General features: G+C 46.1%; 3 protein-coding genes across 4 annotated transcripts; 1 reads left to right on the top strand and 2 right to left on the bottom strand.

Annotated features, from left to right (window-relative positions):
* Positions 1–43973: 43973 nt before the first annotated feature.
* Positions 43974–46755, bottom strand: RPL37A (ribosomal protein L37a). Its single transcript, XM_044241572.1, has 4 exons — positions 46646–46755; positions 46138–46266; positions 45419–45501; positions 43974–44097 (listed from the first exon to the last, which is right to left on the bottom strand). Exons 1-4 carry the CDS (start codon positions 46646–46648, stop codon positions 44034–44036), a joined length of 279 nt encoding a protein of 92 aa, XP_044097507.1. The 5' UTR covers positions 46649–46755; the 3' UTR covers positions 43974–44033.
* Positions 46756–55342: 8587 nt separating this feature from the next.
* SMARCAL1 (SWI/SNF related, matrix associated, actin dependent regulator of chromatin, subfamily a like 1) lies at positions 55343–115762 on the bottom strand. Of its 2 annotated transcripts, none has more exons than XM_044241570.1 (18): positions 115576–115762; positions 114324–114358; positions 113020–113903; positions 112167–112217; positions 108044–108277; positions 105631–105681; positions 100797–100983; positions 97277–97427; positions 94854–95012; positions 90902–90967; positions 82945–83085; positions 78772–78990; positions 72671–72741; positions 69265–69367; positions 61708–61890; positions 60535–60635; positions 59499–59595; positions 55343–56255 (listed from the first exon to the last, which is right to left on the bottom strand). In XM_044241570.1, exons 3-18 carry the CDS (start codon positions 113843–113845, stop codon positions 56016–56018), a joined length of 2880 nt encoding a protein of 959 aa, XP_044097505.1. In that variant the 5' UTR covers positions 113846–113903; positions 114324–114358; positions 115576–115762; the 3' UTR covers positions 55343–56015. The 2 variants fall into 2 exon arrangements, with proteins under 2 accessions (XP_044097505.1, XP_044097506.1); XM_044241571.1 differs by having other exon boundaries at positions 115658–115757.
* A 35722-nt stretch (positions 115763–151484) lies between these two features.
* MARCHF4 (membrane associated ring-CH-type finger 4) lies at positions 151485–259651 on the top strand. Its single transcript, XM_044240839.1, has 4 exons — positions 151485–153231; positions 233433–233588; positions 238835–239027; positions 257856–259651. The coding sequence occupies exons 1-4, from the start codon at positions 152707–152709 to the stop codon at positions 258221–258223; spliced, it is 1242 nt and encodes a 413-aa protein (XP_044096774.1). The 5' UTR covers positions 151485–152706; the 3' UTR covers positions 258224–259651.
* The last annotated feature ends 28707 nt before the right edge of the window (positions 259652–288358 follow it).

Here is a 288358-nt window from a genome sequence, read left to right as displayed (position 1 = left end):
TGACGCACATATTTATTTGACATTCCAGGTGTGGTATTATATATATAATATATAATAATTGAGTACAACATATATAGTATATGTTATGGTGACATAGATTATAATATAATAATATAAAATGCATATTATATATTTTATATATGATATATAATATTATAATCATATAAATACTATAGTAATAATGTGTAATATATTGACACCAGAATGTCAAATAAACAATGCCAGACAAGTTAAACAAATATCTATTCATTCTAGCATACTATCAGGTCATTTAAAAATTAGGCTTGGGAAACAATTTAGAGAGAGAGTCTTAAAATATTGAATACGGTGAAAAATCAAGGCACAGAACTGTATTTATGGCATGATCTCAAATATCCAACAGATGTTCGAGTACAGAGGGAAGGCTGGAAGGAAATTCACCAGAATGGGAATTCTGTTCAATTCTGAGTGTTGGAATTGGAAGTGACTTTTGTTTCCTTCATTACAAAAGTAATCCATGTCCATTGCAGAAAATTTGAAATATGCAAAATGGTATAACCAGAAAAGGTTGCCTTCATTTTTAAAATATTTTAGTAGAAAAATGTTTGGGGGGGCATCTGGGTGGCTCGGTGGGTTAAAGTCTCTGCCTTCGGCTCAGGTCATGATCCCAGGGGCCTGGGATTGAGCCCCGCATCTGGCTCTCTGCTCAGCGGGGAGCCTGCTTCCCTCTCTCTCTCTCTCTGCCTGCCTCTCTGCCTACTTGTGATCTCTGTCTTTCAAATAAATAAATAAGATCTTTAAAAAAAAAAAAAAAAGAAAGAAAGAAAATGTTTGGTTTCCAGTGGCCTCAGCAAGAACATGGAAATGGTCAGCTCCTCTGCTAGCTGCTCCCTACCTCTAGTGTTTGAACACTAGCCTCTACGTACACCTCCCACACTCATGTACACAGATGTTCACACGCATGCACCTGGGCACACCCTGAGATTTTACCAAGGCATGCAATGATGTACCCTGGGGGCCGTGCAGGAGCCCAAGGCTGGGAAGAAGGAATCTGCTGGAGGGAGAGGAACGGACTTCTGGGAATTCAATTTCTGCTAATCATCATCTTCATTCAGAGAGAAGAGCTGGGAGTCTTTGCCAGAGAAATTAGTCATGGGATGGTAGCAGGGGTTGCTGTTTTAGGAAAAATAGAAGTAGAGGCATCTGTGGGGCTCAGTAAGTTTAGCGTCTGTCTTCGACTCAGGTCATGATCCCAGGGTCCTGGGATCGAGCCCCGAGTCAGGCTCCCTGCTCCATGGGGAGTCTGCTTCTCCCTGTCCCTCTGCCAGCCATTCCCCCTGATGTGCTCTCTGTGTTGTGTCAAATAAATAAATAAAATCTTATTTAAAAAAGGAAAGAAAAATATATAAGTAACTTACAGGCGTGGGAGGACACAAGGGTTCTTGGTCCCCAGCACCCGCTAGGCCGGTCCTCTCTAGTCCAGTAACCAACAGCTGGTGACTTAGTGGCTCCCAAGAGCCCCACGTGTCTGTTGTGATGACGCACCTGGCGTGCTGGGGGCAGCGTGCCTCTGGTTTACGTGCTGTCAGCTGGGCCTCTGGACTGGGAGCCCCAGGATGGTTCCCTCACACGGCTGGCATGTTGGCACTGGGCGCTCGGCCAGGGCCAAGGCCTGGGAGCATCGGTCCCTCTCCACATGGGCTCCATCCCCCCACAGGCGACTTTGGCTTCTTCTCAGCATGGGCTGGGTTCCAAGAGCAAGCATCCCAAGAGACAGGAAGTGGAAGCTGCCAGCGTCTGAAGGCCGGGACCCAGATATTGGCCCAGCACCTCGTGTACTCTGTTCATTTGTCAGACAGTCACAAGGCCAGTTTAAGGGAGGGGGAGACATCCCCCCTCAAGGGGAAGTTGGATCAAAAAATTTGGAGGTTTGAAACTACCACAGGGGCACAGACAAGATCTTTTCTTGGCGGGGGGGGGGTGTCCTTCAGGCCAAGCTGTTTCCAGCATCATGGCACTCATGCAGGATGGATAGGGTGAGAAGTTTGTGGAATGAGCCACATTACAACAAATCCATAGAGAAGCTGCCTGCTCCAGCAGGGAACAGGAAGCCTGGAATCTCTCTTTTGCCCACCTCCCAGGGGACCCACAGAATGGATCCCTCCAGCCTCTAGGCTCTTCTCCTCCTGTCCCCTCTGTCCCTAACAGCGCTGACCCACCTCCGGTCCCTGATGGTCTTCAGGGCCTATGTGAACCAAGGGAGTGTGCTGTGACTCCTCAGAATATGCTAGAAGCCAGGTGGCAGGAGAATCAGGCCACTCCTCTCCAAGTAAATAATGAAGGGGGCGAAGAAGCTAGCTGTGCTTGGTGCGGCCCTGTGGGACTGCCCTTCTCGTGGGACAGTGACTTCTTAAGCCACTGAGAAATGACCTCACGGTTGGAGTGCAGCCCTTCCTTCTCAGAACAAGACACTGAGGCTCAGAGCAAGAAAGAAGCTGGCCTGGAAAGAGAGGGCCTAGTACTCAGTTCTCCTGCCCCCAAGCCCAGGGTCCCCCCTACCAGCCCAGGGCATATCTGTTCCCTCCTTCCTCTGGAGCTCGCACTGTGATGAGGAGCTCATCTCTGATGAAAACATGTTTCTAGCCCAGAACCCCCTGCCAGGGCATCTACCCATTTCCTCTAAAGAAGCCAGCAGCTGAGCAACCTGCAGAGCCCGGGTTCCCTGGCCCACATCCCACAATTAGCAGCCAACTCAGCCCCACCCAAAGCAAAGCTGCCCTGAAGTCCCCTGTGCCATTGTCTGTAAAGGCAGGGACGTAGGTATTTTCTACAATACCACCTGACACCCGATTACAATAACATTTTGCATAAATTCCCGCTGGATGGAAAGGGTGCTATGGGAAGCTGTGGGCTTACAGGAGGCTTCCAGTGCCCTTCTCTCTCACCCACAGCAGCCCCCACGCCCCTCTCCAGGGTTGTGGGGAGAGGGGAAGAAGCCGCGCCCCAGAATCCCAGGTCAGGTTTTGCATTCTCACTTCAGGATCAAGCCACAGGGGCCCGGGGAGAAGAGGCCCCTGAGTGCAGGGTTCTGGGCCCGTGAGCTGGAAGGGTTAGAGTTCTCTCACGGCTATTCAGCACACCCCGCCAGGTCACCCACATGGCTGTGCAAGTCGGAACCTGCCTTGGGGCCCCAGAGGAAGGAGCAAGGGAAGGCTGACATTTTGCATGGGGCTGACTTGCCTGGACCTGCCCTGTGGGCCACGGGGATCCCATGCCCCTCACCTTTCCCCACCCGCACTGAGAGCCCGTCCTCTGGACAGTTCTGGTGGAGGATCACTTAACAAATACTTATTGGCTAGCAGGTATGTGCCTGGAACTATTACAGACCCTGGGAAGGGAGTGAAAAACCAGGCAAACCAAATGCCTGCCCCTGTGAAGCTAGTGATCTCAGGGAGGAGACAACATCTAGTCGGGGGCGGTGAGCTCTCGAGGACAGGAGAGTAGGGAAGGGCTGGAGACGGCGGGATGGGCTGCTTGCAACCACGGAATCTGGGAAGACCTTGCAGAGGTGATGTTCTGGGAAGGAGAGACCTGAGTGGAGTAAAGGAGCCACAAGGAGAGCTGGTGGCAGCAAGACCCAAGACGAGGAGGCGTGGAGCATCACCACCCTCACCCTTGGTGGGGAGGGCGTGGCTGGAGGCTGGACTGGCGCTGGGATAGGGAGGGCGAGTAGGAAATGAACCTGGAGAGACCTCGAAGGGCTCCTGCTCTCCCCGTGCTGGCATCTGTCCTACTCTGTCCTCAGAACCACCCTCTGGGGGCGCCTGGGTGGCTCAGTGGGTTAAGCCTCTGCCTTCAGCTCAGGTCATGATCTCAGGGTCCTGGGATCGAGCCCCGCATCAGGCTCTCTGCTCAGCAGGGAGCCTGCTTCCTCCTCTCTCTCTCTCTCTCTCTCTCTCTCTGCCTGCCTCTCTGCCTACTTGTGATCTCTCTCTGTCAAATAAATAAAATCTTTTAAAAAAAGAAGACGACGAAGACCCACCCTCTGTACACACACAGAAGTCACCAGATCACAGATTGTTAATGGTGAAACTGGGATTTGAGCCCAGGGCCATATGATTCCACACCCCATTCTGTCTCTCCTATGGCTTGTTGCTTTTGTAAAACAGGTTTTTTCCTTTTCTAGAACAGAAGCACTTTCATCTAAGCAGTGACTGAATGGGACCCGATGGCCTATGGTCTGGGCATTGGACAAACCATGGCAAATGTTTGCCCTTTGGGATCAGCCCTGACCAGTGCAGACAACAGAGACTCGCTATTACCTGTGCTCTGATCCCTTGCCTCCGCCTTCTCCCCCAGGCTCCAGAAGGGCTGTGGTGTGAGTAACCATGAGGTACCCAGAGGCTGGAACAGAGAGAAATAGGACTCCCTCCTCCAGATTTCTGGGCCTTCGAATCCCCTCTTTTGGAGCCAAAGGAGGACTGAGGAGGCAAACGAAGAGCATCACAGGGGCAGCGTCAGAGAAACAGAGAGCATGCCACCATGTTTAGAAGCACAGAGAGCTCTGCGTCTGTTCTGTGGTAATGCTCCGGAAACTAGAGAATCAAGGTCAGGGAACCACAGAGTATCTGAGATGGGATTAGTCAACCATATCCTTCCTTGTGTCCCCAGGGAAGCCCAGAGGATGGTCAGGAAGAACCCAGGCCTTGACCTATTCAGTCAGAAAGTTCTAGCACCATGGGCAGAAAGCACAGGCTGAAGCCAAGTTGCTTTAACTCAGCCAAAATCCCAAAGCACCAGGCCTTATCTTCATCCCATTGGGATGTGAAAAAGGATTTGAAGAGGGTTGTCACGTAATACAAAAATTGTTTTCCCTTCCAATTCTAAAGAGTCAGGGTATTTTTTTCTGTTCATTTCATAGGGAAAAACCTTTCACCAAGCTTCCACCCAACCTCCTTCATCCCTCCTCTTCTTTTTTCGCTTGTTTTCATCATCCTCATCAGTGTTTGAGTGCCTGCACTATCTCTTCCTCTCTCTCCCTCTCCCCCTCACCTTTTTCTCTCTCCCTCTTTCTCTCCCTCTCTCTTTCTCCCCTCTCCCCTTCTCTCACTCTCTCCCTCTTTCCATGTGCCTCCCCATGCCTCTCCCTCTCTCATTTCTTCACAATCTAATTCATTCAGTGCAATACTTTTCTTTGGGGCTCAGTGGGGGAATTTCTGACATCTGGCAACGTGGCCAAGGTGTATGTCTTTGTCTGAGCTCTATCTCAAGAATGTTTCACCTTCACCCTGTTCCTCCACTGATACCCTAATCCCATGCAAGTGCAGGAGCACCTTCTGCTGGGACACTAGCCTTGAGAGAGCCAACTAGCAGCTATCAGAGCTTCCTGCTGGGTGTTCAGTTAGAGGCCACGTCACACATCCCCAGGCCCATTTCTGGCCAAGCAAAAATTTTAGAAGAACCATGTTCCGGAAAAATAAAGAAGACACTTTTAAAGACATCGATCATAAAACACGCTCTTAGCATCTTTGGAAAAAAGAAGCACTGGGTAGATTGATCTGGGGCTCAAGTTTTCAGGTGGGGAAGAAAAGAAACACAGGTAGAATGTTCAGCACTAGCGATGATTTTAAATATGCCTCAGCTTCCGGTGTCCCACTGTTTTTCTGATTCAGTGCATTTATGGGAGCCCTCTGCCCCACCTTAGGATAAACACAGGGAGTCATGAAAAATGCTCTGTTATCAAGCAACCCCGGTTTCAAACCCTGACTCAGCCACTCACCAGCTGTAGATGTCAAAATACTGTAGAGCTTTGGGTTTATCTACAAAACACAGACAAAAAATATCTAGCTCTTAGGGTTGAAAGGATTCAATGAGATAATGTCTTAAAGCCTTTGCTAAATGCTAATTTCCCTCACTCCCACATCCTTGCTTTGGGTGCAGCAGAGAGATCATTCAAACAGGTATCCCCACATCCTTACAATCAAGATTACAACCCTGTTGAGAAGAGCACACTTAGTAATGTATAGTAAACAGCCAAATTGGTGGGAGACTGGAGATAATCAACACGTAAAATGTCAGGTCATAAAGGGGCTGGCCCCATTAGGACCGCCTGCCAGAGAAGATGGGCTTCCAAGAATTGGGGGTTGGGAGCAGAGCTAAGGCTGGTGATCAGGCCCAGCTGTGGAGGGAGGAAGAGAGCAGGAAGACAGGACGAGACTGACCAGGGAGGAGAAGCCACGGAGGGGAGCCACACAAAATCCTCTCGCAGGGAAGGTGCAGGGCGAGGGGTGGAGACATTGAGAAGTCAGGCAAGGCAGGTGGTCATGAGTTCATCAGAAATGAGCTTAATTGCAGAGTCTGCTATCATGAGATCAGAGTTTTATGGAATGGAATGCTGAAGGCCTCCTCCCTCCCCAGACATGAGGCCCCGAAGGAGGAGAGAGCGAGCGGAGCATCACAAACAAGGGAGGGAAGGGTGAGGTTCTCCAGGGCCTCGGAAGTGAGGGACACGAGGGGAGAGGAATCACAGGTGAGCCCTGGTTTGAGTCTGGATAGAAAGGGAAGTTTGCTGTCGATCCAGAGATGGAGATGTCCTCGGACAAGGGGATTGACTGAAGAAGAAAGCCACGTGGTCAGCGTGGGGCAGGTTTGCGGTGAGGCAGGTGGTCTGGTCCCAGGGACTGCACAACCGCTGGAGGGGGGGGCTGCTTCCTTCCAGCATCTACTTCACTCTACCCCTCCTCGCACTTTATTCCAGCATTTTGTTCTCGAAAACCTCAACAGACTTCCTAACTGGGTCTACCTGGACAAAGGACATTATGCAAGTGTCCAGAGGAAGCCAGAGCGTGTTTCACACCTGTGTTTCCCGAGTCTTAGTTGAGTCCCTGAAATACTCCGCTAGTGGGCCCTAAAGGGCTCAGACTCCCTCCCTTTTGCAGCAGAAACATGAGTTTCTGGAGACGCCACATCAGGGTAAGTCTCGTGTCTTATGGACAGTCAAATGCTATAGAGAATCTTAGAATCCAAAGGTAACTTGGAGATGTTCTTTTCCATATTCTTGATAATATCCTTCATCAGTTACGTGTACTCCTGATCTCTCCACCCAGTGGGGACTGTGTTGTTTCTCTTTCTGTAAGATACCCTTTGATGAGTAGTCATCATGCCTGGGAGGCATCCTCTTGCCCAGGCCTTCTCCCCCCGGGGAAACCCACCCTTATCTGCTGCTGGACTAGCGTTGCTCTGTGGGATTCTGGGCACCGGAACAGCGAGCAGGCCTAGATGCAGCTAGCATCGAGAATCAAGGAAGAGAGTTCCAGATGGAAGCAGCAGAGTGTGAAGATGCTTGACTGCAGGCCAGCCCCAGGGTGGGGGGAGAGGGGCGGGGGCTTGGAATGCCCTAAAAGGTTCCAGACCAGTGGAGAAAGTCTGCTAGGAACGGCTGAGAGCATTGGCACACAGACCCAAAGGAACGTCTGGTATTTAGTCCTTATATTAATAAGATCTGAGGAATTACAGGCTCCCCAGGATGGAAATCACCCTCACCCTAAAATTCTCATGTCCACACTCCAGCCTCCTGCCAAGATCACCAAAGCAGTGTCCCACGATCAGAGATGGAAATCTGCCACAACTCTTCCAGGTCATTCATTCAAGACCCCCTCATATTTCCATGACTTTCTAGGCGATGTCAAGAAGAACCCCAAAAAACCAAACTTCAGGCTTTTCTGAAATAGAAGGAAACAGATGAATGCAGGGGAAGTAATGCACATTGATGAAATGAGTAAAGATTAGAGAATAGAAAGCGCTTCTCAGAAGTCTGACAAGGTGACGTATAGACCCCACCCTCCAAAGGGAATCTTGATGTTCTTTCTTTGAAAAGACAATCACACTAGCCTCCTCCCCATCTGTAATATGGGGGAAAACATTCTCTACCTTGCATCATTGCTATCACAGAGAGTAAAACCCAGTTTAGATACTAAAGACCTTGACATATCAAAAGGACCCTTCACCCCTAGGTCATCTTCCAGAAGCCGTAGGTGAGTAAATGGGGCTAGCACCATCTATAACACTCACAGACTGTCCTTATCCTTCCAGCAGCCAACACCCTTCCTGCTTTCAGATGATAGCTTATTTCCTTCACCAAAGGAACCATGACTTGACCATTCCCAGAACTGGGTGATCCCAAGTCCTCCAAGACCACTTCCCACCAGCCTCCCTCAGAGATCCCAGGTAGCAGGTGCAGCCTTCCCAGGAGGCAGGGCCAGCCCCATGCTCAAATGGAGGTGAAGAAAGAACATGGAGGGCCGTCTTAGAGCCAGAAAAGCCTGGAACATCATCTTAACTCATGGGTTAGTTTGCACTGCAGCCTAGGGAACTCTGGAGTCCTGATAAGGTATTTTGATGGAGAACAGGGGTAGGTCAGGATTAGTTTTGGGTCCCCTACCCTTGCCTCAACCACAGCAGTTCTGATATTACCTGTCTTATCTCCTAGGGTTCCATATATGCTTTTGTTTACAAAAGGGATCCTGGGCTTCTCAAAATGTTTCTAAAACATCTGCCTGGCAATAATATATTTATAGATAAAGAAACCAAAGTTTAGAGAGGAAAAATGAATTGTACTCAAGTCTTCTTTAGTATCAAATGCCAAACCCAGTGGAGGAATTCTATTGAGAAAAGAGCCTAATGCTGTTGACCCCAAACTAATGTGATGTGTACCTAAATCCTATGTATCCTTATATTTTTGCTGAGCTCTTCCCCCTTCCAATTCCTAAGCCCTGCTAGGACAGGTAGAGGTGCTATTTAGAAATGTCCTCTGTGTATCCTCCCTCTGGGGCACGGTAAAGCCTGCCTTCAGCTCTGTTGTGTTCATCCTCCATCATTAGCACTCTGTGTCACTGGTTGATCTGGACCGTGAACACCTTGAGGGCAGGAACCAGGTCTAATTCCATACATCTGTTCGGTCTCCATATTAAGCACAGTGCCAGTAACTCAGGAGAAGCTCAACAGATGGTTCCTGAATGAACACATGAAGGAACGAATGAATGCTTACCCTGCACAGACATAACTGCCCTGGCTTCTCTTCTCTAAGTTAACCTCCTCCATAGTTTGTTTCCCCCCACCCCCTCATTCTGGGTTACAGAGGGCTAATGCTGTAAATTCTCTCTAAGAGAAAACTGGGCAGATGTACTTGGGAACATTTTAAAAACTAGGCTGGCATTGGAGAGGAAACAGCCAATATATTTAGCTACCCATGACATGCCAAGGCCTTATTGAGACAGAAATAAGCACTGTAGGAGGAATCTCAATTAAATATTTTTCTAAGCCGTCAGTTCCGGGCTTTGCTTGAGCATGGCTGTGGGGCTGGGGTGAAGCAGAGGACAGAAAGCCAAGAAGACTCTGAGTGGGGTTTCTGAATCATCTTGGAGCTCAGTTGCCCACAACAGAAAGCTGGTGACTCCAGGGGTAGGGGACCGGCCCACCTTCCCTAGTCCAAGAATCAGGACACCCTATTCTCAGGTATTTTCCAGCATCTCTTACGTTGGAGGGACATATCCTCTCCTCTACACCACTTCAAAGAGGTCCCATAGATCTGAAATATTCTTCCTGTGAGCTCCACTCAACCATCTCCAATGGTCAACACTCCCAGGGATCCTGCCTCATCGAAAAAGTATTCCAGGAGTGACCTGAGGGGAAACGATGACATTGGGGGGCATCAAACTCTGCCACGCATCCCCCTTACCTTTGTTAAAATACACAGCGCTCCAATCCAGAGGCATGAGGATGACACTGCCGAGTGACTGGGGCGTGGGTCCGGGCTCTTGGGCTGGGCAGGGTGGGTGAAGGAGGGCACCTGGTGGGGGCACAGGCCAGATCCGTCTGTCATGTACACACATGTGAGTGATAACAAACATCTTCCTTTCTTCAACTTTGAGATCATACTGTTTTGAAAACAGCTTTTCTCACTTAAAAATGTATCATCAACCTTTTTCCCATGTCACTGAGTGTTCTTTTACAACATGATTTTTAACATCTATATAGCGTCGTGCTCTCGTTTGGAAGTCAGACTTTATTTAGCCAACCTCCAGCTGTTAAGCAGTCAGTGTTTCCTGTTATAATACTAAGCAGAACACGCTTGGGGTGCAGTGCGGTGCTCATTCCTCATCTTCTCAAGAAGTAGGATGGCCTGGTGGTTAAGATCAAGGGCATTGCAGCTGTTCACCCCGGATCTTGACCCCTTAGCTCAAATCACATAACCTCTCTTGGCCTCCTTTCCTTTGTTTGTAAAATGACGATTCGCCCATGAAAAGTATGAATACTACTTACTTTACAGGGTTGTCCTGATCATTAAATTAGTTATTAAATATAAAGGCCTGAAAACAATGCCCTCCTTGACACAGTGTCATGGGTTGAGAAGGTACTCAAGCTTTAATCGTTAATGCCTTTAGGGTTATGTTCCTTGAAGAAGAATTTCTGGATCAGCAATTTTATACATTTTTAAAGCCCTGGAAACATCTTGCCTAATGGGCCTTCTGAAAGATTCTACCAATTTATATCCCCACCGGCAGCTTGTAAAGAAGTTGGATTGTCCACGGTCTTTCAAATCTCTTCTTTTGATTTACCTAAGATGTTTGCTCTCACCAACCTGGACTTCTCTGTAGCTCTAGGATTGAGCACTACTGACCACTCTTTCCCAAAGCCTTCTAATGCCCAGTTCTCTCTCTAGGCTTGCTGGGTCTTCCTTCAAGGCCTCTGATCTGCCTCCATGTTTGTTGTTATGTGCACTCCCCTGGGACCAGGCAGTGCTGGGGGTTTCCTCAGGTCCGGGCCCTCACTCCACTCTCCACATGCTCTTCCTTGGAGGTCTCGTTCCCTCCACCCACGCCCTCAGCATGCTAACTGACATGTCTTGTTCTCACTCATCATGAATGTCCCAATCCTAGATTGCCATGTGGGTGTCCATCGTCTCAAAATCTTCAAGCCCAACACCAAATCTGCCCCATCCTGCTGCCTGTCATCCCCCTCTGCCAGGCAAGTTCTTGGTTTCCTTCTTCCTGCCTCCAAAGCTTGAAGCTTCAAAGATACCTTGGATTCCTCCTCCTCAAACCCTAACCAGCCATCAGATCAAACCATCGTTTAGTGCTCCTAGAGTGTCTCTCCCTTGCCATTTCCAACACTTTCTCTCTCATTCAAACTTTTGTTATAAGGCAGGTCCTCTTGTCAACCAACTCTCTCCTCTCCACACTCCTTCCTTTGCCCAGCCTTGGAATGGATCTCTCTAGATGCCCAGCTGCACCCCTGCTCAAACATCCCTTGCAGTCCTCACAGCCTGAATAAAGCCCACGCTCCTCCACTCGGCATTCAAGGACTTCAAAGACCTCACCCTACTGTATACTTCCAGCTGTGTCCTCTACACATTTTCTTTTGCAATTCTCTTTGCCTGGAATGTCCATTTGCTTTAAACCCTATCCATCCTTAAATCATTCTCAGCTTTTCCGTTCGAGCCTACAATGATAACTCATCTTAGTCAGGACAGCTGAGCTACAGGTAATGGTTTGAGAAACACTCAAACTAGTTTCAGCCACAAGGATATTTGCAGGCTCCTTTCAAAGGAAACCTATAGGAAGAGTAGCCAACAGGGTCAATGGTAGCAAACACTCTTGCTAACCAACATCTATTTGTCTGTCCCTCTTTCCCAACAGAACTTAAATTTTTTTCAAATCCCACCTCTGCTTCACACAACCACGTGCTCCAGGGAGGCGGCCCACATTCTCAACTTGAGTTAGTGGTTAGGGACATAAGCGCTGCTCCCTGAGTTCAAAACTTAGCTCTGCTACTTCCTAGCTATGTGGTCCCTGGGGAAATTATCTGAACTCTTTATTTCATTTCTTCCTATCTAAAATGAGATTATGAATAGTATCTCTTTTAGGGCATTTTGATACAGCACTTAGGAGCGTGCCTGGTACACAATAAAAGTTATATTGTGGAGAGCTTGCTATTTTTACCCCAACTCATAAGACAGTCATGCCATGCCCAGGGCACTTGTCAAAAAGTCATGAGGGCAGTCTGCTAGGGACTTCTGGGAGATTATGCTAACCCTTCAGAAGGAAACAAAAAGTTTCTGGACTCTGATTTTCTCCAGTGTGCCATATCCAAAGTCTGATATCTGGGATGTGCAGCCCGAGGCCAGTGGGCCTCGGTGTTGACTGAATGATGTCATCAAGGACCCAGGCTCTCTCCTCTCTTTGCTCATTCCTCTTCCATGTGCTGGCTGCTTCCAAGCAGCAAGTTGGTCCCAGCCATCATGTTACAAGGCATAACAGCAACCAGAGGAATAAAGAGGCTGCCCCTTCCCATGGCCTGTAGGAGCAAGAGAAGTTTTCCCATAGGTTCCTGGCAGACCCCCATTCCTGCCTCATGAGCTAGAGTCATGTCACGTGACCATCCTTGAAGCCACTAGCAGCAAAAGAAAGAGGATTTTCTGTAGCCTGATCAGGGCAAGCGTAGAGCTGGGAATGGAGTCATCGTCCCCTGAGACAACAGCACAGCTTCCAGCAGTATCTCTACTGGCTCCTTAGTCCACCAGAAGTGGTCCCAAAATAAAGGATTTCCATGTAGGGTTCAAAAGACCCGGGATCTGGTCTGTGCACTGCTGTTAGCTAGCTGGTGATTCTGAGAAAGTCACTGAACTTCTCTGGGCCAGTGTGTTCATCTTTAAAGTGGAAGTAATTACCCTACCTTGTTGTAAGAATCCAATGAGAATCTGTGAGAGGGAGCACTTCGTGAGCTTGAAGTTGCTCTAGCCATGGGAAGTGAGTGAATTCCAGAGGGCTGTTGTCCTCTTTGACAAATCCACGCTCTGAGGCGTGGATTCAGCAGCCAACTTGGGAAGTGAGTCAGGAATCGGTCTCCATCCACACAGCTCCTCTGTTGGGCTCTCTTGTCTCATTCCCCACTCTTGCTCCTGGATCAGTAGCCCCACTGGGCGCCCTCTGTCCATCTCTACCTCCGTAGTGGCAGGGCTCTTTGAGGAGTCTTTGTTTTAGTTCTCTTTCTTTTTGAAAGACATGTTTGAGTATCGTTGACACATGGTGACACATTAGTTTGGGGTACAACAATGTGATTCAGCAAGCCTGTATGTTATGCTGCGCTCATGTGTCACCACACAGCACTCTTAATTTTTAATTTTTAAATTTTTTTAAAGATTTTATTTATTTATTTGACAGACAGAGATCACAAGTAGGCAGAGAGAGAGAGTGAGGAGGAAGCAGGCTCCCTGTTGAGCAGAGAGCCCAATGCGGGGATCCATCCCAGAACCCTGGGATCATGACCTGAACTGAAGGCAGAGGCTTTAACCCACTGAGCCACCCAGGCGCCCCACACAGCACTCTTAGACCATTGACTGTGCTCCCCATGCTCAACCTTGTATTCCCATGACTCGCTCATTCCATAACTGGGAGCCTGGGTCTCCCCCACCCCCTTCCCCCTCTAGCAACCAACCATTTTCCCTCTGTATTATAGGTCTGATGTAGCTTCTCATCTGTTGATTTGTTTATTCATTTGTTTTGTTTTTTAAACTCCACATGTAAGTGAACTCACATGAAATCTGTCTTTTCTGACTTATATCACTTTGCATGATACCGTCTAGATCCACCCATGTTGTTTCAAATGGCAAGGTCTCGTCCTCTTCGTGGCTGCATAATATTCCATTTGGACTGGGGTGTCTTCAGGAAAGACTCCTTCAGATGCCCACATCTATCCACCTCAAATCTCACTGTCAGGAGGGCTGTGATGTCGCATTTTCATCTAGAAGCTCTAGGCTAGCTTTCCTTTGACCCAGTCGCTTGGGATCTGTCAGAGTTGGGCAGGGAAGGTTTTAGAGAGTAGCTATTAAAAGCACACCTTCCAGAATCAGGCAGTCTCTGGGTTAAAACCTGGACTTCGATGCTCAGTAGCTGGTTAATCTAGGCAAATCCCTTAGCCTCTACACCTAGTTTCCCCATCATTAAAATGGAGCTATGAATGTCTGTCAGGCTGCTCTGATCAAACATGGGACCCAGTTAGGACGATGCCTGGCAGGTAACAAGAGCTCGCCAGGCAGAATGGAGGCTTTCTAGTCTATATGTAACAATTATTAGGGAAAACCTGAAGAACCTAATTCCAACTCCCTTGAGCAGGTAGGAGTCTTGGAAAGAGAAGGAGGAGATCTGGGTCCCAGTCCTAGCGCTTCTACCCTAAACTGTGTACTCTCTGTCATCCCCTTCCTCTCTGAGCTTCCGTTTCCTGATCCATACGGCATTAGGGCTGTGCTCGGAGGCCCCTTCTCATGCAGATGTTCGTGAACTTCTTTTGGGGGCTCTCAAGTTCTTCCATGAGAAGACTTTCCGTCTCCTCCTATCTTCTGATTTTCAAAACAGGCTCCTGGGACAGTTCGGGGGTCCACGCATTTGCTCCAGGGGGTCCTCCCTGTTTCGGGGCATGGACACTCCAACTCCAGATGGGTGCTGCTGCCACCCCTTCCTTCACTGCCATCTAGGGCTCTCCCTGGGCTTCCTGGAATGCTGTCCCTCCCTTGCCCCCCCCCACCCCAGATCTCTGTGTCCTCTTACTTTTTATCTCCTGCCAAAATTCCTGGCTCCTTCAGTCAGGTAGAAAATCGGTTTAGTTCGAGCCTATCTGGCACTTTCTTAGATCCTCCCCTGTCTCTGGCACATTCCTTGTGTTTGGGCAGGACCCAGAGAGCTGGAGAATTCCTCTCCCTCCTTAGCGTGGGTCCTCGTGTTGGCATGCCAACAGCCCCAAATATTTAAAGCAATCATGAAAATGAGCTCAGAGTCCCATGCCAGCTCCTTGAAAGGAATTAGGCTAAAAACAGGACAAAGGAAGAGGTGAGGCCAAAAGGAAAATGCCATGAAAGACCCTACCCAGCACTGCCAGGGCTCAGAACCCTCCTCACAGGCTCCATTCATCCGCATCCAGGCACCGTGCTGGGCACTGGGGCTGCAGAGCCCAGTAAATTGTCATGCCTGCCCTCGTGGAGCCACCGGTCCAGCTGGGGAGGCTGCACAAACAGCCCATCCCAGTACAGGATGGCAAGTATGGCCAAGAAGCCACCAGAGGTCCAGTGGAGCCACCTGGGATGGGGCCTCGGCTCTGCTGGGGAAGGTCAGCGATGCATCTCCAAAGCCTTGGCCCAGGCCTGACTGAAGACAGGCAGCCACCAGGGTACGAGACAGAGGACATGCTACCAGGCAGAGGGGAACCAGCAGAGACTAAAGCACAGGAGCCAGAAGCAGGGTGGAGAGAGGAACAAGAGCTCACGTGTGACTGCTCTGTAAACTGGGGAGACCCTGCCTCCCTAACCAGCATGTCCATGTATGCGTGATACCTCGGACAGAGAACGAAATGAGACCCAGCACTACAATTCAAGATTTTTAAAAAAAACATTGAGAGAGATGGACGCTAGGAGGCATGTAAACAGAAAGTCTTGAGCAGAAAGCCTTTCTGAGCAGGGGCTGGGAGTGCAAGCCAAGCCTCGCGTGTGTAGGGGAGGGTGATGGGCCCGAGTCCTCACATGGGAGCCCCTTCCCTGGGATTGCTCTTGCCAGATTGCTGGAGGGGAGCTGGGATTTCCCAGGTCACTTGAGTGATGGAAGAGAGTCAGCTTGTCAGGCTGGGAGAGCTGGCAGGCCCCCAGGCACCTGGCACAGCTCAGGGGAAGGTGCCAAGGTCAAAAACAGACACCGGAGTGAGTTGTGGTGAAGGGAGCCCCAGGGCCTCCAGGTTACCAGGAGGAGATGGGAGAGCTGGGGCAGGCCTGGTGCCTCCTCCTGCTGGAACACTTCAAGGTCCTCACAGTAGGAGTGCAGAGTGCCTTGGACCTGAACTTGGGGAGCTGGGCAGCCACCTGGCAGCCTCTTTTGGAAAGAAATGAGCAAAATAGGGGCCCCTGGGTGGCTCGGTTGGCTAATCAACTGACTCTTGGTTTCAGCTCAGGTTGGGATCTCAAGGTCATGAGATTGAGCTCCAGGTAGGGCTCCGTGCTCGGGAGGGAGTTTGCTTCGCTCCCTCTCCCTCTGCCTCTCCTCCTGCTTGAGTGTTCTCTCTCTCTCAAACAAATAAATAATAAAGTGTTAGGGGCTTTCCATTTTTAAATACCCACTGCCTGGTTTTAGGACCTCTTGGACCTTCATTTAGGCTCCTGAAAAAATTCGTAAGCTGAAGTTCTAACTCCGGGTAGCTCGGAATGTGGCCGTATTTGGAGACAGAGTGTAAAGAGGGGATTAAGTTACAATGAGGTCATTCGGGTGGGCTTAATCCAACATTCCCGGGTCCTAATAAGAGAAAAATTGGTTGCAGACAGGTGCAGAAGGAGAACCATAGGAAGACTCAGGGAGAAGCCCAGGCAAGAATCTTCAAAAGAAGCCAACACTATAAACTTGGGGTTCCAGCTTCTGGAACTGAAAGCCATGGATTTCTGTTGCTTGAGTCCCCAGAGCTATGGCACTATTATGATGGCCCGGAGGGACTGACTCGGGGAGCAGTGGCCCAGAAGCACCTCGGAGAAGCTGGGAGAAGCAAGTCGGGGACAGGCATGTGGTGTGCTCACACAGAGGAACTCACCACTGTTGCCTCAACCTTGGCTGTGGGGAAACTGAGGACCCTTCAGCCTCCCCGGCTCTGGGGATGACACGGCCCAGATGGTTTGGAGCTGTGCAGAGCAGGGCAATTGATGGCTTCTCCCTTCCCAAGATGAGGGCTTGGTGTCAATAGGACCCAAAACGGGGGTCTGAAGAGATTAAAATAAAACGTGAAACCTATAACAAAGCAAAGCCATCATAATCTTTCCACTCTAGAGGCCTTTATACAGCAAACCTCTGTGAGATGTGGGGTCAAGGAGGCAGATCAGTACTTCGACTGGGGTTGAGAAGGAAAACTGGTGCCCAAAACATGAAGTGTGCTGGAGCCTGAAGGATGGACCTCATGAGAGACATCTTTAGGATGGGTCAGTAACTAGGTCAGTCGTCAGTACATCCAGGCTCCTGGATTCCTCAAAGCAAGTTCATCATTAAAGGAAAAGGCAATGGGGCACCTGGCAGGCTCATTCAGTGGAGCATGTGACCTTCATCTCAGGGTTGTGGGTTCGAGCTTCATGTTGAGGGTAGAAATTCCTTTAAAAAAATCTTTAGGGATGCCTGGGTGGCTCAGTGGTTAAGCCTCTGTCTTCAGCTCAGGTCATGATCTCAGGGTCCTGGGATCGAGTCCCACATTGGGCTCTCTGCTCAGCAGGGAGTCTGCTTCCCCCTCTTTCTCTGCCTGCCTCTCTGCCTACTGGTGGTCTCTCTCTGTGTGTCAAATAAATAAATAAAATCTTTTAAAAAGACTTTAAAGGAAAAGGCAAAAATGGAGTCTGAAGTCGCGGACAATCAAAACTGGTCTAGTCAGAGATTGGAGGGGAAAGAGGGTTTCGAGAGTTCCGGTCAGCCCCTGATGTGGGTCCTGTGGAGACCCAAGTCACCCTAGAATCTGTAGCCCACATGGAAATCACCAGAAGTACAGAGGAGTGTGCGCTCCAGGTTGCCAACAGTGGGGTCTGGAAACGGGGCCAGGCAGAGGGGGCATCCTAAAACTTTAAGAAAGCTGGACTTCTGTGTGTAGAGCAGACTTTGAAATAGGTTCAGGCTACAGGAACAAAGAGAAGGCTAGCCAAAGGCTAAAGACAGGGGTCTGAGACTCTCTATAGGAGGTGCTACGTAAGCTGGGCTCCGAAGGGGGATGGAGATGGACCCCAAAGGAGCGAGGAAGCTGCTTTTCCCCACGAAAAGTGTAAGAGAGAAACTCCAGAAGGTTCTGTGGACAGCAGGCAGGAAGTCTTCAATGAAATTTTAAAGCTGGGAGGGGAGCCCCAGTGGCACGGGAGCGGGGTGTGTGTTTGTATGCACACCTGCGGGGGTCATGGGACTTGCATGAGGGGCTTACCTCACCGGATATCTGTGAGGAGTAGGGCTAATGAAGCCAGAGCTAACAACAGCGGGATTTGGGGAGAGCCGGGGCTGGGGGTGTCCCCTGCAAGCCCCGGCCATGGGAAGGGGGAGCAGGGACAAAGGGTCAGGCGAGAGGCCTCCTGGATTTTCAATCAGACCTATAGTGTCGAGTTTCAGTTCCAGCAACATCCACATGTCTCGTGTTTCTATTTTATCATTTCCATACTTAGTTCCAGTAAGCGGAGCACACCATCTGCCCAGCATCGGGCCAGAGAAAGAAGACCTGAGAGGAAACTGCTCTGTGGCGCAGCAGGATCGGTCTGATATGCCTGGGGTAAGAGCAGAGACGTGTCTTCACTCACCTGAGTATTCACATCCTGACTGGTCCCAGGCTGCAGGTTTCCCGTTTGCTCTGGCCGAGAGGCAGCTCCAATGGGAACCAATCTCCTGGAGCCTCTCCCTGTCTCCCCCTCTCCCCCACCTCCGGCCCCCTCTGGCTCCTAAATCACATTTACCCCCCAGTCACTGCAAATGATTCTCAGGTGTTGACAGGTTGTACAGTTCAAGACAAGACAGCAGCAGGAGTCCAGGTCTGAGCAAAGAACCACACCGTGTAGGGGGAGGCACCCTGAGATGGGTGTTCAGGGAGAGGGGCAGGAGGTGACCTGCCCGCCCTTCCCTGCCGTCTCTTTCTCAGCCCGCTGACGTGTCCTCTGCTGCCCTGGGGGGCAGAAGCCCATCGCGGGCAAGTCACGTCCTCTTTAGACCCTGGTTCCTTCCTAGGGAAAGAAGGCTCAGTAATGCCTCCCTTGTAGGGCTGTAGGGGAGGTGAGCATGTCACAGAGGAAAAGCTCCTAACACCCTGCCTGGCACACAATATCCACTCAAGAGATGGTTTAAATAATAATACAAAGAGTAGTGTCACCTGGCCGGCTCCGTCGGTGGAGCACGCAACGTTCCGTCTCAGGGTTGTGAGTTCAAGCCCCATATTGGGCGTAGCGCTTAGTTAAAATAATAATGATGATGATCGTGAACACGTAAAGGTTGCCAGGATGATTTTCAGCACCTCGTATGGATGACTAATTTAATCCTTCACCACCCCGTAAGGCAAATTCCACGATTATCTTCTCAGAGGAAGACACTAAGGCACAGGGAGGTTTTGTAACGCACCCCCAGTCCGGGAGCTGGCAGATCTGGATCCCAACTCCGGCTCCAGAGGCTAGTTGTGAATAAATGAACTAATTAAAAAGCTGATGTACTGGTGGACAGATGGATGAAGGACAGGGATATGGAAACCTCCAGAAGTCCGGAAGGAGTGACATGAATTCAGTAGGGGTGGGTTAACTAAGCGGCACAGGGACAACACGAAGGCTGGGAGTGCCCCCTGTTGCCCAGGGAGCAGCTGCTGTCAGTCACCTCACATTGCCCCCCAAAACCCCACCTACACCACCCCAGCCCCAAAACCTACTTCCCTTACTGGTGCAGGGATACTGTGCTGTAGTGTGGAAGGTTAGAACTGGAAAGGACCTAGAGATCACCTAACCCCTAATGTCATGTTTGAGGGAATTGAGACAGGAGCAGGCTTGTGACCACCCCCCAGGGTCATGTGGCATCCGCTGAGACACCTGTGTTCAGGCCAGCGCTGGAGTCCCTATTCCCTGCGGCCTCTTCTTCACCCTAGGATAGTTATGTCTGGACGGGGGCAGGGGAACGATGGGTGAAAAAGCAAGTCTGAAGAACTGAATACATTGCATGGCAGGTGTTTCACCGTGAGAAGGTCTTCCTTTGTTGCAAGGAAGTTCCTATTTCTCTGAACCCAGGGCAGTCCGAGTGGCCTTGCTCCTTCCCCAGCACCGCTTGAAGGCACAGAGAGATCCATGAGGGGACAGGACCCTTGTACGGAATGCTCTCCCCAGGTTCAACAGGCCACTTGCTGTTCCCCAAACATGCCTAGAGCATTCCACAGTCCCGGCAATGGACATTTGCTCTGTTGTTCTCTCTGCCTGAATCCTTCCCCATCCCCCTCCTTGCTCCCCAATCAACACCTGGAGAAACCTTCCCAGGTTCTCTCTGTGAAGCGACCGGACCATCACAGCCAGAATGGCTGCCTGAGCTCCCACGGATAAGCCCCGGCTCCCACACCAGTCAGCCTGGCTATAAATCTCCACACCCGTACCTTCATGGTCTCCCTGTCACCATTTTCCCACTTATCAAATGAGGTTCATCATCACCCTCTCCTTTTGGGGTTATATAAATGAGATTAACATATGGACATTAAGAATTTAGCACAGCGCCTGGCACTCCATAAATGGGAGCCCTGATCGGTGCCCTGGGAGGGCTTCTTCTGCATGCTGTTTCGATTTATGGTTATTTGGGTTTGCATCTTACCGCCCCTCCAAAGGAGGTACCTATCTTGTTGGCAGGAACTGGGCCATGTTCGTCTTTCCACATCCCTGCACCCTAAGCCCCACACGAAGTAGGCGCCTCGTGAGCGTGTGTTCAGTTGGACACAAACGAGATTTTGATGCAAGCAGGAGAAGAGGGTTACAGCCTTTGTAAAAGGCATGTGGGGACTGCCTTTCCCAGTAGATCTCAGAGGCTCGGAGTAGAAACAGAGCGCAGGGAATCACTGTCGGCCCCATTACAAGCTCTCCCACCGCTGACCAAAGCAGCACAAGCCACCTCCATCTCTCAAGGACTTCACATCGCGCACATCAGGTTCTTTCTCTCACAGTCTCATTTGATGCCTATGAAAACCCTAGGAGGTAGACACTGTTATCCCTATTTACAAACGGGGACACTGAGGCTCAGAGAGCCTGTCACCCGGCAGAGAGCAGATGTCAAGTGTGCCACTGAGCTGGGGTTCAGACCTCGTGCTGTCTGACTCCCAAGTCCACAGACTCTGAAAACTCCCTCATCGTTTGCCCAGGTGCCTGTTTCTGTATGAGCCATCAAGCTAAGAAGGGTTTTTACACTCTTAAATAGTTGGGGGAAAAACATCAAAGGGAAACTAAGAGTTTGTGACGTGCAAAAATTAGACGAAACTCAAATTTCAGCATCTATAAATAAAGCTTTACTTGGAAGGCAGCTACGTCTGTTCATGTGTGTCTTGTCCAGCCGCGTTTGCGTTTGCACTGTAACAGAAGAGTTGCAATATTTGCAGGAGGGATTGTGTGGCCCTCAAAGCCTAACATATTTACTACCCGGCTCTTTACCGAGCCCTGCTCAATGCCATGCTGCCTCTTACAGATAAACTTCCTGCAAAGGAAATGCCCCTTTCGTAAGAGTTGTGCTCCAGAAAGGCACCCATCCCTGCAACAGTCCAGCTTGGTCTCGGATTCCGACTTCCCTGGTGCATCCTAAGCCAGCCGTGGGGTCTCACAGCCATCGCCTGGCTTGGGGTGCGATTTGCAAGGCAGCGCTGAGGACAGCCTCCAGACTCCACCGGGCAAGGACAGGTCAGAACAAGCTTGAAGGAGAGGGAAAGGGATTTAGACCCAGAAGTCAGCTCGACGTGTGCCTTCACACACACCCCCTCCCCTTGATTCATGGTTTCCTGCCACATCTTGTTTGGCGATGAACATGCCCGGGCCCCAAGCAGGGACAGGCAGGCTAGAACGCATGAAAGCACAAGGGCCCCATTCCCCATGATGCTTCATCAGGCCTCCCGCCTGGCCAGCCGGCAGAGCCCTCCTGGGGGGACCTCAGGCAATTCCCTCCTGCCCTGGACCTCAGTCTCCACACCTGTAAAATGACAGGGTATCTGGGCTGCTCTCTTTCCCACCTGCCCCACACACCTGCAGGAAGCAGGCCCTCCCCTTCAAAATGCATAAACACTCCAGAAAATTCTGCGACACCATTTGTCCTTCCGTTTTCCCCTGAGGGATGAGTTCCAAAGAGCAGATTTTGCTCTCTATGACATTCCTTCATTCAGCAAGAATTTTTGAGCATCATGTGTCCAGTTCTGTAGGGCATAGAGGAAGTAAAAGTAAAATAGAAGCTTTCCATTTGTTTCAGGATGCAAAATGTATTAGATGGGAAGGTACAGAACAGTCCAGCAAATTCAGACACCTTGGGCAAATGCTGAGAGTCCGTTATCTCTCTGGCATGTTCCAAGTGCTTTGGTACCCATGCTTTTACTTACACACTCCTGTGGACCAAGCATCCTTAGACGCATTTTCCAGTTAAGGAAACCGAGAGTCTGAGAGGAGGCCTGAGATTAAGAAGCTGTTAAGAGGTGAGGTCAGGCTTTCAGCGCAGGTCTTACTGGTTCCAAAACCTGAGTAGCTTCAAAGAACAAGGCTGCCCCCCTCCACCAGAGGGCAGTTGGCGGTCTCAGTGGATGCAGGATGGGGATGTTAGGATGTTAGGACATAATTCTTAGAGAACAAAAATCTTCTCTAGGGGGAAAGGGAAAGGGAAAGCGGGGGGTGGGGAGTGGGGAAGGGAGACAGAACCAGAGACAGGTCCCATGCCCAGCACAGAGCTTGACACAGGACTCGATCTCACGACCCTGTGATCATGACCTGAGCCAAAATCAAGAGTCAGAAGCTTTACCAACTGAGGCACCCAGCCACTCCATGAAGAAAAATCTTGACTGAGCCCATACGCAACAACAGGAAGGTCAATGGACCAGTGATCAAAACTTCTTCTAGATGCAGCTCTGCCTTTTAATGAGTTTTACAGCCCTGGGTGAGATTTTTTTTTCCTCCCTGAGTCTCAGGTTTCCCTGTCTTCCCTGGAGAAGCTGGAGGAAGTGATCTCGAAGCCCTGCTTACCTTCACTGCTTTGGCACCAGTGCTGCACTAGGCAGCTCAGCCTCTGAATCACAAAACTCAACCCTGATGCCTGTATCAGAACCTCAGAAAGGCAGAGAAACCCAAATAAAGCACAGACAGCTGAGCTATATGGGTACAAACCACAGAACTAAGTTAAACCTGCCTGGGTTCCATGGAATTTGCTTTCCAAGAGTAATTTGGGCTTCTGTTGAATTTGGGTTTTCCAAGCCTCCTGCAATAGGAAACAAGACAGGCATGTCGGAAAGGAGGCTGGGGTGGCCAAGGGAGGACTAAGGCATGAAGGATGGGAAGGATTAGGCAAAGCGCGGGTCACAATTCAAATGAAGAAAGAGGTCCTCCTGGCTGGCTCAGTTAGTAGAGAGTGTGATTCTCGATCTTGGGCTGGTGAAATTGAGCCACATATTGGGTGTAGAGATTACTCAAAAATAAATGCTTGGGGTGCCTGGGTGGCTCAGTGGGTTAAGCCTCTGCCTTCAGCTCAGGTCATGATCTCAGAGTCCTGGGATCGAGTCCCACATCGGGCTCTCTGCTCGGCAGGGAGCCTGCTCCCTCCTCTCTCTCTCTCTGCTTGCCTCTCTACCTACTTGTGATCTCTCTCTGTCAAATAAATAAAATCTTTAAAGAAAAAAAAAATTCCTTAAAAATAAATAAGTAAATGAAGAAAGAAAGGGAGGAAAAGAGGGAGGGAGGAGGGAAGGAAGAGCGAGGAGGAGTCCCCAAGGTCTTTTGAGGAAACTGTGAGGTCACCAGTTGTCTTTGACAGGCCTTATTGGGGGTTAAGAGGAAGGGAATGAAAATATAGGCATCTTGAATGCTTTCAGTGAATTAAAAGTGCTTCTTGACACAAGAAGGTGTTAGGTGGCCACAAGCACACCTAACACCCAGATCTTGATTTCTCCAACACAAGGAAGCAGGGCTCCTTGGATAACTGGCTAATTCTAGGACTGCAGCAATACACACAAACGCCACACACACACACACCACACACACACACACACACACACACACATTATGAACCTGGAACATCTTATAAGGCCAAAAAGGAAGGAAGTATTAAAAATATATTTCTAAAATATTTTTTAAAACCTGCATTAATAGGGGTATGTCAAAGGGACACAGGAGCCAACTAAAAGAGCTCCCAATGGACAAAGCTGGAAAAATCTGAGCCATGAAGTAAAGCAGTAATGATTTCTACTCCAAAATGTAAAATCGCCATGAATCCACACAGATATAAATATATATGATATAAATACATGAGTAAATACGTAAATGGGGAAAAAGAGAAAAATCTCTCTTAAAGAAAAATTCCAAGTGATTTATAGAGACAATTCTCTCTCAAGAAGAGGAGAACATAAACCCCCCCCCCGACTCTCTAAGTATGGGCTATGCATAGTGACTTCCTTCCAAAGAGCGCAGCAACGCAAATGGGGGAAAAGAGTAACTTGACAGAGGCGCCTGGGTGGCTCAGTGGGTTAAGCCTCTGCCTTCAGCTCAGGTCATGATCTCAGGGTCCTGGGATCAAGCCCCGCATCAGGCTCTCTGCTCAGTGGGGAGCCTGTTTCCTCCTCTCTCTGTCTCTGCCTGCCTCTTTGCCTACTTGTCTATCAAATAAATAAATAAAATCTTAAAAAAAAAAAAAAGACTACATTAAAAAAAAAAAAAAGAGTAACTTGAAAGTGGAGAAGCCGACAAAGATGGCTGCCTCATCCCCATGTCTTCGCACGTCTCTTCCTCTTCTTCTAAGGGCACTTGCTCTGCGGGATCAGGGTACCATCTCAGTTAACCTCTGTCCCCTCCTCACAGGCCCTGTCTCCAACATTTGAATTCCCACACACGCATCCAGTCCGTAACACTTCTGTACAAACCCAACAACATATGTTCAACCTTGTGGGCTGAAAGTAAAGTGATACCGGAAGAAGAAAACAGCAAGATACTCACAAATTTTTAGTTAGAGATATATTCATGAGGACACTATTGTGATAGCAAAGGATAGGAATAAAACCAAAGATTCATCAATAGGATGTTTGGTTTAAATAAATTCTGGTAAATAAATAAATAAATAGATAAATAAATTCTGGTAAATGCCTACAGTGAAAATTCTTTGCAGCTGTTACCAAGCAGGAATGAGGACGCTCTCTGTGTATCGCTGGGGAAATACCGCCATGGAATATGGCTAAGTAAAACGAGTAGGTGTATATCTATTTAACTTGCAAAACTTTTGTTTAAAAAACATGGGGGGGGTAAGTATATTTGCATGTTGTCATATGCGCACAAAATATCTTGGGAAGGTTATACAAGAAACCAACCGGTTGTGGGCAACAAGAAGTGAGTGGAAATGGGGTGATGGGAGCAGGGCAGGGGGAGGAATTCTGTCTTCTGCTTCTGTTGCTTTACTGGTGAAACATGTGAATGTTGTACTTATTCAAAAAATAAATTGGAGAAAAAACCAGAATGGGATGGTTTGTGGGAAATTATTGACTTGAATAATAGCAAGGTGCTATGTGACTATGATAAAAGTCATAAAGGTCCTGGGCAAATAATTAGTATAGGAAAACATCGCCAGCCTCATCCAATTGTCTCCCCGCAGTGGAGCCCTAGTCGGGTTCCTATTGTTGATTCATTATTCATCACCCTTTAAATCTTATGGGCTGAAAAATAAACTAACAAGAGAGGGAAAAACAGCAGAACTATTCACAGGTTTTTTACATCGAGAAGACACTGAGGGAGCTTCTCACTGGGGGACCTCACCAAGCAAAAAGAAAGAGTCAGGGACGAAAAGTGACCGGTCCAGGCTTGTTGGCAGAGTGGCCTGAGAGCTCGTAGGCCCTGGGCATCTGGGCTTTGGGGGGCTCTCCATCACATCTGGCAGGTCCAAATGCACCCGCACTGCAGAAACTTTGTCACATAATCTCTAAAGCATATTTCTAATTTTGCTTTTGAGGTGGTTTGACTACTCGGAACTTACTAAATTTATGGTTGCTTGTGATCCCAGGGTATCTTGTTGTGTTCCCTGGGATTCCTGCAAAGTCCAAAAACCTCAACTAAAAAAATGTTTTCACGGGAAATTTGTAAATGTTTATTTAATAGCTAATGAAGGTGACATAAGGGAAGTTTTCATTGAACATGTATTAATTTTGATCTTGCAGTTTCATTTTGCTATCTTTTCTTTCCTAAGACTTAGAAGTTTCCTAACTCCTGCAAAGCTCATAAGCAACAGGCATGGCGAGCTAGTGCACAGGAGGTAGAAACCAACACTCTCCTCCTCCCAAACCAATGCACCCCATGACCACGGGTCTCCCCTACTCCAACACCCCCCCCACCCTCCCAAGCAGTGCTGCTGTCAGACAGAGGGGTGGTCTCCTGCCCACTTCCACCCAACACAGATGCTGCTCATTGGTGGAGGTGATGGGAGCCCAGAGAGTCCAGCCCCCCCCCCAGCCCCACCCCAGCATCCCTGAAATCATCTGCCTCTTTCAGTGCCTCCCATCAAGCCTCCCATTGCCTCTGTAAATCACCAAGACCCCACAAATCCCCCTTCCAAGGTTTCCCAGAAAGAATCACTGTTAAGTGAAACCAGTGGGCAAGGGTGGTGTTCCCGAGGGGCTGATCCAGGCACAAGTAGAAGGAAATTGAGACTGCGAGCTTGGGACGAGCTTGGGACGGGGCGGCTGCCAGCCAGGCCTTTGTTTTCAGTAAGAGCACCACCAGCTCTCCTGCAGCCTCAGTTTCATTTCCGCTTGAGGTTGGGGGTTGGAGAAGGGGGAGCGCTTTGGAGGGGGCTTCAGTGCTGCAGTATACTTGCAGACAAAGGTGCGGGCGTGGCTGGAAGGAGCCAGATGGCCAAGATGAAAAGGCTCCCAGACACAGTGTCACAACTCCTTTTTCCCTTTAGGGACGCACGGGAAGACTGCAAGGCAAGACAAAGGGTCGGATTCCGTGTGTTACACAGGGTGGAGCAGTGCAGGGACTGCTGTGTGACCACTTTTCCTCCGAGAGCACACAGGAGACAGAGCACCCAAGCAGATAGACACTGACCCGGTCCTTGGTACGGACAAGTGCCGATGTATTATTCATTTACTGCAACCAGTGTCCACTTAGTTAATTCCTGCACTTGCTCTTGCTTAGCCCACAGCTCTCAGAAAGCTCTGGTCTTAGCTCACCCCCTGGTCAAATGTAACAGAAATGTTACCAGCTAACACTTGTGTTTTCTCTCTTGTGCTGGGTACTTTGCTAAGCATTCCACTCTTGTCTCATATAAATTTCTGAGCAACTCACTGAGATGGGGATCATTAGTCTATCCATTTCACGCATGGGGAAACTGAGGCCAGAGCAGTTAACTATCTCCCCAGCATCACACAGCTGGGAGAGCCAGAACCATTAAAAACCCAGGTAGTGGGGGTGAAGCCCATCCTCTGAACCAGTCCTATCTACTGCCTTTTAACAGACTTCTCATTGTTTTCACAGGTTGGCTGGTGACCTGTGTTCCTGCCCTTTATAGGATAAGAGAAGAATCCTCCAGGGAACTCAGAGTGGTCATTCATAAATGCTTGTCCTCAGGGATGCCCCATCTCCATTCTCACTCGACCCCATTCCCCCATGCAGCTGGCATTCACTTATTTTGTACATCCTCTCCTTTGAGTCTCGTGGCCACCCTGTAAGGACAGCAGGGCAGGCCTTTCCATCCTCACTCAACACACAGGGGAGTTGAGCATAACAGGGGGTAAGAGACTTGCCAAAGGTCACTTCAAGCATTTGTGGCTTTGGAATTCTAGCCCAGTTTTCTAAAGCCAAAGCTATCAGCTCTTTCTGCTATGTCGAGGTTGTAACGAGGTGGGGAAGGAGACCCTCCAGGGTCCTGCATTCTATGGCTGGTCCTTCTCTTACCAGAGGTCAGAAAAACAGTTCTCTGGGATTCTCCATAATGACCGAGGGCAGCCATGCCTTCCCAGCTGAGACTCTCGTTAATCATCTGCTCCTTCCGGTCTTGCAGTTCCCACTGTTGGCCTGAGGCTCAAAGCACAAACATGCCCCTGGGGAGAGTCACATCTCAGCCCCCTAATTCTTCCAACTGGAGAAAGTTCACAGTCTCTTTGGGACAGAAAGTGGACCACTGACAGGGGTTAGGGAGACAACTGAGGAGAGAGGAGGGGTCTACAGGCCACATAAAACTTCTTTATAGTTTTGCCAAGTTTGGTCCAGCATGTTATAGGCGGGGTCCTGAATTCAGGCAGTGGGAGAAGGGGGCCTCCATCTTCTGACATTTTCTTTGATCTTCTCTTCTGCTTTCTGTCCCTCACACTAACCTGGGCCACCTCATTCTTGTTGATCTAGCAGTGTGAGAGGACACCAGGACTCAAGAGAGGGAATCACATGGTCAGGATGGGCTACATGGGGCTTTCTTGATGGAGCGAGTTCTCTGTTAGCGGCAGTCTGGCGGCAAATGAGGCAAACTCTTCACCCAGATCCTTAAAGTCAAAGGAATAATCCCCAAGGCTAAAATCTCAAAGAAGTCCATCAATTTTCGACACAGCTAAGCTTACCAGCTACCTAATGTGACCTCAGGCAAGTTATCTGTCCTCTTCAAATTCAGTATCTTCAACGATGAGAGACCTACATCAACAGTATTGGGTGGAGATCCAATGAGATGATCTAAGTTCTTTGTGAACTCCAAGCCAACAGAGAGATGTCATTGTTTTTCAGTCATTTATCGCCTGCACCCCTGATCGGCTCTTATGCACAAAATGAATATCAGATTCTGCCATTAAATTGTTTTAATGGCAGAGAGAAAAAGGCAATGCAAACTTAAAAAACAAAACCAAACATTAGCATAGGAGAGTTGCCTTGGAGAGCCAGTGGGTGCATTGAAGCCAGGAGCTGTCTTGACAAAGAAATGCCAAAATCCCTAACCTTTGCACCCCACTTCAAAGGGCATTGGCCCCTGAACCAAGGGTAACACAAATATTTTTTACTTCAATGTATTTCTTAGTTCAGTACTCTCGTCCCATTTTCCCTGGGTCCTCTCCACATTTATCAATATTATGGCTGCCTTTTCAGCAGCAGCCTTCAAAGTTGGGGTGTGATTAAAAATATCATAGGAATTTGTTTAAAATGCCAGTTTCTGGGATCTATGCCTAGAGACTCTGGCATGGGCCCCACAACTCTGTACCTGTGGGTAACCCTGACCCATTCCTTCAGAACCCCACCTTCGGGTTCATTGAGTCTCAAGAGCACAGCCTGTGTCACTTAACTGCCCTCTGTATGTCCACCAATGGCCAACATGCAGAAGATAGCTGCTGATAAATGAGAAATACCGGTAAGGCTGAACAATTACTTCTTGAAGGACAGAATACGTTGTCCCCAATATCATTGCACAACTTCAACCTGTTGCAATACCTTTGCCCTTGCTTAAGAATAAAATTCCCGCAATATCAACCTTCCCATATTGAGTTTTTCTGACACTCCCAGGCTAGGGTAAGTGACCTCTCTTTATGGTTCGACAGTTCACAGACCATACTAGCCCTTATCTTATATTCTATTTGTTGGCTTTACTCCTTCCTAGTCTTTACTGATCTGTAGGAAGTTGGTCCCTTTCCTTGAGGACAAGGGCTGTGTCCCCCCTCATTTTTGTTTCCATCATCTGGATCAGTGATCATCACTAAATCAGTGGTGGCTAATGAATGAACCACCAAGGGTATGCAGTGGGATGGGGTGGGTGGCAAACAATTTGTGGCAGGAGAGGATGTGAACCCTCTGTGATATCCTATTACAAGCTCCCTCTCATTCTAGGATGACCTACATCACCATGTGTGGTTGGTTTTCCAAGGAAAGGAGACTTTTAAAAAGACATTTATTTATTTACTTATTTATAGAGCTTATTTATTTATTTATTTATTTTAGATGAGGGGAAAGGGCAGAGGGAGAGAGAGAATCTTAAGTAGACTCCCTCCCGAGCATAGAGTCCCACATGGGGCTCAATCTCAAGACCCTGAGATCATGACCTGAGCCAAAACCAAGAGTTGGATGCTTAACTGACTGAGCCACCCAGGCATTGCAAGGAATGGAGATTTTTATCTTGGCCATGGTTTGGGGGTTTTGAGAAATTATTTCAAGGATTAGGCATCAACAGATGTTCCTTTTAATGCTATGTAAAGGGCCTTTTTATTTTTCATAACAATTTTGACATCTTAGGGCAGGTGTTTCAAAGGGCTCATGTCAGATGATCACTTACACTAAGATTATATTTGTTTATGTAGCAGATCATCATAAATTGTATTATTCCACCCCATATCTAGTTACCTCCTATAAGAGGATCATGCTTCCCCACATTGCTGAACTGCCATATGGCTTGCATTGGCCAGAAAAAAACTATGGGCAGAAATTATCAGAGTCACTTCCAGATGGATGCCATAAGAGTAGGCTTGTGCTCCAAATGCCCAGGTCCAGAACAAGGATGATGATAAGAGCAGAGCCCCCAGCCAATCCACAATGGACAAAATGTCTGAGCAGGAAGTGAACATTTCTGCTGTAAAGCCAGAATTTGGGATTTGTTACTGCATATAACCTGGCCTTGCTTGGCTCAAGTCCAGATGCCCACATGTCCTCCTTTTTTAAATCAATGAAAATGTACACAGATCACTAAGCTGGTTTTGTGATTTTTAAGACAAGAAAATCTATTTCTTAAAATATGCTTCTGTGGACCTCAGTTTCTGTAAAGTGAGGGGGAGGAAATGACATAATAATAACAATGTAAAAGGTTAATTGTATGCTTATCATGTGTCAGGCTGAGCACTTAAGGAAAAGTATCTCATTTTATCCTTACAACAAATCTAAGATGAAGGTATTGGAATGATTATTGTCCTCATTTATGGGCAAGGAAACAGAGCTCTGGAGAGGTTAGGAAGCTGCCCAGGGGAGTAAGGATACTAAGAATAATTAGTGATGTCATGCAGATGGTTGAACACAACAGCTCAGTCTCTTGACCTCTGTGCCACATTTGTGGGGTCATTTCTAAGATCCTGTCCATCTGGACCTGCTAAGAGTCTGTGACATCGCCTTATGGGAACAACTGCCCCCCACCCAGGTCTTTGATTTTGAAACCAAGACCCATTTTCACTACTGCCCAAATCTTGTAGGGTTAAGAAAATCATCTATGCTGTGCTCTGAACATCTTTGAGGCACTGGAAAAATGGAGCGGGGTGCCCCCGTCCACAGAGGAAGATAAACCTCCCCCTAGAAGCAGAAGGTCCATTTCAGACACCCTCCTGTCTGAGCTGCTGCCTTGCTGTGGGAGAAGAGTTCCACCAAAGCACAAAGTAGAGAGATGAAAATCAGAGAAGTGGTGGCTGTGGGCGGGGTGTCTCTTGGGGAGGTTGGCGTGGGGTGGGCTGGCCTCATCATGTGACTCTGGACTTGGGTTTGCAGCCTCTCATCCTAGGGAATTTTGTTCGTTCTACCCTACTAATCCTCACAACAGGCACTGCTCAGCCCCCTAGCAAGGGTGCAAGGGATAATAATTTTCCAAAGAATAGAAGCCCTACTATTTTCGGGGTGCCTGGGTGGCTCAGTGGGTTAAAGCCTCTGCCTTTGGCTCAGGTCATGCTCTCAGGGTCCTGGGATGGAGCCCCGCATTGGGCTCTCTGCTCAGTGGGGAGCCTGCTCACCCCCCTCCCCCACCTGCCTCTCTGCCTACTTGTGAGCTCTCTCTGTCTAATAAATAAATAAAATCTAAAAAAAAAACAAAACAAAAAAAAGAAACCCTACTATTTTCATAGAATGGCATTGGTAGAACACATACGGACTTCCCATATCTTGTGCCCAGACCCTCTTCCTGTATGATCCCCTTCTTGTGTTAGGAAAAAAAGAGACTCTTTTGAGAAGACATTTTTAACTCTTCATGGCCCCTTCTCCTGATGACCTGGCTTTTGAGAATGAAAAAATTTCAAGAGTCCAACCAATCATTCAGATTGATCTATTCAAGACACTAGTTCCTTCAGAGGAACAGAAATGTCAAACGAAGGACCTCTAGAGTTTCTCAGCCCCTGAGCAGTAATCAATCTCTCATCCATAAATCTGTGTCCAAGGCAATCCTGAACTCCGCCAAGGCCTATTACAGATCTGATCCTGGGTTCTTGTCATGGAAAGAGCTTGGAATTAGGCTTTTAGCATTGTCATTGTCATCTAGCTATATGACTGTGACAGGTCACTTCCCTTCTCTGGATCTGCATCTCTTACTCTTTAAAGCAATGGAGTTGGAGGAGATGGCTTCTAAGTTCGCACCCAGTAATGTGATTTCAGGCTACCCTGGAATCTGTAGTTCTGGGGACATTGGTGTAACTGTCATGCCTGAACGAGCAAGAATAGCATCATTGGTTCACCTCTTCTCCTCCACTTGCTCCTCCCTAAGTGTTATTGGAAGGCTGATGTCTCCTTAATTTCTGTCCCTCTACTTAGCCACATCCAACTATCCTCCCGCTCCCACTACCAGTGCATGGAACCTATCTATGCATGAGGCAGTATGCAAGGATGCCACCAAATGTCATCAGCCACTCTGTGTTGACCCTCAGCAGCCCTGACAAGAAATGGCTGAACTGCCACTGAAGTGTATCTGAGAATTTCACTTGTCTGCTTTTTCCTCATCTTCCATTGGCTGAGAGTTTGGTTCTATTCTGGCATCTCTAAAAGAGTAAAAAGGCAAGAGTGACAAGACTGGGAATTTTTAGGGGCCCAAGCACTATGATTTCGGTGACCTGTGTTTTTCTACGAGAAAGCGATCTGCCGACAGCTGATGGTCAGTGACATCAACAGGTCAGCTCCTTGCCCAGGCTCCTCTGACCATAACCCCAGTGCCCTCCATTCACATGCTCCTTGTGATGCCTTCCTTTGGGCCACTAAATTCGTATTCCCTTCCCAGTGTCCTGCAGTGCTCCCTAGTACCCCCAGCTGATCTTGGCCCTGACTCATTGGTGCTGACTCAACAAAGAAAAGCAGACCCCTCAGGCAGCCGGATGGTGGCCCTGGGCCAGAGTCTGCAGGAGTGGGCGGGAGGGCAAGCAGAGGCGGGAAACCCATCCATCAGCCTGTCACCAAGTCTTTGCTGAGCCCCCCACCCACCCCAGGACTTGGTCCCATGCCGACCTGCACGGTGGGGTCCCAGAAGAGGAAGGGGAGAAGACAGGAGTCTTTATTCTGTTGCAACTGAAGATGCGAAGTTAGAGCTCTTTCCTTTTGGGGGTACCCAAGTAGACAACCCACCATCGCTCCCAGGAGCAGGGCTTGAGGACAGCCAGCAGAGGCTGCCACAGTGGAGTGTTGGGAAAGGCTGGAAGAGCGCAGCCAGGGTAGGGCTTTGACGCTGTGTTTGCAAAGCATTGGATGTAAGCTTAAGATAATGTCAGTTGTTGAGGAGAAAGAGAGAGGAAGTAGGTGGAAATAATGGGGGGATTTTAAAGCCCCCAAACCCACACCCTTGGAATGGCTGTCGCCACTAGCCCACATTTCTCTCCTGCTGGGTGTGGGGCAACTCGAGTTAAAACATTCTTTCTAAACTGTCCCTGCTAAATTGAACCGACTCTGCTACTCTGAGAGGGACTCTTGAACTCCATTTGTGCCCCGGATGGCATTTACAGAGTGGGGACACAGGCCCATGAGGGAATGAGGGGCACGGAAGAACAACCGTGGAGGAGGAGGTTGCACTTTTGAGTCCCAGAGCCCTATGACCTGGAATCCTGCCTCAACAACTTTCCAGTTGTGTAACTGAACTGGGAGCAGTGATTCAATCCCTCTGGGGCTGGTCTCCTCCTCTAGCCGAGAGGGATAAGGCGGCCCCTCCCCAGGCCTTGCTAGCACTTTACAGGTACTTCCATTAGGGAAAGGCTATGTGGCCGTTGAGTCGGAGACTAGAAAGGGAAGAAACAAGTTCCTTCAGACACTTTCTCGTTCTTCTGTCCCCAGACAGGAGCAAAACCCTTCGAGGGCTCCCTCTGCTGTCTGTTCTCTACACTCGCCATCCTATAGAAAACAGGACGTGCCCAGACGTCTCTCAGCCCCGGGGTATAGAATGTGCACGTGCCCTGACTTCATCAACAACATCGTCTCTCGAAAACATTCTTTCCTCTCCTTTCTGTTTTACTTCCCCAAATTGTATGCCTTTGTCTCACGCCTAGGTTGGCCCTCCCATCACCAAAATCCACTCTCAAGAAAACCTGTCTCTTTATCTGAAAAAAAAAAAAAAAAAAAAAAAAAAGAATAAACATTCTCTGAAGTTCAAGCCCGTAAAAAACAAAGGGAAGATTGGATAACATAACTTCTGGGTCCAAAGCTCATCCTTCTTCCATATTATCATCCCTCTCTGAAGTGTGTGAACTTAGACATAATACTTAACTTCCCTAAGCTTCTTTTCCCCCCATCTGTAGGAAGGGAGAAACAATCGTTATTGATCCCAGGAGTTTGGTGTGAGAAGGGGAGACCAGGCAAGAGGAAAGGAGAATAGAAAGAGCACGGTCAACACTAGCTAGGGTCTTAAAGTGCAGTGTATTCAAGTAGCTGGAAGAAGTTCAGCATGGCTGGTGCTGAGAGAGGAAAAGGACCTCACTATCTAGATGGCTGGAAAGGTAATGGGGAGTCAAGTCATGAGGAGCCTCGTAAAAGATGGTCCCACAGTTCTCCAGTGCAGGGCTACTGAGAGGGCTGAGCTTACCTGGGTCAAGCCCTTAGAACACAGTCAGGCTCCCAGCAAGGTCTATGATTAGGTATTCCTAATGAAACCTAAATGTTGATGTATAAATGAATAAAACCACTGTTAATCATGACTTAGAAACTAAAGCAGGGAAATTCATGTGCCCAACAGCCTTGAGTTGATGAGTTAAAAAACAGGTGCTTGTGGAAAAGGAACATCAGGAGAGAGAAAATCTTCATGACACCCATATAATACTGGCCTTTGCATCTTGGCAAATTACACCATCTCTTGTGTATGCATGCACACATGCACATGTGCGTGCACATACACAAACACACACAGCTCCCCCTCCAGAGGAAGTCCCTCTCCTACTGGCTCCCTTCCAATTCATACTTCTACCGAGCATCCCATTGGCTCTGCCCAGTGGTGGCGCCATTAGGGTGTCTCCCTGCATCAGTGTAACCTTCTGACCCACTTTTTGGGGGGCCGCGCTCTCACTTAGCTTTCCCCATTGGTTCATGTCTTCATTGCTCTGGTTACTCAATTACAAAGCCCAGTGTTTTGTGACAGTGTATTTCATACTTTCATCCTTTAAAAAGTACTGAAACTTTTAAAGGAAAAAAAATTCTTGAAGACTCTGAAAATGTAGTTAGAGACCTGTACACCCCAGATTGAGAGGTGCTTGATAAATAAAATCCTATTCAATTAAACATATTTCAACGATGCATTACTAATGAAGAAATCTTATTTTTACAACTTGTAAAAAATAATTTTTAGTATTATTAGCAAAATGAAAATATTAAAATTTTCTCTTCAAACTAACAGGCCCTAGAAAATATTCCCAAGTCCATCTTAATTATGTATTAGTGGGTTGTTTGTCCCAAACAACCTGTAATTATTAACTTCTTTTGGTCTCTCTTTTTTCTTACTTTTCTTTTTAACTTTAGCTGGTTTGGTCACATTATGGCATTCTGGACATTGAAAAGGTACTTGGTACTTACTAAACTGAAATTTTACACAAGCTCTTAACCATTTTATACATGCCCTCAAGTTCAATCTTCCAAACTTTGCTTACTTATCAGGGTATGTTCCTTTCTTCTCTACATTGTATCGCCCCCTAGTGTTATATTTGAGGCTTTGCAACCCACACGAGTTGACCAAATGCTCTCCTTCTTTGAGGGAAAATACATTACCTGTAGATGAGTACCTTCCTGATTTACAGATTAGGTTCCCAAAGAATATATGTAAATCCCCTGGCTTCTAATGCCCAAGTCCACTATGTAAACTTTCAAAAATACCTAAAGAACTATACCTGACACCTTATGAAGTTTGTTTTCTAGTCAAGACACAAAACACATAGTAAATACTGTGATACAGACACCAAATGATTACTGGTTCCCCCTGTTGACATTTGTAGGGATATATCAGTGTTTAATACCAAACCAGAAAACAAATAGAGCGGCTAGGCTTTTAGTAACAGAGAACAAACCACAGACCAAGGGGGGGTGGCTCTAGTTCAGACTGATATTTTTTCTGATGATTACCATCTATTATACGTAGAGCTGCTGAAATATTTTTTAAGTTTTCACTTCATAGAAATATCTATTATTTAGAAGTTAACTAATTCATATGCTTTCTAGCTTATATTGATTCCCACTTGAGGGGTCTCCTTGGTCAACTGGCATTGACTTTGTAGAATTTATCAGTTCTCCTTAATTTTCTGTAGTCAGTGTTTCTCTAAGTTCTTCCATTAATTCTTCATTTTGTTCCTCAAGAAATTCAGAGCATCATCACCTAATTATGTAGTGTTTTTTTTGTCTTCCTCAGTGGCCCAGAAATGTTGAAAAATGCACACATATGTTTCTACATGTGTAACCATACAGTAGTCTCCCCTTACCGGAAGTTTGGCTTCCTAGTTACCCACAATCCCCGGTGGTCAGGAAAAAGATGAGTGAGTCTCCTACTGCCATAGGGTCAGAAGGTCAGTAGGAGCCTAATGCTACATCACAATGCCTCCATCCTTCCCCTCACTTCCTCTTGTCAGGTAGACATTGTAGCATCTCACAAGAAGCGTGAGTACAGTCACCGCATTCATCTCATTTTTATTACAGTATACTGTTGTAACTGTTCTATTATTGTTGTTAATCTCTTACTGTGTACAATTTAGAAATTAAACTGAATCACAGGTACATATGTGTATGGGAAGCTTACATAGGGTGGAGGACTATCCACAGTTTCAGGTACCCACTGGGGGTCTTGTAAAGTATCCCCATGGGTAAAGGAGGACCACTGTATACATGTTCCTCTTTGTCCCTAACAATGCTTTTCTGTCTTAAGGTCCACTTTGTCAAATATTAATACAGCTTTCAGCTCATGGAATAGTGTTTGTAGGGCATATCTTTTCTCATCCTTTTACTTTAAACACTTCTTTATCTTTAGGTTGTGTCTGCAACCTTGTATTAAGATTTCTTATTCTTTAGATGTCTTTTCTTAATCTTGATACTTTGTGTATGTAATCCAACTTGACTAACTTTATCTTTCAAGTGGAGCATTTAGTCTATTTGTAAGTAATGCTATTAATGATATATATACAATGTAAACAAATAGATGTTGTATATGTGTAAACACTTAAAGCTATTCCCTTACTGTGCACTATTTGTCCTACTAGTTCTTTCTTATCCTGAATGCTTTTTAATTGTGTCCACAGTGCTGTTATACATTATTTTCTATTCTTTTAATGATTACCAGAGATTACAACATGTATTTGATTTGTAGTTGACCCCTTCCCAAACAATACAAGAGCCTTATGTTTTAACACCATTTACCCTCTGTCTTGGCTTATACGCTGTTGCTTTAATACTGTTATACTTTAATACTATTATTCCCTAATTGTTATTATATATACACCCTACAGTCACTTGTATTTAAGGTGTTCCTTTTTGTTCACTTTCATTCCTTCCCACATCTTCAAGTCTCCTCCGTATTTATTTTCTGTCCAGTGGGTGGGTCTGCAGTAATAAAAGCTCTGGTTTTTTTGTTTGACATTTTATTTTATCTTCATATTTTAAGGATGTGGATGCTGGATACAGAATTTGACGAACTTTGAAGATATAAATTGTCTTGTAGAGTCTATTGTTAAGAAGTCAACTGTCTCAGGGGCACCTGGCTGGCTCAGTTGGTGAGGCACCCAACTCTTGATCTCTGGGTTGTGGGTTCAAGTCCTATGTTGAGTGCAGAGATTTCCTTAAAAAAAAAAGTTGACAGCTTTAGTGCTTTTTCTCTCCTAGCTTAAGGTATTCCTTTTGTCCTTGGTATTCTTAATACTGTGATATTCTTAGGTATGATTTTCCTTGTATTTATCTTGCTTAAAGCTTCTAGGAATTCTTACATCTGTGACTTTCTAATTTTGGGGGGAGGGTTCTGGAAAATTCTTAGCCATTATCATCCCTCCTTTCTCCTTCTGGGACTCCAGTTACACATGTATTACAACTCTTCATGGTGTCTCCTGTCTCTTATACTTACTTGTCCCTTTCCTATGTTTTTTGTGCTCCTTTCTGGATATTTTCTTTTGATTTATCTTCCTAGTCACTGATTATCTCTTAACCTTCATCTCTTCTGCTGTTAAATCCATCCATGGACTTCTAATTTTAGTTATTAAATCTTTAAGTACAAGAATAGTCTTTTTTTGTGTGTGATGAAATTCTTAGTCTTGTCTTTTACTTCCTTGTCTATTATTAAGCATTTATTTTTAAGTCAGTGTCTAACAGTTCCATTATTTGGATACCCTGTGTATCTTTCTCAGTTTTCTACTGTGTCTCTTGGTTTATTTTCTTTTTCTTTCTTTTCTTTTTTTTTTTTTTAAGTAATCTCTATACCCAGCGTGGGGCTTGAACTCCCAACTGAGATCAAGAGCCACATGCCTTCCCAACTCAACCAAGCCAGGCGCCTCTTTTGGTTTTTTAAAGGAAACTGTCTTGTCTCCTTGGTTATTTTTACTTGGGTGCCAGACATCATATACAAAAACGTACAGAGATAACTTGAAGTTTAGGTTATCTTTATTCTCCCAGAGAGGATTTGCATTTGCTTCTTGTAGGCAGCTAGGGCACTAGTTAATTCTAATTAACTAAATCCAATCATTAAGATGATTTGGAACTCATCTTCAATCCCCCAAAAGTGAGGGCTTGTTTATTTCTTGTTTAGTTGCCTCAGAGTGTAGGCTGCTGGGAGTCTAACTCCACAGTGGAATCTCATCAAATCAAAGGAAGAGCCAATATCAAGGCAAGAACCAGAACTTTAGGAAATCTTAGAGGTAGCAATTCATGGTCTGTTTCTTTGGATACTTCCACTAGAAGACGCAATTCCAACTAGCCACTTCTGTGTTATGCTGCACAATCTATAAATTCTCAGAAGAAATAATCTGATCAGTTATACCAGTTTGTATCCAGTGACCATCCCTTTGTGGCCAAAGGAAAGGAGCCTGTTATTGGTAATTCCACTCTAACCAACTGGAATGGAGGAGGTAGTTGCTCAAAAAAAGAGATTTGGGGGAACAAGAACGTGTTTTATTATAGAACGTAAGGGGAAGAAATAATAGATGACACAGGATAGGGAACAAATTTGGGGGAGAGTATGATCTCAGCTCCAGAAATGTCCAAACAGGTTATTGTGAAACATCTGATTTGGTCAGGGTCCTGGCACAAAACAGATGGGATACTCAAATGGGGCAACTGAGGGGAGCTGAATAATGGGACTAAGGTAAACAATGTGGGCAGGGTTAAGGGAAATCAATAATGGATGAAGCCCTCCAGGACCAATAACAATGGGGACCCGTTACCACCTTAGGTCTGCAGAAGTAAGGGGAAAAAAGTGGGTACTAAATCTCAGAAAGAGTAGCTATAGAGAGGAAAGAGCCACCTAACAGAGGTGTATTCTTTATTCTTTTAAGATTGAGAGAGAGACAGAAAGCACAAGCAGGGGTGGGGTACGCAGAAGGAGAGAGAACGGCAGATTCCCCATTGAACAGGGAGCCTGACACAGGGCTCAATCCCAGCACCCTGGAATCATGATCTGAGCTGAAGTAGATTCTTAATGGATGGAACCACCCAGGCACCCCAAGCTGTAAATTTCAGACCATTACATTTGAAGCAACTCTGCAGGAGCAGGGGAAATAATATCATGACTCCACTTCTTATCTGCCAAGGCTTCTGCTGGTACCTCCTGTTTACTGAACCTAACCAGAAGTCAGAAAACAAGGGAACCATTGCTACAGCCCACACAGAGCACAGAATCTCCTGGAGCACAGAGCTGGGTGGTAAAGGTGATATATCAGGAGAGATTCCTTTCTAGCTTATTGGTTCAGTGGCATAAAGAGCCCAAGATGATCAGAAATCGGTCACAAGATTTCAACTTAAATAGAATTAAGGTTGTGTTCCCTGTAAGAAATATTACCTCCTTAGGCACTAAGCCCTCCAAACGCAAGGTCACAAGCAAGGGAAACAAAAATGCCTTCAGTGGGTCAACTGGCATAATTCTCAATGGTTGGAGTCCCACTCCCATCCCTTCATTTCTTGATCCACGCATCCTGATTAGGGGGGAAAGCACCATATACTGTGTCCTTTAGGACAGTATCTAGCTTCATAATGAGTTAACTCACAGATTGTTCTACAGCTAAGCTTTTGGCAAACATAAGTCTATTAAGCAAGCCCTTTCTGGATAATGGGGCACATGGTAAAAATTATTTCCGTAAGTGTGAGCCAGGTGATGTATTTTCTTCACTTCCTTCACTGTCAAGAGACTACACTATATGGGATACAGTGATAGAGAAGGCATTCTGCCAAGTCCATGAACGGTGATGCTGGCAGACATACTCGAGGCAAGAAAGACAAATCCACACCCATAATACACATCTATCCCCAAGAAGACAAACTGCTGACTTTTGCATAATGAAAGGTATCGAATGTAATCACTTGGCCAAATGGTGCCTTTGAAGAATGGGGCCTATGAGGGCTCACCACTCGCCTTCCTCGTTGCAGGCTGCCACTCCAGCTGAGGTAACAGCCAAGTCACCCTTGGTAAGGGGAGGTCCAGCTTTCTGAGCTCAGACACAGGATTGATCTGTTACTATGATTTTGTTTCTGTGCCTCACGAACAAGCACCAAGGTAGTGGCTGGGGCAAATAAATGACAGACCTCCGAAGAATGGGTTCTCTTACTTATCTGGCCTAGTGGGAGCAACATCCATAGTGGTTATTTTCCAGTGGCATTGACATGGGGTGCAAATACTATCAACTCTATTTAGTCTAAGAATTCTATCCACCTTAACATCTTGTCACCAATCCTTGATTCTTGTTCTTCCCAACTTTCTAACTAGCTGACCAATGTCCAAGCCCACAGCCTAGAGAAAGAAAAGGTTCTGGTTAAGTTGTGGTCCAAGTTGTTCTGCTACTTAGTCTCTATGATCTAGCAAATCCAAAAATTCCATTTTAGAATAGAATGCTGCTGCATGCATCTGATTGCGTTACTTTATAAATCAGGTGACATCAAGTTTATAATGGGTAACTTCAGTTGTACAGATCTATGATCTATGTTCATGCATTTCACCAGGGTCCAGTAGTAAACAAGGGATACTTTTCAAAAGGTTAACAGAAGTAATTATCCCTGAACCTCTAGTATACCAATTCTTCTTTTGGAGCATCAGAGAACATCTGTCTGCCATTAACCTTTTCAGTATGTTCAAATTTGGTTAAGTCATAGACTAAATAGCGAAGTGACTTGGACCGTTCCAAAGTCCTTGCTTTCTCCAGTCTCCCCTCAAAATTGATAGCCTGACCCAGTAAATGGGAGAGAGAAGCACATCCAAATGTGCTGTTTTGCTTCCGAAATCCAAACTGATCCAATTTTAGGTCTCTTTCTTAACTGAGCGGTGTCTAAGGTGATGAAACTTGTCTATCACTTAATAAAGGATATCCCAAAGATGACCTAAACTACGGTATACATGTCTATTAAGGCATATATAAGGTTCACAAGACATCCTAACCTCTCAGTCCAATTATGTCCTTAGGGTAATGACACAGAATATGTGACGTGACAGCCCTGAAGCGAAACAAAGTATACTGCTGTCCCTGGGCACCTGCATGGCTCAGTCAGTTAAGCGTCTGCCTTGGGCTCAGGTCACAATCCCATGGTCCTGGGAACGAGCCCCATGTTGGGCACTCTGCTCAGTGGGGAGCCTACTTCTTCTCCCTCTGCCCCTCCCCCTGCTTGTGCATCCTCTCTCAAGTAAAATCTTTTTAAAAACCCAGCTTTTTAAAAGATTTTATTTGAGAGAGATCCAAGTAGATAGAGAGGAAAGGCAGAGGGAGAGGGAGAAGCAGGCTCCCTGCCAAGCAGACAGCCCAATGCCGGGCTCAATCCCAGGACCCTGAGATCATGACCTGAGCCGAAGGCAGAGGCTTATTAACCTATTAACCTATTAACAATAAGATAGCCTGTCTAATGAGGAACATGTCCCTTATTCACCTTTGTATCCTGACACAGTCCGTTAAATGGCTTAAAAACCAAAGGCTCTGAAAACAAGCCAGGGGTTGCTTCGTGAAAGGTGGGGATCTTTAGTCTATAAGGAGGAAAATTAAGAAGAAACATACTCTTGAGCTCATAATAAGGCAGCCTAGCAAAGTGGGGGAAATCATGGATTAAAGAGTCAGGAACCTAATTTTCAGCCCTACCCTCACCACCTACCGTGACCTTGAGAAAGTAATTTCCTATCCACAAAATATTCACTATTTCAACAGCCTTCAAAACAGCCTCTATGTTCCCCATCTGTTCTTTAACTATCATAAAAAACTTGTTAAAAGTAAAAAAGTTTCTAGTATTATCAATCCTGTAGCCAATAACGTACAGGTTCAAATCTCAGCTCCATCGTTTACAAGTTGTATAACTTTCTCATTTGTGTAAATGGGGATATAATCTGCATTTCATGAAGTTGTTCTGGGATTAAATGATACTGTGCTTAGACTACTCAGGCTCAAAATTATACTCACTGCTTACAAAATTCTAATGGTTCTCTATTACCCACACAATCACATCCAAATTCCTAAATAAAGTAACACAAAAGGCTTTCAAACAATTAGTAAACCCTAGCTCCCATCATATACTCCACTCTACCACCAGGCATTGTTCCGGAAACTGAAGCACAGGCTAAGTAACCTGGACCACTTAACTATGGAGGCAGCTGGTACCTGCTAACCCCAGATTCCTAATGTTTATTTAACTCCCTATACTAATGCAAAATCGAGGGATTCTGAAGACCTGTGTCAAACATTTCTAGGAGGTCTGAGAATCCTGATTTGTCAATCCTGATTTACTTCTACAGACTCACAGAACTCACTGGTTTCACAGTACAAAATTACACTGTTTACAGGTACCATTTTGCCACAAAAATGAGACACACATTTACTCATCAAATACTTAAGGATACTACGTGCAAGGAATTATATTACGTACTGTAGATGCATTAATGAACAAAACTGTTGGGGGTAACAATTAACACAAACCTAGAATTATAGCTACAGGTCTAATAAGGGCTTGACACAGAGCATTACCCTGAGGCAATGTTTGTGCCAGAGCCAATATGGAAGTAAAGGTAAAAAAAATCTGTAAACAGATGTTATAGAGAATTTAAGAGAGCTAATAATGGGCCAAAGAGTTATGAAAGAGAAGCACAGCCCATGAAGAGCCACAAAGGTTTTTACTCTATCCTAAGGGCAAAGGAAATCCATGTTTTCATCCTATCAGATTTATATTCCTAAGGAATTACTACTGTTTTTGGAGTAGTGACAGACATACCTGTTAGGGGATTCCTAAGGACTCCTTACCACAGAGGGTAGCTTAGACAAGGTTGAGAAAAGGCAAACCAGGAAAACAGGCAGAGAATTAAGTGACAGACTGAATAAAGGTGAAAAAAAGTTAATCATTATCATTAACTATTCACAACTTAAATTCCTCCCTCGATCTTCATGTTTATTAGTATAAATGACCACCTGGATCAGGCTGAGTAATTCAGTCCTGTCCCTCATTCTTTGCAAACTGAAAAATGGGAAAATGGCATAGATATTTGCAAAATTTGTCCTAAAATTCTAATTGTTTCATACTGTTTTCTCAAGATGCTAATAAAACATGTGGTCAGACAAAACATCCATTAAGTTTAGAAGCAGTATATGTCATCCTACCTTTAGAAACAAAAAAATTAACCATGACCTAAAAACAAAAGTCCTCAAAATTTGTACTATATCCCAAAGAAGTTGAAATGGCGAGGATACACCTACAGAAAGTGAAGACACATACCCAACCTCTAAGACTTACATTCTTCTGTCATCTAACATTTGACTATAGGGGGAAAAAAAAAGCTGTATTAGGATAACCCAATTTCAGTACGCTTTTCCAACAAAAATTAGAAGGATTTTTAATTTTCAAGTTCTCTGAGAACGCAAAATTAATGCAACATAAATTGAAAGATCTAATCAATAAATTTAACAAGCCAAAATAATTTTGTTACATAAATTAACCCATTTATTATAGGCTAGCAATGTTTCGAACGGCGGCGCTTCTACTGGTCTTTCAACTCCTTCAGTCTTCTGATGGCAGACTTGACTGTGACGGCAGAAGTGGTGCTGGAAAGAAAAACAAAGTTGGATGCCAACATAATTAGCTACACTAACATGTGAAATGGCAAATGAGTAAATCCTGCCTCTTTTTTTAAACATTACAATCTTAATGATGATCTCTTTTAGCAAGTAAGAGTTGTGTCCTCAGGGTTTTACAGAATTGGGCAATCTCATGCATTTAATCATGCAGCATTAAAAAAACAACAACAAAAACAAACAAACAAACAAACAAAAAAAAAACAGGGAGGAACAGGGAGGAATGAATGGTTCCAGGAGGCTGACCTAAACTCATAGAAAAGAATGGACAGAACGTCAGATGAAACTAATAAATTCTAAGATGGTATCATAAATGAGAGATATCAAGAAAACAGTATCTAAAGAACAGACTTGAGTAGAATTTGGGAAGAAAGCTATGAAAATGACTATAAAAGTTACACCAAAAGATTCTGGAACTATACCTGGAAAACCCATAACCATCACATAGGGTGGGTACAGGAATGCTAGTTCATTTTATCATCGCAACCGAGAGAAAGCTAGGTTTCATTTGCCTTTTTGACCTCACAAACCCACACAAGACACACATATATAAAAATGATCATTTCAACACTTCCCAATATTTTACACCGCTGCAGTTTTAAATCAACTAAAATTAATATTTCAACTCTTCAACCACACTAGTCTTATCATTTTATACATGGGAGGCTAGTGTACTACACCGCACACGTCTAGATACTGGCTAAAGGAAGAACACTTCAGCCTTTAAGATCAGCGACGAATTCCAAAATTAGAGATCTTCAAGGTGGCTTTCATTTCCAGAAATGGATTAACTCAAGAGTCCACTCAATCAATAACCAGCACAGGTCCATTTATCTCAGCACCATCATCTGGCACTTGTCAGGGTCACAAAGCTGCTGAGGTCCAGCCAGTACTGTTTAGAACAGCAAAAGTCTAATGGTCAAGATAGCCTCAAGTTTCCATATACAGTAACAAGCTAATTGACTTCATTTTTATAAAATTAGCTTGCAATACAAATCGAAGTTCAGTACAGATTCAGTCCCACTAAATGACCTGTATGGTATCATTGTGCTCACAGTGGTGACCCTTTCAATTCTATGAAATTCTCAAGTCCTGTCACACTTTTCTATTTCAGTGGTTTTCTTTTCTTTGAACACTAAACGTAAACCATACTCTCAATGAGTCATGAAAAAAACAAAAGCATTCTTGTTGTCTCAGTCTTGAGAAGGATTAGAACTAGCCCGTCCAGCGTCAAACCTGGAATTCTGAGGTGATCCACACACTTCAAAGGTCACAAAGAAAAGGGACTCACTTGTAGGTCCAGGCGCCACCAGCGACGGTTTTCATGCAGGAGCCACAATGCCAGATCCCCACAGCTCGTCTTTTCATCTTGGTCTGCAAAAGACAATCAATTTTCCCTATGAATCAATAAAAGCAACATCCAGTAGTCTAAATTGCACTAGAAAATGGGTGTATTTTGGGGGCACTTGGGTGGCTCAGGTCATGACCCTAGGGTCCTGGGATGGAGGCTCAGGATCCCGGCTCAGCAGGGGGGGCCTGCGTCTCCCTCTCCCCCTGCTTCTGCTCAGATTTAAAAAAAAAAAAAAAAAAAAAAAAAACCTTTAAAAAAAGAAAGAAAATGGGTGTGTTTTATGAGGTTCTATGTGTACCCTACGTTTTCTCCTGCAAAACCGGCATTCGCCACTATGCTACACTGCCAGGATGTCAAAGACACCCCCACCAACAGTATTCCAGCACACCACAGACATACAAACGCTACACGGAACTCTCTAGCAACACCAGGAGACAAAACTGACAAGAGTTCTCTCCCACAAAGCGGGCTTGGCTTAGGCTGGGCCTCCTTGTCCGACGTGTGACCCTTCAGTCCCCAAGTGTAATCGGGAAGCAGTCCACCAAATCCAGCTACCAACAACCCAGCACACTATCACAAACTTCCCTCAGGAGCCGGCTCACGTGCCGGAAAGCCTCCCCTCCCACTGCCCCCCGCCCCCGCCCCCGCCCCCATCTTACTTTGCCACAGAAGGAGCAAGTGTACTTGGCGTGCTGGCTTATCTCAATCTTCTTCACCATCTTCCTGAGGGAGGCACCATAACGGGTCCCGTATTTGCCCACGATTCCGACCTTCTTGGTGCGTTTAGCCTGTTCAGAGCCAAGAGAGAAACCAGCGATACTGGGACCCGCTGACAGAGCCTCTGCCAGCCACTCCCCGCCCCAAACGCCATTCCTCCAACCACCCCAGCCGCTGCCGGGTCCTAGGTCCCCCTCATTCCATCCTGGCAAAATCTGAGGCCAGAGCGGGCCCCGGGTTCGGACAGCACCCTGTTTCACCCGCTCCGATCGGCCAGGCGCCACCAAGCCGCCCCCGTCTTTCCGCCCCGGTCTGTGCCCGAGAGTGGCGGTCACGGCACGAAGGCCGAGGACGGCGCAGGACAGCAGACGCCGGGTGAGGGTAAAGATAGCAAGAAAAGGTCAGATGCAGGCGGATAGACCTCTAGGCCTCACCGCTAACAACACTCACCATGTCGCCTCAAACTAGGTCCGAGCCCCGAGAGGAAGAGATTCAATGCGCAAGCGCAGTTTTAGGCGAATGGGCGGAAGTGGCGAGTGGGAGGCCCAGCTAGGAACTGAACTCTATGCTCCGGAGGTCTCTTCCTCCCTGCCGTCTTCCGTGGGGAATGAGGTTTTTTTTGTTTTCTGTATTGAAGATGTTTATTGTTTAAGCAGGCTAAATAGAAATAAAATTATTTATCACAGGTTTATTGCTAGGTATGGAAGGAGATCAGTTTGTTACTTAATTAACTGGCTTCTGGTAATATTAGACCGGTATTTCTCAAAGTCCAGTCCCCCGAACATTGCATTTTCAGTTTTTGCCATACCGGGATTGACTGTTTTATCATTTATTTAAAAACTGAGTCACTTTTTAGAAAATTTAACGAAATGAAGCTTCGTCCTAAGCCAGAACTATCTATGGAATCCAGGGCGTATGTCCTATGTGAGTGTTTTTCCGAGTACACATTAAAATTGACACATAAATACTCAAACGAAAAACGTCCAGTGATGAAGCTGTTGCTATTAATCCCCACAGTACATTTTAAAAACATTACAGAAAATTTCAAATACAGACAAAAGCAGAAAAATTAGTATAATAAACAAAGGCACATCTTTCAAAATATAATAACTACATCCCTTCTTTAAAAAATGCATCATGCACGGACTTAGGGAGATTATTTTTATGTTCTAATTAAATAAATACACATTTTCACCTATTAAATTATATATTGTATTCCTTGGCATTAACATTCTTGTCTGTACATACTGAAAACATTAACCTTTCGGTAAAAACTACATCAAGAAGAATGATGCCTGGAGACACAGCAAGCACCTTGTTTTACACACCACTGCAACTGTGCAAACACATCTACCCACTGGGGAAACAAGATGTGCTCAAAATCTCCCAGTTCCACCAGAGCCTCCAAGTACCCTCTGCTCCTATAGGGTGAAGAATGGCAAGGGGTGGAGGGAGTAAGTCTCTCCTCCCTCAGGAGAGAAATATACTGCATATTGGGGATGATTTCTGGGCGCCTTGCCACCCAAATTAATCCTGCTTCTAGAAAACTACAAATAAAAGCAAAATATATTCCTACCAGTGCAAACAAATGGGATTAGTGGAAGAAGAGTTGAGAAACAAGCATTCCAATGGTCCTCCTGTTCTGGTCTGCACGTGCAGTTTGAGCAGTAGTGGGGTTCCCCTGCCCTGGGTGAGTGCGTAAGCATGCCAGCTTGTACTCTCTAAGGTGAGCCCTCCTGGGCTGGCTGGGAGCCCAGTTCAGATCATCATTTAGGAAACTGACCACCTCCTCCCCCTCCCATCTCCTGTGTAGCCTCCTACATCTCATCCCTTCAGGGGGTCTGAGAGAGAGCAAGAGAAGGTAGAATGCCTGAGTAAGAATGCAGTCGAGTGCCTGAAAATGAGACACTCCATAATAGGAGGAAATTGTTCATGCTCAGAGCAATTTTCTCAAAACTGAACAATTTTCTTTAAATAGTGAGCTTGAGGATGTGCAAATAGCACTCTCATGAAATCAGTTCTAAGTGGCTTCGGAGAACTGTGGACAAAGTCTCAATTTGTCTTATCTGTGGGCTAATAAATCCCCAACCCCATTAGAAGACCATCAGGTGTACAGATGAACTGTAATATGTACCCATAAATTCTTAGTAAAAATCTCTGCTGAGTCACAAAATTCACTTTTGCCCTTAAAAAGATAAGTTAAAAGTTGTCTCTAGAGGTGAGTTATTTTAGCTGTTGAGCCAACCAGTTGTCTTTGGGGTATATGGAACATTTGATTCTTGAAGGAAATCTGAGGGGCAAACGTCATCCACAATTGATCTCATGCTGGAGACCAAAAGGGTTTATCTGGGAGCCCCAGGTTCCATGCTGTTCCTTCGCTTTGTGCCCAAAGAGCTCTTGTGCCCAAAGTCCTTCACGGAAGGGCCTGGTGGCCAAGGGTAAGAGTGAAGTCTGCACACAATGTTAAGAGCACTGTAGGTTGCCTCCACAAGGGGCAGTAGACTCAGCTAGGGGAAGGGGAGCCCTGAGGCCAAATCCTAAACACCTAGAAATAATCAGGTGTCTGAAAAGAATTCAGTATGTGGATTCATTCCTTCTTCTCTTCTCTCCACAAATTTACTTTAAATTCATCATTTTCATTGTTTGCTTTTTGTTTTAATGGACATTTCACAGGTAATGTACCCATCAGAATGGGTGTTACTTGGTAACTCTTAAAAGAGATAAGGTAAATCAATATGAAACAATGACCAAATATATTATGTGAAATGAGCCAGTTCTAATATGAAGAGTTTCATTCCATTTTCGAAGAAATAATTCTATGTATATGTATGTATTTATATGCATTGGTAATAAATTACCTATGGCTCCGTCCTAAATTATTTATATTAGTTATTACCTGTAAGAAGCAGGGCTAGGAGTACAAGGGATGACAATGCAGGGCTTTCATTTTTTTACTTATACATTTTAATTTTTATTATTTTATTTTATTTTATTATTTCATTTTTCATTTTTATTATTGTTTTAAGATTTTATTTATTTATATATTTGAGAGAGAGAATGAGCGGGAGGAGGGGCAAAGGGAGAGGGAGCGGGACAAGGGACTCCACCCTGAGCACAGAGCCTGATGCAGGGCTCCATCCCACAACACTGAGATCATAACCTGAGCCAAAATCAAGAGTCGGACGCTTAACCGCTTAATGGACTCTTCCATCCAGATGTTCCAATTGGTTAAATTTTACATCAAATTTATAATAGTGAAAAGAAAGCACTGCAGAACCCTAGATGAAGGGACAGTCTTTTCAATAAGTGATGCTGAGAAATGGCATATTCACATGGGGAAAAACTAACCTTGACCTTACCTCCATGTACAAAAATAAACTGCAATTGGATTGTAGTTCTAAACATGAAGAGCAAAACAATAAGGCTTCTAGAACATATATTCACAACTTTGGGGGTTATGATTTACATGAATGTTTATTCTGTAATATTTTGTTAAGCTGTAAATTTGTTTTATGAATTCATTTTTGTATGATATTTCATCCTAGAAAAGGGGAATTAAAAACAAAGAGGAGGAGAGCCTGGCACTCCATAAGTCAGATAAATGGGTTGAGGTAGGGGGGGTGTGGGCAGAGGGTGTTGCAAAATCAAATAACTGTTGGCTGTCATAATATCCTGAACACTGTGACTCACAGGCTTCTCGATGTTTTCTGCTATGTTTAGGAATCCATTTCCTTCCCTGGGACCTCACAGGAAAAGACAAAACCAAAACTGCAGGTATGAGAGAGGGCTCCAACAAAATCTCTTTAAGCTTCCGTGCCATTTTTTTTTTTTAAACCTTGTAATCCTACACGTGGTAAGAAGTGAGAGGATAGGACAGGAAATAAGGTTGGAATTATTTTCATCCCTTTTGCAGCTTAAATTTCACCTACAAAGAGGTTCAGAAAGCATCAAGGTGCCGGGGCAGTTCAGCTGGTTAAGTGTCTGCCTTCTGAGGCTCAGGACCCCAGGGTTTCCGTGATCAGAGGGGAATCTGCTTCTCCCTCTATCCCTCCCCCTTGCTCGTTCTCATACACTCTTGCTCTCTTTCTCTCTCTCTAATAAATAAAATCTTAAAAAAAAAAAAAAAGAAGAAGAAAAAGAAGAAAAAGAAAAGCGTCAAGATTCCAATAGACAAGAATGCAAAGACAAGGCAAAACCCAGGAGTCAGCAGTGAGGGGACGGTGCCTCCAGCTCTGTTTCTTTCCAACCTAGAAAAAGGCTTGTGGGAAGCCAAGAAGGAAAAGACACACTATTAATTCGAGTACAAATGGATCAAGGCTTCCAGGATCACTTGCTCCCTCTAGCAGTCTTCCTGATGACAACCCCAGAGGCAGAAATTAACCAGGGTCATTCAGGGAATAATGACCTTGGTGAGGGTAGGCAAAGCCAGCTCTGGTAGGCCTGGGGGACCTTTCCTAAAACACTTTAAGAGGCCACCTAATCGCAGGGACAGGAAGTGGGATGAGATAGGCCCAGATTTTCTTCATTAGAACTGACATTTCCAGGAAACACAGTGGATGGTGGCAGGTATGTGTCTGGACTGAGCTGTGAAGTAAAGGAGGAAAAAGAATGACTGCGGGAATCCTAACTTAAACCCAAAGGCATTCACTCTCTATAAATAAGTCCAAGTGTCTTTTCTGAATCACACAGAAATGGCTGGATGGTTCTCAATAAATTCTAGAGCTACATTCAGCATGGCATAACAGAATATACAGGCTTCATGGTATAAATAAATATGCTTTGGGGGACCTCAAGGACATCTCAGAGATGGCAAGTCTTTCTCTAGAGCAGCTGAGACTGAGGTCTAGCTAGAGACTTCGGACGGAGGCTCAACATTTATTTATTTATAAATGTATTTATAGTGGAATAGTGGTTTCGCACATGGACACCAAGTTGCAAGGACCAAGGGCAAACCCTCCCAAGGGCAGGCATTGATCCAACACCTTGTGGCAGGCCCCAAGGTGGATAAAGCAGAGATTTATTCATTTAATGATGATCACCGATGCTCCCAAGCAACACTGGATAAATATGTCTCAAAATCACCTGTACCTTTCACTGTATTTCTGAAGCACACCCATTGCAGACTAACCACAGCTCTAGAGTAAAGAGGAACTCCTAATAAAAATAAGGAATGAGATGTTATGATCTCATTCTCCAAGACATTAAAGAACTTGACCAAACTCCAGCAGAGCTCATGAGAAAGCTGCACCCAATCTTCTTTGAGCGGGCAGCAGACGAGTCTCTGGAGACATCCACAGACTCACAGAAGAGGGCTTCATAATGCTCCTCAAGCCATGTGATGTCAGGACAGAGAGCAGAGGCTGTGGCTAGGCTCTGGAGCAGGCGAGGAAGAAATGCTCCTTCCTGTAACTCAGCATCTAACTGTGATCCAGAATCTTTCGGCTTCCTGGGCGGGCGTTCACTCATTCCACAGACTTCTCCCTAATGAGGGGACTGTGTTGTTTCCATCAATGAGTCACCAAGGCTGCAAAAAAATCACTGCAAAAACCCCGTGAGCAACGCTGAGGTAGGATGTTAGCATTTCTTCTTTGCAGATTCTGTCCCCATTGGGCCACCGCCCAGCAGGCCACCCAGGGCAGGATCATCTGTATCCTTCCCCAGATCTACACTGACGGCTGGGTCTGTCGCAGATTGATTATGGACTCCAAGGGCAGCAACCATGAAGTGATGAAGTTGGCTTTCCAGAACACCTGCCCCTAAGGGAACTTAGGACAATCTATTTGATGACACAGCAGCCATTGCTCTTAATTACTCTTAGACAAATATGTATTTTAAGGGGCCATTTGGAACAAAGTTAGAGTAAACTTTAGAAAGACCCATTACTTGTCCTTTGGAAGCTTCCAAAAAGTCATAGTCACTAATATAAACAAACTGGTACAGCTAACAAAATTTAAAAACAAAACAGAGAGCTGGAGGTGGTAAGATAGTGTAAGACCACTTCGGGGGGCCGAGGGGAGGGCCCAGACAAGCATTCTCTCTCAGGCCCGTGACTCCGGATTTTTTTTTTTTCTAGGTAACACTGGGTCATTCTTGTTTCAGGCGGTGATAGAGGAAATGGAAGGCCTAATTATCTGTGGAGATCTGGTACCATGGCAGAGCTTCTCAGGGCAGGATAAGCTGGCAGGAAGCAGGCTCAGCTGCTAATAATCTCCACAGTCCTTTGCAAAAAGATACAAGCAGTAACTCATGGTCCTCAGACATAGGTGTTCAGGCTGGATTTCCTGAGGGGCTCTGACCCTGCAGAGAAGCTCCCAGCAGTAGATCAATACAGTGATTAAAAGGAAGTTCTATAAGCAAATGCCTGGTCTGACTGAGGAAGGCAAGAAGCCAGCCGGTTATTTGTCAAGACCAAAGCCTCCCACAGGACATGGCCCGGCAGTCCGGACTGGACAGTACTGACATATCGGTGTGCCTGACCATCCCTGAGCAGCAGTTAAAGGGGGCTGGGTGGCTCTCAAGGATCTCTCTCTCCATTGGAGCTGTCTAGAAGCCCTGGAAAGGGGACTGAAAGGCACAAGAAAATGGTGCACTCTAGGGTCTCGTTCTAGTGAGAACAGAGTTCTGAACTCCCAGAGTTCAGCTGGGAGCCTGCAGGGAGGCTGAGGCCCCTGGGAAGGCAGTGGTACAGTCAACTGCTCACAGACCCAGCAAAGCACTCCCGAGCCCCCTGGTGTAGGAAGTGTACACCCTCCCTCCGGTGGGTTCTGCAGGGAGTGGCGTGGCTGGAGGTCCTGCTCTGCCACTTCCTGGCTGAGACCCCCTTGGCTTGGTTTCTGCATCTGCACCATGAAAATCGAACTACCTTCCTCCAAGGCAGGGCTCACAGAGTCAACACAGGTAAAGTGTCTGGCCTGGTGCCTGGCACATAGCAAACAGTACGAGAGTGAAAACCATCCAAGGCTAACAAACAAATGCACACACAGTCATGCTGGAACAACTTAGACATCTTGCATTGCTGCCAAGAAAAGTGGGCTAACTCAGAACGTTCACTTAACCCTGGCCCACCGTCTTTTGATGATACCAAGTAAAGCTGCCAACTCCTTCCTTCCTGAAACACATTTTTAAAAAGATTTTATTTGTCAGAGAGAGCACACACGCACAAGCAGGGGGAGAGGCAGGCAGAGCGACAGGCAGGCTCCCTGCTGAACGAGAAGCCTGATGTGGGACACGATCTCAGGACCCTGGGATCATCACCTAGCTGAAGGCAGACACTTAACAGCCCGAGCCACCCAGGCACCCCTGAAACACTTTTTAAATATCCTGCTCCCGGACACCCATTTTGGTTTTCTTCCTTTTTCTTTGCTGTTTGCCCTCTTTTTTCCTCTTCCCATGCCTAACTGTTGGCATGCTCTGGGATAAGTTAGATCCACTTTTTCCCCGAAAGCCACTTTACCTGCTCAATCCCATCCAGTCCCAGACTATAAACACCATTTCTAGCCAGTGAGGGTAGAATTCACAGCTTGAGGGGTGACCTTCTCCTGCTGGAGACCCAAATCCTACAGCCTGTATAACCTAGCCCCTTGGATCTTGCCAGAGAAACACAGAGTGTGGGGTACAAGGTGTTCATCAGAGATCAACGTCTGCAAAGGAAGAGGAAGGAGGGGAGGCAGAGGGAGGCAAACTGGAGCCTCAGACAGCCCAGAGGGCAGTGGGCAGCTCTGTCAGTGAATACGTTCCCGGAGAGGTTTCTCGCATCAGGGTTCAAGTGGCCCGGCCTTTGTGCCCGCCTTGTTCAGTCACTGACACGGGCTGCTCCTGGAAGGGTGCAACCCTGGACAAAGTGGCTTTCCCTGGACTGCTGGTTGTGGCCGGGTGGAAGCTATATGCTATTTGTGCTCCCTGAAACTGGACAGGAAGCTTCTCGAAGGGGAAGATGGGTGGGGTGTCTCCGTCTAATTCAACAAGTCCATAACCAAACCCGTGATTTTGCCTTGCTGCCCAACCTAGCTGTCCTTCCTCATCTTTTTTCTTTTCTTTTCTAAAAAATCTCAGTCAACGGCACTATAGCTTTGCTCAGGCCAAATCCTAGGTCTAGAGACTCCTCCATCTCAAATGCCTCTCAGTCAGTTCATCTCAAACTCGTTCAGCTCCACAGTCACGATGTATCCAATCCAAGCACTTCTCACCTCCTTCCCACTGCTGCTCAGGTGGGTCCCGCCCCAGTGTTGCCCTGTGGTCAGCTGTAGTAGTTCACTAGCCTCTTCTCAAAACTGTTTCCCTGACCATCCTTCCCAATCTATTGTATGCATACAAATAGGAGGGATCTATCATTACTTAATTTAAGACTTTTTTTTTTAAATTTTAGAAAGTGCACATGAGTGGGGGGAGGGGCAGAGGAAGAGGGAGAATCTCAAGCCGACTCCATGCCCAAAGTGGAGCCCGATGATGGCCGTGATCTCACAACCCTGACATCATGGCCTGAGATGAAATCGAGTCAGCAGCTTAACAGACTGAGCCACCCAGGCGCCCCTGGAGGGATCTTTTAAAATATAATCAGATTGTCTCCTATCCCTGTTCAAAACCAGTCAGTGGCTTCATGTTCAAAATTAAATCTGATTCTTTACATGACCTATAATCTCACATGACACCCCACACCCCTCACTGCTCTCTAAACCTGTGCTGGCCAACACAAGAGCCACCAGCCACAAGTGCACTTGAAACAAGCAACCGACATGCGCTAGTCCATGCTGGAAGGTGCTGTGTGCATCAATTACACATCGGGTCTTGAAGATTTAGCATGAAAAAAAAGGTGAGAATGTAATAGAAAGTTTCTAAGTTTTTAATAGTGATTATATGTTGGACAGACAATGTTTTAAAGATGAGTTAAAGAAAATACTACTAATTTGATCCTTTATTTTTTAAAATACTCTTAGAAAATTAAAATCACATCTGTGGCTTGTGGTATATTTCTGCTAGATGGTGCCGCTCTAAACTAGAAGTTATCAAATCATGCTTTGCAGGCCAAGTCCTGCCCACTGCAGGCTTCTGTAAGGCCCATGGACAAAGCACAGTTTTTACATTTTTTAATGGTTAAAAATAAATCAAAAAAATAAAATTCACGACACATGAAAATTGCATGAATTCGAATTTCAGTGTCCATTACAGTTTTATTGGAAAAGAGCCATAATCATTTGTTTCTGTATTACCTATGGTTGTTTCTGCCCTACAGCAGCAGAGTTGTCATTCCAACAGAGAAACCTTGTTCATGAAGCCAAATATATCCACTGTCTGTTGACTGACAGAAAAGCATCTCACCTCCTGCTCCAAACCCTTACCTCCTTCACTTTCCTTTTCTCTGAAGGATGTGTAACTATTACCTCTCCTGCGATATAACTTCTGCAAAGGTAGGAGCTTGCTCTCTTTTGGGGAATTACTGCTGGCACCTAGAACGCTGCCTGGCACATATCAGGAGCTCTACAAATATTTGTCCAAACAGTACATTTTTTAAAAATCCAGATTTCAGGGGTTTCACAGGAAGCCCCACATTACTTCAAGAACATGAATTCCACTACTGCAATTGGCTGTCTCTGTTTCTCAGCCAGAAAAGCTAAGATTAAGACCCCAACGGTCCCGTACAGAAAGGCCAGAAAGGAAATGCCCGTTTCCTTTCCTTATCAGAAAGGGAAGGCCTGGTAACTCGCGGGGCCGGAGACAGACGCCAGCACTGCTGTAACGTCAAGGGGAGCGCAAGCTTTAAAAACAAAACACCTGATCTTATTTCCATGATTTTTAAATGCCTCTTTTTTTTTTTTTGCCCCGCCTATAGGGGAAAGGTAAAGCTATCAAAGTTATCAAAAAATTCAAATCTCCTTTTCTTCACGGGGCTGCCCGTCGATGTGATTTCATCCAGTGTGCCTCCCGGGTCCTGAGAATCACTTCCAGGTGCACCAGACGCACTTCCGGGGTCAAAGGATTCCGCCGCCTCCAGGAGCTCCAAGTCACTTCCATCTTCCTCAAAGGACTGCTGGAAGAGGTCATAGATTGTCTGCTGCTGTGGGTCCTTCATCAGAGAGAGAAAACAACAAAGTTAGAGCGCAGGATCCAACACCAACTCTCCCTGTGCCACTGAGGCTGGGGAGGAGACCCGGAGGTGGAGGCTGCCCATTTTATGGCATCAGGTGCCGCGTGACGGCCAGCGCAGACCAGAGCAGCCTTACGGTCCGACACTGTTTCTTCTCTGCTGCTCGTGGAGTAAAGGAAAAGGGGGATGGTGGTGGAGAAATGGTGTGGGAGCAATAAAGAACCTGCTCTCAAACTAGAATTCATGTTGGGAATGCCTTCTTCCTTCTAGCTTTCCAAACTGGTATTGAAGTAGCTCCCAAGTTCTCATTTCCTGCAAAGCCGTTCTCCAGCGAGGGCTTAGGGTGGAATTCAACTGCCAAACCCGTGTGCTCAGCCACGGCTTACAACTAATTTTTGGAGTGGTTGACAAAACATACCCATACTAGACATACAGAGAAGTAAATTCCCGTTTTTTTGTTTCTGACTATCTAAAATCCGCCAATGATCAAAAGACCCATCAGCCACCTCTGTGCGTTGTTGGCCAAGGCGCAGTGCTAAAATCATGCTCAGCGGCTGCAACCAGAGAATGCCATGGGCTCACTATCGCCCCTTTGCTGATCTCTCCCAAGTGTGAATTCCCAACCCTGACCGTCTTTCATGCCAGGTGTGCTTTCAATGTTTCTAATGACATCGTGGTTCCCTTAAACAAATGGGAGTTTAAAAACCAAAGTCATCCCTCCTCTCAATCCTACATCCTCAAACCAGCAACTCTCTTGGACAAAGCCTAGTTTTGATGGTCTGTCAACTTTTTTTTTTTTTTTTAAACAGGAGAAAATCAATAGGCATACATACAGGGAACCCACACAGATGTGGAAATGCCAAAGATGGTCAGGCAAATGAGCTTATACATGTCAATCTGAACTAAGCAGAAGGAGGTAGGGGTCTGGGACCTCAGAGGAAAGGAATGCATTTCACAGAGGGTCTACCAACATTGTTCTCCTCCCCCTGGCTTTCCATCACCAGGGCGTCCCGACAGCCTATCCCACACGTCAAAGGGGCAGCAAGTTTGCTTCTCCTGTCTTGTTTCCTCCGTGATGTTCCACAGGCACACTGTTTCCCCAGGCTTCAACACTTGGCACTTGCACAGATTTGCAGTGGTGCACCCGCATTTCAATCCCTGGCAGGTCTCTGCCGGGCTGATTTCTGCCCTTCCCTGTCCTTTCACAGGATTTTCTCGTCGTGTCTTGGAGCCCTCCTGTGTTGACCTCATCAATGCAGAAGCAGCTTCTCTGGCTTTTCAGCCCCTTTACAATCAGGTCTCATTCCAGCTGGTCTCTACTTCTTCACTGTTCCTTAACAGAAGGCCCCCCAATCCCTCCCGCATTGGTGATGGGGGGGGCCCTGAAATCTGACTGTGGGAGCAGTCCTGTGAGAACTTCATATTACCCGATATACCTGCACCCAACACTGTCTCACCTTTCAGGATCCCAGCCTTCCCAACGAGGAGTGGTATTAAGGGTCATTAAGGTCAGCCTCCTGTGATCTGCACATCCTCCTCTAAGAACTAACCTCATCAGCCTCTGTCTGAACAACTACAAGGTTAAGGAAACACTGTCCCAAGTAAAATAAGTGTTAACCTGAACTTGAGTAGGGCATTTGATTATGGTGGTGGCAATACTGTGCTTTCAGAGCATGCCTGATTAATGGAAGCAAAGTCCAAGATCTGATCAGTATTTCACTTCCCCTCTGGGAAGGCAGGCTGTCTCAGCGAGACATAACCGCTTTTGCTTTAATCTCCTCCAGAGAGGCAACATTTTCTTTTTCTAGTAGTTGATGAAATTTCCAGCTCCACTTGAATAAAAAGATAGATATAATTATTAATCAAAGTAAGTATTGATAAATGGCATTTATATTATCTTGTACTTGTATTTCAGGCAGAAATTCTTTTTTTTTTTTCCAATTTATTTATTTTCAGAAAAACATTATTCATTATTTTTTCACCACACCCAGTGCTCCATGCAAGCCGTGCCCTCTATAATACCCACCACCTGGTACCCCAACCTCCCACCCCACCGCCACTTCAAACCCCTCAGACTGTTTTTCAGAGTCCATAGTCTCTCATGGTTCACCTCCCCTCCCAATTTACCCATATTCCCTACTACTCTCTAACTCCCCTTGTCCTCCATGCTATTTGTTATGCTCCACAAATAAGTGAAACCATATGATAATTGACTCTCTCTGCTTGACTTATTTCACTCAGCATAATCTCTTCCAGTCCCGTCCATGTTGATACAAAAGTTGGGTATTCATCCTTTCTGATGGAGGCATAATACTCCATAGTGTATATGGACCACATCTTCCTTATCCATTCATCCGTTGAAGGGCATCTTGGTTCTTTCCATAGTTTGGCGACTGTGGCCATTGCTGCTATAAACATTGGGGTACAGATGGCCCTTCTTTTCACGACCTCTGTGTCTTTGGGGTAAATACCCAGGAGCAGGCAGAAATTCTTAACTAATTCAGAGTGAGGGTAAGGGCAATATAAATAAATGAGTTCTAAATAAACTCATTATTGAGTTTGAGAAGGTTGAGAATCCTTTAATAATAAAGTTCCTTGCTTTCAAAAGGGCACATAATAACCTAGGCTCTGTGAAAATATTTACCATTCAACTGAATTAGAGAGTTCTTTAAAAAGCTTAAAAATAAGGTTGTTTCACAATTAGCTTATTAACTCTTTACATCTAGGATGATAACTTATATTCTACATTAAAAAATATGATCTCTGGGGGCACCTGGCTCAGCTGGAGGAACCTGCAACTTTTGATCTGGGGGTTATGAGCTCAAGCCCCACATTGGGTGTAAAGGTTACTTAAATAAGAACTAAAAAAATAAAATAAAAATCTGACTTCTGAGTCTTTTTTATCTCAATAATTACTTCTGGAAGGAAGCATTTAGTTGCTTCCTCACTGTAAATGAAAGATCAAATCCTCAGACTCTAGTTTTCCTGTCACTTGAAGATTTTGCTGATTTCACTCAGACTCTTGATTCTGGGCAGTTCCATGAGAAGACATTTTGGTTTCCAGACGAGCTGCAGTAAAGCTGCTTTTCTGCATGAGGCTGAGTGAGATCCACAGGAATGACCCACACCTTCTCTCCAGGGACCCAAGGGCTGAGTGGAAACTTAATGCTCCACCCCCCCTCACCCCCCAGCCAGGGGCAAGAAGCCATTTGCTGGTGTTACCTTGTAGAAGTAATTAGTAGCTTCTGTCGTTTCTGAAAAATTGGTCTCAGAAAGTCCGGCCTCACCCAGAACTTTAATCTTCTCTTGAATTAGGGGCCTGTTGAGGACAAAGGCGCTGCAATGAATATAAGCTGCTCAGAGCCAGGGGGCTGATTAAAAGGAAATCCCCCTCCCTGTGTTTATGGGGCGGAGGCATGCTGTTCCACTTCTTTGCAGCTCTCAAGGCGCCAATGCCCAACCTCAAATATTTGCCTCCTCTCAGCTATAAACCAATTTAGGGTTTGAGTCAATCAGGTTCAAAATTCTTTCTACCGGAAGATGTAGAGAAAATAAATGTCTCATTACAACAAAATTCTCAATCAGGGCCCAGTGAACAAATCCATAAATTCAAAGATGCGGGAGTAGGAAAAACCAACACATGTGGCAAAGGTAAGACCCCTTAGTCATAAAGCTGGAGACAGGCGAGTAGTGGAAACTAATGAGATAGTCAAGAAACTTAGAATCAGGCAAGGGGTAAATGGGATTGGGAAGGAGCATTTGGAGATCTTTTTGCTTAGGTACCAGACATGAATCCTACACTGTACCCCAGGTCTGCTAAGGAAGCACTACATGGCCCACAGGGAGCCACTTTCTCCCAAACGTCAGCAGCAGCCCTGTAGGATGGCCTTATGTACCAATACATGGCATAAAGGGGCAGAGGGGGACATCACCGTGTCTCAGCAATGCCTTCATGGGCAGGACAGTGTGTCTTATGAGCAAACCTGCACCTATGTTTCCTCACCATCGGCTCCCCCCTCCCCCTTGTCTCAGGCCAGTGGGAAAGGAACCATATCGCCTTCATCCTCATTCACCCAGCAAGCCATGAGTGAATGCTGTGAAGGGGGCGCGGCATGCTCACGGGTGCAAGGGGAAGGGCATGACTCCTGGCTCCTCCGCACAGGGCCATGAAGACATCAGCAAGAGCGGAAGACATTAGGGAGTGAAGGAAATAGATCACTGGTGTCAACCCCCGCACCACCCCGGTGGCCAGCCATACCAGAGGTAGTCGTCAGCTGTGCCTCTTGCCACGAGGTAGTGGATGCTCACGGAGCTCGACTGTCCGATTCGGTGTACCCGGTCCTCTGCCTGGAGCAGTACCTGCGGGGTCCGGGAATCAGGGTGCGTACGGGCCAAAGCCTGAAAGGGCTCCAGCTAGCACAGCACACAGTCCCCTGCCCCTGAGCTCAGCACACCACCCCTCCTCAGAGGACTTCACTCCATGCCCCAAGTCAGCAGGTTGAGAGCCTCTACCTCCGAACAAGCTGCCACTGAACACAAGAGAAAACCAAACCAAACCAAACCCAAGTTCTGGGGGAACTAGAACCTGCAGCCAGCCAGCGGTGGGCACAGCACTAAGTGCTGGAAGGAACGAACAGCCAGCGCTGACTCTGCTAGGAGGCCATACTGATGGCAAATGACAGAAGCCCAGCACACCTCTGCTCTTCTCACTGGAACAGAAACCATGACCTTCTAAAGAACTGAGGGAGACGTCTGAATGATTAGGGGTCGGGTGGCTCTTTAACATGGTAAGCCCTGTAATAAATAACAAGGCCCAAGAGCATTGTTTCTACTATATATGCCTTCAGCCTCGAAGTCCACCCATCACGAAACAGTACCCTGTGTGCCAATGACATCTGCTGTCACAGCTCTCCGCTCAGGAGATAAGGCCAGTGGAACCCCCACGGCAGGCAGTTGCCCACTGGCCCCATTGGCTAAGCAGCTCACAGTGACGGTTAATACAAACCCACAGGCTGGAAGGCCAGAGGCCTGGGCTGTGGCTGCTGCGGTCACAGGTTCCCCTTCGGGGACAGCTGTGCATTCGAGCTGTTATGCCCCCATTTCCTCACAGAGGGATGCCTCCTGAGATTCCTCCTGGCCTTCGAAAGCTTCAGTATTCCCTTCATAAGATGGAGTCGATAATCCTACTACCTAGGAGACTGCCATGAACAACTAATAACCAGACAACAGATGTGCAAGTCTTTATTTCTTTGAAGACTGACCCGTAGGAAGTAGAAACACGTTTCTGAAGCCAAGCAGGAAAGGCCAGAAGACAAAACTGGTGCTGGGGACAGCTTCTGGAAACTCTGTCTGCCCCGACTGACACCCGGGCCTCCGCCCCACAACCACGCGCATGCGCACCTGGGGTATTCAAGTCCCCTGCGTCCCTTACCCCTGGATTCCAGAACAGCTCCGCGAACACCACCAGGTCAGCTGAGGTGAAGGTGAGGCCCATGTTGGCTGCGGTGATGGACAGCACGGCCACGGCGTGCTTCTCGAACAGCTGGAACTGCTGGCACAGGTCCTCGCGGTCAGCGGACGAAGTCGAGCCGTCGATGCGGATGTGCGGCACGTGCTGCGGGGACAAGGAGGGAAGCGAGGTGGGCAGCACCAAGGCGCGGGGGCTCGGCAGCTGCGGCTCTGAGGACACAGCCTCGCTGCCGTTCTGGCTCCGACCTGCCACAGCAACGATTCCTCCCTTGACCCTGCTTTCGGAGCTGTTTGTCTTCTCATTTCCGATGGAAGTTTCTGTTGACTTGCAGATTCCCATTTGTTTAAGCAAACATGCAGAGATTCCTTGCACATTGGGCCCACTTTCCCCCAGTGGTACCATATTGTGAAACTAGAGTGTATCACAACCAGGAAATGAACTTTGATATGACGTACCAGTCTTATTCAGATGTCCTGTTTTACTTCAACTCATGTGTGTGTATCCTACCAGTGTCATCACTCATGTCCTAGGAATTTCTGTCACAGACAAGACACTGAAAAGTTAAGGGGCACCTGGCTGGCTCAGTCAGGAGAGAATGTGACTCCCGATCTTGGGGCTGCGAGCTCAAGACCTGTGTTGGGCAGAGAGCTTACTTAAAAAAAGAAAAGGGGTGCCTGGGAGGCTCAGTGGGTTAAGCCTCTGCCTTCCGCTCAGGTCATGATCCCAGGGTCTGGGATCGAGCCCCGCATCAGGCTCTCTGCTCAAGCGGGGAGCCTGCTTCCCCCTCCCTCTCTGCCTGTCTCTCTGCCTGCTTGTGATCTCTGCCTGTCAAATAAATAAATAAAATCTTTAAAAAGAAAAGAAAAGGGGTGCCTAGGTGGCTCAGTCAGTTAAGCGTCTACCTTCAGCACAGGTCATGATCCCAGGGCCCTAAGATCGAGCACTGAATCGCATTGGGCTCCCTGCTCAGCCTGCTTCTCCTTCTCCCTCTGCCTCTCTCCTTGCTCCGCTTGTGCTCATTCTCTCTGTCAACAAATAAATAAAATCTTTAAAAAAAAAGAAAAAAGAAAGAAAGAAAGAGAGAAAGAAAGAAAAAAAAAAGAGACACTGACCAGTTCTAACACCAAAAGGATTCTTCTGTGGCCCTTTCACAACCTGAGCTGAAGGCAGATGCTTAACCCACGGAGCCACGCAGGCGCCCCTATTACCGATCTATTTCTGCCAGGTGCTCTCTTCTCAATGTGTGTGATAATCTTTTAAACACAAAGTTTTATATCCTGGTTTTCTCCAATAAACACTATATTGTAAATAAACAAAATTATTAAGGTTTTCTAAAACATATTTATTAACATCCTTATATTTCATTATGTGGCTACAATAAAATTTATCCATTTGTGTATTTCTTCATGTTTTGGAGATTCTTTTTTGTTTTTTAAAGATTTATTTGAGAGTGAGAGAGAGAGAGAGAGAATATGAGTGGGGAGAAGGGCAGAAGGAGAGAATCTGAAGCGAATGTCCTGCTGATCACAGAAACTGGGGGCTCGATCTTACAACCCTGAGATCATGACCCGAGCTGAAACCAAGAGTCAGAAGCTTAACCAACTGAGCCATCCAGGTGCTTCATTTTCACGAAAAAAAGATGGGCTGGTGAATACCCATCAAGAGATGAATGGATAAAAATCATGGTATATGCATACAACAGAATATTACTCAGCAATAAGAAGGAATGAAATGATGACATGTGCAATAACAGATAGGAATCTCAGAGTATGTTAAGAGAAATCAAATTTTTTTTAAAAAGTACACACTGAATCATTCCACATTTATATAGAGCTCTAAAAATGCAAATTAGTTTAGAGTGACGAGCAGATCTGTGATGGCCTGGAGATGGGAGGGCATGGAGAAACGGGAGGGATTTCAAAGGGCACAAGGAAACTCCTGAGGCCAACAGACACATTCACTATGGGCCTGAACTCACAAGTCTGAGATCAAGTTCTGAGCTAAGATCAAGAGTCAGATCTTGAGCCACCCAGATGCCCCTTCACTGTCTTCTTACCAAACTATACTCCAAATGCAGTTCATTGCCTGCCAAGTATATCTCTATAAAGCTATTAGAATTAAAACGTTTTTAAAGGATAGATTAAAATAAACGTGCTCATGGTTCTTTGCCCATATTTGGTTATTTCCTTAGACTACACTACTAAAAATCAAAGTACTCTGACAAAGGGAGAGACTTAAAGGATCCTGATATTATCGCCAAATTGCTTTCCAATAAGTAATGTCTGAGCATGTCCAGCTTGCTGCACTGTTATCAATGGTAAGGGCTGCACATTTTTTTCCAAATCTTCTAGAAAGATTTATTTTTATTTATTTTTTATTACATTACGTTAATCACCATATAGTACGTCATTAGTTTTTGATACAGAATTCCACAATTCGTTGTTTGTTTATAACACCCAGTGCTCCATGCAATACGTGCCCTCCTTAATATCTATCACCAGGCTAACCCATCCCCCCACTAACCTCCCGTCTGAAACCCTCAGTTCATTTCCTGGAGTCCATAGTCTCTCATGGTTCATCTCTCCCTCTGATAATTCCCACTTCATTTTCCCCTTCCTTCTCCTAATGTTCTCCATGCTATTTCTTATGTTCCACATATAAGTGAAATCATACAATAATTGTCTTTCTCTGCTTGACTTATTTTACTCAACACCCAAAAAATAGATAATCAAGTCAAAAAATGGGCAGAAGACATGGACAGATACTTCTCCAAAGAAGACATACGAATGGCTAACAGACACATGAAAAATGCTCAACATCACTATCCATAAGGGAAATTCAAATCAAAACCACATTGAGATACCATCTTACACCAGTTAGAATGGCAAAGACTGACAAGGCAAGAAACAAATGTTGGGGAGGATGTGGAGAAAGGGGAACCCCTTACACTGTTGGTGGAAATGCAAGTTGGTGCAGCCATTTTGAAAACAATGTTGAGGTTCCTCAAAAAGTTAAAAATAGAGCTACTCTATGACCCAGCGACTGCACTAATGGGTATTTACCCCAAAGATACAGATGTAGTGAAAAGAAGGGCCATCTGTACCCCAATATTCATAGCAGCAATGTCCACAATAGCCAAACTGTGGAAAGAGCCGGGATGCCCTTCAACAGGCGAATGGATAAAGAAGATGTGATCCATATACACACTGGAATATTACTCAGCGGTCAGAAAGGATGAATACCCACCATTTGCATCAACATGGATGGAACCGGAGGGGATTATGCTAAGCACTGCACATTTATAAAACCTCTGCTGATGTGATAGGCTAATTTTCATGTATTTGATTTTCAGTAGAGTTGAAGTTTTTCATCTCAGGTTCTTAAAGGCTCCTGTGATCTCCACGAAGTTAAGAATGATGGATCTACAGGGGGCGCCTGGGTGGCTCAGTGGGTTAAGCCGCTGCCTTCAGCTCAGATCATGATCTCAGGGTCCTGGGATCGAGTCCCGCATCGGGCTCTCTGCTCAGCGGGGAGCCTGCTTCCTCCTCTCTCTCTGCCTGCCCCTCTGCCTACTTGTGATCTCTCTCTGTCAAATGAATAAATAAAATCTTAAAAAAAAAAAAAAAGAATGATGGATCTACATTATTATGTTTTATGGCTGAACAGGCTCTTATTTAACAGAATACCTACTGACAAACATTTAGGTTTCTAATTATTTGCTATTATAAATAAATCTTTGGTCTCATTATTTCCTTAGGATAAGATCCTATAAGAGGAGCTTGGAAAAATTTGAGTGTGCCTTAAGTTATGCCAAATTGCCGAGAAAAGGTACCAAATGTATGAAAACCCCCCATGGTCTAGCCACTGTGTGTATGTGTGAAAGAACAGATCCATAGTTCTAGGTAATTTAAGTCAATTTTTTCCTTTGTGATTCCTTTCACTGTTTTTATGTGTAGAAAGTCATTCCCCACCCAGTGATCAGCTATACATTCATCTACAGTTTCTTCTAACACTTTATGGTCTTAATGAGCTTTGGTTTGTCTGAAATTTAATAAATAGTGAAGCTGAGTTTCATTTAAGTATTCCACCCAATTACTTAGTCAATTACCCAACTTTATTTGTTGAATAAATTAAGCCTAATTTTTGATGACTCCTTGATTATACTTTTTTAAAATACTACAGGGCTATTCAACTAAAGAGTTATTAATACTAAAGAGGGCTATCCATTCTATTCCACCCTTCTGACCACCATTTCTTGGACTAGCATGGCTGACTTTTATAACAGATTTTAATATCTGGAGGCACAAGTCTATCAACATTTTTCTTGTTTTTCAAAGTTGTCTTAGATAGCTCTCCTCAATTTTTGAGACTCCTTTAGCATAATAATATAAGGTTCCTTCCCTTAAAATACCCAATTGGCATTTTTATTTGAATTGAGTTAGACCTACAAATTCATTTGGGAAGGACTAGTATTTTACAGTGTTTGCTCTGGAGCATGGCCCAAGTCCCTCCAACTCATCAGTCTCTACACTCTTTTTGGTGAGGTTACTATTAGGTGCTTTATATGTTTTTGCTGCTCTGAATTTGATCTTGTTTTCCACTGTATTTACTAATTAGTTATAATTGGTACATTAAAAAGGCTATTTATTTTAGTATATTTATTTGGAATCTAGGCACCGTATTAAACTCTTACGCATTTTGATAGTTTTCTAATTAACTGTCTTGAGTTGCTTGAATATAGTGACAGCTCTGATTTTTCCTTTCCAGGGATTATAGCTTTTAATTCCATTGGCTGGCTTCCTGGATCACAGCATATACAAAATTCAAACCCAGGGGCACCTGGGTGGCTCAGTGGGTTAAGCCGCTGCCTTCGGCTCGGCTCGGGTCATGATCTCAGGGTCCTGGGATCGAATCCCGCGTTGGGCTCTCTGCTCAGCAGGGAGCCTGCTTCCTCCTCTCTCTCTCTGCCTGCCTCTCTGCCTGCTTGTGATCTCTCTCTGTCAAATAAATAAATAAAATCTCTAAAAAAAAATTCAAACCCAGGTGTATTAATGAACCACCTCTAAAATTCTCAGGAAAAAAAAATCACAGGAGAAAATCTTTATGACCTTACATAAGGAAAGATTTCTTAATTCATTCATAAAAATTAAAAACCATATAGGAAAAACTAATAAACTTGAAATGCAATTCATTTATAACAACTAAAGCAAAAATTGAACTTTGCTCAATAAAACTTCAACAAAACGAAAAGAAATATTGTTAACTGATAGATAACTTATAAAGAATATTTCTAAATCAGTAAGAGAAAGATCATCTAACAGGAAAACAGGCAGAATATTTATAGAAGACACCCTGAAATCACTACTAAACATACAAAAAGACACAACTGTGAGTGGTAGTCAGGGAAATGCAAAGGAAAATAAGAATGAGCTGAGATTTCATTTCACTGGCTTGGCAAAAGTAAAAAGTCTGATAATACTAAGTGTTAGTGAGCGCTCAGGACAGCAGGAATTTCCAAATGCTGCGGGTGTAATTACAAATGTGAATTACCACACCTTGCAGAGAAATCTGACAATACCCGGTAGACCTGAAGACAAGCCTATCCAATGGTTATGCAACATCACACCTGGACATGCCCAAATGCACACAAATGTGTGTACATGTGCACGTACACACATGTATGTGACAGTATTCATATAACAGCAAAAACTGGAAGTAAAATTCCATGTCTCTCACGAGGAGAATGGATAAACTGTGCTACAGTTACCCAATGAGATCCTATTCTGCAGTTATGGCGGATGATCTATAGGTATAATACTACACGGAAAAATCTCAAAAATAGCATTGAGCAAAAAGGCAAATTTCAGGATACTCACACTACGCTGCCATTTACGTATGTTAAATACATAGAGGAGACTATATATTAAGAATATACACTTTTGGAATAAAATATGACAACATGGAGAAAAGGACTGGGGACAGTGGTTACATCTGGTGGGGAGGACAGAGAATGAGTTAGAGGGCTGCAGAGGGGCCTAAGTATGTTATTACTTAACATACACACTTTGAAATAAATATAGCAAAACACTTAATTTATTAAATCTGGGTGGAGAACATGTAAGTGCCTGCTGTATGTTTCTCTGTACTCCTCTCTATGTTTGAAACATTACAGGGGTGCCCAGGTGGCTCAGTCGGTGAAGCTACCAGTTCTTGATTTTGGCTTGGGTCATGACCTCAGGGTCATGGGATCGAGCCCCATCTCAGGCTCTGCATTCAGATTCTCTCTCTTCCTCTCCCTCTGCCCCTCCCCTACTGCACGCATTTTCACACATGCTCTCTCTGAAAGAAAGAAGTTAAGAAAGAAAGAAAGATTGATTACATAAAGTGTAGTAAAAGATGAAGGAAGTCGAAAAGCAATTTATGGGGCCCCAGGGTGGCTCAGTGGGTTAAAGCCTCTGCCTTCGGCTCAGGTCATGATCCCAGAACACGTTCTGGGATCGAGTCCTGCATCGGGCTCTCTGCTCAGCAGGGAGCCTGCTTCCTCCTCTCTCTCTGCCTGCCTCTCTGCCTACTTGTGACCTCTCTCTCTGTCGAATAAATAAATAAAAAACCTTAAAAAAAAAAAAAAGCAATTTATGGTCCTAAATTTAACCAAAAATGAAAAGGGAGGTAAAAATACAATGTGTTTAAACTGTCCTGATTTAATTCTACATGCAGAAACTGGTGAAGATTGGGCAACATTTCCATAACTGTTACAACCTCACAAGTTTTGTTTATTTGATGTGTTTCGTTTTAATGAACATCCTTGGAAATCTTTCTGGATATTTTTCATTCAATATAGTAAGGACCACAAACTCTGTACTGAAGTCTGCACGTAGCCCATGTAGAACTAATAAAGCCACTTTGATGGTGCTAAGGAAGAACAAGAGGAAGAGAGGAGGGTATTCACGCAAATACTTGTTTCCACACAAGAGAATTTCTGCTACCTCCTTTTTTGACAATCTTGTACTTATTTACAGAGTCATGAAAGAGCCCCTGGTCCCAGCGGATCCTTGTGGGTTTTTTTTCTTTTTAAAGATTTTACTTATTTATTTGACAGAGATCACAAGTAGGCAGAGAGGCAGGCAGAGAGAGAGGAGGAAGTAGGCTCCCTGCTGAGCAGAAAGCCCCATGTGGGGCTCGATCCTAGAATGTGTTCTGGGATCATGACCTGAGCCGAAGGCAGAGGCTTTAACCCACTGAGCCACCCAGGTGCCCTGCAGTGGATCCTTGTTCTTAAAGCAAGGCTCCAGCCCTATCTGTAGAGGGCAGGGAAGATGTTCAAGGACACTGCTGGGAAGTATTCTGACCCTAGTGTTGTTCTACAAGCGAGAATTCTTTGGAAAGTCCTTAGCAATGTTTCTGGAAACATCACCTCACTTCTTTGGTTCAGACCTGCCCTCAACCTGCTCAGGACAACTCAGCAGCCAACACACCAACAACAGAAGCATCCTGTGTTGAATTTCAAAGGGAGCTTACCTTTCTCTCAAGCTCTGTTGTAATTGCACTCAGGACTACTTTGTGGTGTGCGAACACTAGAAACTTCTCTCTCCCACTTTCCAGGAGGTCCAGGATATATTCACTGCGTCGGACAATGAGAGCACAATAAATTTAACATATACTTGTCCAGCTGAAATTATTCCACTGCATCTTTACCAGACTCCTTTGAGGTAGCTGCTCTCCCCTGCCCTTTCCCTCTTTCTCTGAGAGCTGACCTCTCACCCCCCTTCCCCTCAGGCCAAGTCACCTGAGTGAGTAGCAGCAGCCAAATTAGGAGCTGCTCTGTGCACAAAGAGTTCTTTCCTGCTTTTAAGTCATCTCCCATATGCAAATAAATCAAAGTATCGTTCCTTTTTATGTGTCTCTGATATGTTACTGAAAGTTTCTTACCATCTGGGATCACAGAAGATACGTACCAGTTTTCACTTTCGCTGCTACTATCAATGTAATGTGTTTTCAATACAAATTGAAATGTCGTCTAAAAATTGAAAATGTCTAGGCAGGCGATTACGGGACTTTAGACAGTAATCAAATTTCTGGAAGTGTAATATTGAAGCAGAAGTAATAGTACTGAGGAGATACTCGGAGAAAGCTCCCCAGCTCCCTTACACAGTGCATGGCAAGCTACAGGGCCACCAGCTAAATCGGTGGTAAGGGAATTTTTTTCTGAGGCAAAGAAGATGGAGTGAAGAACCTTATTTGCTTGCTCTTCATACTCCCCTTGATTTACTGTTTTTTCTTGACTTCCAACCCCCATCTTTAGCCATGGCCTTGAAGGAGGGCAGCTATGCCAGGCCCTGGAAGGGGTGGGGATCACCCAGTCAGACTCTGATGGCTTCCCTGGGATTAAGACCCTGCAGGAGGTTCACAGTCCCAGGACAGGTCACTGTTCCCACACAGGCAACGGGCAGGTAAGCCTCCTTGGACACAAACGGTAGGTCCAGGATATAGTCACTGCATTTGACAAGAAGGACTCACTTGGCCCGAGGTGATCCTCACACTTGGGTGTGTCTGGGCACAGAACAGACACTACCCTCCTTGGAGAAGGACAAATCTCAAAGGTTTCCTGTCAGGCAGGTGGTGACCCGTCCTCTAAGCATCTAAGAGTTATTTTGAAGCAACACTAAGGCCAACCAGGGAATGGATTTGAGTTCAATCTGTGAATAGTTGGTACTAATAGAATCTACTTTAATTAGTTTGAGGGACATAAAATTTGCCATGATATAAGCAAGAAAGTTTATTGCTACAGCATCAAAAAGTCACGAGGCCATAAAATCAAGTTGGACAGCTCATTAACAACTACAGGTCCCAGTCTTCCTAGTTCCTCTCTCCCCTCTACATCTCAGATGTGGCTTTTTATTCCTATCCTTCCCGAGTCCCTAAGTTACCAGACTGGAAATATCTGCCTACTACAATACCACTGGCTTTTATATCAAAAGATGCCCATTAAAATGAAAACAAATGAAGACAGCAAAAAGAGGAAGAAAAACAATTAGCAGAGGAAACTGGGGTTTTAAGATTTATAATCTAATTTCCACTTAAGAGTTATGTGACTCTGAGGCCCAGAGATATACATGAAATTTACTCGGTCTCTGCATTTTTTAAAAATGGGGCCAGTTGGACTTACTTGACTGATCTCATAAAGAGGCTATAAGTGTGAAATGAGTTAGCAGATGTCACAACTGGTTGGAAATTAGAAAGCATTATACTATTTATCACGAAATTTTGAAAACATATGTTATAGATGGAATTATACACCCCCCCCAATATCTTATTGAAATAATAACCCCAAGGTGAGGTCATTATAAGATGAGACCTTTGGGAAGGGGTAAGGTCACACAGGCAGAGCCCTCATGAATGAAATCAATGTCCTTATCAGAGACCTCTCCACAGCCCAAAGAGCACCCTCGCCCCTTCTGTCAAGGAGGACAGGGCAAAGATGGCTGTCTGCAAGCCAGGAAGAGGGTCCCCACCAGATACCACATCTGCTACTGCCTTGACCTTGGATTTTTCAGCCTCTAGAAGCGTGAGAAAAAAATTCTGTTGCTCAAGCCACTCAGTGTATGGTATTTTTGTTACAGCAGCCTATACACACTAAAACAAGGTAGCACCCAAGTTTATTTATGAGGTGGCGGAATGGCCAGATTTAAAATTTCTAAGAGAAATGGGTGGTTCTGGACCCAGCACTCAGTAGACCCTGAATTTTGTAGGTCATGAGCAGAGAGGGCGAGGGAAAGGGATCACACCCTTGCCATCTGTTTTTCAGCAGCTCGTGAGAAATGGGTTGGTGGGGGCAATTCTGATGAGTTCTGGAGAGAGAAGTTTCCAGGTTGTAAAACCACATCTGGAGTTCATTAGTCTCCTAACTGTCTCATAAATGAAAAGGGCAGTGCCCCGAGGGTGAAGGAGAGCTGGCCAACATTCAGCAGACTTTTTGGGGTGTGGGGATCTTAGATTTGAATCATGTGGTGAGCGCACTCTCTTACTGTATTTAGGGGTGCAGAGGGAGAGGCCAGAGAGGCTGGGGGATCTGGAGGCTGAGTGAGAGAGTGGGATAGGCTGTGTGTGTCTCAATTTATCCACATATCTTGGTCCCCACAGCCAAGCTGGCACCGCTCAACCCACGCTAAATTCATTTTCATTGTAATTAAATCACTTGGACCATTATCCTGCCAGAGTCTCACATGAATGTTAAACAATAAAAAATCAGGCAAATGCACGTCATGAGAATTGCCTCAAGTTTCTACCACAGTGAATATTTGAACATGAGTGGGTTTTTCCTTTCTTTGAGAAAGGCAGACAATTTTTCAAATCAGTGAATACATTTAAGAAGAGGAATTATGACTTCAGCCTTAGTTTAGAAGGCGGAAGGAAAACTTCAGTGTGACAATGGCCCCTTGCCCGTATCTTTTGAACAAACTTTGACAGTTGCCTTTTTAAGTAGATAAATAATGGCTGAGACATGAAGTCTTTGGAGAATACCAGAGACTCCCCATAAGGCAGCCTTCTTGGTCTTCCATGAACCTCCTCACTTGTGTCTCTAGGCAAATGACCACAGGTTTCCTAAGGGGAAAAGCTCACTTTAGTGTTAGGCCAGCACTACCCTCCTTGTAAGTGGCGGCAGCTCTAGACTACTCGTTAAGACAGGAGCTCTTGGGGACCCCAAACCTGACTGGCAGTGCTCCCGTGACAGGCCTTGCTCTGTGGCTGAGGAGGCTACGCTGTCCTGAACTTTATACCGAAGGCAGCTAGAATTCTAGGCTCTGATCCTTTCTTGCAGAGCAGCAAAACCATTCTGGCAGATTAAGGTAATAGGTATTTCTTTTTAAAGACGAGAGAGAGACAGAGTGTGGGAGGGAAAAGTCGACACTTGGTGGCCACTTACATGACAGATGGGATTTTAGCTTCAGCTGTTCTGTTGAAGAAGAGAAGGAGGGCTTCTTTCTGCTGCCGTTTCTGTAGAAAGAGAAGTCTCGGGTTGAAAGTCTCCCAGTCTGTGAACCTTGGGATGAGCTATTGTAACTATCACCGCCTAGAGCTTTACAAATCCCAGTGCCAGTTATCGGAGCTGGGGGACCCTGACTTATCACTCCGTTGAGTCAAGCGACGGGAGCTGTAGAAACTTCAGTGTGTCACTGGAGACATGGCGGTGCAGGTACCCTGTCAGCTCCCAGGAACTGCTGAGAACAGCCAGTGAGACCAGCAACATGAGAACCCTCAGGAAAAGCATCTCAGCCATCCACACAGGCCCAGAGGATCAGCTGAAATGCTGTGAACCACTTCCTACAGCCGGCTGACAGCTTACACACGACACTGGCCCAACCTGCTTTCTGCCTCCCCTTTTTCTTCTGCCACGTTGTGTCCATACCCAACTGACGAAGCTTCCTTCTGTTCCAACTGACCCCAACTAGTCTCTTCTAGTAACATCTCAAAACCATTATTCACGTGTCTTTAGGCCTGGCTCCCATGTTAGGTCATTGACCTTCCAGGAGAAGAAACCATGTTTTCTTTACAGTTGGCATCTAAGTAAATACTAGTCAAGGACGCTAGCACAGGAGACACACAGACAGTTTCACAATATTATGAGAAAACATTTACTATCACTCTGCGCCCCCAGAGACGACAGACACCCTTACCATCACTGGTAGCGTGGCTCTCTCCTTCCACTAGCAAGTGTGGATTACAGATGCCCCTGGGGCCCGGTGAGGCCACGGACTGACACGACAGCTCATTCATGTAACATAGAAGGGAGCCCACAGTTATAAGATCCGTGGCTCTGAAGCCAGGCTGCACCTTAAACGACAGACACCACAGGTGGTGGGACAGGCTGCTTGGTCCAAATGGCTTCCTGCCTCCCACCAGGGTCTTTCCTCGAGGACCTGACGAGAAACAAGGAAGATAACCTGCAACCACAGGAAGCTGGGGGGCCACCGCCAGGCTAGTGCGGCCATGTCACTGTTGTAGCGGTAGTGGCTGCCTTGTGACAGAAGTCCAGCTGAATTCTCCAGAAAACTCTTGTTGGAGATGCGACCCCATGACACTGTGTCTTAAACTCTTTCTCGGCTACAGACCCAGTGTAGACTCTGATGAAGCTCTGGACACACACGACTCTTCCCTTCTGCACGCAGGGCTCACAGACATCCTGGGTGCATTCACGTCTCCTTTAAGGGTCCCTCACAGCAGGCCAGGCCCTCTAACATAATGCGCTCCCTGGTAGGATACACCAAAGGGACAGAGCCAGGCTCCCCGGCGCTGACCTCACCCGCACTGGGCATGCCTCAAGGAGAGCTGTCCTGTCTTCACACTGACTCCTGTGCCCTTCGGAGACGGCCCCTGCTCCCGTGAGGTCTTTCCCTCTCACCCTCACTCTCTCCCTCCACACCTGCTAAGCAGAGAAGGAGAGGGCGGAACAAACAGATGGGCGATCGGCGGAAAGAATGCTGAGAAACCTCCCTGTTTGAGATTAGCCACTGAGCGCGGATCAGGTCTGGGGAGCAAACCCGCTATCACACTCGGCTGCGGGGTTGGTCTGGCGGGCACCTGTGGGGATGCTTCCAAGTGTGCCCAGCCCTGGGGCACAGCAACTCACTCCTTCACGTCTACCCTCACCATACAGTCCATCTTCATAAATTCCTATGGAAGCTGCTTTCTCAGTGTCTGGTTACTTCGAATAGGGAGCTGATAACCCAAATGTCCAACTCAAAATTACTGGCATAATTCTAATATGGCCATGGGAGAAAAACACATATTGTGCTTAAAAGGAACATTTAACAACACAGAGAAGTGTTCAGGATGGAGTTTTGTAAACCGTTTTTCCTCCCCACCTGATAGATGTTTATAGGGCATCAATTCTGCTTTTATTTATTTATTTTTAAAGATTTTATTTATTTATTTGACAGAGATCACATGTAGGCAGAGAGGCAGACAGAGAGAGAGAGAGAGAGAGGAGGAAGCAGGCTCCCTGCTAAGCAGAGAGCCCGATGCGGGACTCGATCCCAGGACCCTGAGATCATGACCTGAGCTGAAGGCAGAGGCTTAACCCACTGAGCCACCCAGGCGCCCTCAATTCTGCTTCTATAAATGTTACTATTATATACGTAAATTATACCTGTATCTATGTATAAGTGTATACATAAATAATGCATAGTTTAAAGCAAAATATACATACATTTTATAGAAAAACTACCCAAATGACAGATGCCAAAATTATATGATATAAAAGACAGGTGACTCTTGTTCACAGAACAGCAATAAGAAACACTTAGTCGATGTTTCTTTTAAGTACTTTTCTTCACCTTTCAGATTTTATGCAATAGACAGCTATTTTAATGTAGGAGAGATCAATAGTTTTATCTTAAAAAAAAAAAAATAACCCAAAACTGAGTAGACACAATACTACTGCATTAATGATCTCACTTCTTTTGCCAGCCACGGGCCAGGAAATTTCAAATAACCTGTGTTCTTTGTTCCCAGGCTTTTACTAAATTAGATCCACTGGGGTTTTGAATTTATTTTTTCTGCTGGAATTTGAATGCATTGTCAAACAGCAGAAGGGTGAACTGATACTGTCACCAGAAGTCTGCACGGACTTGTTCTATTTTTCTGTTCCTGGTCTTTCTGATCAAAAAATTACTATAGACAAAAGAGGATTAGAGTCAGCTTTTCTTAGCCTGTTAAGAGATAGCTATTATTTCGGCTGAAAATAAGAAAGAGCTTTCTTTGTACATTATATTTTATAAATGGGCCGCTTCACCTTGGCTTCTGTGATTAAAAGCTTTTGAAAAAATGTCTTCCTCCAGATGGGAAGGTGTGAAGGAAGGAAGAATCGCCCATTTCAGCAGTGCTGCACTGGGACCACCACCACCGGCAACTCGGCAGGGAAACTTGGGGCTACAAAGTAACTTAAAAGTGGGAGGGGCAACTTTCTGTAGATTCACAGGCTTTCCTGACTTGCCTAAAACCATAAAACCACCAACCCCCATTTTCGCTTTTTCAACTCAGGACTTCACAGCCAGTCCCCAGTGGAAGGGGTGACACCCCACTGGAAGGGGTGTAAAGGGCCACCTGGTTGGACTCCCAGCTGACACCGGCTCCCCATCCTGAATTCAGGGAGGGTGTTGGCTCTGATCAGATCCACAGCAGACAGATGTACTACATCAGCGGCTTTGGAGGAAGAAAGGTTCTAGCGGTCCAAAGGGCAAAGCTCCGAAATTCATTTTCTACTTGGATGTTGGATCATAAAAATGAACTGACATTAAAGAACACAAAAGGGAACCAATTTATTAAGGACTTATCGGAAAGAATCTAGTATCTGGCTTCAGCGTCACACCGCAGGTCATCCGTACTGACTCAGTTTCTCTCTTTTAGGAACCAACTCCTAATTTTCCCAAGATGCCAAGAAAACAGCAACTTCCAAGAAGTGGGCTGAGAAGAGCTCAAGACTCCTTGAATTCCACTGCAATCGAGGTTTGTCATCATCTGCGCAACAGTGTATGACTCCGGGGTGAAGAAGCAGAGAGAACAATCACGCAGCAGGAGGGACTCAGAGCGACTTATGCTGCCCTTGGGGACTTCTCCAGCGCCACACCTACGAGGCACATTATGGCTCCCCTTTTTAGGTTAGGAAAATATCAAAATATCCCAAAGAATTTAGGGGATTTACATAGCTACTAGAAGCTATAAAAATACCCAACATTCCTGATTTCCATGGTTTAGCCTAGTAAATTTCACATTATTGCCTATAAACTCAGCAATCAAACTCCAGGTTGCATCTGAAATCATCTTTAAAAAGAGCTCCCTAACCTAAGGGAAGGAACTATATAAACTGGCAAAAAAATTTTAAAAATGCTTTCAAACCTTGCTGCACTAAGTTAAAAATTCCCACACCTTTTGTGCTACATTGCACAATTTGCAGCTGCCCCCTGGCCACTCAATACACTGTTCCTCTTCAGTTTCAATGCCCATTGACCCCTTTTTTTCTGTGGTCTACACTGGCTGGCTTCTGCCTAATTTGGGAGGGAGACCAGGGAGAGGTGAGGGGATCCTCTGGGGAATTCCACGAAATACCGATAGGCTTACTTCCACCACACACACAAGCAACTAAAGTGTAAAATAATTATAAACATTCAGATCTTTGCACCTAAAAATATCCCATATCTGAATTTTTCCCATTAATATTGTATTTGCTATACTTGTTCACTGGTTTTCCTGATGGCAGAGTTCACTTGTGGGAACAGTTAGTAGACATAACAGATTTAAGAGAATTATAAGGAAAAGCTTAAAACTGAGAAAAAGGATTTCCATTCAGTGGTAGGTTGAGTGGCCGACCCTTGATTTCAGCTCAGGTCCTGATCTCAGAGTTGTGAGATCAAGCCCCATGTTGGGCTCTGTCCTCAGCAGAGAGTCTGCTTGGGATTCTCATTCCCCCTCCCCCTCTGTTCCTCTCCCCAGCCCTCACTCTCTAATAATAAATAAATCTAAGAAAAAAAAAAAAAAGAATTTCCATTCATTGAATTTTTATCTCCAGAAATTAGAAAAAGATGGTACACCAACAGTGATTTTACCAACAGAATACCTGCTTCTGCTCGTGTTCTCCTGAAATACAGTTTGAGAACCACTGGTCCGTGTCTCCATATCAGTACTGGGGAATATTGTTAGAAAACCCCACAGCAAAGAGATTATGCCTGCTCACTTCCTCCAGACTACCCAGATTATTATATGTAATACACCATAAACTACGTACAGCTTTACAACTTATAAGTGCATCTTCTACCCTACACTCTTGTTTCTTAAAAGTTACCCAGTAGTCTTGCTCATAACATGGTAAAATAACATTAAAAAACCCCACGCATTCTGTCTCTTGTCATTCTTATTTATTTTGTGCTCTCCCAGAAGGCTGGGATCTCATCTTGATGTAACTGTCTTTATACAGGGTAATAACAAGCCCAGATAATGCTTTATGATAATGTCAAAAAATGTCAATGACTGTTATTTTCTTGGCAATGAAAACGGCAAGGTTTCATCCCAAAAGGACAGAAATGGAGCTAGTATAAATTACTTTACCGCACTTAGCACAGTGTGACACTAAAGACAGATACGAAAGTGTTTTGAAAAGATAAAACCACCATAGTGTTAAGACCTTAAAATGGAGGGTAACAGGCTTGGTTACAGCCTCAGTTCTGCCATGGAGCAGCTGTACGACTTTGAGGAAATCACATTCTCTGTGGGCCTTAGCTTCCCTCTTCCATGAAATGGGGATACTAGCTCCTTGCCAACCATAAATGACTATAATAAGGATTAAGGGCTAAGAGTGTTTGAAAACCCTACTTTTGTTATATAAGTGTCAATTTGTTATTTTGTTTTAAAGAAGGTTAGTGTTGCCTGGGTGGCTCAGTGGGTTAAAGCCTCTGCCTTCGGCTCAGGTCATGATCCCAGAGTCCTGGGATCGAGCACCATATCGGGCTCCCTGCTCAGTGGGAAGCCTGCTTCCCCCCTCTCTCGCTGCCTGCCTCTCTGCCTACTTGTGATCCCTGTCTGTCAAATAAATAAATAAAATCTTTTAAAAAAATGTTAAAAGAAGGTTAACATATGTAACAAATATTCCTAGAACTAATTTCTGTTACTAGACTGAGTAACAGTTACTAGACTTTAAGGCATTCCCCAAAAACACCACACATAAATTCCAGTTCTCTTTGGGGCATTCTGAATATACATCACCATTCTACAGTTGCCATGGGGTTTATTTTTATGACCATCTATCAATAGTGATCTACACACATACAAAACCACAAGCGAGGAAAAGATTTTGGAAGCAGAATGGTCGGCTGAGAGATGACATGGGCTCACTGTCCTTGCCCAGGAGCATGGGGAGAGGTCCGGGAACGGCAAGTTCAGAGAACTCTGGGTAACCCCTACAGACCCCCTCCCAGGAAGGAACAGCTACGGACACATGGACTTCCAAATCCCCACCTCAAGCCCCAGACTCACAGTTTTGTCTGTGGTGGTCATCTCCTTGGCTGCGGCATCCAAGGCAGCCCTGGCCTTGGTGCTGATCCGACCGGGGGCAACGACTACCATCTTGCGCTGCTTGGGCGGGAGCTGGGCAAGGACATCACTCTTGAGGCGTCGTAGCATGACTGCCTCCTCCAGCAAGAGCTTCAGCTCGCCGAGGTTGGAGGAGCCTGAGTAATCCCATCCCCAGGGATGCTGTGAAGGGAGAACCAAGACACACAGCCAGTTAGGTTCTCCTAGGGCCAAGCTAACAGGGCTGCAACCACGGCAGGCTCATGAGGACCTCTCCCTGTGGCTTTGCTCAGAGAATTTTGGGTGGCTCTAAAGGATGAATGAAACCTTATATAATACAGATGGGAATGAAGAAGGAAAAGAGAAAGTATGGAATAAAGCGAACTAAAAACATCTATCTTGGTGTTCTACACGCTGAATTTTCCAGCAGCAAATTCAAGACGCTGAGAGCTCCGGTGTCCATTACATTTAAAAACAAGATGCTCTGCTTGTCAGACTACTCCTGTATTCTAAATAAGGAAATCGTCTTCCCCAGGGCTTATCCTGAAGTCCACTGCACGTGGTAATAAATCACATTTTTTCGGTAATAGCTTTCTTTGAGGAGATGTATTGAGATTTAAGAAGCTGTTGTTCCTCAGCACAAGCTAGCCCAGCACAGCCAAGCGCAGTGAGATGAACACAGTGTGTTGCTGCTGGTGGTGGGGATTGAAGGGAGGAACCGCGAGCACAGGCTTTGGCCAGTCTGCCTGAGACCAGAGGTGGGTTTAAGGGTACCAAGGTAGTCCTTCATAAAAATGGTTTCTTCACTTAGTAGCTCATGAAAGGCAATGAGCAAGAATAGCTATTCCCTGTCACACAGCTAGAGAAGATGTTAAAATGAAAACCGTGTCTTGCACTAACAATCTTATTCGAAATAGAACTGATATCTACAGTCCTGCAGAAAGTGAGGTGATGTATATTCTGCTGCTTTATGTTTCCGGCTGTTGTCTCCCTTCCTGTCTCCAACTCCCGTGACCATAAACCGCCTCAGGTAGAAGCTAGGCTTGTTCAATTTCAAAGGTCAGTGGACCTAGTCTCCAATGGTGAAGACATGGAAGGTGTCCTTTGCTAAACAGAGAACAGAAAGAGATGGTCAAAGGCGGAGAAGTAAAATGATCAAAAACTGCTTCTTCTTTAAGAAAACACTCTGAAATCAACTAGAAGTTTTCAGCAACTGTCTTCACGCAATGGGGTCGAAAATGAGCTCAGCAGGGGGCATTCTCTTCAGCGGCTTCTCTCAATGCAAGAAGCTAGTCACAGTAAAAAAAAAAAAAAAAAAAAAAAGGTGGCCCTGCGCTATGGGCTGCATTAAATAAAAATCTTACTGGGAACAAGCAGATACCATAATTAATTTGGATAGCTTGCTCCTATGTCAGCTTTTAATCTTGTAGGTTAAAACCCCATATTACCCAAGACTTAAATTTTAGAATAGTCACAATCCAACAAGCTTTTACTGAAAATTTACCCTGTAGCAGGCACTGGGCGACGTGGAAGGAGAGGAAGGCACTGTCTGTGTTTGTTTCCTTGGTTGTTAGTTAGTGGCGGGGAGGGGGACACAGTGAGGCGGAGAGAAAGGATGAGTTGAATAAGGAAGCATGAAGACTGGAGGGATGGTGGGCAGAGACTGGGGACATGGGAAGGGACAGTCTGGGGGTAAAGGCAACATATTCTGTCTTTGGCCCCTACCATCACTAGCTGATCATTATGCCATGAGCCTGGATAGCCAAGGAAGAAAAGATCTTTTTCAGAAAGTGGGTCACTTGCAAATAGGATGGAGGTACGAATCACTCATGACGAGTTTTGAGGGACCATGACAACCATGTGGAATCTAATCTGGACTGATTCACGGGGAAAGTGCATTACGGATTTTGTTAAAGAAGTGTACGGCTTTAAATACATTTAATAACAGAAATTTCCTGCCTCAATAAGCGGCTAAAAATGGTTTGCAATTAACTTTGCAAAGCACTACAATTTACATTATAAGTACTTTGTTTGAATGTAAGTGGGTATTTTTAAAGTACTTGAAAAGTTTTTTGAAAAAAGTTCTTAAAAAATAAGGCAGACAATCTTATTTACATCACAAACTTGCATAGCAAGGCTTTTTCCTCAAGATGGCATGCGTCACGGGTAAGCAACAGCCACTTCTCCCAAGTGTCAGCATCTTCGATGCAAATAGTGGCTCAGTATGTTTGTCATTTGATCACAAAACAGGAATCCTGAAGGCCTAAACTAACAGGAGCCTTCAAGTCGGGTTGGAGCCTCTGCACCAGGGGCTACAACCACAAGAAAGAAGGCAGGCATAGCTTGGGTTGTAGTGTCGAGGTTTACGAAGTTACAGCAGGACAACTGAGGAAAAGGAGAAGGGATCCACACTTGAGAGAGGGGCTGGAGTCTGCCGTTCTAATTCATGGCCATATGGACCCCCGTGGGAACAGAGTTTGGGAGTTCGAAAAGCTGGACCTTGCGAGATGAAGGTTCAGCCGCTGAAGGATAAATTCACTGCCCCGGCCACTTTCAAAAACAGAGATGAGAAAGAAAAAGTAGTGAATCTTCCCTTGGGTTTTCCGATTGTGTAAGTTCCAGAGCCTGGGTCAGAGAGAGCTACCAGGGTCCCAGGAAGCAAATGCCAGCCAGCCCGGCCCACACCCCAACCAGGAGTTGGGCTTCCACCTCCCACAGCCACGCCAGACCCTGGCAGCTCAGCAAAGAGATAGGCTGAATCCCACTGGCAGGTCTGGAGAGAGAGCAGAAGGCACTAGCAGCCAAGAAGGAGGAGCCCCCTCCCGAAGAGAAAGTGGCCCAGTCCCAGAAGAAAACAGCTCAGCTGAGTAAGGGGAAAAAAAGGAACACCTCGGCAAACAAGCAGCTGATTCTCCGTGTCATCCTTTCTCGAGTTGTTTTGGGGGAAGAACACTGGAAACGTGCACAGGCTCTGGCCAAGCCGGTTATGGCTGCCTGACACTGAGAGGCACCCCCAGCTCAGGAGACATGCTGGGGCCACCATGAACATGCTGCTGACACGGAGGGAGGCACGGCCACAGACAAGGAGAGAGGAAATCGTGGGGACTCTGGGGAGGGGCCTCTCTGCTGAGAAGGACAGTGTCCCGTGCTCAGCTGGCTTGATCAGACTGATGAATGCCGACTGACTCAACGGGCCATCAGGAGGAATGGAGAATCGGTGAACAATGTCATTTAAACATTAAAATGTTCATTTTCGGGCTTACAAAAGTAATCCACTTTGGTGTACATTATTTTCCAATCATATATGAGAGAGAGGTGGGGTGGGGGGAGGAGGAGGGTTTGGGAAGGAGAGGGAGAGGGAGAAAGAAGGAATGAATGAATGAACGAATGATGGGAAAAATCTCACATCCTACTTTTTCCCCCACTCTTGTATTTCCCCAAGTCATTAAGTACTTTTTTTCAGATAAAAGAAATTGAGGTTTTGGAAATCAAGGGTGTGATTGCAACGGCATTCACGGTTACAAGTTCCCTCTGCCATTCTTGAAGACTGAAGCTGCGGAGACCAGAGCCCCAGAGGCACCTGCCCCATTGGCACTGTGTTCCTACAGGTAATCTGTAGGTCAGGGGCACCTGCCCCACTGGCACTGTGTTCCTACAGGTAATCTGTAGGTCCAGGGCTTCTGGCCTGTCGAGCAGGCACAATTCACTGTGATGAGTCCATGTTTTGGCTGATGAGAGCCCACTGAGGCAGCTCCAGATCACTCCCCCTCTACCTGTTTCAAGGCCTCTGCTGTGTCTTCTGTGCAGAGGGTACAGGCCCCTGCCACACCCCAAGCTCACCTCTGGGCACTTCTCAGAGCTCCGGGCACCTATAAAAAAGCCACCGGTCCCCTTATTGGGAAACACTACCCTAGAATCATAAGCGTTAAAGCTAGGAGGGACTGTTCTTATTCTCAAGGACACAGGAAGGTCAGAGTTAGGGGCAAAGCAGGATGAAAATGTGGGTCTGGCTCCCTGGCCAGTGTGCTTCTGATCAACCGTGGCCAAAGAGAAGGAACAAAAGGTAAGTATCAAAATCAGGGAGAGGGACAGGGTGGTGGGGGAGAGGGGTAGAGAGGGAGAAGAGAGAATCAATACCCGCTTGGCATCACAGTAGCGAAGTCCAAAAGCATGAAACTGAGGGAAGAAAGTTGGCCTGACCCCGATGATCTGGGTGTAGAGCTCTGCGGGCCGGGACACAGCTGGTGTGCCAGACAGCAGAATCACCCTCTTCGCAACCTGGAAGACAAAGAGCCAAAGGTGCTGAGAGTGCACAGAGGAGCACCTAGGGACTATCCCAAATGCCCCCCTAGGATTGGAGCTGGATGTCCAGGGAAGAACAAAATCCCCTGGAATGCAGTAAGAGTACCCCTCCCTTCCCGGGCACCCTGACTGCTGGCAGTTCTGCAGTTTGCTCCTCTTGGAAACCAGGCAGATCTACATCCCAACGACTCCACAGGCTGGCCTCACTCCAGATCCTAGTGTGGCCCAAACCTGGAGACTCTAAGCAAAGGTACTGTGGCCAGAGAAGAGGAGCACACGTGTTCTGAGACCCTCATGGTGTGACCCATGTAAGCAGCAGGATGCTGCACTTCAGGCTGGCTTGTCACAAGTCCCTACATCAGGACTGAGCATGTGATATTGAATTCCAAACTTTCCATCTCCCTCACTGTGAGCGTCTTGAGATCAGGGCTGTGGTCACCTCTATCTTCTTAAAAATGTTTGCTGTATGCTAAGAAATATTCCGCTACCCAACGTCCCTGGGGAAGACAGGATAAACTCCAAGAATCCAGCATTGGAAGAGGAAGTGGAAGTGGCGGGGAAAGCAGGTCTGACCAGCCTCCAGAGTGGATCTCTGATACTGGACTTTGAACTTCCAGTCAGATCCTGACATGGAGGAGCCGGCCTTTCTCAATGCCAGGAGGCAGAGTCGGGGTGGCCTGTGCACCAGCCTCTCCCTGATTTTCTTCGGAGGGAAAAAAGGCTGTCACTAACTCAGCTGCACAATGCTTTGACCCCAGAGCTCCCTGATTTCACTCATTTTGCAGGTAAGAAGGACTTTCAAAAGGGGGACACAGGTCCATTTACCCTAAACTCAGCCTGTGTGTGCAGCAGCCTGCTCAGCAGTGGGCAGGATGGAAATAAATGGTCGATTCCAATGATGAACTCCAGGTTCCTCACTAGCTAGACCCCAACCTGACCCGAGGAGATCAGACCTAAATACTGCACCTCTTCCTAAGATGGGAAGGAGGGCGAGAATAAAGGAGACACCCCCCCACACACTGTATGAGGACACAGAACGGCCAAAAATTCTTGGAAGTAAAATCCATTTCAGCCCTGTTGTCTACAAACACCTTGTTAACCACTGTAACCTTGAGTTAATGAAGAGAGTATAAGGCAATGGCGAGCAGTAAATCACCTAGGGGAGGAAATGAGGTTTTCAAATGGATATGCTGCCTCATAAAATAAATAAATAAAGGTGCAACAGAGGGAAGAAAAATGTTTCTTTATAAATATACAATATATACAACTCCCAAGACGCACTTTTGCCCTCACAGTGACTGGCAATACCTGATTCCATTATGACAGGAGAGCTCTGAATTTCTCCAGCTATAATTTTCCACAGTTCAATTACTGAAGCTTCTAATTTCCTGCATGGTTTAATGCAGACTCATTAAAATAACAATGAGCTTCTCGAATGACGTCTGTAGCATCCCTTGCCTTGGCTCAAGACTGCTTCAAGGAAACGGGGAAAATGAGAAGTCTTATCAATAAGAGAAAATCGGCCTATCATCCCAAACCGCTGCTGCTGTCTGGGGATGGAGCCTGGGTGGAGACAGCTCACCGATCAGGTGATGGAAAATAACTCCCGGATTCTCGGCTGGTACAGGACAGAGTTCATTCTGAGCCCATTCTCCCATACACTGACCAGACGAGGGGTGATGTGACCACTGAAGATGGACATTTGCGGATGCTTAAAAAGCAGAGGCATCATTATGGAAAAAGAAAAAGGCAAGCCTTGAAAAGAAACCAGAACAGCGTCTTTTTTATTCTGGAATGATTTAGCCTGCTCCCCACGCAGCCCCAACAAGTTGGTACTGTCATCACTGTCGTCAAATGGTCTTTAATCCTGCCCAGCTGCCCGCGATTTGTGGGCACCCTCCACCTGGAGAACCTCCAATTTCGGAAAACAGAAATGCATAAAACTATGTAAGTCAACACGGAATGGAACACTTTACAGTCAATTCCTCTGGCTAACAAAAGAGCAGCACTCAGGAAACCCATCATGGAGTGATGCAAAACAATAATTTCTGTGTGATGTCTGAGAGAAATGGTGTGATTCACAGGAGCAGACGCCACTGGGGGCAGATGACCCTCAAAGACAGGTTCATTCTCCTCAGAGATTAAGGTCATCAGTTCAGCCCTGAGGAACAAGTTGCTAGCAGGACAAGTTAGTGGATGTAATTTGCCAAGGAGAATCTAATCCAACTCAGAATAAATAAACTACACACAGATCTTGGATCAGCCAAGAGAATGTTCTGTTGCAAAGAAGAGTTGAAATTGTTGTAAGTTCATACGAGAAGCAGCCTGGGAATTCTTCATCACTTTCTGTTGTTATATCTTTTTTCCCAACGTAGCCGATAACTTGCTTTACCAAATTATTCTGATTGGGTATAACACACCTCAGCAAGACTCAAGATTGGGGAAAGTCATGCTCCCCAAAGTCGCACCCCGTTCTTGCCCCATGTTATTTCTAATGGTACTCTAAATGAAGTCTGGTCTATAGGTGGAGTCCCTTGTGATTCAGAAGTACCGCTTGAGAAGGCTGGGGACATCAAAGAGAAGGTCACGCCCATGCCACCGAAGTGTCCTGATACACACAAACCCCGTGTCACAGGGACGCTGGAACTACGCTATCACGAGTTCAGAAGTCATCATAAAATCTTCAAAAACAAGGAGAATGGCAAACACAGGTTGGGGGCATGGGGCCAAAAGTAGACAGATCAAGAAGAAAGGCAGGATCACAGGCACAAGCCAAAAAGCAGCAGAAGAGTCAACACCTGTGGTTAAATCTAAACCCTGAGAACAAGAGGGAAAACTCATTCTTCAAGAGCCATCCAGTGACTGGAATCTGGGAGAAGATCAAAGTTCTTCCCTCTCTCCAGGACACCCAAGGCCAAACCAAGACGAATGGCATCATTACGGCCCCTGTTAACCAGAAGCCACTCCAGGGATCTGCAGAGGGCCACCTATGGCCCAATGATACCTCATAAATGGCCTTTCTAACTCTGGTTGGGTCAGCATATTTCACATAAAACGGTTCCTTCTAGGATCCAGCCTTCGCCCAAAAGGAAACAAAGCTCCAGTCACAAGTCTGAGTGCTACTGCCCACACCAAACTGATTTGCACAGGAACTGGAGTGCTTTCAAGGCAAGCAAGCGTCATTGCTTTGACATTAGTGAAATACTGACGCTACGTAAAAGTTGACGAGTTCTGAGGGAAGAACAGAAAGAAGGATGTGACTATAAGTGTTCTGGTTCAAAAATACCAAAATGTATGAGAACACATCCAATGGCATAATTATAGCTAATGAAAGTTACGTTGTTTCAAGACATGCATGGGCATAGCTGTTATTAATCTAACAAAGAGGCTCAAATTAAATATTAAATACATTTTTTTCCTCTGGAAAAAAACAGTCTTTCTCCCTTAAGTGTGAGACTCCAGTAATTTCCTTCCTGATTCTGTGATAAAATGGAGGAAATTCACCAGAACAGCAGGACCACAAGGGACTCCTCCTGCAGCCTCGTCACACTGGGAGAGCCGACCCTCCCAGTGACCCCACTTTCCCTTTGGGCTGAGAGGGGCCAAGAGCATCTCTTCTAGATGCGGGGACACTGGGTTTTCTACCACGTGCTTGCATCTGATGTGAAAAAATGGTCATCACAGTACTGTATGTAATGGCTGAAGACTGGTTACAAACCCATAAAAAGGGAGCAGGTGATACATATTATGATAGATTTACACAATACAATACTATCCGCAAGAATGAGGTTGAGTCATCCAAAATGAGGTGGGATGATTTCCAAGATACACTACTCACAGAAAAAAGGCTGGAGCAAAGCAGTGGTTGAGGAATACTGTAAGGAGGGAGGAAGGAAAGATGCATGCACATGCTTAGCTGGGCACAGACTAAATTTTAGAAGTGAAAGTGAGAATCTGGTAACGCTGACCGCCTTCTGGGACAGAAATCAAGCAATGAGGGGCCCAGAGGTGGGAGAAAGAGTTTTTTTTCACGGTACACCCTTTTGAATATAGCATCTACTTAAACTCCTCTAATGAGAAAGGAGAAAAGAGAAAGCTCGTACATTTCAGGCCGCTCCTCTTGTTTCATTTCACCAGTCAATAGAGATGTAAAAAGGACTCTTCCCACAAAAAGAGAAACAGCTATTTAATAGGAAAGGACGGTGGGAATCTGAGGGATTTTTCCCTCTGGAGATATAATTGAACACTAGTCTGGCAAGAAAAAGCGCTATAAATCAAAGAAAAACTCAAACACATACCTCACTGCTCTAAAATAAGAGACTGACAACCTTGAGGTTGCAGTCTTATGGAGAAGACTGGGTGATTCGGGTTGAGTGGGAGTGAAGATGGTTATGCCTGGTCACAACGGACTTCAGAGGCATCGATCAAAAAGTGAACTCTTGGCCCAGCAATTCTATACATAAGAATCCGCCCCACTAGGTCAAAGTGTGCAAGCTACGAATATGCTGATGACGTTCACTTGCAGAATTATTTATAAAATAGCAAAGAGATGTCCAACACTAAGGGTTAAATTATGGGATACATCCATCGAGCAGAAGGCTCTGGAGCCATTAACAATGATGACCCTGCCCTGCAATGGACATGGTAATGGTGGTTTCCTCTGTCGAAGGGAATTAAGGTGATTTGAATTTTGTTCCTCATAGCTTCCTGTTGCCTACTTCCACACATGTGTACATAAAAAACAGAACTATCTTGCTTAGTAGCCCGAACGAACAGTGCTGTAGGGGAAGAAAGACGTCACATTCCCCAGGGAACCACGACACCAGTTTCCTACAACCTAAGCCACATGTGCCCCACATGCACCTTTACGAGACCCGCACTTGCAAGACACAATCTGGCCTGGCTAGCTCACACACTGTAGGATATCACCAAGTTACCTCATCACGCACATTTGCTGAACATGGCTTGAAACATTAACTCTGAGAGAACAGTTCTAGGATATGCACAAGTCAGAGGATCAAGAGATACTAAATTAAGCCCTTATGTGGCTTTTCAAAGGCATATTTTACTTCTCCCAAGTCTCCTCTTGTTCAAAACCATTTAGGTCCATGTCTTTAGAGTATCCAGATCAGTGGTTCTCAACAGACAGGGAGAGGAGTGATCTGCCCCTCCCAGCGCATGTCTGGCAGTATCGGAAGACAATTCTGGTTGTCACCACTGGTGTGGGGGTGGGGGTGGGGGTGCACTGGCCATTAGTGCACGGAGGCCTGGCATCCTGCGAAACACCCTACAGGGCACAGGACAGCTCTGCACAGCAAAGAACGATCCAGCCCAAAGTGTCCACGGTACCAAGCCGGAGAAACTGATCCAGATGAAAATGCAGCAGAGAAATGAAAGGTCTCGTTAGCAGAATGGCTCATAATGCCTCAGCCCTGCCTCCACTCAATCCCACCAGCAGCCTGGAATCCTTTGAAGTCAACATCTCAGACAAGAGGGGCTTCGAGATGGAGCTGTTTATGGAGGCATAAACAGCAGGCTATGTTCATGGTCCTATCCTTCAGCGTGTTAACTCATCCAAGTTCTGTAGCAAGTGCAGAATCATCTATACTAGGTAAGAGATAAAAGATTGGTCTTAAATGTATCCATTTGAAATATACCCACGATATTAAAGATGTAAATATGGCTTTAAAAGGTCTGGTCTAGAAGTGTTAAGTTTCAGAAACAAGTATGTAGTCCAGCTTGCCCAGCCAGGCGATGACTGCGTGAACAAGATGGCTGCTCAGAAGCTTTCCTACGGGGACATCTGGGTGGCTCAGTCGGTTAAGCGTCTGCTTTCGGCTTAGGTCATGATCCCAGGATCCTGGGATCAAGCCCCATGTCAGGCCCCACATCCGGCTCTCTGCTCAGTGGAGAGCCTGCTTCTCTCTTACCCTCTGCCCCTCCCCCTACCTGTGCTCCTTTGATCTCTCTCTCTTTCTCAAATAAATAAAATCTTTTAAAGAAAAGCTTTCCTCTGCACCTGTAGTGATACACCCTACTTACTGCACAGCTGCTTCTAAGCAATCAGGGGCACAGATTTAATTCTTCGTATGGCTGTAATACTAGAACCACGGTAAGAAGATCTGTTAGTTTCTTTTCTTTTTTTTTTGAAGATTTTAGTATTTATGTGACAGAGAGAGACCCAGAGAGAAAGGGAACCCAAGCAGGGGGAGTGGGAGAGGAAGAAGCAGGCTTACCAAGCAGAGAGCCTGACATCAGGCATGATCCCAAGACTCCAGGATCATGACCTGAGCCAAAGACAGATGCCCAATGAGTGAACCACCCGGGCGCCCCCTTTTTCATTTTTTTTAAGATTTTTAAAATTTATTAGACAGAGAGAGAGCACAAGCAGGGGGAGAGGGAGAGAGAGAAGCAGACCCTCCGCTGAGCAGAGAGCCTGACGTGGGACTTGATCCCAGCCAAAGGCAGATACCCAACTAACTGAGCCACCCAGGTGCCCCGATCATTAACATTTTTTAAAAGGAAACATACTGAAGCCTCCTAAAAGAAGGACCGCCACTCTGAGAAAAACATTTCATTTTAGTGTGTCCATAAATATTTACAGGTGATGTGAGCAGAGAATCAAAGATTTTAAGTAAAGGACTTTTAAATCTGGAGCACAGGACCTAATCCTGCTTTGGATGATGTATCATGTTACTTGTTATTCCTAAAACAAAAGAAAACAAAACCTGAATCGAGTAGACAGTTGTGCTTTACAGGGGAGTTGGAAAAATTAATTTTCAAATGTTAATAAGCTTCGCCAACACTTCGCCTATTTGTTTTCCCAAGCTGACGTACAACGCAGAGCTTCTTGCAAGCAATGGAAGGTGCAGTCTGAAAGTGTGGCACAGCACAAAGGCTGCTTTAAGAAAGCGCACGATAAACACAGACTTTTGTTTGCTCAGTCTACATAAACCAAAGTAGATTCTCCCGAAGGCATCTGTGAGAGGTTTCTATCTGGTTCTGAGAAAAAGCAACTTTCCTAATTGTACTAGTGTTCCCCGATATTAAGAAAAAGCTCACCATAAAACGATGGAAGGCAGTCTGGGGGCCTTCGCACTGTCTGGGGTGGGATGTGGGAAAAGAACACTCAGATACAGATGAGAAGCTTCGCGAGGTCCACACTGCTGCCTGCTCTGAAGGCTCAACCCACCGAAGCACTCGGGCCCCAACTGAGCCCACCAGAGGAAGGGCTCTGGATGGCTGAGCCCCTCAATGACCAAACAGGCTTAGGGAGCCCCGGGAAAAGCATCAGCTTACAAGGTACACCTCAGCTTTGTGGGACTTCTTCCTGCTTCCTGATGGCCTGGATCCGAGTCTGTAGGACTCATCTCCCTTGGTTCTTAGCACCACGAGAGCTCTGCCCCCAGAGAGACTGAGCAGACAGTTTCTCCCGGGCTGTTTAGACAGCACGCACTGGCAGCTCCCTCTCCCTTGTCCAAATCTAAGAAGGACCTATAGTGCGGTGCCCATCCAGCCTGTCACCTTCAACAGGCCAGCATCTTTGAGAGACAAGAACAGCTGCACCGACCGCCAGTTCCTTAGCAAGAAGTTAGGAAGAAAAACAAGTCTGGCGCTGAAGCCCGACATAGTGATGGCCAGAGTCCACGCTAAGTCACGTCCATGGCCCACAGCCCCTCCCCCCGATGGAAGCCCTTGCTCTCCTTGGCCCCCTTGCCAGCCTGAGCAAGATAGAGCGGGCCCTCAGTGCTGAGTGGCCTCAAGCTCCATGCCTGTTCTCCGCAGGACTCACCTTGAGGAGGGGCAGAGCTGCACGACAGCGGGCGGTCTTAATGTTCTTGAGGAAGTGAGACTCATCCTGGAAAGAAAGGGTCACACAGGTGAACAAGGCCAAATCCTGAGTGGATGATGGAGCCGGAGCCCACATTAACCTTGACCCTGACACGGCGCCACACTGGGGACGCCTCCCTTGTTTTCTCATTCAAGGAGAGGGCTGTGGGCCTCAGTTAAGGACCCAGGTTCTGGTGCCGCTTCCCCACTTTATTCCGGGCAAGTGGCTCCATCTCTGGGACCACTGGCCAACTGGGAAGCGGGGTTAGTGACTCCGCCCGGCCCACCTTGCAGGCAGCGCTCAACGAACTGCCGCGAGGTGGTTTGCTGCTTAGTAAGAAACGCCTCACGTCTGCACAACACGACGCCAGAGCGGGCCCACTGCGTGCCTCGCCCTGGTGCGCAGCACTGGTGACCAGCTACTGTCCCCTGGAGCTCACCAGACGCCACAACCGCGCAGACAGCATTCTAAGTGCTGTCACTGAGGAAGTGTGACAAATTACTGTGGGAACTCGAGGAAGGGAAGGAGACACAATGCCCGTCCTCAAGGCACTGTCAGGTTTATCACACAGAGCTTGATTATAGGCAAACTAGAATACAGCGTTTTCTCTTTCTTTCTTAAAGAATTTTTTTTTTTTTTAAGATTTGCTTATTTATTTGGGAAAGAGAAAGAAAGCGCACAAGTGGAGGGGAGGGGCCACAGGAGAGGGAGAGAGAAACTCAAGGAGACTCCACACTGAGTGTGGAGCCTGATGTGGGGTTCAATCTTGGGACCCTAAGAGCAGACCTGAGCCAAAACCAAGAGTCAGGTGCTTTACCTGTGTCACCCAGATTCCCCAGATATTTTACTTCTTAGTAATCTCTATACCCAACATGGGATGCAAACTCACAATCCTGAGGTAAGACTCATGTGCTCTACCGACAAAGCCAGTCAGCCACCCCTGTCGTATTTTCCAAAGCCAAATGAGTAACACGTTCTTAGTATTTGGTGAAGAAATTTCCATTTTGGTACACATTCAAATTACGTGCTATGGACCTGAGCACACACAGTATACATACAGATACATATGGACCTCTCTACGGTGCCAATTTCTCCATGGATAAAATGGTAAGACACCGCTACCTGACTTACCAGGCTGCCGTAAGTCTTAAGGGCTAACACACATAAAGCCCTTAGAACAGTCCTACCACCGAGCCCAGTAAGCACTCAGTGGTATGGGCCACCCTTTGATGGGGACATAGAGGGGATTCTGGCTCTATCTCAAGAGGTGATCTGCAAGAAACCTGCTGTTCCATTTCAGCTATGATGAACCAATATGGTTTTCAAAAGCACAACAGAGAGGAGAGCAAGATGAACCCGCAAATGTCAGAACATCTGTTCCTAGAAACCTAGGGTGTAACATTCGTACTCCTGTCTAACGATGAGCCCGCAAGACAGCCAAGAAGGAAATGGTTTATAGTGAGAAACTGCAGGAAAGACAGAGGATGGGGAAGGGAATGAACCCTTTTAACCAACGGGCTAAAATGTTCCACTATTATAACTAACCACCAAGAGTGGCTTCCATCTGAATTCTCTTCTAAGAAGTATGACATCTTAGAGTTGACACTTTATTCCTTCCTGTAACATTTCTCTGAAATCAGAAGAGGACAGGGCTCTTAAATAACTGAAGACAAACTAACATGGGTGGTAAGTGGCCTGCCCAAAATCATCTGGCAGACTGAAGTGTTGAGCCAGACACACGATGCAGTCCAGCTCTGATCAGTGATGACCCATCTTGCTGGCCTCAGGCCTGTGGACAAATCACGTGAGCACTCTCGCTGTCAGTTCCATTGGTGGTGAAAAGGACACAGTGTCTGCCTCAGGGGCCTCGGGGAAGAGGGGCAATCACGTGTAAAGTACCTGACACAGAAGAACACGCAAGAAATGAAGGCACTGGGACGCCTGGGTGGCTCAGTGGGTAAAGGCCCCTGCCTTTGGCTCAGGTCATGATCTCAGGATCCTGGGATCGAGCCCCACATCGGGGGGTCTCTGCTTAGCGGAAAGCCTGCTTCTTCCTCTCTCTCTCTGCCTGCCTCTCTGCCTACTTGTGATCTCTTTCTGTCAAATAAATAAATAAAATCTTAAAAAAAAAAAAAAAAAAGAAATGAGGGCATGATTCTTCCTACACACTCGAGAACCCTTACTGCCATCCCGGAATACTGCTTTAAAGGTCTGCATTTCATGTGTATGCGGACATACTCTCAGAGCCACACCTGAATTTATGCCAAACCAGAAACAACTTCCCCAAAGACTCATTACCTTACAGCTGTGAAAACACACAGACATTTAAGTTTGCTTAGGCTAGGAACATAGTGTGGCTCTTATGTCCAAATGACAGCAGATCCCCGAGGACAGCAACTGTGCCTTCTTCCCTCCTCTGAGCTCGCACGAGACTTGGGCACTAAAATGTATGCTAATGCTCTGCGCACGAGTCAGTCTGTCTACTGGACTGTGGTATCTTGGAGAACGGGGCCGACTTTCCTCCCTCCACACCCTCAGTGCGAAGCTGGTGCTCAGTGTTGGCCGAACCCACGGATGAACGAGCCTCCCCGACAGCCAGCCCCCTGCTGAGAAACCCACAGGTTCTACCGCAACCTTGTTGACTTTTCTGGGCCTCCTAAAAACGCATTCCTTCCCCTCCTTCTAGATAAGACATGCACTACACGTTCTAAGCCTCAGGATTTGAGAAGCCACTGTCAGCAGAGAATTCTATTTTTAAGAGAAAGAAAGTACCATGGGTTTTTAAAATTCACAGGTTTGAACAAAGAAGAACCTTACATATCATCTGGAGGCAGTGGATTCCCATTTTGCCGAGAGGAAAAACAAAGGTAAACTTCTGAAAATCCCACTGTGCTCTGTGGCCCAGAACGTCTGTCAACAGTTAGCTGCTCTGGAGGTGGGAGCTGCATGCCTTTTCCTCATCTTTATTTGTGAGCCCCGTGAATACACGGAGTTCTGCCACATGGCTGGCTCCAGGCCTTTCTAGACTTTCCTCAGAGAAGACTTGAGGAATGAAAGGCAGGAAAACCAGCTGACTGAAAGAGACACAATCTCATCTGAGAGCAGAACTTGAGTAAAGGCTACTTAAGAAAAAAACAGACCAAAAACCTGTGGAACGTTCAGCTGGCCCTTGGACAGCGCAGGGGTTAGGGCTGCTAACCCCCGCCTCCTGCAGTAGAAAGTCAGCATGTATTTCGGACTCCCCCAAAACTTAACTTCTCATCCAGAAGCCTTACTGATAACATGCACAATTAGCACATATTTTGTATGTTATATGATCACTTACTGTATTTTTCCAATAAAGCTAGAGAAAAAAGTATTTTAAAAAAACATAAGAGAAAACACATTTACCGTACTGTGCTGTATTTATTGAAAAAAATTTGCCTATGAGCAGACCCACGCAGTTCAAACCCATGTTGTTCAAGGGTCAGCTGTACTTTTTGTAACAGGGGAGGGAGGGAGTATCTTTTTTGGCTGGAAAAAAACTTACTGTTTGATCTGAGACACTTGGACAAGAGAGGCCACCAGATGAAGGCAGACGCCCCTAGTATTCAGGCCGAGGGCCGAGGGCCCCAAGCTGGCCTCTACCCATGACCTCCTGGCAGGGAGATGGGCTGCAACCCCCCAGCTCAGGCCTAGTAAATATATGACATTTTAAAGTGCTCCCCAGGAGATTCTAATATGTAGCCAGGGTTGAGAACTGCTATTTGAGATGAGTAAAATGCCAGTTTCCCACAAAATAAAGACAGTGATTTCTATTCTCCTAGAAACAGAGAGAAGCTCCAGGAGAGCACAGACATGAAAGTTCTTGGAGCTTTTAAGAAGAAAGTTTCCCCAGAGATAAAGTGCTTAAAGACTCTGCCAAGGCACTTACAATGATGACAACTTTAAAGGGGGTTTTTAGCTGTTTTTCTAACTTGCTCAGAAGGTCGAAACTGACAATGTTAACCAAGCCAGCCGTCAGGCGATCCTTGCCAGTCACCACGACGTTGATGCAGTCCGGGCTCAGAGACGGCAGCCACTGAAGGAAAGCCTGGGGACGACAGGGGAGAAGGAAACCTCGGGGACCTGGCCGGCAGCTGCCAGCTGGGACCCCAGCCCACCCATGAGCGGCCCTCTCAGTAGACAATGTTAATGCTTCCCGAAAAACGACCTCAGCGCCTTTCTCTCCACACGCCCCTGTATTTGCTGGCACCCTGAGGCCCATAAATTTAACAATCACCTCCACTGCCCTCCCACTGATCCACTCCTTCACGCTCCACTAACACCACACGGCCTGCCTTTGGTAAGGAAGCACTTGTTAGCAGTCACTGGGCTGTCTGCGGATTTCAGACCTCGAATATCCAACTAGATGGCAAGTTTCTGCAGCGCAAGAATGGACTCTTTCTAGAAGGAATTTTATTTTTTTAAATTATTTTTTAATTAACATATAATGTACTATTAGCCCCAGGCATAGAGGTCTGTGAATCATCAGGCTTACACATTTCACAGCATTCACCATAGCACATACCCTCCCCAATGTCCATAACCCAACCACCATATCCCTATCCCCCTGCCCCCAGCAACCCTCAGTTTATTTCATGCGATTAAGCGTCTCTTATGGTTTGTCTCCCTCCTGATCCCATCTTGTTTCATTTGTTCCCTCCTTAACCCCCCATGACTCCCCAACCCTGCCTCTCAAATTCCTCATATCAGAGAGATCACATGGTAACTGTCTTTCTCTGATTGACTTATTTCACTCAGCATAATACCCTCTAGTTCCATCCACATTGCTGCAAATGGCAAGATTTTTTTTGATGGCTGCATAATATTCCATTGTGTATATATACCACATCTTCTTTAACCACTCATCTGTTGATGGATATCTAGGTTCTTTCCATAGTTTGGCTGTTGTGGACATTGCTGCTATAAACATTCGGGTGCATGTGCCCCTTCAGATCACTATGTTTGTATCTTTAGGGTAAATACCCAGTAGTGTGATTACTGGGTTGTAGGGTGGCTCTGTTTTGAACTTTCTGAGAACCTCCACACTATCTTACAGAGTGGCTGAGTGGCCGCACCAGCTTTAGGAGGAATTTTATAAAGGAACTTTTAGCAGATGCTGGTATATACCAAAGACACTGATAATGACAAAAATATTTATCACCTGCTCTCCTGCACTCTTGCCATCCCTAGCCCAAGCCAGTGCCTGGAGACAATGTAAGGCCACCAGGTACCTGCATGTCAGTGGCTAGGTCCCTGGGCTGACACTACGGTGATGTTAAGGGCTAGTTCTTCCTCCAGTTTTGGTCCTGCTCAAGTGACTGCCTGATTTTTTTTCTTTTTTTTGAGAATTTTTGAGGGTGCTGTGGGAACCTAACCACATCAAATAAATATGTGTTGAACTATTCGTTTCTAGAGGCAGTGGTGGAATACAGGTCACAAGGAGAGAAAAAAAAAGAGGTATTGCTGTGATGCACGTTTTTAAAGTTTTGCTTTCTCTTCAGCTGGAAGGGCATGTCTGGCATTTGTCTCTTCTCCACGAGTGGCTCATGGGGGGAGCTTAGTAAGAAGCCAACATGTGAGGAAGTGGACAGCTGCCATAAAGAGCAGAGAGCTGGGAAAAGCTACGCACGATGAATTAGGTCTCCTCCTTTCTCCACTAGGTTTGCTTCTCTGGGTGTTCATTTCACGGACGCCCTCTGATCTCTAGATTCATGAAGACAAAGCTCACGGCCGAGTGCTAACGCAGCGCCCACATCGGGTTCTCCAGCTCTAACGGCACCGGCTGACAGTGACCATCCTGCCCACGCCACCTTCTCCAGGTGCACAAAACCTGAGCCAACAACTCAGGAGATGCCCCTTCAAGGTCCGACTACCAGTGAGCCTGCTGCTTCACCTCGGTGAGACTCAGTTTTGTCATCTACAAACTGCATCCATGGGCACACAGCTGCATCCACGGGCACACAGCTGCTATGGGATCCTGGGACGTAAAGGAGGCAGCCATTTTGAAACCTCTGTGTGGTACTGGCAAGCAGGGGGAGCAGCAGGGACATGAGAGGTGCTCAGGAAGCATCTGCTGCCAGACGGAGGCAAGTCTGAGCTCCTAACCCCTCTGCTTTCTTCCCTAAGGGCATAACCTGATTCTAGTTCAGAAAACCAAGAGTCTGGCCTCTGAAGGCCACCTCCTCTCCCTTCCTCCTTCAGCTGACACAGGATCTTCTAAAACTCCCCCAGGCCCTGTCCCCAAATTGTTAGTTGACTGCTTCAACACTGAGGACACTTCCTGGTTAAAATCACAACACAAGTGGGGCTGACCTGCTCCCAGGTGAAGCGCACAGATGACGGGACCACCACCAGGAGCGGCCACTCCTTCCGGTAAAAGGCTGCGATACAGATGGCTTGGATGGTCTTCCCCAGGCCCATGTCATCAGCCAGCAGCAGGCGGCCTCTCTTCGCTATGGCAAAACTGAAAGCAGACGAGGGAAGGACAGGGGCATGGCGCATCCATCAGGGGTTAACCCGCCATCATGCCACCACGTAAAGCAATACCACTTGGTGTGGGCCACTGCAGTCCGCAGCATGGGCCCTGCTCCCCGGGAAAGGGCAGACAGGAGCCAGCAAGTGACAGCATGACAGTAAAAAAATATTCAAGAGTCAAAATAGGAACAACGTGGAACAGCGGTCAAAAGGTAGAGAGAGGCTCTAGAGGCAAATGGGTCAAGCAAGCCAAAGGAGGGAGCTTCTGAGAGGTGGGCCCCTCAGCCCAGTGCAGGCAAGACCTGGGGGAGTGAGAGAGGAGATTCGGAAGCAGCCCCTAAACAGGGGCCAGGAGGGGTGGCCTTGTTCGCATGAGAGGTATGCCTAGAAAGGAAAGTGGCATCAAAAGCAGACTTTCTCAAGGTCAGAGAGGGCATTTATGCACAGAGGCAAAGGGAAGGAGCTGGCAAAGACAGAGGGCGCTGCAGAAGAGGAGAGGCTGAGAGGAGGACAGCACCAGGGTGTCCGCCTACCAGAGAGCACCAGCCTCAGCAGCTTCTCCTCCACCAGCAGCTGCTGGGGCCCCTCAGCCCTCCAGTATGACAACTCTTGCTGACGCTTTGTGAAGAAGGGCACCTTCTTCCACTCTCTGGGAGCCTGAGTGGCCTGGGGGGGCATCCCAGCTCCACCGCTTCCCAGCTGGGTGCCTTCCCGCAGGTTACCTCAGCTCCAGGTGCCTCAGTGCCTCAGCCATGTGATGGGAATAAAAGGGCCTGCCCCAGAGACCGTGGTCAGGGTTTAACGGAGTTAATGTTTAGGACACCGACTACAGGGCCTGGCACCATCGTACATGCTGGGAAGTGTTTCTCTTCTAACTACTACCCCACAGAAAGAAAAACAATCAAGATGAACCCTAAAAAGGACTTGCTTGACTCACGAATGAATCAGTGAAAAGGGAAAAGGATCCCAAGTGTCCGATGTCTGGTCTCCTGCTCCAAACACCGGCACCTCTTCCATCACAATTTCTCAAAAACTGATCATTCGCCCAGAAACCCAAGAATAAGCCAGTCGATGAGCCCTTTTTCTTTCCTCCTCACACCGCCAAGGCAGCAAGTGTAGCCCCTTCTGATCAGCAGAAGCACGGCTGACAGGAGCTGCAGGGGCCTCTCTGAGCTGTCCGCCCTCCGAAAGCCAGCGCCCGCTCAGCAGAGGCAGCAAAATGAGCAGCGTGTCTGCGGGGGGCGGGAGCCGCCTCCTGGGCTCGGCGGATGACATCCATCACGTCACAGCGCTGCTCTGACCCCCAGCGACCACGACGGCCCACCAGGGCAGGTAGCAGCCCCTCTGCACCGCCGGCTGTGACCACCACATGACTTCAGTGGCAAGGAAGGGAGCTAGCTCAGAGTGGGGCCAGCTCGCCTCTCAGACAGGCCCAGCCTCTTCTCGGCACATGTGCTTTGGTTAAGTCTTCTCGACTATCTCCAGGATCGACTTGCCACACAGAGGGGGGAGCAAGTGTGGAAAAGATTCATTTTTCACCTCACTTTTTAGTTTACAGAACTGACGGCCAGGGCGGAGGGGGGCACCTAGGCAACACACCTGAGTACCCTCTGCTTCGGCCACTGGCTTCGTCCCTGTGGTTTGTCCATCCAGGCATTCTCAAAGCAGAACAGACCCTTGAATTTTGTGGTCTTTCCTTTTCACCTGCTTTGAAGTAGCCCAACTAAGGAACAAAGTGGACAAAAAAGAACAAAGGAAATGCCTGCCTAACAGAGAAACAAGCTGAACAACATTTCCGACAGGGCAGTTGGAGGACCACAGGGGCTGTGCTCATCATTACAAAACGTGGTTTTCAGCTCCAGTTCCACTCTTGGAAGCTCAGTGACTCTGGGCACATGACTGTCATGCTGGGTCTCACCTCACTCATTTGCTCAAAGGGACGTTTTAGACGTTACAGGAACCTAGATCTTAGAGACTTTACTACATAAATTTAAGGGTGTTTTCCTTGTAGCTCTTACAAGACCAACTTGGAACTGCCAGACCTTGTTCTTTAACACCCAAATCTTCCTCTTCAAAGGATGACAGTTAATATCTGGATTTAACTGGAAGTTTCGAAGAAAGGCTATAAGTACCACAAGGGAAAAGACGGAAGCTGCTGGCCGGGCTCTGGTTCGGGCTCACATCAGGCCTGGGGGCTCCACACAGAGCCTCTTGGCAGTGACGGCTTAACTGGCAAGGCAGCATGTACCACACGGGCCCAGGATCTCTAATGGGGCCCAGAGGAGCTTGGGCACCAGAGACAGAGGCTGCCCATGGCTGGGGGTGGGCAACCTCTCAAGCAAGATGAAGTTGTGCAAAGCGAGTTATCTGAGATAGATGGAACTGGGAGGGAAAACCAGGGAAAGGGTGTGAACAGAGCTGGGACCATGGGAATGCAGGTGTGACTGCCCAAACCTCAGAACAAAACCCTAAGACAGTGGTCAAGGTTTTACCAAAACCTCATGAGCAGGCTGCCTGTGGGCAGGCTGTCTTTGTTCACCAGGTCCACAAGGACTTACTTTCCTTATCCTGGCTTACATCCCCAGCCACACTGCTGAATGACAGATGAAGCTCTTACCATCTCTTTCCTCTCCTTGGCCTCCAGTGTTTTCACTAGAAGGCAAGTTCAAACCTGTCATTTGGCTTCTCCCGAGAAGCTCTGGAAAACAGGACAGGTCATGATGTGGGCTTATCTTCTTTTCTGTCTATAATAAGAACACCCTGACTTTCTTTTGGAAAACCAATACCTTCCACTCTCAGTCCAAGTAACTTGGGGACTGGGGCCCTACCAGCCAGCTCCAGGGATGGGCCTGTCATCCAGTCTCACCAGTAAGACTCCCCAGTCCCCAGGCCACAGGGACTGGTCCTGGCATGGGCACCGGATTCCAGGCCCTTCAGTGTCGGGCCATCAGGAAAGAGAGCTTCCGCTGGGTTGCTGTGCCCTAGCCGCCACACCTGAGGAGCACCTGGCTGAGAACAAAGCAAACAGAGGAGCGAGCCAAACTGAGAGTGGGACAGAGAGTTCTGATGAGATCTCTGGAGACCCTTGGTTTTCTACTACGCACACTGAAAAATCTCTTTTCTTGAACCCGTTTTGAGTTGGGTTTCTGCACACCTGCGATCTAGAGTCCTGATTACCCTCATGGAATTTGAAATCAATGGTTGTAATCAGGCTTTGCTTACAGCACACCTGGTTGTGCAGTGCCTAGATGCTTCCAGATGTGCATGCAAGATGAGTGTTCTTAAAAGAGGGAGGAGCATCTGAACCCAGTTTGTGTGAGTCACGAAGTCCAGGAGAGAGGAAGACCCAAGAACCTACTTGACTCCCGCTCTCTGGAAGGGCAGCAGATTGGACACAAGCTTGGGGTCCACTCCAGAAAGGTCTGCCTCAGGGATGGGTTCTGTGAGGCAGGGAGACGTCTTCTCTAGCTGCGATGCGAATGCCAGGGTGAGCGTCTTGGGCAGAGGGTCCAGCTGAACTTGCGGAAGGCAGCGCACACTCTGGACTAGGAAGGAGGACAGAGGTGTGTGACTTGGAGGTTAATGACCATGAGAGCGAAGGACCGTGAAGGGGCTCTGAGATAGAGCTCAGTGACTGGAATTCTGCTGTGTGTCACTTTCTCAAAACTGTAACTGGAGAGAAAACTGAGGGCTGACAGTCATATCCTGAGCAAGTACATAAGCCTAGAGACCTAAAGCTCCCTCTCTACTCCTAGTTCCTGCAAATCAGAGGGCAATCATGAATGCCAGACTGATTCCCTACACTACACGGATGCTGGGAAGAATTGCAAAATGTTTCTGTGACTGATTCTTCTTTGACCTAAAGTAACTTAAAAGAAATTATCTTAGTATTCCCATTCAAATAAATAAGGTCCCACATTCTTAAAAATCAGTCCTGAAAGACCCATAAAAAAAGGGCAAGGTATAGAATGAATAAATCTTGCTTCCATTCTCTTCATGTTTTCTTTGGGTCTTGATGTTTCAGAATAGGAGAACTCGACGTTACCTGCTGCCAACAGGCAAGGAAGTGCACTGTGCCCTGTTCAGAGCAGCTGTTAGGTGTTTCCAACAAAGATCAGGAGGATAGGAGGGCTATTTACAGACAACTGTAGCAATGTCAAAGCCCACCAAGTGATAAAAATACAAGTGGCCTTGCACCCTGGGGACCCTTTCCCTAAGAGAACGCAGATCTCCCCTTGAGAGAGGGGAGTTTGAGCAGTGACGTCAGCGGTGAAGCAGCTGGCAAGTCCCTTGGTCTGGAGGTAACCTGACAGCACCCCACCCACCCTTGAAAGCACGTGTTGGCAAGCTAAGACCTGTGCCAAATTGGCCCACAGCCTGCTTTTGTAAACAAAGTGTGACGGGAACACAGCCATGACGATTTGCTTATGGAACATCTATGGCTGCGGGCTTGCCGCAGTGGCTGACTTGAGCAGATGGGAGACCACAGAGCCTACAAAGCCTCAAGTCTTTATTATCTTCATGGAAATAACTCACCAAGCTCTGCTAAGCTCAGAGTCTCAACTATTACTGAGAGTGATCATTACTCTGACTCTTTCAATTAAAGCTTGTATTTAGGGGTTTTTACCTCCCTTCCAAGTGAGTGGTTCTAGACCCCTCTGGAGGGGAGGAACTCTCTCCTTCCAGTCGGACCCATTACCTCAAGTGGGAAAAATTACTTGGGATCTTCATGAAATGAAAGCAAATTAATTTCAATGATTTTGCTTTTTGAAGGAATTTAGCCTCATCTGATTTTAAAATTAAGAAGGGAAAAAAAGCCCCTTCATTTAATAGAGAAACAGAAAAAGAATAAACCAGAGATACAAATAAAACAGATTATTCTGGGGGGAGGAGAGAGGTAAGTTAAAAATTAAAGATGACAGGCCTAGACATCCCTGGTGGTAGAATTACTACCCGTCTACTACAGCCCGCTGTCTTATGCGTGCTAGCTTTCAAGATATCCTTCCCTTTTAACACTGTCCTTTGGAAAATCTACCTGGGAGAGTAACTACTGTCTGCAGATCTTCGACTCTCTTTATCCTTTACCTTTAAGTGGGCACCCTGGGAGTCACTGTCCTCCTCCAAGGGGCTGTTTCCAGGAACTTGGTAAAAGGAACCAAATAAGAAACTGGGTATATTTCACTCTTCCCCAATATTATTCAAAACTCTATGGTTGTTGGTTCTATACTCCATACAGTTATATGTTTTCCTAATTATGTTGTAATATGCTATATGTATATATATATATATGTATGTAATATACATATATATGTAATATGCTCACAACATATTCCAAGTTCTCTGCCACACCATCAGCTGGCTACCACAGCAAATACTGATCTGAACATGGAGGGCCGAGCCATCTACCACTACCTTAAGTCTCTCTGTATTCTCAGTATATTTAAATCCACTTCCATTTTTCACTAAATGTATATACCAGCTATTTCTGGAAATGCTTTGGGTGAACAAAATCATCACGGTAAGAAATTAGGTGAGACTGGTGGCTTTCATATAAAAAAGACTTCCCATACTGATGGAGAAATACATTTTATGCCTCTGAATTCAATCTGAACATGCTGACTTCTGCACACTTCGGGAGACCGAGCACCGCATGTGCTTTCAGAAACCATTTTCATTTTAATCCTGCTGATCGCCAGCACTCGCACACCTGATGGAAGCTTAGAAAAGGCCTGACGATCCGGCTGGTGCAAAATGTGGAGCTCGGCGAGCATTATGTTCTTCCAGCCGTTCAGGAGGAAAAAGCAACCTTCGCTCTGTCTCCCGCCAGCTCCTGCCTCCCGAACCCTGTGCTGCCAGTTCAGCCACACGGCTGTGTTTCTGAGACAGCCCCCCAGCTCACGGATGTCCTTTCCAGGTGCTGGAAGATGACAGGAGTGTGCTGTCTGGCTTCATGAGTCATCTAGAAATCGTTTCTGTGAAACAGCTCTTTGGCAGAATGCTAGGGAGCCACACAGCAGAGAGATGCTCGTGTTTTCAAATAGCAGCTGACAAGACCAGACCAGTGAGGGGGATGCAGAGCCCTTCTGGACTGTGACAGCCCGGGGAAAACAAAAGGCCGTTTGCCAATCTCACTGTGGGCAAATGGCCTCAAGTCTGTGAGAAAAGAGGGAGGAGGGAAACTCTTAGATTTGCCTTAGATATACCTTGCTGATATAAAATAAGCAAGGTAGGCAACTCACTTAGATGATTATTTCCTCCTCCTCATCACCACGTCATTCATATGCTCAGGGGGTCTTACTGTCATTTCTTAATGAGTTTCAGATGCACACGTTCACTAGCTCAGGGTCAGGAACAAGACCCAGGGTGAGGGGAGGGTCGTGGGGGCCCCGAGGTTTATAGTCTGTGAGCAGTGGTATCGGGACTAGGCTGGGTCACTGGGCAGTGCCTCATCTCCTCAGCCTCTTGTTCACAAGTCTGGCTTCTATGTTTCCAAATGGGTCACATTACAAAGTCAAGATCACCCGTGTGGCCTGATCTCCATCATGGACTTTATTGTGACCCTGCAACGCTCCTGGAAGAGAAAACAACAGGCTTCTCTCTCTGAGTTCAAGCTTTTCACACTCTACGAAGTGGGGAGAATCTGTCTTCTTTTCTATAAAACACTATATTGACAGGCCAACACGTAAAACAGCAATCTGAGCCCTAATTCTAGAACTCCTAACTCCAGACCCATGGAGTCCTTAATATAAAAGGCAAAATTTTGTGTGTGGCCATTATGTGCATATTTCTGGGTGAAGAATCCATTGTTTCCCTCAGACCTTCCAAAGTCTATGGCCCACACAAGATGTGGACCCATCATTATATAACGTCATGTGAGTCGCAAGCCATGGTTTTTCGTTACAATCCTCTGCTAACACTGTCCATATCCTGCTTCACATCTTGGTCCACAAAAGTCAGTCTTTATGGCTCACATATTTATATGTCTTTCTATGGTTGAAAAACAAGGGGTCAAGAAGAAAACACTCAGGCCCATTGCTCATCAATAATTCAGGTCTGGCCAAACAGTTCGCTGCAAATCACAAGTGCCAAGAGGCACGTCAGGCATCGTCTCTGCCTCCGCTAGCCTTTGCTGATACTAAATAAGGATCTCATTGCATTCAAACTGAACCCTGGGTCTGCAGCAAGTCTCTCTGCAAGGACTCAAAGGCACTTCCCTTATACTGAATTTCTGTCTGTAGGGCAGATACGGATTGGAGACCCCTTCTTTCATGGGAAGGACGAGGGAACCCAGAATGTTCAATCATCTGCCCGACTTCACCTTGTAAATCACACGAGGAGACCAAGGGAAGAAACCCAGCTCTTCCCTCTTGCTGACAGCCCTGGCCTGCTGGGCAAGATGGGCAACGACTTGGAGCGCCTCGCCTGGAGCTTGTGTCTCCTGGCCTGACTGGGACCAGCACTGCCTGGGAGGCCCAACGAGTCCTCAGGAGGCCAAGCAGGAGGAACATAAGTTGTGCCAGTTGCGGACCCATTGTGGGCATGTGACAGCTTGGTAGATGGGTGACAGATGGATGTTCCGGGACAGGCAGAGCCGTGCCCACATTCCCCTCTCTCAGGCGTGCTAGAATTTACGGCCCCGCCCGTGCAGAGCACAGAGACTAACAGTGTGCCCCAACTGGCTTCTGCTTCCTATACTGACACCCGTACACACACCCCTTCCTTGGTCAGTCGCCACAAAGTGCTCATTAAATGCGTGTGCGCCCAGGCCTATTCCGAAGCCCATAACCACGCAGACTCTCTGACCCTCGCTGGTCATCCAGTTCTAAAGTAAACCGAGAGCCTGTTCTTAGGGGGAATCTACAGTGGCTCCCATCTACACTAGCAAACCAAGTTCATGTCTGATGCCCAAAGTCCCCAACTAATACTTGTCTCACCGGCCTTAGGAATCTGATGCGTACCGCCACACTCTGATGGAAGAGGGGGTCCTGCGTCTGTGGGCGGCTGGAAAGCCACCCTCACAGCTGCCTGGGGACATCTTCCCCCTCACTTGTCCTGCGCATGAGCATGTGAAATTACCAAAGGCGGGGAGTCAGGGCCGGGGGGGTGGTCTTCCTCTAAAATACATTAAATTTAAGACAGATAATGAAAGCTTAACACAGCATGATATAAAATAAGCAAGGTAGGCAACTCACTTAGTTTGTTGTGCTCTTCCAAGAGAAAGTTCCACTTCCTGGTCTTGACATCTGCAATGACAGGAAACAAGCGAGTGTGACACCCTGTACCCTCCTGATGCGTCATCACATTACTCATTCATTCTCCGGTTCCAGAAATCTCCAGTAAGCTAGGCTGCTGTGGCTAGTCCTGGGCCTGGCACTGGGGATACAGAAACGGAGAGTACCTGCCCTCAAGGCTGCCACAGAATTCGGGGAGAAAAGACATGCAGACATCCCAACAATACTGTGCTGTTAAGGGAGTGACAGAGGGTCCTACGGGGACCTACAGGGATGCATGACCAGGGATGGCCCGGAAAGTCAGAAATGCCCTCCATTTCCAAGATGGGGGTAATAATAGTAGCTTACACTTATTCAGAGCTTACTTTAAGTTAGGCGTGGTGCCAAGAGACTCACAGGTGCCATTCCTCTGCTCCTCACGACCCTAAAAGCCGGGCACTATCATTAGCTTCCTTTTACACAGAAACAAGCAGCACATTGTCAGAGAGGACAAATAGCCAACATTCAAATCTCAGTTCTGCCATTTCCTAGCTGTGTGACCTTGGGCAAATTATGTACCTTCTCTGGGCTCAGTGCCCACACCTCAAAAATCAGGACGTTAGAGCCCCTGCCTCAAAATGTTTATGATGGGGGCGCCTGGGTGGCTCATTGGGTTAAGCCTCTGCCTTCAGTTCAGGTCATGATCTCAGGGTCCTGGGATCGAGCTCCCCATCAGGCTCTCTGCTCAGCAGGGAGCCTGCTCCCCCCGCCCCTGCCTCTCTGTCAGCTTCTCTGCCTGCTTGTGATCTCTCTGTGTCAAATAAGTAAAATCTTTAAAAAAAAAATGTTTATGATGGGGCACCTAGGTGGCTCAGTAGGTTAAGATTCTCTCTCTCCCTCTACACCTCCCCTTCAAAAAAAATAAATAATTAACATGCTGATGAACATGTATCTGGTAAACAGTGAGCCCTCAAAAGCAAGCTGGCCATTATAAATTATTATTGTTATTAGTAGGAAACCCTCTGCTGATGCATATCATGTAACACACACTACATCTGATACTGACCAAGATGGGCAAGCATCTCAGTCCCCAGCACTGGTTAAGTTCTTCTAGAGTTTTCTTATCGATCTACCTCCTGAGAAAATCATGACAGCTTCCACCAGATAAAGGCCTTCTGGACCGAAGACATTCAGTCTTCTCTGCATGACCACTGAGAGGACAAGGTGGTGAGGGACCAAGCAGCACAAACACAGCGAGTTGGCATCAGGGAAAAAAGCAAGGTAGCCGGGATATAATCTGACAGATCAAAGGCACACAGATGACTCCTGACATGGGAACTGCATGGGAGGCTCCTCCTGACAACAGCCCGATCCTGACCCGGGGCAGAAGAGCAAACGGGAAAGTCTTTAAAGAGTAGCTATGGCCAAAAAAAAAAAAAAAAAAAAAAATCCAGTCACGGTTTCTGCATATCTGAGTTGGGGGGGACCAGAGGTAGATATTTTATCATTCACATTCCCAGCACAGCAGGCCACATCAGAAGTGTGACTTCAAAGTTCCCAGTTGGAGAATGCACACAGGCCATCTGCACTGGACTGACCCCACACTGAAGCCAAAATCCCAAGGGAGCAGGGGAGGCAGAGAACGTGCCTGTGGCCCGTCTCATGATTCGGGCCACGCCTCGGCCCCTCTCCCTTAAATCCTATCAGCAGGCTGCCCTTGGGAGTTAACACAAATGTAATAGCAGGCATCGCCCTCCTCCTGAAAGAGCCCCAAACCTGGAGGACGGCTCACAGAGCAAGTAATTCTAGAGAGCTGCCCCCGCGACACCGCCTGAACACGGGTCTCCGAAACAGGAGGTGTTAAGGGTCTGCTTCCTACTTACCTAAGGAAAAGACTAAAACCACCTCAAGGATGGAAGATCAGTGAGCCATACAAGCCACGTGGTTTTGTAGTGACGCGCCCAAGCCGCGGAGACCCAGCAGCTCCAAATCCCAAAACAACTTCAGATCCTGATTCTGACTGGGCACTTTCTAAAGAGCCACACAAAAAACAAAGCAAAACTGCTCTGCCTGGGCCAGTGGTGTTTGATTCTGGCCACGCAAATGAATTCAGTCAGCATCTCTGGGTGGGCACCAGGCACCAGCGATCGCGCTGGGAGTGGGTCTCGGCAATCTGCTTTAACAAGCCCCCCAGGCAGTTTGGATGCATGCTCAAATCTGACAACCATGGACTCAGTCTACTCAAGGGCATTTATTTTTATGGCATATGCCTGTGTTTCAAGCTCTCTTAAGGGACAACAGTCATTTCCGACATTCAAACAGAGAGAGAAATAACCTGCCCAGAGATCACAGACCATCATGTAGCCTAGGAATAAGGAAAGAGCCAATTACTTGCCGTAATTTCTGGACTCCATCTGCTTAAACAGTGCGATCAAATCTTCGGAGTAGCCGATGTCTGCCTCGAAGCGGACCCGGGAGATGAGCACGCATTGCCCTTTGACAAAGGCCAGCGAGGGAGCTAAAGGCAGGCAGGTCTGGGCTACCCCAGAAGTGGAGGGTGACTCCCTGTTGTCCTCGGCCCCTTCCAAAGGCTGCAGGGTGACCGTGGGGAGGCTCTGGGCTGCTTTCACTGCAGAAGAAAAGGAGAGATGTGACAAGGTGGCTGACTTCCACACAGGGAGGGAAGAAACACAGTTCGATCAGGAAGGCCTGCAAGTGAGCTTTCGCTGGGGCATCAGGACGTCCAGTCTTTACTGAATGTAATGTCTGCTCCCCAAGTGTTCAAGTTACAAAACCTGCAACTCAGAAATGACAGGAGAAGGAGGGGCCTCACCAAGATGTGCAAACTCAATGGGTAATTGATGCTGCTGGGTCAGAGAAGCTACTGAAGCCAACGGCCCAGGAATCAGCCCCCGAACCCGACCCCCAGGTCACCGCTGCTCTTGCTTGGAGAGCCAGGGAAAGAGACACAGAACCATTAGCCCATAAATGCAGTTTTGAGCCCGATTCTATCTGTTACGGATTGCACTGTCAGATGAGCCAATTTGATGAGGTAAAACTAAACTGTCTAAACCAACAAAGAAATGGGAATTGAAATGCAAAACTACCGAATCGAGACTTCTGCAAGAAATCTGAGGAGAGCCAGCACTTGAGAAAATACTAAGACCATAAAATGCAAGAAGACCGAGATGTCATGAACTCAGAAGAGAGGGGCAAATGAGCAACAAACACCTGGAAAAATGTTCAGCTTCACAAATAATCAGAGAAATAAAAAGTCATTTTTACTCATCAAATGTGCAAGATTAAAAAACAACAACAACAACACCCAGTTCTCTGCATTGCTACCTGGGAATAAAACCTTTGAAGACAATTTGGTAATCTAGAACAAGAGTGAATCCTAAGCATTGATCATAAAGATTCCACTTCCAGGAATCTGCCCAAACTAACAACTGAGAATCCAGAGATCTATGGAGAAAGTTACTCCTTGAAACTTTAATCCTACGCAAACCGGGAGCAAAAGTAAGTGAAGCAAAAAGGAAATGATTGAAGCCATTTATGACATATTTATACCATGGAATGTTATACAGCCATTAATTTTTTTTAGCAAAAAGTTACAAAAATACAAAAACCAATATTAGTTCAACAGTATGAAATCATTTTCTTAGGGCTCAAAGTATCTGATAGGGGATACCTGTATTGCCATTACTTGGAATTAGCCATTAAAATAAAAATGCTTCTGCTGGAACACTAAGTAAAAAACAGCAAGATAAAAATCATATCATGTAGATAAAGTGTGTATATTATAACACACAGAACAAAGGCTGGAAGGAGAAAATCAAATAATAATAGTGGTTAGCTGAGTAAGGAAATTATGGGGGAATAGTTGTTGTTCTTTGCAAGATGATATACTTTCCACATGTTCTAGAATGTATGTATAGGAGGGTTAAAAAGGCAAAATCCACAGGTATGCCGAAAGCAAAATGACAGAAAGACTGACAGTCTTTACACATTACACTGATTACACGGATAAAAAGGATAACCTACTAGGAAGGCACACAATAAACCTATCTGAAAAAAAATTTTTTTTTAAAGATTTTATTTATTTGACAGACAGAGATCACAAGTAGGTAGAGAGGCAGGCAGAGAGAGAGAGAGGAGGAAGCAGGCTCCCCGCAGAGCAGAGAGCCCGATGCGGGGCTCGATCCCAGGACGCTGGGATCATGACCTGAGCCGAAGCCAGAGGCTTTAACCCACTGAGCCACCCAGGCGCCCCAACCTATCTGAAAATTTAACAAGGACAGAGGGGAGCTACCTTTGTGCTGATCACAGACCAACACAGTGTTGTGGAATCCCCATGTTGTACACCTGCAACAGATGTAACACCGTGTGTCAGCTGTACTTCAACAGAGGGGAAAAAAGAACAGGGATAAATGCAGAACCCACAACCATGGCACCAGTGTTTAAGAGACATCTCGGTAGACAGCAAGTCAAGTGTGCGAAATGCTGATAAGGACACAAATGAGCTAACTAATTCATAATCAGTAACATTCACCTGAAAGCTATACAGAGAATTTTGTGCCCAATAACCAGTTTTTAAAAAAGATGTAGGGCATTATGAAAAGCAACCATGCCCCAAGGAAAACCAAAATCAACCTGTAAAACCAGAAGCTATCCAAGTCCCCATGCAATGTGAGTACAGGCGTAGAAAGACGATAATACAAACAAAAACCACGGTCATGGAAATCACTGGTTTAAAATGAGCAAAAATGAGAAATGCAGGTGTTGAAACCTGCAGTCTTAATTGGGAGTACAGGCCCTCCCCCTCCCAGCACCTAACATAGGGATTAAAATAACAGTAAGTGAGTGTCACCCCCCTCCCCCGCAAAAGGTCACCAGCAACTACCAAAGCAAGGGACACCACCCGATGCCACACATTTAAAGCAGTGGATGCCACGGAGAGACACAGGGAATTGTGCAGGGGGCTGCCCCTCCCCTGCCCCCAGAAGCTGTGCTGGTGACTCCAGAGACTCCCAGCCAAGGCCCCACACCTGCAAAGAAGAGACCTCCCCGTCCTGCATCTTCACCGCTCCCCTGCCTGAACTGGGTGGGGGAAGAGAGAGGAGTGGAATGGCTGTGGGAGGAGAGGCGGAAAATGGGAGGCCCGAACACGCAGGGCTGATGTGCTGGCAGAGGAAGAGGCTCTAGGCTCCAAGGGCTGAAGGAAAACCTTCGTTTAAGAGTCAACAAAATCGGGCACCTGGGTGGCTCAGTGGGTTAAGCCGCTGCCTTCAGTTCAGGTCATGATCCCAGAGTCCTGGGATCGAGTCCCACATCGGGCTCTCTGCTCGGCGGGGAGCCTGCTTCCTCCTCTCTCTCTCTCTGCCTGACTCTCTGCCTACTTGTGATCTCTGTCTGTCAAATAAATAAATAAATAAAATCTTTAAAAAAAAAAAAAAAAAGAGTCAACAAAATCTGGGAAGACGGAGGGGTGCCCCTCGAGAACTCCAACCACGGACCGCACTGGGTTTAAGGGGCCCACTGGCGGCTGCCCGGGCAACCCCTTCTCCCTACCGTGCAGGTGAGCTGACCGTGCAGAGGGCTGTGAGGACGTGGCTGTCCGCTGAGCAGTCCTGTCAGGGTGGTCATGGCTGGAGCCAGGAGCCCCGTGGGAATGTGCGCTCTGAGGTCAGGCTGTCTGGGTCTGTATCCCAGGTGTATGCCTCACTGGCTGTGTGACCCCATTTTAGCTACCTACCCTCTCCAGGCCTCCGTTTCCCCATCTGTAAAACAGGTGTTGTGAGAGATAGAAGAGTTCGTGTATACGGCCATGCCTCGTTTTACTGCTCTGTGCTGTGTCGCGCGTCGCAGATCTTTACCCGCTGAAGGTCTGTGGCGACCCTGCACGTAGCAGGGCTATTGGGGCCATCTGCCCAAAAGCATTTGCTCCCTTCCTGTCTTTATGTCACATTTTAGTAATTCTTGCGGTCTTTCAAACTCTTGCATTATTATTCCATTTGCTATGGTGATCTGGGATGAGTGATTACAACTTGCCAAAGGCTCAGGTGATGGTTGTAGCATTTGAGCAACCAATTTCTAAATTAAGGTTTGTACACTGTTTTTTCAGACATAATGCTACTGCACACTTCACAGACTACAGTATAATGTAAACGTAACTTTTATATGCACTGGGAAACCAAAAGTCATCTGAGTCACTCTCCTGTGCCACCTGCTTTGTTGTGGGGGTCTATAAACAAACCCACCATGTCTCCGAGGTATGCCTGTATGCGGGGCTTAGAACAACCCGGCAGAGTGGCTCCAGTAAGTGCTGGCTTTGGTTAATACAGTGACCTTCACCCAGGATGTTGCCTCAGTAGGCTGGCCGTGAGTGAGAAGGGAGAAGGGCACTGGGGTAGTGCCCTAAACGCCATCTAAACCATAAACTAGACCACATCTGCTGCTCTGGGGGCCACCCAATACCAGGATTTCCCTGCATGCAGGGCAAGGACGTGCCTACTTACTTAGGGCACCATAGTCGGTCATGCTGAAGTTCCACGTCTTGGTGGCAGGATCTGAAATGAAACAGAAGTACTTAGTTGCCCATAATGGGGTTGATGACTATCATTCTGAGTTGTACTGAGACATTCAGTAAAAGCTTGTTTAATGAATGAATGAGTGCGCCGTTCAAAAAACAGTCAATGGAGAGCCACTACGGATGTACAGATTCCCTGTGGGGGACAAAGAGCAAATATAAACAAGGACGGAGCTATTACTCCATATAGAGCAACTCATCAGGCCCTGGAACCTTATGGCCTCGCCTAAGGGGGCAGAGGACAGAGGTGGGACCAGAATCCAAGTTCTCTGGGACCCAGTGTAGCCAGGCACACCAAACAAAGAGCAGGCCCTTTGGGCTGTTGTAGAGATAGCACAGCCTGGCTCGGCCCTTCCAATAGGAACCAACTCAAGTTGGTTCCTATTGGAAGGGCCGAGCCAGGCTGTGCTATCTCTTATTTCACCTTACTGAGCCAGCCCTATTGCCTTGAAAATGGAATTAACATTTACTTATCTCAAAAAACTGTTGTTGCGCTTAAGTGCTACAACACAAACAAAGCACCCGGTGGGGGGGGGGGGGACTGGCCTCCCAGTAAATATTCATCCCTTCTCCATATGGCCGTGCGGCAGCCCCCAAGTTTGGCAGCTGTTGGAAGGAACGTCTATTACAAAAGGAAACATGAGCTAAAACAAAAATTTCAACAACTGGACGGACAGAATGTGCCAATGCACTCTCTTCATATTTATGAGAAAGAGACTCTAAAAATAGAAAAAAAAAAAAAAAAACAAACCATGTGAAGAACAAGACGGAAGCCTCATTACCGTAACTTCTGCTGGGGAGACGCTTAAAAACTGTGATGAGCTCGGCATTGTACCCGATCTTCACCTGGAAACGATCGCCGCTTCTTATGCACCTTCCCTCCTGGGAGCTTCCTGCTTTGTGGTGTGAGGCCCCCAATTTCTGTGGGTGCCTTCCTTCTGTCCCAGGTGTCACACTCCCTGAACCACAGTTGGTGTCAGAAATGTTCTGCCCCAAGGTGGAGGGCCTCACTGCCTTGGCCTCTACTCCAGGATCCCTGGGTGGCTGTCCAAAGAAAGAAGCTACTGTCTTCTGGAAACTCTTGGCTTTGGACAAAGGCTCCTGAGTTGTGTTAGCAACGGGTGTGGATTTGATCTCCTGTGAAGCCGGAGGATGACCTTTACCTAATGGACCACCCAACATTTGTTGGCTGGGGCCCTCTGGAGGACTTTGTGCAGAGGGAGAAGAGATGCCAGTGTGAGTCATTTGACCTGATGGGCTGTGGCTCAGGCAGGCTGTGGGCACATCCTGCCTCTTCCAGATCCCCTTTGCCTGCTCTGGAGTGCTTAGATGAAAACTATGGGAATTAGGAGGTCTTTGGTCACCATTAGATGAACCGCTGAGATTCTGTTGCCTGAAAATGACACCATGGTTCGCTGGCTTAGAAGGATCCCTGGGGAAGTTTGAGAGAGGGCCCTGCTTGGACTGGGGAGAGCTAGTGGCAATGGAGGAGCCAGAGTCTGCGCTCTGATGCTTTTCTGCTAATAGTTTCTCAGCTCTCCGGGCCAGAGCCTTTTGCCGGTTCTCTTCAATTTTTTTCCTCTGCTCCTCTGTAAGAGGCATGGACATTTTAACAGGGAAATGCTTATGCAGGGACGTCAGTCTTTAATCAGAAACTTGGCAGAAGCTGAGAAAGGAAAAACAATATTGAAATAAACATTAAATATATTTATTTTTCATGCTCCTACCTTGATTTTAAAAAGCTTTCCTCTAGGAAATGCACAATTTGCACAATCAAGGGATATGTGAAAGGTTTCTTTTATAATTGAACACAGACACACACATACTGCCCCCCCACAGGGACAATTAGTAGCATATTTTAAAACAAAGACCCTGACAAAAAGCAAACAGCAAGGTGAGATGGAATCCAAAACTAAGCAGGTATTTTAGCTGTAGTATTATTCTCCCCCTCATCCCCCAGCCAATGTGAGTGAGCAGACCCCAAGGAAGTTAGGCAGTGCAACCTCATCTATCAGATGAGAAGGATGACATCTGAAACCAGAAGCAGTAATGGATTAGACTGACATAGACCGAAACAACCACATACCATGGTGAGACACTTGCTAACAGACTCCTGCCAAGCTGGAAGAAGGAAAGAAACATTAGCTTCATGTAGACTGCACACTAAATTCACCCTTTTAATTCAATCCTGTTATCATTTCTGGCAAACCAAGCTGCAGGTGGCAGGTGCAAGCCACAAAGCAGTGAGCCTTACTGTCTCCCCTTCAAAATGCACCATTGTGAAGCAACCATGACTTTTTGGAAAAATGAGGGAAAAAAAAGTAGTGCATGCTCATTGTAGAAACTCAGATGCTACAAAAAGATGTACAAAAAAGAGTTAAATTAATCTGTAATCTCACCACCCATCAAGAAACACTGTTGGTGGTTTAATTTATTCTTTTTTTCTATTCATATTCATAGATACATGCCCCATATTTAGGAGATATGAGTATTTATCACAAAAAAGATCACTATGTACATTATATGTATATTATATATGTGTATATATATACACATACATATATATATATATATATATACACATACATATACACACATTGTTTTGTACCCTGATTTTTTTTTTCAATTAATTTACTCCGGACATTTCTCTATGAACCATACACTCTTTTACAATATTCTAGAACCAAGAAGCTGGACCCCAATTTCTCTGGCTTGGTTCGGACTGAGCCTCCATCCAACCTACTGCCATGTAATGCTTACAGTGATGACATGGGGATGACTCTAGCAGCACTGCTGACACCGAGAGGGTTCAAAGCTATTCTTGCTGCTGAAGACTCCCTTTGGGAAGAGCTCCAAAACATATGGGGTATCCATGGTACCTCTCTGGGGTACCTCCAGAAACCTCTCACTTCCTCCAACCACCCATAAGGAAGGATCTGGGAAAGGCTTTGTTCCCGGGGCAGAGCTGAAGCACTTAGGCTCCCTGGGTAATACACTCCTAACTTTCCAACCAGGGCTCCCCTACACCCCTAAACTCCCCAGATCCAAAGCCGGATGCGCCGCCTCCAGGAGCCAGGGGAGGTGAGGCCCTGAGGATGAAGAAATCTCACTAATCGGCCCCAAACCCTAAAGAGAGCCCACCACCCAGACTCCCCGCCGCCTCTCTTTGCCCGCTGCCCAGCTCCACCGGATTGGGCGCGCGCGCGCGCCTCGGACAGGCGAGGCAATAAGGGAGCGCCACGCCCCACTCCCACCCCCATTATCTCCACTTGGATTCACCCGTCCCCTTGGCCCACTCCCTCTTCCTGGCTGGCATTTGGTCTCGTCCGCCTTCTCACCCATACAGGCGTGGAACTCGAATCACGTTGCCGGCCACTCCGACCCCGGGAGCATCTCCAGAGCCTTCCCCAGCGAGGTTACCCTTCCGGGTGCGCGGTTAACAGCAGGTATTCCAGCGCCGCCAGCTCGTCCGCCTTACTGCGGCGCCTGGGCCCGGAGGGGGAGGGGCCCGGTCACCGCAGAACTACGCTTCCCAATGAGCAACGCGGCCGCAATTGCTCTTCGCAAAGTGGAAGTGACGAGCCAGGAGAGCGGGACCGATGCTGCAAGGTCTTCTGGGATCTGTAGTTCCGGGCAAGAGCCTGAAAATGATTAGGCGATACGCAACCACGTGAGCGGGGCGGGGCGGAGCGGGGCTCTAGTGATGCAGCTTGGGAATTGTAGTCTTTGTTTCCACAAAGGTTTGGCCAAACACCACATCTTGAAAGCCTGGAAAGTTGAGGTTTCCAAAGCTGGAGTCTCGGGGTCACAACTGTCCCAAGGGGCATCCCAGACATTGATTTGGTAGCTCTTAAAAAAAAAAAAAAAAAATCTCCTGGAGCATCAGTTCTAGGTATTGATCACCTCGCCATTTAAGCCCCACCGGTTGTCCCAACTCCTACCTGACCTTCCCGGACGAGTTTTGGCGTCTTCAATCACCATTGTTTTCGTCGGTTGTTGTGCTGACCATTTAATGTAAATTTTCTTTTTTAATCCTCACGATGACCTTACGGAACGTGTGTTATTAGTATTCCCATTTTATAGGTGGAAAAACTAAGATAACTCTTTGCTAACTTTTTTCGAGGCTCTGCTAGGCTAGCTGTGACTGTGATTCTGAAGTCCCCACTCTTCAGGGGAAATTACTAAACTGACATTGTTAGAGTCAGTTTACCCCATTTCTGAACATCAATACCCCCTTTCTCACAATCAACTCAGTTATTACTAAACTGACATTGTTAGAGTCAGTTTACCCCATTTCTGAACATCAATACCCCTTTTCTCACAATCAACTCAGTTATTACGTATTGGTGGTAAATATAATATTTCTTTATTGTCCGTGTACATGAATGTTGCTATTCAGTTTTCAAACATGGCTCACTTAAAAACAAAGAGGTAGATCTCTGTTTAAGGATTTGGAAAAATGGCCAAGACATAATTTTAAGAAAAACAAAGTACAACAATGTGTATATATTGAGCTATTCAAAAAAAGGAGGTAAGGGGAGCACCTGGGTGGCTCAGTGGGTTAAGCCACTGCCTTCGGCTCGCGTCATGATCTCACGGTCCTGGGATGGAGTCCCGGCATTGGGCTCGCTGCTCAGCGGGGAGCCTGCTTCTACCCCCCTGCCTATTTGTGATCTCTGTCTGTCAAATAAATAAATAAAATCTTAAAAAAAAAAAAAAAAAGGAGGGAAGGAAAGGAGGCTGTTTTAACTATAAAAGCATGTAAACTCATAGAAAAATGTCTGGAAAGGAAACATCAAAACTCACTCTTCTTTTTAACCCATATTTTCCTGAATGATTTGGATTTTCTTATAATACTCATATAGAACTTGTCTGACTTTTGAAACACAAAATCGTTTTTGGAACATATAAAAAATATTTTTTGAACTTATAAAGACATTGGCCTGTCTTCACCCACTTGAGTGGCGCTAAGTACTAGAAAGTGGGCCTGGACCAGTCTCACTCTACCTCTTCTATGGCCACATAAGCATGGTGACTATGCCTTCATTTTCTCCTCTGCAAAGTTAAGGTAGGAAACACCACCACCTTGCCAAATCTTGTGCTGGGGATCAAAACAAGATAAGAGAAATGCTTAGTGAACCGCAAAATCCCAAAACAGATGCCAGATGGATGTTGCTATTATTCAAGGTAAATCTTCTTGGTCTTTCATTTCTCTACGCCCAGCATGAACTTTCTATTATACAGATGAACAGAAACTAATGAACACTTTTCCCTGCCCTGCCAGCCCCCCAACAGAGTCCATTAATTTGCTAAGAAGGTTGGGTGCTATGCTTTTCACCCATGTCTGCCCCCTGTTTATATAACAGTGACTTCACTCTATTATGCTCAGTCTTCTCTCCTGGAAAATGACAGATTGCCCTTTGATACCTACTAAGAGGGCATGTGGACCAGGGGAACTTGGATCCCAGATTTTATGGATCTTATCCCTCAAAGTCCCCAGTTCAGTAGGTCTGGCATTGGGAGTTTCGATTACATTTCTAACTCCTAACTTTCTAAAATTCTAAGAATGAGAAATTAAAATAAGAATTCAGTAAAAAAGGGGCACCTGCGTGGCTCAGTGGGTTGAAGCCTCTGCCTTCGGCTCAGGTCATGATCCCAGGGTCCTGGGATGGAGCCCTGCGCATCATGCTCTCTGCTCTGCGGGGAGCCTGCTTTCCCCTCTCTCTCTCTGCCTGCCTCTCTGCTTACTTGTGATCTCTGTCTGTCAAATAAATAAATAAAATCTTTAAAAAAAAAGAAAAGAAAAGAATTCAGTAAAAAAAAAGAAAGAAAAAGAAAAATCATCTTCAGAAAGTGGTATAATCAGGTACCACTTAATATTTACATCTGCTTTGCCAACAGCATTATCTGTTGAGGCCGTACTATAGGCAAGGTTTTTTTTCCCCCCTATACTTCTAAGGTTTTTAAGCTAACTTAGATTGAAAATTCCCTCCTTAAAAGTTTGAAGGCCTGGAGGACAGCACATGAGTCAGGGGATAGAGGGAGAAGAGAGGATAGCTCAGACAGTTGAGCTCTAACTGAACTCTCTCTCCTGGGCAGCTGAAGTAGAAAAGTCAAAAAGTGATGCCAGGCCTTCGGGCAAACACTACACAGTTGAAGTTCCCAAACACGGGGCAGCTGGGCAGCGCCAAACTGGAAGCATCGCCTGGTTGCCTTAGAAACGCACGCACACGCGCACAAACACACACACAAAAGGACAATGTAATGAGTATTTTGTAAAGTTAAGTTTTTTAAATGATTTATATAAGTACATATAATTACATAATTATACGTAATTTTATAAAATGATTTGAAAGTTTGTGTCAGACTTTTTCATGTTTACCTGGTTTTCTTTAGTAAAGCCATGATGGTTATAAATACTTTTACTTACCAAAATAAAAAATTGTTTTCCCTTGAAAGAAAATCATATCATGTTTTGTCTGTGAAATCCAAAAATCTGGCAGACACCACTGTAAGAGATTCCAAAGATGAGTAAGATCTATTACCATCTCTCCAAAAGTTTACAACATCTGGAGGATAGAAGACAAATAGTTAAAATTGTCAGATTTAGCCAAGGTCTTAAATGTTTGTCTCAAATATTGCATGGGCTTACTTATACTAAAAAAGTATTTGTTGGGGCACCTGGGTGGCTCAGTGGGTTAAAGCCTCTGCCTTTGGCTCAGGTCATGATCCCAGGGTCCTGGGATGGAGCCCTGCATCAGAGTCCCTGCTCAATGGGGAGCCTGCTTCCTCCTCCTCCTCTCTCTCTCTGTCTCTGCCTGCCTCTCCGCCTACTTGTGATCTCTCTCTCTCTGTGTCAAATAAATAAATAAAATCTTTTAAAAAATTATTGTTGTTTATCTGAAATTGAAATTTAACTGGGCGTCTTGTATTTTATCTGACAATAAGAGCAGTCCACTCATGTTATCAGTCAGGCTTAGCTGAGCTACAGACAGATACACATTGATACACAGATGATTTACAGCAATATTGATACATCAAATTTTAAAGCTAGAAGGGACTAGAGAGCCTATACAGTTTCCTAGGGGAGGAAATAGAGGTCAGATCAGCCTTTCTGTGTTGTAAAAATGCACGGGAGAAGTTAGCTTGCATGTCACAGACCAGGCAGAGGCCAGCATAGAAAGGAAACCTCGGTCCCAGTGTGGGGCTCTTTCTAGACACTAATTACACAGCTGTTGCATGCTTGCCCTTGCCTGATAGTATGTGTGGGAACCTACAACAGGTTAAGGTCCTTCTCCCTGGAGCTTACATGCTAGTGACATAGGTGGTGGGCTTCCCACTTCCCTCTCTTTCTGACCCCCCCTCCCCCCCTCAGAGAGCCTGACAGCTCTTTGGGGAGAGACCTTTGATAGCCTCCTCAAGGGCATGTCATCGCTCAAGTTAATTACACCAGATAAGATTCTGGAGCAGATGCAAGACTTTGGGTGGATAAGGAGGCTGTTCCCTCCTCCGGTGCTGCCAGTTGGCAAAGGCATTTACATATCCAAAGCACAGAGGAGCAATGTGAAGGTTTATAAGCCAAGAAATTCACCTTCCTTAGCGGTTGTTCCGTTCTGATGGACTTAATTGCTCTGAGTCTGACAGTTCAGTTTTTCTCTCTCGTGGGTCTGCCTTTCCCTGGATCTCCTCTCCCCCAAAACTTGAAATGTATGATGAAGACAGAAATTCCAGGATTATTTCTATGCTGTGCATTCCATATTTTGGTGTGAGTATTCTCCAAGCATCTTAATTTCTCTAACTGTTTGGTCTTGGTGGCTGTGATTACTTCACAAGCTTCTCTCTCAAATCTGGCACATTTTCTGCCTAGGATGGCTTTGTATATCCTTTGCCAAAATCAGCCCCCTCAACACCCTCATCCAGTTTTTTTAGACCTGTAAAATTTCACTTTTTCCGCTTCTCCAAAATCCCAAACTCTGCTTTATTTATCCATCCATTCATATATTCATTTAACAACAATTCAAGGACCTACTAGGGGCCACATACAGTGCAAAGGCACTGGGGTTGCAACAGTTAAGAAGAACCTGAATATGTCACCCTTTCTCCATAAAACCTATGGTTTATTTGGCGAGGGGGACAAGAAAGAAAGAAAGAAAGAAAAAAAAAAGGGGGGGGCCCTGAAAGATCTAAACAGAGGATTCAAGCAGAGACTAAAGAGTGAGCTATTTGGTTAGAAAAGGCCTCCTGGGGATGGGGGGGCGGGGCGGCAGGCATTAACCTTGAGACTGAAGGAGAGGAGCAGCTTTGTAGATATTGGAGCAAGGAGGATTCTGAACCAGAGGCAATGGCCAGTACCAGTCCACCCAGACAAGAGAGTGGGTACGCTTGCAGAGCTGAATGAAGGCCAGTGTGGCTGCGGACAGTGTGAGAGAAGTGGGCTGGAGAGGTGAGTAGGACAGAGAACTTCAGGGTCCTGCAGGCCACACTGAGAAGTTTGGATTTTGCTGGGGCAACAGTAAGGAGACCCAGAAGGATCCATGCTGCAATGGTGTGATCCGATGTGTGTCTTGAGATGATCGCTCCTGCCTCTGAGTGGAGCGTGCCCTGGAGGAAGGCAAGAGTGCCAACAGGAAGGCCTTTTCAGAAGCCATGGCAGGGGTCCAGGGAAGAGATGATGTTGGCCTGGCTGGATGCTCATTTTGGAAAGCTGCCTGGAGGGAGGCTCCAGTACCGTCTCTCCTCCAGGAGCCTGAATGTCTGAGGGCAGCACACACCCACACTCGGGGCTCCATTGCTCACCTCTCACTGGCAGCAAGAGATATGAAAGTGGCTTAGAAAATCAGGGTACTATATGGAACTCTCTTAGGGACTGTTGTTTTTTTCTGAAGCTTCATTGCCAAAGTACGAATTGGAACCTTTCCTTTTTTTCCATGATTATTCATGGAAAATGGGGTCGAAGACAAGCAAAGCAGCTTCTTCAAGGACACAAGGAACACTGAGGCTAGCACGGTCTCAGATGCCCTACTTCCTACCCTTCGTTCGCTATGCTCCTCCTTTTTGGATCCTACAACGAGGGGGACATCCACCAGCCCCTGCTCAGTATTCTACTCTGGATATAGTCTGACCTCTCCCATGGGAAATTGCTCGTGTGATGACACCCCATTTGCTTCTACGGGGAGTGTAAATTTAACATTGGATTGTCATTGGCGTGGCGCACTATCCCTGCAGGCCACAAGGGGGCGAGTAAGAGTCCATGAAAACTGGCCAGCCCTATCATGTTAACCTGTCCCCCTGGGCACACCTGTTCCTCTATCCGGGTCTCTTTTTACATCTTGTGTCTCCTTGTGTATGTTCCTCTCTTCCTAATTCTTTCTTTTTCGTTTTATGTCCCATTTATTTACTTCTTATTCTTCTCTTTTTATTTCTGCTCCTCTCACCCCGTGTCCAGTCTGCCCACAGCATGAACCAAAGCTTATTTTCCGTATTTCCGTGTATGTGTTGAATTGCTTCCCGGTTTTCAGTTCTCAGGGAGAATAAGCGAAACATTTCATAGTCCTTTCCCCTAGTCTCCACTCTCATTTGTTTGTTTTACTTCCATGGTCATATCTATTGCCTCCTCTGCTTAAATAGAAAAGAAAGGGTGACCCACTCCTGACCCAAACAAAACATCATACAAAACGTCATTCAGCTGTTGAGGAAGTTCAAGAGTAGGGGAAATTTAACAGGCCTTGGCGGCTGTATCCTGTCTCCACAGTAACCAAGAGGACGTCTAAATACCCAACGTGTGGCGTGCCTATGGATTGGGGGTAAAGCCTTCCTTCCCTTATCCCAGTATTTCAGTTCTTAGTGTCAGAAGACTCTCCTGGGCATCCACTCCGAATTCTCTGCAAGTTCAGGTTTGTTCTGCCCACAGGAGAAAGGTAAATGGAAAGAACTGCTAACTACCTTATGTTCTGTTGATCCGAGGGGCTTCCTACCCTTTCCTTCCGCGGAGCATGCGTGCAACTGCGGGTTCAGGCATCGGGATTGGGAGGACGCAGGGTCCTCTCTGCTGCAAACAGAACCATCTGTATTTGCACTCGATGGGGGCCTGCACAGACTAAATCAGAGAGAATGAGCGGTGCCATTCATCATGAAGGTGAATTATCCTAATTGAGTGGCTAAGAGAACGAGTGCTTTCTACCTGGTGTACGGTAAGGACCTCCTACTCCTAGATGCAGTCATAGAAAACCACGGCCTATCAGATCCATTTGGGAAAGAGCTTTAGCATCCAGGCCACTCACTTCCTTGGTCCTCTAGCACTTGTTTTCGGAAAATCAGCTCTTAGCCATCCGTTCAATATTATTCTAGTTTTTATTTTATTTTTCCTTTGTCAGCTTCTGAAAGATCAGGACTCTCTTCTGGGCCCTACTTGTACAGCAAGTTACGTGTTGTCCAGTGTTGTGTGTGTTACACACTCAAGGATTTTAGGCTTCCAGACAAGCCTCTACTTCTTAAACGATGAGAGCAAATCCCTGTCTTCCGCTACCCTACTTGCATTCAACAGCTCCAGAAGTCCTCAGCACCCCCTCCAGCTTGCTGCAAACACATCCTTCTCTGCTTGTAAATAAATGAAACAGTTATTTGCTTTTTGAAAAATTTAAAGGGCCCATTTCACGCTGTCAGTTGGAGAGATGGCATTTTAAAATATTAATTAAAATAACTATATACGTTTTGGATAGGCAGTACAGTCACATGATTCAAAGTCCAACATGCAAAAGGCCATACAGGGAAATGTATCTCTTCTGGCTGGAGGTGGATTGAACATGAAACTATAGAAACTTTGGCTTCAGGGACCCCTGTTTGCATAGGCCCCTTCTGAGACCTACACCAATTTTTCTATATTCATCACCCTGCATTGTTTTTTCTTTAAAAGCTTCCCTTGCCCAAATTGTATGCACTTCGGTGCCTCCAAAACTTGACTCTGCTTCTGCCCCCATCCCTGTCTCAACCACCCCATTCCCTTCCCAACCAACAAAAAATATTGGCCATATCTTGCATATTTTTCTGGGTATATTTTGTGCACACTTGAGGAAAAACATAATTATTCCTCCTTCCTTTTATATTTAAGTGGTAATAGGCTCTACACAGTTCTGTGCTTTGCTTGTTGCATTTGTTTTGAAGCAAGTTAATTTCTTTGTGGTTCAGTTTCCTCCTCTGTGAAATGGAGATCATTGTACCTATCTGAGAGACTGCCTATCACCATTAAATGAGATAATATAAAGCCTTTAAGCCCATTGCAGAGAACAGAGTAAATGATCAATGGAGGTAAATTACTATTCCATTGTCACTAATTACAATACACAATGAAGCTACAGTAATGGAAATAGTATGGTACTGATAACATAGAAGCTGGTGAAGGAAATGAAACCTGCAATTCTGTTTTATTTGTGTCTGTAGGTGGAATGCAAACATTGAAAAGAAAAAGGTGGTCTCAAGGAGCTTCAAGTCTAGGGGAAGAAAGAAGAGGCAGGTCAGAGACATGATACGGAAAGAGCTTCTCCCCTAGAGCCCTGGGGGGGCAGAGCCAGGGCAGGACCAAGAAGGCAAAATGGATGCAGTGCTGTCTGAACTGGCCTTTGAAGAATAAGTAGGGCTTTGACCTCCAAGAATAAAGGAGGGAGAAATGCTAGTTACAAGCATGATCCAATCTGACAAAATCACAAATGCTGAGGAAAATGTGGTTAACTAGGGGCACCTGGGTGACTCAGTCATTAAGTGTCTGCCTTCAGCTCCGGTCATGATTCTAGGGTCTTGGGATTGAGGCAGGCCTTGGGCTCCTTGCTCAGCAGGGAGTCTGCTTCTCCCTCTCCCACTCCCTCTGCTTGTGTTCCCTCTCTTGCTGTCTCTCTCTGTTAAATAAATAAGTAAATATTTTTTTAAAAAGAAAATGTGGTTAATTAAATATATTTTGTTTTTTAAAATATGAACTGGGGTGGGGGGCAGAGGGAGAGGAGAAGCCCAACGTGGGGCTCAATCCCAGGACCCTGAGATTATAAACCGAGCCGAAAGCAGATGCTTAACCGACTGAACCACCCAGGTGCCCCTAAATTAAATATGTTTTAAAAGAGTTCCAGTGTGACAGGCTAGTTTCTGGAATAGCATGATATTTGGGGTCCTTTGAACAAATCTAAAGCAGTAAGTGATGGCCAGAGTCTCTTGGTCATGGTTGTTATGTGGGCTTCGATTTAATCTGACATCTCAGTTTCTCAACTACAGTTTAAGTTGAGGGGAGGGCAGTATCAATGTTAACTATACCAATCCCTCATGAGCAAACTCAAAGTCTGAATCTTTAGCTAACAGTTTATCAATACCATGTTCTAATTACATACGAGGCTTTGAAAGCATGCTGCTGAGCGATAATTGCTGTAAAGCAGATTTTAGTCACCGGGACTTATAGGTTATAATTGTACAGACAAAATAGGGGGCTTATTAAACAATGTCATCTGATTGCAGCTGAAGATGTAGACAGTGCCTGGAACGATGGCCACCCCAACTCCCCCCGGCACTACCCCATAGAGCAAGGGTGTAAGTAACACTACATATGCAAAATTGGCCATCGGTCATCTGACCAACCCCCAAGGCCAGAAAGGGCTTTGGGGAACCTGAGTGCCAAGGTATATGTTAGATAAAATATCTGGCTCTAGAAATTAAAAAACCCTATGGCTAAGTCAGCTTCCAGGCCAGTCCAGACCCCAAAGAAGAATTCGTTCCTCACTGTTCTGTGATTAGATGGAATATGTTTGAGACCTGATGAGGAAGGGAGCCCCTGAAGCTGGCCCACCAGCTCCTTCTCTCAGTTTAGATTTCCCTTGGCCCCCCAGACCTCACCCAGGCAGCGCATGCTCTTGGGTGATCAGAAGTCATTTAGGGAAAAGCCTTTTAATTAAGAGGAGAGCAGCAGATTATTAAATCAGAGTCATTTATTACCCTGCCATCTGGCCAGAACTCCTCCCAGCCCCTCTTTAACTCCAAGCCTGCCCAGGCATAAAAAGGGACAAAGGCAATGAACAGAGAGAAGGCCTGTTTCTGCCTGAACTTGAAAAGGACCACCCAGCCCTTCCTAAAGGAGGTGAGAGTTCTTGGACAATTTTTCAGGGTCTTTTCCACATTGTGGAAACCGGGTCTCGGTTTCCTTACCTGTGAAATGGGGACATAATGCCTGTGTCAATGCTCGTGAGATGCCAGGCCCAATGACAGGCAGAGTGGAAGCGCCTGGAGAGACATAAGTTGACCCTGGAGCCAGTGCAGTGGAGTTTTGTTCTGAAGGTAGGTGGTGATGATGGGGGGTTTGGGGCAGCTGTGGTGGTGGCAGGTGGTAGTGGGTGGCAGGGAGGGTGGGAGGAAGGCAACTAAAGTTTCTTCCTAGGTAAGCCCCAGCTGGTTCTGCTTCTGTTGTGACCCACAGGGACATTCCTTGCCTCCTGAATGAATGTCAGGGAGCTTGGGAAATGCATGCTCACCTCTTGTCCTGACTCCCTCCAAACCTGGATGTCGGGACGTTACCCTAAGGGAAAAGCAGCTGGAGACATCTGTGTCCGGTTTGGCCATAATGAGGGGCTGGCGGACACTTACAGAGAGGCCAGCACCGGAAGACAATGAAACGGACCCTACAAGTAAAATCACCGCATCAGGACTGCTACGGATGGAGGCTAGTACAAGCAGTCGGAGACTCAGTTACCACAAGCACATGGCTGTCAGTAATGTGACTTAGCAAAACACTGGACAACCCCTGGAAAAGCACTGAGCCCGGTGAAGTCCAATCTTCCTGTAATCTGCCTAGCAGTTCCATTCTTAGTGTACACTGAATGTATATGAAAAACCATTTTAAAAAGCCCTTCTGTTTACATGTAAAACATTACATTTTATTTATTTATTTTTAATTTTTAAAATTTCTTTCCATGGTTCCAGAATTCATTGTTTATGTACCATGACCAGTGCTCCATGCAATACGTGTCCTCCATAATACCCACCACCTGGTTCCCCCAACCTCCCACCCTCTGCCCCTTCAAAACCCTCAGATTGTTTTTCAGGTTCCATATTCTCTCATGGTTCACCTCCCCTTCCAATTTCCCTCAACTCCCTTCTCCTCTCTATCTCCCCATGTCCTCCATATTATTCCTTATGCTCCACAAGTAAGTGAAACCATATGATAATTGACTCTCTCTGCTTGACTTATTTCACTCAGCATAATCTCTTCCAGTCCCGTCCATGTTGCTGCAAAAGTTGGGTATTCATCCTTTCTGATGGAGGCTTAATACTCCATAGTGGAGTATAAAGACCACATCTTCCTTATCCATTCGTCCATTAAAGGGCATCTTGGTTCTTTCCACAGTTTGGCAACCGTGGCCATTGCTGCTATAAACACTGGGGTACAGATGGCCCTTCTTTTCACTACATCTGTATCTTTGGGGTAAATACCCAGTAGTGCAATAGCAGGGTCATAGGGAAGCTCTATTTTTAATTTCTTAAGGAATTTCCACACTTTTCCAAAGTGGCTGCACCAATTGGCATTCCCACCAACAGCGTAAGAGGGTTCCCCTTTCTCCACATCCTCTCCAACACATGTTGTTTACTGTCTTGTTAATTTTGGCCATTCTAACTGGTATAAGGTGATATCTCAATGTGGCTTTGATTTGAATCTCCCTGATGGCTAGTGATGATGAACATTTTTTCATGTGTCTGATAGCCATTTGTATGTCTTCATTGGAGAAGTGTCTGTTCATGTCTTCTGCCCATTTTTTAACATGATTATCTGTTTTGTGTGTACAACATTATATTTTAAAGATCAGAGGAGGGGCTGAGCCTGGGTGGCTCAGTGGGTTAAGCATCTGCCTTCAGCTCAGGTCATGATCCCAGGGTCCTGGAATGGAGCCCTACACTGGGCTTCTTACTCAGTGGGGAGTTTACTTCCCCCTCTCCCTCTGCCTGCTGCTCCCCTTGCTGTGCTCTGTCAAATAAATAAATAAAATCTCTTAAAAATTAAAAAAAAAAAAAAAGATCGTATGATTTTAAGTTTCCAGTTCTATAAAAGTGTGGCAGGACATTGGAAAGTTGTGTGGAGCATGGGGTCTGGCATGTGCAGGACTGTCCCACAGATTACAAAAGATCAAGCTATACCTGTGCACCCACCCCCTATTCAATCCTGAGCCAGCCCCAAATAAGCCACACCCTTCCAAAGTGACCCCTGGAGGGGTCATCCTGTGCTAGGCTAAAAATTAGAGTATGAGTCAAATTAATTAAATGCAAAATGTGAGTCAAGGTAAATAAAAGGTTAAAAAAAAGAAATGAAAACGAAGATGTTTTAAATGTTAAAAAAAAACAAAACCCACCTTGAAACAGTTGAGAAATTTCGAGCTGGATACTAGAATGATATGAAAGATTGGCTATTGATTTTGTTCAGTGTAACAATGAAACAATTACTCATTATTGAATAATGCAATAATGAAATTGAATATTGAAATATTGAAAAATGAAATAATTTCCTGTCAGAATACCAACAAACATGCATACAATAATACAAAAAAGCAAATCAGTCTCACATTACAATCTCAGTAGTGACCATCAGAGTACAGTATGTCTGTGAGCTTTATAGAAAATATTTTTGGGGTGTCGTGCTTCTCTGGGAATTGCCTCCATATAACACAAAGGTAAGTCCTCACTTGTGGAGTCTGTATCACGTACCCACAGCTCCCCCCATGCCAACCCCTGTGTGATTGGTCTAGGTTGGGGTGGGACCCACACCCAGTTCAAGCCCATCAGAGCCCTTTAACAGGAATTTGGCATTTTGAACTGAGATGGGAAGTCTTGGATGTGGGAGATGAATTACATTAAAAGCAACTCCAAGTGAAAAGTCATATCCTTTCCCCAAATTCCATTTCTTTGTGCTCAAGCTGGCTACCTTGATGTCTGTTAAAGATTCTTTGATTCTGGGAACAAATGACAATCAGGAGGAGATTAGCAGATTGAAGATTGACTACCATAGATTAGGTCCCTTGGAAGTCACAACTGGAGAATTACCAGCTACTTCAAATTAGTTATATTTCGAAAACCCCTGTAAAGTGTGTTAGGTTGAACTTGGCAAATCATCAGTCTTTGCGTATGTTCAAAATTATCATTTAAATAGAATAGCTGTGGTAGCCAACCTCCAAAATGGCTGCTTGGTATTCACATTCTTGTTTTAGTCTCCTCCCTTGTTGAATAGGGCTGATCTGTGTGGCCCATACAATATGGCAAATACGGGTGTGGAATGTGGCTTCTTAGGCCAGGTCAGAAAAGACATTGAGACTTTCACCTTATCTGTCTTGGGTCACTCACTGGGGTTGTGGAGGTCTGTGCTCCGCAGACTCCTGGCATGTTGCTGCCCCAGACATTTTGTATCTGTGGGTTTCACCCCTGAAATCACTCTTCTTCCAGATACGCAGTGACCTGCTCTCTCACCTCTTTCAAGGTTTGGTTCAAGACTCCCCTTCTCAGAGAGACCTTCCCTGATCACTGTATTTAAAATTAAAAGTCTTTCCCTCACCTGGCAATTTCCTCTCCCTCCCCTGCCTTGTTTGTTCCATAACCCTTATCACCAGTTATATTTTATTGACTCATCTTCCTTAAATTTAGCTCCACAAGGATATGGATTTTTGTGGGTTTACTCATTGCATCCTTAAGGTCTAGAAGTTTTTCAGTAACTACATCAAGTGAATGAATAAATGAATTAATCTGGTTAATTTAAAAATGAAACACATGATATGGGTTCCTTGTAGAAAAATAAGAAACTATAATAAGACTTAAGAATAAAGGGATGCGGGCGCCTGGGTGGCTTAGTGGGTTAAGCCACTGCCTTCGGCTCAGGTCATGATCTCAGGGTCCTGGGATCGAGTCCCGAATCGGGCTCTCTGCTCGGCAGGGAGCCTGCTTCCTCCTCTCTCTCTCTCTGCCTGCCTCTCTGCCTACTTGTGATCTCTCTCTGTCAAATAAATAAATAAAAATCTTTAAAAAAAAAAAAAAAAAGAATGAAGGGACGCATGGGTGGCTCAGTTGGTTGAGCGGCTGCCTTCGGTTCAGGTCATGGTCCCAGCATCCTGGGATCGAGTCTCACATCAGGCTCCTTGCTTGGCAGGGAGCCTGCTTCTCCCTCTGCCTCTGCCTGCCACTCTGTCTGTTTGTGCTTGCTCTCGCTTCTCTCTCTATGACAAATAAATAAATAAGAATGAAATAAGAACCATCATCTGGAAATACCCAGTGCTGACATTTACTATGGATCCGTCCTGACTGTTCATTTCAATGCCCTCCAAGTTGTAAGCAATGGAAATACACTTCAGCTGGCCCCAACACAAGAATATTGATCAAAGGCTGCCATGGACTCCAGAGAAACCTACAGGACACACAGTCTTGGGGCCTCAAGGGCACTCAACTCCAACAGACACCAAAGCTGCCCTCTCTGGCTCCAAGGGGGCCTAAAGACCTCCCTCCCAGGGCTTCTCTGCTTTATTGGTCCACCTGCTTCAATCTTCTGTCTCCAAAGGCCACTTTCCTTTGCTCACTCACTCATTCTCATGTGATCCTCATGTCTGCTCTGAGGTCTGTATGATTTTTCAGTCTCACTGGCTCCATCTTTCATTGTTCTAATTCCAAGTCCAGGAAGACCACCAACTTAGGCCAGGAAGCTTCATCTGGTAGTGAGGGTCACAAATCTATTCGTTTGTGAAGGCAGTACCATAAACCAGGGTTTATGGTACCATAAATCAGGGGTGCGACCAACAGAAATCAAATCCCTTATCTCATAGTTCTGCAAGCCTAAAGTCCAAGATCAAGATGACAGTGGGGTTGGTTCCTTCTGAGGGCTTGAGTGGAGGATTTATACCATGCTTCTTCCCTAACTTCTCATGGTTTGCCGGGATCTTTGGCATTCCTTGGTTTCTGCTGTTAGCACCAGCCTCTCTGCTGGGTTTTCTCATGGCACTCCCCTTGTGGGTATATGGTTGTATCCAAGCTTCCCCTTCCCATAAGGGCACAGTCATGCTGGATTGCGTTCCACCTTAATGACCTCAACTTAACTTGGCAATCTACAAAGATTCTATTTCCAGATAAGGTCACATTCACAGATACTGGAGGCTAGGACCTGAATATCTTTTATGGAAATACAGTTCAATCCATGACCATCATATTGAAAGAGTAGATTTATACCTTTAAGTGGCCATAGTAGAAGCAATGACATTTGTCTGGTACCAAAGTTGTTTTCTATGTAAATATATATTTTTTTCTAGCAAAAATAGAATCATACTGCAAGTTTTTCCTTCAACAATGTGTTTTGAGAATGTCCTTGTGTCGCTAGCATATTTTATATTGTTTTCAATGACAGCATTGTATTACACTATGCAAACATACCATAATTTATTTAAGCAATCTCGTGTTAGATTTCTTCCCATTTTTTCTTAGTTTGTACAATATTGCAGTGAATATTTTTGTCTCTAAGTCTTTGTGCACACTGATAATTATTTCTGGGATAAATTGCTGGAAACAGAATTAGTGGTTCAAAGGATATGACATTTTAAAAGCTTTTGATATATTTTATCAAGTTGATTTCCAGGAAAAATATCTGTCTCCCCACCATCTCTGCCAGGATCCAGAAGAGTATTTTTGGTCATCCAAAGTCAAAAAGATTGTAAAATATATTATGATGGTTTTAATTTCTATTTTTGGACTGAGGTGGATGTGTTTCCGTGAGTTTCTTGGTCATGTGAATTTCTTGTTTGGGGAAATTGTCTATTCATTTACTTTGCCTGATTTTCTATTGGCTTTATTTGTTCTTGTTTATTTCTATTAATTTTCTACCTTAGAAACATTAATCTATGTTGTAGCAGGTTTTTTTTTTAATAGCTTGAGTTTTATTTTCTGTCTTGTTTATAATGCTTTTGAAATACAAAAGTTTGAACTCTATCAAAATTGGCGTCACTGGTTTCTTTCAATTTTCTTATGCTTAGAGTTTCCCTATCCATGGTGGGGGAGGGAGGACAGACAATCACAGATATTTCCTTTTATTTTCCCCCCAGTGGTTTCTATTTTTACATTAAAAGTGTTGATCTGTAGGCTCTCATTACCTCTGGTAGATTGAATATGGCTGCAAATGCTTTGTTACTCTTATCTCTGAGAAGTGGAGTCTAATTCTTCTTCTCTTGAATCTGGCTTTAGTGATTAGACTGACCCACTGAATATAGTAGAACTGATGTCCTGGGAATTCTTAAGCAATGTTATACCCATGTTCCACTGGCTCATACAGTCCCTGGTCTCCAGGTAAGAAGTCTGGCTATCTTGGGGTGCCTGGGTGGCTCAGTGGGTTAAAGCCTCTGCCTTCGGCTCAGGTCATGATCCCAGGGTCCTGGGATCGAGCCCTGCATCCGGCTCTCTGCTCAGCAGGGAGCCTGCTTCCTCCTCTCTCTCTCTCTCTGCCTGCCTCTCTGCCTACTTGTGATCTCTGTCTGTCAAATAAATAAATAAAATCTTAAAAAAAAAAAAAAAAGAAGTCTGACTACCTTAAAAGCCACCTTGATGGAGAGCTTAAGTGTAAGCACTTGGCCATCCCAACAGAGCCCAGAATTCTAGCCACTTGCACCAGGGAAAACTCAGTATCACCAAATAACCTCTGTCAACACTAAATGGACACCACCCAGCCAAGCCCTGCTCAAGTTCTGGACCCATAAACCCATGAGACAGAACATAGACAGTTGCATTTTAAGCTGTTGTTACACAAGCGTAGCTAACCGGAACGTTACATCTTACCTGCAGTAGTGTTACAGAAGTTGTGAGATGCAGGAAAAAGCACTAGAGTTTCAGGGAAATGAGAGTCAAGAGCTTCAGCAAGGGTCTTTTCATCCATTGGTAATGACTGATGATATCAAAAGTAGCAAGGTTTATAGCGGACACTTTGAGGCAGAAAGAAAGGCCAATCAATCCCAACTGGAGCATATTTTGAGAAAAAGCTTTTCTTAAATAATTAAAACCCATGGAGCACTTTTAACGTACTGTACAGAGTGCTAAGTTCTTGACACAGATTTTTTTTTTCATTTAATCCCCAGTGGACGCCCATGAATTGCTGCTGTTATTGTCCCCATTTCGTAGACGAGGAAATGAGGCTTCAAGTGTTTCAGCAATGTGTCTATGGTCACAGAGCTGGAAGTAGGATTTGAATCCTTGCGTGTGAGCCTGCACACTTGGCCAGAAACGTTAATGTACCCTCACTTCTAGGGTAAGGCTCTGCTATTAACTTCCAGAAAAAGCCCTTTTGGTAAGGGCAGGTCTGGACACCACATCCTATCAGATCCTTCCCCCCACCCCACCCACCGGATCCTACTATATAGATTGTTCCTAAGTCTGCAAAATCAGAGGGCTGAATAGGATACTCTCCAGCCTTGTCCCCAGGTCCTACAAACTGGTGGTTCCTAAAATTAAGCCACAGGTCCAGCAACATGAACAATGCAAAGGGAATCAAGTAAAGTACTCCCTCTGAGCCTGGGATTCTGAGTGCCTTTTCCTACCATGGCCCTCAGTTTCCAGACACCTGGAGGGATGTGGTAAAGTCACCTAGTCAGGAAGGGCCCTCAGGGAAGGGATCAGGTCCATTTCATCCCTATACCCTTAGAGCCTAACACAATGCCGGGGCCCCTCAGGATGTGTTTGATATTATAAAAGAAAGTGCTTCAGATTACAGTGGCCTGAGCTGAGATCCTAGTTCTCTCTGACCATTCTGAGGGCTTCCCAGAATGCTGCCTTACCCATTGTTCAGGAACAAGTCTATGAGTTTATTTATTTATTCATTTGCAAAATAAAATAGTAAGATTTAATATGATAGCTATTACTAGTAATATTATCAATTGGTGAGGAAGAGTATACCAAAAAGAAGAATTTCAGTAAAGTCATGAACAATCCTCTGGCCTATTTCTCCCCTTTCTCCTTCTTCTTCGATTTTTTTTTTTCCACCTTTGCACATTAAAAAAAATTAACATATAATGTGTTATTTGTTTCAGGTGTATAGGTCTGAGATTCATCAGTCTTACACAACACGCAGTGCTCTCCACAACACATACCCTCCCCAGTGCCCATCACCCAGCCACCTCACCCCTCCTACCTCCTCCACCCCAGCAACCCTCAGTTTGTTTCCTGAGATGGAGTCTCTTATGGTCTGTCTCCCTCTCTGGTTTCATTTTGTTTCATTTTTTTATGAGGTTATTTCATTCTGCCTTATCTGCAAGCCACTGCCTCAGCCCCTGACTTCCATGGCATTCCTACTGGGTACAAGGGCCCTGTGACTGCCACTATTTCTACTTCTGCAGCCTCAAGGAAGTGGGGACGATGCTCACTGCTCTGCGTCTGGGTCCCGGACAGGGGCCAGCTGCCTGTGTCAGCCACGACAGCATCACTGAAACCAGGTTACATATCTTAAGAAGAACTTTCTCTAAGTCTGGGATTAATGAAAGGAAATTGTGAAAACTGAGAATGGTCAAAAACTCCTGCCCCATATCAAGCTCATCCTTTAAATCTGTTTCCTTGCTTGGACCCTGGCTAACCTCCATGGACAAAGGGCAGCTCTCCCCCTGCCGGAACATGTGCTCACACCAGAAATATCCTGGGGCTGTTCTTGGCCTTGACCCACCAGCTGAAGGTGTACTCTGAAGAGAATAAATACGCTTTTTTTCTTCCCAATGGAAGTCTCTCCTCCTTATATTCTTACAGCCAACAACTGATTAAAGTCTCGCCAGGACCATCAACAATCAACAATCTGCTTCCGGGGCAAGCCATCCCCTACGCCCCATCTCCCCGAACCCCTGCCACCAGGGTGTGTCTGGCCCAGATAAGATCATCTTGCCAATTGGTCTGACATTAATCCATTTATTCAACTGGGTTCTCCTGCCTTATCCACCGGAACCTAGTAAATGTATGCATGCATCATCTGACCAAACCCAAGGCATCCACACGGGTCCCAACCAATCAGCCCTACACCAAGCGTCTTCTTAAGTATTCAGAGAGCTTCCCCTTCACACCAGAGCTTATAAATTCTTAGCACAACTCCCAACCCCATCAACACTACCCTCCCTTCCTGTGGCCCTTGTCTGTTCCCCAAGCCCAAGACCATTAATCACTCTGCGGCCTGCCAGGCCCTTTCTGTCAGCAACCGTTCCCTCTGACCCTCCCTGTCCATCTTCCTCCCTCGCCCCAGCCTCTCACAGAGCAGAGTGGAGGCTCACACCTGTCCGAATGGGATGGACAAAATCAATCAACGGTTCTGAACCTCTCCCCCTGCCCCTCCCTACCCTTCACCATTTCATCCCTCTGCTTCTCAGGAGCATGCCAGGATTTTCAATTTCTTTCTGGGATTGGTCCAAGGGAAGTGATGACGAAAGGAAATGGGAAAGGATTTGGGGGAAAAGGGGAGCAACAACGATGGGAGCACCCTGCAGAGCTCCGGAAGGCTTCTGGTCGGCTGCAGCAGGCGCATGGGAAAGTTCCCCAACTTGGACCCCCGTTCCCACGGGGGAAGAAACCTAGATAGGAATGCAAGGGAGAGGCAGTATCCCCCCCGCCTGTCAGCATCTTCACCTTAGATTTGTGAAAGCCTGCTGCCTAATTTCTTCAAAGCCCTGGTCATATGGCATGAATGAATTGAGTGACTGGTGTCTCAGTAGGAGCCAAAACTCTAAAGTAGGCCAGTCTCGTCTTCTCTGAGCTCCTGGCAGTATTAGCTCTTTGTGCTAAAAGGAGCAGACACAAGGGCCTCCCTTCCACTCCCAGGAAACCTGCTTTCACCGTGACCTGCTGGGAAACATGCTCCATCCTTTGTCGTCTAAAACCTTCGAGACTCTAATGGCAGGAATCATAGGCCCGATAAGAAGGGAGGGTGTTATAGGCAGGTGGGTAGAGAAGATATTTTTAGGCAGCCAGAACCTCAGAGAACCCATCAAATCACAGAGGCCCGCCCACTCCACCTGTGTCAGCTGAAACTTGGATGGAATTTTCAGTGGCACAAAGGATGCTGTGCCTCCTGCCACTGGGAGGGCCTGTTCTCCCACTCTGCTGTCTCCAGCTAACCCCCCTCCAACATCCAGCTGGCTCTGGCTCAGCCTACGGGAGGGCAGGCAGCTGAACTAGCTTCAACAGAAGGGCCTTCCATCCCAGCTGAGAAGGATGGTCCCGGCTGCCCCAGAGCTTCCCAGGGCTGCGGACACAGCTGCTCCAGATACCCAAGCACGTGTTTTCATGGGCGCCACCGACTGAGAATATTTGGATGCTGGGACAGTGGTTTCTAGCACTTCAGGAAAACCTGGCCAAGTCCCCAGTCTCTGCAGGGACCGTTCCAGAAAACGAGACGCAATATCTGGTAGCTGAATCGAGGGAGGATGAATAGAAGTGGTAGGAGTCAGGACACGTGGCTTCTGGTCTGGGCTCTGCCACTCGGGAACTGTGTGATCTTGGTCATCATTTCCTCTCCCTGATACTCGGTCTCCTCCTGTGCAAAAATGAAAAAGTCAGATAGGATGTATCTAAGTTTACGTTTTACTCTTTCCTTTTAGGGATCCAACAGCCTTCGATTCGATCAAACAGCTACAGGGAGCATCTAGACAAAATCTAGCATGAGTCAGTGGAATTCGAAACTGGGAGAAGTTGTCCATATTTGAGGGCCACGCTTTGCTTAATGTTATTAATATTTTGGGCAGGAATATTTTGTATACTTGGGGAGGTAGCCTGGGGAGGTTGCGAAGTGCCTTATTCTACTTTACTCCCTGGTATATACACATCTGAAAGGTTCAGATTAATTTGGGTGAACTGGTATCTTAAGTACTCACATCTCTTGCTTACTCTGAGGTGACTTTCTGATGTTAGAGGCTCTATTCTTCTTCCATCTGTATCAGTTAGATCATTTTTTTATTGCAAGGGACAGAAGACCCAACTCTAACGGACTAAATACAAGCGAGGAAAATGCATTGTCTCATATGTATGAACCATCATTACTAAAATACATTTCTTCTCTCCTCTCAGCTCTGCATTATCTCTATTTTCTCACTATTTTCTCAACTCTTAGGTAGGATCTTCCTTTTGTGATCAAAAGGAAAGAAACTCTCAGGGTCACATTAATCCACATTAAAGTCTTCATTGGCTGGGATAATTTGAGCAGCAGACAACAGAAAATCTGATTCAAGTTACCTTAATCAATGAGGAAAATCTTCCCCTTACTCAACAAAAAATCCAAAGATGTAGCACAATCCAGATTGGTTAATTAAGTGCCTCGATAAAGTCATCGAGGAGACAAGTTTTCCTACTCCTTTATTTTCAGTATCAATTTTTCTCTCAGAATGGTCCCTCCCCCACATGGTCACACATGGCTGTTGGAATTCCAGCTGTCATGTCTAGACATTGCAATACGCAGCAAAAGAAGTAAAACTTCCTCTTCCTCCTGCTTTTTCTTCAGAAGAAGGAAATGTTCCTAGAATCTTATAGAAGATTTTTCATGTCTCAAGGGACAGAATGGTTCCACTTGCCCATTTTCAACCAACAACTGACAAGTGGAACGCAATTATCATGCTAGCTTAGACCAATGATTTTTGACCAGGGAAGATGTTGTCTCACAACATGTCACAAAAGACACTTTTGGGCATGGACTGGGCATCTAGTAGGTAGAGGTCAGGGATGATACTAAGCATCCCACAGAGCACAGGAAACAGCCCTCAGAAAAAAAATTATCTGGTTCAACATGTCAGTAGTGCTGAGACTGAAAAACATTGGCTTAGATAATTACCCAGAATGGCGTGTTTAGTGAAGAGTCAACCACAATGTCTTCCACGGTGTTCTATCCAGAAAACAACAGTTTTTGTCCCAGAATTTCTAAGAAAATCTCACTATAATGTCCATCCCTGACCCCACTGTTGTGTTTGGGAGGATGAAGCACAATGATTGGCTTAAGCCTAGGTCACATGTTCTACCTCTGAGCCAGGATGAGTCAACCCCACCTGAAGGTGAGAGTGGGGGGAAGAAAGCATGATACTGCAGAGAGAGCTGGGGATGGTAATCAAGACAAGGTGAATAGATGCTGGGCAGCAAAACAACAGATGCCCACCACCCACCCTCCTCTCATCAAGAGGCTACAGAGGCAAGAACTGTGTTTGCACTTGGACTCAAAATAGCAGCAGCAGCAGTGGGAGGTCAATGGGACTGTCTAGGAAGACTCTGGACTGGTGCCAGTGAATTCTTCATTGCACACGGTAGGTAGACATCCTGTGGCTTTAATTACCTCCATCCAGGCAGCTCCTTTCACCTAAAGAGATGCTCAGTCAGCCTGGCACAGTGAAAGCAGGAGAGACAGAGAAGGGGGAAGGAGTAAAAAAGGTGGTAGCTAAGAAGTATTCAGAGAGAGGGAGAGCTGAGGCACAAGTGTGCTGTGCGTCCCCAACCTCAGATGACTACTCCACCCTGGAACTGAGCTCTATGCATTGCATCACCCAGGCCCCTTGGTCCTCTGGCTTATGGCTGGGCTACAGTTGACATCACCAGGAGGTGAAAGGGAGGGAGAAGAGATTCAGATATTTATTTCTCCCAGTTCTTTATTGCTGTCACTGTTCTTACAGTGGCTACATTCCATTATGATCAGTGCTTCTGTTGAGTCATTCTTCTTTCATGATGTTTCTTTCATTTAGACTCCATCATTCCACTCCCTCCCTTTGATCCTTCAGAACTAAAGGGGCCATTAACCCCTGGAAGTCACCTTCTTGAGTGGCTTAACACTCCCTATTGCTTCCCTTATTCTTAACTACGCATTTGTATATCATAGCTTCAGTAGAAAGTCTCAGAGTGTGTTGTCTGGTTCCTCTAAGAATCCTGACTCATGCAATAGGCAGGTGGCAGAAAATATGGGTGAATGGAAAAGGAGATGTGGTATATACATATATACAATGGACTATAACTTAGCCATCACAAAGAATGAAATCTTGACATTTGCAATGACATGGATGGAACTAGAGGGTATTATGCGAAGCAAAATAAGTCAGTCAGAGAAAGACAAATACCATATGATTTCACTCATAGGTAGAATTTAAGAAACAAAACAGATGAACATAGGGGAAGGGAAGGACAAATCAAATAAGATAAAAATTGAGAGGGAGGCAAACCATAAGAGATGCTGAATCTGATAAACAAACTGAAGGTCACTACAGGGGAGGTGGCTGGGGGGACAGGAATAATTGGGGGTTGGGCATTAAGGAGGGCTCTTGATGTAATGAGAAACTGTGTCTTATATGCAACTGATGAATCACTACATTCTACCTCTGAAACTAATAAAAAAATAGGCAGGTGACAAGTCCAGGATCCACTGAGCCACACTGTCATACCTGGTGTTACATGCCTTGATCACACCCAGTGTTCTATAAGTCTAAAGGATAGTCATTCACATTTGTTCTTTAGTATCTAGCCTTCTTGGGAAGCCTACTAGGTAAAATTATGGATTTGAGGGTTATTATCCCTCTCCACTTCCAGTCACTGCACTGTACAAGTACAACACTTGTACCCTATTGTCTAAGTAAGTAGAAAGTGTGCTGATGATGTTGTATTTGATAATACTACCTACCATTTCTTGAACACTTATAAGATGCCAGATACTGTGCCAAACACCTTATATGCTTCACCTCATTTAATTTGCACAACAAACTTATGGGTTAAATACTATTCTTTTTCCTGTTTCATAGCTGAGAGAACTGAGACTCAGACAGTTAAGTAACAAGATGAAACAGCTGGTAACTATGGTTATTAATGCTAGTGGTCACTAATATTTCTGATTCTCTTCCCCTTCCTGAATAATGAAATATATAGAAATAGACACACACACACACATATAGAAAGCTATATTTCTCATCTTTCTTTGCAATTGGGGAAGGTTTTGTGACTAGCATTCTCAGTGGTTTATGACTTCAAGTAAGAAGGTGCTTTTGGGCTGACATATTTCAGAGCCGGCATGTCACCTGCAATTCTGATTCTTCTGCCTCTGCAGTCATGTAGCATGTGTTGAGATGGGATGCCATTAGATTAAAGAAGCCTGCCCTGCTGAGCACTACATGAAAGGAGCTGCTCTTCAGAGTTACTTAGACCTGCACTGACTTGGTGGAAAGGCAAAATAAACTCTCGTATTAAGAAACTGGAAATGTGGTGCTATTTGTTACTGCACCATAACCTAACCTGTGCTGACTGAAAGAGTGGAGAAGCTGGGATCAAATATAAGTCTTTCTGAGCCAAAAGGCAGTGTCCTAAACCCCTGAGCAATATTGCTTCTCTCTGCCTCTTTCTCCAAGAAGACTTAGAAGTTGTCAACATGGAAAGATAAGAGAAAGGGAGCATGCGAAAGGAATGTGATACTTATAAACCCTCTTCCTAGAGGAATAAAAGAGTGAGGAAAGAGATCAAGAGAACATCATGCCTGTCTTTCTTTTGGTCATTATATCAACAAAAAATAGTAAAGAAAAAAAAAGAATTCCTTGGGAAAATTTTTATAACTGGGGCTTCTGGCATTTTTGCATATGGCCAGGGAATTAATTGCAGCTGCTCCCCATTGGAAATAATTTTGCAGCTCATCTTTAGGGAAGCATATATGGGAATGCTCTCTACTTTGGAAGAGAAGTTCCAAGCTATAACGCTTCTGCCTGCAAGCAGGATAGAACCTCCATTCTGGGCACTATCTCCCTGTGTGGTTTTTCTCCTTCTTAGTTCAATAAAGACAATTTGTTGGTTTAAGAAAGTTTATTAACCTCAACCATTTTCTCTTTTCAGCCTTCTTTTACCTGCTATTCCCAAATTCCAGGATTGACAGGCCACGTCTTTGTTTTGGAAAGAACCCAGGTAATGAGGCCGTATCCCCATATCTAAAGGCACTTTGTGTAATAAATCACAGCTCCTCCATAAGTTACTAGAAATTCTGAGTTTAAAGGGATTACTTTGGAAACCAAGATGCTAAGATGACTTTATTTTCTCCACTGAAGAAGATAATTCTATTGTGGGTGAAAAAGGATTGACAAGGAAGGTGGCATCAATTGCCCGTATATTCATATACCTATGGATAAGAACGTGGACCATCCAGTCTTACCCATGTTCCCAAGCATGTGTATATTCCAGTCCCTGAACTGGAAACAGCTGGAAACATTCCATGTGTATGTGTATTTTCCAGTCCCTGAACTGGAAACAGCTATGGAAGGATTTGCTAATTAGCATCATATTTACACATTTATTGTCAACTATAATTACTTGTTTATTAGAACAGAGGCTTCCCTGTTTATTACAGTCATTATTGTTTGTCAGTAAGAGATAATGTGCCTGAATTTCACAAGTATGTATGAATTGCACAAATCTTGCCAGTCTTAGCTAGGACCAACTGTCAATGAAAATGCTCAGAGAAGATAATTCTCAAGGAGGCACACAATTTTATTTCACCTAATAAAAAGTTATCCTGTCCAACAGAACTGCAAACTCCTAAGCAAGGAATTTGCATCATGGTCTGTCCTACTTAGCAGTAACCTATGTTTCTGGTCAGTGGTGTTAATGCTAGGCATTGTGCTTGGCACTTACTTGATTTGTGTGTTCTTATCCATTCTCACCACACCCTCAAAGAAGTGGATCCATGTTGCCATTTTCTAGATAAGGAAACTAAGGCTCAGAGAGGTCACATGACATGCCCTGAGAAACATGCCTAGGAGGAGCATCCAGGCCTTTCTTACTACAAAGCCCATGTCTTTGTTCATTCTATACACACACACTGCTCACACATGTTCCCCACTTAAGTAAATTGGAAGAGAATGTCTTGGTCGAGCTAATTTTTCTGGGGCATCAGAACTGTAGGGGTGTATATAAAAGGGAATTGCTGGGTGACAGGACCGTGAGGTAGAGTCTCAAGATTAGAAAACCAGAGCTGAGGTGTGACAGCACGTTAGTGTAGGGGAGTTGGTGGTGGGGGGATGTTGTGTTGTTTGCTGAAGATGTTAGAAAAAACATGATGCTCAGCTGGAAATTTGGAAGACCAAAATTTATTCATTTGGCTGTTATGGATGGCGTTGGACAATCAGGACCTTAAAAAGTCATTCATTATGTTTCTGATCATATTTAAACCTTTTTGTTTTTGCAGATGCTTTTGGTGGTGGTGCTGGTGGTGGTGGTGGAGGTGGGGGGCAGAAGTTGCAGCATGTGAAGAGTGCCATGCATTGAGTGGTCTCTGGCTGTGTCAGCACAAGGAGTTAGGGGTCCCTGCATCATAAGGGGAATAGCCAACTCTTATTGAGAGTTCGCTATGTGCCAGAAACCACGTTAAGTGTTTTACATTAATTTTCTCATTTGATCTTTATATCGTGCTGCAAGATTGTTTCTATTTTATGTACAGATAAGGAAATAGGCATGGAAGGGTTAAATGAGGTGGCCAAGGTCACATAACCAGGAACTATCAGATTCAAGACTCTGTCCCACTTTATCTGCACTAACTGAATTCTGAGACATGCCCATATACTATACCCTTTATTAACTTGACTCCAGTTTATGAGAATGCATCCTGGACTTCTCGAGGCAAATTTGTATTTTCTTACTTTCTTATAAAGAGTTATTTACTCATACACAGTAAAGTGCGCAAATATTTAGTGAATAGCTTAATGGATTTTTGCACAATTAAGTAGTCATGTAGCACTCCCTATATTCATAGCTATATCCAATCTGAAAAGTTAGAGATGATAAATATCGCAGGAAGTGAAGGTGCAGTTTAAAAATTTCCAGTTAATATTGTTTAGAATATAGTGATATAGCCTGCAAAGGGATGGTATTACGTATACCTTCTTGGTATTGGTTATTAGAGCTCAGGTCTTCCTTATTTTGGAGGGAATCCAGACACTTAGGATGTATGAGGTGCAAGTTAGCATAAATCAGGATACTAAGGGGCTTTCTTCGGTTTTTATTAACTCTTTTCACATCTCATGCACAAATAAACTTTTGTGCTCTCCACATAGGAGAGACGACATGTCCTGTGAATTCCCCAGGGCAAGGAGGGTATATAAATTCAAGGTTTTATTATTGCTATGTATGTATCTAAAAATCAATATTTCTATCTGTCTGGCTATCGATCTACATGTGCACATCAGACAGCCATTTAAAATAGGCTCTTTTTAAAGCCACATTGCATTAAGTGAGTTTTCTGTTAAAATGGGTTATATATAGCACACGGCTGAAGTTTGCCGGGTGTGGGTATCATTGTACATGTGTGAACCAGGGGGAGTTCATGGTATAAATACAGATTATATTTCTGTTTAGGATTACATATGTATGTGTACATCTCAGGTGCCTATAATTCCATGCATAGTCACATGTCACTGTTCCCAAAGAGAGCTGGTTGGTGAAGGGTTTGGTCCCCACAAAGGACAGAAGCCCTCATGTTCTGGAACCAGGTGTGGGATAGACCATCAAAGGCACATCCAGTGGAGCCTGGGGACTCTTCAGCTGAGAGACCACTTCTTTCTTTGTCTAAGGATGACTCTGAGCAGGCAATTGCCCTTTCAGCACAATTGAGAACCAGATTCTGTCTTTCATGTCCACTGTGTCATTGCAGGCTTTTTGAATATTTAATAATACGATTTGCCTTCCCAGGAACAGAACTTGGAGAAGCTTGAGCAGACACTGGTACAGTAGGTGTGCAGGAGGGCTGTGATGACATGGAGCAGGCTGGCAAGTCATTCCCCTCCAGGAGTATCCCCAAACTGAAAACCCCAACAGATGGCTCTGAGCTAAGAATGTGGCATGGAAAGGAGGCCATGCAGGTGGTTTCAGGCACGAGTCAGGAGGCTTACAAAGGAAAAGGAAGTGCTGAGCTGGTACCAAGTGACCATAGCATGTGGAGAGAGGGAAACCAGAGACTTATTTTCCACTAACATATAAGAGCTCGGCTCAAATTCAGGCTAATGCGGTGTATTTCACTCAGTGACACAGCTGGAATGAACCGCATCACTCTTCTGACCCCAAGCTACCATTTTACAGACTGGAAAACTGGGACCCAGAGGAAAACTGAACTCTGAAGTCGCACAGCTGATTAGAGGGCAAACTGTTCATATAACAGTTCCATTCTTGAAATGGTTAAGTTGTGCTGCAGTAACAAACAGCACCACATTTCCAGCTTCTTAACACAATAAAAGTTTATTTTGTCTTTCCACCAAGTCTGTGCAGGTCTGAGTAACTCTGCAGGGCAGTTCCCTTCATATAGTGCTCAGCAGGGCAGGCTGCTTTAATCTAATGGCATCCCATCTCAACACATACTACCATGACTGCACAGGCAGAGGAATCAGGATTCAGATCACATGCTGGCTCTGAAATGTGTCAGCCTGGGAGAACTTCTCCCCTTGAAGTCACAACCCATTGACAACTCTAGTCACAAAACCCTCCCCACTTGCAAAGAGAGGTGAGAAATACAGTTTTCCATGTATCCAGGAAAGGGAAGAGAACCAGAAAGATTGGTGACCACTGAAATTAATGACCATAGTCATTTATCAGCTGTTTGATCTCAGGCAACTTGCTTAATACTCTGAGCTCAGTTTCCTCTTCTATAAAATGGGGAAAGTGATAATATCTAGCCCATACATTTTTTTTGGTGCAGACTAAATGAGAAAGAGCATATAAAGTGCTTGACACAGTGTCTGGCATCTTGTAAGTGTTCAAGAAATGGTTGGACCTCTCATTCTTTCCCTACTAAGCAACCAGAGTGACCTTTTAAAAATAGAAAGCTATTACCTAAAATTCCTTAGTGGTTTCCCAGTTCACTTAGAATTAAATGCAATCTCTCTCAACATTTTTACAGTCTCTACATGATATAATTCTTGCTCTCCTCTCCAGTTTCATCTCCCATCACCTCTTCTCATTCCTTAGTCTCCCATTAATTTGGCCTTTTTGCCATTCCCTTAACAAGTTACATCATTCCTGCTTTGGCTCTGTGCTTGCTGCTTCTCTAACTGGAATGCTGCCTCAGATCTCCACATCATTAGTTCCTCTTCACATCTTAGGTCTAAATTCAAGAAGCCCTCCCTGTCCTCACCATCTATTACCCTCCAGTCTACACACTGGCTAGTGGGTCATCCCCTATCATACATTACCCTGTTTAGTTTCTTTATTATTGTTGTTGTTATTGCTGCTGCTGTTTTTGTTATTGCTATCTTAAGTAGGCCCCATGCCCATGTGGAGTCCAACGTGGGACTTGAACTCATGACCTTGAGATCAAGACCAGAGCTAAGATCCTGTTGGTTGCTTAACGGATTGACCTACCCAGGCGCCCCATAACTTGTTTAGTTTCTTTCTAGCACTTATCACAGTATGAAATTAACTTATTTATTTGCCTGCTTCTCTGTTTTCCACACTGGGATGTGAACTTTGTGAGAGCAAGACCTTCATCTATCTTGTTCTGTATTGTATCCTCATCACTGAGAATGGTCTAGGACTCCAGTGGTGAATGCACAAATCTCTGCTTAGCACTTGTCCATATCATTATGTTGCCTCTTTTTGATATTGATTTGGAATGTGCTCTTTCCTCACTCATGTCTGGAGAAGAATATCAACCTCTAGCAGGGAAGTGGCCACCCTGCCCATGTAATGGCTGGTAACTGGAGGGTAGAGGCCTGACTTTGAGCTTTATCTTCTAAGTCAGTTTCTCTACAGTGGAACTCAAGTACCACCGGTTTCAGAATTGCCCAAGGAACTAGTAGGAAATACATATCCCAAGTCTATAAAGATAAGGAAGTACAAATCTCTGGAGGTGAGAGTCTACTGGGAAATCTGCACTTTTAACAAGCACCAGAGGTCATCTTAGAGGCATACTTCGGCTTCAGAGGAGCACTCTTAGGTCTTAAGTTCAGTCCACCAGCTAAGCATACAAAATATTTGTGCTTTTTCCTGGTGAGTACTCACATTTATACTTGCATTGCATCTTTATCAAACTATCTGAGGTCAGAGTAGAGTGCATTGGGGCACAGAAAGCATGGGCACAATGACTGAAGTTCTCAGTGCCCTTATGTAAGAGTTACCAATTGCTGTGTAAGAAATTACCCCCAAACTTAGTGTGTTTCTTACATTTGGGGCACTTTTTTGCTCATTAGAAATTCCTTGAGAAGGATGGAGTGCCACGACAATGAGTCAGGGGCAGAAGTAGAAGAGAAAATTAAAACCATTTCAGATGACCCCTTACCAGTGGCTCAGTAAAAAGCTTAGATAATGAGGAACCTGGGCTTTTGGTTAAGGCAAGGCTGTAATAATTGCTCTGGATTCTTGTGATCCACAATTGAAAGGGGTCTAGGGGCTGGAGTAATGACTTTGGTGATGGTGATGATGGTCACAATCCATTTAACAAGTGAATATTGAGCACCTACTACATGCCATCACTGACCTAGGCACATGGGATTGAAATGAACAACAACAACAACAAATCCCTGCCCCATGAGCTTAAATTCTAGAAGAGGAAATGATGCTAGCTAGCATCTCCCTTCCTGTCTGAAGCATTTCCTTCTTATGAATTCTCAGTAATGAGGGACTTAGTCTCTACCAAGTCTTCAGGTCCAGTGAGGGATTCCCAAAACTATTTCTTCCAAGGCTTGCAGTTGGATATCTACTCAAATACTCATGTATTTCCTTACATCCAGGAAATGGACGCTGGCTGAGAGGTAGATGTCTCTGTATGTGTGTGTTGGGGTAGGGGCTGTGATAGAGTACAGAGGGTTTGAAACAGCCACATTTATCTCATGCCTTCTGTAGGTCAGGAATTCAGGCAGAGCTAAGCTGTGTCCTCTGGCTTAGCTTCTTTCATGAAGCTAGAGTTGAACTGTTGGCCAGGGCTACAGTCATCTCAAGGCTCAAATGGGGAAGGATCCATTCCCAAGCTCACTCATATGGCAGTTGGCTAGATTTGCTTCCTCATGAGCTGTTGGACTAAGGGCCTTGGTTACTTGCTAGCTTTTGGCTGGAGGCTATCCTCCATTCTCTGCCTCTCCATAGTGCATCAGAATGGACAACATGTCCATCAGAATGGACAAGTGAAAAGAGCGAGGAGAGAATGAGAGCAAGATGAAAGTCAGCCTTTTGCCTTTTGTAATCTGAACTCTGAAGTGATATGCCATCACTTTTGCTGTATTCTATTTACTAGAAGCAAGTCACTAGCTCCAGCCCACACTCAGAAGGGGGGGTTTACATAAGGGCTTGACTACCAGGAGATGGGGATCATTGGGAACCCTTTTAGAGGCTGCCTACCACTACCCTAGCCTGAGTTTTAAACATGGGATACAAAATGGCAGACAGATAATAACGGTGTGGGGATTCTATGTGGAACAGAAATTTAATTTCAATGGCACTGTGGCATCATAAGAAGACATAGACTTTAGTTTGAGAGACAGTGTTACAATCTCAGCTTTGGTATTCACCAGCTGTATAATCTTCGACTTAGTTATTCTGAGCCTCGGTTTTCTCACCCCACAAATAAGGAAAATACCCATTACCTAACAAGCTTTTAGAATGAAAGAATCACAGGGTGCCTGGGTGCTCAGTGGGTTAAAGCCTCTGCCTTCAGCTCAGGTCATGATCTCTGGGTCCTGAGATCGAGTCCTGCATAGGGCTCTCTGCTCAGCAGGCAGCCTGCTTCCCCCTCTCTCTGCCTGCCTCTCTGCCTATTTGTGATCTCTCTCTCTGTCAAAAAAATAAATAAAATCTTAAAATAAAATAGTCACTTGGATAAGGCATTAATTAAAATGCATTTTCCCAGGTTCTCCTCAAGAAATTCTTATTCAGTAGACCTAGGTGGCACCTAATAATTTCTATTTTTAATAAATGCACAGATATTTCTAAGTATATATGAGAAAGGCATGTGGCTCAGTACATGGTAGCTATTGATAATTTGCATAACTTTAACTCTGCAATTATTCTTGATGAAGTATATGTTTGAAGAGACCCAACTGATATAGCAGAAAGAAAACTGCACCGAAGATCAGAAGATGTAGAAGTTTGAGCTCTTTTCTGACACTTACTTTGCTGTGGGATCTTGGGCACAGAGCCATCTAATCTTTCTGGACCTCTTTTTTGTTTTTGTTTTTTTTTTCTTTTCAGTCTCTGTAAAATGTCTTCTAGCTTTAGTACTATCTGTCTAGATAAAGAAGAAACAATAGCAGTTAGTATGTGATAACTTTAGGACTCCCCTGTTTAAAGAAGCAAGTGCAATGACCTCCATAAGTCTTTTCTGAAATCTTCATTTCCTGGTATCTATTCCTAAAGACTATTCCTTGGAGCCTCTCATTCTTCTACTCTTCTAATTCATATGACCCCAGCATCTCTGTATGTAATGAAATATATTTGAAAAACAACCTCATTTAAAAGACTAAATCTATTAAGGAGCTGAGAACTTTCTGGCATGAAATGAAAAATATTGATTGCTTCTCACCTGTTAGCAATGAAATTGCATTCAGTTAATTAACCTGCTCAGTGATAAAGTTTATTACCGCCCTTCACCTTCAGCTCCAAATCTTTAAAACCATTAAAACAAATAACTGGTCAATGAGTAAATCTTCTCCCAGATTGGCATTCAGGGCCTTCTATGATCCGGCTCCAGCCTACCCTTCAGACTTATCTTCCAGCTGCTTAATTTCAAGGACCTATGCTCTAGTCAAATAGAAGAACTAAAGTACTCAGCATCCTCTCCCCTTGTATCTTAACTTACATCTTAATTCAGTTCAAATGTCACTTTTTGAAAAGGGCTTTCTTGGAGATGTGGCATCTTCACTTCTCCCCACCTTTGCTAAGCCATAAACATAGTTACCTCCTTATTTTAAACACTCCCCAAACTTCTTACACCTTTGTAGCATTTATTATTTTGTACTTTATATTATGATTATGTACATATTTATACTACTAGACTCTTGAGGATGAGATTCCAACCAATCCATTCTTGTATTGCCATCTTCCAACACAATGCCTTGCCTACCATTGGTGTTGGCGTTCAGTAAGTATTTTTTGAATACTTGAATGGAGACCCATTGATTTTTACATTTCCTTTACTGTGGCTTTTACTCTTGGGGCTCACAACTTTTGTTTTATCAACAGCATTAGGAGACACTCACTGAGGTGCTTTTCAGGATTTACATTATATTCAAAATAGAGCCCTCAAGCCTTCCAGTCTTTCTGAAGACAGCCCTGTTGTTGCTCCCTGTGCGTAGCAGCCTCCTGTTTCTTGGAATCTTCTTCCTTTCAGTGGAAAGGTTGGGAAAGACAGTCTTGTGGATATCACCCCTTTCTATAACTCTGAATACAGGTTTTGTCTGCCTATTCTATCTCCTACCCCAATTTACTTGCACGATATACTTGAAACTAGTATTTTATGAGGATTAGTATTTTACAAGACCCTGAAGTTCAATTTTACGTAAAGTAGATATTCAGTCATGTCTGAGAGCACTCACATGAATCTGTTTTAGTTGAAGGGGAGAAATAGGGTCGCTTCATTGAAGCAAAAAGGCCCTTCTTTAATTTAGCATTCATTTTCTTGATCACCCAGTAGGCTTTAGGCACTATGTTTATATGTTGAAGTTCCAAACATAAATACTGGTCCCTGCCTTCAAGGAGCTCTGTGTCTTATAGAGGGAGATGAATACATGATGAGATCATTATTTGTGCAATGTCAGAATCAGGCACAGGGTAATGTGGTGTACAGAGAATTTTCCTTGAGAGCAGATGGATTTTTATAACAAAGAAATTCTCTTTTGTGGCAGAGTGGGTGTGCTGATATCCGTAATATACATATTATTTTGTAGTTGTTTTTGTAGTTATTTTTGTAGTATTCTCTTCCAACCACTCACCTTGGACCAGGGGTCAGCATCCATGGTGGGTGTTGAGGAATGATTCATACAAGCAGGCACCCCGGCTTAATCAAGACTTAGGTCTTGATTTAGACTTAGGTCCTTGCTCCTTAGAGCTTGTAGGAATAAATCATTCAAGGAGATGGCAGCAAAGGGGTAGTTTTCTTATGATTCATAGGGCTCATCTTCACGCCAGTGATATTTTGGTGTGGAGATTTTACATGCTTCTCTGTCTATGGCTCTAATATTTCCAAAGGCATTAACCACAGCTTTGTAGATGACTCATTGGGATAGCTTGTCCATGTCTATGACCCTCGTGGTCTGTGTGCATTGAGGGGGAAAGGGGTTATGAAGAAAGGCAAGAAAGCAAACCTAAGTTTTAAATGACCCAGGTCTACAGCTGTAAGGACTGAGTTATTTGTATAGATCACTTTAAGTTTTCTTTTTCTTGCTCTTCACATTTGGGGACTCCTTACTATTTACTAGAAACTCCTTGACAAGGATAAGATAGGGTGACATGAGTCAGAAACATAAATAAAAGAGGAAATTAAAATCCATTTCAAATGACCTCTTGTCAGTGGCTCAGTTAAATGCTTGGATGGAGGGAAGCTGGAGATAGTGGTTAGGAGGAGGGTTAATATTGCTCTGGGTTCTTATGATTCACAGTTGGGAGAGGTCTATACCTTGGAGTAATGATGACTTTGATGATGGCGACGGTGGTCATATTCCATTCAACAAATACATATTGAGCACATACTACATGTCATTACTGACCTAAGCACAGAGGATTAAAATGGACCCAAACAACAGCAACAAACAAATCATGCCCCTTAGAACTGAATTTCTAGAAGAAACTGGCAAAAATGGTGCTGGCATCCCCCTCCGTCTCTGAAGCATTTTCTTCTCTTGAGTTTTTAGTCATGAGGGACTTAGTCTCCACTGAGTCCTGGAGTTCGTTAGAGAGTCACAAAACTTTCTTTTTCCCCCCAAAGCCTGCAGATTTCTATCTGCTTACAATGTTTGTGAGCTTGGAAATGGACTCTGGTTGAGATGTAGAAGGCTCTGTGTATGCGCGTTCAGAGGGCTGGTGATAGTGTACATTGGGAGGAAATCCTACAACCTTACTATCCACACTGATACGTTCCAGGTGGGGGAAAATGTACCCTGAATTGCTCCTTTCCACCCCACTTGCCATTCCCTCTTTCTTGTTCCCTCCTCCCTTCCTTCCTAAATCCCTCCCTAGCCTCCTTCCTTTCCTTTCCCTTGGTCCCTCCCCATCCCCTTCCCTCTAACAGTTCTCCTCTTCTCCTCTCTCTCTCTCTCCCTAGCCTCTTTTCCTCTTGGCCCCTTTCCCTCCTCCATCCCTCCGCGGCGTCTGCGTCAGGCCCCTACTTGCGTGACGCGCGGGGTCTGGGTGGGAGCTGTCCACTCGCCTGGGGTGCTGAATGCAGCAGCGGCGGCCGCGGCAGCGGCAGAGGCGGAGATAGCTGAGAGCCTTCTCCGCGGCAAGAACCTTGTTTCCATTTCTCGGACGGTCAGCTCACCGCCCCGCCACCTTCCTTCCAGCACCACCCCTTTGGGAACTGAGCCAGGGGGGCAGCAGCCGCGGCGGCGGGTGCTGAGCAACGGCGGAAGACGAGACAACACCTGGCAGCAGCCTGGAATCTGATTTGCTTCCTCTCGCCTTTTATAAGAGATATATTTATATACGGCTTTGAGGAGTCGCGAGGACCAAGCCCCAGCCAAGTGCTGGCTATCTCCCACCTCGGCCACACTGCTTCGTTTCCCCTTCCCCACCTGCAACTGGCACCGCAAACAAGCCTTACCTCTTTGCATCTGCGAGGAGGTAGCAACAGCGAGCCCAACCAGCCGGAGGCAGCGGAGAGGAGGGAGGGGCGTGGGGGGTGGCAGAGAGCCGGCCGAGGCCGCCCTTGGTGGGGGTAGTGAGGGCAGAACTGCCGTGAAGACCCGGCAGCCGCCCTCCTCCACCCCCACCCCTCCAGAAGCACCCATTCCTGATTATTTGAGAACCGAATTATTATTCTTCCACTAGTTTTATTTCATTTTTTATTGCCCTCCCCTCCTCACTCCCTAGCCGCCCCCACCCCTACGCCTGCCTCGCCTCTGGTTGCATGGCAGCGCTGCCCGGGCGCGGGGGCTCAGAGCCGGCCCCCAGGGAAGGAGGAGGAGGAGGAGGAGGATCATGAAGCCGGGAGTCGCGGCCGCGCCGGACGGCGAGCAGCAGCCAGAGGACGAGCCGGAGCAGCCCCCGCCCCGGAGACACCGGGACGCCGACCAGCATTCACTGCCGCCGCCGCAGCAGCACCGGCGGCCGCGGGCAGACTCGGAGCAAGAGGAGGAGGGCGACAACGGCCCAGAAGAGGAAGAGGAAGAGAAGGCAAGGCCACTCACCCGCCCGGATCTGCCCTTCTCCTGGCCTTTGCCCCTCGCCCAAAGGGACCTTTGATGGAGCCAAAGGGAAGGGGCCACGGATTTACGGACTGCCGCAGGGGTGGGCTGGGGGCTGAGATCATGTAACTACTCCTTCCCCCTGTCTCTTCCCACACGCCCCTTTTCTCTACCCCTTCTCTCTGCTCCACTGCCTCCTGTCTCCCATACACACACCCTTCCTCTAGCCAGGATCTTAATGCTCAGGAAGGAAGCTGCTCTGCAAGGGTTAAAGGATCTCCACCCCCCCACCCCCCCTTCTTTCCCCTTCCTCAGTCCATTATTTTCCCATTTCTATTCTCCTAATTGGCTTTTCCCTCTTCTGTGCAGCTTTTTTGGCTGCAGAGGCAAAGCACAAGCCCCTTGCCCAATTTCACCTGCAACCCCCCCTCTCCCCCCACAACTGCTCTCTTAAAAGCAACTCTGGTGCTTCTGGGGATTAATTGCCCCAGTTTTCTGCCCAGGAGAATTAAAACTTCTCCCAACCTCCTCTCCTTCCCACTGAACACCACCCCCCCCAAACCAATCTCCTGCTACCTGAGGAAAACTATCTTTTCACTCTGCACATGCAGTGCTCAATTTTTCACTGAGCCGTTTTGCCCTAAACCCAGCTCAGTCCACTTCAAATTTGATTTATAATCTTCTCCACCCTTTTATACAAAAGAAAAGAGATTTCCCACTGCCTAGGAATCTGAGAAGAACTGAAAATATCTTCTCCTGGGAAACTTTCTGACAACTAGAGACCTTGATCTCAAGGCCCAAAGAGCCCTTCCTCAACATTTTTTTACCCCCCCTTCCCATGCCAGTGCCCCCAAGTCAAAGGCAAAAAGGAGGAAACTACCTGAGCAAAGCTAAGGTTGGGGGGGGGCCGGGGGGAGGCAAGAAAACCTTTTTTGTTGTTGTTGGGCTTTCCAGGGAGAGTTCAAAACCAGTGACTCACAGTTCTTCGTCCTGGGAACAATTGATTTGCTACTTTGACGGGGTGTAAGAATAGCCAGTGAGAAAGCAGATCCCCCCCTTCGTAACACAGCTCTGCTGTGGACCCCCCCCAAAAAAACCATTCTACTATCTTCCTCTGCAAAGACTCTGGCTGCCCCTCCTGGGCTTTCTGCTTCCACTGGGCACATGCTGATACCCTTGAGTGGGCTGCTCTGGTGGTGGTGGTGGAGCTGCTGCTGCTGTGCCTGGTACCGCTGTGGATCGTGGGCCCCGGCTCCCCAGATGTTGCGCCACCAGGGTCTCCTCAAGTGCCGCTGCCGCATGCTCTTCAATGACCTGAAGGTTTTCCTGCTGCGGCGCCCCCCTCCAGCGCCCCTGCCCATGCACGGCGACCCCCAGCCCCCCAGTTTGGCGGCCAACAACAACACCCTTCCGGCTCTGGGTGCCGGGGGGTGGGCAGGCTGGAGGGGTCCTCGAGAAGGGGTGGTCAGGGAGACCACTCCTCTGCCACCTCCACCACCTTTGCCACCTTCTTCTGTGGAAGATGACTGGGGTGGCCCAGCCACAGAGCCACCCACGTCGCTGCTCAGCAGTGCCTCCTCAGATGACTTCTGTAAGGGGAAGGCTGAGGATTGCTACTCACTGGGAAGCAGCCTGGACAGTGGCATGAGGACCCCGCTCTGCCGCATCTGCTTCCAGGGGCCAGAACAGGTGAGACCCTTTTTCCCTTTTCCTGCTGCCTGATGGTGTCTCCAGATCTTGCAGATTACTACTCACCTCCTTGCTCTGTGGAGCCATTGTGCTGTCTTTAGTTTAAGAAATATGTGTTTTAAGGGCTCCTCAGTGATGTCTTGTGGTTAAGTTTGCCCAAAAGGTGTCTGGTATCTGGTAGAGCCTGTTTGGTTACTCAGTTGTACCCTAGTTTTTGCATTTTCCTCCAATGCTAGTGTCTTCAATTCCATCCAAAGACTCTATAACCATCTTCAGAATAGAAGATTCAGAAGTCAGAAGTGATAAAATGAAGGAACTTGGTGGTACGTTCATGCTTGAAGCCCAGATAATCTTTTCATATGATTTGTTGTTACTGACATTTCCCCCGGCCCGTCTTCAGTCCTAGATTCAAACTTCTTCCCTCTTTGGAGGGAACTATGCAGAGATCGTCTCCTTTTTCCCTATTCTCATAGACTGACACACAAGCCTGACCCTATTCTTTCACTCTGAACTACCCCCTCCCAAATGACACTTGACATCCTCAGCAGTATATTTTAGTCAGTGAGGAGGAAATGGGGAGAGATTCTAGTCCCAAGAAGACACTCTGGGTTGCTGAGACACTTCTTGGCTGATTCAAGTTTTTTTTTCCCTAGGTTGAAAGCAAATAGGTAAGCAGGTTGGGGGTGAGTTTAAGGGATATGGAGAAGAAAGTAAGGAATCTTGTCATATCTACTCCCCTTCTCAGGCCTGAAGCACCTCAACTTAGAATATCCCTTAAACCCTCCCCATCCAGGGCAGGGATGCCAAGTATAATCACGCACTAGTCTGAAGGTCTTCCCTTCCCTGTTCATTCAGATTTTCACAGATAGACTCACCCCAGTCCTTCCAGCTCCACTTCCAATCTAGTGTCTAGATAGTGTCTAGTGTCAGCTAGAGGCTGGAGATAGTATGTGGACATTATCCTAGAGTCATGAATTATAGCAACACTTTCCACGAATCCCAGATAGAAAAGTCTCATCTAAAAAATCTGATCAAGTTAGTGATCCTGGAGAAAGAATATTAAATTGCACCTTGGTCAAGGGGGTTCTGTGGCGCTTCAGCCACTTTTTCAGTAGCTTCCCAGAAGTAGAGGGAAAATGTCTGGGTGCTTCCTGAACAAGGGGCAGAGCAGAATGCCATGCCAGTGATCTTGAGGGGGCTCTGGCTCTTGCTGAAGGCTTGCTCTGTGAGAGACAGGCTTAGCTGATACTTTCATTCATTTTATCTTTGCTCTGAATGGGCAACATAGTTCAGGGACAGAAAATGACTATGTCCAAGAAGCCTGGGCATCATGAGAGGAGGTCACATAGATCTCAGTGTGAATAAATGTTTCTGAGGAGCTAAGGGTTGGGTTCCTCCTTCTTGAGACTAGGCTTACTGAAGTCCCAAATTAAGCCCTGTCCAGAGTTGAGGACTCTTGTTAGGTGAGGCGTTCCAGGGCACCTGCTTGGGGCCCTTCATCCAGCCCTTCTCTCCACTTCCACTGGTGGGCACAAGGAGGAGTGGCTTGGCTGAGAGCAAGAGTGAGGCCTCACTTTAGGATGCTCCTGGTCAGCCTTTTGCCCCAATCAGGAACCTCATCTTTCCCATAAGAAAGAATTACTTAGCTTCCAAACTTCTTAAGCTGTTTTCTCCCATATCTGTTGGCTTAGGTCTGTGTGTCACAGGGGCTGCTGGGAGTGTGGCTTCTGGCAAAAACACCCTTGTCTCTAGAAAACAGCAGGACTTGGAGGCCAATCTGGATGGTATTTCACGGTGTGAACCTCTTCAAATTATTCTATGCCTCTGGGCCCCTTTTCCAACTTCTGTGATTTAGAGGAATCTTTTACTGTCCTCCTTTTTTCCCCTTGTAAGTGTGTTAGGAGGATTCAGAAGATAATGAGCCTGAAAACATCTTGAAAGGGATTAAAATACAATGGCAGGTATTTTGATCATGGAAAAGCAGTATTTTATTGAAAAAAGGAAGAAGAAAAGGATCTTTAGGAATACTGTGAAATATCTGCATGTGATAGAGGATCTGGGCAGAGGTTAGGAGCTTTCCTTTCTTGTTCATTATTTTTGTGGTGTGTCATAAATAAAGGACTGAATAAAAGAGCTAACACCAATAAAGGAATGGGCTCTATTATTATGTGGAAGGAATAGGGGCATTGTGTTGGCATAAGACTGGATCAAGACAAGCACTTCCTGCATATGATGATTATATTTGGGGGTTTTTTTATTTGTGCAGGAGCCAGGAGATTTTAATGAGATTGTGCTATCATAGTAATAAGAGAAGCATGTGTTAGATATGAACATATTTTCCCTCTTTTTACTCAATTTTCTTCACAGGATTCAGTGAGGAAGGGCAACAAAGGAGATGGGGAAAACCCTCTAGAGTAGGAAGAGAGAGACAGACAGAAAGACGAAAGTGAAGAGCTGAGATGTCAGGATCTGATTTTCTGTTCGGGGAGCCAGCTGTCCGGCAGTCGTGCACATGTGGCTCCGAAGGGAGAGCAGTCGGCAGTCTCAGCACTGAATGTCATGGTCTTTTCTTTGCCCAAACAAAGAAACCAAACAGCTCCTAGTCATTTGCCTGCTGCTCCAGGGGCTAAAAGACTGTCCCAAATGAAGATCTGATTTCTTCCAGATAAGGGCTTGTATGTGGTAAGGGATACCTGGAGGGTCCAACTAGTTCCAGGTTTGCATGTGTCCATTGTGGTCTTTACATTCATTCATGCATGCATGCATGCATTTACTTTAAAAATGTTCGTTGTGCATTTTTGGGTGCCAGATGCTGTTCTAGGCACTGAGTATCCAGGAGGGAACAAAACAGGTGAGATCTCTGCTCTCCAGAAGCTGACATTCTAGTAGAGATGCAGAAACAGACCAGTCAACTCGTAGATAAATAAAGCAATTTCAGATGGTGTTGAGCACCATGTTGAAAGTCAAACAGGATAATGAGTAGACAAGAAGGAAAGAGTGGGTTTGAGAAATATGCAACTATATTAGATAGAGTGATCAGGGACAGCCTTCCCAAGAATGTGCCATCTGATCTGGCCCCTACATGATAAGAAGACCCCCCTGATAAGTAGGCCTGGGGGAAAAGCATTCCAGGTGGTGGAAAGAGAAGGTTCAAAGTCCTAACTGTGAACAAGCTTAGCATGTGTGAGAAACAGAGGAGAGGACAGGAGGAGGCAGACGGATGGTGTGTGAATAAATGCTTGGAGAGCCAAGTTGGCTCCATGCTGGAAAGCTGACTGAGTAGCCACTCCCCTCCTCTCAGCCATTCATCCTGGTTGGACAGGGGTCAAGGATCCATGGAAGTGTGAGGAAAGAGCCCAGCTGGCATCTCTTCACCCTCTGTTTCTGGTTGAAGCTGCATTGGTTCACTTTGATGGATCATGGTGGGTAAGCTGAGGTCTCTGAAAGCAGATGGCCCCAGTCTGAGGCCTGGACAAGGCTTCAGGTTTTCCCTTTGTAAGACAAGGATAATAATGATCGACCCCCAACTGATGGTCATTCTGAGCATCAGATTGGTCAACACAGCTAGAGCCATGCTGTCACAGGGTTTTGCTGTTACTATCTCAGAGGCAAGACAGTGCTCCCTCTGCCTCATTTAAAAGGAACAGTATGCCCCAGCCCCCAGGCTAGTCCCTGGCAGGACAGCTGTGACTGTGGGCTGGTGGTGGTAGTAGATTGCTTCCTGTGCACTCACAATCCTCTAGGCATAGAGTGCTGCTCCTGTTTCCATCATCAAAAGTCTTTATTAAGCAAGCGCCTACCTATGCCTGCCACTCTGCTGAGCAGGGTCTGGAGACACAGGGCGGATGTGGCCCTGCCCTCTGGGAGTTTCACAATCTAACCCAGACATCAGAGAGACTGATAGAGATCAAGAACACACAGACAATGGGTCACAGGTGAATTATAGTAATATTGGATACAAGAAAGAGGTGTGTGTGCCTAACAGTGGCTAGTGTATGGGGTGCCTTTTCAGGGACACAAGAGGGGGGAATGTGCTACCTTTTCCCCAATTAGTCAGAGAAGGCGTCTCTGTTGCTGTGGAAGACCAAGTGAGAAGAAATGGTTGTTGGCTGAGTTTAGGCAGCTGGAAGCAGAAGAGCTGTGAGACACATGGATATCTTGGCAAAGAGGTGAAAGCATTTCCTAGGCAGGGTCAGCAGTGGAGCACCTAGAGGTGGGTGTGAGGATGAAATCCAACATGGCAGTCTGGTGGGGGGGGGGCCTGTTTTGGACCAGATGGAAAAGAGGAAATGAGTCTAGAAGAGATTAACAGCCTTGGCTTGCCTCCCTTATTCTTCCTGGGGTTTGCTTCCACAGAGCTCTGCGTTCAGAAGGAGCAAGAAGAGTGTGAAATATTTTCGTCAGTGTTTTGGGTCCCAGGAGAGTAAGAGAAGAGCTTCGCAGTGCTCAGGGGAAACTGGAGACCCCAAGATGCGATGAGAACCCTGGGAATGGAGATCAAGTAGAGCATTTTAGGAGAGACCCAGAGTTTTATTTTTCTTAGCACTTAGCTATGGTTCGATTTTACATTTGTGTGTGTGTGTGTGTGTGTATGTGTGTGTGTATGATTATTGAATTAATATCAGTCTCCACAAAGAATAGGCCCATTCCTAACGTTTATGAACCCTAGAACAAAAGTATAGATAGAGGCTCACATACCACAAGCCAAAATACTTAAAAGTAATAAATCCAGATAACTATTAAATAAAAAGAGTTTTATCCTACCATCCTGGCAAATAAAAGGTCAAAACAACCTGGAAGACAGGTGTGAATTTAGAATTATTAGATTCCTTAGAATTCTGTGCTAGCCATATGGGGGTACCCAGCTCTTGGTCTACAAGCCACTTTGACTCTCTTTTCACTGTTGGCTACATCTGGCAGCAGGATGAGCCTTTGTCACACATGTGTGGACACTCCTGTTGGCTTGCTCAAGCTCTGTCCATACTATCCTGAAAGAGCTGTCCCTTGCCCCTCTTCCTTTGAACCCAAGGAAGAGAATATTCTGAGAGCAGGCTCATGTCTGAATACACAGGAATTCTGGGGTCCCAGGCATAGCTCCTTGACCTCACAGATTTCCTATGGGAAGAGTGCAGCTGAAGAAGGGCCAGAGTGGGGCCTTCTACAGCAAGAGACTTGCCTGGGTCTAAGGGAGGCACTGCAAAGGGACTATAAGATCCCTCGAAGCAGCAACTTGTGTGTGTTTGCTTATCATTGGGTCATCAGCTCCCACTCTGGTGCCTGGCACCTGTTTCATACTCTGTAAGTTTTTGTTGAATGAATCATCCTCTAGAGCTCATCCAGTGAGCATTTCCACACATAGTGGGGCTGGGGAGAAGAGACTATAAGGAAGAAAAACACTTGCTGGCATCAACTGCTGAAAAATGTGCTGTGCAGAAGGGGCAGACCTGTTTTGTGGAATCACAATGGTCAGTGCCTTGGCCAGTGATGAAATCTTCAGGGAATCCAACTTTGGTTTTGATAGCAGAAAGAACTTTCATCAAAGCTGTCCCAAGATAATATAGGCTGCTTTAGAAAGGGAGCTCAAATTGGTGATTGGAACTAGTGATCTTCAAGATCCTTGCTGAGCTTGAAAGTTGGGTTTCATTACGAGATTGCTTGAGGGTCCAGAGACATTTTTAAGTGTAAAGAGATGAACTTGCATCCCTTGTCAATCCAAGGGTTTGTCTTGTCCCAGTATCTAATCCCAGTGTATGCAATAGATGGCATGTACAAGTGTGTCTTCCGCAGAGATCACAAAGAATAGTCTCTGTCCTGTGTTCACAGAAATCCCAAGTTGTTGGTAATCATGAATTTATACTAGGCACATGTCATGAATAATAGGCAACAGATACCATCATGGACCTAAGGTTGCAGAACATCCGCCAAAATAGGAAGCCCAGTTATCCCTCGCCCAGAGTCATGAGCAGCATGTCATGTTCCCCTCTTTGGATTGTCTGCTGTGGTTTTTCACTTCTACTTTGGTCAGTCCTGATCCTGTTTATTTTTGTTTTTTATTTTTTAAAGATTTTATTTATTTGCCAGACAGAGAGAGTACACACAAGCAGGCAGAGAGGCAAGCAGAGGCAGCAAGAGAAGCAGGCTCCCTGCCGAGCAAGGAGCCCGATGTGGGACTCGATCCCAGGACCCTGGGATCATGACCTGAGCCAAAGGCAGCCGCCCAACCAACTGAGCCACCCAGGCGTCCCAGTCCTGATCCTGTTTAAATCGAAATCTCTGAGGACCCTTTCCTCCTCCAGGGTTCTCACCAGTGCTCTCATATTTTGTTGGGAAGTGATTTAAGGAAGTTCAGCTTTCACCATCAAGTCCTTGGCTGCTTTCCAGACTTAGCTATCTATTTTTTACACACACATACATGCACATGCATGCACAGGAATAAAGCATCGAGTGCACCTGTCTCACTTTCACAGACAGAATGAAGGTTTGGAGGAAGAGAGGCACGTGCTGTCTTAACAGTTGTAGAGTGAATCTCACCTAGAGATTGTCTGTTGATCCTCTACACAGTGTTCACTTTGGAATCATCCTTCCTCACTTGGTAGCCTGCATCTGGATGTGGTATGTTGGCTAACTTATTGGGTGTGGCTTCAAGTTGAACTTCCCGTAAAGAAAAGTACTTAATAAAGCTGGTAGGGTGGAGTAAAATATGGATTTCTAAAGAGCCTGCGAGGAGAAAGGCCAGATCCTGGGATTCCGTCTCTCTCCTCTCCTCCACCCCTCCCCTCCACCAATGCTCTCCTCTTTTTCCAGCTGGTGTGTTAGAGAGGCCCAGCTGTGGCCTGTGAGTTGGGGGAGGGGGAGCAGGTTGAGGGGGGAAGGAGGAGAAGGGCTACTCGAAGGAGTGTGGGAATGAGCGAGCTGCTTCTTGTTTGCTGGGAAGGAAGCCAAGTTGGAAGTGAGCCCGGATGTAAAGGAGCTGGCAAGTGAATACTGTGTGGCCTGAGCTGCACACCATCCCCCTACCAAGATGTATCATATGTAAGATAGAGTTTATGTGTGCGTATTGCATGGAGTACATATTTGATACCTCCCTCTCTATATGTTAAAAGCAAAAATGGGGTGTGCATGGGATTGGCGGTCTCATAACAAAATAGGCAAAATAGATTTAGTTACAAATTGAGTTCCAGGTAGATGCAAACTGTCAGCAAAACAGAGGCTCTGTGGAACTCCATGGTTCAAGCCCCAGTCTTGGGCCTATTTTGTTGCCCTCATGAGACTTTCTTCAGGGAAACTGCTCAGAGATGCTGAGGTGGACAGATCAAATTCTTGTCCTTCTTTATGGAAAGTTCCCTTTGGATATGGCTGAAGTCAATCAACATCAACTTCTCCAAAAGAAGCCTCTCGAAGCCATCCTAGTGGCTAGCATATGACTCTGCATACAGTAGGGGCTCAAAATTTGTTGATCCCTTGGTATCCTTCTTGCCACATGTTCATTCCAGACTAATAGTGTTATTTTTGGTCCCTAGTGTACACATGGCAGAAGGTATATTTGTGTGTGTGTGTACATATGTGTATATGTCTGTATAGAAATTAAAATGCCAGGCAAGAAGGATACGGAAGCTCCCTCGACATCCATCTTCACCCCATCCAACCTCCTTTTCAGATTCTATAATAACAAATAGTGATGATTCCTATCCTAGTAATCATAGTGATTGTTGTCCTGGCTTGAGTCCACTTGGCCAGGAATAGACCTGTTCTTGTTCTTTTGCTGAACAATGAGAGGAATACAGGCATTGAAGTCGGAAAGACATGAATTTAAATCCCAGTCTGGGCCCTTCCCAGCTGGGTGACCTTGGGCAAGTGACTTAATCTCCCTAGACCTTGATTTCATTGTCTACAAAGCAGGAATAAAATATTCAGCTTGAGCACTTATCATAAGTGGTGAACATGCTGTATTAAAGTTCTAGGCACATAGCAGCTGTTCATTAAATGGGAGTGATATTTACCCTCATTCTGTCAACCTGGCTCAGAGACCTGGAGTAGGGTTCCCAGACCATGCTGCTGCCTTTCCTACGACTCTCGTACTACAGCCTTAAAAAAGCAGATGCTCTAAGTAAAGCTGTACTTTGACCACAGTAAATGCCCGGCTGTTTTTGTGCCTGATCTCAGGGATGCACGTTCAGATCCAGTGTTTCTCTTTAGCTGACTTCCTGCCTTTGAATTGCCTGATTCAGTTCAACCTCCCTGCTCTCCTGCCCAGGTCTCTCACCCCCAACATAGTAGTCTTTATCTATCTCCATCACCGCTATGTTCCTGACAGATCTTTATTAAGCAGCACTCCCTTCTTGGCAGGAACTATGCAGAAAGACACTTTCCTGGGCTCTGAGTCCCTAGAGGCCAGAAACAGGCTAGGCACGCAGAGGAGCACATAGAGGAAGTGGCAGAAGAAATGATTCCCCAACATGTGACAGCAAGGTGTTTGCATTCAGGGTCATCCCTAGACAAGGATTTCTGAAAGCCTGGGATGACATGGATACCTTGGGGAGACACCATGTTAAATAATGTTGATCATCAAGTGAGAACACTGTTCTCTTTTCAATTTGTTCTCATGCCTTATGATTATGTCTAATGGAAAGAAAAGCTCATTGGAGTGATAATATGTCTTTAACACCTTTTTAACTCTTGTCAGTCTCCTTTATAAACAAAGAGAAGGCATCGGGCTCAGAGTCTTTGGACATACAGTAATATCTAGCTATAATTGGTTAGTCTTGTTTTGTTTGCAGTTGTGTGTGTCTATTCTTTTATTAATAGATTATTTTTTTAAAGCAGGTTTAGGTTCAAAGCAAAACTGGGCTGAAAGTACCAGAGTTCTCATATACTCACTCCTCACCAACCCTCCACCCCAACCTCATCCTGAACCAGAGTAGTGATTTGTTACAATGGGTGAACCAACGCTGACACATCATTATCACTCAAAGTCCATAGTCTCCATTGGAGTTCACTTTTGGTGTTATATGTTTGAAGGGTTTTGACAAATGGCTAATGGCACGTATCTACCATATATGGTATTATTACAGTTTCACGGCTTAAAAATCCCCTGTGTTCCACCATTTATCCTTTTGCTCCTACCCCCGAACTCCTGGCAACACAACCTGGCCTCTGCCAGAAGGTCATATAGTTGGTATCATACAGTGTGTGGCCTTTTCCATCTGGCTTCTTTCACCTGGTAATATGCACTTACAGTTACTCCATGTCTTTCTGTACCTCGACAGCACATTTCCTTTTAGCACTGAATAATATTCCATCATATAAACACAGCTTGTCTATTCCTACTTTGATAAATGACATTGGTTTTTTATTTATGGTAGTGACAAAAGCCTCCTTTAGAAATAAATTTATTGAAGTAAAAATGTAAGACATTTCAAGAAAAATGTTAAGTATCGAGTAAGTAATAGTATAGATGGTACACCTTGAAAGTGTACGTGACTGAAGTTTGGGTGACATTGACCTGGGCTGTATACTTTATAATAATTCTGAAACATTTGTGGATACCAAGAACTGCCCCAAATTGGGGGTAGGGGGGAGAATGCTGAGTCCCAGGCCATGGCCCCAAGGTAGTGCTGCCCTGGAATCTCCATTTTCAACCACTGGCTTTGACAATTCTAAGGCAAATGATTCAGGAAGACTGTGGATTAGGCAGCAGTTTGGAGAGGCAGCCGAAGGGGAGGGGGAAAATGCCTCCCCTAGACCTGAAATTATCAGACATACAAGGAAACGGCAGGTGGGCACTGGAAGTGGAGAGAGGACACAGGACCATATGATGAAGAAGGAAATGACATGTGTCACTCAGGGCAGAGACAGGAAGGGATACCTCTTGCATCTCTTTCTTTTCTTGCCTCAGTGATCTGAGAGCTATCAGTTTCAATCAGGATAGCTGCAAGATGGAAAAGCTAACCCACACAGGTCTGTAACATGAGGGAGATGCAAACTTTGATTATATTAAGATGCTGAGACTTGGAGGGCTGTCTGTTGCCCACCTAATGTTAATTTCCCTGACTAATACAACCATTAATTTGCACTAATTACATTCAGAGAGTATTCTTGAACAAAGGCAAATCAGGGGCCTCATGCGGGAAGTCCCAGAGTCCCAAGGCAAGGCAACAGAAAGTACGCAGCTTGCCACAGCATAGCTCACTGAGTACCCATGATGACATGCATTACAAATGACACAACGCTTTCACCTGCAGCTCATTGGTTGGATCTAGAATGGCTGTACCTAATAGCAGTAGGGATAGGGAGTTTCATCCTCCTGGGCACCTGGAAAGAGAGGAAACTCAGGTATGGTGAATTCTAGATGTCCCTCCCTCAACAATATTAGTACCACTCTCTTAGGGTTGTGAGAAATGTAAATGAGAGAATACATATCGAGCATGTAGAAACTCTTGACCTACAATGAGCACTCAATAAATACCAGTTGTTTTGTTACTATCTCCCCAGTTAGAAAAGAAAGAGGTTGTCCTCAGAAATATCCAAGCCCCTTCTAGTTGTGTTGTCCTCTTCATGCCATATTATGTGGAGGAGCAGTACCTGGGGCTGGCATACCAAGTCCCCCCTCCACCAACAGCAGTCTCCTTAGAAGAATGAATTTAGAACTGGACACTAAATACCGAATCAGGGAAAGAATTTGGAAAATAGGACAAGGAAGACTGTTCCAGGCATAAGAACAATGGAAGCAAAGAATCAAAGATGCTTTTGCAGGAAGTTAAGACAGTGAATAAGAACATGGGGCCTATGTAGCCAAGCAGAACTTCTTTCAAATCCCAGTGTTGCTGTGTAGTAGTGTTAAAATATCAGGCAAATCACTTACAAACCCAGAATCTTCATTTTTCTTCACTATAGAATGGGAATGGTAATAATAGTATCTGTCTCAGAGGTTGCTGTGAAGTTCAAATGATATAACGCATGCAAAACTCTTGGCATAGTGTGGAATGCAAACATATGATAAATTTGCAAATATTCAATAAACATTAGCTCTTGATGTTGTTATCTGACCTTACTCACTTCTTCAAATTTTCTTTGAGAATTTCTGCCTTGGTGTGTGTGTGACTGTAGCTGCTGATCTCAGGAGGTGCTGCCAAGACATCATCAGGGTGGAGGAAACTAAAAATACCCAACCACTGCTGGTAGACTAAGTGAAAATGATCACACAGATATACATACTTTTTTTTTTTAATGTGTATGAAAGCCATTGTAATGAGCGAAATCAGAAGCATCCTTCACTTTAGTGTAGCGTCTTGTCAGTAAGTCTATTCTCAATCAATAAATACTCAAAGTATAGATAAGTCCCTTGAGCGTTTGTGAAAGTGATGCATTAAAAGGGAGCTAAGTCGAGGGACATTCTACAGAACAACTAGCCCGTACTTTCCAAACGTGTCATGACGAACAATGAGGGAAATGTCCCAGGTTAGAGGAGACTAAGAAGATATGACAACTAAATACAATGAGTGATCTGAATTGGATATTGTGCACCAGGTAAAGGACATTAGTGGGACAGTTGGTGACACTTGAATAAGGTATTAAACTAGTTAACAGTATTGTGTCAATGTTAAGCTCCTGGTTTTGGTCACTAGTCTGTAAGATGTTAACCTTTGGGGAAGTTGGTTGAAGGGTCAATGGGAACTCAAGTTTTTACGTGAATCTGAGATCAATGCAGAATTAAAAGTTAAAAAATAAAAATAATTTCAATGGGGGTAGTTACTTATATTTGGAAAAATTGGCAATTACTAATATAGAAAAAAAACATGGTTTTGGTGGTTATAAAAACCTCGTTTAGAATTTGGGCTCTAGAACTTCTTAGCTGTGGGCTTTGGGCAAATCATTTAAATCCTTTGAACTTAGTGTCTTTTGTGGTACTGGGGAACAAATAAAAAATATGTCATAGCATTGTCACAAGAATTTGAGTATACAGCACCTACTGCAATGCATGAAGGGGCTCCCCATAAACATGAACTACTGGGTGCTCCTTCCACCTCTATCCGGGGAGGACGATAAACATGCCTCACACATTTCCCTGGGTATAAGTACTGTGTGCTAAGTGCTTTGAGATTGACAGGGTGACACCTGAGGAGTGAAAGTGTTGGGTGGGCAATGAAATTTTCCCAATATGGAGATCTTAGGCATAGAAACAGAGTTAATCAGCAGCAGCAGAAACAGCACTGGCCATTATGCAGTGGTACTTTAACAATTTTTTAACCTAACACCCCAAAAGGAGGGCTTTGGCACATTGAGTGAGTGTGGGTTGTCTATTTTGATACATCCTGTAGCAATCCCTCCAGGAGCCACAGAATTAAGCCTCCATGGAGCAATGTGCCGCTTGAGAAAGAAAAGCTTTCTAGTACTAGGGCTCTGCATTCTCCAACACGTTTAGAAACAGCTGCCCAAACCAGGCAGCTGCCCTTGAATGAGAGTTGGTGTCCCGTCAGAGTGCAAAGGTGTCCCCTCCTGTTGGGCACATGTTGTGGGAGTGAGAGAGAACACTGAGGATGTAAGGGAGTGGGTGTGTGTTTGCACAGGGAATACGACTATTTAATTCAGAAGAAAAAGGCATTTGAGGTTGTTGGTCCTTTCACTGCTCCTCCAGCCTTTTGTGTACCCTTGTTCCAGAGAGAGCCCAGAGGGTCTAGTCTTTGTAAAATCTGCTGACATTTTACATAATACTCACTGCTTTGTTTCTTGCTTTGGACACCCATTAAGTGTTTAGTGGAAAAAAAAAGTCAGTTTGGGGCTTTGGAGAAGTATATGATATGATTTCAAAGGTTCTTCCTCTTCCCCAAAGACACATAGAGGTTCTTCATGATTTAAATTAATTTCTGTCTTTCCTATGAATGTAAAAGAAGTAAAAAAGTGTTTATTTGACATGATAGCTAGAATTTACTTCCAAACAATCCAGTGACCATAGATGAAACAAGACTGGTCATGTGTTTAAAAGTGCTATGATTGGGTGATGAGTTTATTGTACTATTACATCTACTTAAAAATGTTTTATTACACTATATTTTATGTATAATTATATGTTTTACAGTCATATGTTTTATATATTTTTAAACATTTTCATATTTTTATATGTGGTTGAATTTTACATAATAAAAAGGTATGACATACTATTTGCTACCAAAAGACACATATTAAATAGGTTTTACAGAAGGGGACGTTCTGTTGAGCTAGTTGAGGGTGGGCAAGACAGCTTTGGGCACAAAATATCTGGGGACCTATGTAAAAGACAGAATGTGAGTATGTCTCATCAGGCCCTTTATTAGTCTTACTCAATGAGGGGAATACATTTGATGACCTTTTAAGGGATCTTCCATCCCCAATGGTCATGATTTAAAGATGAAAATGTCCTGTTGTCCATTTTCTTTCCGGTCTACCTGGTCTGATGGCAGCAAGAGGATCGGTGTGACCATTGATTCAGCATATCTGGGTGTCAGGCCCTGGGAATGTGGAGGCAAGCTGGGGAGCTCAGTCTATTGTGAGAAGCAACCTCAAGACAACATGATGGGTTCCTTGAAAAAGGGTTGCATCCATGGTGCTGGAGGACTACACAGGAGGGGTGATTGGTGATGCCTGAGACAACAGGACAAGGATTGCCAGAGAAGCTAACCTTTGAGTGGACAAGTAGGGCTGGGAAAGAGGAATTCTCCCAGGGAAAGTGTATGCCAAAGTATACCAATACAATTTCTACCTCATTCTCCTCATTAGAAACATACTCCTTTCCACTTGGCCTAATCCTCTCTCCTTCTCATTGCTTTTCAAATTGCTCTGCTATGTTTTAAGACCCAGTATAGCTTTCCTCAGAGAGCTGGGTGGATTAAAGTGTGGGCAGGCTGCAGAGAGGGGAGGGGTAGGTTTACTCTTCTCCAGCAATTACTCTCAATGCTAGCTTCTCTGGGCTGAGTTCTAATGGCCTTTCTGTAATAAGAGCCTCATGGTCTGGCTGTGCTTGGAAGCCACCTGCCTGGGAATAGTAATGCCACAGAAACTCGCATGGTTAATTGAACTGAGTTTTTATCTGGAAGCTTCAGGAGAGTCTGGAAGGACCCCTGGGGTCCAGGAGCTTCCTTATCCTCCAATACATATAGAGGCACTAGCTCATATCCCTGTGGTAAAGAGGGAAGAGCAGACATTATTTTCCTAGTTTTTTAGAAGTGAGAAAACAGGATCTGGAGAGGAGAGATGTTGTGCTCCTATTTTCAGACTGGAAAGTACCAGTAAATACTTTACAGGAGAAAGTCATTCATCCTTCCCCTACTCCTCTTTCAGCCGTAAAAATACTCATTCATTCGCTTCCTAAAACACTCCTATATTGTAGTAAAGTGTTAATCTACCAGAACATTTGGAGAATAGAAGAGACTAGGGAGGGAAAATGGCAGGAATAGGGTCAACTCATGGTTAATTTCATTATCTAGTACATTCAGGGATAACCCTATAATTTATATTATAACTTTTATTGTTGAGAATCTTTACAAAAGTTAAGTCCACCTTGCAGTGTGTTTGGACATTGCCCAGATTTCTTTTATGCTGAAGGATTGTTGTTTAACACTAGGCTCTGTGGTTATAGAAGGCAAAGGGAATAGAGTTCTAGCTTCACAGACTCCTTAGACACCACAGACACCATAGACATCTTGTCGAAGTTGATGAGTGGATTTTATTTAAACTGTGATATCAACTTGTTTCATCTTCCTCCCACAAGAGGGGAGTGATATTTCTAATTCCTTCATTTAGCAAACATTTATTGAGCAGCTGCTTTAGGCCAGAGCTCTGCTGAGAGTTCTAGTTATGCTAGTGAACTGGAACATGGCTTCTGTCCTCCAGGAATTTTGCTGTCTGGTAACTGCCGATGGGGTGATAACAAGGCAGGATGGTAAGGACTGATAGTTGTGCTGAGTGCAATGGTGTGCAGGCTTGAGAATCAGGGAGGCATTCTCACAAGAGGAGATACTGTGCTGGACTGAGGTTGGTCAAGATAAGAGAGTGGGCAGAAGTAGAAGCTTTTCCAAAAAACTTGGAGGGAGAAAAGGAGCATCAGCCCCAGGAGGAATGGAAAAGCCCACTGTGCTTCAAGACACAAGCTTTCACTTGTCCTCCTTTCTTTGTGTCCTCTGGGGAATCAAGTTGGTTGCCTCCCTAGGGTGTCAACTGTGAAAGCTGTGAGTCTTGCTCGGCTCAGGGTTCCATCTGTGCCCACCCTGGCCTAGTCCACCCTGGCTTACACGAGGAAGCTGCCTCACTTAGCCCCCCTTGAGGAAGGGGACACAGGGGTCCCCCCCCATTGTGGGTGGTCACCATGGTAACCACCATCTCAGGTTCTTGGGGAGGGCAGCCAGTTGACAAAAGGGGTGTAGAAGTTCCCAGCCTGCAAGTATGTGGAGGTCTGTGTTTCACTGCGGTTGGTAAACAGTGTTTCATTCAAGGACCAGGCATACTTTTATCTCAGCTCTCTCTAACCTAAAGGTCATTTCCTGGCCAGAGAGTAAAAAAAAAAAAAAAAATGTCATCAACACAGCACTGGCTCCATTGTGTTTCTAGACCTTCATCATCTCCACAGATGGGAGCAAGCACAGAGAGAGGAGAGCTGGAGAACACAACCATGTGTTGTGTGGAGACAGAAACATGGTACTAAGTTTGCCTTTCCTTGTTAAACTATCATTCCTAGGTTGCCATCAGCATTATTGCAACCTCCCCTCATGCTAGAAAGTGTTAGCAGGTTTTGTTGCTTATAGAAGAGTATGTTGGGAGAATGGGATGTCCCACTGTTTTTTGAGATTGAGCAAATCGAGGTCCAAAGAGGTTACACGATGATTCCGTGCTACTGTTACACACACAAACTGGACTCGGCGTAGACAGTATAGCCATGAACCAAACAGACAAGGCCTCAACTGTCATGGAGCTTACAGTCTAGAGGTGAAGTCGAGTCCTATGGCCGGCCCCGAGTCATGCTAGTGGTCCTGGACGGCCTTGGACATCCTGGTCCAACTACTCTAGCTTCTTGTCACAGTTCAGTTTGTAGCTCTTGCTTTCCCTCTCCCGGATGATGTTTGTTAATTTCTTGATCAAATTTCTAGTCCCTTTCCCACTTCATTTCTCCTTCAAATATGCACAAGAGGTCTTTTTTCTGCCCTCAGTGATGTCTGGCATGAAGCAATACTCCCAGTGGTAGCAGCGAGATCTGTGGGATGCCTGTTGTTGCTCTATAAACGCTCCAGACTCTAAGCAAATCATTAAGGGGTAGGAAAGAACTTCAGCTCCATTTATGCTCCGGGAATGCAATCGAGCCTCTCAGGACAAAACTGTGGAATAGAGATTACCATCCGTTCTTCTCCTTACGGATAAGGAGGCAGAATCAGAAAGGTCAGGTAACTCTGTTGGTTTGCAGGGCTGGAGTTTAGATTCTGGGCTCCTGGCTCCTAGTTCGGTGCTCTTATTTTTTTGTTTGTTTGTTTTAAGATTTATGTATTTATAGAGAGAGAGAGAGTGAGAGCAAGCATGCAAGTGGGGAAAGTGCAGAGAGAGAGGGAGAATCTCAAACAGACTCTCCACTGAACAAAGAGCTCGATGTGGGGCTTGATCTCAGGACCCTGAGATCATGACTTGAGCCTAAATCAAGAGTCGGACGTTGAACTGTCTGAGCTACCCAGGCACTCCTCTAGTGCTCTTTCTTCTATTTAATTAAAAATAATTAAATTCAGGGGCACCTGGGTGGCTCAGGGGGTTAAACCTCTGCCTTTGTCTCAGGTCATGATCTCGGGGTCCTGGAATCGAGCTCCGCATCAGGCTCTCTGCTCAGCAGGGAACCTGCTTCCCCCTCTCTCTCTGCCTGCCTCTCTGCCTACTTGTGATCTCTCTCTCTCTGTGTCAAAATAAATAAATAAAATCTTTTTAAAAATTTAAATTCTGTAGTTATTTGCTAAGCACCAATGATGTGCCAATCATGGTGCCCACCCTAGGGAGGCAGAGAAATAAACATGGCTCCTTTCAGTGACCTTTCAGTCTGACAAGAGAGTTAAGTATGTGAGGGAACTGTCATAAAATTAATGGTGGAGAGATGTTCTAGTTATAGCATGGGCAGAAAGGAGGGCGGGGTCAACTTTGCTCAAGTGAATCATAGATGGACATCCTCATAGACAAGAACCTCCAGCTGGTGCTAGGAGAATGGGCCAGAGTTCACCAGAGCCCAGTGGTGGAAGGGACTCCCTGACGCTTGCAAAGTTAAGGTGGTGTGGCATGTGAAAGTGAGGAGTGTCAGGAGACAGGACAGTGAGGACCAGGGGTCCTTGAGCATGTCCAGTGTGTTGCCTCCACTAAAGCTTCTCTTTTCAGTAAGGAGGAAAAGTAACATGCAGACCATACTCTGACTCCACAAAACGAATTCTGAGCAGTTCGCTCTCCGGCTTCTCACTGACATGGAAAAAAGCTAAATACCTTTGGTTTGGTGACAACCAAAGACTGTTGGGATTTGGACCTAACTTCTTCCAGCCTCCAGCCTCCAGCCCAGCACCCCGATGTCCCATCATCCACTCCAGCCAATCCCCACGGCCTGCCATTTTCCATTCTCCAAACACACCTCTTGGCTCTCTGCTTTTGGTTTCCATTCAAAGGCTTTGTTTCACTTGTAACCTCTTTCCCTTCTTTCTTTACCACCAGCCCTAACCCTAACCACCCCCTCACCTGTCACCCTCACCTGTCACCTCCTCCGTGAGGACTCCCTCCTACATGGCATTTCATCCTGGCTGTGCTCACATAGCACACACTCACCACAGGCTGCCTGCCTTGTTATCACCGTTGACCTTCATTTCCTTTCCGCAGTGGAAGGTGAGCTCAAGAGAGCTATTGCCAGGTGTATAGCTCACCGTTGTATCACTCACTGTGCCCAGCATAGTGATGTCATTAACGGAATCCAAGTCAATTAGGTATTTGAATACTTTCATGAATCTACTCAAGAAAAGCATTTTTTTTTTCCTAACCAACATTTTCTGCTTTCTGCTAATGTGGGTGCTATAGACTGAATTGTTGCCCATCCCCTCAGTTCACATGTTGAAGCCCCAACCCTCTATGTGATGATAAGTGGAGATGGGGCTTAAGGGTGGTTGGGTGGGTGGGAGGCTTAGGGGAGATCATGAGGGTGAGACTGGCATGATAGGATTAGTGCCCTTACAGGAAGACCCACCAGAGAATTGCCGGCTCTGTCTCCACCATGTGCGGACCCGGCAAGAAGGGGGCTGTAAGCCAGGGTTCTCTCACCAGAACCCAACCATGCAGGCACCCGGGTCTTGGCCTTCTAGGTTCCAGAACTGAGAGAAACAGATGTCTGTTGTTTAATCCACCAGTCTGTGGTATTTTATGGCAGCCGGGGGAGATCCACGAAGCGTGTTTTTTACCATATCGCAATGCTTGGCACTTCACCCTCCCTGACATTCTTTTAACACAGTCAGTACTGCTTCTGGGACGGAGAATCCCTTAGTGAGCAGTCAGATATGCATCTGCCCATGAGGAGCCTACCTTCTTGCTGTCAGAGGCAGAAACCCGAGGACGCCACACAGGTGGACTTGAGGGACATTCAGCAAACACTGAGGTATAGTCTTCAGGGATTTCAAGACCCTGGAAGAGGAGAAAGATTGAGGGACTGTTGCCGATGGCAGGAGACCGGAAATACGTAACATTAAATCAAGTGTGGGAGCCTGGAACCCAAACCAAACATGGCTCTGGGGAAAACTGGTGAAGTTTGAGTGGGGTCTTTCATTTGGTGACAGTATTTAGCATAATTTCTGATTCTCATGGTTGTATGTTAATGCATATGATGTCAGCATTGGGAGGCACTTGAGGAGGGATTTATAGAAACTACCATTTTTACCACTTTTCTGTAAGTCTAAAAGTACTTGAAAATAAAAAGTTTTTTTTTTTTTTAAAGATTTTATTTATTTATTTGAGAGAGAGAGACAGTGAGAGAGAGCATGAGCGAGGAGAAGGTCAGAGAGCGAAGCAGACTCCCCATGGAGCTGGGAGCCTGATGTGGGACTCGATCCTGGGACTCCAGGATCACGCCCTGAGCCGAAGGCAGTCGTCCAACCAACTGAGCCACCCAGGCGTCCCTGAAAATAAAAAGTTAAAGAAAAAAAAGAAACCTCAATTCCTCTCTTTTCTTCTACGCTTTGTCCATCATGGGCATTTTCTTTTCTTCTCTTTTTAAGTAGGCTCCATGCTGGGCATGGAAGCCAACATGGGGCTTAAACTCATGACCCTGGCTGGGCTCAAGATTGAGCTGAAATCAAGAGTCAGATGCTTAACGGACCCAGGCATCCCTTCATGGGCATTTTTCAACCAACATATTCTTCCATTGCTTTTACTTGTATTCTTTTTTTTTTCCTTTTAAAAAAGATTTTATTTCTTTATTTGCCAGAAAAAGAGAGAGTATAAGCTGGGGGAGCGGCAGGCAGAGGGAGAAGCATACTCTGGCGGAGCAGGGAGCCCGACATGGGACTCGATCTCAGAACACTGGGATCACAACCTTAGCCAAGGGCAGCCGCTTAACCAACTGAGCCACCCAGGCATCCCCTTCTACTTCTAAACATCTTTCCAATCCATCTGATTCTCTAGGCCTGGACTACCACCACCTCAGTCTGAGCTGTCCTCTTCTCTCTCCCTGATTCCTAACCCTTTGCTTTCCCTGCTGTTCACTCCATGTCTGTTCTCTACAGAATTTCACTGATTCTCCACTCCATGGTTCACACTCGGGACCATGTCCCATTGCCTTGACCTGCTTTAGAAACCAGCCAATCTCTGCCTACCTCTCCAGATTGCTTTGTGGCCTACCCTCACGTCCTGCCTTTCTTGTCTGTCCTAGAGATACTGACCTTCTCTCAGGTTCAAAGGAGCTCCCATGCTCTTTCTATTCCCTGCAACCCCCCATTCCTTCTGCTTAGGAAACTCTATGCCCCCTCACATAAGCCCTTCTCCCCCGCACCTGATTAGAATCTCCCATCCTTCAGAAGTCCCTAGTTCCTGTATGGGCACTCCTCCTATAAATTTTGTGGCTCCCTGCACTGTGATCACAGCATCCACCCCACTATCATTGCTCCTGCATTCCTCTGTAGACTGTAATCCCGATGAGGGCAGGTGTTGTGTCTACTTGGGTCCTACTGCTCCCCAGCATCTTGCACAGAGGTTGACACACTGAGAATACTCAATGGATTTTTGTTGAATGGATGAACTAACATTTCTAAGCATTAACTTTATGCATCAAAACCCTACTTCCAAGCTATGTGTGTTCATGAGGTGGTGGTGGGAACCAAAGAAACAGATCATACCTTTGATGGTGTGTGTGTGTGTGCGCACACGCACATGTGTAGACCTTTAACTGTCTCTTGAGCTTTACTGGTGTAATCTGAAACCAAGCCCAAATGCAGAGGGCAGGGAGAGACTGAGGAAAGAGGCATGCCACCCTGGGTGGTAGGTGGCAATTTTAATACTAGCAAAGGGAACTTACATATAAGGCTTGTCCTGAGCAGCAGGAAGGTGAATGAATCCCTGCACCTACCTTCCAAGCCTTAAAAGCTTATCAAGAGGCCTTCACTGGGCTCAGCCGGGTATACTGTGCAGGTGTTTTCAACACTGCCTCACTGTCTCAATGTTCTGTCTTTGCAGCAGCCTCTGGGAGCAGGGAAAGCAAGTGGAACTCACATTTCAAGGACAGGGGAGGGAGGGAGTGCCTGAGTCCAGCTTGCAGGTCAATGGGTGGTCAAGTCTTCTTTTTTTTTTTTTTAAAGACTTTATTTATTTATAAATAAATAAATTTATTTATTTTATCTCACAGAGAGAGAGATCACAAGTAGACAGAGAGGCAAGCAGAGAGAGAGGGAAGCAGAGAGCCCGATGTGGGGCTCAATCCCAGGACCCTAAGATCATGACCTGAGCCAAAGGCAGAGGCTTAACCCACTGAGACACCAAGGCGCCCTTGGTCATGTCTTTTTGATCACATTTCTCAACCCTATGTGTGTGTCTAGAGTGTGCCAGGTAAAATCAGTTCTGAATGTTACTTGACATAGGGTGGCCAACCATTCCAGCTTCCCAGAGGACTGATGATTTTTCCACAGTGTGGGACCTTATTGCTGAACCTGGAATAGTGCCAGTTGGACCTGGACTGTTGGTCAGACTACAACAATCCTCCAACAAATGGCACTGTAGACTGCTACATCCAGGGACAACACCTCTCATACTCAGTGTCTGCTTGCCAAATGTGGAGAAGCTCTTGTTGACTGACATCATGATAGATGCCTATTTTCACACTCTAGGGGAAAGCAGCCATCCGCTGTTTGCCAGACTGCCTAGAGCCAAGGGGGTGTGATCTCTGAGACCCTCTTATGAGATTTACACAGAGCTTACATTAGATCTCCAGCACAGAGCTTCTCAGACTTTAAAATACATATGAACTGTAGGGAGTGCCTGCTGAGCTATAGCATCTGATTCCCCATGTCTGAGCTAGAGCCTGACATGCTGCATTTCTAGAGGTTCCCAGGTCAAAGCTGATAATTCTGGTCCACAGAGCACCCTTTGAGTGCAAGGGGCTCTGTGGTTCTGTGTTAACTGGCTTATTAGAATTATCTGGGGGGAGAGGACTCTACAGATGCCCATTCACAAACCCAGACTAATTAAGTCATTCCGTAGGGTGGGAAGAGGCATCAGTATTTTTACCTCTTCCTCAGGTGATTTCAAGACGCAGACAGGGTTGCAAATCCTGGGGTGGGGGGCAGGAAAGAGAGAAGAATACTGCTGATGATAAGAGCTGATTGATTGCTCCAGATGGGCTAGGCTGTGCTGTCAAGTGATTTATTGGAAGTGGAGTCAGAAATCTAAAAGAGGGAGCTTATTTTGGAAAGCCTAGAGGCAAGATTCTTTAAAAAATCAGGGCATGAAGGTTTGTGTTCTGTGGCCGTTTAGCTGGCAATCAACATTCCCTGAACTCCCAGGGTGATGGAGCCCAGAGCACAACCGTGGGGGGAAGGGGCCCTGCTCTGAGAGCAGCTGATAGGAGAGGGCAGAGGTCTTCTGAAACCCACACCAATGGGTTTCGCAGACAAGTCATCTACACTGGTCTTCCAACTATTCAGAATGTCTCTTCTTTCTTTGCTTGTTGACGTGCCCTAGCAGCTGTTCCAAACACTGCCCATTCTCATCAAATTGCCCACTTCATTCTGAGCCGACGAACTTGCCTCCTACTTTCCGGAGAAATGTGGGCTCAGCCATTCATATTCCATCCTCTCTCTATTTCCACCTGCCATCATTTCTCCTTCGCTTTTGCAGATGTCTGTCTTTACCTCGTGTCTCCTCCCCCCTCCAATGTACCTCCTTCCCAAGACGATGACCCCAATGCCCTTCTCCCAGCTCACCCCAGCGTCTTCCATCGGCACCGGGACTCCTGACCGTCCACTGCCAGGAGCATGCGCACACATGCTCTCGGGCGTTCTAATCGCGTTCCCTTCACTGGCCACGCTCGTGGGCACACAGCCGTGCTAAGGTCTTCAATATCCCTGGAAGGTGTAGTGCTCTCTCATCCCCTCATGCGCTCCTCTGTTGTGCAGTCTGGTTTCCTCTTCACCACTGACTGAAAATGTTCCTTGGAAGGTTCCTGATGACCTAATTCTAAAACCCAGTGGCCTCTTAGAAGCTCTCCTTCCATGGTTCCTCTGCCCGTTAGACACCCTCAGTTTTTCCCTCCTCGCCTCTGGGTTTTCTCTCCTGGGTCTGTCTTTGTTAATGTGTGTGTGTGGTGCACGTGAACGCTGGCCCCTCACCACCCCTCCCACCCTGCTTCCGGGGAAGACTTGTCCAAACTGCGGGCCATCCCCAGCAGGTGTGGGTCATGAAGTCAACTGCATGAAGGCGTTGTAGCCAGCGTTCTCTTCCACTTCCCCCCGCCCCCCACCCTCCCATGAAATACGCCGGAATAGGATAGGATGAAATTCCAAGTACATTCCACGTAGGAAGGGCAAGTATTGTTAAATGTATATTTTTGCTGCAGATTAGTTAAAAAAAAAAAAAAAAAAGTTGAGAAGCTTCTGTTCTACTTTGTCTTTCTGTACTGCCAAACCGGGAAGTGAAAACGACATTCCCACACCTCTGCAACATTTCTGAAATCACAGCAAGACCATCTTCTGCGAACGGAGCCCTCCTGCCAAATTCCCTATACGGCTGACGATTTCTCCAGGGTTCCCATGCCCCATCCTGCATCCCACGACTTCTCCCTCTCTTCCTCCCTCCGTGCACACCTCCATGTGCACTGAATCAGTCACTAGAGCCCACTCGGAAGACTTCAGCATCCACCCCCCCTCCCCTGCCTTTCCCCTGGCTTCCACTGCATTTAGAGATCTTTCTATTCAGACCCAGAATGCTTCAATAGATGTCTCCCTGCCTTCCCCACCTCCAGTTTTAGGAAGCCCCCCAATTCAGTTACCATCCTGAACTGTCATTCGTGAGCTATGTGACCTCAGAGATGTCATTTGACGTTTCTGAGTTGTGGTGTTGTTACCTGCAAAGGGGTAATATTTAATATTTTTCTCACAGCCTGTTCTTGGGAGTCGTTGAAAGATAGAGGAAGAGTATATATAAAGCTGGATGAATGATTATAAACAGTCTGACAAATATTAGGAACTCAGAGATTAGCTGTCAGTCTCCTAATTCATCAGACACCCTACTATCAAACCTACTGGCCACTGAATAAAATACCCCAACTAAGGTCCTAGTCCCCTAAGAGTCCTTCAACTTGGCCATAACCTTACATTGAAATCTCCACTTTCTACTATCGCTGCTCTTCTGGACAGTGGATCATAGGACCCTTCCTTTCACAGATATGCACATTCCTGTCTTCATGCTCTTTCCCTGGACAGTTCCTTCTGCTTGCCCAGTCCCTCCCCTAAGTTCCACCTATCTCCTCTCTGGCATTCCAGTACAGTCCTGCAGCAGGGGAATACCAGAGCCTTCCCACCCGCTGGTGGCCCGACTGCAGTCATCCTGGGTCATCCTGGGTCCTGGGTCCTGCCCTTGCACCCTGGGAACCAGCTCCTAAGACCCAGGATAGAGAAGAAGGCAGCATGTGGATCTTTCTTTCCACAGACATATGGAACACAAGACCTCAGCCCACTCCTCAACTCTCTTTGCACATACCAGATTCATCCTCTGAGTGGAAGAAGCACCAGAGTCTAACTTCTACATCCCAATTCCCACTTCTAAGGAGCAGCCGGTGCCCCCTCCCTGCTGCCCCCATAGCAGAACATCGTAGGCCAGTCACACCCCCTCAGCCTCCTTGCTGGTCCTTCTGCAGGTCTGCCCCTCAGCCCAGATCGTCTCTTTGACAAGACAGGTGCAGACAGGAGGGCTGGAGCTCCTGTGCACCCGAACGGGTCCTTTTTCCTCCGAGACTGAGGCAGCCCCAAGTTCAACCAGCTGCTCTCTCTTGTGCTAGCCAGGTGCCCTGGTGACTCCTGCCCCAGAGACAACTGATCTTTGCTCTTTCTCATCTGTCAGCTGGAGGGAATAGCACAAACCTGGGTGTTTGTGAGGATTAACTGTAGTCAGAACCTGTTAAAGCCCAGCCCAGTTCCTGGTATCCTAAGGCCACAGGGCTTAAACGGAAGGCTCTCTGAGGGTGTGTGGGAAAAGGTACATTTTTTTTGACCAAGCCTGGGAATATAATTCATGTTCTATTTTTTAAAATATTTTATTTAGTGTGCCTGGGGAGCTCAGTGGGTTAAGCCTCTGCCTTCGGCTCAGGTCATGCTCTCAGGGTCCTGGGATCAAGGCCCGTGTTGGGTTCTCTGCTCTGCAGGGAGCCTGCTTCTCACTCTCTCTGCCTGCCTCTCTGCCTACTCGTGATCTCTCTGTCAAATAAATAAATAAATAAAATCTTTTAAAAAATATTTTATTTATTTGTCACAGAGAGAGAAAGAGCATAAGCAGGGAGAACAGCAGGCAGACGGAGAAGGAGAAGCAAGCTCTCTGCTGAGCAGGGAGGCCAATGCAGGGCTCCATCCCAAGACCCGGGTATCTTGATCTGAACCGAAGGCAGATGCTTAACCGACTGAGCCACCCAGGTACCCCTGTATAATTTATTTTTTATAAAAATCATACACACATGCTCTAGAAGTGATTCCTCTAGATTGGAAGGCCCAGAATCGTTGGTTTTTTTTCTTCCCAGTTATGGGCCATTGCTAAGGGGCGGACTATAATCCCTCCATAGCCCTCCGATCTGACCTCTGTGTATATGGCTGATATTTAATATTGCTGCACTGTTGCAGTTTTGACTGCCGGCTCGTGAGCAGCTGCGGTCTGGGGCTCTACCATCCCTACTGCTCCAGCTTTTCCTCTGGGATTAATGCTCCCTGATCTCACCAGGACCCAGCAACTAAAAGGTTAATGCCCAACACAACGGAGCACCTGGGACCCTTGCTCATTGGTTGGTGTTTGTGCAAGTCCAGTTACTATTTTGAACATCACTGCCCAGATGTACTAGAGCCTGGGCCCCGTGCTCACCCCTAAGTCCTCAGCATTGAGCAGTTGGTATTGTTTGTTGACTGGCTAACTGATGGACTCTGCCTTATCCTCTCAGAAATGTTATTTTCCTCTTATTAAAGAATAAAAAGTCAACTGAGTCAATCTGAAGATCTAACTGGCAGATCTAACAAAGAATCGGGCCACACCCCCTTCTAGCAGGTGGAGGGGAGCTCCCAAGGAGTAGTACAAAATGGAAGGGTTTGTTTTTTTTTTATAATTATGATGAAAGTTTTTTTTTTTTTTAGATTTTATTTATTTATTTGACAGACAGAGATCACAAGTAGAGCGGCAGGCAGAGAGAGAGGAAGGCAAGCAGGCTCCCTGCTGAGCAGAAAGCCCAATGGTGGGGCTCAATCCCAGGATCCTGGGATCATGACCTGAGCTGAAAGCAGAGGCCTTAACCCACTGAGCCACCCAGGCACCCCAAAATGGAAAGTTTATATGGGAAGGGGGTGGGGCAAGAAAGTTAGCAAAAGAAAAGAAAAGGTCACTTTCCCTTGGGGGGTGGGAGGGCAGGGGGGTGTCTAATTAGGTGGATTATCTCCTCTTCCTGCAGGGGGTGGGTGGCCTAGGTGACAGATTACCTCATTGGTGCTGATCAGAAAACTCCTGCCTGATGGGTTAAGACCTACATTCCTGGGGGAGGTTGAAACTGCAGTTAGGTTAGGTGTCACCCCAGCTTGGTGATTTGTCCTAAGGGACATTGCTTGAGGACCACCATTTTCTTTTTAACACACTCTTTTGCCTTCCTCTCCCCTTCTTTGGGGGCTTACAGGAAACTGGGTCATCCTGGGTCCTGGGTCCTGCCCTTTTACTCGGCTCTGCCTCCCAACCTCTCAGTCCATACCCTGCTTCCGGCGGGGTGCTGGGTTGGGTCTGGTGGTGTCCCTGGACCCACAGCTCTCAGCAGCAGGCAGCCCTCTTCCAGAAGCCAGTGGCAGAAGCATACAGATGGTGCCTTCTGCCTTGTGGGCAGCCAAAATGTAGTCATGCACGAGAGACCGTGGGTGTAATCAAAACCATTTCATTTCTCAGACAATGGAAACAAACAGAACAGCAATCTCAGTCAGGACACAGAAGGACCAGCAGGGAGCACACAGACTGGAGGAACTGCAAAATGGCATAAATTAATGAAAATGATTCTGCTGGCACCTCTCACTGGCTGGCTGCCTCCTCAGAATGGTGCTAGCAACCGCTTTCCTGGGGCGCAAGAACCTGGGGGCCAGGCACTCTGGGAGGGCACAAACTTGAGGATTTGCCAGCAGAAGTGTCAATAGGATGAGGGGGAGGCAGAGGGACTGACAGCCACGGAGCTGCTCACAGCCTGGACAGCAAGGTGTAGATAGTCAATCTGAGAAACCAGGAGGCTCCCGGGTGCGTCCTGTTCTGCTCCTGGCTGCTGGATGACCTTGGGCAAGTTGCTCACCTCCTGGGGCCTTGGTTCTCATACCACTGGACAGACTGGCTAGTGGAGTTTGAGAGTCCCTGCAAGCCCCAGTATTCTGGGGGGCGCCCCCCCCATAATTTTTCATGCACAGCCCAGCCCTCATTCCCTTTGTTGAAATTCTTAGGCTTATGTATTTCTGTCCTTCAGCTGGGCGCTGTGTCCTTAAAGGCAAGGATCATTCTTTTCTCTTCTTGATCATGAGGTCCTATGAGCATGGAAAATGCTGGGTCTGTGCTGGAATGATGGACAGACGGACAGGATGGCTAAGACTGTTGCAGACAGTAGCTGCGCGCGACTACTTACAAAGGAAGGGTTGGGGTCAGATTAGGAAATCACTGGCTTTGGCTCCTGGCGGGGTTCATTATATTCACAATGAGGCTCCGACCTGGAAGCCCCCCTCTGCCTCTTCTTTTTCCTCCCCCACAGATACTGTCGGGGGTGAAGGCTGCCGGGGAAAGAACTCTGGAGGGCATCCTGTGTGAGCTCCTGGCCGAAACTGCACCGCCAGCCCTTTAAAATCATTTCGGGTATTAGATTCACGTGCTACCCTATATTAATACAACAGCGACACGCAGGTGGGAAAGGTTGCCCCTCAGCCCGCCCAAAGGTCCCTCATTTTGGCCATGAAAACGAAGGATGGTCCCCAGAACCCGGGCTGTAAAACCAATCCGACATCGAGGAGGGGTGGTCTGAGCAGCCCGCCCCACCCTCTCCACTTCCTGTTTCCTTTGTCTGGGGCGCGGGGTCTGGGAGAAGGGGGCTGGGAGCGCTGCGCGAGAGGACTGGAAAGTCGGGCTCCCTCACCCCAGACTCCGAGGGGAAGGGGGCGGTGCTGGGGGCGGAGCCACGGGCGGGGAGGCTGCTGCTGGATTTGAGCAGTTGTTTTCAGTACATCCCAGCAGGAGGTCTAGGGTGAGGGTGGAAATTAAGTGCACTGCGCCCCGAGTCAGGCTCCCTGGTACCCAGTGGCCCAGCAGAGCCCTGGGTGATCATGGGGCCTCCCAGAGGGTCTCCATGGGATCCCTCGTGATGCCAGCTTTCTACTTGACAGACCCCGATAAAACCCAAGACCCCAAGTCTGTTCCTGCCCCAGAGTGGGCAAGTGAAGGCACGAATGAGCTGATGGAGGAATGGCCGGGAGGGCAGACTAGGGTTTGAAAAGGACTGCAAGACTGCCAGACTCGCGGTGTTAATGCCACTTTTGCTCTTTGAAGCAAAAACACTTCTTAGTTGAACAGCCAAGAGAGTAAAGTATGTCTTAAGGGGGTGGGGTGGGGTGGGGTGGGGTGGGTGTTGAAAGAATGAACGGATCTTGTATTTTGACATATTTACTAAGAAATATGGAAGCTGCTCGGCACCTGCTAATTAGAATCAGAGCAACCCAGGGGCGCCTGGGTGGCTCAGGGGGTTAAAGCCTCTGCCTTCGGCTTAGGTCATGATCCCAGGGTCCTGGATCGAGCCCCACATCGGGCTCTCTGCTCTGCAGAGAGCCTGCTTCCTCCTCTCTCTCTCTCTCTCTCTCTGCCTGCCTCTCTGCCTACTTGTGATCTCTGTCTGTCAAATAAATAAATAAAGTCTTGGGGAAAAAAAAAAAAAGAATCAGAGCAACCTGAATTCCAGGGACGTGCAGATGCCAAAAGAGGGGAGCGAGGAGCATGGGATGGATTTTCCAAGGGGTATCACGGGCTTTCCCCCTTTGCGGATGGAGGACTGTAGGCAGTGGGAAGGTGGGGATGAGGAACTGAGAAGGTGCCCAGAAGGCAGGGTCACTTCATACGTTGGCATCTTTTGTGACAGGCCAAGCACTCTCTTCTCTCACAGATGCCAGCACAGTGGGTCTGCTGCTGGGGAGCATCAGAGAGGGGGTCTTGGTGACCAGGTCTATCCTTTCAGCTATGGCTCAGGAACTGATGTACTGAAGGTCAAAGGGCTGGTTCAAGGTCACGCTTGTGTTCTTTGTGCTTCACTCTCCCCTTTCTGGAGATCCCCTCCCACTGATGGGCTCCCTGCTGTCCAACCCAGGGACAGCAGAGTGGTTGGAGACACAGACCTTGGACTCAAACGAACTGCCTGTATCTTCAAACACCTCCTTCCCAGACTTGCTGGCTGTGTCTTTCGGAAATTTACTTTGTCTTCTGGGCCCCAGCTTCTTGTCTTGTAAATAAGGATAATAGCACCCACTTCATAGGGTTCTTGTGAGCTTAAGCAGATGATCCATTTAAAGACATTGACGTGCCATCAATGGCAATGGATGTGGGCTAACATCTTTTAAGACTTGAGAATCCGAAGGCCATGAATGTCTTAGCCCAGTCAATGAGTAGCTGTGTGATGTATGGATCAGGGTTTGTTTGGGAAAAGAGAGACCATGCTGGTTAGTTCAGGAGGGAACTCTTTCTGGTGGTGTTTGTGGAGCCCTAAGTCCAGCAGGAGATGTTGAGGCAGAGCAGAGAAGGAATGTAGTAAATGGTACCATCCCTCAGCTGGAGGAACAGAGGAAGGGGGCTGGTTCCTGGACTCTTCCTTGTGGGATCTGGAGGAGGTTGCATGGGGTAGAGGGTGCTGGAACCAAGAAGTCTGCACAGCTACCATTGAAATTGCTTTTTGAAGCTAGGAGGGAATGAGGACTGACCCTACCTTCTCCTTAACTTCCACCCTCCAACCTCCCACTTGGCTGAACCAGTTGGCCATAGAGTCTCAGAAGTGTGGTTTCCAGGGGTCAGTGCCCTGGGACATAGAGCAGAACAGGGCAAGGCAAAGAGTGACCTGCACAGGGACATGGGGCACACGACTTACCCTAAAACAGTGTTTTAAATGGCTTAAGAAAAAGTGGGGAAAGGGAGAGGACACTGGTGGTTGACCTGGTGCGACTGTTGTGAGCCTCCTGTGGGCTAAGTCTGACAAAGCCCTGTGATAGCAGCAAGTACTCAGTGAGTGCAGGTTTGGGCTCTTTCTCCTTTCTGGTACCCACTCATATGTCTTCTGGAAGGCATGGCTGACCTCTATGACCTTACACCACCTTTCTCAAACTTGAACGTTGAGCATTTATTACATAGTGCAATGCTGTTTGGGATCAGCTCTCTGTTTCTTCCACTAGAGGGTGAGCAGCTAGGAGTGACTTCCTCCTCTTGGCATCCCTTGCTCCTAAAGGGCCTGTCATTCAGTAGTTATTAGATGAAAGCTTTGTACGTGGACATTCAACATATACATGTTCAAAGCTTTCTCCAAGCAAATCTTCTCCAGCTAGGTTGGAGTTCGTGGGATATGGATTTTAGTGGAGGGAAAGAAAAGATAAAAAGAGAGGCATGAGTTCAAGGAAGATGGGAAGTATGACATTTTGGAGACGTTAGGGTTTATTCAAGGTCACACACAGAGTGAGGATTGCCAGGTCTCCCAGCTTCTAAGGTGATTAAAAACTTTAGCTTTTTTCTCTTTACAAAAAAAGTAACATATTAACTGTGGAAAATTTAGAGAAGCCAGGTAAGCAGAACAAAGAAAATAAAAATTATGCCTGATGCCAAGCCCCAAAATAACCACATTAAATAGTTTAGACTTTATCCACTCAGTCATACACATATGGCAATTTTTTCTTACTAAGAGTGGTATCAATCTAATAGAAGGTGTTTTTTTTTTTTAATTATTTGCATTCCCATTTACTATAGAGGAAATGGCTCTGGTAAACTTACCAACACTGAATTGATCTAATATTTTGCTAAAAATCAATTTATCAAATGGCTCGTTCACAAATGGCCAGTTAGGAAGATGATAGATAGATAGGTTAGTAGGTAGATAGGTAGGTAGATAGACAGGCAGATAGGGCAAGCCAAAGCCAATTCGTTAATTGTCCCATTAACATAATAAGTAATTTAGCAAGTGTACTGATTAACATTGTTGTAAAGCAATTTCTATGGGATGAGAAGATGTTCCTGTGCCTATAGAGATGGCTGTCACGTGTGAGTGCACTGGTCTCATTTTGTCCTTAAAACAGCAGCAGTTTAAGAATTGCCCAGTTTGTTGAAACCACGGGTTTTTATGTGTGAGAGTATCTTTAAATTTTTATTTATTTTTAAGTAATCTCTACACCCAATGTGGGGCTCGAACTCACGACCCTGAGATCAAGTGTCACATGCTTTACTAATTGAGCCAGCCAGGTGCCCTGAGAGTATCTAATAATCAAAAAAGTATATTTTCTCATTAGAAACTAGCTTGTGGGCATTGTAACTAGGAATCTTCCAGTTTTTGCTGATTTCTTCCGAAATCCTTTTTATATCACTCTCTGTTGCTACACTTTTAACATTTTTACGAGACTTCAGCTCATTTCTCAATGGTCTGATTGATTTCTAGCAATTAGTAAACAAAATTTAATGTGGGATCTGGGTACCGCTGTCACTTCTTAGTTCCCCTGCTAGCTTAAAATTGCCTAGAATTTTTAGGACTTTAACCTAAATTTACTTCTTATCTTTCTTCAATAATCATATATCCATCATATTGGAGGCACTTGTCATACTGTTCATTCTCTTCTGGATTCTTCTGTTTGTCTGCTGCTTGTCCTTTCGTGTCTAGCCTTCCACAAACTTGTACGAAGTCATCACATTCCTGTTGCTCCATGTTAGAAACCCACACCTCAAGCTGTCTTGTCAGATGGGCCTGTATCTTCTGATTTCTTGCTGCGAACTATCTTTTCAACTTTTTCAGTTGTGTGCACTTTTAGCATTCATTTACTAATTCCCCAAATACACATCAGCTTTAATACATTCCTAGCAGTTACATTTTTACATTCCAGCATTTCCCCTGTGATGAGACCATTTTGGACGCTTGCGCATGTCACGCATGTTCTGCTTTTCCAATCTTTAGTCATTTGGGAGCCTTCTTTCATCAGCTCCTCAAATGGCATATCAGCTTTGATTTTGAATTTCTGTAATTAATGGATGCAGTTGTTTCTGCCTTTTTCTTGTTTAGCCCATCTTCTGATGTTTGTAAGATTTGGGGCCAATGACCATTTGGCTCCATTGTCAACAATTTCAGATTTATGTACAGTAGATTTTGTGGTTCTGCTCAGGCATTGGCATCTTTTTTCCCCCATTGGTATCTTTTTTAATGTATTTTGACCGAATTTGCCTGTAACTCTGAACTATATTGATGTTCTGCAAATTGCTACCAAGCTAATCTTTCTGTTTATTTTTTTCTAACATATAAGTCAAACATCATGGCTAGAAATAGCACCTGGCCATTCCAATGGTGAAGGTTCCTTCCCGGTGCCAGTCCTCACAGCACTCAGGAATCCACGGGCTACTTTATGATGAATCTGGTCTATTGGTTGATTTACTGGGCTCACTGGCTATTTGGAAATTCCACGTTTTAGCAAATTCTTTTCTGATAAAACAGGCTGTTTCCTTGCAAAAGTCCTATTTCTTTGCATCCTTGCCAACTATATTAGTTTTCTATTGGGGCTGTAACAAATTGCTACAAACCTCTTGGCTATAAATAGCACACATTTATTTTCTTCCAGTTCTGTGGTTTCCAAGTCCAGGACGGGTCTGTCTCACCAGACTAAAATGAAGATGTTGGCACATTGCGTTCCTTCTTGGAGGCCTTGGGAGACGATTTGTTTCTGTTCATTTGGGTTGTTGGCAGGAGTCAATTCCTTGTGATTATAGGACTGAGGGCCCCGTTCTCTCTCTGGCTGTCAACGAGGGCCCTCTCAGCAGTCAGAGCCCACCACCTTCCTGAGTGCATGGGCCACCTTCTTCGTCTTCAGGCCAGCCACAGTAGTTAGTACACGTGTTGAGCCTCTGTGATCCACACTCGGCTTTCCTCTTCAACTCTGAAGGCGACTGTGATTATACCAAGTCCCCCTGACTGATCTAGGATAACCTCTTTAATTTTATGTCAGCTTTGTCATGTAAGGTAACACATTCACAGGTTTTCTAGTTTAGGATATGGATATCTTTGGGGGACCGTATTCTGCCCACCATGCCAACATTAGAGATTATTGTTAAAAAAGAAAATCACCTCATCCAGGGTGATTTCAGGACTAGATTTAGGGGAGTGGGCTAGGGGACCAAATGTTGCTTTGGCACTGTGCTATAAAAACATTGTCCCCCACCCATGTCCTGGGCAGAAGGAATTCCAGGTGTGGGCTGTTGCTAAGCATATCGAGGGCCCTGTTTGCAGTAGGCAGGAGAGATGGCCTAGGGACTACCTAGGTGTATCCCAGAGGCCAGCTAAGCTAAATATACAGAATGGAGGGGGAACGGAAGAGAAGAAAACTGGAAGATTTTAGAGAAAATGGGGTCAAAAGAAATCTTTTTAGAGCAGAGAGAAAAGCATAAAGCAGGAGGAACTGAGGGGTTGAATTTATGATTCATGTCCCTTGCAATGACTGGGACAAAAGGGTATGCATGCTCCCCTTGAGCAGAGACTACCAAAAAGTGTCCATATTTGTTGTACTGATGTAAACCGCCCAGCAAGGAAGACCAAACTCTATTTCAGAGTTTGGTCTTTATGTTGTCTTAAATTCAGCCAATCCAGTGGGATTACAGGGTCTGTCATTCTGGCTTTAAACTATTTTCTTCACAATCCCTGAAGTGGAGAACTTTTTCATAAGTTGATTAGCCCTCTGGCTGTCTTCTTTTGTGAAAACCTGTTCCAGCCTTTTGCCACCTGTTCTACGGAGTTATCTATCTCTTTCTTTTTGATTTGTCGGACTTCTTTATAGGTTCTGGATTTAAGACCTCTGTCATAAATGTGTTTTGTGTTTTTCATATACGTGTTTTACAAATACCTTCTCCCATTCTGGAAGTTGCCTTTTTACTTTCTAAATTAAGTTTCTGGATAAACTTAAGTTTTTAATTTTATCACATCCTTCCCCCACCATGGTTAATGCTATTTGTGTGCTGTATAAGAAAGCTTGGCCCATGCCCAAGATCATGAAAGTATTCTTCTTTGTTTTTGTCTAGAACCTTTATAGATTTTACTTTCACATTTAGAATTGCAATTCATATAGACCTAATGTTTGAATCTGAGATGAAGTGGGTTCAAGATGCCCTTTTTTCCCCATATGGATGTGCAACGTGTACAGCACCATTGATTGAGAAGTCCAGTCTGCCCCTCATCCCCCGTAGCCCTGCAGTTTCACATTTGTCATAAATCAAGTAATCATGGATGTGTCCTGTTTGTGGACATCTTTCCACTAGTCTCTTTGAATTAGTTCAATACCACACTGAATTAATGACTGTGGCTCCGTCATTAGTCTTCATGCCTGGTGTTGCAAACAGCTTTGTCTTTCACGATTGTATTGGTTATTCTTAGCCCTTTGCATTTTCACGTACATTTTAGAATTCACTTGTCAATTTCCACAGAAAAGATGGATTTTTGATTGGTATTGCATTGAATCCATAGATGTGGTTAGGGAGATGAACATCTTTATATTTTATTAATTTTTTCTCAGCAAAGTTTCGTAGTTATCAGTATAAAGTTCTTGCAAGATTTCACAAGATTTATCTTTATGTATTCAATATTCTTGATGTTATTTTAAATAATATCATTCTAAATGTTTTATTTTCTGTTTATCACTGGTATATAAATTGATTTCTATTAGCCCTAAAAATCAAGAACTTTTGCCAGGTCATTTTTTTTTAAAGATTTTATTTATTTATTTGACAGACAGAGATCACAAGTAGGCAGAAAGGCAGACAGAGAGGGGGAAGCAGACACCCCGCTGAGCAGAGAGCCCGATGCGGGACTCGATCCCAGGACCCTGAGATCATGACCTGAGCCGAAGGCAGCGGCCTAATCCACTGAGCCACCCAGGCGCCCCTGCCAGATCATTTTTAATTATAATCATTTATAGATTATTTTTTCTTATGTGCACAATCATATTGACACAAATAATGGCAGTGTCACTTGTTTTTTTTTTTCTCTGATTCTTATACAAATTTATATCTTTTATTTATTTATTGAAGTGGTTAAGACTTCCAGGAGCGTTTGGATAGAAATAAAGGTAGTGAGCATTTTTGTCTCATTTCTGATTTAAGAGGAAAATCCTTTAATAGTTTTTTGCATTAGAATTTTTGTAGATATTCTAGAAAAGATTTGGAAATTCTCTTCTAGTCCTAGTTCACAAGGAACTTTAATCCTTAATGGATGTTAAGTTCTAATAAATCTTTTCTTCTTCATCTAGTGAGATGGCCATATGATTCTCTCCTTTATAAATAAATAAACATGTTTATTATACTTAAGAAATGAACTACATGGACTGGGTTTCATTTATTAAACAGTCCCTGTGTTTCTGAATAAATCTACTTGGTCCTAGTGTATTAATCTTTTTAGTATCACTGGATTCATTTGCTGATATGTATTTTGTTTGGGATTTTTGTGTCATGCTCATGAAAGAGATTGGCCAGAAATTTTCTTTCCTTTTAATATCAGATTTTAGTACCAAACTTATACTAGCTTCATAGAATGTCATACTCTCTTTTCTTTCCTTCCTTCTTTCTTTCTTGTAGTTTATGTAATATTGATATTGCTTATTTCTTAAATATTTGTGCTAATTCACCAGTGAAGCCATATGGGCCTAGAGTTTTCTTTGTGTGAATATTTTTAGTCAAACATTTATTTAATAGATCTAGAGATACTAGGTTTTCTATTCTATATTAGTTTTTAAGCTGTGCTCTTCTGGAAAGTTGTCTATTTCACCTGAATTTTCTAAAACTTTTAGTATAGGGATTTTTAAAATTCTATCATTAACTTCGTAATGTCTTAAAGGTCTGTGGTGAACTTAATTCCTGATAGAGTTTATGCTTTTCCTCTTTTTGTCTTGATGGGTCTTGCCAGAGGTCTCTCTGTTTTATTATTCTTCTTAAAGACCCAATTTTGGCTTTGTTGGTCTTTTCTAATGTGCATTTGTTTTCTGCTTCATTAACCTTTGATCTTATTTTTATGATTCTCTTCATTCTACTTACTTTGGGCTTAATTTGCTGTTCTGTTTTCTAAATTATTCAGTTGAATGCTTAGATTAATGATTTTTTTTTTTAGCCTTTCTGTTTTCCAATATAAATGTATAAGGCTCTAAGTAAAACTTTGGTTGTATCATATCTTTTTGGTATGTCAGACTTCTATCAGTAAGATTGGAAATTTCCATGTGATTTCTTCTTTGACCTGTGGATTAGTTATACTTAATCTCTAAACATTTGCTGATATTCTAGTCATTTTTTTGTTCTTGATTTGGGGCTTAATTGGACATGTTCAGAGAAAACTGAGTGATTTCAGTTGTTGAAATTTTCTTAGAATTTGCTTTTCAGCACAATATGTGTTCAAATTTGGAAAATTTCATGTGCACTTGATAAGAACATACATGTTGTCATTAGTATGAGCAGTGTTTTACCTCTATCTGCAGTTAAAATTTGTTTGTCATTTGGTTTTTCAGCTCTTTCATATCCTTACTGATTTATTTTGGTCTGCTTATTCTATGTGTTATTAAGAGAGATGTGTTGAAGTTTTCCCTGGTGACTTTATTTTTCCTTTCAGTTCTGTCCATTTTTGCTTTATAGATTTTAAGTAGTGTTGACATTCTATCACTTTTCATCCTTTACTTTCAATCTTTCATGTCGCTATATTTAAGGAACATATAATTGAGTTTTTATTTTTAATCCAGTATGATAATGTTTATGTATATTTTTAAAGATTTTGTTTTTAAGTAATCTCTATACCCCACGTGGGGCTCAAACTTACAACCCCAAGATCAAGAGCTGCATACTCTATGACTGAGCCATCCAAGTGTCCCAATAATATTTATATTTTAACTGAAGTATTTAGCCTATTTATATTTAATATAATTACTTACATCACTGGGTTTATATCTACTATCTTTCCATTGTTTTCTGTTTGTCCTACCTGATTTGTGTTTTTCCCCCTCTCCTTTCTTGTCTTCCTTTGTATTAATACAGTATTTTCCCTCTTTCAGCCTTTTAGTTATATATCCTTTTATTTTTCTAGTGGTCAACTTTACGTACTAAAGTCTAATACAAATTGGTACATTTTCCATTTTGAGACAATGCTAAGAATTGTCAGATCATAGAACATTTAAACTTCTTACCCACTATCTTACTCAGTTTGGGGTGCTAGAACAAAGTATCAAGACTGAGAGCTTATATGCAACTGAAACTTATTTCTCACATTGCTGGAGGCTGAGAATCTGTGATTGGGTGCCAGCTTGGTGGTCTCCTGGTGATTACCCTCTTGCAGACTGCTGTGTTCTTGTTGTACCTTACATGGCAGATAGAGGGCAAGAGAGCGTTCTGGGGTCCTTTTCCTAAAGCACTAAATTTGGGAAAGTAAGGGATGCACACACATCACCTGATTAGCATCTTCTAACACCACTGCCTTGGAGGTTAGAATTTCAACATGTGAGTTTGGGAGGGGCACAAACATCCTTTGGAAGCATTTCTGGCTGTTTTTATTTTTATCCCAGATTTAAATCCTACAAATATTTTTAAACCCCATAAAATATCATCGTTATTGTTTTTACAGTCACTATTCAGTTATTTATCCACATATTTACTCTTTGAATTGCCTCTCATCTCTTCCTGCATTTTCTACAAATGACTGATGAACTGTGGGTGGTGGCCTAACCGCTGAGATGTGCACAAGGGTTCTCACTGCCCCAGGAATCAAGCTGGGATGTAGCAAGGGAACGTGAAACAGGACCATCGGACCTGGGTTCTGTCGGCTGTGTAGACTGAACTAGTTATTTACTATTTCTGAGCCTCAGTTTCTTCATCTCATAAAAACCAGACTGTATACCTGCTAACCTTACCTGTCTTACAGGTATATTCAAGGTAAAATGAGATAGTAAATGTGAAAACACTGTATACATTCTAAAGAAGAGACTGTAAACTGACCCATGACCAGCAGGCTGGAGCTGGGCAGTGCTCCTTCTCTGTACCCCACCCCCAGTCCCCAATTCTCAAGACATACTCACATGCATTCATGTTGCTGAGTTTACACATCTCTGCCCATGTCTCCCTCCATGGCCCTTGCTAAGGCATTATCAATATTAGCGGTTACTACTCATTTAAAATCAGAGAGGCACAGGGACAGAGTTTTCTAGTGTTAAGTGTTGCCAAGTGCTGCAACAGGTGACTGAGGGCGGTTGTGGAAACACTCTCCTTTGAGACCTAAAAATGAAACAGATTTATGCACAGCCTCTCCTGGATGCAGGGGAAGGGGCAAAATGACTGCACTAAGTTCCTTCCAGCTTTTAAATTGGTCTGGGGGTGGGGAGGTGCTATTTTAGAAACTGTATGTTGGAGGGAGAGAAGGTGGAGAATTTTTTTATAGATAAATCATATATTGTAATATAAGTCAATGTTTGGGAAGCAAACATTTCACTAAATAGACATCAGAAAGAGCACATCACTTTTGTTAATCAAAAAGACTCATGGGTTTGTCAAGACTTATTGAACGTACTTAAAATCTGTGATTTCCACTGTATGTAAATTATATTCAGTTTTTAAAAGCGCACAGTAAAAACAGAACTTTCAAAGGGAGGCATGGAGTAAATTATAATTCTTACTTGTATGAGGCACTTACACTATGCCAAGTAACTTATGTGGATTAATTGGATGATTCCATCCTCACAGTGACTTCTAAGTTAGGCCCTGTTATGATCCCCATTCAGTGTTGACACTGAAATTCACGGTGAAGAAATAACCTACCAACTTCTCCAGCTGGTAACTGGAAGAGTCTTGAACTCCACATTGAAGGACTCCAGTGCCTAGATTGTCGTCTGCTCTGTTCTATGTTCCAGTCATTTTGGATGATTGCAAAGAAAGAGAAAATTAATTACTGTAAGCCTGAGGAGGCAGAAACGATGTGAATGTAACTTACTGAAATACCCATTAAAACATCTGTTGATGAACACACTTTGCTTATTCAATTTTAGGCACATTCATTCGGAAAACCAAAGCTGCTCAGAGTTACCATTGGGAGAGGGCACTTCGAAGCATTAGTAGCTCTTTGCCAAGGAAAATTATGACTTCTTTGGCCTTAATTTTAAATAGCTTTGTTTTCTGAAAGGACATCTCATGACAAGATGTTTTTATCCTTACGGAGAATACTCTGACCTACCAATGGAGATCATTTGTATATCCCAAGACCAGGGTTCCTTCAGTTGAACATCTGATGCTAAGAGCACTCCACATAGAAAAAGTGTTCATGTACACATATGTGTAAAAGAAGACTACAGTTTCAGGAAGCTCAGAGGTCCCCAGAAGCTCATTTATGGACCCCAAGTTAAAAGCCTTTGCTTTAAACAAGAATGGAGCCAGGTTCCATCAACCAAACCAACCTTCAACTTCTCTGAGTCTAGACACCTCATCACCAATCGCCTGGTGTTTGTTTCCTTCTCTCTTAATGGTTTGATGCCCACCTCTTCTTTCTCCTTGTCTACTGTAAACACATTTCTCCTTGTTACTGGTTCTGGTAAACACCTTCCAAAGACAAGCTAGTTTTGCTAGTTCTCTTTCTTGTTACTCCCTTTAGACTTCTCTAGCCATATTTGGTGATTTACCTTTATTCACCAGGACACACACAGGTGTGCATGAGCACACACACACCTCCCCCACCCCGAGCATGCATCATTATGCACAATACTTTTATCATCCAGTCCCTCCTTGTTTCACAACTGTCTCAGTTACAGAGACAGGTAGAGCAGAAATCTGTCCACAGCTCCACCGTGTACAGATGTGACAGTTGTTCACTGGACAAGGGCGTCTGGCTTGAGTTGGGGCAGCTGGTCCCCAAGGTAGAAATCTAATCTATGCTTTACTCCTCAAGCCAGGTGTCTTGGCCTGACTTGGGTCTTCCTGGAGGAATGGGTATGTTTTTCTAGCTCAAATAAATGCAGTGCATTAGGCAGTCCTGCCTGATTAGCAATGTCACCAAGGAGTCCAGAAGACTGATATACAAAATGATAAAATACCAATGTCCCCATTTTGGTCTTGTATCACCAAGTCACCTTGTCTCATCTTTCTCCTCAATGAATAAAACGTTCAGTGTCCCCAGGGCTACATTCGCTTGGAAAAAGGAGACCTGAAGGATCCATTTCCTGTACTGTTCCATCTCCATTTCACGGGATTCAGGTTTCTGCCATGGCAAGCTAAGAAGAAGAGAGGGTGAAAATGGCTGGATAATTCTATTAGCATTTTCCCTCCTTTTCTGCCTACTTAATTCCTAGCCATCATTCACATCTTGGCTCAGGCATCACTGTTTCAAGGATAGACCATCCCCTCCATGCTTTTCTAGCACCACCTGGCTCTCTGGCTTTGGACTTATCATCACTATGATTTCATATTATTTTGGATGCTATTGCAGGTAGACATAAGCTTCATGAGAGTGGGGATCATTCTGTTTGTGTTTATTATTTGTTACCTGGCACATGGTAGGGGTTTAATTAAATACTTTTTGATTGGATGGGAGAATGGGAAGTACTTAGTCCAGGTTGTGGGAAGCCTCGGAGTTCTGACTGGGGAGTTAAGGCCCTCATACCAACACTAGGATGTCCATTTCCTAGATTAAATGACTCTCTTGTCTCACCCCAGCTTTCTAGTTTGAACTTCCATTTGTCTGTTACAGCTCTGGCCTTTTTTTTTTTTTTTAAATTTTATTTATTTATTTGACAGAGAGAGAGAGATCAAGATTACAAGTAGGCAGAGAGGCAAGGAGAGAGAGGGGGGAAGCAGGCTCCCCACTGAGCAGGGAGCCCGATGTGGGGCTCAATCCCAGGACTCTGAGATCATGACCTGAGCGGAAGGCAGAGGCTTAACCCACTGAGCCACCCAGGTGCCCTCAGCTCTGGCCTTTTAACATCACTGTTCCTCTCCACTATTACCCAACTTCAGAGAAATTTTTCAAAATCTTTCTTAAAGGAAAGGAGGCCACACTATACACCCTTAGCTGCTCTAAGAGACTATCTAGTGTGGGGGCTAAAATCATGGGCTTTGAAATCTGGTAGAGCTAGATTTTCAACCTGGGTTGTCCACTTGCTGGCTATTTGATTTTGAGCAAATGGGTTAATGTCTCTCAGCCTCAGTTACTTCGATCTGCAATATAAGGTAATGTTATCTTCCTTGTAGAATTAAATGAGCTAAGTTATGTAATATGCTTATCAGAGAACCTGACCCATAGGGAATGTTCAATCAGTAGACATTTTTATTACTAACTAAATTGGGTGCTGATAAGAGAGGTAGAGAATTAAGCACCCATAGGAAGTGGTCCATAAAAAGCTAAAATGTAGCATGTGCCTTTCTTAGTTATTTCCCAGAAAACATCACAGGAAGAATACCTTAAGAGTTGATATAATTTATGGATTTGTTTTATGTTGAGTCCTTTATGTTCTCTGAAACTACCTTTATGTTTTACAATGGTCCTAGGTTCTAAGCAGATTTTCCATTCTCCTTTTTACATAGCCCAGTGCACTGGGGAGATGAAGAAGAACATAAGCAAGGCATTGGCAACTTGTCCATTCATAGGGGCATCCAGGTTGGATGATCATGTTGGGGGCATCAGGCATTTGTGTTTCCCAAAAGGCCAGTCTGGTCTGTAGCCTCCTTGCTCAAAACCATAGTACTTCTCTAGCTGTAGCACTTTCTACAGGCATGGCTAACTTGAAAGCTTGAGGACGGAGCGAGGATTATATTGACCTGATTCAGGAAGGGCCTGGGGAGTTTCTTATTCTCCTGCTCCAGGCAGAACCTGTGAACTTGCACTCTGCCTGGAGCGGGGATCTCCATGATATTCACACAGTTCATTTCCTTACTTCATTCCATCACTGTTCAAATGTCATCTCTTTAGAAAGACCTTCCTTGATTTCCCACTAGTAGCTTCTATCACTCTTTGTCCCTTTATGCAGATGTAATTATCTTTACAGCATTTATGACCTGACATACATATTTTAAAACACTTATTTGCAGTCTATCTCTTCCCTTTGGATTGAATCACCTGAGAGCAAGGGTGCTGCCTGGTTTCTTCACTGCTGTGTCTCGAGCACCTAGAGCCATGGCTGGCCCGACAGACACACATCTGGTTCCTGAACAATGCATCTGCTTTGGCTCCTTTTCCCTTACATTTTGCACAGTGTAGGTGGTGAGGTACCTGCCTCCCTTGGTGTAACATTCTGTAAGGGATGAGTTGCTCAAATGTAAGCACTAACTTGCAGAGCCTGGAGATTAAAAACATACATGGGGGACCTGGAGGGCTCAGTCAGTTAAATGTCTACCTTTGTATCAGGCCATGATCCCAGGGTCCTGGGATTAAGTCCCGCATCAGGCTCCTTGCTCAGTGGGGACACTGCTTCTCCCTCTGTCTACTGCTCACCCCGATTGTGCTCTTTCTCTCCCTGACAAATAAACAAATAAAATCTTTTTTTTTTTTTTAGGATTTTATTTATTTATTTGACAGAGATCACAAATAGGCAGAGAGGCAGGCAGAGAAGAGAGGAGGAAGCAGGCTCCCTGCTGAGCAGAGAGCCCGATGTGGGACTGGATCCCAGGACCCTGAGATCATGACCTGAGCCAAAGGCAGAGGCTTTAACCCACTGAGCCACCCAGGTGCCCCACAAATAAAATCTTAAAAAAAATAATCTATTGAGTCTGCTCTGCTTTCTGTGGGTAGTTGTAGAGAGTTTCTTGCTGCAAGGAGGGAAAATGCTCTGAAGAACAAAATCCAGTCATTCCGCACCTTACATCCCAAGTTAGATGGCAAGGACTAGTTGCATTTTTTTGGCAAAACCCTTTCTTTTTCCTGGCAACCTTATTATTATTATTACTCTTATTGTTATTGTTGTTACTGTAATAAGAACACTAGACATGAGATCTACCCCCTTAAAATTTTTAGTGCACGATACAGTATTTTAACTATATGTGCAAATTTTTAGTGCACGATACAGTATATTTAACTATATGTGTTGTGTTGTACAACAGAATTCTGGGACTTACTCTCATATTACTGAAGAGTAACTTCCCATTTCCCCCTTCTCCCAGCCCCTGACTGCCACCATTCTACTCTGTGTTTCTATGAGTTTGACTGTTTTAGATACCTCATATAAGTGGAATCATGCAGTATTTGTCTTTCTGTAAGTGACTTATTTCACCTAGCTTAATGTCCTCTAGGTTCATCCCATTGTCATATGTGCCAGTATTTCCTCCTTTTTTTAAGGTTGAATAATATTTCACCACGTGAATATACCACATTTTCTTGATAGGGCCACCCATTGATAGGCATTTAGATTGTTTTCTTGTCTCAGTTATTGTTAGTAATGCTGCAGTCAACAGGTAAATACAGTTATCTCTTTGAGTTCCTGATTTTAGTTCTTTTGGATATATGCCCCAAAGTGGGATTACTGAATCTGTGGTAGTTTTATTTTTAATTTCTTGACGAAACTCTATACTGTTTTCCATAGGAGCTGCACCATTTTACATTCCCAACAACAGCGATGTACAAAAATTCCAATTTTTCTCATTTGTCTTTTTGGTAATAGCCTCCTAACAGGTGTGAGGTAATATCTCAGTACGGTTTTGATTTGCATTTTCCTGACAATTAGGGATGTTGGGCATCTTTTTATATACCAGTTGGCTGTTTGAGTGTCTTCTCCAGAAAAATGTCTATTCAAGTCCTTCGTCAGTCCTTCAGTCAGGTTATTAGGGTTTTTTTTTTTCTCTATTGAGCTATGAGAGTTTCTTCCATATTTCGGATATTAACCCCTCTATGACATACAGTTTGCAAATTTTTCTCCCATTCTGTATGCTATCTTTGCACTCTGTAGATTATTTCTTTGCTGTGTAGAACCTTTTTAGTTTCATGTAATCCCACTTGTCTAATTTTGCTTCTCTGGCTTGTGTTTTTGGTATCTTACCCAAGAAATCATTGCCAAACCCAATATCATGAAGTTTTCTCCCTATGTTTTCTTCTAGAAGTTTTAGAGTTTCTGGTCTTATATTTAAATCTTTAATCCATTTTGATTTGATTTTTGTGTGTGGTATAAAATGAGGTTCAATTTTATTCTTTTACATGGTTGGATATTCAGTTTTCCCAACACTACCTGGTAAAACACTACCCTTTCTCCATTGTGTATTCTTGTTATCTCTTTAGAAGATGACCATATATGATCATGTATTATTTCTGGGCTCTCTATTCTGTTCTCTTGGTCTGTGTATCTGTTTTTATGCCATTGTCATATTGTTTTAATTACTGTAGCTTTGCCATTTATTTCAAAATCTGGAAGTTGACGCCTCCATCAGAAGTTCTTCTTTTTCAAGATTACTTTGGATTTATAGGATCTTTTGTGGTTCCATATGAATTTTAAGATTGTCTTTTCTATTTCTGTAAAAACATACTATTGGGATTTTGAGAGAGATTGCACTGAATATGTAGATTGTGTTGAGTAGTATGGACATTGAAAAACTACAAAGTTCTCATCTCTTAACAGTAATATTTCTACTTGTTTACACCTTCTTTAACTTCTTTCATCAGTAATTTTTAGTTGGTTTTTTTTTCTGGCAATTTTAACATGTGCTTCCTTTACCTACTCAGTATCACACAGCTGGAGCCATGGCTGAGCTTTTTCCCGTGCCTTCCATCACTACCAACTGCCCTGCAATTGCAGAATTTGCTGGAGAGTCAACATGTGCATTGTTCCCTCTTCCATTCGTATCCTTCATGCCATCACCACATGACCTGGTCATATCCTTTCTCTCCTTTCTCTGCCTGTGGAGAAGTGTAAAAAAGAGTTTGTTTGAAAAAGAACAGAAAGCTGATATATATCAGAGCCCAAACTGGGGGAGGGGTGTTTAGTGACCACAGGAAATGAATTTGATGTTTTAGTGACCAGTGTCCCTGCTGCACTACCTTGACAAGATGTGATGAAAGCTAACTGCACACAAAACATTCCCATTACCCTAGAAACTCCTACTGAGATGAGAAAAATAACACGGCCAACCAATGGGGCAAAAATTGTAAAGATTCTAAAACCCATAGATTATCCCTGAAACTTCATCCTGGCTGATGTTCTCACGTTTCCACTCATCCCAAACCCTCTTTCATCTTTCTGCAGAGCAATGAGTAAAGGGCGGCATGGTGCCCTATGCCCTGTCCATGCTCTGGGGGCAAGTACAATAAGGAAGAGGCCGTCAGAAGGCAGACACCAAGAAATGAAAGGAAAATATCCCCCATACATCATACCTATACCGCCCCACCCCCTCCAGGCCATTATATCGACATGGATAATTTAGATCCAATCACACAGGGAGTAAAAATGTTGTCCACCCCCTAAAATAACACTTTACTAGGGTCTCTGCATTTTTTTTTTTTTTAAAAAGACCTTCAGGTGACCTAAGAGCGTTTGCTGTAACCAGTCAGGAGCCAGTCAGAGACTGGAGTCCGTGCTGTGCAGTGTTTCTCTGATGTAAATGCGCACATGAATCACCTATGGATCTTGTTAAAATGCAGATTTTGATTCAGTGGGTCTGAAGTGGAACGAGATACCTCAAGCTCAGTGTTCTAGTTCATACCTCCTATAACATGGGTATGATACGTCTCACTTTACAGAGGAGTTAGGAGGATAACTCACAGAGGAGTTATGATGGGAAAGAACTCTGCGAGTTAGGAAGTGCTATTTACAACAACGATTATGGGGCACCTGGATGGCTCCCTCCTTAGGCTAGGAGTCTGCCTTGGGCTTAGGTCATGGTCCCAGGGTCCTGGGATGGAGCCCTGCATTGGGCTACCCGCTCAGCAGGAAGCCTGCTTCTCCCTCTCCCACTCCCCCTGCTTGTATTCCCTTTCTTGCTGTGTCTCTATCAAATAAATTTTTTTTAAAATCTTAAAAAAATATAAAAATAAAAAAATGCATCAATGATTATGATAGTTGGTCAAATTTAAAATACAGTTGAAGCCATATTGAAGCCCAGAGGTCTGAGTCTACATCTGGATATACACTGAGTTTCCACATTCATCTGCCTAATTAGTACTTAGTGTAGGAGAGAGTATGGGCTGAGAGCCCCCTCTAGTCCTCTGCCTGACCCTTCGTGGAGTACCCTGAGGAGTGGATACTGGCCTTAGTGGAGAGCTTTAAATGTCCAGATGCCTCAGACCAATTTCATCCAAATCTCTGCCAGTGGGACTCAGACATTGCATTTCCCACAGCTCCTTGGGTGAATGCACTAGGCAGCCTGAATTGAGAACCACTGTCTGGGAACTTGCTAGAAATCAGAATCTCTGGCTCTGACCCAGACCTCTGGAGCAAGAAGCTGCATTTGCATGGGATCCTTGGGCAAGCTGTGCACACACTGAAAACTCTGCCACAGGGCGGGTGTCTAGCCAATGCTTTACCAGAGTGCAGGTCCTGTATAAAGACACCAATTAGAGATGATGGCTTACTGGGGGAACACTCACAACAGGTGTGTAGTTAATGGAATCAGAAGACACTCCTGGGCTAGCTGGGGCTCCAGGAGCTCACCCCCACCCCTTCCTTCTAGTCAGTCTTCTTCTCCCACTCCAGCCCATTCTTCACTTGCTACCCCCCTGGGACTAGGGGACTAGTCTCTCAAACATGTCCCTCCTTATCCTCCACGCCAGGAGTCTCAAAGGGGGATACACAGAATGCCGCTGGAACCACCCTTGGCACTTTTCTAAAATGCAGGTTTCTGAGCAGCACCCCTAACCTGCAGTGGGTGGGGCCAGGACCGCGCCACTATAAGAGAGCTTCCACCTGGGTCTTCAGTGTTTTTGTGCCATGTGCTTTTCCCCCTTGCTCTAAGGATATGGTTTTGGGGTGTGTTTATTCTTTTCTTCTCTGTTCCCCGACCCCTTTGCCCCCTAGCTCCCCACACATTCTCCAGGGCTACGTTATTTCTTTTCTCCAAGATGGCCGTTTCCTTCTTCCACCTTGCAATGCTTTTTCCTAGAAATTCATTTTTTATCTGCATCTTGAATCAGAGGGCTGGTCTGTTTTGCAAAGTTTTGTAATCCTTGGCTTTTTTTTTCCCCCCATGTTCGAGAAGTACTTGGTGGGAGAATAGGGCCTCCTTTATTATAAGGGACTTAGCAGGAAGGGACTCCACCACAGGGAGTACAATTAAGAATGTTCCCAGCAGGAAGGCTGTTCTCCGGGAAGCACAGAGAGCTGTCAGGACAAGTGACCTTTCTAATCATGCCTGACATTTCACAGCCTCGAAGGCGGAAGGGCTGCCCTTATTCTAGAGGCGTTGTGTCGCACTGTGTCACCCCAGACACCTGCGTCTGAGGCTCTGGTGACTTAGCTTCCAACCGGGCAATGAATCAGAGCCAGCAAAGGGCTTTGTTTCCCAGGAAAAGAGAAAACATTGAGCAGGGGGCTTATGTGGATTGGGTGACTGTGTCTAAACCAGGGATAGAACGTTATTGGAGAAGGATATTGCCTCCCCTGGGGATTAGCCCTGTTCCTGAGGCTCAGGTGATGCTGATCAAACAGACCAGCCCCAGAGAAGCCAAATAGACAGGATCATCTTCCTGCCCTTTCTGCCCCAAGGGGATGGAGATGACTCACTTCTTACCCACCCCAATAGAAAAGCTTTATTTTTTTTCTTATGAAAAAATAGCAATGCACATTTGTTCTAAGATGACCGTACAACATATAAAACTATCACAAACAAAGTAAAAATTATATGGACTCCCATCTGTCAGAGATAACCATTGTTAACTTTTTAAGGACATTTCTATGCATAACCATATATTAAAACAAAATACAATGCTATCGTAAGTATCGTTTTGTAATCTGTATCTTTCACTTAACATATTGAACACAGTTCCAGGTCAGTAAAATATAAGTTTGGAAATCATTATAAGATCATTCGTAATGACTTCACTGCATTCCATCGTTACCAATGAATCTCAGAGGCTGCCTCTGGCTTATGGGCGTGGTCGAATATACTATAATGAACAGCCTCATTGTTGAATCCTCCTAAGGAACTGAGGATATTTCCTTACGAAAAAATTCCTTAGAACTAGAATTGCTGACTTGAAGCGTATGCATATTTTTAAGACTTGCTCCCTGTCCTCTTGAAAGGTTATAGCAATGTACACCCCCCTAGCAGGGGATAGAGGAACTGCTTCTCTTTATTCCTCTCAGTTCTGCTCACCAATCTTTGCCAATGTCATGAGTGGAAAATGGCGTACCATCACTGCTTTTATGTGCACTTCTCTATTTAGTAGAGGAGTGTAACAGTTTTTCCTCTGTGTATTGGCTATTTGTGTTTCTTGGCTTTGTGAACTCTCTTGACGTTCCCCCCCCCCCCGGGAGCATGAATCTTTCAGATACTTGGTTTTAAGGACTTTCTAAACAGGAAAGTCCTTAGTAACTGTCATACCAGGAAAGATAGTAACTGTCATACAAGTTATAGTCATTTTGCCTCTTTGACCATTGGTTTTTATGTGCTTTCTGCCAGGAAGAAGTTAAACATTCTGATGTTGTTTAACTTCTGTATTTCTAGCTTTTTTTTTTTTTTGCAGCCACATGTAGAAAGGGTGTCTCTATTCCACGGTTATGAAAATATCTATCTGTATTTTCTTCTGGTGTGTTTTAGCTCTCCTGGTCTTTTGACAGCTGTCTTCTGCCTGGAGTGATCTTCGTCCACTCTGCAACTGTATGGCACCTTCCCATTCCTCACGTCACAGAGCAAATATCTCAGAGAAGTTTTCCTTGTTTTGTTATGGAATCTGAAGAAGGTTCTCCCAGCTCCTGTTTCTATTTCTCTTAGCACGCTTTTGTTTTCTTGCATGAGCTTCATCAAGAATCACAGTTACATATTTCACTTGTCTACTTCCTCAATGTTTGCAGCTAGACTGTAGACTCTCTGGAGGGCAGAAATGTCTGTTTTGTATTCCCAGCACCTAACCTGGTGTCTAACGTAGATACACAAAAGACATTCATTAAAAGTTGTTGAATTCATCTAGAATTTATTTTGGCATAAGGTTTGAACTAGAGATCTAATTTAAGTGTTCCTAAATAGTATCTTGTGATTACAACGCACAACTATAATGCAGATTGGTTCTCTTATAATCCCCATTTCACCTGGAAACCAGAAGCAAAACCTATGAAGCAGGAGGGGGAGAGAATCAATGGCTCTCATTATCATGGCTTTGCAGCCCCACTGGCTCCTCTCTCTACAATGACTTCCATTTCTCCATTATTGCCTTGGCCCTAAGTGCTTCCCATCATACTTATTTCAGGGCTCAGCTCAGAGTGGACCCTTAATTAATGGTATTTACCGACTGATTCAAATCATCTAAATGACAGGGGCATCAGTTATCTTTGATGTATTTCATACAATATTCACATCAGCCTTTGGGAGCCCAGAAAAATCTCTCCCCACTCCATACCCTCAGAAACTGGATTTCTCTACATCCCTTCCGTATCTAGGGATCCTCTGGGAACAGCTGTGAGTGAAGATGAGAGAGATGGATAGGTAGTCAGAAATAGCCAGTGAGAGCAAGATGACAACCCCCCACCCAGTTACATGTGCTTTTAAAGTTTTTAAGTGCTCTCTCATGACACACGTCATCACTCCTTCAAAACTGACCAGTGCAGAGGAGCCTGGATTGCTCAGTCGTTAAGCGTTTGCCTTCAGCTCGGGTCATGATTCCAGGGTCCTAGGATCAAGCCCCGCATAGGGCTCCCTGCTCGGTGGGAAGCCTGGTTCTCCCTCTCCCACTCCCCTTGCTTGTGCTCCCTCTCTCACTATCTTTCTCTCTGTCAAATAAATAAATAAAATTAAACAAAACAAAACCTGACCTGTGCGGTTCCTAAGGGGGAAATGGCATGCAATTAAAAAAAGAAAGAAAAAAAAAAGAAAAGAAAAAAAGAGGAAAACTGACCTGTGGAGTAGCTATGGAGGCTTTACGATCAGACCTAAGGAGCCCATAACTTTTAGTACTTAAAATTGGGATCAGTTAAGTTTTTTCCAGCTTATGAAAGCAATACACCAGGCAAAAATAATGGAAGTCACAAAAATTGGTTTTACTCTATTTAAAAACTACTGTAATAAACCTAAGAATGTTCAACTTTACTAATATTCAAGGAAATACAACTTAAAGTAGCAATTAGATACCACTTACCTCTGAAAAAATGGAAGAAATCAAAAAAGAGGAACAAATTTTATTCCATTTAAGAACTGTTTTATTAAATCTAAAATGTTTCTACTCCACAAATAATCAAAGGATCAACTTGGAACCACAGTTAGATATCATTTGCTCCTAATAAATTCACTGCAGTATAAAAAATTATAAAATTATATGTAATGCTGACCGGATTGAGGTAAGACAAGTGCTTCATAACCTGTAGGTGGAGAATGAATGGTTGCAATGTTCCTGAAGCAGAATTCACCAGAAAGAGCGAGAGCCTTTCAAATGTTCCTATTCAGTTGCCTTCTAATCTTACTTCTACAATGATATCTTCTACTAAAATGCTCATATCATGTGGTTATTTATTAAAGTAAAAGTGTGAGAAAACCAAAGTGTTTGACAATAAGGACATGGTTCAGCCACAGTATGGACTATTCTGGAATCGTTACCAATATGTTAATTAACCACATTGGATATATTCTTAAATCTAAGACATACCCAGAGTTTGATTCCAGATTTTATTTTTAAATTATATTTATGTTTTTATAGGAGAACGATTAGAAGAGAAATAATAAAGTAGTAACAGCACTTACCTCTAGGTGGTAAGATTAAAGGAAATCTTTTGTTTTCTTTTTGCTATTTCCCAAATTCTTTATAATCCATTATATTACCATTTTTACTTAAAAGAATCCTCTTCTCCCTTCCCCTTCCTTGGTGATGATAATGGGGCCTTCGGCTACATTCATTGAACTGTGGAATCCGGAAAAGAGAAGTAAGAGCTCCCCTATATGCCTCTCTTGTCACCCTTAAGCATATACCTATACAGGTGGGCTAATAAAATGGCAACATGATGAAGGGACTTAAAACCACGGAAGATGGCTAGCTATAGGGACAGTGTCAGAAGCCAGACTGGCTATCTATATGTACCTGAAGGTTATGATGAAGCAAAGAGAGAGAGTAAATGCCTCTGTGTCACCCCAGAAAACAAGACCAATAGCTGGAAATAACAGACAGCCAGCAATGAGTTCACTCTAAGACAGAACTTTGTAATAATTGAGACTGTCCCAAAGTCAAAGGGGGGCCTTGGTGAGGAGAGATATTCACTGCAAGGGTCAAGGCTGGGTGACCACCTGATGGTAAAGCTGAGAGGAGTCTGGAATCATTTGGGTGGTGGTACTGGTTAGGTGCCTTCCAGGGTCTCACGTAGGCCCATGATTCTGTGCTTTGCCCATCATAAAATGGGGAGGAGAGGACTGGAGACATCATTCTCCTTTCTCTCTGCTGGCTCCTCAGGCCCAAGCAGGAAGACACCAAGGCCATTTGAGATGAGGGGTGTATGATTGGGGATGGGATGGAATGGGGCTTGAAGATCAGGGAAATCAGAGCTATATCAGCACTCTTGGTTGTAAGTGACAGAAAGCCAACTGAAGCTGCACTGAGCAAAATAGAAAGTGTATTAACTAAAAAGCCAGGAAGCCGAAGTGAATGGAATGAGTTGCAGAGTGCCTGGAGCCAAGGGGTTTTATCTCTAACAATTTCAATTTCAATTAGTTTTTTGTAATTTAATACCAGTAATTTTTTTTCTAATTTCCATGGTATTTATAGGCTGACTCAAATCATTTAAATGGCAGGGGAATCAGATTTCAATTTGCATTCTTTGGTCCATGTAGAAAAATCTGTCTGCGTCATGACACCAGCCTCTTCGTGTAGAAGCAGGATGGGCTCTGACATCTTTCAGTCTGTGATGTACTCATAACTCATGAGCTCAGACTAAGACAGTGTCTTCCTCCAAAACATAAGCAAAATCCTTAGGAAGACCGCCTTTGATGGTTTTGGTCATGTGACCCATTCCTAAACCAATCATGGTGTCCCTGAGTAGATCTCTCCTGATTGGTTAGCCTAGGTTACAGGCAGATGCCTGGAATCGGGATGTGGTGAAAGCAAGTTTGCCTTATGTGGACCATGTGGGTTGAGCAGGAGATGTAAAGGAAAGTATCCTATGTCCACTATAGGGAGTTCTCTCTTATTTTAAAAATATTTTGGAAAAGGAGATGTACCAGCTGCCACAGAAATCTATTTCCCGTCCATACCATCTGGTAATTCTACCTCTCTTCTAGCTTGAATTTCTTCTGCTATAATTTCCACCCATCTTGCTCTGTTCTGTCTTCAGGGTAGATTTAGATCAAAACCTCTTTCCTCACAGACACACCATGAGGATTAATTAGGTTTTCCAGAAACCATCTGTAAAGTGCCATGGGATCTTCAGAACCAGATGCTTTGTAAAGATGTTGCTATTAGAATCAACTCTTCATTTTTTATGCTTATGGGGTGTGGAGGTGAGGATGGATCAAAAGGCAAGAAAATAGAAGTTTACAAACAGCACTTCGTAAGTAGGAGATTTCATTTTGGCCATGATAACTATTCTTTTCCATCTCCAAATACTATGCCCATGCCAGTCATTGGGGGTAAACACAAAGAACAGCCATGACAGATCTGAATGTCCCTACCCTTCTCTGAAAAGAATAGGAGAAGGTGGGAACAGGGGGCCAGGAGTGGCTAAGCAGTTTGTATAATCCAAAGACAACCAGGATCAGCTCTCTGAGGATTAGCAGCTGACTATGTTGCATGGCTTTCCTTTTTTAGCTCGGGTTAATGAGCTATGAATGATATATAAGTGTCTGGGCAGTATGCAGACGTCATAGTCTGGGCTCCACTGTCAACCAGCAACATCCCTTTCTGAGGACTGTTAGGGACAGGTGCTGGGCAGGACAGTGCTTAGTGGGAGAGTCCAGGAGCAAAGAGCAGGCGTGGCTCACTAGTCACACTTCAGAGAGGCCCGGGCACATGTTAGGGCGCTCCCATTCAGTCTACTTATGTGGTTACATGGGTGCATCATTAACCTACAAGGTGGAAGATACAGGAAACCTGTGTCCCTGGCTGTTGAGGGCAGCAAGGTCTGGAGCCCAGGACAGGAACTCCTGTACCTGGCTTTATTTCTTTAAAAAAAATGTCTCTGCTAACTTTTAATTTTAAAAACACTGAAACACATAGAAAATTTGCAAGAAGAGTGCAGTGGACACTCATATACCCTTTGTCCAGATTCATCATTTTGACATATTCTACGCTCTCTCCGCATGGATGGATGGGTAGATACATGTATTTAGATAGGTAGATATTGAGATATTGAGATGATGATAGATAGATAGATAGATAGATAATTTATAGAGAGATATAGATAGAGGTGCATATATGCACATAAGACATACATAGTACATATAGGAGGTATGTGTATACATATGTGCCTGCAGCTTGTACACATAAACATATATGTATGTACATCTATCAAAAAATTTTCTCTAAACTACTTGAGAGTAAGTTGCAGACTTCATAATACTTAACCCTTAAATATGTCTTCATGAATCTCCTAAAAACCTACTCTCCTCTAAAAGCACAGCACAGTTATTTCCCTCAAGAATTTAGAATTGATACAATGCTAAGAGCTCCTTATACAATCTCCATCCAGAGATCCCTCAATGTCCCCATAATGTCCTTTAAGGTGACTTTTTTCTGTTTAGCTCCCTACCATTGTCTATTGTCAGAACACTGACATTTTTGGCGAGTGAAGGGTCCAGACCCATGGCTGCGTAGACTGTTTCTCAATGTGGATTTGTTTGATCATTTCCACATGATTGGATTCAAGTTAAATGCATGAATTCTTAGCAGTGTGACCTTTAGCAAGTTACTCAGTGACGCAGGGCCTCAATTTACTGATAATATTACATACTTGGTAGGGTCGTTGTGAGAACCAAGGGAGATAATATCTAAAGTTCTTAGCACAGGAACTGACAAAAATAAGCACCTAAAAATTGTTGGCTCTATGATTAGCATCCTCATTGACATCACCATCCAGAGCTTGATAGACCTTGTTCCCAAACAGGTTTTAATCTCCCTGGGAAACTTCTAGAGCCCCTAGCCCCCTACTTCTCATTGGCAAACGAGGAAGAAGCCTGGCCCTGAATAGCTGACGGAACTGTTGCGAGAGTCAAATAAGAAATATGATTGCGCAGTGCAAACCGGCATATGATATCAGCATGTAAGGAAGCAGCATTATTATTTTCTTCATTTACATACTTTAAAATCACCCTCTCTTGTAGCAGAAAAACCCAAAGTGGGGGCTAAAATGAAATATGCATCTTTAATATAACGGTTCCTGTGTTTCACTAATGCAAGTTCTCAAATGTTTTTAGCAGCAGAACTTACTTTTTAAATTTTAAATTCATAGAAACCCAATATATAAAGCAGATAAAGAGAAAGCTGTCCTGAGTGAATTTTGGGGTGGAGATGGGGTACTCGGGGCTTTGCGTCACATCACCCCTGCAGAGACTCCAGGCTCGGGACCCCAGACACCATGATAGTAGGGCCTTCTCAGGTGGTCTCAGAGTCATTTCATCCTTTGTCACCTCCTTCTCCATCCTGGCCCATTTCTGCCCAGAAATGGTGTTAGCTATCCACCCCAATGGCAATTCACTCAGTTCATTATTCGTCATTATTAATTGCTTATAGACACCTTCCCTGGAAATTGCACTAAAGGCCTTGCACTCAGGAGACAGACGGTGACAGGTCACATAATGAGCACCAGTGATGTCTGTGGGTGCAGCGGCTCCCAGACTCAGTGTGACCGGCCACCTGCGTGCTTCCCACCTGCGCCTGAGGCTGAATGCTCCTCCAGTCCTGCCTTGTCTGCGAACCAGTCAGCCTCACTCTTAGCGGGTGGACTCCACCAAATAAAGTACTCAGGTATCGCTCATGCCAAGGTAGCACCTCACGGAGGGGACAGAAAACCGACCTGAACTTGGTTCCCTCTCGGGGCCAGCCAGGCCACCTGCTTCTCTATTAATTTTCACAAGGAACTTGTTCAAGGGTGCATGGCCATGGCACAGTGGGATTCAAACCAAAGTCCTTTAGATTCCAAAGACTAAGCACACCCATCCTAGGCCAGCCTATTTTCTCAGGACCTGTAGTCTGTGCCACATGGTGTGGACGGATCACGGCAACCGGCCTCTCCCTAAACATCATGTGAGACAAAGCATTAATGATATTAGCAATGTTTATGTGCAGCTTATGTGTCAAGTGCTGCTTGTGCTTCCTGTATATTAACTCATGTCATCCTCCCCACGACCCCGTGAGTTCAGTTCTGTTCGTTTGGCAAGTAAGGACACTGAGGAAGGACACTGAGAGTCTCAGTGACTTGCATAGAGCAATGTCACACTGCCTGTGTGATCAACTGGATGTCCGTGTACCCCCCAAACCCCTCTGTTGGAAGTCCTAACCCCAATGTGATGTTTTGAGGAGGTGGGGCCTTTGAGAGGTAATTAGGTCATGAGGGTGGAGTCTTCATGAATGGGATTAGAGCTCTTAAAACAGAGCCTAGGAGTTTGCTCATCCCTTCCAGCATGTGAAGACCCAGTGAGAAGATGGCCATCTGTCTGGCTCTCACCAGACACCGAATCTGCTGGTGCCTTAATCTTGGGCTTCTCAGCTTCCTAGAACTATGAGAAATAAATGTTTGTTGTTTATAAGCCACCCAATCTAGGACATTCTGCTAGAGCAAACTGAAGGGACTTAGACAACTAGTAAGTGGCAGAGCTGAGATCTGAACCCTGAGCAGCCTACCTGTAAGAGCTGGGCTTTAAACAATTATGCTAAAGCTGAACAAGGGTTAATTGCTAGCTGACAAGGAAGCCAGGAGGTTTACAGGGCTTGGATGACCTGCCTGGGATCACATGGCTTTCACTATAGGACAATAGGCTGGGGTCTCAGGATAATATGGAAAAGAGGCCAAAACTTGGTCTATGAAAAAAAAAAAGTAGACTCTTTTCCACTAGCTGGAGTCAGGGTGAGACTAGCAAAACAGAAGCTGCAAAAATAGACTAGGTATGCCCGAGGGTGGACGTTCAGAGACAAATTTAAAGTAAAGACTAGGAATCGTTGACAAGAAGACAAAGCATGGTAACTAGGGCCAGATATTTATTCCAGGTAAATTCCTAGTGCAGGGAGTGGGGGTGAAATCCTGGTGGGGACTCTTTTGAGGGCCTGTGACCCCATCTTTTAGTTAGTCTAAAATTTCCAGGACTTGCCAGGTACAAGAATTACAATTAATCATTAACCGTTGGGGCCATATTTGGAAGTCAGTCTTCTGACTGATCAAGCCGGAAGCCACATGGGAAGGACTACATGTGGGACACTGTGGGGTGGGGGTGCTCCTGGAGGAGGAGGGTCAGCTGGGCTGACAGTATGGCTGCTGGGTCTAGCACTCTCATCAGCCCAGCGAAGGTGACCTTGCTTCCTTTGGTTCTCCATCCTCATGTGGCCATCCTTCTGGCCGAGATGCATATAAGAATGTTCATAGTAATTCCAAACTAGAAACAATCCAAAATTGCATTATGATACATCATATGGGACAACATTCTACTGCAATGAAATGTTCAAATTACTGCTGTATGTAATAGCCTTAACCCATTGGTAAGCATGTTCTGCTAAGTGCCCATTCAGCACTGGCTTGGTCAAGAGTGCACCAGGTCGAAGCTGAGCCAGGCTGGACTTGGGCAAGAATACAGTGTGCCAGGAAGAACTAATGCAATTGCTGAGCCCAAAAGGGAAGGCTGACTGGGCAGAGCCTGGTTATGGCCAGTGTGAGAGCCATTGTGAAAGGGCCTGTGCACTGGACAAACTGGGACAGACAAGGAAGGACTCAGCACCTGAGGGACAGAGTGGACTAGGCAGAGCAGGATGCCTTTGCCATTGGCCAGAAAGGGTGGTTCAGAAAACACAAGCTCTTTGTCCACAGTGCCGGAGGTGAGCTCGGGGGGAGGGCATGCCTGCTTTTAGGAGGGAGCTAATGTGACCTTTGACGTAAGTCTTCTGTCTCAGTCCTTTCCGGCTACTCTAAGAAAATACTATCAGCTGGGTGGCCTGTAAACAATAAACATTTATTTCTCATAGAAATTCTAGAGCCTGGGAAGTCCATGATCAAGGGGTCAGCAGATCCAGTGTCTGGTGAGGACCTGCCTTCTGGTATATAGATGTGCCCTCACGTGGTGGAAGGGATGAAAGACCTCCCTGGGATCTTTTCTTAAAAGGGCTCTAATTCCATTCATGAGGAATCCCATTCTCATGACCAGTGGCACCACCACCTAAATACCACCACACTGGGGGTGAGCCTGCAGCATATGCATTTGGGGGGTGGGACACCAACATTCTGTCTATAGGAGATTCCGAGTGGCAAAGACCCAAACTCTAAATTTTTTTTAATTTATTTTTTATTTTCAGCATAACAGTATTCATTATTTTTGCACCACACCCAGTGCTCCATGCAATCCGTGCCCTCTCTAATACCCACCACCTGGTACCCCAACCTCCCACCCCCCGCCCCTTCAAAACCCTCAGATTGTGTTTCAGAGTCCATAGTCTCTCATGGTTCACCTTCCCTTCCAATTTCCCCCAAGTCCCTTCTCCTCTCTATCTCCCCATGTTCTCCATGCTATTTGTTATGCTCCACAAATAAGTGAAACCATATGATAATTGACTTTCTCTGCTTGACTTATTTCACTCAGCATAATCTCTTCCAGTCCCTTCCATGTTGCTAAAAAAGTTGGGTATTCGTCCTTTCTGATGGAGGCATAATACTCTATAGTGTATATGGACCACATCTTCCTTATCCATTCGTCCGTTGAAGGGCATCTTGGTTCTTTCCACAGTTTGGTGACCGTGGCCATTGCTGCTATAAACATTGGGGTATAGATGGCCCTTCTTTTCACTACATCTGTATCTTTGGGGTAAATACCCAGTAGTGCAATGGCAGGGTCATAGGGAAGTTCTATTTTTAATTTCTTGAGGAATCTCCACACTTTTCCAAAGAGGCTGCACCAACTTGCATTCCCACCAACAGTGTAAGAGGGTTCCCCTTTCTCCACATCCCCTCCAACACCTGTTGTTTCCTGTCTTGTTAATTTTGGCCATTCTAACTGGTGTAAGGTGATATCTCAATGTAGTTTTAATTTGAATCTCCCTGATGGCTAGTGATGATGAACATTTTTTCATGAGTCTGATAGCCATTTATACGTCTTCATTGGAGAAGTGTCTGTCCATATCTTCTGCCAAACTCTAAATTTTAAACCAACTACTGTTTGAGTTGCAGGCTGCCTGGTTATCATCTCTATGGGACAGAAAAGCTTTGAGAGTCAACCAGCAAAACCTTTCAATAGCTTACATGTTTCCCAGGGCCAGTGTAGTTCCTAGAGTCAGCGTGGCCAGATAGGCTGTGCACCACATGACTCCAAGGGCTCTGCTCACCTAGCCTACAATGGGAATGGTGCCTTCTGGAGGTGCTCTGTGACCGACTGACACAAAGATGTGCTGCAGCCTTGTCTGTGAGGTCTGGCCCACCCTCCCTACCCCGTTTCTGTGCACGGTTCTCCTTCACTCTGTGTTCTGGCTATGCTAACTCTCTTTTGATCCCTATGTTTGCCATGGTGGATTAAAGATGGCCATAGACTCTTTGGCAGTCACTCATTGAAAGATGGGGTCCATGTTCCCACTTCTTGAAGTGGCTTTGCAACTGCTTTGACTAATAGAATAGAGTAGAGGTGATATGGTGCTGGTTTCTGGTCAAGGGCTTAAGGAAGTAGGAACTTCCACTTTCTGCCTCTTGGAATACTGTTTCTGGGAGTTCAGGGCTGCCACCTACAAAGTCCAATGACTCTGAGGCTGCTAAGTTGGAGTGGCCATGTTTGGACCAATGGTCCTGAAAGAGTCCAGCTTCCAGTCATCACCAAAGCCCCAGACCTTTGAGAGAAGCTATCCTGGGTCCTCCAAACCAGCCCATTTGCCAACTGAATACACAGAGTAGCCTTGGCCAATGCCACATGGAGCAGAAGAAATGACCAGCCAAGCACTGCCCACATTTCTGACCTACAAAATTTGTGAAATTGGTAAAAACGATGGTTATCTTAAGCCACCAGCTTTTGGGGATGGGTTGCTAGGTAGGAATTAATAACAGGGACACTTGCCATGTTCTCTCCTATCCTTTCTCTCTGGAATGCACTTCCCTCCCCTCTTTCTGTAGTTACTGCCTGTCCTTCAGCCCTCAGCCTGCATATGGCTCCCTTGGGGCAGCCTCCCATTGGGTGACACCATGTCCTCTTTTTCACAGGGCTTGTCAGAGCAGCAGTTTTACATTTGTTTGTGTGATTATTTTGTGAATGTTCATTTCCCATGCTAGGATGTAAGCAGTGGCAGGTCTGTTTCCTTTGCCACAATATCCCCCACCACCTTGCATACGGCTTGGAACACAATAGGCATCAGCAAGTATTTCATGAATGGATGAGGGAGTGAACACATGAAAAGGTGGATCTCTTCCTGTGCCATGTTGGTTGAAACCTGTTTCCAGTAAAGCTAGTACAGGAGCCCTGTGTGCTCAAGTGGATGGGGATCTGGAATCTCTTCTTCTAGTCATGTCAATGAAGACAGTTCCCCTTTCCTTTATTTTAAATAGTGGCATTCCTCACAGAATACATTTGAAGGAAAGTTTCTGGCTACTTAAAAAAAAAAAAATGTGTGTTTGAAAAAAAAATTATGTGTGGAAACCACTATCCTGGACCTGGCCCTTCCAGTCAGCTGTCCCTTGCTCCTTCCCATCTCTTCTTCCCTTCTTTTTCCCTCACAGAAACTTCCATAGAACTAATGCCTGGCAAGGGTTTAAAAATAGAAGCCCCTCTCCCTTCCTTTCTCCCTCCCTCCATTTCCTTTCCTTCCCATCCCCCTGTAATTTGCTGTAAAAAAGGAAACTGCCTGGATGTGCTCCACTGAAAAGACATGCTCTTCCTCACTAAACAGAACAACATGCCAACGTACTCCCCCCGCCACTGCCGGTGGTCACCTCCCTGTGTGTCACTGTGAGTTACAGGGCTGAGGGCACTGGCCTCCTGTGGAGCAACCTGCTCCCCAGCCCCGGGTGGGTCCCCTTCCCTCCATACACTCACACGCCCTCACACACCCCGCCACCTCCTTCAGGCTTCCAGCTGGAATCAGGGGGCACTCGTGGATGTGAACATGTGAGGACCCACTAAGGTGCTGCCAACAGAAGCTCTTCCCACGCGCTTCTGGGGACTGTGGGACCACTTACCAGAGAGGGAGGAGAGAATGAGTCATGTTGCTCCTGGGCGTGGGGCCTGTGGTCCAAGGGCAGTCTGGAACAAAGCACAAGAGACAGACAGAAAGACAGACAGGAGCCCGAGCAAGGTGGAAGGTACTATGAGATATACATGCAGCCCGTAGACTCAGTATGATTATAAATGAAGAGAGAGCTCCTGTGATACAGTAGAAACAATGAACGCTTTTAATACTCAAAAGCTGAGTTTTCAATTCCCAGGTTCATTGTATAGCTGCTGTATAACACTGGGCAGATGACTTCACTCCTTTCAGATTTAGTTCGCTGATGTATAAACAGGGATAATAACACTCACCTCTCAGCACTGTTGTAGCTTAAATGAGGTCATATTTATTTGATGCCTGCATGTAGTAGGCAGTGAATAAAGTGCCTTTTCTCTTATGTGGGAGGGCATCTTCACTCCGGTGAAAAATCAACAAACATTCAATACCAGAAAGCTGATAGCGGCCAAAATCGCCCTCCATCAAATTTATAATTTATTAAAATCTGGCAGAAGATCACAAATTCTTGAGAAAATTCAGATTGGCAAATTTTGATCCAGGAAAAATTAAATTTGGAAGGATTTTAAAGGCCACAAAATAAAACTTTCAATGAAAGGTGCTATAATTAGCGAATTTTAACATGGACCAACAACCAGCTAATCGAATGGTTAACACACATTTTACTTATAAAATGAATTACCCCAAAGAGACATTTCAATAACATTAGATGAGAAATAGAAAAACTGCTAACAGTTTAACTGCCATATATTAAAAAAGATTGATCAAAAATTAAGTTGGCTTAATGGAATTCTTTTTGGAAAATACATTCTCAAGGAATGTGTACCAATGCGTATATAATTCCCATTAAAACTTTGCTCTTATAAACATGGAATCAAAATGTCTTTGGAGTCCAAAAGGTGAAATTGAAACAATCTCAACCCCAGTGATGATGATGATGGCGACTATCATGAAAAATGTTTAGGTGAAAGAGGGTGGGGTGGGGTTAGGTAGATGTGTTGGGATGTCCTGATGAGAAAGGGGTGTTTGGATAGAAGACATGCTAGGATAAGGCTTGCATAGTCCCTTGCCTCTTTATTCTTTAGGGTTTATTCTGTGTCATTACTCTGAAGGGCTAGGGCAAAAAAGACAAGCATGGGTCCAGGGAGAAGGCTGGCAATGACCAGCCCTTAATTCCCTTCTACATGAACAAATCACCCAGAACAGCCCCCAGTACAAGTTGCTCTATTCCTACATGGGCCTATGATGACTGGGCCAAGAGGTGGGAAGCCAAAATTCATGGAATCAGAGCTCTTTGCCATGGTGTCAGGGTGTTTATATGTGGATGTCTGCCACCTTGGCTGGGGCCATAGGGGTCCTGCCCATCTATTCCACTACTTTTCTTGGTGAGTCTTTTGCCAGCTCCTAAGCACCCCACATTGGCTTTTTTTTTTTTTTTTCCTTTCTTTTTCCCTCACAGAAACTTCCATAGAACTAATGCCTGGCAAGTTGGCTTTTTTTTTTTTTTTTTCCTTTTCAGGGAGGGAGAGAGAGGAGTGGGGAGGGGTAGGTACAGAGGGAGAGGGAGAAGAAGAGAGACAATCTTCAAGCGGGCTCTAAGCCCAGCATAGAGGCCAATGCAGGGCTCAATCTCACAGACCTAAGATCACGACCTGAGCCTAAATCAAGAGTCAGCTGCTTAACCGACTGAGCCACCCAGGCGCCCCTCCTCCGACACTGGCTTTTTAAACTCACGTTCCGCTCCTCTTCACTGCCTCTGTTCCATTCTTCTTGCCTCTGGCATCTTTGTCTGAGGGTTAGAGTCAGGACAAGAAAAGTGATGCTCATGGTGAGTAGAGAGGCAGGTGGGATATGGGATGGGGGAAACTGTTGCAGACGTGACGGGAAAGGGCACTGGGCCATGTACCATGACCACATGAACATTCAGAAATAGCCACAGTACACAAATTTGAACTAACATCTGCCTATCTCCTTTTCTTCTCCGCACGCTAATACAGACGCACATGCCATACAACATGATCATTGTCCAATCTTTTGGCCTACCTCTGCACCATGCCTCGCATGAAGCCCTGTTCTCCTGCACCTTGCAATCTAATATTTATCATTGCTCTAGCAAACTTTCACTGGTTGAAACTATTAAAAAATACAATGGGTAGCCTTTAAGGTAGTGAGCTCCCTGTCACTGAGAGGCTGGTGAGTCATTAGGAATAACACAGGAGATGCTTTCATGCTGAGTTGAATGGCTCCCATGGAGTCTGCAAGTGTTTTTCACTCTTTTAGGGGCTAAGACAGAATTGACTCATGGGTATTTAAAGGACAAAAACAAAACAACAGAACAGAAACATAATAGATGGTACTGACCTTACATCCTGCACATGTCAGGAGCAGTTTATGTCCTCTGTCCGACAGAGCTACAGGGGACAGTAGGAATGGGAGGGAAGGGGCAACAACCTTAGCAGGAATTTTACCCCGAACTTCCCTGCAAGGTTGGGGTGAGAGAAGTCTGGAACCTTGATTTATTGACCTTTTACCCTATTTTGAAAAGACATAATTCAGGCCAAGAAAACTTGTAAGAACCCAAGGTGGAGACCAGAAAGCTGATTTATGCTTATAGTGGAAGACACCGCTCTTTAATACCTTCATCGCTTCTGTGCCCATGTCCAAGGAGCTCGTTCTAGGATCTTTGTCATCCCTTACACCATCAGGGATGCACCCCGCTGTGGGCATCTGCACCTTCTGAGGTACTAGCTTTGCCACTTGGTGGCCTAGCCATGTTTTCCAGTCCCTTGGACAGAGAAAGAACTGCCTTCACTGACACTGTCCATCTCTTACGGACGCAGGAAATGTGAGAAAGACCATCCTTTGAAGGGGTGATCTGATGTGTGTCACCAATTACTTCTTTAAATGACTTGTCCTGCTAATTTCCTCAACATTGATGGTCCAAATGGGAGAAGTTAGGCCCAGGAGCCTGTGCACCCAGCTGTGATCTAAGGAACAGGTTTGGAGGGGGAAAGAGCTGTTTCCAATACTGGGAAGCCTCTTCTATCTTCTGAGGGCAGGAATTAATGCGATGTTCCTGCGGTTCTTTTTCCCTAAGCTCCTGGACTTCCATCTGCTGTTTTTAGGAGATGAAGTTCTCACCACTTCAAAGAAGATGCTATGTATTGGCCATGTCTTTTATTCTGGCTATTTTCATTTCTATGTTCTGAGCCTAAACCAGAAAGATGTCTTGTTCTCCAGTAAGGAGATGGGAGGTCTGAACAAGAGGGGCACAGAGAGAATGGAAACATAATTCAGGTTTTGGGTTTGTTTTGGTTTTAGAAGTTTGTCTTCATATCTCTATAAATCATAAAATTCTATTTTTAATGGTCTCCTCCAATGCATCACTTTTATCCTAACTGAATTTTTGATAAACTTTTAATAAAAAATTGATAATAAAAATCAAGATACACAATGAAAACAAAACTGTTCAGTAGTTATAAATGATATTTAATTGCTTGAAGTTTTAAAGATTAATGAGGTAGTTTCCTTAAAAATTCTGAATTTTTTTCAAGCTCTCACCTCACTCAAGGAGTTTTCTGAAAGCATTGATTTTGCATGTACGCTTTTTGGGTTCCTGCTTTACTTTTTGCCTAAAGGTTCATTATGGCACTAGGTCAATAGAGCACATTGGGTCAACGAACAGCTCCATTCCCCTCCCCTAACCTAGAAGTAATCACGAAAACACATTTATTGAGTCTCTGCATTAATTTTAAGTGCTTTACATCTTATTAGCCTTTCCAACAGTCCTATTAGGTAAGTGCTGCTATTGCCCTCATTTTATTGATGAGAGAACTAATCTACGAAGAGGTTAAAGAACCTGCCCGAGAGTCTCTGAAAACCACAACACCCATCACTGTATGTTTATGCTAATAAGTTCACATTGTCTTGTTTTCATAGACACATCCGCTGACCTCCACAGGTCATCATCCTGTCACCCCCACATTCTGTGTGTGTTCCGGGAAACGCCATGGCAGAAAACAGACACATTGCCAAGAAGACATATTTTCCCCAGACATTATCACATTCATTTATTTGAGTGAAAAAAATGGAAACATGACTCTGAGTCAATAGCACAGAAATGCTGTGCCATTGGTTCAAATGGACACATGCATGTGCACACACACACCCATACACACGGGCTCACACACACACACGCACACTGGGGGACTGAGATTACAGATGGAGAGTTCTCTGAGGTAGGGGGTCCTGGTTTTCTTGGCTACGCAAGTGATAGTCACTACATAGTGCTTCCCTTACGAAAGTCCTTGGGTGGGCACAGGCATGAACGGGGTTCCAGGCCTGATGCTTCTGTGCTTAGTGTACAAGAGAGTCTTCGACCCTGGCGGGAGTCCAGCCCTGGAATGGGACCAGTAGTGTTTCCACTGGGATGAGCCCTGGACGTGGATGGTCTTTGCTGTCATATATCTCTTCAGGGCTTTTCCCCCAAAGCTTCTCTCACCTGTTTCAGGGGAGAGGATCAACTCTTTCATGCACCAACTGCCATGATGCATTCACAGCCAATTAAAATTCTATTCCATTCCCAGCAAGGGAGCTGGCAGCCTTGGGTCTCCCCAGCAGGATGGACTGGCTGCAATTAATGTCTCTTCTGGAGTCTGATTAGCTAAGGAGAGGCCAGGATACTTATCCTACCCCAAGGCCACCTATAAATTAGGAAATGGAGGTTCCCCATCTTGTTGCCTCTATCCTGAGTCATCAGTTAATGCAAATGTGTTAACCCTTTCTTTTTCACTTTTGATGTTGGAGCTGGTTCAGAAAGCCAAGAGGTCATCTCACAACTGGGCTGTCCCAAGAACACAGGGAGGAGAGACCCCTAGATTCCCTTACTACCCAAATTCTAGATGATTGTGTTAGCCACAGGGGGTTGGAGATTTAACAGAAGACCCTGGCATAATGTTTAATGTTATTATGTTGCAGCTTTGAACATAGAAGGTGATGCATAGAAATAATGCATTTAAGGGGAAAAAGAGAGAGTCCAAATGATGGAAAAGGAGAAGGAAATTAACACATATGGAATGTTTATCATGTGCCAGACATTGTACATATATTATAGCAAGGAATCCTACAAAAGTTCTGCATTTTTATAGATGACGGAAGTAAGCCTCAGAGAGGTTAAGGAAATTGTCTAAGGTCATAGAGCTAATGTGATAGATTGATTCTACTAATGGCCCTAGATCTTTATGCTTCCCTATAGTCACTTCCTTTTGATAATGCTTGCTTACATTGAGTCTGGAGCAGGCCACAAGACTTGGCCAATGGGACATTACGAACTTGATGTAAGGCTTGAAAAGTGCTTGCACATCTGGGTCGACCCTCTCTTGCTGGCAGGAACTCTTCCGGCATTATGTGAACAAGCCCAAGCAGTCCTACTGGATGATAAGAGACATGTGAGCAGAGGGCCGCCGTCCTAGATGAGACAGGCTCTAGCCAGCTCACATAAGCCGGAGGGAGCCCAGCCAAGCTCAGCCAAACCAGATCAGCAGAACGACTCAGACAACTTGTATGCTTATAAAAAATAATATATGGTTGTTATTTTTAAAATGTCACAAATTGGGGCACCTGGGTGGCTCAGTGGGTTAAGCCTCTGCCTTTGGCTCAGGTCATGATCTCAGGGTCCTGGGATCGAGCCCCGCATCAGGCTCTCTCCTCAGCGGGGAGCCTGCTTCCTCCTTTCTCTCTCTGCCTGTTTCTCTGCCTACTTGTGATCTCTGCCAAGGAAATAAATAAAGAAGCAAATAAATAATCTTTAAAAAAAAAAAGTCACAAATTTTGGGGTGCATCTGCCCGAGCATAGTTAGCAGCTGAAACTAATCGACACAGCTAGTAAATGGCAGAGCTAGAAGTTGTTTGATCTTAAAGCCTGTGCATTGTCCATTCATTGTGAAAAGATAGAAAAAGGTTGAAATTGAAGCAGAAAAAATAAGGCCAGATGACACCTTTAAGAGCAAAGTCACCTTACACAAGGGTATCACTACATCTGGTGAGGGTATGTACTCACACCTAGCTATCTCAAAGGGCAGTTATCTGGTGGGGGGGAAGGTCCTTAACTTCAGGACCTGTTAGCCCCAGTGGTCTTAGACTTGTGGCCCACTACCCCAGAGACTGAACTCTACTGAGTCTCTTGACAAGAATATTCTGAGTCGTCCTTGTCATCATCCATCAGGTTTCTGGAGAAGGGTAAGGACCCCCCTGCCCAGCACCCAGGCTAAGAGAACCAGGAGCCCACTGGCTCTCCTTCATGGTTGAGATTCTCCTCCGAGATTGCCTCAGCTGCCTTGCTGTGAATTCTGGACTTAACTCTGTCCCAATCCTGCAGTCACCTCTTGCTCGTCCTCCCTGGTGGAAAGAAAAGTAGAAAGGAACAGACATCCTGTGTTTTCTGAACCTTTTTTTCTCAGGGTCACAGCCATGGTACCACTGACCATTGCTGGTGATGAAACCTTGAGTCTGAGGCAGGAACAGGAGGTACTGACCGTAATGATATGGATGGAAAATGGGTCATCTTGTGCAAGACCTGTTTGGTAACATGTTACCAACACCCTTAAAAATGCCCAAGAACTTTGAATTAGTAATTCTGTTCCAGGACTGTCTTTTTTGTTCTTTTTTTTTTTTTAAAGATTTATTTATTGATTTATTTGAAAGAGAGAGCGAGAGTGTGAGTGTTCATGAGTGGGGGGAGGGGCAGAAGGAGGGGTAGAAACAGACTCCCCACTCAGTGTGGAGCGCCACACAAGGCTTGATCTCATAACCCCAAGATGGAAACCCAAGCTGAAGTTAAGAACTGGATGCTTAACCAACTGAGCCACCTAGGATCCTCCAGGATTATCTTTTAAGGAAATAATCACAGATATGAACTATGAAATCATGGATAACCATGAGACATTTTGTAAAGATACAAGTTAAAAATAGGCTGTATGTCACGTTCTTAATTTGGAGGAAACTATGTATATGAGGGGGACATAGTTATGGGGAAAATTTTGATATATAATAAATTTCTATATATTTTTATATACTTCTCTCTCCTAGCTTCTGGACTTGAGGATCCTTGGCTATCTGGGACATAGCAGGAAAACTTCCCTCAAAAACTTAAGCAACTGGTGAAGGTCTGGAAAAAAGTGGCTGAAATGATGCCTGACATGAGACAGGGATCTAAAAATAGGACTTTTCACTGACAGAGAACAGCTGAGGGGAAGATAAATACAGTTTAAATCAATCACAAAATCTAAGGGGAGGGGCAACATGGATTTGGATCACCAAATCCCAGAAAATGACTGAAATCCTATAAAAGTCTTGATTGTTTGCCTAACTACCTTGTCACCTGAAAAAGGCTAAAGGCAAATAAGAGGAAATGATATTTTACATACCAGCCACTAATTAAGTGAAATGCAGGCCAAAAAACCATGGCAAAAGCTGAGAATGTAGATGGGTTTGAGGAAGCACATCCTTGAGTGTGTGTGTGTGTGTGTGTGTGTGTGTGTGTGTGTGGCATGGGTGGGCGCCATCTTGGGGTCTCAGCACCAAGGCCCAGAGCTGGTGCTCAATCAAGGCCACCGAACAGCTCTTAAATGAAGGAGACTATGGGCTATCGCCTCAGTCTTTTGGTGGGAAACACTTCTGGTGCATACATATCCCCCCAATCTTTGGGTGTGGAAGCCTAGGCTGCTTCTATGAACTTTGGGCTTCTCTGCACTGGTTTTCCTCCCTCCTTTCCTTCCTTCTTTCCTTTCTTTCCTTCCTTCCTTCCTTTCAGATTTTATGTATTTGAGAGAGAGAGAGAGAGAGAGAGAGAGAGTGCGAGCATGAGTTGGGGGAGGGAGGGGAGTGAGAGAGGGAGAAGAAGACTTCCTGCTGAGCAGAGAGAGGGACTCTGGGATCATGACCTGAGCCAAAGGCAGACGCTTCACGGCCTGAGCCACGCAGGCGCCCCTGCACTGGTTTTCCCATATGAATCTAAAAGGGCAATGGGTAAGCGTGGGAGGCTCTGGGGCCCCCTTTCCTGGCATTATCTCTGTACAGAACACCTCGTATGTCAGGATTGGGGACAGGTCCTCTGACAGGGGCTGGGTGATAAAGCAAAGGGCCTTTGAAGTTCACCCCCTTCCCAGCCCCAGAAGTAGGGAATATAGAATTCTTTCAAACAAAAAGTAAAATTGCCAAGATGACAGAAGCTACAACCACTTGGAGCAGCTTAGCAGAAGCTTGGAGTCAACAGACCCGAGTCTATTCACACGCCATAGTAATTCAAATTCTCCTTAGCGTGCTTATTCCTGACAGGGAAGCGGAGCCAAGACTTCAGGAATAGTATGCTTCCTTGAGAGGTGTGAAGAGAACCGGGCTGAGCTTTCGGCAGACTCTGAAATGGGTATCGCCCAGCGCAAGGCCTCAGTCCGGCAGGGGTGCAGACTCTGAACCCAGGGCGGGAGGGTTGCCCCACCGCCCCACTGCCCTCGCTGGGCTTCGGGCTTTTCAGTCTGAATGGACAATTATCTGAAAGAAGCTTGTCACAAAGAAAAGGTGTAAGTCCCATACAGAGAAAGAACTGAAAAGCACGTCAGTGTTTACTCCTTCCAACGCAGGCAGAGGAAACCATGGGACAAAGCCTTCTCTTACTTCCCTTCTCTCGCTAAGCTCTTCACGACACAGATCATTCTAGCCTCTCTGCCTCGCTTTCACTTTCCCTCCTTCTTGTGCCTCCAAGGGCATCACAAAGCCCTCGGCTGGCCCCGTGAACACACATTCACAGCCTTGCCTGAAAGGGGGCAGAGAGGAGTGATGGCTGGAAACCCCCTGGCTTAACGCCGGGTTGTTTTCCCTATCACAGGAGGAAGGAGCAAAGGCATGTGAGGAAGGAGGCTTGGGGAGGGCTCCTTAGAGACGCGGAGGCTGCAGGTGGATGTGAGCAGGGGTATCTGTTTTGTCCTTCCCTCCCTCAAAAGAACAGGGCAGTTAGCAGTACCTGGAGGCTCCTGGCTTTCATCCCACTGTTATTACTTTCCACCCATTACCCAGACCCCCAGGCAGCGTTAAGTACTCACCAGTTTCGGACTGATGAGCTTTGTTTACAAGGTGGTAAAGTGAGGGGCTTAGTAAGGTAGCAAAAGGCAGGGATGCCTCGTCCACAGTGTGAGACAGCAGCATCTTCTGCCTGCCTCCTTCTGTTAGGATGGGGTTTGGTGGGAGCATGAGCGACAATTAGTAGTGATCTACAGCGCGCACCCACTATGCGTCAGGCAGCATTCTGAGTACTTCTCATTGTGCATTACTTCCTTGAATCTTCATGAGAAGATTCATGAGACCCTAGGGAGGCCGGAAGTATCTTTGGTCCCGCTTTACCTCTGAGCAGACTTGCCACAGTCACACGGGTGGTAAATGGTAGAGCAAGGATTCAAACCAGCCGGTCTGCATTTGCTGGCCCCATAGTCTTGCTATCCAGCTTCCTGCATGGCAAGTGCTTAAGACCACAGGGACCACTGAGCACATGCTCAGTGAGTGTGAGCTACTAAGAGAGGCAGCCATAGCAGCCGGAACATCTAGAAATGCATCTAGATGCAGGTGACGGGGCCAGGGCTCAGAGTGGGTAAGGAGCTGCACAATGGCCTTCACCCACTGAGTGGGAGAACCAAGATTTGAACTCAGCCATCAATGCTGGCATATGGGGCTTAGCACATAGTAAGTGTTCGGTATCTGTTAGCTATTGGTATTTGTTTTTATCTTTGTATACATAAGAGTCTTAGAGTGATGCAGAAGACAGAAGGCTTGCTAAAAAGTATCTGGTGAGGGCTTTGCAAAATGAGTCTTAGCCAACCTTGCTTCAAGACAGGAAGAGTGGGTTCACATATAATCAGAATCTCTGGAGCAAAGCCTGGGTAGCCTCCTAACAAGCTTCCAGGTGGTTCTTATGTACGCTGACTTCTGGGAACCAGGGAACCAAGTCCTGGGTGGCATAGCGCCAAGGTCACCAGCCAGAGGGTGGCAGATCTGGGGTTGGCACCCAGGAAGGACCCAGCTTTTTACTTTGTAGGAGCCAGCTATACAGAAAGTTCTAAGAGCCTAGGGCTGTGATTCAAGACATCCATGAGGTGCAACCCATCCTCATAGTTCGTATGCACTTGTAACATCTGCTGTATCCTCTCAGCACAGAGTGATACATTAATTACTATGATGGAAAATTAATTTTTATAGAATTTCACCACAACCCCTTCCAATAACACAAAGGTTTTGCACAGTAGGAGCTGGGCATCCCTCCGCCAGTGTGCAGGGAGTACCGAGGTCTGACCCCAGGGGGTAATTGAGTACTTGCCCTTTAAGTTGCCATTGACTCATCGTGCCCTTGGCTTGGCCTAACTTGTGGGAAAGAAAGAGGACACCGTGACCTGGAATCCCTGCACACTGGCGGGGATTCAACCTGGGGATCTGGCACCCTGGAAACAGGCCCAGCCGGCTGCCATATGCAAATAGCCGCATTCTGGCCAGCTGAGGTTTATCGAAATTACATTTTTCTATTGAGTCAGGCAGAGGTTTGAGGAAAGATGAGCCTTTAATTTAAGCTCTTTGGAAACGATGGTGATGGCCATGATGAGTTACACAGAAAGACAAACGGACAGTATATTGCGCATTTAGGTCATTGGAAATACAGATACAGTTATGAATATACACATAAGATATGACCTTCTTTCTTCCCGCCGGCCCCTGTAAAGTGTGGTTTGTTTATTATGCAGACCATGTTTGACTTTATGGAATTGGATGTTATTTAAATTCAATTATTGTGAGGTTAAGTTCTTCCTTCTAGTACCAGTTGAGTAAATTTAGAGGCAGTTAGAGGAAATAGGTACATTTGTCTTATACCAGTTAAATTAGAAGTGGAAAAGCATTGCAGGAATAAAATAATTATCATGAAAATGAAAAACCATGGTTTGGAGGGTTGGGTTTGGGTCTGTGTGTTTTCCTTGTCTCTTTCTGAAATTCTTTTTTGGAACTGATGAACAGGAAGGCTGGAGATTTTTTTCATGAAGAGGGAGACAGATTACACGTGTGTGTGTGTGTGTGTGTGTGTGTGTGTGAGAAAGTAAGCTGCTGATGTGAGAGCAGAACTAGAAATAATTATGTGGTTTATCGGATTTAGTGTAGATAACTACAGCTCATTAAGGCCTTAAATCTTTTTTTTTTCCTACTTAGTAATAGAGTTCTTTCTTTTTAAAATCAAATTATCTTGCAACAATTATGGATTTCCTTGCGCATGTGTTGACACACTGTTAGTCTCCAGAAGCTGAGGTTTGGCTCTGGCGCCGCTGCATGTGGAAGTGAGCTGGGAACGGGGCAAGCTACATGCTCTGGTTGGGAGACAGAGTGAGAAGATGGGCCTGAAAGGGCTCCAGGCAGAAAACAAAGATCTACCTAGACACTGCCTGGCACAATATGCAGAGAATTCAGAATTGCCTATCTGTGTATAATAATGGATTCTAGGGCCATGGGGATCTCTGAAGTCATCTTGCCTGCCTCCATAGATAAGGGGAAGCTTGCTTTATCACAGTTCAGGGCAGAGGAGTCACACTCTCTCCTATTCATCTCTCGACCACAGCCTTTGATGGTAAGAAGGTCTTCATGATAGGTCATTTCTCTTGATCCTAATACCAGGATCCATTGGCCTCTAGTAGGTCTCTGGAATCAAGAGATGGTTGCCTGGCCTCCTGCAAAAAGAAAATGCCTGAAATCTTCCAGGTTTTCCTTTAAGGCACTGGCCCCACTGTGCTCCTGTTTTGTCGCTGTTCTCCCCAGCCCTCCCCCACCAATCCAGATCACGGCTACATAAATAGTTGGCCAACATCATGGACCAGTTTGGTTGCTTCTGTACAGATGACAGGATGTGTTATTGATGAGCCTTTCTGTTAGTTGATCCTCCAAATATGTGGAGTGTGGGGAATGGTACAAAACATTTCTTTCCCTACCAAGTCAACTATCCATCCTATCCAATGTCCATCCAAGAATGGCCATTGGGGAGTCCCTCCTTTCTTTGGTATTCCTCCCTTTTCCTATCCACACTTGCTCCTTATTCTTCGCCACTATCCCAATGAACTACTTCTACTCTTATGTCCATTCTTCCCCCAACCAAGGACACATGGCTTCTGGGTCTACCCTGGAGGGGAAATTCTGATTTTAAGGCCTTAGGTCCTCTGTGTCTGCCCAGTGGAGCATCGTAAGGTAATTGTAACTTTCCTTATTAATCTAGACCGCATCTCAGAGAAAACTTTAATCTATTACTCTGCTTACAAAGATCTCTCTTAATTTTGACTTAAGCAGTATCAGATGGGGAGGCTCTGCCAGGGGCTGGAGTGTGAGGAGGAAGTGAGGGGGAGGTTAGCCTGACCTCCCCACTACCACGTCAATTACTACCCAGTGAACACTGCCTGAAATTGACTTCTGAGGAAAGGGGAAAAGGGGACAAGGATTTCTGCTTTTGTGTTTACATGTTTATGGGGGGAGCCCACAAGGTCAGCTGTCTGTTGGGAGCTGGAAAAGTAAGGATCTGATGAACAGGCTGCTGGAGGCAGGAGAAGAGGAGACGAGCTAGTGACACTAGAGCGCCAGAGATGTGGTGGGTATAGCTTGATGGACAGAACTGGTTTCAGAGCCTTCCTCTGCCTTTCTCTTGAGCAAGGAACAGCCTCTTTGAGTGGGTTTCTGTATCTGTAAAACAGGAGAAGTAATCATTAGCCTCATTTGGTTATTGAGGTAGTAGGTGGTAGAATGTCAATGAAAGCACCTTGTTAGAATTGTAAAGTGTTTATAACATTAGGCTTATTAATAGGAGAATGTTACTTAAAAGGGGAAGAGAAAAAGTAAGGAAATTGACCAACGTTGGAAGTAGGTGTGAAGGTGGGCTTAGAGAGAAGGAGCTCTGCTATAACCCCTCTGATAACCCCTTACATGAGAGCCAGCATTTGCCGAGAGTTTACCATGTGCCAGGCGCGGTGCTAAATATATTTCCTTACTCCCCCAGTCTCACAGATGGGGGAGGAGGGTAGGAATAGAAAGGACCCTCCATGCTGCCGGCAATCATACCTTATTACTCCAGTCTCATCACTCTTAAACTCCCCCAGATGGACTATTTGATACCGATTCTCAGACCTCCAACACCACCTCCCCCACCTTCACTCTCCGCCCATGACTTTGTTTCATATTATTTAATGAATAAATCAAGGAAAACTTGCCAGATCTATGTTTAGTTCTCAGTTCTCATCCAACTTGACCCATCAGCAGCCTTTGACAAGGCCGAAGGCCCCTTTTTTGGAAGCATGCTGTCTTCTTGTTTCGCTGTTGGAACACACATGTTCCACACATCGTGGAAATCTGTGAATGGAGAAACCACTGGAGTGTTCCTTTCTCATCTCACTGACCTTCCCTCCCAGTCCCTTCTCCTAGTGCTTTCCCATCTCCCAAGTTCTGACATGTTGGCGTCCTCCAGGGATCAGCCATGGTATCCCACTCTACCCCTACCCACACTTGCTCCTTTGGTGATTTCACCCAGGCTCATGGCCTTAAATACCGTCTGTATGTCAACGACTCTCAGATTGATGTCTTGAACCTGGACTGCTCTCCTTAACTCTAGACTAGGATCTATTGCAGTCTCTGATGCCTATTTAACAGGCATCTCGAAGTTGACATGTCCAAAACTCAGCTTCCAGTCTGCCCTCTAAAACCTGTTCTACCCTCAATCTTTCCCATCTCAAATGAGAGCAATTCGCCATCCTCCTCATGGCTCAGGTCAAAACCAGCGTCATTCTTGTTTTCCTTCCTCTCATCCACCCATCTAATCCATCAGCAAATCGTGTTCTTTGCATCTTCAAAATGTATCTAGAAATGGACCACTTTGCAGAACTCTCGCTGCATCCATACAGGTCCAAAACACCATCATCACCCATCCGGATGCCTGCAACAGCCTCCTGTCTTTCTCCTTGGCTCTTCTGTCTAGTCTGTTTTCAAGACGGCAGCCAAAGGGATCCTGTCAAACATGGTCAGGTCACATTATTCTCCTCAAAATGCTCATGATTTCCTAACTCATTCACAGTAAGGGCCAAGTCCCTAAAATGGCCCACAAGCCTCTCCTGATTTGTCCCTCATCCTTCATCCTTATTATATCTCTGAACTCATCTCCATTCCTCTTTCCCTCACTCACTTTACCCCCAGACACTTAAGCCTCTTTGGTGTCCCTACAACAAGCCTGGCATGCTTCTGTCTCAGGACCTGTGCACTGAAATATTCAGCCCCCAGATATCCGCATGGTTTGTACCCTGACCTTCCAGTCTTCGTACAAATGTCCCCATTTGGTGAGGCCTTTCATAGCCACCCTATTTAGAATCACACCCTGCCCCTTCCTGGTATTCTATTTTCCTTTCCTCTGCTAATTTTTCTCCATAGCACATGATAGCATCTTAGGTACTTATAGTCTTTTTATATTTTTTTATTGTCTGCCTCTCTCTACTAGACAATTTTGGTCAGTTCCATTCACTGCTGTATCCTTGTCACCTAGAAGAAAACCTGGAACATACTAGATGAATATCTGATGAATAAGGAATGACCGAATGAGGCCCAGAGAGGTTAAGCAACTTTCTCAGGGTCACACAGATTGTAAGAGCCTGGATATTCCCGAAACTTCCTAAGATTAGAGTCCAAGCTTTTAACCACCACCTGAGTGTCAGAAGAGGAAGATGCCCCCAGGCTGCACCCCAGGCTAGGGTTCCTGTTGTCTCCTTTGTTTGGATCTTCTGGAGCTGCAAACTGCAGCAGGGCTGGAGTCTTTGCGTCACTAGACCGTATTTGTTTCCTTCTGCTCCGTGGCAGGAATGCCCGGTGCCCGTGTGGGTGGCAAGGGAAATCTTGGCTCACCTGCCACTACCATGGCAACCAGGTAACCTAAGGACTCCAGAAGTGAGCCCTTTCAGATTGAGACAGGGAAGAATTGAAGCAAGCCGGAAACAAACAGAAAGAAACCTGTGAATGGAGAAACCACTGGAGTCTTGCACCTGCAGCTTTCTGTGTCATTGGCAGCGAGGAGAATCCGTCCTGTTCTCTTCCCCACCCACCAGCTCAGCCGCCGCCAAGGGCTGCGGATCAGCTTGTCCTGCCTCCTGCCTCTAGCATGACCCCACTTCACCTCCAAGAGGCCCGTGTTCTTCTGCTCAGCATCCCCAGGGAAGGGAAGAGTCCTGCCCTCCACCCCCAGGGCTCTCAGCATCGCCCTCATGACACAGAGGACAGTCCTGGGCCGTGAGCTGGCAGATCTGTGTTGTGACCCCTTACCCATGTCATAGGGGCGGACTCCCCTCTCTCGGGAGCTCCGTTGAACTTTACCGAAGGCATGGCTCCCTCCTCCCCTATTTGCCAGTAGGGAATAAAATAGAGCTGTAGTAGGAAGAAAACTATGAGGTCCTCATGGAAACGTGAGTTACAATTGTAAAACTCGCCCAGAAGGATTTACAGTGCCAGGCGCTGTCTCCAGCACTTCTGTGGGCGTGACCACACTCGAGCCTTACAGCCACCCTCGGAGGGGGCAAGAGTTGCCTGCCGCAGAAAGATAAAGAAGCCTCAGAGAGCGTGAGGGACGTGCCCAAGTTTGCGCAGCTGGTGAGCATGAAGAGGCATTCAAAGCTAAGGAGTCCTTCTCCGAAAACCATGCTCCTCATTCCTCCCCCACACACTGATCCTTGGAGGCTGGGGGCTTCGAGAAGACCCGAGTTTTCTTGCCTTAGCCATTCCCTGGGCCCTAGAGCCCCGAGCAGATCATTCAGGAGTGTCTGGTGCCCTTTGCAATTAACAATCCTCTTTGATGAGTGGCGTTTGCGGAGCTCGGCAGACAAGATGGTAAAATAAATAAATAAATAAATAAATAAAATGTAAAATAAAAATTACCCCCAAAAAGATGGTAATGATCGCCCCAGCCCAAGGGCTTGAGCCTCAGGAGCTGGGCCAGGGGTGGGGGGGCCCATGCTCTGCCCCACCCTGGGGCCCCTCCCATCAGCACACACTCCAGACTGTGCACCTGTGACGTGCTGGGCTCTGCGGGACACACAGGAGCAGCCCGAATCCTAGAAGACAAGTGCCAGGTTCTGGGATCGGTGCAGGAAGAAGAGACAGATGTGCAGCTAGCAGGCATGAGAAACTTGGCGGAGGGGCTGGGGGGGCGGAGGGTGCAGGCAGGGATGTGGGAGGGATGGGGGTGGGACAGAGGGCCCAGGAGGGATGAACAGAGTGGAACGGTAAAACACTTGGTGTCCTGTGTCAGAAAGACCAGGCTTCCCGTTCTGGCCACGCCACCGGCCAGCTAAGTGACCCGCAGCTGATCATTGAACCTTCCTCTTCCTGGCCTCAGAGATGTTCACCACTTCCGTTTCCCGGCTCCAACACTCCAGCTTTTAACGGAATTGCCTGCAGAGCTCATCTTCATGAAGTCTAACCTGATCCGTCGGGCCGCTGGCTCAGTTCCACTTCTCCTGCTCTTGAAGGCGCACAGGCCTGACCCGTCAAAGACAGAAAAGCGTCCACGTTAAGGCCTCCTACAAGCCTTAAACATAAAGAAAATTATGGCCCTTCTCCCAAATGTACATAAAAATATACTAGATCATAAAATACAAAACTTATGTAAATGCCAAGGTTAAAATAACATCTTTCCAGATTTACTATTTTTTTGCCCAAATCCTGGATTGCTTCCTTCATCAGAGTGAAACTTTTCCAACAGTTTTGGTGTCCTTGCTTTCTAATCTTTGTAGCACCTGAAACGAGTTCCTATTCTATCTTCTTCGTTGTCTGGGTCTGGAGGACGAGGAGCCCCCAGGGAGACAGCACCTGTTTGGCCTCTGGGCCCCATAGCCAGGCACTGGGACCAGGCCAGGTCATGCTGTCCCTGTCCCTACATAGTGTGTGGGGGTCCGGGGCCCCCTGTGAGCGCTGGTGGTGCGGTCGCCCTTCCTGAGTCATGTCAGAGAGCCCAGGTCTTGTCATCAGTTGTGCAGAGCCAACAGCCCTTTCTGCCCTGTCTCTCCGCTGCCGCTTGGAAGCAAGGAGTGCAGCCTTCTCTGTCACTTGGCGGCATTGCCAGGGACCGGAAGTCATGTCTCTTACTTCATTGGCAATTTGACATGGCTGCTTAACAACCCGATTAATCAAACCCAGCTCATCCTGTTAGAATTAATGAGCCCAGGAAAGGCTGCCATGAATAATGAGGGCTTTTGCCCCTCCCCCAGCACCTCTCTCTGCTCACTCCCTCCTAGTTCTTTCTCCTAGTTACACAGCAACTGCTCACTACCCAGTGCCCTTAGACCTGGAAGGCTGTGGCGGGTGCCCAGCAGTGTGGGCATCTCCTCCCTCTTCTACTCTCCTAGGCACCATGGCTGTTCACCAGGTGCCAGAACTGGCCATGTCCTCAGGAAGCAATACCTCCTGTTCATCAAAGAGATAGGAATGTATTTTGCCATCAACACAGCAAAGAGGATCTGCTTCAGGCACCGCACTAGGTGCTAAGGATGGAAAGTTAGATAAGCTATTGTCCCTGTAAGCGATCATGGTGCAGGAACCCAGAGAGAAACGGGAGAAGTGCTACAACAGTGGGTATGAGAAGGGCGGGAGCTACAGTGAAGGAGGCTTGTCAATACTGGAGGAGTGGAGCGGGGAACTGGGAAGGGTTTTCAGAGTTGAGGCACGCTGAGCATTTCTGCTACCAAGTTCATTTACGGCATGTACATACGCTGAGTGCTGGCCACTGAGCAAGGTGCGGGGGTCTCGAAGTCCACAAATGGACATGGTTCCCATTCTCATGGAGCAGACATCTCATCCCCATTCTTCAGGGCAGTGCAGGGAACCTGAGCAGACACCTGATTAATTTTTTCATTTACTCATTCAAACACAGATGTTGTTGAGGGCCCTCAGGGAGTCGGGTAAGGCATGGAGGGGATAGGGTCCAAAGATGAACCACCCCTGATCCCTGACTTCCAGAGTTTCTCTGAACATTAGAGAGGCATACTCACAAGTCCTTATAAGGATGTGCTCAGTGCTCTAACAGGTATATACCCAAGGCACTCTACAAAAGGTGCTTAGAGATCAAAGCACTGAGCTCAACCTGCAGAAGACTCAACCTGGGGCGACTCCCTGTAGGAGGTGGCATTGGAACTATGGTGAAGACGAGAAGCAGTTTAACAGACAGACCAATATAAGAATATTCTAGACCTCATCCAGGCCAAGGTGTTGTCTTTGAGTGACAGGGGGTGAATTGGAAGGGAAAGATGATTCTATGCATCTTTGGGGGAAACAACTGGTTCTGCAGTCTATGGCAAAGAACATGATTCAATATGTTTTATAGGTCAAGTGCTTCTGTGCTTGCTTATCCAAAACTGGGAGCAAGATGTGGTTTCTTGAATGATGGAATCTCCAGATTAGCAGGGACACGGTTTAAGTGACCAAATTGCAAACACACCAATGCAGGGCTCAGGACCATCTTCTGGGTCCTTTGGCAGGAGAGAGATGGAAGGGCTGGGTCCAGAATAAATGAGGTGTGGGTGGGCAGGTGGGTATAGGAAGTAAGGAGAAAGGGAACCCTGGAGTAAGTCAGAAGAAAGCCCAGGTTGGGGGAGGTGGGTGGGCCCAGCTGCTTAAATCTCTAGGAAAGTAAATGAAGGAGTTGAGTCGGTTGGATTTAGCAAGCAGAAACTATGGACTCTGAGCTGGGAGGGGGAATGACAACACAGAGGGAGAGAAGGGAAAGGGAGGGGAAAGAGAAAGGAAAGGGGTTGTGGAGGCTCATGGAGGCACTTCAGGCCACCATGTCAGGTCTGGCAGGAAGCCAAAGCCCACCAGCTTCAGTCATGGTCATGGACATGTTGTCACAGGGTATACAGGAGGCTCAGCCCATCTCTGTGATCCACTCACGCCATCTAGCTGGGCCGGGTCCTCTGCCTCTCTGCTTCCAGACCTGCCCAGAATAGGCTTCGCATCCACTCCCAGCCATGCCCCAAGTTCACGCCTGCAGCGATACACATCCCACCTCTTAGGTACCTGGGTTCATCCCTGTCCCCACCTGCCAAGCTTTTGCCAACCAGGGACGCAGGGCAGGAGACTTCACAGAGGGACGGGGGTCTCCATGTGCTGGCCTGCAGGGGAGTACAAAGTTTCCAAACTTGGACCAAATCATGCTCACAATATATTTAGAAGACCTGCTTTTGTTGTTGACATTTCACTATTGAGAGACTTTACATAAAAATTGTCACCCAGATTCCCACGTGTACAGTGGGATGGAGCTAATGGTGGTTGTCCCTTTAACTTGGGGTCTGGGCCTTAGATTGGCCCCAGTCCCTACTAGCTGCCTTGTGTCACTTGCATGGTCTTTCTGGCTCTGAGAGCATCTGAGTTTGAGACCCCTTTTCAGAGAAGTCCATCAGGCTGATAGGGGGCTTTGGATGGCAAAGGGCTTCCATAAAAATCGACCCACTCATTTCACAGGCACCCTAGGACTTGGGCAGCACCCAATGGGAGCCAAGGCACCAAAATGCTAGTTGAGTGCTCTGAGGCTGCCTGACTCCCCTGTTCCCCGTGGATTCTGGTGCTTCCCACCAAAGCCAGTGACCAGTTTAAGTGGTGTTGTCTGTCCTACCTCAGTGGCCCAAACCACCACTCCAGCGGCCACCCACCTGCCAGACTTCAGATCCAGAACTCACCACCTTCTGCCTTTCTCCTGCAGGGGGAGCTGCTGAGCCCGTGCCGCTGTGATGGCTCCGTCAAGTGCACGCACCAGCCCTGCCTCATCAAGTGGATCAGCGAGCGGGGCTGCTGGAGCTGCGAGCTGTGCTACTACAAGTACCACGTCATTGCCATAAGCACAAAAAATCCTCTGCAGGTATGACTGGGGTGGGAGAATGGTTTCTCTAGCGTGGAGAAAAGGAACAAGATGGGCTAGTTGGGCACGATTGCCGTGGCCTGCGGGCAGATGGGATGAGAGAGATCTTGTGTTTTCTCCTCAGCCTTAGCAAGAAGAGAAAGGGATGGGGCAGAGACAGAGGAAGGTTTAGAAGGAAAGAGGTGTGGAGAAGTGGATGGTAGACAGGATCAGTGAGCTAAGGGATGGATGGATGAGTGGATGGATGGATGGATGGATGGACGGATGGGTATAAAGGTGAGTGGACAGATAGATGGTGGATGGATGGATGGATAGACGGAAAGAAGGATGGATGGATGGATGGGTGGATGGATGATGGATGGATGGATGGATGGGTGGATGGATGGATGGGTATAAAGGTGAGTGGACCGATAGATGGTGGATGGATAGATGGATAGATGGAAAGAAGGATGGATGGATGGATGGGTGGATGGATGTTGGATGGGTGGATGGATGATGGATGGATGGATGGATGGATGGGTGGATGGATGGATGGATGGATGCGTGGATGGGTGGATGGATGGATGGATGGGTGGATGGATGATGGATGGATGGATGGATGGGTGGATGGATGGATGGATGGGTGGATGGATGGGTGGATGGGTGGATGGATGGGTGGATGGAAGGAAGCGTGGGGAGGCAGAGAGGAAAATAAAAGAAAGAGGGCAGATGAGAGTAGGATGAAAAAAGATGAAGGGTGAGAGGTGTGGGAGAAAGACTGAGGAAAGCTAAGAGAGGAAAAAGCAGAAATAAGGAGCAGACTCAGTGACCCATCCCAGACTTTAAGGTGCATCCAGTTCACCTGGAATCTTGCTAAAATGCAGACTGTGACTCAGGAGTCCAGGGCTGGGCCTTAGAGTCTGTGTTTCTAATAACCTCTGGGTGATGCTGATGCTGTTGGCCCACAGACCACACTCCTTGTGACGGGGGCCAGAGAAAAATGGAGAAGAGACAGGAGAGGGAGGCAGCGAGAAACAGAATGGAAGGAAGAAGGAAAAGGAGGGACTGAGAAGGGGCTACCATCAGGGGCAAGGGAAGAGCGGCCAGGCTGAGGTGGGGTCTGTCACACGGATTCCAGGGATTGGGACAGGGCTGCACCCCCATCCTCCCCCACCCTCGGGCCCTACCCTGACACAGCCCTCATCCCCCACGCGGCTGGTGGGCCCTACTCCACCTCGTAAATCCTCCAAACCCAAGGGCTTTCCCTGCGCGGTGCACCCGCATATAGAGAGCACTTCACTTCTGAAAATACCTGCACCTATGCGGGGTCAGCTGATCGGGTTGCCCCATAATCAATGAGCTGTTTCGCTCCTCCTGTCCTTAGGGGGAGGGAAAGAGTGGATTCTGCCGGCCTAGGAGGGCGAGGGTGTGGTGTGACTGTAGGGCTGGGGGCTTCCTGTGCAGGAGCAGCTGGAAGCCTGGAGCTAGGAATGAGTGTGCTCGCGCGCGTGTGTGTGTGCGTGCGCGCGTGAGCGTGTGTGTCCACGCTAGAACATGCCTGTGGGCCAGCAGGGGGCGTCACTTCTGGAAGGAGGCCTTAAAACTCCCAGGCACCTCAGAGGAAGGGTCAGAATGAGAGGGGCCTCTCCAGGTGCTGGTCCCAACTTCGGTCATTCATTTCAAATCTCCAAGTGTCTTCAAGTAGCAGGTTGTGAGACTGCTGATTCCATGACCTCTGGGCTGCGTTCGCTCTCTTCGCAGCTCTTTCGAGACTTGGAAAAGGGTCAGAGTCTGGATCTGCAGGCCCATGCCAAAATAACCCCTTGGCTCATAAACAGGCACCAGATCTTGACTCATAAAATGAAAAGGGATCATCCCCCCATTCCCGGGAGTAAAAAAAAAGAAAGAAAAGAAGAAAAGGTTATTCTGATCTCTTCAGTATGGTGAGCAAATGGCCGTGTTGACAACACTGATTCATGAATTTAAGTGACTAACATGCCTTTCGCTGTGAGTTTCTAAGCCCTGGGGACTCCCTCTGATTCTGTTGCTCCTGGAAATGCATGATGTGTGCTCAGTAACTGCCACTGCACTTTTCCAGATAGCGCCCGAAGAAGGAAGTAGTTTGGCCTAGTGGCAGTGTTGTGTGGTTGTGGTCCAGATTGTCCCAGCTGTGTGTCCTGGGCTTCTCGGGCCCAGGCAAGAGTAGGATGGCTGCTGTGGAGCAGCTTGAGCTCCTACAGCCAGCGGAAGCACCTACCATCAGGGACGCAACAGGGGGCCCCTCCTGCAAGCGAGAGGCTCCATGGGGGAGTCGGGGGTCATGGGGGGAGGGCACCAGGGCGACAAGCCTCTGCTGTCAGAGCGGGGGCTCTTCGCCCACGTCTCAGATCCTCCAACACGCGGGCCAAGCCCCATCCAAAGTTGTGAGGAATAGCGCTCGTCATGGCACATTATCTCAGTGACAATCCGCAAGTTTCTGTTTCTAGCAGAAAAGCCATGGAGAAAGAAATCTCGGGTTGGCCTCGGGGCTTTCTGGCTGCTCCTCACCCTCTCTCTGCTACAACTGAACTATAGTGATATTAACAAGCGTTTAGTTAGTGCTCCCTGGGGGCGAGTCACTCTAAGTCTTCACATGTATTATCTCATTTAATACCGAAAACAACCTAGAGCTGTGGGCACTGTTCTTCCCAATTCACAGATGACACAGTGGAGGGACAATTTGCTCACAGTTACCTTGACAGGTGGTAGTTACCTTCGGTGCATAGGCGTGGCTTGGCTGAGTGCATTCGGGAATGTCCCACCTGGAGAAACAAAAAAAAAAGGAATACCCCATCTGGACATGCGTCACTGTATTTTCGCTCAAACATACTGAAGAGTGGAAATGACAGCTGCTCGTCCCCTTCAAGGAATTCTTTCATTCAACCTCACAGTACTCTAGGGAGTGAGAAGGACCAGTTATTTCTGTTTTTATGAAAGGGAAAACTGACAGCCCTTATGACTTACTGACTTCTCCTAGGTGACAATTTTTGTAAGCTGCAATAGAGCTCAGCCAGAATGGGGTCCTGACCCCTTCCTTGCTCCATGCCCCTTCCTGGGGTCGAAGGAAACAGCCGGTCCTGGTGCTGCAGTGCAGGGGGGATACTGGGACCGGAACCTCCTTAGGAATACTGGGATCATGATACTGGGATCAGAACCTTGTTAGGAATGAAGCCCCCGTGTTGGGGGTAGCAGAGTCTCTGGAGCTCTTCTCCCCTTCCCAGCCTCCCTTGGAGGTCTCAGAACTGTCTTGTTCTCTCTCGCTCTTTGCAGCTCTGTTCCCCACTCCTTTCCTAGAGGTTCCCATGGGACAGACAGGAAGAGAGCCTGTCTATAGCACCCCACCCTGTTCCCTTCTCGACATGCTTCAGACCGTAGTTAGCAACTGAGGTTCTAGAGTTCATTGGGGGACCAGGCATTAGGGTGGCTTTAGAGACTAAGACACTTTCTGTGCCTCTATATTTGGGGGTTTTGAAGTCTGGAGCAGGAGAAAGTGAAGGTTATTGATGACTCAGTGGTCACACCAAAAAGCTCCATCAGGAACCCTCTTCACAGACAGAGAGGCAGGCTCTGGAGGAAGCATTTGTGGTCTAGTATTTGAGAGGAGTCTGTAGGTTCAGTCCACCTTCTGGAAAATTCCCTTGCTCTGTGTAGACCCAGGCTGGAGGAAGCAGTGGAAAATTGAAAGGCCTGATTACCTGTAGTAGGATGCTATCTGTACAATTAAAGGTAAAGGCTGATGTCCTACATCTAGAACAGCAAATGAAATGTATTCCAATGGTTACCATTCCTTAGGAGCTGCTGGTCAGTCCTCCTGGAGCCAGAATAAGTGCTTGCATCCATGCCATTTAGTGTGGAAGAAGGACTCGCTGTTGATAGATGGAATGTTGTCTGGTTTTTCTGGGGAGTTCAGGGTGAAACGCCTGCTGGGGGAATTCTCTGTGCTTTACACAAATCCCAACAATCACAAGATGGTACTGCACTCCAGTCTCCCAAATGGAATCCTGTTACTTCCCTGCTTAAAACTATTCCGTAGCATCCTATTTACTCATGGGACACAGCCAAAATTCTGTGCATATTCTTCAAGATTCTACATGGTCTTCTCTTCTTATTTTTCCAGCTGTCTTACCCCACACTCCCTTTTGCTCTCTCTGCTCCACCCTTTCTAGTCTTCTTCCAGGTTTCCATACTCACTATATATATATTTTTTTCCACCACTGGGCCTTTGCACATGCTTTCTCCTCTGCCTAGAGCACCCTTCCCTTCTCTCTTTGCCTGAACTCCTCCTCAACTCAAGCATTGCTTCTTCTGACAAGTCGAATCTGCCTATCAAAGGCTCCCATAGTTCTGTGTACCTCCATCACTTATGCCTGATGAACTATAGCTGTAAATACATTATTTGATCATCTGTGTTCCCTAGACTATAAATTCTATGAGGACAGAAATCTTACATGTTTTTGCTTACTGCTTTATCTCTAGCACCTAGCAGAGTACATATTTGTTGAGTGAGAGCATGAATAAATTCCAAACTAAAATCCAACTCCAGGCACATTTAGGCCTATGCTACTGAGGCCAGCCATAGAATCACAGAATTTCAGAGTTAAAGCCCACCCACACCCCAGCCTTCAATCTGTCCATCAATACTCCTGTTAGCATAGTGCTTTTTCTGTTAAAAAATGAAATCTCAGCGTTCACAGATAGTAAAGTATACTGTTTTTCTTCTCTCTCCCCCATATCCTGTGTCCTCTCCTTGTCTGTTGAATTGGTAATCGCTAGCATTTATATTAAATGACATGCCAGGTGTTGTTGTAGAAAATAAGTTAAAAAAAAAAAAAAAGACCTGTGCCCTATTAGTGTGAAAATAAACACTGTTGCTCTGAAAAGAATATTCTGGGCCCCGGAATATCACCCTCACTGGCCTATACTTTCACTTTGTCTGCATCATAATCAATCATAAAGGCCTTCCTTCCCAGCCACGGCTGCCCAGAACCCCCTCCCTACAATAACTTCTGACCGTTTGGTGTGATACCAGTTTCCTCCATATTGAAAGGGGAACATAAAACTCAGAATGTTGGAACAATAACCATTGTGTTCCAAGTTAAAAAGCCTTGTATTAAATTCAAAACCTGAGGTAAGAGGTTGTGACAGCAGAAGGAAGAGGGATGGAAATGGGGTGGAAATGGGGTAGGAACATCCAAGCAACAGCTAACCCGTCTTTGTCTTCTTTGCAGTGGCAGGCCATCTCTCTGACGGTCATTGAGAAGGTTCAGATTGCAGCTGCCATCTTGGGTTCCCTCTTCCTCATCGCCAGTATCTCTTGGCTTATCTGGTCAACCTTCAGTCCCTCAGCAAAATGGCAACGCCAAGACCTCCTCTTCCAGATCTGCTATGGGATGTATGGATTCATGGATGTGGTGTGCATAGGTGGGTCTGGGGGCTTGTCTCTATGGGAAGTGGGGAGCCATAAGCTGGTGAGCTAGACAAATGTCTCAGGATTCCTCCCTCTGAAATGTTGAAGCACAAGGCTTGAGAGCTGTAAGCTCGGTAGGAGCCAACACTTTAGATTAGAGGTGTCAGTGGGGTGGGGGAGGAGGCAAACCAAAGAGGAAGATCTAAATCTTTCCAAAGCAAATCTGTTCTTGCCCAGTTAAAGATGAGGATAAGGAGGCTTGCCTCTAAGGAGAAGGGAAAGGTCAGTTGGTCAGTCTGTCTGCCTCAAACAGAATGTGGAAGGTCTCCTCTCTGTTGTGTTCTCCATGGCTGCCAAGCCGTGACAAGGGATGACTATACATTTAATCCATTCACGTCCCAGCAAAATGCCCAGAAACAGCCATCATGATACTGGCTCCTCCCCCCTTTTCTTCAGCTTTCCATGAGCCAATTATAATGCCCCAGATGTCTCTAGTCTGGTGGTTTTCAAACTGTATATAGTCCCAATGTTTCACACACAGCTTCAGGAACCAGTTTCGGAGTGGGCAATGGAACACAGTGCAGACAGGCTCCGAATCTTCACCCTTGCTTCACCTTGAGTTTTGGTACTTTTATCCACTTACATACGTTTCTGTTCTAAATAACTCTTCAGTATTTGAGAAAAAAAGTTGGAAACTCTCCACTTTAATTCCTGCCTGTTCCCTTACACCAGTCCCAAATCTGTGTTCCTTCCTCTTCTACTAAGTTAGGTTGATTGGTAGAGGCCGGGGTCTTTTTGTTCTTCCACACAAATGCTTTTGGTTTTCAACTCTGGAGCTGTCATTCCAGTGACTGAGGTCCTGGTTTTCTCTCAGGGACATGAAGCACTGGTCATTCAGCCTAACCTGGAAGTCTCAGGTTGTCCCCTAGGCCATGGTGCTGATAGCATTGAAGTTCCACAGTTGTGTTCTCTGGGCTTTGGTTTGTATATTGTATCAAATATGCTACACTGCTCTGTTTGGCAGGAAAACATCTATTAGCTAGAATTTGGCTGGGAGGATGCTATGTGAGTTTCTTTGGGTTCTTTAATATCAGAGTCAGAGAGGCCTGGAGACTCGCATGCTGCTTATAGCAGCCAGAGACCAGTGATGCTGGCACTTGGATACTTGTCTTAGCATCTCGCTCCCTCTCTCTGCTAGCTAAACCAATATATCCACCCTGAGTTCAACCACCTTTTAAAAAGCATCCTTTTATGGCACCTGGACAGACGGTCCAGGTTTGGAGGACTGTGGAAGAGAGGACTGTGAATGGGGAGACATTTGACTTTGAGCATTTCTAATTTAGTTCCCACTCCACCAAAATCCGTTCCTACCCCACTGAGGCATGGGTGGTGGCTGCCAGAAACCAGGTGTGTCTCCATATGGAAGTGTACGGCTCTGGCATGAAGAAGGGCAGTAGCGGAGGGCCTGGAGGAGCCTCTCCAGCTGCCCTTCATTCTCCTTCAGGCAGGCTTTTGACTGGTCCTGATGTGTGCTTCGACAAGGCTTGCTTTCCTGTCGTGTGTGTATTAGTCAGCTTTGGCTGCAGTAATAGGCAACTCCAGCACTGCAGTGCCTCACAACAATAGGCATTTATTTCCTGTGGCTAGGCCTGCATGATTGCTGTGGCTCAGCTGCCCTTGGCTCGGCTTGGCTTCTGACTAAGTATTGGGTTCCCACCTGCTCTGAGTGGTTCCTTGTGCTGGGGTCCAGGCTAAAGGGGCAGGGACTGCTGGGGTATACCCTTCTAGCTAGGTACAAGAGCACAAGAGGACTGGTGGAAATTTGCAGGGCCTCTCGAAGCTTCTGCTCAATACTGGTTTACTGTCCCCTCCACAGCCCATGGACCAAAGCAAGTCACCAAAGAGCCCAACATCAGTGTGGGGGTGGGTGAGGGAAGCCATATTCCTCTTCCCCTGAAGGAAACATGGGAGGGAAAGAGGAGCATAAATGCCACCTGCCATGCAGGGCTTCATAGATTTGAAGACTGAGATGAGTGAATGTAGAAGAGATCATGGGATCAACCCGTACAACTCCTGTTTTGAAGTTGAGAGAACTGGGACTCAGAGAAATGAAGTGATCTTCTCAGGATTGCCCAGCTGGGAATAGAAGCAAGGTCTCCTGATTGCCAGTTCACTGTTCTTTCCGTTATCTTCTTGCATCAGACAGCAGGAGTCTTCAGTGTCCCTTATGGAACATATGCAGATGCTACCTGCAACTTTGATGCACCTGAACCCACTTACAGGAAAACCCCTCACAAACCAGCCTGCTCCCTGTGGGTCCGAGCCACCTAGCACCCCTGCTTGGGCCTTCCTGGCACCCTGGTCTCTCCTGCTCATAGTATCTCCCTCTGAGTAAGACTCCATAGAACCATCTCGTCCTCTTGGCTTCTCTACATCTGCCTCCCTCCAACCCATTTCTTTTCCATTTTTTAAATAATTCTTTTATTTTTTATAATCATATAATGTATTATTAGTCCCAGGGGTACAGGTCTGTGAATCGCCAGGTTTACACACTTCACAGCACTCAAATAGCACATACCCTCCCTAATGTCCATAACCACACCACCCTCTCCCCACTCCCCTCCCCACAGCAACCCTCAGTTTGTTTTGTGAAATTAAGAGTCTCTTATGGTTTGTCTCCCTCCCTCCAAACCATTTCTATCTCTCAAATTCTTTCTCTTCTTTCTCTTCATATATATATATGGCACTCAATCACCCAATTTCTGGAGGAAGGACAGTGAGCTAAATATTGAGAGTTTTTATTTCTTCCAAGCTTTCAGGAAAACATAATTTCCCAGGATACAAAGCCACACCATGATCTGTCCATTCTTCCCTGACAAGCCAGTGGCTGCCTGGAGATAGCCATTGGACAAAAGGGGGATGCATAGGGATCATAAGGGCTTTGAGTTCCATCCCAAAGTGGTCAGATATATTTACATTTAGACTAGCTCACCTTTAAAGAGTTTAGACTATGCTATCATTTTGTTGATTATAAGTGGAGCTAATTCAGTTGTCAGACCATTTCCCCAGGGGCAATAATTTTCTTCCCATTTTTTTAGATGAGGAAACTGATACTGAAGGATTTGTCTTAGGCTGACTCAGGCAGCAGAGCAGGACTCTCATTTCAGTGTTTTTCTAGGCGAGGTTGTCCATAGGAGAAAATTCTAGGAGACAAAATCAAAAAGAGAATAATATATGATCTAAAGAAGAGAGCAAAAGATGGTGGACAGTAATTAAAATGCACAAACAGATTCTTGTGATGGTTGCATTGATGATGATTTTGATATTGGTGATGATAATCAGTAGTGATGTTGGTGGTTTCAAGGATAAAGTTTAGGTACCAGTCACTTACCTCTCTTCTGTAGTGTTCTGGCCAGTTGGGGGAAAATACTCAGTGCTACCTAAGTGGTTATAAAGTATCAGCCCCTTAGGGGTTCGCTGGTAAGGTTAGTCAGGTGGAGCCTGGAATGTCCACCAGCAGTGTATTTATTTTTAGGCTCAACTAGACACTTAGACTCACAGAACTACTGGAGAGTACACTTGGCACTAGATTCACTTAGGGGAATTTAGGACAGGAGCCACAGCCTCCACAAGGCAGTTTCAGCTTACTTCTGCATGTGAGTCCTTGCTGCACTTCATATACTAGTCCAGAGCTCATCTCTCAGTGCTCAGATAATAGCTCAGGAAGAAGGAGATGATAGCCACAATACCACCTTGACATAATTTCCCCACAAAAGTCAGATGCAGTTACCAGTGTCCTTGTACTCAGGGACACCCAAACTACAGCCTCCTACCAGGAATTCATAGTAAAGCAGCCACCAATCAGGGGTTACCTCCACCCTAGGGAATGTTGTAACACAGCTGACGCTCCATCTTCCTCAGAATTCCAGGGAAACAAGCCAGAATGGCAACACAGGGTCTAGTTTGTTTTGAGAGAAGGAGCAACTATGCCTTCATCTCTATCCTACCACCTCCTGCCTCTACCCATGAATCTTGACTTCTTGACACACAAACCTGTTTCACTGAACCAATACAAGACAGAGTAGCTAGAACGTGGAAGGAGACTGGGTAGGTAAACCAGAAGGAAGCAAAATGTGGTCTTCTTAGTGCACAAAAATGAACAACATGGACAAGAGAGTCACAGGGCAGCACCTCTATTACTATAAAGGGGGTCATTAATTCTAAAATTCAGTCAATTGGCTTATTCCTATGGGAAAAGTGACATTTCCCATCCAGAGCTCCTAAGAAAGTAGAAGAAGGTGATGTGACAGAGTGGACAGTGGAAGAGATGATTCCTTACCAGAAAGTAGATGAAGTGATAATGGGAGAGGTGAGTATTCTCAAGAAATGTTGGTTGAAAAAAAAGTTGAATGAAAAACTCCATACCCATAGATCCAAGGTCCTTGGATGGATGGAGCAATTCAGTACTTGGATAGAAATTTACCATCCGAAGAGGGAAAATGAGTTTAGTCCTAGGAAAATGAGTGCTAGCTCCAAAGGCTGAGTAAGAAAGGAATAGGACCATCTGTTAAAATGAGTCTTTGGACTTTCTCTGTTTTTTAGACACCAAGAACAGTTTGTCTATTCCCTAAGACTGTTAAATGGCCTCAGAGAGTAAAGAATCTGAGTAAACATGAAATCTATAGCTTTAAGTAATCCTTAAAAATAGACTTAGCTTTGATCAGAGCAGTCTTCTAAGGGAAGACTCATAAGAGTGGAAAGGACATAAAGAGACACTCCATTGAGCGCCAACACCAGCTGAGCAGATATTCTCTGCCATGATGCCAAGAGAATGCAGAGCATGGGACATGGTCACCTTGCTGCCCATGAAACCACATTGGCTCCATCCATGGCTATGTCTACCTGGCTGACCTCCAGGGAAGGGCCATTGGTTCTCACCAAAGAATTTTGCCTAGGATGGGTGCCAGGAAGGTCTGGGTTCTCTGTTGGTTGCAGCTTGGGTCCAGAGTTGTGGACAAGGCCTCTAGACTTAGTTATATCAGAAGGCTGTCCATTCTGGGAGACAAAGCTGGCCCTACAGATTAAACGTCTCTTGAGTAAAGTCCTAATTTCTAGACCAATCCATGTCACTGTGAAGACTAAAACTAAGTTACTGTGGACAGAACAAACCACCAAACCCCTGAAAGGGCAGAGAAGAACCGAGAAAGGTCACAATCTCCCTAAAAGATGAGCAGGGTAAGTATTATGATCCATATTTAACAGGTGAGAAAAGGCTTAACGTAATTGTGCTCCAGATCACATAGCTAAACAAATGACAGAGCTGAGAATTAGACCAAAAATCTTGGACTCCAAGTCCAGGGCACTTTCTACTGCATATTTTATCTCTGACTGCTCTGTGAAATTGTAAATGCAGAGCTTGGATGGGGAGGCAGGTTGAAGGGAAATTGTTCCGGTAATACCTTGACCCATAGGGTAATGACTAAGCAATAAGAAATTTAGTGAGCCCTAGCTGCTCCTGTCCTTTATTCAGGGTCTTGGAGTTTCATCATTGTTGCACTTCCCTTTTGATCAGTGCTATTCTGACACCAAATGAGTGAGAGGATTAAGAAATTGAGGTGAGGAGCACCTGGGTGTCTCAGTCAGTTAAGCAACTGCCTTCGGCTCAGGTCATGATCAGGGTCCTGGGATGGAGCCCATGTCAGGCTCCCTGCTCAGCAGGGAGTCTGCTTCTCCCTCTCCTTCTGTGCTCTCTCTTTCTTTCTCTAATAAATAAATACATTCTTTATAAAAAAGAAATTGAGGTGAAATTTGGATGGTTTGTCTCCTTGTGAGACACTCTGGTGGAAGGAACTTAGGGCAGGGGAAGCTACATCTCTTGGTTAACATGAACTTAGGGAACCCATTCATGACTAAAAAATATTTATTGAAAGGGCACTCCCAATAAGATAGTCACTTGCTCTCAAGGATCTTATATTTCACTGGGAAGGCAGACAAGTTAATCATTTATCATTTATGAGTCAGAAGATCCTCAGGATGGTCATATTCATTCACTCAGTAGCATTTCCTAGTCAAATGTTTTGTTCCAGAAACTAGGGAACTTTAATAAAGTAATGAATGAGACACAGTCTTTGCCCTCAAGGAGCTGCCAGTCTACAAATAAAGTACAGCACAGTGGCAGCCACTATAACATACAGAGAAATATGGAACAGAACAGAGAACAATTAACTCCCTTTTGGAGGGGTCCAGCAAGGCTTTTTGAAGGAAGGAACTCTATCCTTCAGCTATTTTTCAAAAGATAGGGCAAAGTTTGTCCAGAAAAGAGGAAAAGAACATTCCAAGCAGAAAGACTAGCATGTATAGAGGCACAGAGACTTGAGAGAACCAGGGACCCTTGGGAGACTTTGGGCAGGTGTGTATGGCTCAGTGTCAAGAGCCAGAGTGGGAAGGTGTGTAATGGGCTATAGGGATGTGGAGGTTGGCAGAAGCCAAATCCCACAGTGTCACGAATCATGGGCTAAGCAGCTCAGACTTCACCCTGTTGGTGATAGGGAGGCATTGATAAGATTTTACACTGGGAAGAAGTGTGGTCAGATATATGTGTGCTTTAAAGAGATAACTCAGGCAATGGTGGGGAGGATGAACCAGAGCTGGAAAGACTAGAGGTAGGGAGGGACCAGTGGGAAAATGCTTGTAAAAGTCTGAGCAAAAGGGAAAGAAGTGCAAAACAGCACAGTGGGAAGAAGTGTATGGCATGACCTTGAGAAGCACTTAGGATGTGGATGAAGTAAGACTGTGTGAACTTCTCTGAAGCAAGTCGGAACCCTAGGGTCTGGCTTGAATGGGGATACCACAGCTGAGCACGAGAATGGGGTTGGTGATGGGAGAAGCAAAGGGGAACCAAAGGTAAGTCTTTGGCAAAAGCATCAAATGAAAAGCATCACAAGCCTAAAATCCAGGCAGTGAGGTAAGAGGCAGTTCCTAACCAAAGAGTTTGCAGTAGAAGATAAGCAAGAGACAGGGAGTACATTATGGGCTGCAAAGAAGGGAAGGCATTGCCAGGAAGGAGTCTCTGTAGGAGTAGAAAGAAGGAAAGGGCATTTTACGGCTTCCTGTTGATAGAGGAAGATTTGAGGGCACTGGACCAGTTCTGAAGAGGATTAGTGACTAATGGGAAGAGGGGGGAGGAAAGTAAGGAAAGGTTTCTGTAGGCAGTTGGATAATAAAACTGTAGGAAGTTAGATAATAAAACATGGGTTTAGGGGTCAACAATGAGGTGGGTAAAGCTGTGGGTTTTGACAAGACAACTTAGAAGGAGCATTCAGAGAGTAGGTGGATAAGGATAGAGACCTGGAGAACATTATACACTGAAGAGATGGATGCTGATAATGAGAAAAAAGGGAGGGAAGGAGTCACAAAAGCCAGGGTGGTGGCTCTCTGGAGCAGCAGGAGTGTGCTACCTAAGGGTCTGGACCCCATGTTGCTCAGTTTCTTACTAACCTTGGGACCTTGAGTGATTTGTGTAACCACTCTCTGGTTCCCTTCTCTCATCTGTGAAAGAGGCTAATAATACCATCTTCAGAGCATTGCTGAGAGGACTGAATACAATGGCATTTGGGAAGGAGCAGGCATCATAAATATCAGTGACCAGGCTGGGGGGCACTTGATCTGGATAGATTCCCCTTGGAGTAGGCACTCATTAAAGGTTTGTGGAAACTGTTAAAACTAGAAACCAGTCACAGCCTAGAGAGCCTGACCCCCTGCCCTCACATAATTGAGAGTCTGCTGTTATATGGAGCAGTGCCTCTTCTTGAAGGCTTTTAGTTCCCTCACCCATGTCCCTTCAATGAGAAGATCTGATTACATAGAATGTCCTCCTGCCACCTGGCTCCTCTTCCGTCACCTCTAACGACGCTGTCTGCCCCAGCAGAAAAGCTGACAGAGTCTCCCAGCAAACAAATGGGACAGTCTCTGCTCCAGTGGGTCAAGTTATTAGGATTTAACAAGAGCAAATTAATTAAGGTCTTTGGCACCAAAAACATTTTTTTTCACTCCACAGACTCAAGAGATTGGCCACCAAAAAGTCAAATCTGCAAAAATGAGGACCTCATCCTTATCATGTTTATTTTTTCACTTGTGAGTGGGATGTGGTCAGGGAGAAGAAGGAGAGCACTTCTGAGATTGTTCCAAATCTTTAAAACAGTGGAATATAATAATTTGCAAAATTATAGAAAATCTTTTGTTAAAGCTTCTTCTGTCTGCTGTTCATTGAAGTTCTTACCTATAATTTAGAGATACTTGGTGTCTGCCCTCTGAGATAAAGGAATTCAAATTCTAATCTATAGTAAATGGGCAAAGGGTGAGGGTGGCAGGACCACAAAAACATGATTTTTCAAACTTAATTTTTTTAAATTTTATTTATTTATTTGACACAGAGAGAGAGAGATCACAAATAGGCAGAGAGGCAGGCAGAGAGAGAGAGGAGGAAGCAGGCTCCCTGCTGAGCAGAGAATCTGATGAGGGGCTTGATCCCAGGACCCTGAGATCATGACCTGAGCCAAAGGCAGAGGCTTAACCCACTGAGCCACCCAGGCACCCCCAAACTTAATTTTAATTCACTAATTGAAAAACAGCTGGTAGAAATATTCCTTCTTTTCTTCTTTCCCTTGGGTTAGAAATGACCCCATCTGTCAAACCTTTTAATTCCCTAATTAATAAACTGAAAATATAGAGAAGACAGCCTGGTACCCCCCCCAAAGAGACTTGAAAGTAGAAAATCTAGGTCTGAAGACTAGATTCTTCATGACTTCTGTGACCTTGGGCAAGTTGCTTCTTCCTATTATAATTCAGTTAAGTCATCTATAAAATGAGACGGTTGAACCTGATAACTTGCAGGGTACTTCTAGGTCTGACATTTGAGGATTTTGAAGTCACTTCCACGATAAGAAGATGTCATAATTCTCAGAGGTCAACCACCATGGTGGTGGGGGGATTCCCAATCATGTTTGGCTAGACCAAAAAACTGATAAGCCTCAGCCATGTAAATGGGCAAGATGATGTTCAGTCTCAGTTCCATTAAATGTATATGGCTTCTCCAACTCTCCAGATTAACTATTAACTCATATTCCACCCACCCCCTGCCTTCCCTGACCGGGGCTTCCTATGCAAGGCCCCTTCTCTTCACTGCTGAGCTGCTAACTGCTCGGTAAATGCAGATGACTGATTTAGAAGCAGACACACCAAATGAGCCCTGTCCCCGTCAAAGGAGACCTCTTGGGAAGCAATTCATTTACTCCAGTGTGCCAATGGGGCTCAAAATAGTGTAGGGACACCTCTTAGGAACTGTCTTCAGTGCCTATAGTACAGTCATGGGAACAGCTTCAGGAGTGGCATGTCTGTCTGTTGACAGTGGGTCTATGACTAGGGAAAAAACCCTAATTTGGTAATACAGTTCAGGGATGACATGAAACATGCCAGTGAACCCAAAGCTGCTTTTCTCTGTGACCTCTACTCTAGCACATGTATTTTAGAGTAACTCCAACAGATATATATATAATTTCAGTGGTTAATACAGTAGAAGTTCCTGATCAGTGGGAAGTTCTCCTCCACAGAGAGACTCAGGGACCCAGGCTCCTTTCATTTTGTGACTACTGTCCCCTAGGCTTTTGAATCTTTAATTTCCAGTGAATCGAAATTAAAATCAAGAATGGATAAAACACAAACACACACACACACACACACACACACACACACACCACACACACTTTCCCCCTCAATACCCATTCTTCAACCTTGGCCTGACTCATGCTCACATGTAGTCTTGGTCACCCTGCTCCCCATGGGTACAAAGTGCTGAAACGTCATTCGTTCTCTGTGGCAACTCTGGACTAAGGAAGAGAAGAGTTGGGTTTTGGTGGACAGACAGTCATGTCTGTCACAGGCTATGTCTTTGAGAAATTTCCAGAGAAACTCTGCACTAGGACAGCCTAAGAAAGAATACCCAGTTCCAAGGGTAGTCTTTTTTTTTTTTTTTTAGATTTTATTTATTTATTTGACACAGAGAGAGAGAGAGGGAGAGAGAGAGAGAGAGAGAAAATACATGGAGAGGAAGAGGGAGAAGCAGGCTCCCCACTGAGCAGGGAGACCAATGTGGGGCTTGATCTCAGGACCATGAGATCATGACCTGAGCTGAAGGCAGATGCTTAACCAACTGAGCCACCCAGGCACCTCTCAGGGGTAGTCTTTTAAAATCCTGGGATTTTTGAACTATTTTTAATTATAGAATTCTGGCACATTTGCTTAAATAAACTACTTTTGTAACTTTAACATAACTTCTTTAAGATGAAGTCATATTTTTTCATAATATGATGACAAAATAATAATTAAAATTTACTATTCATTATGTACCAAATGTTAAAAGTGTTTTATGTGCATTATCTTATTTACTTCCTATGAACTTATATGTAGGTATTATTAAAATGCCCATTTTCCTGATAAAAATAATTAAGACTAAGAGGTAAATCAACCAAGGTCATACAACTAGAACCTAATTTCATCTGATTTCAAAGCCAATATCCTTAACCACTCTAACACGGTAACACATTTTGTAAATGCATAACACAAAAGACATCTTATTGTGAACTGAAATAGAAATTGTATACTCATACATAGAGACTATAAAAAATTATCTCCACAGCTTCTCTCTCAGGGAGCCCACGACCTGGAACATAGAGGAGGAAGGAGTCCAGACACATGGCACCATTCTGTTTCAAGATGAACCCAAGTTTATGTCCCATTACATGTACAAGCTTTGTGTCTTTGAACAACACCTAAGGCTCTCTGAGCTCAGTTTCCTCTTCTGTCGAGTGGAGATAATACCACCTACCTACGGGGATTTCTGTGAGATGTAGACTATATTTGCAAAGCCCTTTTAGCGTGACAAAACATGGTAAGCATTCCATAAGTACTGACTATCATCGCCATCACCATCATCACCATGACCTTCATCACCATCATCCAGAGTGGCTGAGAAATGCAATTCTGTCTGTATCTTTCCAGATAGTGATAGCTCTGAGCTTTTAGATAACGCCCACAGAAAAAAATCCATAGTTTCTTGGGACATAGCTTCACACACACACACACACACACACACTTCCAGGAATGGATTTCTCACTTATACCAATGCAGGGATATTTGGGGCCCCAGAAATATTTTTCTTCCCTACCCAGTCCTACTGAGTTGGGCTCATTCATTTCAAGGAGTCTCAGCACTTTTATGATTTTCCTGCTAAGGTCTTCTCAAGGGTCTCTGCAATGCCTTGAGTGGGATTGAGATGGTCCTGGCTCTGATGTGCTTAGAGGAATCCTGTCCAGCTTTATCAAGGTCAACCAGTCCAGCAAGAACCCTGCTGGGAAGAAAATTCTAATAGAAGGGACCGCCAAGGGGACAGCCCCTCCCTGGACATGGATGAGGCATCAATAGGCTAGAAACACAAAGGGGAGGTAGTTTTGCTTCACTCACATTGAAATCTTTCACTGGGTCTTTATTGCTGAAAGAGTAACTCAAACTAAGACCCAAAGCATGTGGGTCAAGGTCAGCCTGCCCAAAGGAGGGCTGTGGATCCACATCTCGCCACTTCCTCAGAGGGGCTCCCAGGAGCCCAGCCTAGCTACACTTGTGAGGAGCACAAAGTTATGACCATGGAGAATGGCAGATGCCATCTCATGACAGCACCTCCTAGCCCCTGGCCCCCCAGCACTAGCCAGTTAGATTGATTTCTTTTCCACACTTGCTTGATAAGTTCTTCAGTGAAGGTTCTGACAGGACCAAACCCTCAAGGGGTTGCATCGGGAAGTTGAGCTTGGCAGTGGTGGGGCTTCAGGGTGAAGTCTTGCCCTGCAGCCGTGGGACAGCGGGGGACTCTGCAGGTGGGGAGCACCCCTCCCCTGGCACTGTGGAAGGCTCTTCGTGGTGGGAGAGGAGCCAGGAGTGGAGGCTAGTCACCGCATCTGCAGAATCAGCTGGCCCCTAGCACTGCTCTCAGCTCCAGCATCTTACTCATGTATAAACAATGACTCAGACTGAGGACTGGGAAGGGCAGTTAGGAGTCGGAAGAACAGGTGTTTGCACTTGGGAGCCGGGTTGGCTATAAAGGAGGAGGAAAAGCTACCAGTGGGCTTTTTCTGGCCTGTAATTTCCACCCCCACAACAATCAGTATCACATGGCTTGGGCTGGCTTGGGCATAGACCCAAGCAAGAGCACACAGGACTCATTACCTCTTTTTAATCTCCGAACAGCCCCGTAAGCAAGGAGGTATCAGTCCCATTACTGAAGAGCCTGGGGCTTGGGAAGAGGAAGTGACTTGCCCAAATCCCTAGGGCTAGTACGTGGCAGAAACTCTGAATGTCCGCTGTGTGAGGTGACTTTGAACTGTGCGACCCAAAGTCTTCTGGGTCTAGAAGGGAAGTATCTATTTCTTTAGCTGTCTCATGTTTCCATGTCTGTCTCATCTGGAACTAGAGCATTTAAAAAAAATTACCTATAGCTCTTGGGGGGCCAGACTGGCTTAGTGGGTTGAGCACCTTGAATCTTGGTTTCAGCTTGGGTCATGATCCCAGGATGGTGAGATCAGGCCCCGCACTGGGCTCCATGCTCAGTGGGGAGTCTGCCTGGAATTTTCTCTCCCTTTCCCCCTTTGGCCCTCCCCTCCCCTTGTGCTCTCTCTCCCCCAAAAAATAAATAAAACTTTTTAAAAAATTACATTCAGCTCGGGCACCTGGGTGGCTCAGTTGTTAACCGTCTTCCTTCAGCTCAGGTCATGATCCCAGGGTCCAGGGATCAAAGCCCACATCAGGCTACCTGCTCAGCGGGAAGCCTGCTTCTCCCTCTCCCACTCCCCCTGCTTGTGTTCCCTCTCCTGCTGTGTCTCTCTCTTTCAAATAAATACATAGAAAATCTTTTTTAAAAAATTACATATAGGGGTGCCTGGGTGGCTCAGTGGGTTAAAGCCTCTGCTTTCAGCTAAAGTTGAGAAGCACTGTTGTACAGTTGTCTGTAACTTTTTTCCCACCAAAATCAGAATACCAGCAGGGCAGAAGGAGCGGGAAGGAGGATTTGGGCATTGCTGAGGGGACAAGAGTCTTCTCTGCAGACTTCTCAGTTAGCCTTTGCCTGTTAACTCCATATGTGATAAGAACCAGTTCTTTTGTTCCATCACAGGTGCTCAGAGAAGCACATAGTAGGTACTCAGGAAATATCTTAATAGAATTAAATGGTATCTCACTGCTTTGGACACAGCTAGAGCCATTGGCCAATATTCAGCATGGCAGGACTGGGATGGTAATGCCAAGCAAGGATTGAGGACTTCCTGAGAGTGCTAGGTCAGCAGTGAGTTAAGGGCAGGGGGAGCCAAGCAGACAGGACCACCCACTCACAGTGGCCATCTTGCCTCCCTTCTCACAGGCTAACCAAAGGGCCACTTCTACTGGAGGCCAGTGGAAACAAGCAAAGTGTTCTGAAAGTGATGGAGCCTCCAGAGATGTGAGGAAGAGCTGCCCCCAAAGGCGGGGAGATGTCAGGGAGATGAAGGTGGCAATTCTTCTGGAACTGGATTTCCCACAAATACAGTCCAGGGTTGGGCACCTTGGAGGTGGTTATGAAGTCACTGTTAAATGAAACAAAAAATGCCAGAGAAGGACCAGTCAAAACTCACTGAGTTTCCCATATTGCCATGTGTTCTAGTGATCTTTCTCTTATTGCCTCTCTGTCTCCCTTCACCAGTAGTTTTCTTTCCTCCTATTCTAATTTCAGCCTCTCTCTCCATCCACTGCCACTTCCAAACCATCTTCCTTCTCTCCCATCTTGTCAACTAGCCTATTTTCATCCGTCTCAATCAGATGAGCCCCGCCCACCTTATTCCATTTTTGTTTTGTTTTTATTCTGCCATCCAAGGAATCAATAAGTAATTTGTAGATCAAGGAGCAGAGAGAGCTAAGAGGAGTGGATGCGAATGAGGTAGTTCATGCTTTTCCCATTTTTGCCAAACAAGCATTATCTACAAAAACAGGTGCACCTTCCCCCCTTCAGCCATCTATCCATTAAAGTGGTTTAATTACTTCCTGAACACTAGACAGTTAATTAGAATGCAGCATTCAGACCAAAAATTTAAGCCACCCTCTTCAATCAGGGTAAAATTGTCTGATCAAGAAGCTAATTAAGAATCAAGTGTAGTGGCTGTTATTGGAAAGAGTTAGTTTGGGGCTTCAAAAGATCCTGCTTCTCTTTCCCCGAGGCCCCCATCTCCTCTATTGTCACTGAGGCTCTGTTAAGCTCCTGCTACTGTGTTGGCTGCCCAACCCTCAACCATTCCTGGCCTCTGTCCTCAAGGGACTTGCAGTCTGGGAAAAGAACATTGAGGTGCTCAAACAGGCTTGTGAAAATAATGAACACAGGACACATATTCACAAGGTTGAAGGAAGTAAGTGGGGTAGGATGATGAAACGGGGCAGACAAGATGTCTCCTTGTCCAGTATCAGACAGGCCATATCAAGGAACCCATTGGTGGTCTTCAGATTTACGAACTCCTAGATTCATCTGTGTGGTTTTTGTTCCAGGGAGATGGTCCTTAACCTTCATCAGATCCTCAAAGGGGCACATGACCCAAGAGATTAGGAACAATTGGGCCACAGGGAGATTGTCTCTCTAACAAACTCTGGAAAACTTGATGCCAGAGTGCAATTTCAGGAAGTGTTGTCACATTAGAGGAAAGAGTGGCAGTGGGTGGCTATCTTGTCTCCTAGAATCACAGTGTGTTCAAGGTTGGAGAAGCTTTGAGATGTTTCCATCCCATCTCTGCTTGACATTGAGGAGGCTGGAGTGACTCATTGTTATTTGCTGTGAGTCAGCTCTTCTCCCCAGAGGCCAGGCCAGCAGCCTCCCCTCCACTGACAGTTGCTACGGGGTGAATGCCCAGTCTTCTCACTCCCCAACACAGGGCCCAGCCTCCCAGACTACCCTCATGATATGGACAATCACCCCTTTCCTTTTATGTGCTTCCCTTAACTGGCTCTATCTTCCCAGCCCTTCCTCTGGACCTCACGGTCCATCACTAGCAGCTTCTATGAGTGTTTCTTTCATTGAAACAGCTGTCTTCTGAGGACACTGTTTCTTGCTGTCTCAAGTGGTAGCTGCTTTTTCTCCCATATACTCTATTCTACGGGTCCTGGAAGTGAAGTCCACATCCTCCTTCCTCCCCATTACCACTTCCAAACTGCTTCTCTGACTTTATCCTTCAGAAGCTTCAGTCCCTTTGAAGTGCATGTAACCATATTTGATGACACTTTCCTCTTCTTGATGCTATTGACTGCTGGCTGCCTACTCATTCCTCACATTCCTGGGAGCACCTGGTTCATACACTCCCTCCCACCATTCCTGTCTGTAGCATCTCTGTGATCAGTAGCTCTCAGGAGAGGTGGTACCATCCCCTAGGGGACATTTTGGAAATCTTTGAGGTTTTTTTGTTTGTTTTCTAATGTAGTTGTGTCCCAGAATTTGTGTTGAAATTCATACTGTCTGGTTATAAATGACTTCTCCTGTGTTTTTGTTTTTTTACATTATCTGTTTAGGGCATCACATTAATTTATTTTTTAAAAAATCATGGTAGCTTATTTATCTTATGAATTTCACTTCAGGATAAGAAAGGGTATATTAAATTATATTTGTTTTAAAAGGGGGGTATTTGGTCTGATAACATTGAGGATGGTTGATGCAGATAATCTGTCCAGCTTTTTGGTTACCTCATTACTCCACAGGTCTTTTCCTCTAGCCCACCTCAGCCCCTGCTCAAGTGGACATTCCTTAGACCTCATCATCACCAAGAACCACACCATTTCCAAAGTCTGGATTTAAACATCCTACTCTCTGAGCCTCAACCACCCTCCCCCATTCCTGTAGTTCATGGACTCTAGCAATTCTGTAACTTAAAAGAGACTTCTTGGCATTGACCCTATCACTTTCCATTTTTCCTTATCCCTTTTGTGTATCACTTTCCTCCTCTCCAGCCCAGACTTCATGGGCCAGTGTGACAACCACTCCCTTGCAAACATCCATAATTCTGTGTCCTCTCTTGCCTGTCTCACTTGTCTGGGAAAAGTCTATCCTGATTAAACTCAGCTTTCTCACTCCATAGGCGCACCTAGTAAGCAGTTGAAGGTATGGAGAAAAACCACACAACTCTTTTAAAATTTGTGGTCACAAACCTCAAAGGAACACTCAACACTGTTAGACAATTATTTCATATCTTTTTTGTAAATTCAGTCTTCCACTTTCCAAGATAATGATTTCCCACTTTTCGTTTCTCCATAAATCTTCAACACTTCCTCCCATATCCCTTCCATCTTAGCTGATGAAATTATAGAAGAGACAGAGGCACTTGGATGAGAACTATCTGATTTGTACATCTATCATCCTCCCTCTACCTGTGCCTACTAAGCCAGTGGCCACTCCTGATTCCACGTGAGCCGCCCGCTCAACAGAATCTGAGAGTTAGCACACATTCTTTCTTGAAATGTATCCTTCTCTAGACTTCTGGGTCTACACACTTGCTGGTCTTGTGTTTATATCACTTATTGCTCCTTCAGAGCCTCTTTTGCTGGCTCTACCTCCACCAAACCTCTACACACGAGAAGGCCCAGGAATCTGCCATTGGCCCTCTTCTCTTATTTGTCTACCTTCTCCCCCCAGAAGATCTGGGCCATTTCTCAGGCTTCAGAGTCTACCTCTACACTGATGACTTCTACCTCCAGGCCAGCCTTCTCCCTAAACTCAGACTCATATGTCCAACTGCCCACCTGGACCTTCCAGTGAGATTTCTATCAGTCATTTTAAATCACCATAACCAAAATATAACTACTAATCACTGTGGCAGGCTGAATAATGGCCCCCAAAGACATGCAGGTCCTAATCCCTGCAGACTGTTAATGTTACCTTATATGGCAAAAGAGACCTGCAGATGTGACTAATTTAAGAACTGTGAACTAGGGGTAGAATTCTGGATTATTTAGATTGAATGCACTCCCAAGTATTCTTATAAGAGCAAGACAGAGAGAGACATTGACAGAAGAGTAGGAGATGTAACATTCGAACAAAGATGCGGAGCCATATAGGTAAGAGACAGGGAATGCAGGCAACTTCCAGAAACTTAAAAGCAAGGAGATGGATCCTCTTCTCAAAGTTACCAGAAAGAACCAGTCCTCTGACACCTTCACTTTAGACTTCTGTCTCCCGCACTATAAGAGAATACATGTGTGTTGTTCTAAGTCACTAAGTATATGGTCACTTATTACAGCAGCAATAGGAAACTAATACAGTCATGACCACTGCCATATAAATCCATCCCTCCTACCCTCCTGCCATCAACATATTAGCAAATGGCACCACCACCAAAAGCTCCTGAGTTGTCCAGATTTTTCTCTTGACTCCTACCTTACCTGTCAGCAAGCCTGTGAGCTCTACCTCTACATATGTCCTGACCACACGATTTCTCATGGAACCCTCTGCTATAACCCTAGCCTGGGCCACCATACTTTCCTGCTTGAATCACTGTCACTTCCTGCTCCTGTTCGTTTCCCTCATCCAGTTCCATAGGAGCCAGGATGAACTTTCTGAAGGATAAACCAGATCACATCACCCTGCCCCCATTAAAACCCTTCAGTGGCTTCCCATTATACTTAGGATAAAATTAAAAAATCCCTTGCCATGGCCTATAAGGCCTTATCATATTGGCCTCTGCACCCCCTTCTCTCTCTTTGTACTTCCCACTCATCACTACACCTTGGCCACACTGACCTTTCTTCTGACCCATGTGCATTCCATTCCCATTTCCTGGCCTTCACACTTGCAGTTCCTATCACTAACATGCCCCCTCTCCAGATTTTTGCATGGTTTCTTCCTTCTCATCATTTACATGTCAACATAAATATCCTCCCTCAAAAGGCCTTTCCTGCCACCCTCTCCTCTTGATGATAAAGCAGGACCCTCAGTGTCTATAGCCAGTGCCTCATTAACCCTAATTTATCTTCCCTGTAGCATCTGTCAGTGCCTGAAATAGTCTCATGGGTTTGGTTATGAGTCTGCTGCATGTCTCTCCACTAGAATATAAGCTCTCGGAGGGCAGGACTCTGTCCTGCTCACTGCACCAGCCCCAGTGCTTGGCACCTACTAGACACATAATCAATCTTCATCTGCCTGGTTGTCTGCTGTGGCTTCTTTTTGGCTCTACACTGCTTCTGGCCATTATAATTGTGTCCAAGTTGTCTTTCCCAGGGATGTAGTTCAGTACCACTGGGCTATTTGTTAAGCAGCAAAAAGTTAACTGGTGGAATTCCAGACATCAATTGGCAGGTACAGAACGCCCGTGGGTACCAGTCATGGTGCCTTTGAGAGTACATGGTTCATTTAACATCTGCCAAGTGCCGGAGGCTGCGGCTATGTGGTAGAGGTAGGAAAATTGTTGATGGATGATGATTTGGGGTTTTGTCAAGTCAAGAAGTGGGAGGGGTGGAGGAGAGGTAGGCGAAGGCATTGCACATAGGTACGCCACCATTTCATGAACTAGGTATGGCAGCCTTCCACCTTCTCCTTCTGAGGACACACTGAGCCTAGAAATACAGGGATGGTAGCCCTATGGCTCAGAGCTGAAAGAGAGGCTTGAAAAGAACAAATCAAACTGGTACAAATCTAGTTTGCTCCAACATCTCTCGGTTGATACGCACAAGGAGACACTTTTTCCAGCAGTGACTTCCAGTCTCTTACTCAGCCTTTGCTTTCCTCTCTCCTCGTGCCTCAGGTCTCATCGTGCATGAGGGACCCTCTGTGTACCGCATCTTTAAACGCTGGCAGGCTGTCAACCAGCAGTGGAAAGTGCTGAACTATGACAAGACAAAAGACCTGGAGGACCAAAAATCAGGAGGCAGGACAAATCCCCGGACCTCCTCAGCCACCCAGGCTAATGCCCCCTCCTCGGAAGAGGAGGCCGGGGGCACTCCAGGCCCTGAGGAAGGCCCTGCCAGGGTGGCCAGCTACCCCTCAGGCCCTCTGTCCGATCACCACTGTGCTTATACCATCCTGCACATCTTGAGTCACTTACGACCTCATGAACAGCGGAGCCCCCAGGGCGGGAGCCGGGAGCTCGTCATGAGGGTCACGACAGTGTGAGACAAGAGACCTGGAAGGGAGGCCATGACCATGCACAGAGATGGGAAGGCTGGGCCGGGAAGGGGCCGGGGCCTGCTGGGGCCGCAGTCTAGGGAGCAGGTGTGGGGAGGCCAGGGGGCACCCCAGGGGCTGGAACAGAGGACAGGCAGAGGGCGGTGGGCCTTGAGGAGGGCCTGCATGGCAGGGTCAGAGCGGGAGTGAGTGAGGCTGGTGGCCAGTCAGTTGAGCCTAATCTCCCAGAAGAGCAAGGAACTCCAGGACAGACTCAACAAGGAAGTGTGATCCAGCTGGAAACGAAAGGAAACACAAGGACAATCCCGGACTTGCCCGTGCACACAACACCTGGGCGAAGAGGGGGCTGGGGAGGGTGAAGCCGGGGAGTTGTTGGTGGTCATGCCCTTGTGGGCATGAGGGCTGGGGAGGAACAATGCAAAGTGTGCACAAAGGAAAGGCACTGTGGCCTGCCTTGTTTCCCCCTCAAGTTTGCTTCTGTTTCCCCCCCGGGGCTGTGTTCGGGGCCATGGTGGGGAGGGAGAGGGATGGGTGTGGGCTGGCAAGGATGACAGGCAGCACTGGTGGCCTCCGAGCTCATCTGGGTGGGCAGGATTCCTGACTCAGATGGCTTTAGGGACTCTGGGGCCATGTGCAGGGAGGGAGGAGCTGGAGCGAGCCCCCAGAGGGAGGGCGATTTTTGGCTTCTCCCAATTTCAGAGGGGCTCAAAGGGGGCTTAGGTTTGGAGATGGGTGTCTTTTTGTGCCCTTGTTGCTTTATTTTATGGTGGTTTGGCTCAAAGATGTTTACAAGAAACACGTACACAACTAGAGAAAAGTACAGGTTTCCCGTGGGTATCTCAAGCACAGTCCTGCTGTGGCTTCCGCTTTCAAAGTTGTCAATCGAGGAGTGACTTTCCCAACTACCCAACCCTGCCCATGGCCAGGACACGCTCAATGTCATGCCTTCTCCTGCTTTGGCGCATGCAGAGACCCAGGGCCCCCAAGGGCAGAGCACCTCCCATCCAGGATAGCTGCCACAACAGATGGGAGGAAGTTGGCTGGACATGCCCCAAGGAGTGGAGTGAAGACCAATCTAAGTATTCCTTGTAACTCGGGACCCTCCCCAGAGGGCAGTCATCCCTCAGTGCTACAAACTCCCTGGTCCCTCCCATGTAGCTAGGCAGGGTGCAGGGACCCTAGCAAGGAGCACTGCCCTGAGCCCACCTGCCAGTTCCTGGGACTTTGCCAGGAAGGCCATGGGGGGTGGTCACCTGCAGAGTTTCTCATTGTCAATGCACAATGGCCGCGCCATCCATGGGTATTAAAGGGACACTGTCAAGTACTTTTTTAAACTAGTTTTTAGGGTTTTTTAAAACTCTCTGTTGTTTGTATTATTCTCTTAAAAGCTTGAAAATAAAATTTCTTTCCCTATCATTAGTGTCCTTTTCCATATGGGAGTTTTTCCTTCCTTCTTGATTCCCCTCTTTTCTTTGTCGGCTCCACACCTGGTGTCTTCTTCCTTGCAAGAAATCATTTCTCTCTGAGGGTCCACAGGGAGCAGGTGTGGGTGTGGGTGTGAATCAGTGACTCTGACCTCTCACTGTCTTCCCAGCACATGGATTCCTTCAAGTCAAAAAAGAGGACCAACTCCCAAACTCTCTTTAAGTTTCTGCCTAGGACTCCTAGAAGCAGAAACCATTAGTACTTGAGGAAATCTAAAGAGACTCTTTACCCCATCGAGTCATTTCAGAGAAGCTGAGAGAACCACGGGAGAGAGGTATGATAGGACCTCATTTCCCCTGACAGTCTTCCACTGAATATCAGAAAAAAAGCTTCCAGTGCACAGCTCTGACACAGGGCAGGCACCAGGCAGCAGACCCTTCCTCCCTTCAGCTTGCCTGAGCCCTCCGCCTCAGGCCAGCAGTCAGTCAAGCCAAGTCCTCAGTGGGATGTGAGCTAGGAAGGTTCTTCCTCTAATGAAGCTCACAAGCCAGCAGGTCAGAAAAGAAATAATAATTGGCGAGAGACCAAAGAACACGTGCAAGGAAAACATACAAGCGAGAGAAAACCATCAAAATGGTACAAGTAACTTTTGTAGTGTATGTCTACTTCTCCCTGTGTTCTAGGAATGGGCCATCCAGTTTAATTCAATAGTTGTGGAAAATATCAATGTGTTGGATAAACCATCTATTTCTTAAAAATATCAGGATGCAACAAAATATGCTTGTCACTATAGTGACCATCACGTCATCTTTTTTTGGTAATTCACAGGACACCTCAGAAGCTTATGGCCATCTGGGGACATCTAGAATATGCTATTCTGAACAAGAGGTGACTAATAGCATTCTGGAATTTGTTGGGTCTTGTTTACTGTCAGCACCTACAGTAGTACCTGGCACACAGTAGGTGCTTAATAAATATTCTGAATGAGGGGTGCCTGGGTGGCTCAGTCAGTTAAGTATCCAAGTCTTGATGTCAACCTTGGCATGATCTCGGGGTCATGAGATTGAGCCCCACGATGGGCTCCACAGTCAGCAGGGAGTCTGCTTGAGATTCTGTCTGTCTCCTTCTCCCTTTGTCCATCCCACCACTCTCTCTCAAATAAATAAATCTTTAAAAAAATTTTTTTAATATTCTGAATGAGTAAAACTCCTGGAACAACACAGTCGTACCTTTAGCATGGTGGAAATACACCGCCTCCTTTGTTAACTCACACTCTGGCTCTCCATATCAATCAGAGTAGAAAAGAAATGTCAGCTTTTGACTTCTCTACCCAATAGGCTGGTAAATTCCCTGTGCCTTGGGAAATGGAACTTATGGGTACAAAGATGAATGGACTGGGTTTTTATATTTTATATGCACCCCGAGGAGCGAGTAGAAGAGCCCTCTGACAACCAGAGACCATTGCCCCCTGCCAAATGTCCAAATCACCCTCATGCCACCAGACAAATGTCTAGACTTCAGAGAATTCACTGCGTGTCATCTGCAAGTATGGCCCCAGGCATGGGATAAGATACTAGCTAATACCTAATGCTCTCAGTATGTGCCAGGCATTAAATTAACTACGATATATGTATTGACACACTTTGCACTCCAACAACTGATGAAGCAGATACCATTATTACCTTCATTTTATAGATGCAGATGCTGAGGCAAAAAGGTGAAGGAACTGGCCATAATCAGACAGAATTCAATCCCAGGCAATCCACTCCACTCCTCACCACTGCAGGACAACGGACACTAATTTAAGGGAAAACTGGATCGGCCCAATGTAGGGAGGTCATCATCGTGGAGGTCTACTGAAAAATTTTGGAAGTTGGGGAAACGGGGGATAAATAATTATAAACTATTTCTGTCTCCTGCCAAAAAAAACCCAAAACCAACAAATTAAGCAACCAAAACCCCATAAACTTGAGTGTAGTCAAAAATCAATTTTTGATGCTGTCCAGATCATATCATAGTAGAATAGATATCTATGTATTGGAGAGTTGGCTTTATCTGGGCCCTGGGGAATTCTGAAAGGACAATGGACACCATTCAACCACATTTTTATGGACAAAGGGCCATAAAAAGATCACAGAGTACTCTCCTTCTAAGAAAAAAAAAAGTTAAAAAGTATCCTATTTGAAAATTAGATTTTTGGTCCTGGTTCCAGGTGAGTGGTACAGAGTGCATAGACTGGGGGTTCTAAGCATAGCCACAAAATTTTAGAGAACCACAGTCAAATCTATCACCATCTTACAACACACACACACACACACACACACACACACACAAATCATATAATTTTTTAGTCTACGAGATAATCTGCTGCTAATTTTGTTGTTCTGCCCACTGGATCCAAGGACTCATAGCAAAGAGTAGGGACTTGCTTTGCCTATAACAATAATCAATTCCTAAGAGTAATGATGTGCTTTTATAAGCAGAGTTCATTATACTGTGGAGGTGAGAAAGCTAGGAAGCAGGGGAAAAACACATCTTGCATTATTCCTCCTCACCTTTTCTCAATTACCCTGTTCCCTAGTAATAAGCAATCAAGAGTGATTTTCACCTGTAAGGGTCTGAAGCTAGAGCGGTGATATAATGGTAAACCTGCCCCCTCACACGTCTCCACCCACCTTTATCTGCAGAATGACAAGTGGGAACTGGGAAGTGCTTGGGGAGCCATGAACAACTGGATGACCCTCCAAGATAACTCAAAGCAATCTGAGTCCAGGGTCTGGACTGTGTGGGGTTGGTGGCCAGCTGCGTTGCTAAGAACCCACCTGTGGCACCATACGGAACCACAAGTCCTTCTTCCTTCTGCCTCTTTCCACTCAGTGGCATCTTCTCTCCACTCTTCACCCAGCCCACCATGGGAACGAGAACCCATGGAGCGAAGGTTTTCCTCCTGCCCAAGCTCCAACCCGATGAGAACCACAGCCCTCATGACCCTGTCGGCCTCTGGTTCCCCCGCTGAGTCTCTTCTCTTTAAACAGGTAACGCATAATCAGGTACCAAACACCTCACCATCACACTCAGTTTTGACCCAAAGCCTCAATAAACAATCAGGGAAGAAGAGGAGCCATGGTCAGGGGGATTCCAGGAAGAAAAGGAAGTGGGCTTACCCTGCGCCTGTGCCCTCTTTGTCAGAGAGGGAAGAGTCCTGAGAACAGAGCAGCCTCCACGCCCCTGTTGCTGGTCCCAGGCTGGTCCTCGGCGTGCTCCTGAGGCCCGGCCGGCAAGGAAGTGCATGGCACCTTGAACCGTCGGCAGCACGGCTCAGAGCATCGCCAGAGCGTCCACGGCCTGGGGGTCCTCTCCGACCGAGGGGCAGTCCTCTGCTTCTGGGTCTGTTAATTAAGGAAGCGGAGACTTGGATTCTGCTTCTGATGATACTGCCCTTTCCCCTAGTCACTTAGGGGGAGTAATAAAAAGAGCAAAATGAGTATTGCTTGCCCTATGTCAAGACTTCTCATGAACTTTTTACGTATGTTAACTCATTGAGTTCCCCCAAACCACCCAGCAAGTTGAGAACTACAATTACGCCCATTTTTCAGATGAGAAAACTGAGGACCAAAGAAGTTCAGTGCCAGGCTGGGGTCGCGTAGCCATACACAGCTGTGCTGGGATTTATACCTTAGGGGTCTGATGTTAACCGCTACATTATACTGCCTCTCAGGAAAGTGGGAACGCATATAAAAGGTTTATCCTGATTTGAGGGGCATGGGAGGGAAATGAATGAGCCCTATGTCAGCTGGGTGTAACCCAGATACCATCTGCGTCACCTGCCTCTCAAAGTCAGCAAACGTTCCAGCCTACAGGAATGATGAAGCCCTCAGCAAGATTCTTAGTAATATCGGATCTTCATATTTCTTCTGTTGATTCCTACTCCCATTTCCAGAATCTCCTGAATTCAGGGTTTCTGTCCCATCTTACAGTAATTCCTTCCTGTAACTCTAAGTTAAACCCCACCCTAATGGCGGACAGGATCTCCCCTCTTTGGCTCTTCCTCTCACCCAAAATACTACCGCTTACAGTTCTGTATGCGATAGCTTTACTGGGAATTTGAAGATAACTTGAAGAGTATTCATATAAAAACCAGTAATGAGTAACAGTTATGTGGAAGGTTCCTCTGAGGTGGACATCTCCAATGCCGATCAGATACGACTATCTTCAAGGGTCTCATGGCCTAGTTACTAGATGCTAGGAAGAGGCTCCACATTTCACATCAATATTGCCTCTCCTGGGGAATTATCACTTTTAGGAGGAGATCTTTTTTTTTTTTTAAGATTTTATTTATTTATTTGACAGACAGAGATCACAAGTAGGCAGAGAGGCAGGCAGAGAGAGAGGAGGAAGCAGGCTTCCCACTGAGCAGAGAGCTCGATCCCAGGACCCTGAGATCATGGCCTGAGCAGAAGGCAGAGGCTTAACCCACTGAGCCCCAGGTGCCCCAGGAAGAGATCATTTTTAAGGAAAAACTCTGTAAGTGATGGGATTTCAATCCCCATCGAGCAGGTAGAGGGTTGTGTTGCGTTCTTTAGGCCAGGTTGATCACAGCCGTGTACGTGCATTTGACCTGAAGGCACATATACAGAAGGACAAAAACACAGGAAGTGTATGACAAAGGCATTCTCTTGAAAGTGACCCCGAGTCGAGGCCTGTTGATGGAGCTGCTCTTCGGATGTCCTCAGGAGGACAGATGGACCCCCTGTAATAGGGGGTGACAAGCAGAAGAAGAAGGTTTCTCTCAAGCCCCCTGAGCTCTGGAATGTCACTTGGTTTGAACAGCCTTTGTGCTGAGGCTGGATTTGGGATATTACCACTCTGTCCCAGCCAGTGGTCATTCCAAGGGGTAACTTGTTGAGAGGGGGACCCTCTATACCTTCCAAGACAGGCTACTATATCTTTTCAAAAAAGAGATGGAGAGGGCACCTGGCTGGCTCAGCTAGTTAAGCATCCAACTCTTGATTTAGGCTCAGGTCATGATCTCAGGGCCATGAGATCGAATCCTGCATCGGGCTTCATGCTCAGTGGGGACCCTGTTTGAGATTCTTTCTCTCCCTCTCCCTTTGCCCCTCTCCCAACTCTCTGAATATGTACATACATATGTACATACATACATACAATCTTAAAAAAAAAAAGAGAGAGAGATGCAGAAATTCTGTAGTTGCCATATCCCTGAACATGCTGAGAGCCTACACCTGGTGAATCATGGTAACATTATTGTAAGACCTAGCCCCCTTCAAAGCCTCAGGGCTGAAGTATTATCTCATGTTATCCATCAGTCCTCAAGTCATTTTGGTGGACACATGTTGCTTTTGTCCATCCAGTGCACAGAAATCCTCTTTCCCCCATAATGTGTGGTTTTGGTAGGGCTGAATCCCTAAACCCACTCCAGCCATAGCAACGGGACTATGCCTCAGGCTTAGATGACCAAAGTATCTTATTTCTTGGTCCACAGGAATTGGTTCAGAAATGTGCACGTGCCCAAAGCCAACCCAAGTCTTCCAAGGGATTGTTCCATCAGAGCTGGTCAGAGACACTGTTTCTCTCCACGGTGGTTGTTAGGAACCTGGGAGTCTGGGAAAATGAAAGACCCCACTTTCTGCCACAGGGGAAGCACCTGTCTTCAGAGCAAGGTCAAGCAGGGATGTGTAACACCAAGGGCAGGAGAAGACTCTTCAGTCTATCCCTGAGCCTGTCCCTTCACTGGATTTCCCGGGACATTTGCTGATCAATTGAATTTTTGTTTACATTAGTCTAAGCTATGTTTATGTAATTTGCAACTAAAAAAAAATTGATGAATTCAAAGATTTCCATACATCCCAAAACAAAGCTTTGGCTTAAATCCATGGCACGTTGGTTGAGGGGCCAAAGGAACCGGAGTGGATTGCTTCTCTCTCCTATTGATTAGGGCCCCAAATTTGCATTATGACAGTGTTTGCAACTATTCTCCCCTAATCTTTAGGAATCTGCTCAGTGGTATCCAGTGATTAAGTAAGAAGATAATAGGCATGCAGAGAGGGTTCTTTTAAACAGCATCTTTTAAAATTTTTGTTAAGATTGCTTGGGGGTGGGGGACACAATGAAAGGACCTAAAGAAAAAAGCAAGCCGGTCTTAATCAGAACTCTGACTTAAGGGCTTAGAAATGGGAAGGACCCAGGTATGAGGCTATAGAACCGAGCCAGGGTGCCCGGATACATAGCAGGAGCTGGGAGGCAACCCTGGGAGCAAATCTTGACCCACTGGTCAATGTCAAAGGGGCTTCCATTATCCTTGGCATTGACTATATATGTAGTATGGCCCCCCACGTGTGCCTCCACGTGTGTTGCTAGTGCTATTGTTCTTACTGGATTAAGAACACCCTGGTTCTGCACTTCATGAATGGGGACCTACAGAAGCAGCCAGAATGAGACCAGAATCCCTTGCCTTGTGGGCAAGTAACTTATTTTTTCCAGTCTCTGGTTCCTTACTAAAATAGAGATAATTTGTCTCTCAGGATCTTTGTAATTTCGAAGATAATGCATATAAAATTGGCAGTAATAAGTTATTGCTATCATCATTTTATTGTTCAACAGCATTTTAGGAAAGTTATAGCATTACCATAATGTATAAAAAGCACGGCTAAATCCAAGCAAATATGGGTACCCATCACCAACACAGTGTCTTCATTTCGGTTTTCATTCAACTACAAGTAACAGATACCCAACTGGCAGGATCTTAAACAATTAAAGGTGTTTTGTTTTTGGTTTTGGGGGTTTTTTTCTGTAATAAGATATCTAGAGTAGGTGGTTGTTGGCATTGTTCCAACTGCTCAGTGATGACACAATTGACCCAGGCTCGCTCTTTCTGCTCTGGCATCATTACCATGCTTCTCGGTCCCCCGTAGGTGTAACCTCACCATCTCAAGTGGGCAGCTGTAGCTCAAAGCAAGAGAGGAAGGACAAGGGCAGCACTGGGCACATTTTTCCTTCCCATCAGGAGAGCAAAAGCTTTCCCAGAACCACGCTTCTACTTCTGGATGCTTTTGTGTTGGCGTGTGCATGCAGGCATGCGTGTGTGCGTGTGCACTGGCCAGAAAAGTATCACAGAGTTCCTCTTAGCTATAGGAGAAGTTGGGAAAGTGATCACTTGTCTTTTTCAGCTCCTGCTGTGGATTGCACCAAGGGAAAAGGGGAGGAGGATGGATGATGGGAGGCTGGCCAGCGCATCTGCCCCACCCTGTGGGTAAGCAGATGAATTAGTGCGCTGCTTTGGAGGGCCATTTGGTAGTATTCTATTGAATTTAAAATGCACATACCCTTCAAACCCAGGGATTCTATTTCTTTGGAATTCTCCTGGAGAGAGAGTAGCAGATGTTGCCTTCTCAAGTAGCTTGGGAAATGAGGATCAGAGCGGTATGATTGTAATCATGAAACAAATTGGGGGGGGGGACTAAGTGTCTATCAACACGGGAGTGATGAAGTGTGAGATACTGAAACCATGGGATGCCATCCACTATCGGAGAAAATGTCATAGACCTTGAAGGACTGACAGGGACAGAGCTCAAAGTCATGCCTTCAACCAGAAAATATAATCCACAAAATGACAGGCACAATGATCACATATGTATAGAAGAACCAAAAAAGAACCCTACCCTTGTTTCAATTTTTAAAATGTCGTGTTCCAGAGAAATGTGGAAGAGATACCACCAAACTGATCAGAGTCATTTATTTCTGGGAGAGGATGAGGTTGGGAATGTGGAGATCACACTTTCCCTCTGTTTGTGTTATTTGCATTTAATAATAAAGATGACTTCGTGTAGTATTTGTGTCATTTTTTTTAAAGATTTTATTTATTTGACAGAGAGAGATCACAAGTGGACAGAGAGGCAGGCAGAGAGAGAGAGCGAGAGGAGGAAGCAGGCTCCCTGCAGAGCAGAGAGCCCGATGTGGGACTCGATCCCAGGACCCAGAGCCGAAGGCAGAGGCTCAACCCACTGGGCCACCCAGGTGCCCTATTTGTGTCATTTTTAAAATTATGGTACGTATTTCACAGAGCGAAATTTTGTCAAGCAACCACTGAAAAAAAAGATTAGAAGCCTTCTAGAAAACAGGTGCCTTGTCGTTGGAGGAAATCCTTGCCCATCCTTCCTGAGAACCTTGCTTTGGAGGAAGAGCTGCCTTGCAGGGGGAGGGGGACGCAAGGCAAAGGATTCCAAGGGGCTTCCAAGTTCTGTGCTTCCAATCAGGAAATCTGAACACAAGGAAATTTGCCATTGAGAGTTATTTGCTGATCCAGTGGAGGGCAAAGACGGGGAGAAGGATCTCAAGTTGGATTCAAGAGTGGCCTCCCCCACCTTCACTTTGGCGATGGGCCTCCAGACCCGATGTTTTCTGGAGAAGCCTCTGCAGCAACTGGAGATGGGGAGTTTTTGCTGCCAGAAAACATTCGCGAGAAGCGCCTGCCTGGCTGAGAGCACAGAGGACATCTGGCCAGGTGACTGTAGAGTGGCCCAGCCCTGCCCCAACAGAGCTGCCCGCGAAGCCGGCCAGCAGGACCAGCAGCCTCCAGGAGGCTGCTAGTGGGTTCTTTCCCCCTCTCCCATGCTTCTCTTTTCCCGCCTTCCAAATCCTCGCCAGGCAAGAGTTTTCAAGAAGCAGCCAGACTCTGCCTTCTAATAACAGATGACGGTGGACAGAGCAAACGATGCCAGTACCCCCCGCTCCCCAGGCCCAGAGCAGGCTCCAGCCCTCGGGAGCCGTGGGTCTCCGTCCACAGGAGCCAGTCAGTCCTCTGTCCCGGAGACGGCTCAGCTGGGCACAGCCGCTGAAGGCTGCCCCGTGTCTGTCCTCCCCGGCTCCAGTCCTCGCCTCAGAGCCTGCCGGGTGTGACACGGGAAAGTCACTCAAGGAGACTGACGATGTGGAGAAGCCGACAACAAAGCCGGGGAGGTCTGCCTTCTGGGCTCGGAGGCGGACGGAGAGCCTAGAGAATCGGGCCGAGAAAACCAACAAACATCCAACAAAGAGTTCTCCAGCAGCAACAACGCCGAGAAGGGAAGGCACAAGTGGGTGTTTCGACATTTTCATAATAAAATTGGGAAATTTTCACGATAAAATGAACAAAATAGCCCCCCGTCACAGCACGCTGGTGTGTCCGTGTGCGTGCAGTTTCTCTGGGCTGGAAGGCCCTTCCCCTCATACTCTTTGTGCATAAACCCCGCAGGTGACCCGTGGCCCCTTGGAATGCTACTTTCTGTAGGAAGCCTTCCCTGCTGCCTCCTCCTTCTGCCCCCACCTGGAAGAATCAATCACGGGTTTCCCTGGGTTCTTATCTCATTTTGCTCACATCATTGTGATAGCAGCGATTCCATTCTCATTTATAAAACAGTGATCTGCATGCTGATCCCATCAACCACCCTGAGAGCGCTTTTGAAGTCGGGACCGCGTTTCATTCATCTCTCTACCTTACACGTGGTCTAGGACCACGGGAACTGATCACTGAATAAAGAGATCAATCATTCATTCCTTTTATAAATCTCTATGGGGAATCGGAATATAATGGGCACTGTGCTGGGTGGTAATATTAACAAGATAAATAAGACGGTGAACTCCTTGGTCTCTTAGGGTCCACAGCCTGGGAGGAGAAGGCAGCCATATAAACGGATCATTCTAGGGAAGGGCAGTGGGTGCAATCATGCAGAGTATGCACAAGGTGGGAGGGGCTGTGAAGGAGAGAAGCTTCAGTTCTACCCCAGTGAGCTTAGGGTAAGTCTGCAAGACAGAGGGGATGCTAATTTGGTACTTTAGTTCAGGTCGGTGTGAAGACAACATTAGAGTCACAGATTCGCTGGTGCAGGGAGCCAAGGGTGTAAGGAAGAGCCCTCAGACCACAGGGCAGGCCTGACACCTGTGAGAAAGAGGAAGGGGTAGAAAGAGCTTCAGACATCAGGTTAGTTTCAAGGATGGTGTGGGCAGACCAACGAGGAGTCCCTGAGCCAAAGCTCCTTGTTGGAGGACTTTCACATCTCGTTGGACGGGGCTGCCTTCATGACCCACTGTGCCCCGCTTGTTGGCCGGGAGCAGCCCACAGGACTCACGGCCGTGGCACGTGGCGGCCACTGCTGAGGGCCGCACCCGTGATGCCCCTGTCACAGGAGAGATGACTGACACATCCTTATATGTAAGCATCAAGACACATCTTTATATGTAACTATCAGCAGGCATACAGGTGAGGGTACGTGAGAGAAGACAGAAGGCAAAAAATGCTCCAGGATGATGGTTCCGCATAAGCAAAGACCCCAAAGCATGGAACGGGGTGGCTCATTCGTGGCCTGTAAGAGTTGGGCATGAACGCGGTGTTGGCTAGGAGCGTGGGGAGGGATGAGGAAGTGAGAGACGAGGCAGGCTGGGTGGCAGCGGCTCCAGCTTGGAGGGGGCTGGTGAGGATCATTGAAGATCGGGGGTCTTGGAGCAGATCAGGGCTTGCAAGGAGGCTCTGGCCACTATGTGGAAGAGAGTTCAGAGAAGGCAGGCTGGAGAGGAGGCACTGGCAAACGTTTGGGAGTGACGTACTAAGGAGGTAGATGGGGAGAAGGAGAGGGAGAGAGGGATGCATAAGTGGCGGGATGGAAGAGCGAATGCAAGCGGTCAGGTGCAAGCCAGGGGACCACAAGCCGGCGGCGCCTGTCCCTCAGAGACTCCGCTGTATTCAAGTCCCTGCCCCCTGCTCTGAGGCGAGATGAAAACGAAGCTGCTATTCGGACTCCTTGCCACCCAACAGTTCCCATTAGGTGAAAATATGCCCTGATGTATTACCAAGGAGGAAAAAAACCTCTCCCCAACATCTTGCTCTGCAGAAACACAGGAACACTTGGCCCCCAACGCCCTCCACTCTAAGCAGGCATGAACACGACTCCACTCCCAGTCCCAGCACGGATCCCCAGGAGGCGAGGCCCCCTTTCTCGCTCCATTCATTTTCAGGGCCAGATGGTGTTTGCCTCATTGACTTTCACTGCTGATGTCGCCTTGTTTGTTGAGTTTTCACAGGTTGCTACATTTCGTTTATTGCAATCCATTCTTCCACTTGCCCCACTTTGGCTCCCTGTGTCACGTTCATCACGACTGCAGGGTGACAAGAGGGGATCCCAGCAGGCAGACAGCTCCAGGGAGCAGGCGGGATCTAGTTTCCGCAGCTCAGCGCCCAGCCCCCACTCCACCCGAACCCACCTTCCCGCTCTGGAAAACACAGTGGTGGGAGCCCTGACACCGGTAAATGCAGGTTTTTGTTTTTGTTTGTTGATGGTTTTTGTTCTTTTTCTTAAACACCGCTGATTAAGTAAGATGGCCAGGCCACCAGTAACAGCCATGATCAAAAGGATGATTTCTGGTCCAATCTCCTTCCTCTGGCCAAGCTCTCTATTACCATCTTGTATAAAACAGAGTCTAAAAAGCAACGTCAAGGATGCTCCCCACCCAGGTGCTCCGTTTGGTCCACAGCAAGAACAGTCAGCTTATCCACCGGCTCACTGGGACCCCAGGCCTCAAGCACCTACCCCGAAATCCAGAGGCTCCATCCTCTTTCTGGTCAAACAACCAGCAAATATCCAACAAACAAAGAGTTCTCCAGCAGCAACAACACCGAGAAGGGAAGGCGCAAGCAAGGCATGTTCTACCTTCTGCTAGAAGCCATGTTTCCAGCAGTCCTGTTACATCTACCCTCTGTCCCCTTGCGCCTCGTTGTTACCTTGATTTGGTCTGAGTTCCCTTGACTATTAGGTGTTTCTGTTCCACCTTTTTCACCACCTCAGATCCTCAGAGTGGGAACGGAGGCTCTTTCTTCCTTTTGTGTCTCCAAGTGTCTGGGGAATGGCACATCACCAGTATGCGATCGCATGCGACTTGCAAGGCCTGGCTTCTATTTCTCCTCTGGGTCTGCTCTGAGTTCTCAAGCCAGCCTCTGACCCTGTCCCTCCATGGAAAGACCAGCTTCTGCTTGCCCACATGCCTTCTCAGGGCTGGGCTCCAGTGTGTGTGACCTGTGAAGTGTTCTGAGATCTTAAGAAGAAATAGGACAGTTGGACACCTGGGTAGCTCAGCTGGCTGGGCGACTGCCTTCAGCTCAGGTCATGATCTTGGAGTCCCCAGATCGAGTCCTGCACGGGGCTCTCTGCTCAGCAGGGAATCTGTTTCTCCCTCTCCTTCCTGCTCAGGCTCTCTCTCTCTCTCTCAGAGAAATATATAAAATTAAAAGTGTAAAAAAAAAAAAAAAGGAAAGGAGAAATAAATAAATAAATAAATAGGACAGAGAGACTCATGGTCATTTTCAGAAAGTGACCAACACTGGAAAAAAAAAAAATTCCTGTCTTCCATTTTTCTTCCATTTTCAGCATCCTTGTACACCCTGGTCCTTCTTACTTGGCTCTGCCACTTGCCTTTCTCAGCCCTCCTCCCTGCAAGTCTTCGTGACATTATGTAGCTATCTCACACTTGACTTTAATTGACTCTAAGCGTATTGTTCAAAATCTCTTACTGAAGAGCCCACGGTCCCCTGGGCCCTGAGACTGCACTTCGGTGGCGGTGGCGGTGGCGGTGGTGTGTGTGCGTATGTTAGCGGAACTCAGAGAAACAATCCAGCAAAGGCCAACTGGCAGCCTCTCTGGATCAATAATATTAACGATTTCAGAGACTTCCAGAGAGCGATTGCCAGCTCTTTTGGCTTTTTTCAATACCATTATCACTGTTACAAGGACACCCTAAGGCCCTTTTACTTGAAGTCATGACAAAATGCCCCGAGTGAGAGTGCTGTCGGGTTCTGTCTGTAGGGGCTACAACCTCAACGTTTCTTAGGGGGTGAGTGGTGGAGGCCAGGCTTGACCTTAATCTGGGGTCAAGGTTTCAGAGGGAGGGATGGCACCGTCTTCTGAGAGCTCACTGCTTGGCTAGAACCCATGTGACCACTTGCTCTGCCTCACCCTGAGAATCTCCTCTTGCCTTTATGAACATGTGCTTAAAGAGACCTGGGGGCTCCCTGGCAAAATGAGGTGGTGTTTAAGTGCCCAGTCTCTGGCCCAGACATTCTGGTTCCACACTCTGCTCTGCCATTTATTGACTGTGTGCTCCTCTCAAGGCCCTCCATGCCTTGGGGCCTTGTCCCCTATTTCATGATGTATGGCCGTGGGAGGGCCTAATGATGAATGACAGCTGAGAATCCGGGCTGGTCCTTCACTGTGGGAGCAGGGGAGCCTGAGGCAGGGCATATGACCCAAGTGAGAAGACCAAGGCCTGAGAAATCTATAGAAGTCATTTATTCTTTCATCCAATGGGCACACGTTTCTTGAGGGCCTGCTCTGGGTCAGGCCCTATGGTTCTGACTCCAGGTTCCAGACCAGTGCTACCCAATAGACATTTCATGTGAGCGACATACGAGCTTCAAACTTTCTAGTAACCACATGAGAAAAGTAAAAGGAAACAGGAGAGATTAATTTTGATGATCTATTTTAGTCGACCCACGATACCCAAGGTATCATGTCAACATGTAATCAATACATAGAGTCCGACCAAGGTACCCTATGTTCTCATTTTCATCCTGACACTTGGAAATCCCGCACGTCCTACTCTTACGGCACGTCTCGGATGATGGCGACACAGGCTTTCACCTCTGAAGACCTGCACTTGGACACGGCGATGGCTAACATTCATTGAGTTCTCATTAGGCAAGAGACATTGGGCTAAGCACTTCCCATACATTAAATCATGGCCTCCCACAACACAGCTAACAGGTATTACTTCCCTGAGAATGACAAAAAATGGAGGCTCAGAAACTCAAAGTTCCTCCAAACCATATGGCTCCTGAGCGCTGAGCCAGGGAACCGGGTCCGTCTGACGCCATGTACTTGGGCATGAATTTACCATTCCATTTACTGTGTCCCTTTGGGCCAGTTAGCGCATGTGAATCTGTTAACAGCACGCGGCTGCTTCTAGCTCGCAGGGTCATGGTGAGGGATGAAAGTGGACTGTTGAAGGGGGCGTGAGTCACTTAATCTCCCTCACTGGGGACAGCCAGAACAGTCAAAGCCCTTCGGGTCCTCCAATTTACATGAAAACTACCCATACACTAATAGGCAGAAATTCCGTGTCAGCCTTTTTGGGGCCTCTTGCTCCCCTTGGTCATGGAGTTCTAAAAGGACATCACCCTGGCCCCATGGCCACCTGCCGCTGTCCCCGTGTGTCCTGCGGGACTGTGGAGTGCTGGGCTTCCCCCAGGGCTCAGCTCACCCTGAAGTCGTCCTGAGCTAACGCCACAGGACACCGCCCTCCACGGTGGGCTTTTCAAGCCACAGCTCAGGGGCAGCATGTGAACGTAAAATTTCAAACTTCAGGGCCCACATAAAAAAATCACTTTAAAAATTTTTCCATGTAGAAATTTAGATTTATAGTTTCTCTCAAAAAAAAAGAAAAAATGAGGACACTCAGTCCCTAGTCCCACAAGACTACCACTGAATAGCAGCTGTCCCTTTCAGAGGGGGGTATGTGTCACCACAGGCCACCGTCCTCACCACTCCCTACTGATTCCTGGCACCAAAGAAGATGAGAGTTTTCATTTATCATCACACGTTCGCCATCACTTTAGCTGTGGAGACCCAGCTGTCCGTGCCTGGGTCTCTGCAAGTTGCGAGTCCCCTAAGGCCGGCGGCTCTACCCTTCCCCCGCGCCCCCGGCACACCGGCACCTTGCTACACCTGCCTGGTCCCCGTGCCTGGGCCTTCAGCTGCACACACAGCCCCTCTCCTCCCCCGGCGCTGTGCCAGGGATTCAGCCATCCATCCCTGCAGAACCTGCAAAATCGCAACTTCCTTCCAGTTCTGAAGAGCCTTTAAAACACTGAGCACTTGGTCTGTTCTCCAATGATACCATGAGTATGTGAACACGTCTCTAGGGGGCTGACTGGAAAAACCCCAGTGGTCCACATCTCCTCTGTGGGGAGTGGGGGGAGCAACCACGGTGCCTCACGGAGTTGTCCTCCGAAGGAGACCACGCAGGGGAACGTGCGAAGAGCACGTATTCGGAAGCCAGGCCACCCAAACCTGAACTTGACTCCCAGCCCTCCCTACGTGTGTGAACTTAGGACAGTGACTGGGTGCCTGTGGACCTCGCATCTCCCATAGGGGACTGCTGAGGTAAAAGGTGCTTGCATCAGTCCGTCTGTGGAAGGCAGCGCCCTCGTTCTCACAACAATGCAGATCAGGCGACCTGCTGTGCTATTGCAAGTGCCTGGCACATGGGAGGCATAGAAAAATTGTTACTGTCTTCTCTCCTAGTACCATCGCCACTGAATGCCAACTCCAGGAAAGGCTTCTTTTAGAGAGTTTTATCTCAGAGCAGGGAGGAAAGACACTTCATTGCTTTCTTACACTAGGAAATATTCATCACAGTCAGCAAGGAGACAGGCCCAACCAAAAGTCCCCGTGTCCTCTGTGTGGGCCCAGCAACGCAGGAGAGGTGGACCGCAGGGTAGGGACACTCGGACTCTTTGCACAAAGAGAGGCCCAGGCCTACCTCCGCGTGCGAACACACATACGGTGGCAGCCCGGCTTGGTGTCCGGAGACACCCACCGAGTTCAGGCTACCGCGGGCGAGGGGAAGCTGGGCAAAGGGGCTCTCCCCAGCACACTCTAGAGGGAGACTAGAGGGATTCCTCCCTGCAGACAGAACACAGGTGCCGACACGAACGGCAGGCTAAGCACAGTGAGGGACCAAGGTCAGGGGCACCCAGGTGAGCAGGTTGCAAAGGGGATTCAGGAAGCCTGGAGGTCTGGGTCCGAAGTGTCCCAGTGCCGCCGACTAGCAGAATGACTTTAGTTAGATGAACCCTCCGCTCTGCTCTGCCTCCTCAGCCACGAGGGAATGGAGTAGGCATCCTCTACTGTCCCTCTGGCTGTGACACTCTGTGCCCGTTCCCTGGTCTTCCATACTCGAGTGGCCATGCTTGCTGTGTGTTCTGTCTGCCTCAGTCCTGGCAGAGGCATGGGGTCATCTCCCCAAGCAAGAATTAGGTCTGTAAGGTCAAGGGCTCCTTCGAATCACAGACCCAAAATGGGCTCAGTAGAAGCTCCCCTTCCCCACGACCCCATGGTGACAGCTGGGCACTCCACTCTTCTGTATTTATTCATCGATCCACCCCCCCCATTTCCTCAATAACAGTACATACTCGTCACACGTAACATGGAATGGGCACTAGGGAGAATGTGTAAGACAACCCGGGACATAAAATCCAGCAACTCATCCACAGGACACGCCCCCGGAGCTCTGCGAACTGGCATGTCAACGCATCCCGTCATGTCCTTGCTTCCGAATATGCGTCATGGCTACCCCACGCCACCCTACCTTCATGAGGCAGGTGGGTGCAGGGGGGACCGGACAAGCAGGCCAACCTAGCGCCATCGAAAGCACCAGGCTCTCCGCTCGCTTCCTCCAGCCGGAGCCACTGTCCCTGTCCGTGCCACACTCTTCCTCCCTCCTTAGCGGCCGGTGGATGGTGTGTCACCAGGGCATTTCCAGAGACTTCTCCCTCCGAGGCCCGTGTTGTGGGCTCTGGCGTCAGGAGCTTTTCCCAGAAGCCTGCGTGGCCTCCCGCTGACGGAGGCCGGTAATAAATGAGTTCATTACCCCGGCTGCTGGGGCCCATGACAGCCCATCTGCTGGCGTGATTAATTAAAACTTTGGCGATGGAAGTGCCATCTCCGGGCCGGCAAGTAATTAGCTGGAGCGTCTTCGAGCCCGTCGTTTCTGACCGATGCCTGAAAGGGAGTGGGGTCTTGGTGGGTCAGTCCTGTCGCCTTCCTCTCCTGTGTGCTCCCCGCAGTCTCCTCCTCCAGAAGCCCCCCGCTCATTAAGCGAAGGCACAGTGGTGAGGCAGATCTCGGATTCCCCAAGTGGGGCAGGGAGGCCATTTCCTGAGAAATGGATTTTTGCACTCCTCCCAGGAGCGGAGAGTATTGGGTTTTGAAAAGAGGGTTTCACCCTCTCTTTTCTTGACCTGTGTGTACGGGGACGTTCTCGTCCGTGTCTCTGTCTGTCCTGCCGACTGGGTGGGAAGCAAGTCTGCAAGGTAAGGCCTCGGGCCCAAGCAGAGCTCTTCAGCCTGCGGCACCAGAAGCCTGCATTTGGGGGGATGTTGGTGTCTTCCTGCTCAGAAATAACGCTGCCCCTTTGGTCCCCCATTATCTGTGAGAATGATCTGCTTCCCTCCACGTCAGAACCCAGAGAAGGTAAGTATCGGACTCCGAGAACGAACCCCGCTGCCTCGGGGACAGAGGCACCAGACTTCTTTTTTGGTGTAGCCCACAGGTCCTGCGATATCGGACTGAGATCCAACCTGGGCTTCTCGCTTGAATGAAGCCGTAGTTCGTACCGATTTGCGCCCTCACAACCTAGAGCAACCTGTTGCCTTTGGCCCACAAAAATTCTGTGTCTGTTTCTCTATCACTTCTTCCCCCACGTCTGAGGCCCCAGTGCCTCCCACTACCCCTGAGACGAAATTTGCTTGGGATCTATCATTCGCGCCAAGATAGAAACAGCTGGTAACAGTCTAAACCATTATCTCTACTAGGAGCGTCTCCATTTTTAAGGACCAAAACCCTGAGCTGTGGGAATGAGACAGGTACACTTTCAGAAAAGGAACCAGGGAATGGAGGGAGCGAGCCTTGGACTCTCTTGAACCTCCTAGGAATGAACTTTCATTTTCGAAAACGCATTAAAACAGCCCCTCTGTTTTTCTATATCCTCAACGGTGCTCTCCGCGAGTGGGCGTCATTTCACCATAATACTACCAGGAGGAAAGGGGGGTGGCTGGGTCCCTCCTCTGGATGGCCTGTCATGTAAGCCTCACCTACTCTCAGGAACAAAGATGGAGATGTCCTAGAAATGACCTTGAATTTTATATTCAGCTGCTTCCAGTCGGTGTTTGTGCTTTTTGCTACTTTGAAGTGAAAAGGACATGGCTGAGGGGCAGGGTGTGGGTCTGGGCTGAAACTAACCGGGAGTATGGTGAGGGAAGGTGGGCAGGAAGCCGTGGTCATCCATGTGGGACACTTGGACTCACTGAGAGATGGCTTCAGAGGTCCAGTTTTGCCTTCCCTACAGGGTCACTGTGGGATTGTAAGGAAAAGTCCCGAGCTCTCTGCATCTGTATCTTTTACGTGTCTGTTTGCCTCCTTGTATGGAAATGGGGTGACAATCAGGGAAACGGCATGTGATCCAAGGGCTGAATTTTAACAGGAGAGACCTGTTCCTTGGTTTCAAAGCCTCAAGGGCTCCCTGAGAATGAAGGGAAGTGAAGGTGCTCAGTCTTGGATATTGGGATATTTGTCAGTTTTATTTATTGATATGTCTAGAACAGTGCCTGGCACACAGTAGGGACTCCATAAATCTTTGTGGAGGAAATGAATGAAAATCAGTTGGAAGTACCCTTCAAGCCTTCAGCTACTCCAGTGTTTTTGAACTTTGTAAAGTCACGGAGCTCTAGGATCAGGCAGTATCTTGCGCGTCCTCCCAGTAAAGAAAGCGGAGAAGGAGCTACTCTGGTTCAAATGTGTTTGGGAGGAGGGAGTTCCCTCTCCTGCATCCCATTCTGAGTTTACAGGTAAGAAACTTGGGGCCAACAGACGGCGTGACCTGTGGAGCTAGCTCCAGACCCAGGGGCTCCTCTCCTCCCCTGGTGACTTCCCCACTACTCTGAGGCTGCCCGGCTGCCCGGGGACGTGGGGCGGGGGCGGGGGGAAGAGGTACCCTGCTGGCCACCAGGGATTTTCTCAAAGGGAACAGCCCCACTGCTATCTGTCATATAGGTTAAGCTTCTGCACAGGCTTTCATTTGAGGGGAAGGATTACAACGCTTAAAAAAGAAAATCATTGCTGGGGAACCAAAGTTGGGGGGAGACAGTATTGAAACAGAGGTTGGTTTCCCTTTACTGTAATAGGACAGTGTAGAAATCAGAACAGACATGCCCGAGGCAGGGACTAGACAAGCACTCTCCCCTCTGCTTTCATTAGGTGTGTGGGGGGTTGTTTTATTCTGTGTGGGGAGGAGAATACTCTTGCCTCCCTGGCCAGGATTTAATTAGGTCGGAGAAAAAGAAAAGGAGAAGCCAGGAAGGAAGGAGACAAAGGAAGAATCCAGACCTTGCGCCCTCCTGCTCTGAGATACACAAGACCAAAGGCCTCCAAGCTACCTAAGGCGCAACCAGCCAGCCTGCTGCCAGCGTCCTTCAGGCAGATATCTAGAGGCAAATATTGCCAAGAGTAGGAGGAAAACAGCAGGAGATGGTGCCCAAACTCGGTCACATGTGGAATCAGCCAGCGATCTTTATGCACAAGGATGCCTGACTCCTGGATTTGGATTCAATCAGCGGGTCCATGACCTGGGCCATGGGGTTTCTAAGAGCTCCCGGGGGGAGCAGGGGTCTGTAGCCCCGCCCAAAGCTTCCCCAGTGAGCAGCCCCTGTGATTCTTACCCCACTTCTCACGAAGCCCAGGGGCTTCTCACAAAGCATGGACCCCAGGGGACAGGACCCCGGACAGGATGGAGTACACAGAGGTGGGGCGGGAGCCTCGTGCTTATTCTGCTCCACAGACCACAGGGAAAGGTAGAGAAGGGAGACGCACAGCCAAGAGCTTTGCAGAGGTGGCAGATTGTAAGCGCGTCCCTGAAGGGGGGGGGGTAGGTCAGAGAAGGTTGTGGCTGAGGTAGGAGGGAGAGGGACAGGTGTGTCAAGGTGGAGTAGTGAGCAGCCAGGTGGCCCGGGGAGAGGAGGAAAGGAGAGAGGCTGGGGGACAAGCTAACTCCACCTGGCATGTGCACAGAAAGGCGCAGAGGGGCACATGCCCTTGACACTGGCCCTGGTTCCCCACCATGTCAGGACCCAAGGGGGAGGGGAGAGATGGACTTCCACTGCCACGTGGCTGTTGGTGGCTGCCCACGGGATGGGCTCTCGGCCACCCCTCCTCCGCACTTCCTGGGGGCCTGTCTGGACCCTCACTGTCCACTGCAGGCTTTCCAGTGGCTGCCCAGCAGTCCTCCCTGCACTCTCCCCAACCTTGCTGCGCACCACTGGGCTACACTTCTCTTTTCCAAGATGGCATTTCCCCACCACTGCCCATCGCTGTCCATCACACATCCCCTGGCCGAACCAAACCTTCGCGAACCAGCCTGAACCCCCGCCCCCCCCCCCGGCTCTTCCCTCTTTACTAGATTCTGTCCTATTCATGGCCCGGCTGACACGCCACCAACTCCAGAAAGTGTCCCCGCTTACCAAGACTGAACGTCATGTCTCCTTCAGCGCCCTTAGAACTCTCTGGGGTCCCTTCTGCAGCCCTTCTCAGCGGGCAGATTCTGGCTGTCCGTGAACTTCTTCAGGACGAGCAGTGCGCTGTCCCGTTCTAATCTCCTGGGGGCGCAGGGGTGTTTTGGAGACCATGGGTGCTCAGTGCATGTTCACTAAACTGAATATCGAAGACAAAGATCCTAGGACACAGGTCAGGGAGAAGACGTGCATGGGGACCTGCTTGTAGGGTAGCCGGAATGTCAAGACAGGCACCCCCTCTAGCCGGATGCAGTCTCGGGTAAGGTCCCACACGACGCACAGAAGAGCGAACGTGAAGGGACAGGGCCACAGGGCTGGGACTAGATACTGACTAGGTGACTGTCTCCCTCACGTACAAATTCATGAACAACAGGACATGAACCCACGTGCACGGCAATCACCGCCAGCATTAATCAAGCACTTGGGCTCACACTCACGTTCTCAATAAACCCTTCACAACGGCAGATCCTTCATAATCCAGCCTTCTGAGCCCTTCCACTCACACAAGACACACAAACATTACCTCCCCATTGAGCGAAAACAGCAAACTCATGAGTGTAGGCACACGCTTTTTTTTTTTTAAACATACAGACTAAACTTACTGAGGGCCTTCGGTCCTTCAGGTGCTGTCTAGATAACTGACAGACACAAAAACACACTCCCCAAAGGCCCCACTCACACATGCCTCTGTGTGTGTCCGACTCAACCCACCTTCTCTCCGCTCCACGCTGCTCTTTCCTGTTGACTCCAAGTCTGTCCCCTGCAGACATCACACCCAACCTTCGTGGCCCTTATGGGTTGACTCTGGTTTCCCACGAAAGCGAGGTTAAAGTCTAATTCTCAGTATTTCAAAATGAGATCTTATTTGGAAATAGGGTTGTTGCTGGTGTAATTAAGATAAAGTCCTACTGAAGAACAGTGGGCTCCTCACCCAAGGACTGGTCCCTTATAACAAGACACTCTCAGAAATGAACGCAGTGGCCCAGCAAGGGAATGTGTGCAAGGACGCGTGCCTGCAGACACAGGCATATACCTGTAGGTGTAGTGTGTGAGTGCACGTGTGTGTGGGGCCTGTTAAGTCAGCAACTGTTGTCACCCCTCTTCCTTCCTTCTCTCTCTCTCTCTCTCTCTCACACACACACACACACACACACACACACCTTTCAGTCCTAAAACTCTGAATGTCTTCTTGGTCTAAACTATTAATAAAAGTCGTGTTCTCCCTTGCCTCCCTTTGCCAGGGGGCCCATAGCAGCTCAAGAGTGGTGCTTAAATCCCTATCGGGACACTAACCAAAATAGCCTATAGAAGGCATCCAATCCTGAAGCCGTTGGAGAGGACCCAGGGCCCACCGGGCTGGAGATGGGGGAGGAAAGTCGTTAAACCAAGGAGCCAAGTGACACATTGTGATGAGTCATTGTGATGTGATGTGACCAACCTGCTGAGGTGCCAAGACTTGAAACACATAACACACACACACGTGCACACACGTCTCTGCCCATCTAGAACCCAAGTTGCCCTTTCTCTGAGGGAGCTTCCCATTCCTTGTCTTCTGCTCCAACACTCCTGGAGAGGCAGGTGTCCATTCTGTAAAAGGAAGCAGAGGGCGTGCCAGGAGATGTCCCTAGACCATAGAGCAAGGGGAGGACAGAGATGGAGTCGTTTCTCTGAACATTGTCACTGATCCACGCAGGACTGGGGTGCCCAGTAGTGCAAGAGCCGGGCATTTTCAAGCCGGACAGATGCTGGTGTAGAGGAGGAATATAACGTTGGAGAGGTTGCTAATGGGGAGTATGTACTGTGCACTTACCATAGGCCAACCATTCGTGGGGGTCATCCTCCTTCAGCCTGGTGGTGCGGGACCACAAACCCTGTCTGATGGTTCAGAAACCAGGGCTAAGAGCCCGTGAGAAACAGGGCCACAGTCTTAAGACCAGGCGGTGGTACTGGCAAGATCTGAAACGTCGTCAGGCTGATGCGGGGCTCGGCTCTTACTTATGACTTCTAGTAGAAATTAAATTGTAGGGGGAAGACGGATGGAAAAGGACTTATGAAATCACCGAATGCCCAGACTGCAGGCGCATGAAGCCCTGGACGACAAAATTGAAATCCCGGGTCTGTATGCTTTCCTCCCTGGCGCTCCAGGTCCCACAGGCACCCGCCTTGGGCTGGTGGCCGACACAGGCGGGACAGTAGCCTCTCAGGGCACTCACCCACGCCCTGGGCAGGGACAGCACAGGTGGTGAGGGGCATGGCACGCCCCCCAGTGGGCCCTAGGGATGGAGATCCAGGAGAGGCCTGGGTGGAGCGGCAGGACCGGCTGCAGCTCTATCCAGAGACCTCGGCAGACTCTCTCTCTGGCTCTCACACAGGATGGGGTGTGTGTGCGTGTGTGACCAGGAGGCTGGGAGGCCTGAAAGGGAACAACAATGGCTTACTCTGTGCGGAGTGTGACTTCAGTGGATGGAGTTTAAATCTCAAAGCCACCAGTTGCCATACATCTAGCAAAATGGAAATCTAGAAGGTACAGCGACTTCTCTTGAGCTCAGAGCTAGTAGGTGAAGGAGCTGGAGGAGAGAAACTTCTGGTTGGCTAACTGTTCTCTTCCCACCTTCTTTCCCGCTTTGAATAGGAGCAAGAGGAGGAAAAGGCCTCAAAAACCGGGGTCTCTCCCGAGACGCTCCTGAGCCACAGAACTACCCACAGCTGCCGGCTGGTGCCAGCCTTCTCGTAAGCAGAGAAAATAAAGCCTAATTTGAAGCCAGTGTTAGCTGGGTAATTCCCAACACTTACAGTCCGAAATTCTCCAGACTGTTCTGAGAAGTGCACATCTGTGCTACCATGTCAGTGAGGGGAGCAAGGGACGGGGTCCTTTATTCATTGCTCCCAAGAGAAGATTTTAATATTGTAGGAAGTGGTATGCAGCCTAAAGTAGACACGGTTGTTTTTTCCCTTTCTTAACATAATTAATGGTATTTTGGATTTGAAGAAATACTGTATTTGAAAAGATCTCATGCAATGGACTGCTGGACCCATCAGGCTTCTGGGTCCTCAGAGATCTTGTTGCCTCTAAGTTGTCCAAACCGAATGGACAGTGGGATGGGAAGGTGAGTCTTTACTTCTGGGATGAGAGTCCACACATCTGTTTAAACAAGGCCCTAGCAACCCTCCTGCTGCCTTGAGAACAAGGTCCTTTTGAAAGGAAAACTTAAGCCATTTATGCCAAAATATTTATGCTATCAGTGATAAAACTTTTTTCAAATTGTCTTTGAGCCTATGATACATCCTTCCGGATACCTGAGGTGTGGTCTCCAACTTTTGAGAGTATAGTTGATGTTTGAAAACAATGAAAGGTCACCTCTGGCCAAACCCTGTGAATAAGGATCAAAACAGGGCAGATGGTTTGTTCTAAGTGGGTGACTAAAATGAGCACGTTGCCTCCCAAGATGACTTTGAAGAACACCAGAAGTCTAGCCCTTTGCTTCTTTCTTAAGTCCCTACCCACCACCATTGGCTCTGGACAATCTGCAAACATTTGCTTCTAAGTGTCCCAGCTCTTTCCCCTTGCAGGACCTGGAGGCACAACTATCATGGTTTGGAATTATTACTATTTTAAATTTTTAATTTAAATTCAATTTAGTTAACATGCAGTACACTATTAGTTTCAGGGGTAGAATCAGTGATTCATCAGTTCCATGTAACACTTAGTGCCCATCACATCCCATGCCCTCCTTAATGCCCAACACCCCATTACCCCATCTGCCCCGCCACCTTCCCTCCAGCCACCCTGTTTGTTCCCTTGGTTTAAGTATCTTATAGCTGGCCTCCCTCTGTTTTTACCTTATTTTTCCTTCCCTTCACCTATGTTCATGTTGTTTCTTAAATTCCACATGAGTGAAATCATATGGTATTTGTCTTTCTCTGGCTGATCTATAGTTCCCCTTTCTCCGCATCTTCGCCAACATCTGTTTTTTCCTGACTTGTTAATGGTTTGGAATGATTTTTCCTCTTTTAGTAAAAATAAATAAATAAATGAAAGCCAGAAGTAGACTAGTATTTCTATGTTACTTCTCATAGATCTCATTCCTCCGCTTTCTGTCTGGTCCAAGTTAGACTCTCACCCTCTCAGAAGTGAGTACGTTCTGTTCCACCCACTTCATGGGGAAAACGTTGTGATGCAGGCCACGGGAAGTTGGGGTTGACAAAGATGGTTCTTGGGTGTTGAAGCTGCAGAAAGGATGGGTCACACTCAGGGCAACTTCTGCTGGTTTTCTCCAACCCCCATCAGACATTCTCAGCTGGGGCTGGGATTTCATACCACTGGCAGCAGAAACGCCCCATGACTCTCTTTGACCCCCACCTTTGCCAGCTGCCGTCAATGCTAATGGGTAAGAAATGGAATATAACTTTCCAATCTTTTTACTAGGATTGTGATGGAGAAAAGTCACACATATTAGATGGTCTAGATTAGATGGTCTTGCTCTGCCTCTGAGTAAGAGTGTTTCTAAGGCAGACCAGCAGAGAAGGGAAGGGATCTCCTTCCTGTTTTTGGAATCCCTGGAGATCCCTCCACAGGGTGGGAAGAGTCTTCGCACTGGCACAGACACTGTCCCGTGAAATACACAAAAGCTGCGTGGCCACAGGGAACGTGTGTCTGCATCTTTGATGAGGTGTCGGATCTTGCCCCTATCTCCCCCAGTTAAATAAATCCACACCCAACAGCTTGGAGTGAAACTTTCCAACTATGAGCAGCAACAAATGTGTCACACACGCTACCCTTCTGTGTTTTCCATGCCAAGCTGTTATGGACGGTTACTTTTAAAGATAGAAGTCACTTGCGTTCTCACTTCTGAAAGGGGAGTTACAGATGTTTGCTTCTGGCCACAGAATCAAGGTTTGGGGGCCACAGTGTTACCTAAGGAAGGGGCTGGGTTAAAAAGTTGCGTACATGTGACTGATTTCAAGTTGAAACCTTAAGGAATCCATGTCATCCAGAGATGACTGGATCACCCCGTGGTCATCCTGTCTCACCTCTGCCTTCCCTGAGGCAGGTCAGAGTTCACAGCTCACGTGCAGCCCTGAAATAACTGACTTCAGACACATTAGTGAGGAGTGAGTATTTCACTGAATGGAGTGGGGAGGCGGAAGACTCCCTCACACCCCCCCACCAGACAGAACTAAGAATACAATGCCTTAGGGACGGCTGTGCTTCCCTCATCACTGAAGTCCCCCTTCCTGCCAGCTGGCCAACCTCTCCTCTTTCTCTTCACCACCCCTCTACAATTCCCCCCTCATTTATAACATAACGTTCATCAAAAGAAAGGGTGGAAATTAGCCAGAACATGACCAATGCCATGTCTGTTTCCTCAAGCTTCCCCGCGGCGTCACCTTCCTCCAGTAGGTCTCTCCCCACCCTGCTGTCCCACCGTGTGCGCACGGATCCTCACTCTGGCCCTGCGGAGGCTCCCATCGTTCCCAGAATCCTGAAACGGTGAGAGGGCAGAGAGAAAACCAGAGGTTCGCCTAAGCTAAGACATGATATAAGACACATGCTCTGGGGCTTGGCAAAGCACTTACCCACCTGCGATGCTGCAGAGCAAAAGGCAGGCGGGCCTGGGAAATGTAAACTGTAAGGCTGGGAATGAGACACGTGTCTCAGTTGCCTCTTCTCTACCTACGGCACGTGCTCCGTTCCCATTATTCAAGCAGCCTCTGCAAAGCTATAGATATGAACCCCCCTTTGACTGAGAAGTTCCAGTCTTCAGGACAGGACATCTGTAGGCCATCCTGCCCACAGATGAAACACAAGTAACTCCGTTATTCTGTTGCTCACAGAGGTTAAGGGACTTGCTAGGGCCACAGAGCTGTCGAGTATTACTGACATTAGCAGTCTCAAGCATGCAGCACTATGGAAACGCTATGGCATTATGTCTCTCTAAAGAACAGAAGTAAATCGAGTCCGGAGTTAGGTTCAGATGGAGAAAAAAGGTGCTTCCTTTCTTTCCAAGGTGACCACAGGAAGCCAACACTACCACGCTGGGATTTTAACTACTGAGCAGGGGGACTGCCCTACACGGAAGGGCCAGTGTAGACTGGAGGAAGCCCCGTGTCCCCATCACCCTCCGGATACTCTCCCACTAGAGGGAGGACGACTTACAAATGTGACTGATGACTGGATTGTTTATTAGGGGTCATTAAACCCGACAGGTTATATGGACACTAACCTCCATAGGCATTTCTACTTCTGCTCCATGCTGCCGCCCAGACAAGAACGATGTTCCTGCTCTGTCCCTCGCAGCCGGCTGGGGGCAAGACCTGGAGGTAGGCAGCAGACTATTAGATGAAGCCCTGAGCTGTTCTTCTGTGCTGGTTTCCACTTTGCTGTCTGCTGTATGTACTGAGTTCCCGCAGGGCATTAAGGGGAAAGGCAGGAGGATATGGCCATTCCTTGGGCCCTGGTTTTGATACTAACTTAATATGGTCAAAATCTAGGGGGACAATATAATCTAAAATCCCTATTAGAAGGCCACTTTGGAGAGTGAGAAAGGGCATTATGATGATGATGATGATGGTGACGTCCGGACAGTAATGCCCGAGTAAACTGATACACATGGTTACCTTACCAAACCATCAACACTTACCCTGGGCTCTAACCCCCTACCTTAATCACACTGAGACTGTAATTTTCATGTAATAACTAGAAAGAAAGCCTAAGTAAAACAGCAACAGATAATTATGAAACTTAGCGCTGGTATATTCAAGGTTCTAAAAGAAAGAAGACAGAAATAAAGACAGGAAGGCGGACCTACTCGAAAGTTCTGCCCGTACCCTCTATTTTGGGTTTTCATAAGACCATAAGGCTTTTTCTGAATAAAGCATGTTGCAGTTTACAAAACTTCACTCACAGGCATGCTCTGAGGCCGGTAACCAGTCGGGCACAATGACAAAGGTCAGACAGCATGCACCAGAGGCAGAACCGATTTCAGGTCTGGGCTAGCCTAGTGTCTTTCCCCACCCATGCTGCATCCCCTCCGGGCAGCGACTCTAAATGAGTGACCAGCTTGGGCTCTGAACCTACAATACTGGGAGCAAAGGGGGCCAAGGGGAGACAGTGGACCAAACAGAAAATCTGTTGCTTAAATCATATCAGCTGCAAAGACAAGTCATTACCACTGAACATATTCCAAACAGAAATACGTACGTGTGCACTTATTTTCAAAGCCATCAGGGACTAGGTTTAAAAAAAATTAAAAAAAAAAAAAAAAAGCCTATTCTCAACATGGTTTTCTAAATAATTTTCCAAGATTCTAGTTTTATAAGTAAATTAAGCGGCAATCAAACTCCAATATTTAGAAGTGGTTCTTAACAGGGGGGCAGCACGTACCCTAGAGGGGGCATTTGGGTTGTGATTGAGGGGCCGTGGGGAGTCCCCTCCTTTATCTCCACCTCCTCTCTAAGTCAGTATGTGTTGGTGCCACAGAAGACCAAAGGTGGCAGGAATGATGGCCTGTGACTTCCGACCGCCACACAAACCTATCATCTGTGGGACGGCGGAGACGATCCTGTATTACCACTTGCTGCTCTCTAGGTCACAGCGGGCAGAACGCCAGGGAGTTCTCCAGATCTGCAAAACTCGTCTCAGGGAAATGGGACCTCGGGGCGCCCAACCGGAACACCATGCATGCCGTTCCTCACGAGGGTGTGCTCTGACCGAAGACACACAGCCCGTACACTGTGCCTACAGGACATGGATTCAGGCACTGCGTGGCTAATTTTATCCTTTCTCTCCCTAGCGTGTTAAACTCACCTCTTTCTTCAGGTATTCAGATAATTCAGGTAAAAGTGAGGTTAGAGAAGCACAAATTATCCCACAATGCACAACACAAATCAGCAAGTATCATATCTAAAGGACTAACAGGATTCAAACTCTTCCCGGTCTGAAGGGCTGGAGACAGAAGGGCTGTCTCCAAGAGGGAACTTCGCAAACTGCCAAAGACCAGTGATTCAATCTTATCAGGCCATACCCACTGACCTCATTCATACCCCCAGGTGGATCCGATGAGCATAATACAGACTTTAGAGTACAAAGTTTTCCCTCTTCATACGAAACGGTTCAGATCTGTCCAAGTCACAAACATCTCCTGGGCTCCAACCACGCAACTAGACAGTAAGATACAGATGGCATCCTTCATGGGGGTTGCTTCAAATGGTCACCTGGGTATCAAGATTGACTAAGGTGGGGGCACCTGGGTGGCTCAGTTGGTTAAGCAGCTGCCTTTGGCTCAGGTCGTGATCCCAGGGTCCTGGGATCA

This window comes from Neovison vison, chromosome 3 (genome assembly GCF_020171115.1).
Source record: "Neovison vison isolate M4711 chromosome 3, ASM_NN_V1, whole genome shotgun sequence".
NCBI lineage: Eukaryota > Metazoa > Chordata > Mammalia > Carnivora > Mustelidae > Neogale > Neogale vison.
This window is presented reverse-complemented; position numbering and strand designations above follow the sequence as displayed.

Excerpts from the sequence above, each read along its gene's own strand:
- SMARCAL1 (XM_044241570.1), bottom strand. The coding sequence starts at position 113,845 with ATGTCCATGCCTCTTACAGAGGAGCAGAGGAAAAAAATTGAAGAGAAC. Across the intron at positions 83,086-90,901 it reads CAGCTCTGCCCCTCCTCAAG|GTTGCGAAGAGGGTGATTCT; the intron begins GTGAGTCCTGCG and ends TTTGTCTTCCAG. Across the intron at positions 78,991-82,944 it reads GCTACTGTGATGCCAAGCGG|CATCCCTGGGGATGGGATTA; the intron begins GTATTGATTCTC and ends CTCCCTTCACAG.
- RPL37A (XM_044241572.1), bottom strand. Across the intron at positions 45,502-46,137 it reads CTTGCTCCTTCTGTGGCAAA|ACCAAGATGAAAAGACGAGC; the intron begins GTAAGATGGGGG and ends TGTCTTTTGCAG. Across the intron at positions 44,098-45,418 it reads GGTGGCGCCTGGACCTACAA|CACCACTTCTGCCGTCACAG; the intron begins GTGAGTCCCTTT and ends TTTTCTTTCCAG.
- MARCHF4 (XM_044240839.1), top strand. The coding sequence starts at position 152,707 with ATGCTGATACCCTTGAGTGGGCTGCTCTGGTGGTGGTGGTGGAGCTGC. Across the intron at positions 233,589-238,834 it reads GCACAAAAAATCCTCTGCAG|TGGCAGGCCATCTCTCTGAC; the intron begins GTATGACTGGGG and ends TCTTCTTTGCAG. Across the intron at positions 239,028-257,855 it reads CATGGATGTGGTGTGCATAG|GTCTCATCGTGCATGAGGGA; the intron begins GTGGGTCTGGGG and ends CTCGTGCCTCAG.